We start from the raw sequence: 288,358 nt of genomic DNA, 5'->3' as shown, positions 1-288,358 counted from the left end.
GAGTGGGGAGGCTGTGGGATGAGTTTATCCGACTTAGGCTTAAGGCACGGAGGCCCCCGCTGAAAGCTGTAATAATTATTAATTCATGTAATAAACATTAAGCTTTGTACTACTAGGCTTCCACCAGGACATAAAAATGGATATAAAAATGGAAGGGATGTGAATTTGTGTCGATTGTGACCAGATGAATCAACAAGTCAAGCCAGGCTCCGAGAGGACCTGCTGTAAGGAAAAGTGTTAGTTTACAAAAGGCTGGGAAACTGGGGTCCTTTTTAAAAAAACTTTTTAAAAGATTTTATTTGTTTATTCATGAGAGACACACAGAGAGAGAGAGAGAGAGAGAGAGAGAGAAGCAGAGACAGGCAGAGGGAGAAGCAGGCTCCATGCAGAGACCTGGAGTGGGACTCGATCCCAGGACCCCAGGATCACACCCTGAGCCAAAGGCAGATGCTCAACCACTGAGGCACCCAGGCGCCCTGAAACTGGGGTCCTTTAGTAACTTCAGACACAGGCAACTCCAGGCAGCTGTTTCTTTTATTCACTGAAAAGCCAGTGAATGCAGGGGACCAGATAGAGTGGAACCAGCCAGTGGTCTCAGCCCTGGCTATGGAGCTGAATCACCCGGTGCACTTAGAACAGTCTTCGCATCTGGGCCCCAACCCAAGCCACCCACACCAGATTCTCTGCGGTTTCTTCCCCAAGCTCCAGAGTGATATTAATATTAACACGCAGCCCTCTGCAGACCCCTGGCCTGGGTAGTTATGAATTCAAGAAATGGCATCAGATGTCAAGTGCCTTTGCTACATGCCTTACATCCTTCCTCTGCCCCCCTTCCCCAGCGGCTTCCAGTGGCAGGCAGTGGCAGGCAGCCGGGTAGTCCTGGTGCTGTCAAGCATCCCTAACGTCCTGTCTGCATTTCATCAATTCTGGACCAGGAGGTGGGGGCCTGAGCAGCAGGTGAGGCAGACCACGGTGCGGGGGAGGTGAGTGAGTCATGTGTGGGTCACCTACTTAGTCATGTGGGGAACTGCGAGCAGGGGCACGAGCCCCTCCCTCAGGATATTGTGGGGGCAGGTTCAAGGATGTGTCAACCAATGAAGAATTTTGTCAGAGCTTCTTAGAAAAGTATGTGGATCTTTGCTCCTTTCATTTCCTCTTCCCTCTCTCAGTGCCTGCGAAACTGCCAGAAGGTCCTCAAGTCAGAAAAGGAGACTTTTTTTTAATAAATTTATTTTTTATTGGTGTTCAATTTACCAACATACAGAATAACACCCAGTGCTCATCCCATCAAGTGCCCCCCTCAGTGCCCGTCACCCATTCACCCCCACCCCCGCCCTCCTCCCCTTCCACCACCCCTAGTTCGTTTCCCAGAGTTAGGAGTCTCTATGTTCTGTCTCCCTTTCTGATATTTCCCACACATTTCTTCTCCCTTCCCTTATATTCCCTTTCACTATTATTTATATTCCCCAAATGAGTGAGAACATACACTGTTTGTCCTTCTCCGATTGACTTACTTCACTCAGCACAATACCCTCCAGTTCCATCCACATTGAAGCAAATGGTGGGTATTTGTCGTTTCTAATGGCTGAGGAATATTCCATTGTATCTGTACAAAGATACATAAACCTGGTACATAGGTACATAAACCACATCTTCTTTATCCATTCATCTGTCGATGGACACCAAGGCTCCTTCCACAGTTTGGCTATCGTGGACATTGCTGCTAGAAACATCGGGGTGCAGGTGTCCCGGCGTTTCATTGCATCTGAATCTTTGGGGTAAATCCCCAGCAGTGCAATTGCTGGGTCGTAGGGCAGGTCTATTTTTAACTCTTTGAAGAACCTCCACACAGTTTTCCAGAGTGGCTGCACCAGTTCACATTCCCACCAACAGTGTAAGAGGGTTCCCCAGAAAAGGAGACTTAAGGTTCAGTTTTTGTTGGATAATACACAGCGGTACAGTAAGAATCTGATACAATATGAGAGGCTCCAGAAGGATGCATGTGTGTGTATATATATAAATTCTGCATATGATTTTGGGGGAGGGAAGGCAGGGTCAACCACTCCACTGTCACCCCGGGGAGGTGAGGTTACTACCCCCCCCCCCCCGCTGGGATCCCTGGGTTCTAGACCTCGAGGGAGCCTCATAAACCCAATGCCAGAAGGACAGGGGCAGGACGCGGACACCTCTGTCCAGATTGCCTGCTGCTGTCCTGAAGATGAGACCAGGACAATCTGTCATTTACCTGTATGCGGTGGGGGGTTTTATTTTTACTTACATGTATTTATACAGAGGTTTTCAAACTTGAGGGAGCACCATAATCTCCTGGAGGGCTTGTTGAAACACACATTGCCAGAATTTCTGACTCAGTAGGTCAGAGATGGGGCCAGAGAATCTGCATTCCTTTAAATTCCCAGGGGATGCTGAAGCTGCTGGTCTGGGGACCACACTTTGCAAATCACTTATCACAATTGTTTTACTTCTGTTCATCAGCCCAGGCGTGGGTGCCAGGACTGTCTAGGAGGCGGAGTTTGAGTCAGAGTCCGTGGTTTACGACATCATTGCTAGGATGTACATTCTACTGGAAGTGTCCATCAGTGCTTGGCTCCATGTGAACTCAGTTTTCTTTTTTATGTTTACATTTTTACATTACCATGATAACGAGCTTTTTGGCATGCTGTTGGAGCTTTGCAAAGTCAAAGTCCTCGGGAACAAGAGTGTCTGCAGCTTGCATAGAACATCCTACCTGCCAAGTGCCTGAAGAACCCAGAGCTTTCCCATGTCCTTAGCTCAGATTGTGAGTTCTCTTGTTCTTTACACTAAACATAGCTGTCCACACTCGAAGGCAAATACTAGAGTGTTTGATAAGCAAACTGGGGTCCCCTTCCCTTTGTGTAAAATCTCCCTCATAACTAAGGGTGTCCCACTGACCAGGGTTGGGGGGACACTTGTGAGCACACTGCCTTGCCAGGCAGCTCCTGCTGCTGCTACAGGCAGAGGAGCAAAACTCTCACAGCCAAGCTGAATGCCAAGGAGGCTTCGTCCGGCTGGACGTGGTTGAACAGGGTCTGAGGCTCGTGAGTCCAGGACTAGATGGTGTCCTGATGCTGGGCTGATGTTCTAAGGCAGTGATAGACTTCGCTGGGCTGCACACATGGATCACCTGCAGATCTTGCTACCACGTGGATTCTGAGTAGGTCTGAACAGGACCCAAGAGTTTGCATTTCCAAGCTCCTGGGTGATGCTGACATCCATGGGACACCTGGGAACTGCCTCTTCAGACGGGCATGGAGATGGAGGCGGAGTTTATTTTAAATAGTCCTGGGAACCTGGGCAGTTAAACCTTTAATCTTCACAAGTGATGGAACGACTGGGCCCAACATGTACCTGAAATTCTCATCTAGTCAGTGAACAACCTCCTCAACCACGGAGTACTAAGTTTATGAGAGCCCCTTGTGGCTCCCCCAGGTGGAGGGATTCCTCTTAATGCACAGATCATAATGGTTCATCATCCCCATTGGGCTGTGAATCCATGACGTGGAGACTTTTTCTAATTAAAGTATAGTTGACGTACAATGTTATTAGTTTCAGGTGTACAACATAGTGATTCTACAAGTCTATACATTACCTTGAACAAAATTCTTTTAAGTGCAATTGACACACAATGTTATATTATTTCAGGTATACAAGTTAGTGGTTTGACAAGCTTATACATTATACTATGTTCACCACAAGTGTAGCTACCATTTGTCCCATTACAACACTTATAGTTTCATTGGCTGTATTTTTTATGCTGTGCCTATTATCCCCATGACTTACTCATTCCCTACCTGGTAGCCTGTATCTCCTTCCTCTTGCCCCAATTCCCACCCTAATCTCCTCTGGCAACAAAGGTTTGTTCTCTGTATCTGCAGGTTTGATTCAGCTTTTCATTTATTCACTTTCTGTTGTTGTTGTTTACATTCTATTTGTGAGTGGAATCATATACTGTCCTTTTCTGAGGGGCCTATGGGTCTTCATTCACTTAGCAAAATACCCTCTAGCTCCATCCATGTTGTCTCAAATTGCACAGTATCATCCTTTTTATAGCTGCATAATGTTCTTGTGTGTGTGTGTGTGTGTGTGTGTGTGTGTGTGATTTTTCTTATCCATTCATCTATTGATAGACACTTATGTTGCTTCCCTATCTCGGCTACTGTAAATAATGCTGCAATAAAATAAGGGTGCATACATCTTCTTGAATTAGTGTTTTGTTTTCTTTGGATAAATACCCAATGGCGGAATTACTGGATCATATGGTAGGTTGAAGACCAAGGACTGAGCTATGAGATGCTCCAACAGAGGAAGAGGATCCAGCAAAGGGGGTTAGGGAGTGACCATGAGGAAGGAGAAAAACACACAGGTATAGCATCCTAAAAGCCAACGGAAGAAAGTTGAACAAGGAAGTGATCAACTGCACTAATGAGATCAAATGTGAAAAGACTGAGAACCAGCCACTGAATTTAGCAAGATGGAAGTTATGGCTGACCTTGAGAAGAAGGGTGGTAGTGGCAGTAGAACGATGGGTGAAAGTCTGTTTAGAGTAGTTTAAAGAGAAAGGAATGCGAGCAATTCATGGACTGAGTGTAGATTACCCTTTAAAGATGGCTTCCTACAAAAGGCAACAGAGAAGCTAGTGGTAGCTGGAAAATGCAGTGTATCAAAGGAAAGTTTTGCTCTTGTTTGAAGATGGGAAAGATCCAAGAGAGAGAACAGATGATGTAGGGGAGAGAGAGATGAAGAGCCAGAGGGAGGTCCTGGATGTGTTCTCATACCCATGAGAAGGGACTGGCTTCAGCCAGGAGCATGGATGGTTTGCCTGTAGCAGCCGAGAAGGCAGTGTGTGGGTGCAGATGCTAGGAGGTGGGTGGAGGCAGTGGAAGGAGGCTGTGGAAATTCTGTTCAGCTGGCTTCAACTTTCTCAGTAAGGAAGGAGCATCAGCTCAGAGGGACGGAGGCTTGCCATAGGGAGGGGAAGGCCATGTGAAGATAGAGAAGACAGAGATTTGAAGATGTTGGCCTTGAACACTGGGGGGAAATGGTCACTAGCTATGCGATGCCAGCAGCTCCAGAAGCAGGTAGAAGCAAGGAGTGGGTTCTCCCCCAGAGCCTCCAGAGAGAGCACAGTCCTACCCACACCTTGACTTCAGCCCACTGGTATTGAGTTTGAACTTCTGGCCTCTAGAACTGTGAGAGAATAAACTTCTAAGCCACAAAGTTTGTGGTAATTTGTTACAAGAGCCACAGGAAACTAATTCAGGACTAAAGGAGAGCTGATGACCAGAAGACTGTCTGCTCTGCTCACTACCATAGACCTACCACCCAGCCCAATTCCTGATAAATACGTGCAGAATAAGGAATGCACAGGCAGTCAGGCCCAGTGGCCACACCACTGCTCCTACACTGGTCTGCTCCCAGTCCAGAGGGTTTGAGAAGAATCTGGGTCTACATGCTTTAGCTATCACCCCCCAAAGACATCCCGAGAGAGGGATATGGTCAGTTGGTCTCTAGTCCCTGGATAAAGGACCTAGAGAGACTCAACTTGGCCAATTGCCCACCAGGTTCAATTAATAGAGAAATGAAACCACAATGAACAAAAGACTTTGATCTTGTGGATGGGGGCAGGGGGCAGCTTCCATGGAAAGCAGTGTCAGCCCAGTGTCCTTTACAGAGAGCACCATCTCTGAGATCCATACCATAACTTAGCTTCAACCTCAGTCCAGTTAGGAGGTGCACACTATTATCCCGTTCTCAGGCAGGGCAGCTGGAGACTGAAGCATGGACTTGCTCAAAGGCACATAAAAGTCGGTGGCAGAACTCAAATCTGGGGCTGCCACACATCAAGAGGCTGTGTCTCTAATCACCATACCCACTTGCCTTCATCCTCTGGCTCCTGAGAGGAAGGAGACACTCCTCATGGCCACCAGTGGTCTTCTCCCCACTTCAGGTTTACTCTGATAGGTCTCCCGGGCCAGACACGGACAACTTATAATGTTCTCAGCAAAACTTTAGGAATATCTGAATAAGAGGATATAAGACAAGTGTTCTTCTTTTCTTTATTAATGAGTTGAGATACACAAAGACTTAATAAAAAGTTACATAAAAGGCTCAAGCATCATCAAGACCCTCAGGCATCACTCCCATTTCACAACAATGGCCATCTGTTAATACCGGGTAGCAGAAGCTGTGCACTCATGGGTGCTCAACAATTCAAGTATCTTTCGTTCTATGTAAACCCAACATGGAATTTCTAACCCAGTGGGCTGCTAATGGAGGGAATCTGTGGCTCCAGATTTACTGTCACATGACTGAGGGGCCTTTGGGTCAGAGCTGCCATGTGTTAGTGGGTCACATCTCCCGGCAAAGTGAGATTGGCCACACTAGGCTACCAGGCACTCTGCACAGCAGACAACACAAGGTGGGGTCAAAGTCCTAATATAAACCATCCAAGTGACCTCCGTGCGTCAAAGTATAGGAAAAGTCAGTGGCTAGAGCCCCAGGCTGTAGGGGTGGGGAAGATGGCTAAAATTACCTGTTGGATAGAAAAGTAGCCCTAGTTGGGGGTGTCAAAATTTGAGGAGGAGATTTGAGAGCACACAGTGGCAAAGGCATGGGGTGAGGGGATTTTAGGAAGCGTGCGTTCTGGGAGATGTAAAATTAGCACTATTTGGTGGTCTGGAAAACCAGTGGAAACACCAAAATGTCACCAAAGACACAAGTCCCATTGGACACCTCAAGTCATGGAGTAGCATGGCCAATGGGTATCCCAGCTGACCCTGCCACATGACCATGGAGAAGATATTGTACGGGGGATGCCTGAAGGTACACTCCATTCTGGCCTATCTGGAAGCCCACAATTCTCTAAAACATGAAGAACGGTCTTTGAAAAGTGTCCTCTGTCTCACCTATGGGGAACACAGGGTCATGGAAGCTGAAGCCTGACCCCTGACTCAGCAGAAGAAGGCCTTTCCTTAACCAGTTTCTCCTTCGAGCATTGTGGAGCTGAGCTGTGGGCTGACTGCAGGACAGATGTCCCGGAAGATAGGGTCGGGGTGGGCAGATGCACTGCCCCTGTTGAGGGAGGGACCAGAAGCAGATGGAACCCCTTTATTTGGTTACCTTCATGGCTAAGGGCTTCATTCTAGGTCAGCTGATCCGCCTCCAACAGGATCTCGTGCTGCCAAGAAGTTGCAGGCTCTGCAGACAGCAGGGAGCAGGGGCATGTGGTGGTCATCTGTGCCCAGGAGCAGCTTTCCAGCAGTGGCCGCTCCCCTGTGCGCAGGGCTTCCCGCCACACTCCACCACTCCTTTGCGCAAAGCAACTCCATCCATACTTCTTCCCGCCTGTCTTGCTGCAGTCTCCTCATCCCCTTTGCACCCGCGGCTGTTGTGGACTCGGCTCAGAGGAGCAGAAGGGTAGGAAAGGGCCTTGTCCTGTGAGTGTTTAAAATGCCCATTAATATGATCGGATCTTGGGACACTCTGAAGTGCATGACCTGGAATGTTCTCTGTTCTCTTTCTTTTCAGGGTCAGGGGGAAAAAGGGCCATTTGGACAAACAAAGTTTGATTTTCCAATTAACCCAAGTCCCAATTATTTCATTCGACACAGAGTCGCTGGGCCCCCTGGTGCTGGTGATCTTGCTGAGTTAGGAACGCAGCACACTCTCAAAACCAGACAAGAATCCAGGTGTCTTGATGTCCAGTTGGGTGTTCACTTTCTCAGGGTTTCTTTCACCAAAGAGGAAGCCAGGCCACCTGTTAGGGATGCTCTAGTTTGCCTAGTGATCTGATCTGTAAATGGAAAATGAGGCCACTAGCCATGCTGCCTCATCTTCTGACCTTCTGTCAGGGGTGCACTGTTGTTGCTGCACCTTCACCCTCCCTGGCTGGGAAAATCCAGTCTTTGGATCACACCAGCAGCACCTGAGAGGGACGTGGCATCGTCAGGAAGCTGGGGGGAGATGACCCCTTATAGAAACATGACATGTGGGGGCCATGTCATCACCCCAACCTTTCTTTCTCCTCTGATTATGTTATAGTTAAGATCCAAGAAGCTAAGAAAAGTGTGTGCCAGAAAGGCAAGCTAATCGTAGGGTTGCAAATGCTCAGCAGGGTTTGCTCATTTACTGGGCTTTAAGGAGCGGTGGTCAGTGGACTCAGATGGAAAAGGCTTTGGGTCTTGGTGCTGTTTTTAGCAATAACAGTATTGGATCATTTTTGGTTAAGATTCAGCAAGAACTAGAGCCTTCTGGATGGCATCCACATGAGCCTACCATGACGTGCTGAAACCTCCATGCCCGTGGGTTTGCATCCAAGAGGCACCAGGCAGTGCAGGTGGTGGGAAAGCAGGAAGAGATACATGCAGGAGAGCCCTCGGAGCACAGAGCTTGGTCCACATTGTCTGCAATGCAGACGAACACTTTTGCAAAGCCAATCGGCTTAATTTCTCTATTTCCAGGATCATGAAAACCCCTCTTAAAACTGACATGCTCCTGCCAGCCTCTCCGCTCAGCAAAATACAATTCTGCTTCCTAATACCTGCAATCTCAAGCACAGTAAAACCTTCTGGGTGAATGTGTCTCTCTTCTCTCTGGTTTGGAGGCCATGAGTGGGGTGCTTCTCCCCAGGCCTCCGGCCACGAGTCTCTCGGTGCCCCCTCTTCCATGCTGAGCTGAGTTTTGGCACTGCAGGGGAAAACTCAGTTAAAAACAACAACAACAATATTCCAGACGTGGTCTCAGACAGGCCTGCTGAAGATACGAAGCTCTGCCAGTCAGTGGGCACAGACCCCTTTAATAAAATTATAATCACTAAAATAATTTAAAAATCTACAAAAGACACCCAAGCTCAGACTTTGGGCTGGGGGCAGGGGGGTGTGGGGGAATCGATCATGGCTTGTTTGGTACTCTGTCCATGGATCCTCGCTTCCACATCCCGCTGATACCGTGTACTTCAAAGCCACCACACAGCCACCCAGAGATGAGGGACAGCTGCTTTGAATCAACATGAGGGATGCTTGGATGCTGCTTCTGTTTCGTGTTGCTTCCCTGTCTCTTGTGAGACATGGGAAGGCCTGTGCCGTTCTGGCAAAGCCAGAGCCTACCTCCTCCCTGCCCGCCCTCCCTTTCTCCCTTCTCATGCCAGGTCCTCGGGCCAAGGGTCGTGGTTAGAAATGGTTTTCAGTGTGGTTAGGCAGTGGAGGGTCCCAAGGGCTGGCCGGTCCACGGTCACTGTCACCAGGGCCTCAGGCCTGTCACAATATCACACACTGCAGTTTGTGGGTGCCGGTGGCCCGGTCTCCCCGCCATTTGGTTTTCTTCTTCTTCTTCTGGCTCTTTTCTGGAATCTGTTGCCTTTTGAGGACAGCAGAAAAACAGAATCAGAATGGTCTCTGCTCCTCCTTTGCCCCTGGGTGTGCAGGTGGCAGGCCTGTTCTGGACCCTGGGGGAGGGCCTCGCTTGGAGAGTGTCTCTGGGGCAAAGGAAGTGGGAAGGCAGAGAGGACAGGGCAAAGCCTGTCTTAATACTGGTGAGAATTCCTGACATCATGCTGTGGCTGCAATTATTTAAATCATGAATTGCATTATGAGCTATTCAGTATTGGCCGCTATTTTTGTGTTTTGTATTTTAAATAAAATGGCAAGCCCCTCAAGTGTAAAAGCTTTTTATATGTTTTCTGTTAACTCTTCCTAAGTCTAAAAACCTGCCCTGGAACTACCAGTCCATAACCAAGACACCACCAGCTCCGGGCAGGGTGGCATACCCAAACTGGAGGCAAAAGCTCAAGAGAATGCAGAGCTGCCAGCTAAAGCCTAAAACGAGGGCTGCACTATCGCAGTCCATACGGGGGAATGATGAGAAAAGGGGTGTGTGTGTTTGTGCATGTGTGTGTGTGTGTATCCGGGGGGGCCGAGAAGTAGCAGGGGAGAGCACGAGTTCATAACTAACCGGCAGCCGTAGAACTCGCCAGCACATGGCCTCACACTACGTGCCTATGTGAGGACCACTGGTTAAGCTGATCTGTATGTTGCAGATTTAGGAAATGGGCAGATGGGAACACTTGGACACTGGCAATGTGTGCAGTCTGCAAAGCAGGCACATGTGCAACACCTCAGCATCTTGAGTTTAGGAACCCAAATGGTAGCTATTTAGGTGAAATGTTGCAGGGTGCGCTGACGTCGGTGGGTAGGGGGAAGAGCAGAGCGGCCTACTTCCTCTGGTGCTGACAGGCATGGTGTTGGGAGAACACGGAAGGCAGGCGGTGCAGAGGGCAGCAGGAGCCTGAGCTGCAGCGCCCCGGGGAGGCCAGAGAGGAGGCTGAGTTGGTACCACAGGCAGGAAGGCACCTCCCTCCAGCTTATGCTTAAGGCTTCACCTGGGGTGAGGGTGCATGTGCAAAGGTGGGTGGGAAGGGTGGGAAGGGCAGGGGAAAAAAATGGACAGAGGGATAAGAAATCCAAAACAGGCCCAGAAGCACGCAGCCACGGCCTTGGAACAAGAAGCTGCACCCTCTGGTCCTCCCGGGGCCCACCTTGCCGCAGAGGGCCTGCTTCACTCACCTAATTACCCTAACCAGGTCATGGAAGGCTTTGTCCACGTTGAGAGGTGGGTCCTTGGCACTGGTTTCTATGTACGGAATCTGGAAGGCAAAGCTCAACTTGGTAAAAGTAGCACTGAGGTCCACAAAGCCCTATTCCCTAAAACTGTGAATTCTCAGAGGTCCCAAGAAGCCACCTGCCTTTAGAGATCCCCACAGGACCACAGCTCTAACAACCTCAGGCCCCTTGCTCTTTAAGGGTGGAAAATTCTACTGACAGCCTTTCTAATTCCCTCTTATTCTCTAGTCATAGAGATCTTTAATAGCCCCCTAAAAATAGAAAAAAAAAACCCTGATCTTTTTATATACTTGAAGACTAAAGACTGCTTCATCTATCAAACCAAAATAGGTTCTGATGTTATTCTTTTTTCTTTCTGAGGCCTGTTTCTCAACCATGAGGAGATCTGACTCTTACCAGGCTCTCTACAGGGGGGACCTGGGTGGGAAAGGCTGAAGTGAGGCTGGGCCGTGGGCAGGACGGTGCCCCCTGGTGACCCCGAGCCCCCTGGTGACCCCGAGCCGGTCTGTGCCTCCTCATCCCCCTACACCCCATACCCCTGCAAGCTCGCCGGGCTCAGCTCTTGTTTGGTCTGCATCTACGAGTCCGGGAGCTCAGCCATGTTTATAGAAGGCTCATGTCTGCACGTTTAATACTGAGGAGTCATCACCCGGCTGAAAAGCAACAGACATCAGCAGTGTGGCCGAGGTAGCCCCACAAGACAGGTGTTGAGGGCCGTGTCTACACCATGTGTTGGGCTGGCATGGAAGGAGAACAAAGGTTGCCTGAGGTTAGGATGCAGTCCCAAGCACCCCTCTTCTCCTGTATCAGGGACCCCACAAAGGCAAGAAGGGTTTGTGCCCACTCCCCCATGAGGGGAGAGAGTGTGGGGTTCATACAAAATACGCGGGCTTCTATGACCCAGCAATTGCACTGCTGGGGATTTACCCCAAAGATACAGGTGCAGTGAAATGGCAGGACACCTGCACCCCGATGTTTCTAGCAGCAATGTCCACAATAGCCAAACTGTGGAAGGAGCCTCGGTGTCCACCAAAAGATGAATGGATGAAGAAGATGTGGTGTATGTATACAATGGAATATTCCTCAGCCATTAGAAACGACAAATACCCACCATTTGCTTCAACGTGGATGGAACTGGAGGGTATTGTGCTGAGTGAAGTAAGTCAATCGGAGAAGGACAATCATTATATGGTCTCATTCATTTGGGGAATATAAAAATTAGTGAAAGGGAATAAAGGGAAAGGAGATAAAATGAGTGAAAATATCAGTGAGGGTGACAAAACATGAGAGACACCTAACTCTGAGAAATGAACAAGGGGTAGTGGAAGGGGAGGTGGGCAGGGGGTGGGGGTAACTGGGTGATGGGCACTGAGGAGCACACTTGGTGGGATGAGCACTGGGTGTTACGCTATATGTTGGCAAATTGAACTCCAATAAAAAAAAAATTAAAAACAAAATAAAACCAACAAAAAACCCAAAATACACGGGCTTTCCCAGGCCAGAGGGGTAGGCCGGCTGTGGTCAGACTGAAGAACTTCGGTGTAGTTCAGGGGCACCTGGTGGCTCAGCGGTTGAACATCTGCCTTTGGCTCAGGTTGTGATCCCGGGGTCCTGGGTTGGAGTCCCGCACTGGGCAACCTGGGAGAAGCCTGCTTCTCCCTCTGCCTGTGTCGCCGCCTATCTCTCTGTCTCTCATGAATGAATACATAAAATCTTTTTTTTAAAAAAGAACTTTGGTATATAGTTCAAAACTTTTTCCTGGTTACAAAATTAAGGCATTTCATTATAACACTGTCAAAGAAGAAAAGCCCAGTGAAGAAAACAAAAATGATCAGTTCAAATGCACGGCTGGGATGGGTGACAGGGTGAGCTGTTGTTTTAGAGGAGCATGTTGTAAACGACTGCCCAGAACAGATCCTAAAGTATCTTCACACACTGCCGTGGCTCCAAGCAGAGGTCTCGTAGCTGGCCGGGACACAGGGGAAGAGCGCACAAAACATGGCTCAGACTTTTGAAATGATCATCCAACAACTCTTTGAGCCTCTGCCCTCCACTGTAGGTCGTTTGATTGAGATAACCATGGGCCCTTTTGCCTGCCATGTATCAACATCGCTGAGCCCACTTAATCCCCACCTCAACCCTCCGAGGTAAGCAAGCATCTCCACTGTGCAGCGAGGGAGACTGAGCTCAGGGTGGTGACGTACTTGCCCAAAGCCACATGGCAGCCAGCAGAGAATCAAAGTTTGAACCAGGTGCACGCTCCACTTCCTGCCTGGCTGCCCACGGACAGGTAGGGGTGTCGAGGGCAGCTTCAGGGCCTCTCCCAGGCATGGGGGGGCACCCCTGCTGGGGCCTTAAAGCCAGAATCCTGTGATATCCTGTGGTCAGGACAATGCACTTCCATGTGCACACCCAGAGTGGGGGCAGGAAGGTGCCTGTAGCTGGGGCTGGGACCCACCTGGAGCTCCTTCACATCCTGTGACTCCGGGGGCCTCAGATCACTGCTGCCTGCCATCCCACTGTGCCACTCAGAAGTACAGGAGTTGTAGCATCCCCCCCAAAGCCTCAAGAGCCCTCTGCCTTCTTTCTGGGGGTCCTGCCTCTACCACTGAAGAAAGGCTGAAGTTCTTGGAATTCTAGGGTTTCATTAGCAAGGACACTTAAACCAAGGGGAACCTTGCAATAAATGGTAGCACCATCTGACTCTACCACAGGGCTAGGAAATGCCACCTTCCGGCGCCGGGTGGGGCGCCTGCCTTGTCCACTAAGGAGGAACTTGCCTTATGAGCTCTAAAACAGGATGTTGTCCATAGCACCTCGCAGAGTCGCCTGGTCAAATGATAAGTGAGGCAGCAGGATTTGCTGCAGGAGAAAGGCAGCTGAGAGATGGGAGCCCCAGGTTGCGGTAGCAGGGGCCGTAGGGGCAGGCTGTCACTTCTCTGCACCCCCCACCCCGCCCACCCCGCTGCTTGGGAGGGTCACGCAGAAGGGGTTTGTGAGAGCCCTGAGGAAACCGCAGGCCTGTCTCTGGTCAGAGAGAGCTGCTGCGAAGCCAGCGGTCAGTCTCCAGCCCTCCTCTGGAGAGCGTGGGCAGCCCTGTCCCGGTGGATCACTCCCTCTTCCTTGGGACACGTTCTTCACTTGGCTGCCACCACGCTCCACTGTGGGCCTCAAGTGTCACCCACAGCTCAGGCCCTTTGGTGGCCTCCTCACCTCGCCACATCACTAGGTGAGGTATCCTGGCCTCGGTGCTAGGATCCCTGCCCTATCTACACTGGCTCCCTTGGCGTTCACGGCTCCAAATGCCATCTACACGCTGCCGATTGCCAATACTTACCCCATATGCTGTCTCTGACTGCTGCCTTGGCATTTCCATCTGATTATCTACTCAGCTCCTCAAACCCCGCAGATCTGCAACCAAGTTCCTGTCTCACACACTTACTCCTACTGTCTCTCCTGCCCAATCACCGACACTCTGGTCTTTTTTTTTTTTTTTTTTTTTAGATTTATTTATTTATTTGTTCGAGAGAGAGAGAGAGAGAGAGAGAGAGAGAGAGAGAGAGAGAAGCAGGCCCCATGCAGGGAGCCCGATGTGGGACTCGATCCCAGGACTCCAGGATTACTCCCCAGGCCAAAGGCAGGCTCTAAACTGCTGAGCCACCCAGGTGTCCCATCCGACACTCTGGTCTTCAGAAAATTGCTCACGCCCAAACCACAGGGTCGCCCGCCATAACTTCTTTCTCTCTCACCCCACATCCAATCTGTGGATGTATCCTGTTGGCTTTCTTGGAAACATGTCCAGAATCCAACCACCTCCTTGCCACCTTCACCAGCAGCATCCTGGGCTGTGTTGACCTGTATCTGGGTTATTGTGGGAGCCCCTTACTGGTTTCCCTGCTCTCATGATTGGCCCCTAGCGTCCTTCTCAACATGACCACCAGAGAGAAGCTGTTCAGCCATAAGCCAGACCTCGTCATCACTCCTCACTCAAAGCCTCTGATGGTTTCCCCTCTCCCTCTGAGTAAAAGCCTATAAAGCCTTATAACCCTCTTCTGACCTGGCCTCCTACTACCCACCCCTCCCACTTCTGCTCCTGCTGGCCTCCTTGCTGATGCTCAAATTCCTGCCGTCGTGTCTTTGCACTGATTATTACGTTGGCTGGAACATTCTTTCCCCAGAGATCTGTAGGGCTTACTCCCTCACCTTCTATAAGTCCTTGCTGAAATGCACCCTCCCTAGCAAGGCTTTCCCTAATCGCCCTATTTGGAAAAGCATCCTTCTCCACCTCAGATTCCTGACCCCCTTCCCTGATTTACTTTTTTCCATAGCACATGTCACGCTGTGTAATCTGCTTTGTTTATTATCTGTCTCTTGTCATTAGAAGTAAGCACCATAAAGTAAGTTTTATTTCCCCAGGTCTAGGGCAGTTAAATGAACATATGAATGAATACAGAAGGCAGAGATGAGGAGAAGTAACTTGGAGTGAGTCCCCTTCCTCTACTCACAGAGCTGGGCCCACCAGGCAGAGGGAAGGGGTAACCTTGCAGCAGACCTCCCAGCAGGCCGAGTGGACTTCTACATAACTGACCAATGGGGCCAGGGGCTTGGGCTGTGCCCGTGCCAGGGAGGGTGAGAAGAAACCCAGTGACCCCACCCAGTACATCCAGAGGGCAAAGGGGCATCACAGTGAACTGAAAACACACACACACACACACACACACACACACACACACACACACAAAGATGTCTGCTGGTATTCACTGTGTGGCCTGGGCAAACCTGCTTGACCAACTGTAAGATGGGCAGCCCTACCTCAACATGTGGTGGTGAGGAGTGAATGCTCCCCGGCACAAAGCCTGGCACAGAACAGGGCTTGGGGAACTGCAGCTGGTCCGATGATTCTGAGCATAATCAGGCGGCTGGCTCAGAGAATGGGACAGAAGCCAACCCTCTGCACACCCCAGAGATGAATCTGCCGTGTTGGGGGCCAGGAGGTGGCCTGAACGCCACTGCTCGCAGGCCATGAAGGTACCTGGTCCCCACATCGGAGCTCCCAATGACTGAGAAGAGGGTGCTTTCTCTCCAGTCTGCTGTTTTGTTTCACAACATAGCCCTCAGCACATATGCGCTGCCAGGCGTCTCTGCAGAATCTAACCCGCTACCCAGGAGGCCCAAAGGACCACAGGAGGGATGGGCACGGACCTCTATACATCCCTGACTGCCCAGTGCGCACACGCGCGCGCACACACACACACACATGTGCACACACGCCACCTACATTGTGTTTGGTGGCCATTTCTTTTCCTTGCTCCCTGGTGATTTTCCTCAAATGCATCAGATCGACCTTGTTGGCCACGAGGATCATCGGGAATGACTCTCTGGGAAAGAAAGGAACAGCAGCAGCTCATGAAGTTTCGCTGCCCCCACACTTGGTGAAGGTGACATAGTCACAGTACAGGCATAACACAGCCCCCATTGCCTCCCCAGTGGGCCTGGAGCTACACAACTCCAGGCAGAGGAAGGGGGGCCTGGGGTGTCTTGGTTGGCTATCTTGGTTTGGAGTTTAGGCTTCTTGCAGGGAGAGCAAAGGGGTCCTCCCGGGAAACCCCTGGCTGAGTACCATGAGAGAGGGCCCCGGGGGGGGGGAGCTGCTCGAGGCGGGGGGTCTGGCTTCCCAGACCTGCTCCCTTATCTCCTGGTCACCCTGATGCACAAGCCATGCAGGGCTGCTGCAGCCATCAGCAGTGGCTTGGGAAGCACACCAGGGCCAGCATCTGGTACACAGCTGGCACTCAATAAATGGCAGCTGCAAAATTGGGATGGCTCCCAGGAGAGGAAGGGAGGGATCACAGCCACAGCTGCCTTAAAGATTCCCATCCATCTACATGGCCATACTGCTGTCTAAAGGTGAAAGAAATGCCAGGCTTATAGTATCTTTAACATCATTGGGCATTTTCATTTAAATAATTTATAATTTAACAGGTGAAAAATAATACTTTCTTATTTTCCTTTGCCCTTTGGTTAGCCAAAAGGTTGAATATTTTCCTACTTTAGAGTTATTTATGTTTTCTCCTTTGAAATTCCTATAGTCAGGGGCGTAACTGATATTACCGTCTTGGAGTTGTACATATGTATATGAGTGTGTATAGTGTGTGAGTGTGTAATCTGTTACCTGATAAAACTGTTAACACTTTGCCAGGTATTTGGACAGGTATTAAGTATATTTTTCTGAATTTACTGAGATTTGTTCAAAGCTTGCTGCTTTCCTGTTAATTAAGCCTTTTACTCTCTTTACGATGCCTCTTTAAGAGCCAGTTAACTGAAAAGACCAGTTAGGCTTAAAAGAGACTACAAATTATTTGATTACTCCATATAATGCTAAGGAAAAGAAAAACAAGCCTTTAATTAGGGGCTTGTAAATCTCACAGTCAAATGTGACTTAACCAATTGCAATGGGTACTGGAGAGGAAATTCACTGTTTCTTCGGACGTGATAAGATTTGGTTAAACTAGTTAAACAGTCTGTCATTGGGGACTGTAGGAGATGGGAGGGGGCTGACTTAAGGCCCTGGAAGCAGTTTGGCCCCGTGGAAAGAAGTGGGCGAGGAAGCAAAGGGACTAGTGTCTGAATTCTCCGCCCTTTTGTGCTTCAGGTCTCACCTGAGACTCAGACAGACAGACAGACAGAGCCGCCCTGCTTCAGGAGCTGGGAGGTCCTGGCCCGGCTGCCCTTACCTGTCCTTGACACGCAGGATGAGCTGGTGGAAGCGGTCCACGTGCTCGAAGCTGGCCTTGTCCGTGACCGAGTAGACGATGAGGAAGCCGTCCCCCGTGCGCATATACTGCTCCCGCATGGCGCTGAACTCCTCCTGCCCGGCTGTGTCCAGAACTGGGGTAGGATCAGGCCACTCAGGGGCTGTCACCACCCATGGTGGAGCTCCCATGGCCTGCAGATCCCCATGCTGCTGCTGCTGTCCCCCAGGAGAGGGGGACCAGCCACCCCCAGAAGAGGCTGCGTGACTACCCTGGCTGAGGGGTGAGGGACCCAGCAGGGCCTCAACAGCTCAAAGCATGAGGCCCTAAGAGACTCACTTGTGGACCTGCCAGTTCCAACCTACTTACTTCCTGGACTTAACTGTGTGTCTGCAGAAAAGCCTCATAAAGCCAGCAATCAGCTCTGCTACGAAGTCCCTCTGGGGTCCCCACACCTGGGCTTGGATCCTCCCTGCAGTCCTTACAGGCTCATTCGTGGAAGTTTCCTGACTCTCTGAGCCCCCTTTCTTTGTAAGCTGGGAATGATGCCTCTCCCTTGCAGCCCCTAGGGAGGAGAGCCCCAGGACATGCGTTGGGGAAGCCCTGAGAAAGCCATCCCCGGTCAGGGAGGGTCCTCGGTCCCAGTGTGGCTGGAGGGCAGGCAGGAGACAGGAAAGGAGAGGCCTCTGAGAGCCAGGCTCACTTGGCCCTGGGATGGGGCTGTCACAGGGGTGGTAGGAAGGGGAGCTGAGGCAGGAAGCAAGAACAGTTGGGGAGAAGGACGGGGGACCCTCTCAGCAAAGGCTCTCTTCCTAACCCGTCCTCCCCCTCTCCCTCCCTCCATCCCATGGACTCCTGAAGCCCACTCCCCTTCAGCTTCTTCCTGCTGAGATAAAATGCTCACCCCAGGATGTTTCAGAGTGGCCACAGCCAGCTGGGGCATCTCCCTTGAGATGTGCAGGCCTGAGCCCTCAGCATCCTGCCAGCCCCTGCTGCCAGCCAGCCTTTCCCGTTTCCCAGCTCACTCTATTCTCTGACAGGCCCATTTTCTTTCTCCCTGGATGCAGAGGAGCAGGTGGCTATAGATTTTGAAGCCAGATTCTGGGATGAGTCTGGTTCTTTATTCTTGGAGTACGATATTGGGCAAACTCACTTCTCTGAGCCCTCGCTTCCATGAATGAGGATCCTAAAGGTTGTTTTAAGTGAAAATACTAAGCCCTTTGGAACCATGCCTGACACAAAGAAGCCCTACAGGAATGTCTGGTGTGAGCTTGTCCTCCTCCCCTTGCTCTGGCCACCTCTGGGCCATCCATCCCCCAACCATCCCTCCTCTCCTGCTCCCTTCGCCTTGGCCAGCAGGCTCTGACTCACTGCATTCTACTCACTGCATTCTGCTGCCTGAGCTCCCAGGGACACTCTCCACCCCTGTACAGACTCTTCATGGCCCACTGTCCTTCCTGCCCATTTAACAGGCCCCCAGTTAGACTATCAGCTCCAGAGACAGGGGCTTGGCCTTCTCGGAACCTGGCACAAACAGAACTCAAGAGTAGTTGGATGAATAAATGAACGTGAACGTGAAGTCTACCGAATTTTGTTCATATATTCACTGAAGAAATATCTGAGAGCCTACTATGTGCCAGGCAGTGTTCTAGGCACTATAGATCTAGAGTGAATGAGGCAACATCCTTGCTCTCCTGGGCCTCATAACCTAGTAGGGAGACTGACAAACAAATGAATGGGTGATATGATTTCTGGTGGAGATAATTATGTACTGTGAGAACAATACAGCCAGTTGAAGGTACTGGTGGAAATTGGTGTCACCTTAGGTAGGGACCAAGGGCAACTAAATAAATCCCACCAGCAAAACAGATGAAAATGTCACAGATTTGGTTGAAAGGATGGGAAGGTGAATGGGACAGCAGAAGACATTCAGGTGATATGTCATTAATGTATTCACAGATTTCAAAGGTATGTATTGTCCAAAACAAAAATTAGAGAGATCTAGGATATGTGAAAATATGATCATTCAGAATTTGAAAAACCCAATTCAGTAGAGAGCTAAAAATCAAAATGGACCCTTTGGAGAGGAAAAACGGTTATTTCACACATTGATTACCTTAAGAATAATATTATCCATGCTTTCTAAAATAATTCTTTTTTTTTTTTTCTAAAAGAATTCTTGTTGGAAAGACTTCAGCAGAGTGAAAAATAGATTCATGAAAGAAAAAGATGAGTCGCGTTATAAACAATGATAAACAGGGGACACAGCAAAACATAATAATTAAGTTTAAGTAAATGCCGTGACACAATCAGAAGAAAATGAATGATAATTCAGAACTAAAATCTGTGATAACCCATATATGAAGGTAGGAACAGGGGAAAAGTAAGTTACTACTAAATTTCTTGCCTCATTTGGGAAAAGGCTGAAGATATTAATTATATCCAGATGTTAATAGAAAAAATATAGGGCAGCCTGGGTGGCTCAGCGGTTTAGTGCCACCTTCAGCCCAGGGAGTGATCCTGGAGACCCAGGATGGAGTCCCATGTCGGACTCCCTGCGTGAAGCCTGCTTCTCCCTCTGCCTGTGTCTGTGCCTCTCTCTCTCTGTGTCTCTCATGAATAAATAAGTAAAATCTTTAAAAAAATAGAAAAATGTAATTATACATATACAAACATATGTATGTATCTAGAATAACCATAAGAAATAAAACTGAAAATTTCCTAATCATCATCAGAAAAAAAAAAAAAAAAAAACCAGAACAAAGTAAATGAGACCAATCCAACAAAAGGCAAAAATAAACTACCCCAAAATAAGAAAACTAAAAGAGGAGACATGGAGGAAGACGGTAGATGTAAATTTAACTATGACCGACAAATGCAAATGGGTTTAAGCCCACCCATTAAAGCAGACACCCAATACAAAATCCATTTGTCTGCTACTACAATTGTCTGCTACTACAAAAGACACATATAAAACAAAATGACACAGAAAGAATAAAAAGTGAAAGCATAGAAAAGGATATGCCAGCCACATATATCCACAAAATAGGATTCAAGGCCAACGCACTGAATAGGACAAACCAGTGTATTTATAATAATGGAAAAAGTACAAGCATCAAGAAATGTCAAAGTCATAAATCATAAGCATATAAAAATGTTGCCTAAAATGTACATGTATAAAAACCTGATTTTTAAACACGGGAGGTTTAGACAAATCCCATTAATCATTGTGAGGGAACTTGAACAGGCCTCTCTCTTAGAGACAGACAAGACAAGTGGCCCCCTGAAAAGTAATGATTTAAGTAATGCAATTTAAAAACTTAGTCTGAGAGGGGCGCCTGGCTGGCCCAGTCAGTAGAGCATGCGACTCTTGATCTCAGGGTCATGAGTGGGAGCCCCATGCTGGGTGTAGAGATTATGTAAATAAACTTAAAAACAAAAAACCTTAATCCGAGAGAACAAACTTTAGGCTCAATCAGTAAATAAGCACTTCCAAACACACATGAAATCGTCACAAAAACTGGCCACATATTAGGTCATAAATAAAAATTTCAGCAAATTCCAGAAAGCAGTTCTATGGCTGTCTTTTGCTTACATGCAATAAGATCAGAAATTAACAGCAACATGGGTATAAAAGAAATGATCCACTTGAAAGTTTGCAAAGCTATACTGCTCTATAATGCTCTAGTTAAAGAGAAAAGCAAAGCAGAAATTACAAACAATTTAGAATTGAATGACAATGAACAATAATAAAACCTCTGGTTTGAGGCCAAAGTGGTACTCAGAGGAAAATTAAAGCTTTCAATGCACTTCCAAAAAACCGAGAGAGACTGAAAGTTAACTCAGCTTTTAAATCAAGAGGTTAGGCAAGGAAAAATAAAACCAAAGAAAGAAGAAATCATCAATGAAAGTAGAAACTAAGAAAATGAGAGGAAGGAAAAAGTAGTAGATATCTAAGAATCAAAAGCTGATTCTTTGAAATAAAAAAAAAAAGCTTTTAGCAATTCTTACTAGTGACAAAAAGAGAATAAAGACTAATAAGCCTTTGGAAAGAGGGAAGGCCTATGACTATGGATCCAGACATATATTTAATTCTGAGAGAAAACTATATGCAGTTTCGCAGCAAAAGAATTTCAATTCTTGATGAAATGGACAATTTAAGAAAATATAAATGAACAACACTGGCTCAAGAAAATATATAATACTTGAATAGGCCAATAATTTCCCATGAAATTGAAGAGACAAATCTCCCCCATGAAAGGCACAAAGCTCTTTTTATTATCACAAACTGCTCCAGAGCCCAGAAAATGAAGGAACTTTCCAGCTCATTGTAACAGCCCCAGCATACTCCTAATAACAAACCACCCAAGGGTGGCATGTGGTTGTGTGGCAACCGCCAGGCCTGCCCCACCTTTCGGGAAGGAGCAGCCTGGATGTGGGACCCCAAGAGGTGCATCAGTCATCCATTTGCCAGTCTTCTTCTGAGCACCTGCTCAGTGCCCACCACTCTGCTTGGTACTGGGGGTGGTTAAAGAATAAGCCGCGTCTCCCTATCAAAGTACGAAGAGGCTCCTTGGGCTGGTACTTAAAGGAAAAGAATAATGTGGGACAGAAAGTGACACATAATATCAGAGATCTAGGGAAGGGTTGGGGAGGTCCCTTCAGCTTGGAGGGATAATGCAAGGTGTTAGCCAAGAGGACATATTTATTTTGCCCTCGAAAGAATAGCATTTGACATAAAAAAAAGACAGGGTCTAGGGAAGGCCTTCCGGGCAGAGAAACAGCATGAGCAAGGGCCTAGGAAGCAAACACTTGGGGTTGGTTACGGGGCCGGTGTGTTGGCATAAAAGGTCTATGGTGGGGAACAGGCAGGAGAGGCCAAAGGCTGGGGCCCTTGGATCCTGAACTAAAATGTTTAGGGGCGCCTGGGTAGTGCAGTTGGTTAAACATCTGCCTTCAGCTCAGGTCATGATCCTGGGCTCTTGGGATCAAGCTCCAAACAGGGCTCCCTGCTCAACTGGGGAGTCTGCTTCTCCCCCTCCCGCTGCTCCCCCTGACTTGTGCTCACTCACATTCTCCCTCTCAAATGAATAAATAAAATCTTCTTTAAAAATGAGCTAGGGGATCCCTGGGTGGCTTAGCAGTTTAGCACATGCCTTCCGGTCCAGGTCGTGATCCTGGAGTCCCGGGATCGGGTCCCACGTCGGGCTCCCTGCATGGAGCCTGCTTCTCCCTCTGCCTCTCTCTCTCTCTTTCATGAATAAATAAATAAATCTTTAAAAAAAATAAAAAATAAAAATAAAAATAAAAATGAGTTAAAAACTTTTAACTCAGTGGGTACTGGGGAGCTACCAAAGGTTTCAGAGGGAAGAGATGCAGTCAGAGGAAGGTGAGTTTAGCAGCCAAAGAGGGAAGGGCCTGGAGGGGGAGGCTGTGAAGAGGTGGAGGAGGGGCCAGGGCAGAGGCAACCAGGGCATCAGCCAAGGCAGGTGTGCCTGAGTGAGGAGAAAACAGTGAATGGGGAGACACGGAAGATGCAGGACATGGAATGGGGGCCGAGGGGAGAGAGGAGAGTGCAGGGAGCCGTGGGAATTCTAATTGGAGCCCCAGCAGGGCAGGTGCCACCAAGGAGGAGCAGTCAGGGGCTGACCTGGGCCTAGTCCCTCCCCTCCACATACATACCCCAGAAGTGCCTGGGCAAGGCCCCCTGTCAGCCACTCCCTGCCTCCCAGGGGAGTAGGGGGCAGCTACACTTTTAAGAAATGATGTTTCCACCTGCATTTCCCACGCCTGATGGTAGGAGGACTCTGGAGACAGAAAGTATTAGTCACTGGAGAGAAGAGGTGTTGTTCCAGTGTGTGTGTGTGTGACAGAGAGACAGAGACAGAGAGACAAAAAGGCAGAGGCAGCCAGAAGCAACTCACTGTGGGAGGAGGGAAGAAGACAGAGCGATTTTGGAGACAGAGAGGGTGCATGCTGTGCAGCTGTGGGCCCTGGCCCAGCCTTCCCACTCAGAGGCTGCTGGGGGCCCTGCAGCGAGGCTGAGGAGGGTCTACATGGAAACCCCAAGGCTGCTCTTAGATCTTACGGATTTCAGAAGCTCAGCCCCACCAGCTGGTGTGGCATTGGGAGCACCCCCAGTAGGTGAACAGCAGGCATGCAGGGGCACCAGCCTGGGTCCTGGCTGGGCCTCCCTCCTTCCCCCGCCCTCTCTTCCTCTTTTTCCACCTCCTCCTCTTCTTCCTCCTCAGGGCTTCCAGAGGGAGGCACGCCCTGGCATGGGCTCGGGGCTCGGACACTGGCGGCGGCCCAGGGTACAGTCTGAGCTCTTTGGTTGAAAATAGGCCTGCCCACCACGTTCCTACTGGCAGCAGGCACTGTGCTGGGGTTTTGTACACACACGCCCTCTGAATCCTCTTCATGGCCTAGTACAAATGCGGAAACTGAGGCCCAGGGAGTTACAGGGATCTGCTCAAGGCCACACACTGGGAAGGAGGCCACTCCAACTTCCCCGAGGCCCAGCTGTCCCTGCCCATCCAGTCTTTTATCTTCAACCGAAGTGTGTGGGGATGGCCACCCAGAACCAGCCAGGCTGTGTCTCACTTCTAAGCCTTTGCACAAGCCATAACCTCCAATGAGGATGCCCTCTCCACCAGCCACCCCAGCCTCCCCTGAGCATGGCTATACTCTACGTCCTTTCCTAAGGGTCCTGCCTCTGACCTCTGTCTTTGAACCCTTCCTATTGTGTGTGTCCTGGGTTCTAGGAGTTCTTTGGGGTCTCCAAGTTGGTGCCTCTGGGCCTGGCTCAGCTTCCCACCGGGGGGGTGGCGTTCCACAGGACGGGGTGGGAGGGGAGCCTGGCTTTCATTTCCTTGGGTCTCTCGAAAGCTTCAGCACCCAATGCAGGTTCAAAAAATACTTGCAGAATGACTAGATGAATCACGTGCATGCTATAGGAAATGCAGTTGCCTTGTTCAAACAGTCCTTGCCAGCTTTAAGGGAAATCACAAAAAAGTGACTTTTTGACTTGTGTAATGCACCCTTCATGGTGAGGAAAGCGTTCTGGAATATGAAACAATACAGAAAACAATTCCCAGAGATATATGTCTCCAAGGACCATGCCTGGTGTTTTCTTTCTCTAATCCACAGACCCACAGTGGGAGGCAGGAGTGATCGTGTCCATTTTACAGGGGAGTCAGGTGGGGAAGCCTATGCTCTTCCTTGGAGAAGACTCCAAGAAAAACATGCCACCTAGTCGAGCATCGGTAGTGATGTGGGCACTTGACTATTTTTCTTGTGCTCCCCTTTCCGGGTAAGAGTGCATATGGAGTGGGCTGGGCGCCAGGCAGAAGGACTAGACCCATTGACCATGTACTGTTTCCAGAAAAAGGGCTGCTTTCTTCTCCAAAACACTGGCAGGGTGTGGAAAGTCAGGCCACCTGGGACTTTCTAAGGGGGAAGGGAGGCTAAATACTGCGGCTGACGCGGCTGGCTCCCTGGCGATGGGGAAGCTTCCCTCTGGCAGTGGCCCCAGCGTCAACTCACTGACCTCAGGATGGCATCAGGGGAGAAGTGCTGGCCACCAGCCCCAGGGGATGCTTGCTTCCAAGGCCACACTCCTGCTAGCTAGTGGAATGGGGCAAGGAAGCTTCCATGAGGTCCCCGGATTCCCTGGCTCGGTGAACACATCACCTGTGTGGGTACACATTCTTTCAGGGAGATGGTCCACAGCTTTGTGGAATTCTCTGAGGAGTCAGGAATGCCCCCACCCCCCAAACAAATGTCACTCTTGGGAGGGAAGAGAAGGAAGGGGGGGGGGCGTCTCAGTTGTGTAACCAGTTACATCTCAGAGAGGGACAGTAGCCTGGGAGGGGCCTGGCAATGGAGGGGAACAGGAAGGCAAAGCGCTGGCTTGCAACCCCATTTCCTCCTCTTAACCACTCAGGGTGAGGTGGGGAGGCAACATTTTACAGGTGACCTGCTCGGGTTCACACTGCTAGTGAGCAGGAAAGGCAGATCTAAACACCAGGCTATCTGGGGCCAAGCCTTGCTCTGTTCCTGGCACCAGCCTATCTTTGAGTGAAGAGCCAGCAGAGTCCTTGAGGCCTGTGAAGGGCAGGTCTAGACAGAGGGGGTGAGGACAGAACACTGAGGTGTGCAGAGATAGAAGACAAAGGCCTGGAGGCGATGCTTCTGACACTCACCCCACCTGTTTACCCCAAACCCTCCACCTACTTCACACCTGCCAGACCACAGCCACGGCCATGCAGTGGCTGGGAGGAGAGAACTCATGGCTATGCACCTGCTTCCCTTTAAAGTCCCAGCATTGACTTTTGGGGCCCTTAGATCACCCAGCAAATCTAAACACATTCCCATCCAGTGCTCTCCCACTCCGGGGCCACGGGGCCACCGTATCCCACTGCCTCCTCTCCTCTAGCTTCTACTCGCTGCTGAGGGTGTGAAACAGAGATCACCAGCTAAATTCCACATCATCCCACCTCACAGACTGGCACACTGCGGGGGTGGGGGGGCAGGGGAAGCAGGTGCGACCACGGCAGAAAACAATTCTGAGTTTTCCTCAAAAAGCAAAACGTAGAGTTACCATATGACCCAGCCATCCCACGCGCAGGGACATACTCAAGAGAAGTGAAAACAGACCACACAAAGACTTGCACAAGAATGTCCACAGCAACATTATTCACTGAAGCCCCAAAGTGGAAGCAACCCAAACATCCACCAGTGGAGGAGCAGATAAAGAAAGCGTGATGCATCTGCACACCGGGATATTATTCATGTGTTAAAAGGAATGAAATTCTGACCAGTGTTACATGATGCACCCTGAAAGCAGCCTGCAGAGTGTGCAAGAGGCCAGCCTCAAAGGCCGCTTACTCTATGGTGCTGTTTATATGAAGGGTCCAGATCAGGCCAATTGGTAAAGACAGAAAGTAGATTGGAGGTTTTAGGGCCTGGGGGAAGGTGGGGGGAATAGGGAGTTGACTGTTTTAATGGGGTAAGTTTTCTAGGGGGAGGTGATGAAAATGCTGAGGAATCAGTGGTGATCAAGAGCATGCCGATTTGTGAATAATCAGCAGTTGTGGATGAACAACTGTGTACAGATACTAAAAAAACACTCGATTGTACACTTTAAAGGGGGTATTTTACTGGTGAGTTACATCTCAATTAAAAACGCTTGCATGAGGACCCTCCTCCCTCTTTTCTCTGCAACACACACTCTACCTGTCTTCTTGCTGTGGGGGATGACCTGGCCCTGCTCCTGTCCGAGACCGTCCCCTCCACCCGGCCACTGGGCCCTGGCCTCTGTCACCCAGACAAGGACACTGCTGCTACTGCAGCCCCTTCCCTCTCCAGCATCATCCATTTCTCTTTTGGTTTGTTTCATCAATATGTAAACATACTATAGTTTTTCTCACCTTAAAAAAAAAAAAAAAAAAAACCAGAATAAAATAAAGCCAAAAAGTAAAAAGTAGAAACCCTGCCCCTTGACCTCACATCTCCTTCCAGCTACTGTCCATGTCTCTGTTCCTCTTTCCAACCACACCCCTTGACTTGTCTATTCTGCTGCCCGCTCTTCCTCCCCTCCACTCTCTCAAACATACTATATAATCAGACTCCCATCGCTGATCACTCTATCAAAATTGGTCTTGTCAAGTCACCAACAACCTCCATGTCACTAAATCCAGTGGGCATGTCTCAGTCCTCATCCCACTGTGCCATCTGCTGACACTGGAAGTGGTGGATGGTTCCCTCCTTGTCAGAGAGCCTTCTTCACTTGGCCTTGGGACATCACTCTCTCTCGGTTCTTCTCCTATTGCCATGACTGGTCCTGCTCTGTTCCCTTGTCTCCCTGTCCTCTAAACATTGGTGGGTCCCCATGCTCCGTCTCAGGACCCCTTCTCTAAACCACGTTAACCTCATTGGCCATCTCTCCTCACATGGCATTACACGTCCGTTCCCAAATTTCCATCTCCAGCCTCTACATTTCCCTTTACTCCAGACTCCAACATCCAGCTGCCTGTTTGACTTCTATTTGTATGTGAGAAAGGCACCTCAGATTTAAGATGTCCAAAATTAAACTCTTGATTCCCCTCCCAAACTTGCTTTTCATCAGTCTTCCTAATGTTGATAGACACAGCTATCCTACCAATTGTGCAAGCCAAAGATTCCTCTCTCTTTACCCCACCCCATGCCATATATTCCATCCACAAATCCTGCTGTTTCCTCCTTCAAAACACATCGAGAAGCGGACTCCTTCTCCCTACCTCCTTCAGCGGTGCCCCAGTCTGCCTACCTTCTCAATGGGTCCCTCTGATTCTGCCCTGGTTTCCCTGTGGTCTATTCTCCACTCTTCCTAAAACAGTCAAACTATGTCCCTCCTCTACTCAAAACTCCACTGGCTTCTTATTTTTCTACAGGGGTCTATGAGATCAGTGCCTCCCAGCTCTCTCTCTCTGACCTATTAGCACCTCTTCACTTGCTCTGCACCTTGGCTTCCTACCTATTCCCCCAAAAGGCCAAGCTGACTGCTGCCTCGGGTCCTTTCCACCTGATGCTCTCTCTGTCTGAGCAGATTCTCTTCCTTCAGGGACAGGTACAGCTTTATCTTTCTGTCTCTGCTTCTACATCACCGTATCAGAAAGGCCTTCCCTGACTAGCCTACGTAAGACAGCAAGCCCTTCCTCACTGTTTCCTTTACTTTGCCTTATTCTCCTTCATAGCATTTATCATCCCCTGACACATTACATGTCTGTTTATGCTCTGTCCCTCCCATTCTAACATAAGCTTCATGAGAACAGACACTTTACTTTGTCAAAAGCTGAGTCCTCAAAGCCCTAACGAGAGCCAGGCACATAGCAGGTACCCAGGAGTGTTTGTTGAACTCATCTGTGTACACGAAACTCAGGGGCCAGTCCACACATCACTGGAGAGGAGAGGTTGGTCGCTCCAAGTCAGGGGCTCGTGTCTCACTCCTGGAGCTCCCCAGAAGCAGGCAGATGTGTTGGTGGCCTCTCATCCGCACATGTGATAGGGCCTATCTTGAAAGCACCAAGCCACCATCATAAAGACTAATATAAATCAGAGCAATCACAGCAACAATAGGCATCTCCTGAGGTTTACTATGTGCCAATTCCCTCACAAAGTACCTTATTCCCTCCCTCACCCTAAGTAAGTGCCAGCTCCAAGCTGGCATCAGATACCATGGTGGGCAAAGGACAGCCTCCCACAAGGAACTTATATTTTGTATCATTTCATTTATTCTTTGCAACAACTCTGAGGCTATATCCCATTTAGGGCACAAGCCTCACCAACTGAGAGCACTCAGTCTTGGTCCAGAGACTGTTGGTGCCCAAGGGAAAGAAGAATTCACACCTAGGGCATGGTGACAACAGGCTGACAGTGGCTATGCTGGGGCCCTGGGCCTGGTGGGATTATGTAACACATAAGAAGACAGGTAAGATCTCAAACTTACTAACCTGGCTGCTGCACTCAGCCCAAATAGGTCACATGACTAAGAGCAATCAGCATGAAGTTCTGAAGTCAGGGCAAAACCCAAAATTAACTGCAGGAGTATAGGATCTGTCAGCAATATGAGAGGAACCCCACCTAGGGTTTAGAGTGCAAAATCCCCAGGACTGAGGTGTGGCTGTGTTGTGCCTTTGAAGGGGGAGGGGTGCACGGTGCACACACCTCATCACGCAGCCTTGCTGAGCTGACTCCAGGACATTGGCTGATGCGGGGGCCCCTCAGCATCCAGGCTGGGAGGCCTAAGCTGGCACAGAGCAAGACTATCCTTCACTTCGGGGTTGGAGGAATGGGGCTTTCATCAGCCATGTGACCTCGGAAGTGCTATTTCCCCTCGATGAATCTTGGTCCTCCCCCATAGGGGCCTGACCCATTTGAGGGCTGCTAGGTAGGCGCTGGAGCAGAGGGCGGGGCCCCCGGGGGAAGGGCCCTCAGGGACACAGGACAGCAGCAGTAGTGATTTTCCAGTGGCACCCAATGGCATGGACGTAGCTCACCATTTTATCAACCAACAGGGCAGTGCGGGCGCACACTGGCTGAGGTGTGGCTGTGCTCAGCGGGAAGGTGGAGATGCCAGTCTCCATGTGGCAGAGCTATTACAAGGAGAAAATAGAACAATCCCTAAAAGCCCTCAGCACAGGCTTTGGCCTTCCAGAAAAGTCTGGTCGGGAGACACTGCTCCCACTGCTAGGAACCAAAAGGAGCCACAGTGAGAGAGGGTTCGGGAGGCAGATCTGGCTTCAGGGTACCAAGAAGCACTGCCCTAGGCACTGGGAGATCAGTGAGTTGCACGTTACTGGAAGTGAGCAAGCAGTGATGGCTGATGGAACCAGGATAAAGGGTTAGGCAGGGGCCTGCAGGGCTGGATTTCATAATCTGGGGCCAGTGGCCATGTTCCCTAATAAAGGGAAAAAGGGAAATTCCTCCCATGTCACTGCCAGTCAAGAAAGTGGAGGATGGCTGGAAGGTGGATGGATAGGCCAGCTCTGTCTCTACCCCATTCTCAGTTGGGGGCCCATGGGGAAGTGCTTACTCTGAAGCTGGCCCCCCAGTAAAGCCTCTAAACCAGAAGCTTGATAAACTCAATACATGTTCGTTTTCCTCTTGCTGCCCTTCCAATATCTTCCTTCCCTCCCCCTGCCCGGAAAGAATGTGGATTCAAGTGTTCAGGGAAAAGCCAGGTCCGGGCTGCTCCGAGAAGACAACAGCACTTGTGTCTGAGGTTTGGGCAGAAGCCAGGGTGGAAACGTCCCAGCTTCTGAGGGTGCAGGAGAAGAGCTAGAGCTTTACTCTTTGCAAAGCCCAAGCTGTTGCTGGGGACACAGGGGGACAGAGTGGCTGCAGAGCTGGGCCCAAGAGCTGCAAGTGGGAAGAGGCGTTAGGAAGTTCAGCGCCACTGCTCTTCTCTGCTGGTGGAAGGAAGATGCAAGGTTGGGCAGAGGGCAGGACTGGGAACCATATGGGAGAGGAAGCTCCGCAACACCTGCCCCTATTATAAGTGGGCAGAGATCTGGTCAACATCCTACCCTGCAGGACCAAGGTTTGGGCCAAATGGGAGGCAGCCTGACAGGATGGGGTGGGGGGAATGTGCTGGGCAGAGCCATGAAGCCCTGGGCCTGGCTCCACCTCTAGCTGGATCTGACCCCAGGCAAGTCACTTCACCTGCACCAGTCTCCTCAGGTATAATGGGGGTGGGGGTGGGGGGTAGGGGGTGTAATACCAAAGAGCTCAGGAACCTTGAGCCCTGGCCTAACAGAAAAAAAAAAAAAAAAGGCACATGAGGACTCCAAGACAGAACAACTGAAGGCATAGATTAGAAAAGGTATGTGTGCACAGGATCAGTATTGACAAGAGCCAAAAAGTGGAAGTCACCCCCATGTCCTTTGCTAGATGAATGGGTAAACAAACCGTGATATCCACACAGTGGAAAACTGTTCAGTCTTAAAGAAGAGATGCTGACACACGTTATAACATGCATGAACCTTGAAGACGCCGTGCTAAGTGAAATAAGCCAGTCACAAAAGAATGAGTACCACAGGTGTCTGCACAGAGGAGGTGCCTGGAGTGGTCAACCTCAAAGAATGTGAAGCGGTGCTTGCCAGGGGCTGGGCAGAGGGGAGCAGGAGTTCCTGCTGAGTGGGTACAGAGTGGCAGGGGGACATGAGGAAGTCTGTGGATGGACGGTGGCGGTGGCTGCAGAACAGCAGGGATGTACTTAACGCTGCAGAGCTGCACACTTATAAATGGTCACAATGGTACGCTTTATGTATATTTTACCACAATAAAAAAAAACCCCACAAGAATAAATACAAAACTTCAAGATGCTGCCTAAGGTTTGGTTCTTCCTGATGCATGAAACTTGAGAACTGGGGTATGGTGAATCCCATAACTGAAAGCCAGTGTGAGGTAGGGGTCCAAATTCAGAGGCCAGAAGAGAGAGCTGGAGCACTGGGAGGTCAGGGGGCTGGATGCAAGCCCGCAGCAGAGAGGTGGGCACCAGACAGTGAGGAGATCCTTCCAGAAATGGGCCTGCAACAATGACAGGTGAGACAGGGGGGGGGGGGGGGGGGGGGGGGTCCCAAAGTCCCGGGGAAAAGAACTCAAAGCAGGCTTGCTCCAAAGCTGGGGGTCCCAAACACTGGGGAGCCTGCCTGCCCGCCCCTGCCATCTCTTAGATTCTTGGAGAACCAGGGAAATGAGGTCTCTTGAAAGAAAGCAAGAAACAAGTTTGTAAGTAACCAGGAAGCTGTGAGAATCCTCAGTGTGGCAACCACAGAGAAGGCTTTTTGAACAAATTGAGGAAGAGCACACAGCCCTCTGAGGGGGCCTTGGGAAGTTGTAAGAAGGGCAGGTAAGGGTGTCTGTTGACCCTGATAATCCAGGCCACAGTCCCCTCTCCCCCGCCAGGATTTCAGCCCCCATTCCCAGAGGCACAGGGATCAGAGTGCAAGGTGGGAGAGGATTTTCCCACCCAACCAGAATAACAGAGAGAATCCAGGAGACAAAGGGGGGTAGTTTAAGCTATCACTAGCTATGCAAATCTCCCTGCGCTTTATTTTTATGAAGATAACAACAGTAGCAAGCACAACAGTGTTTTAAGGATTAAAAGAGAGCATATACAAAGTGCTTAACATAGGGCTTCCACAGTGTAAGTGCTCAATAAATACCATTGCTGCTCTCATAATCCTCCTCCTCCTCCTCCTCATGATCAAGCTGTCATGTTTTTGCTCTTTCTGAATATGGAAGAAGAGCAACTGCAGAGTTCAGAGCACTTGGAAGGCATTCCAGGCTTAGCACCTCACTCAGGATGGTAGGGCTCCAGGGAAGCAGGATGTCAGGGCTCTGGATGCCCTGGGGAAAGTCCTGTCTATTCCAGGGCTGCCAACCACCCCAGAAGAGTCTAGCCCCAGAAGGTGTCAGAGTTACACTTAGGCCTAAATACAACCAGCTTTTGATTAAAGTTCCCAAAATATGGGACATCCTTTTAAATTCCAGACTAATTAATATTTAGCTGTAATGTTTTAAGCCTTCCTTTTCTTAATATGAGACCTAATTGGGTGGAGAAATGTACTAATCTGGGCATCTCGTATCTGAGCCTGAGGCAGGCCCTGGTGGGCAAGGCCCTAAATTAGGTTTGATTCAGGTGGCAGGTTTAGAGGCATAGCACCCAAGGGGAGCCCAGATGCTGCGGAACAAAAGCTTTGCAAGTTCATGCTTATAAAATAATTTGACCATGCATCCCTTTTCCTTACTGCTGCAGCTGCTATAAATGTTATCACAGGGGCACCTGGGTGACTCAGTGGGTTAAGCAGCTGCCTTCGGCTCAGGTCATGGTCCCAGGATCCTGGGATCAAGCCCCACATTGGGCTCCCTGCTTAGCATGGAGCCTACTTCTCTCTATCCTCACTGCTCATGCTCTCTCTCACTATCTCTTTCTCTCTCAAACAAATAAATAAAATCTTAAAAACAAAACAAAACAAAAAAAAGGGAAAAGAGTCGATCAGGGGGACAGAATGATAAGAGCAGGGTGGGTACTAGTATAGATGGTTTCGGCAAGGAAGGCCTCTTTGATAAAGTTAACATTTGAGTGGAGACCTATGCAAAGTGAAATATATATTTCTGAAGGAAGAATATTCTTGGCACAGAGAATACCAATGCAAAGCCCCTGAGGTGGTGCTTGGTTCCTGATGAACTATTCAAAGTTTCAGGGCTGCAGATGAACCCCTGAAGGATGGTGCTTTTTAAAATTAAGATACAATTCAAATACTATAATATTCACCTCCTTTTAAAAAAAAAGATTGTATTTATTTATTTATTCATGAGAGACAGAGAGAGAGGCAGAGACACAGGCTGAAGGAGAAGCAGGCTCCATGTGGGGAGCCTGATGCGGGATTTGATTCTAGGACCCCGGGATCACGACCTGAGCCGAAGGCAGACGCTCAACCCCTGAGCCACCCGGGTACCCCCAACATACACCTTTTTAAAGTACACAATTCAGTACAGATACAAAGTTGTTGCATTTTTAAGAAAGTAACGATTTGAAAAAAAAAGTAACGATTTGATACTGGTTCTGACCACGATGGAGTAACAAGGATCAGATTTATCTTCTTGCCTGAAACAATAAAATATCAGACAAAATAACAGACATTCATAGAACACTCCACCCAACGATGGCAGATTACCCATTCTTTTCATGTACACATGGAACATTTACCCAGAGACACCAAATCCTGGGTCATACAAGAAGCTTCAGTAAGTTTACTGTATGTTCTCTGACACAATGAAAATAAAACAGAAGCCTATGACAGAAGGGTCCCTGGAAAATACTTGAAAACTAAATATTCCTAAATAACCTATGGGTCAAAGATGACCTCAAAAGGGAAATTAGAAAGTATTTTGAACTAAATGAAAATGAAGACACAGTCTATTAGAATAGGCGGGATGCTGCTAAATAAGTAGGTGGGAGAATTTGTAGCATCAAATGAATACCTTAGAAAAGAAGAAACGTTCCAATCGATGACCTCAGCTTCCACTTTAAAAAGAGAAGAACAAATTAAATCCAAAGTAGGCAGACAAAAGGAAGTAATGCAGGGAAGAGTGCAATCAATGGAACCAAATGGAAAAAGTCAAAGGACTCAAGAGCTGGTTCTCTTGTGAAAATCAATGGTATGGCTCCATCTGTAGCCTGCCTGATGAGGGAAAAAGGAGAAGACACAAATTAACAAGATCAGGAATGAGAGAGGCAACATCACTACAGGCCCTACCAATATTAAGAAAATAATAAGAGACTATCATGAACAACTTGATATCAATAAATTTGGTAACTCTGATGAACTGAACTTTTTTTTTTTTTTTTTTAAAAAGATTGTATTTATTTATTCATGAGAAACACACACGCACAGAGGCAGAGACATAGGCATATGGAGAAGCAGGCTCCCTTCGGGGAGCCCAATGTGGGACTCAGTCCCAGGACCCTAGGATCACGACCTGAGCCAAAGACAGACGCTCAACGGCTGAGCCACCCAGGTCCCAAATTGAACTTTTTGAAAGACACAAACTACCAAAACTCATGAAAAAGAAACAGATAACCTGAATAGCCCTACATTTATTAAAGGAATTGAATTTGTAGCTAAAAATCTTCCAACAAAGAAAACTCCAGCCTCAAATGTCCTTGTAAGTGAATTCTACTAAACATTTAAGGAAGAAATAATATCAATTTTATTCAAACTCTTCCAGAAAACTGAAGAAGAGAGCATATTTCTCAATTAATTCTATAAAGCCTGCAGTATTCAGACATGACAAGAAAACTACAGACCAATATAGCTATCAAGAACATAGACACAAAAATTCTAAACAAAATTTTAGCAAATCAAAGCCAACAATATGTAAAAGGATAATACATCATGACCATGTGAGATTTATCCCAGGGATACACTACTGGTTTAACAGTGGAAAAATTGTGATTTGCCATACTGACATACTAAAAAAGAAATACCATCTCAATATCTCAGTAGACACAGAAGAAGCATTTGACAAAAGCCAACATCCACATCTCATAAAAATTCTCAGCAAACTAGAAATAGAAAGGAACTTCCCCAACCAGGGATGCCTGGGTGGCTCAGTGGTTGAGCGTCTGCCTTTGGCTCAGGGCGTGATCCTGGAGTCCTGGGATCAAGTCCCACATCAGGCTTCTTGCATGGAGCCTGCTTCTCCCTCTGCCTATGTCTCTGCCTCTCTCTCTCTCTGCGTCTCTCCTGAATAAATAAATAAAATCTTAAAAAAAAAAAAAAAGGAACTTCCCCAACCTGATAAAGGGAATTATAAAAAGCCTATAGCTAACATCATACTTAGTGCTGAAAGACTAAAAGAAAGCTTTCACCTTAAATCAAGAACAAGTATGTCTGTAGTCAGTGAAATAAGGCAAGAAAAAGAAACAACCCATCCAGACTGGAAAGGAAGAAGAAAACTATCTTTACTCACAGACCTGACTATCTCCACAGAAAATCCAAAGGATCTACAAAAGAGCTACTAGTGCTAATAAGTGAGTTTAGCAAGGTTGCAGGTTACAGTTAATATACAAAATGCTACTGTATTTCTACATACTAGCAACAAACAATTGAAAACTGAAATGAAAAACCAGTATCATTTGTAATACAGAGTATAGATAGAAATCTGACAAAATACATAAAAGACCTATGCAAGCAAATCCGCAAAACAATTGATAAGAGAATTAAAGGAGACCTTAAAAATTGGAGAAATGCTGCATTCAAGGGTTGGAAGGTTCAACGTTGTGAGGATGTCAATCCTTTTCCTATCTAAAGATTTAACACAATCTCAATCAAAATCTACAATTTTTGAACTTAATTGACTCTAAAATTCATATGGAATACAAAAGACCTAGATGGGCCAAAGCAACTTAAAAAGAAAACAAAATTGGGAATTTAACAGTATGTGATCTTAGGACTGATTATAAGGCAATAGTTATTAAGACAGCATGGTATTGGTGCTAAGAGAGACAGATCAAACAAAAAGCATATATGGGCAACTAATTTTCATCAAAGGTACAAACGCAATTCAGTGGAGAAAGGACAATGTTTTTAACAAATAGTGCTGGAACAACTGCATCTCCATACACAAACAAACCAAAAAAAAAAAAAAAAAAAACTTTGTTCCATACCTCACACCATATACAAAAAATTAGCTCAGGGTAGATCATAAACCTAAATATAGAGCCTAAAGCCATTAAAACTGCTAGAAGAAAACACAGAAAAAAACCTTTGTGACCTTGGGTTAGGCAAATACTTTGGACATGATACCAAAAGCACAATCCATAAAAGAACAAACTGAAAACTGGACTTCATCAAAATTAAAAATTCTGATCTTTGAAAGACACCGTTAAGAGAATAAAAAGCATGCCACAGACTGGAAGAAAATACTTGCAAATCACATATCTGACAGAGGACTGTAGCCCAATGGTTTTCAAACCTCCCCTCCTACAATGACAGTCTATCCTTAAGGGCTCTTTGTTTAAGAGAGAGACTCGGTATAAAGTCCTAACCGGTAAGAATCTGGAGCAGTGGCTCTCTACTTCAACATCACCTGGAGGGCGTGTTAAAACACAGATTGCTGGGCTCCACCCTCAGAATTTCTGATTCAGTAGAGCCTGGGGGTTTTCATTTCTTGTAAGCTCCCTGGTAATGCTTAGGCTGCTGGCCTGGATATCACTATCTGAGAACTGCTAATCTAGACCAATTTAGACCCAACTAGAAACAAAGTCAAATGGAAGATTTTCCCTCCAAGCAAAACTAAATTATGCTCACTAAAAAAATAATTTATCCCCTTGCCTTATTTTTTTATTAGCCAGAGACATCTGTAGATGCTAATCAGCATTTCTGATCAGCAAGAAATAACAAACATGACATCACTGAATTGGCATGATTCTAGCCTTGCCTCTGTTGAATACACATCTTGGTTTCCACAAAGCTGTTCAGAATTCACCCTTGGAAAACATACACGGCCTTATACCAACCATGCCGTAATGGCGACACAAAAGAAGCCATCCCACCTCAGTGAAGTTCATCAACTTCTCCTGACCCTCCACCTAACATGGTTCCCCTTCTCCCACTCCCACCTGGCCCCAGCCCCATGCAGGGCTGCCACCGGGTCTCACCGTCCAGGATGGCCCACTGATTGTCAATCTCTGTGTGTTTCAGGTAGGAGTCTTCGATGGTGGGGTCATAGTCAGGCACAAAGATCTTCTGGAAAAACTGGATGGTAAGGGCACTCTTGCCCACACCCCCATCTCCCACCACCACCAGCTTGTAGGTGGGGAGGTTGTCACTGGGGACGGCACTGGTTGCCATGTTTCTGGTAGGTCAGACCTGCGGAGACAAGACATGTATAATGAGGGGATTTTCTCCTTTCTGACCTTGGAGGAAAATACTGAGTTTCCTCCCACCTCACACAGTGACAAATACTCTCAATTATATATTTGCTCAATCATTTGTTGAATACCAACCATGTGCCACACCTGGTCTTGGGGACACAGTACTATTAGACACCATGAGGTCTTTAACAGTCAAAGCCACATCAAAAAAGCTTTTCCACCACCAAAGTCTGCCCTATTCCTGTCCAGATAAACATGCGGATGCTAGTCCGAGCAGGGATGGCACAAATGTTTGACTCTGGTCACAGGATTGCTATGCCCGGGAGGATCTGATGCTGTCCAAGCTAAGGGAAGGCCGGCATCACAGCCTCGTGCACCAGAGTTCAGGATCTCCGTGCCCACCCCCCTCAGAATTTAGTGATCATGGCTCCTCTCCCAGTGTCTCCTTACCCCTTGTTATATAAAAGTTGTGCTAAAATCTCTTGACATCTGGTCAACCTCCCTATTAGCTAGGGAGGAGGCAGGGAGGAGCAGGACTCAGTTTTGTGTTAAAGATGTTGAGTGCAGCTAAGGCAGGGGTTCTCAACCAGGGGCAATTCGCCTCCTGGGGACATTTGCAACATCTGGAGATAATTTTGGTGGTTAAAGCCAAGAGGGTGTTCCTGGCATCCAGTCAGTGGAGGCCAAGGCCATGGCTACACATCCTACAATGCACAGGGAAGCCCCTCACAACAAAGATTTATCCATCCCAAGGTGTCACTAGTGCTAATGAGCTAAGGTGACCAGGTAGGAGCCAGAAACATGCGGCCTGGATTCTAAAGAAAAACTGAACCTTAACAGATAAGGCCTGATTGTGAAGAGGTCGTGACAGTAGAAAAGGGAAGAGTGATCTCTGAAAGCAGTGTCATAAAGTGACAAGCAGCAGAGGGAGGCAGGCAGCAGAGAAGGAGCACTCAGAAAAGGGTGGTTGTAGGGACCTCGGCTGCTCACTGTGGACCCCGCCAGGGTGCCAGGGAGAACAATGCCACCCCCTGCTGTGGAACTCCTGGGTAGCACGAAGACTGGCCTGGTGCCGAGGGGGTGCCAGCTTGATCCTGCCACACAGTACTAGGAAAGAAAGAATCTCTGCTGAAGCTGGGAGGCAGAAAGGCATGGCATAGGTGTGACGGGGACACTTAAGGGTGTGAGGACAACGGACTGGGTGTCCTGCATGCCTCGCTGCTGCTTGGGAAGGCCACGTCGAGCCATACTTTCCTTACCTATCAGATGAAAGGGCTGGATTTTTTTTACAGTTATTTGCGGCTTTTAAATAGTCCTCAATTCTAGATATCAACAGAACGGGTGATAGACACCACTGTGGGTTATGTGGCCACACTGATTTGCATGGGGCTACGGGCGAGAGTCTTTGCATAATGCTTTGCAATTACTGAAGCTTGATGTTGACATTTAGGATTTCCCTGCATCATGAGGAAGTATAGAAGCTTTTATACACAGCAGCTGAGTGTGTAAATCTGTCCCGCCTGGACTGAGAATATACTTGCATAAATATATCAAAATTTAAAATGACATTCCCTCTCTCAAAGCTATATGGCCTATGAGAATTTATTCTAAGGAAATAATCAGACAAGTGTACAAAAAAATATGAAGAACTGGGAAAATGGAAATCACTTAAATATTGGGAAAGTTAAAGAAAAAGCTTATCTACACAATGCAATACTATGCAGCCATTAAAAAGGATGATAGTCACTAACCTAGAAAAAGTTTATTCATGTAGGGAAAAAAACCCAAACAGGCTGCAAAACAACAAGTACACATGACTGCACTTCCATGAAGTCACTCATCTATGAATCTGTATGTCTAGATGTGGTTCTAGGCAATATAGGTTCTCAATTTTTCTCAATACTTGCTACAACAAGCTAGTATTATATATACATATTGGGAAAGCTTGATAATATTAAAATATTCCCATCAATGGGAATAAAGGGTACGGCATAGAGAACGTAGTCAATAGTATTACAACAGCATTGCACGGTGACAGATGGCAGCTACATTTGTGGTGAGCATAGCATGGAGTTGGTGAATCACTATCTTGTACACCTGAAACTAATATAACATTGTGTGTCAACTATCCTCAAATTTTTTTTTAAAGATTTCATTTATTTATTCATGATAGACATAGAGAGAAATAGAGAGAGAGAGAGGCAGAGACACAGGCAGAGGGAGAAGCAGGCCCCATGCTGGGAGCCCAATGTGGGACTCCATTCTGGGACTCCAGGATCACGCTCTGGGCCAAAGGCGGCGCTGAACCGCTGAGCCACCCAGGGATCCCCAACTATCCTCAAATTAAAAAAAAAAAATTAATGTTTCTGCCAAATAAAATGTTCAGGCTACCCAAAAATGTATGACTCCATGTCCTTCGGGGAGGGATTTAAGCTGCAGCCCCAGTATCTGGTGCCCTGTCTCCCCAAGTGGGGTAAAGGTGGGAACAAGCTGAGGCTTTGGTGAACTGAGCTTTCCCACATGACAAGAGATAGTGCTCCAACGGGGCCACAGAGCAGTTGGCAGGAAACAGGAATGGGGAGAGGAGGGCAAAAGTCATCTCTCCCTCTCCCTGGCCTCTCAGGTAGGGGGAGCCAGGTGTAGCATGGTCTCTTCACGGCCCCTCCTTACCCCCACTGTCTTGGCCAAGGGTGGAAAGTGAGTGACACAGGGCCAGGGTGAGCATATTTGCTTGTGAAAGAGGCTGGTTTTAAAGCTCCCCTATGGGGCACCTGGGTGGTTCAGGGGTTGGGCGTCTGCCTTTGGCTCAGGGCATGATCCTGGGGTCCTGGGATCGAGTCCTGCATCAGGCTCCCTGCAGGGAGCCTGCTTCTCCCTCTATGTTTTTGCCTCTCTGTCTGTGTCTCTCATGAATAAATAAAGTCTTCAAAAAAAAAAAAAAAAAAGAAAAAGAGAAAGCTCCCTTCCATTCTCTGCTGGCAGCAACATGAATAAAAAATACTCAGTGGGTGGGAAGATATCAAGAAGGAAAATTATTTCTTTTGTTTTTCTTCTCAAAATAAAACAAGATAAGAAATCCACTAGTAAGTATGACAGAGGACATGAACTGTATCTTTGAGTTGGTACTTAGACCACCCACAGCAGAATCACCTGGGGACCTGCCTGCAGAGCAAGGCAGCTGGCAGGAAACGGGTCAGATGAAAGGCTCCTTCCTTTCAGAGTCCTGCCCTCAGGGTTTGGACTTCTGAGAGACCCCAGGCAGCCAACTCAGGGTTCCTCCCCAACTAAGACTCAATGTACGCAGGTTAGAATGCACAGTTAGGGGCAGCTTGGGTGGCTCAGCCGTTTAGCGCCGCTTTGGGCCTGGGGTGTGATCCTGGAGACCCGGGATCGAGTCCCACGTAAGGCTCCCTGCACGGAGCCTGCTTCTCCCTCTGCCTGTGTCTCTGCCTCTTTCTCTGTGTGTCTCTCATGAATAAATAATAATAATAATAAAAGAATGCACAGTTAGCACAAAAATTGGTCCGGATCCCTCGTGGTTTAAAGCCCTTTGAAGGTTTTAAAGCGCCTGGGTGGCTCAGTGGGTAAGTGTCTGCCTTCGGCTCAGGTCATGATCCTGGGTTCCTCAGATGGAGCCCTGCATTGGGCTCCCTACTCAGTGAGGAGTCTGCTACTCCCTCTCCCTCTGCTTCTCCCTCTGCCTTTGCTTCTCCCCCTGCTTGTGCTCTCTCTGTCAAATAAATCAATAATATCTTAAAAAAAAAAAAAAAAAAAAGCAAGTATGGCAACATGTTAAATTTTTTTAAAAAAAGAGAAAAGAAAAAAAGAAATACCCTTTGGTGCTGCCCACATGTGATGGGCCCAGTCCTGGCTCCTTCACTGGACTTTCAAAGCTGTCACTGCTGTCACCGGTCAGCAGCGCTGACATCTCCAGTAGTAGCTGTGCCATAGCCTCTCACATTCTACTCTCTCTACCAACCAGTTCCGTGTTCGCCCAGTGTGCCCTGCGGTTACACGGAGTCCTCTGCAGACCCCAGGTCCCCCTGGGAGAGCACACCCCTCCTTACAGGCTGGGCCTGAGCGCAGGATTCATCTCCTGTGGGAGGCACCTGCTTCTACTCTGCGCCCTGCGCTTCCTTGTACGGAGGCCACCCGTACACTTGAAATGGTCTACACTTAACGTGCACAAAAGGGCGGGGACCCCCTCTCCGTACCACCAAAGTCCCCAGCAGAGCATCAGCAAGCAGCAAAGGCTAGCTGAAGGAATTGGAGGATCAACACTGGCATTTCTGAACAACAGTCAGATCACTAGCCACAGCACTGGCCCTGACCATGGAGAGGGCTAAGGGGCAACCCTCCCAGCCAGGAGTTAGGATTGCTTCCCTCCTTCTATCAAGTCAGACCAATCACACAGGAAAGCCCTGCTGGAGGCAAGGGGGGCCCAGGAAGGAAAGAAGGTTGCAGGCCCAAGAGAATGAGTCCAGAACATGCCCCCACCCAACCCCGCATCTGATTCTTAATGGCTCTTCTCCTGATGGACAGGTTTTTCCAATTTTCAGCCTCCCCCCAAATAATCCCAGACTAAATGATGTGTTTGTTAACTGGGGAGGGCAGTCAAAATGCCAAGGGGCATACACATCCAAACTCCTACAAAATAGGCTGGACTCCAGTGGTAAAAAGAAAGATTTTTCTTTTTTTTTAGTCACCACAGGCTATGACGAAAGACACCACAGGATAAAAAGCTGGCTGGTGGTTAAGGAGCAAACTGCTTACATTCACAAGAGCTTGCCCCCAGCCTATTCAACTAGAAGATCAGAGACCTTTCCGGATCTTTTTCTGAGATCATTATAGAGTGCCCGTTCTTCTCTCTTTTGGAGGTCATGGATGGCCCCTTTGAGGTGGGAGGGTAGTGGGCCTAAGTCTCTTTTTAAAGCCCCCCCCACCAGTTTTCCATGCTGGATACCCTCCTACTGACCAGGTGAGTGACCTTGGGCAAATCACCGTTCACAGCCTCAGTCTCTTATTTGTAAGATGGGATTGGTTAGAAAATTATACTTTGCAGGATTGCCCTAAGCATGAGATGAAAATGTATGAAATGTGCCCAGCTTAGAGGAGGCGCTCGGATGTTTGTTCTTGCGCCTTGTTTACTTTGTTCCCTGGAGAGGTTCCCTCCCTCCCCTCTCCCCCCTTCCTCCACTCAGAGGCTACCCAGGCAGAAGCCCCGCTGCCATCTCAGCTCCTCCACGGGCTGTGTGGGAACGTCACCCACCATTTAGAACACTGTTTCCATGGGAAATGGCTCCAAGGTTCAGGGCAGCCCCCTCTGCTCAGAAACCAACTTTTGGAACAGCAGCCGCTGGGCGGGCGTTGGCGGGGGCGCGGGTTCCCAGGGCAACCAGGGCCCCCAGAGCCCCTCCCAGGCCACCGGCAGCCCAAGGCCTCGCTCCTGCTGGAAACTTTTTCCTAAAAGGCAGCATCACTGCTTGGGCAATTTTATTTTTATTTTATTTATTTATTTTTTAAATTTATGATAGTCACACAGAGAGAGAGAGAGAGAGGCAGAGACATAGGCAGAGGGAGAAGCAGGCTCCATGCACCAGGAGCCCGACGTGGGATTCGATCCCGGGTCTCCAGGATCGCGCCCTGGGCCAAAGGCAGGCACCAAACTGCTGCGCCACCCAGGGATCCCTGCTTGGGCAACTTTAATGACACATATACAAAGACTCTGGGCATCTCCCAGATGCATTTTTGGCTGTCTTTGGCGGCCTTCCTCCCTCAGGGTAAGCACCATACTGCAAGGTGTGGAGTTGTTTCCTGAATGGCAGATTCCTCTCCCCAAGCAGCTCAGAAGTTCCACCAGGACAAGAGCCCCATCTCCTCATTCCCTTGCCTTTTCTAGGGCCAGGTAGGACCCAACAAATGGGAGGCTCGGGGTCTCTTCATTGACCAACTGTGGGATACTGCTCCAGGGCAGCCTTCTATCCACCCAGCACTCCTTGGGCCAAGAAGCAGGGGGTGATGCTCCTAGGAGGTCGGAGGCTAGGTGGACAGATGACCCCAGTATAACTTCTTCCCCCAGCAATTTTCAGAGTGTGCTGGGAGGGTTCCAAGACCTCCTGGGGACAGTCTCCATCAAAGCCCCACCCTGGCTCTCAAGGGGGTAGTCTGGGTGGGGGGAGTGTCATTTATAGCCTGTGACTGCAGTCAGGTGGCTTGAGTTCTGTTTGTGTCTCTGATATGGATACCCTGTGTGACCTGGAACAAGTTTCTTAACTTCCAGGAGCCTGCTTCCCCACTTTAAAACAAGAGAACAGGATACTCAAGAATGTGTGAGGCCCCAGTGAACAAAATGGAAAGGCCCCCAGCAAGGGCATATTTGCACTGATAAGCAAAGTAGTTGGCCCCTGGTCTCCCTCCAACCAGGTTGACCCCAGTTATCTGGACCACTTGCCTGCCCCATCAACAGCCCTAAGAGTACCTGTACCACATAGAGCTGCTGGAGGACCCAATACAGTAGCACATATACATGCCTGGGACAACAGAGAGTTCCAGCAGTCCCGCAAACACCAGTCTAGTGGCAAATCTGTTGCATTCTCCGAGGTCCCCAGTTTCTAGGGCTTCTACAGAGCTTGTTTCCCCAAAGAATAGCTCAAAACACCCCCCATTTTTCTAAGTGGACACATAAAAAAAGAAAGAGCTTTGTCTGCAGACATTGTCAAGGGATCCATAGGCTCCCTGGCCTCTCCATGCACCCCATCTCCCCAACCGGCACGCTTCCAAAGCAGTGTCATACAGTCCTGGCCAGAACAACTCGTGCCCAGGAGAGGCTCCATAGCAATAACACTCCCCACCATTTAGTGGGCATCTGTAGTGGACTGGCTGGACACCAAAGGCCACCCTGGGAACCATCTCCCCACACTGCCTTAAACTCTTTGGGTGACTGGTTTTATAGCATCACAGAGCTTTTTTCTTTGACTGTCATTGTGATTTTGCTAACCCACAGGGCACTCTTCGTCCTTGTTGTTTGCTTCCCTGGCCCTGACTATAGGACCAGATTCTTGGAGCTGGGGCAGTGGCCAACCCAGAGCCTCACCCAAAGGCGTTGCTAACTTTACTGAAAGTTTAGTTTTAACTGCTTTTTGCTTCCCTAATCTTCTATACTAATTATTTTAAAGATTTCCCCAATCCCATCAGTTGAACTACAAAGTTGTCTGATAAACAAGGCTGGAAGAAAGGAACACATTCACTATTAATGGAGCTCTTGGGCGAGTGAATGGATTTTCAATCACATTGAGCTGAATCAGCTCTGGGAAACTAATCTCATCTCCATGATGTCTGGGTGTGCCCAGCTCAGGGGGATGAGGACACATTGGGGGCAGGGGGTGTGTGTGACCCAACCCATGTGGAGGAAATGGCTCTGCATTCCAGGAGCTGCCCTTCCCTTCTGCACAATTCCCAGAAATGGGCAGCTTCCCAGGGCTGCTGCCTTGCAGGCTGTACATAGATGGTGTGCGGTCCCGCCAGGGGTCTAGGCCACTTGCTATCCCTTGAGGCTTCACTCTCCACTCTTGCCCTCCTCAAAACTTTGCCCCAGCCCGTTGTCTCACATCTTTGCTAATCCAAGTCCAGCTCTGTCACTATACTACTCGACCCTTCCAGGAAGCCACCAGTCCATTCAGCTCATTCCATTATTAAGACTTACCCCCCCCCACACACACACACTCTACCACATGTATTATTTTATGTGATAAAGAACCTTAAGCACCACTGGGTTTTAGAGGGTGAGGAGGTAGCAGGGATGCTGCTCCTCCCATTCCCATGGCAGACATCCTAATCGACCACTGTCCTCTTCCCCACTCAGTCTTAGAACCCTTTGTAATGCCCTTGGCGGCCAGAACCAGGTGACTGGGGGAACTTGTATGCCCAGATCTAACCCACTACTCTCCTGGTTCCCTCTAAAACATGTCACTTATTGGCCATCGTGTTCTGTGGGAGGGTGTCAGGACCCTTAGGGGATGCCTGCTGGTTATCTCTGGAGAACTCTGTGACCCAGGTCTTGTGTGACTACAGCAACCCCCACTTTTCTACGCCATCAAATCCAAACTCCTCTGCCAGGACCATGTCTGGACTGCTGGCATCAGGACAGAAATGGTCAGACAGGGATGCAGAGATCCAGGCAAAGGCCGACTTCTAGCGTTGGCCAGGCATAGGATGCTGTGCCCTTGGCCTTACTCATGACGCCCCAGCACCAGGGGGTTCCTCGTATCATGACTATTCACACTTGTGTCTTCCTGCTAGCTTGAGAGTGCCTCCTGACAGGGCCTGGGGCCTGGGTACTTATGAACCCAGAGTCAGTTTGTGGAAATACTGCTGTAAAGATTACAGGAGCAACCAAAGTTCAAAACGATGAACAATTAAGTAATTAACATAAGTGACGTGTCTGATGCTGTTGCAAGATTTTACCACATTAACTCCCTTAATTCTCCCAACGACCCTGGGAGGTATGATTGTCCCCATTTGACGGTTGAAGAAACTGAGACACAACAACATCAAATAACTTTTCTGAGGTCACCCAGCTAGAAAGCAGCAGCGTCAGGATCTGCAACCATGCAGTGCGGCTCCAGAGCCCGTGGCCGGCCCATCAAGCTAGGCGTTTTCTCATGGCTGGAGAGATGGTGAGTGGGTGCAAAGGCAGGTCAGGCCAGAGGCCGCTGGCCTGGGAGTGCAGGAAAGAGGTCAGCAGTGAGCCAGGCAGGTGACGTCAGAGTCCGAGAGCCCTCCGAGGCCACATCCCTGCTCCTGTCAGGGAAGTAGCTGAGCAGGTCAGGGCCCAAGAGGCACCCAGGGCAGATCCTAGTCACTGGGAACAGACATACCGCCCACCCCCCAGCCCAACTGGGACAAAGTCGGCCAAACAGTACGGGTCTCGCCCTGCAGCATGCTCCTGCCCGAGGACCAAGGAGGAAGCTGGGGGATCACGCAGCTGCCCAGCGCTGTGTGGAAGCACCAGGCAGCATTGCGACCAGTTTTCTAGCACCTCTGTGTGGTGCCTGACTGCTCGTGGCCCTGCACACCGGGCACTCCCTGCCCAGCAGCAGTTGCCCCTCACCCAGGATACCTCATCAAGGAGCGTGAGCCAGACTCAGTCTGCAACCTTAAGCGAGCTGCTTATCTTCTGTGCCTCAGTTTATCTCTTCTATGACAGTGGCAACATTTGCCTCCTGGTGGTCATGCTAGGCTACCCTGATTTGCCAGGCTGTGTCTAGCCCATGGGGAATGCTACGTAAACATCAAGTTGTTACCATCACCAGCAAGCTTCAACATCCATGCCAAGGCTTCCCCCTCCAGGAAGCCCTCCTGCCTCCCCAGAGTCCCACCTGAGCTCACACCCTGTGACCTGGTTGGTTCCACAGGTAAACAGCTCAACAGAATTTAGCCCTCACCAATCCCTCCTCCGTGTGCTCTCATGCTGTGTGTGGGCCTCAGCTTCCTCATTCTGCCCTGGCGGGCCGCATTTACACCTTGGCCTAACCCAATCCAACGGGCCCCCAACTCTCTCTGCTGTCCACAGTCAGGTTAACCAGTGAGAAGAGCCAGGAGAGAATGGACAGCTTGCATGGGACGAACTCCGAATCCCGCAGCAGCTCCAAGGAGAGGGAAGCAGATTGGGGAGGGAGAGAGGGCCAGGCAGCAGCAGGAAGGCGATGCTGGCCCGCAGGCACAGGCATGGGGACCCAGGCACGACCATGCAGGGTGGCATTTAGCCTCCTCATTTTACAAGTGAGGAGACAGAGTCAGAAATGCTATGGCATTTGCCCCAGGGAACAGGGTGGCACAGGGGGAACCTTGGACTTGGTGAGTAAAAACAAAAACTGCCCCACTCATCACCCAGCTAGTCCTGGGTGCTGGTAGGTCTGAGGCTCTTGGCATTGAGGGGTTAACGAGGGCCCCAGGGTCTCAGGGCCCATAGAGCCCCTCAGAACCATGGGCCCCACTGGCATCCCCAGCTCATGGGGTGCTGCCCCCTGGCCCTCTCAGCCTCACAGGTCCTACCCCGGCATCCCCCATGCCTCCCCCATGCCTCCCCCATGTCCTACGGCCACAGGGAGGGTGGGAGTGAATTCAGTCCAGGGCTGTGGGGCAGGGCTGTCCCCTGGGTCACAGCATTCTTTAGTGGCAGCTAGAGGCAGAGAGGAGGAAATAGCCTTATGTTTAAATTCTTACTCTCAGCCCTGGGGGCCTATTAATATTTTCCTAATTCTGGGGCAATCACACCTGCAGCCAAGGAGAACTTCTCAGTCTTAGACAGGAGTCTGCATGTCCACCGGGAAAGTCATCGGGGCAGTCATCCCGCCAGCGACAGGCGGCTTCTGGACACTCTGGGGGCCCCCGAAGTGACGTCCCTCGGACTCCCTAGAGCCCGGCAGGCCCCTGTCCTAGTGTCTCCCTGTTCTGATGCAGCTGCCTCCTCACAGCTCCTCTGGGGGCTGCTCAGGCTCCTCAGTGCTTCACTGAGCCTCGTCCCACTCTCCGCCCTGGCACTCCCTCCACCTTCCCTCCCTAAAACACGTCCAGCGGCATTAGTTCCCAGGCTCCAGCACTATGGCCCCTCAACCAAGGGCTGTGGATCCCCGAGCTCTCCCTGTGACCGCGCAGCCCAGGCCTCCTGACGCGGCCTCCCCTCCCCTCCCGCTGGACCCCAGCGTGGCTCCCCAGGACAGAGGCGGCGCCCACTCTGTGGGGGCTCCAGGCCCGGCAGGGTAGCCTGTAGCCTGCGTCTGCCGGTGAATGTTCTCTGCCCTTCGGTCTTTCACCACCCGGGCAAACGGGCAGGCAAACGTTCCCTGTCAGGAACAGCCTCCTGTCTTCCCCAGCCCCCTGAAGCGATCCCTTCCTCCCCGGCCCCTTTACCTTCCGGATCCCCTTCCAGGATCCCCTTCCACGCGGGTCTAGGGGTCTAGGGAGTGCTGGCCGGGGGCAGGTGGCCGCCGGGTGCTTTGCTGCCATTATGCCGTATGCTGCTCCTCACAGCCGCCACACCAAGAAGGCACCGGTTAGCACCTGTCAGTGATGACCCCTGAGGTCACAGAGGTTCTGTGGCTCGTCCGAAGGCGAGTCTGACCCCAAAGCTCCTAGCTCAGCTACCGGCCACTCTGTCATTTCTGGGGAGCGCGCTCCTCTACTCCTCCCTTCCAATCCAGGAGTGGGGAGTGATTTTCCTGTCACAGTCCCCACGAGGGTGGGGCAGGCGGGGGTCTGAGGGCCGGGCCTCAGCTTCTCTACCTCTCTAGGGCCCTGGCACAGCTTGCCGCACAGACACTCCAGGCATCTGCTGTCTGCATTTCCACAACGCAGGGGTGACGCTGGGTGCCAGCTGGAATGCCGGCTTGGGGAGAGGGAAGGGCGGAGGTAGTGCGGGCACTATACCCAGTGGGCCAGACAGGTCCCAGGGCCGTGACTGGTGGTCCTCATAAGGGACGGATCACGCGAGGAGTTCCACCAGACATACCTGGGCACTGGCCCAGAAGGAGAAGCGGGTGACGATGAGGGGGTACTTCCCTGCCACCCACACTCGCAAACATCGAGCCCCCTGTACCTCCCAGGTCCCAGCTCCCTGACCACTCTGCCTGTTGATCTGGGGATGCCACACCTTGTCCTTAGAACCTCCTGGTGACAATAAGGCAAATCTTCTGGTACTATCTTTCCCCTAGGTTGGGGGGGGGGGGCGGGTACAGCAGAGCAGAGCACAGCTTCACGGGTTGTGCCTCAGGGCTGTCCCAGCCCCGGGCTGCCCATCTCACAGAACCATGGCCTCGCACTAGCACACTAGGAAGGAAGCAGCCCAGGAGAAGGGCAGGGGTGGTGACAGACAGCAAAGGAAAGGCGTGGACGCCAGGGGCAGGCATCGCTCTGTGCCAGCAGCCCCCAGCTAGGACATGAACACTGCTGGCCAGGTCCGACTATGGCTAACTTCCAGCCCTCCCAAGTTCTGGCTGCCTCCCTACCTCAACTGCTTTACCCTGCAGCAGCAGAAAGAGGCACTCAGGAAACAAATCCCAATCTCAAGTGTTCAGTGGTCAGGCCAATAAATGAGAGAAAGGGAGCAGGTACAGGCAGTAGGGAGCAGAGGGGCCTGTGGCAAATAGGAGCCCACTATTACTTTCCAGCAACTGACTGCAGAACCTGCGCATATCTGCAACAAGCTTGCCAGATACTCTACATTTTTAAAGAGTAGCCAGGAATCTGAATTTTTTTTAAGATTCTATTTATTCATGAGAGACACAGAGACACAGACACACACACACACACACATACACAGAGGCAGAGGGAGAAGCAGGCTTCATGCAGGGAGCCTGATGTGGGACTCGATCCCCGGTCTCCAGGATCACGCCCTGGGCTGAAGGCAGGTGCTAAACCGCTGAGCCACCACGGCTGCCGCCAGAAATCTGAATTTTTATGTAAAGTTGAGTTTTTAATGTTAGCTCCCCATTAAAAAGTTTTACACATCGCACAAGCCAAACGAATCACCCCTGGGGAGCTCCAGCCCGCAAGGGCACCTGCTGCCACTGCCATCCCGGGCCATCTCAAGCATGTACCAGCATGCACACACCCAGTGGTGCGTCTGCTCCAAGGCAGACAACTCTTTGCACTGCCGTGGCCTGGCCTGGCTTTGGCCCCAGAGAGGTGTGAGATTAGAGAAGGTGAAAATGACATTAAGGAGCAGCAGCAGCAACAACAGGAGCAGCAGGGGTTACTCAGCCTGGAAACCCTCCAGGCTCATAGTCCTTAGAGGGAGGGCACAGAGCCCACCCAAGGAGTGCCCAGAAGCCAGGGAGGTGAAAGGCAGAAAGGTGCACTCAAAAACGACCACTGCTTTGATTTGTTTCTATCATCTCTATTCAAGATGTCAAACCCCCATTAATGAAAAATGTAAAAACGCATATATTTGACCAAAAAAATGAGAAAGAAATGCAGTCCAGGCTCTTGCCTGAAGTGGGGAGAGGCAATCCCATCTCCCATTTTAAAATAGTAACCAGACTGTAGAGAGCTGGGCTGGAGCAAAATAAAAGGGAAACTTCCTGAAAACGAGGTGGGCATGACAATGAGCAGCTGAGGAGGTGTGGGATTTTCCTTGCAAAGGCTCTGTGAGGCAGGATGGAGGAAGGAGGAGCGTCTGGCAGCTTGGCTCCAGACGGGATGAACTAGGGCTGGGGGGGGGAGGGTGACTTTTTTGGGATGCACCCCAACTCCAGATTTTAAGCTGGGAAGGCAGGAAGCAACTTTCACATTCCTCCCTCCTCAACTGCAAAACAGTCGCCGTAGGTCTCCTACCATCCTTAGCAGCCTGGCCAGGCCAGGTGGCTATGCCCTGGACTCAGGGGTGGAGGTGAGGGGAGGGTGTGGGGTAGGGGGGCAAGCTGGCAGACCTGCTCCAACCCCATGAGCCACTACTGGCCTCCTACATCTCTTTTTCCTACCTATAGCACTTTTATAAAAAGTCCTGCACCAAAGCATTTGCCCCTCTACTAGGTGTGTGACCTTAGGCACATCCCTCCATCTGTTTGTGCCTGTTTCCTCACTTGTGAATGACAGTATCCACCTCACAGGGTTGTTTTGAGGACAGAATGAACTAAAACAGTCAAGTGCTTAGAGCAGTGCCTGGCACATAAAGGTTGCTCTTCTTCATGTTCTCGTTACCATTATCATCATCAGTATGTTGTGGGAACTCTTGCCAATGTCCCCTTTCCACCAAACTGTACAGAGGGGTGCCTGAGACCCCACTCGGCTGTATTTTCCAAGTTGCCCCAAAGCGCTCAGGGCTAGGGGTGGGGGAGGCAGGTGCTCCCTTTGATTCACCTCCTTCAGTCTGAGAGGCTCTCAGTACAGTCCACGGCACAGAGAGACCCCAGCAGCCCCTGCTCCTGTCTCTTGGCCATCCCAGGACTTAAGAAGGAAGCACGTTTTATTTCTGATGATGGAGAAATGATCAGAATCCACTATCTGTGCTGCCTTGTTTCAGGCATCTGGAGAAAGGGGGAAGCTTTGGGGCTATGCCCCACCCCATAACCTATCTCACAGGGGGTATCCCAGGGACAGAAAGCTGGAGGCAGAGCAGATATCAGGAGCCTGGTAATGGGTCCAACACATCCAGTTTTGAATCGTGGGTGTGTCACTTCCTAGGTGTGTAATCTTGGAAAAATTATAAACCCGTCTGTGCAAAATTACTATTGGTAGAAGGAGTAACCTGCTGGAGGTGTGTAATCGGGCTGAGTCCTGTGGCCAGGATGGATCATTATAGTGCCCCTTTATTAAGTCCTGACCACATCCTCAGCACTTCACTTTCACGTACACCGCCCTGAGCACCCCCCAGCATGGCCCAGACTAGGTGAGATTACTGTTACACCATCCCAAACACTCGGCTGTCCTTCCTGATGGCACTGCGCATGCTGCCACTCAATCCCTTACTTGCTCATAATGGCATGTGTCAGCTCCAGGAGCACAGAGGGCCTGTCCTCTAGGGACCTCTCCACTGTACCTCGGGTGCCCAGCACATGTGTGACACAAAGAAGGTGCTTAATAAATGTTTACTGATTTACGTCAGCTCTCATCCTCATGGCTATGCAGCACAATGTTCTAACAGGAAGGAAAAAAATTGACTCATGGGTTCACTGTAATCATTGGGAGTTTGATGTGTCCAGTACTGACAGTGCTGAGTTAACACCTAGCTAGCGGTGGAAGGCTAGGGCATGTACTTCTTGCTTAGACGAGCTCTTTTAGTGGCTTTTTTTCTGAGCAAAAGCACAGGCCCGCAGCCTAGTCCAGGAAAGATTTCATTACTGCTGTGCAACCAAAAGTAATGGAAATTTGGAGTTCTCAGAAGTTCTGGAGAGAAGTGTCCAGGAAAACTAGTCCCTGGAAAATAGTAGCAAACAAGGCTTCATGAGACAGACAGGCAGGGTGAAGCCCTCTAAGGGGTGAGCAGGCAAGAGGAGGATGTCTGCTGCTTAATTTTAACTTCTGCCCTGTTCTGAGCAATGGGTAACCCCCTTTCTTATAAGCCCTTGGTGAAAGCCTGTTAGCTGTGGCTTAATAGGATTTAAGGAATGAGGAAGCCAAGCCGATTGCACACACGCATGGGGCAAAACAGGGCAGTGGACCCAGGAGGCCTGATGGCCAGGGGATATGGACCCCACTCTGACATCCTCAGAAGTGCTGCAGGTGGGGAGCGCTTTCATCAGCGCTTGGGTAGTGTTTAAAGAAAAAGAAATAATGGGGCACCTGGGTGGCTCAGTTGGTTAAGCGTCTGACTCTTAGAGCCTCGCACTGGGCTCTGTGCTGGGCGTGGAGCCTACTTAAAAAAATAAAACAATTTTGGGGCACTTGGGGGGTGCAGGTGGTTCAGTGTCTGACTATTGGTTTCAGCTCAGGCTGTGATCTCAGGGTCATGAGACTGAGCCCCCGTCCTGTCAGGTTCTGCACTGAGCTCCAAGTCTGCTTGTGACTTTCTCCCTCTTCCCCTGCCCCTCCCCCATGCACTCTCTCTCAAATGAATAAATAAGTTTTAAAAAAAAAAAGAAAAAATACATAAAACAGTCAGAGAACTTCTACAGGGAGAAAATCCTTTGGGAAGAATGACGAAACTCTGGGGAAAGCACCTCCCCATTTCCACATATGTGGGATGAGGGTCAGCCCAGTGTAACTGGGGCAGGAACAACTGGGATGGGGTGCCTGGAATATCTGTGTTACAGCTGCATTGTTCCCTGTTATGAACCAGGCAAGGGAGGCTCACAGTGGCGGGGGACCGCCCAAGGTCACATGACAACAGGTGGCGGGGCAGAAAGTGGAGCAGGAGTCCTCTGGTCCTGCAGTCCATGTTTTTTCTCGCTCTCCTGTGGGTCTCCTCAGGAAGGAAAGGAGGCCTGACACCCACTCTGGCCCCCCTGGCTGCCAATTCTGAAGCCCTGTTGGTGGCCCTAGATCCTTGCCAGAGACCCTGCCAGAGGCCCTCTCCTTCCACACAAAGAGGCTCTCCCAGCCCTCCGCCCTGTCTTTCCTATTCCCTCACACCAACCTTAAATAGAAAAAAGTCCCTGTTAAATGCTTCATTAGAATGGTTATTTTGTTGGAGTGCCAAGTGACCTACTCCAGCTCTCCCTTTCCATCCCTCCAGCCGTCCCCAGTTTGAGTCCAGAAGTAAAACAAAGGCTTTGTTTCTTTATTTTTATTTCCTCTGTAAAATCTCAAACATGCAGGAAACACCCACCCAGTCCCAGATAAGTAGACTCAGGCCGCTGTCCACCGCAGGCGGGTGGGGTCAGGGGTCAGTGAGTAGGGGTGGGTGGGAAGGTTCTGAGGCCAGCAGCCCTTAGCTCCCTGGGAGGCCAGCAGGGCACCTGGGGCCTGGCTTCCTGGAGCACCAGGCCTTCCCAGCTCCTCTGCCCAAGGAATCTCAACCTGAGGAATGTGGGTGTGGAGGGATGGCTGAGAAGACAGATCTCATACAGTTAGTTTTTAATATATGCCCCCAAGGCTTTGGGACAGTGGCTCCACCCTTTTCCATCATCCCTGGTTACAATAAAGCCGTCATTGACAGAAGAGCATGATAGAGGCTATTCTGGGCTGCTGAGCTGACTTGAGAGAATGGTCCTGGCCAAGAGAGATGGGCTTGCTTCACTCTCTTCCTCAGGGCCCTACATTTCCAGGGGAATTCAAATACAAAGGGGTGGGTGAATGTGTGGGTTATCTAAAAGGGGGAATTTTCAAGAAGGTATGTTGAAACTCTAAAGGATAAAAAAGAAAAAACCTAAATGAAATTAGAATTAATTTTGCTTTTGAAATGAATATATGCTGCTTTGGAGAAGCAAGAACCTGTCCCCAAAAACTTCCCCCCGCCAAATGATTAGTTTCTATGGGGTGGATGGGCCCATTTTAACCACCCCTCCGGCCACTACCACACAGCTCCATATGACACCCACAAACATTTTCACTATTTGGGTACTCGGGTATAGTCTGGTATCTGGCATAGTAGGGCAGCCTAACACATAGTATATACAGCAGATTCTTATGAAACCAGAACTTTTCTTTTGAAACTGGGTCTCATTTAAAATAAAGAGGGGTTTTGGGGGGGAGGAGGGACTTCAGGGGAGGTGCTCTATTCTGTTTCATTGACCTATCTATTCCTGTGCCAGGGCTACACTACTTTATTCTAGCTTTACAGTATTTTATTATCTGGTAGGACTAGCCCCTTCTCCTTACTCATTAAGGGTCTACAGGCACGGGAGTAAAATGCTCAGATTTGGTTCTGATATTTCTTTTTGTCCAACTTTAAGATGGATTTACAGGGGGGAAAACTAGAGACAGAGAAACAATGCAGACATCTAAGTAAGTGATGTTAAAGCTGGGGCCAGAAAAAAAGAGGGTTAGAAATAAAGGGAGGAATTAATTACAAATAATCCAAATCACTGGATTAAAAAAAGAGAGAAGTGGGGTTGTAGACACAACATGTATGTGTCTTTCTGTATAATCAAACAGGATTTGTTTTTATAGTATGTTTAACTGCCTGCACTGGTGCAGTCTCCGATTCCATTTATTGGAAGAGAAAGCCCAATAAGCAGGTGCTTCTGAGGTCCTGGGGCTCCCAGGCTGGCTCCTGCAGCATCTGCGTCAGACTCCGGGGACGGGACGCAGGCAGTGTTGTTCCCTGTGGGGCACTCAGGGATAGTGAATATTGCAATTCTTACCGCTTAATAAAGAGGACTTGGGGACCACCTCAGGTTCCCATGTTCTCTCATGAAATTAGTTCATTCCCTCGCCACTGTGACTCCCCACAAATGGAATCTGTATGGGGGTGGAAGGCTTTCTTGGAAGTTTCTGAATCTCTTCGGCCTGGCTTTCAAAAACACTCCTCTGCTAAATGTTCTCACCCGGGCGTAAGCTTGGAGAGGGGAGGCAGGCTCAGGCTTCAGCTCCAGAGTCAGGGGGTGGGTGGAAGGGAGAAGGGTGCAAACAGCTGCCCCTCCCTCTTTCCTTGGCCCTGCAGAGCAGGGTCCAAACCTGGGTACCAGCGCTCTCCTCCTGTGGCAGCGGCCGCAGTGGGGAAGCCAGGGATTGGAAAGGTACCACATTGTGCTTTAAAGGAGTTCTACACTTTGGAATAGAAAAAGGATTTTGCTAAGTTTTGTGTTTAAAATGAGCTGCTTAGTGAATCACTGCCATCTAATTATAAAAAGAAAATCATGGTTTTTTTTCTCTCTCTTTTCTGAATATACATGTCTGCCATTTAAATGGTGCTCGCTTGGGGCAGGTGTGCTCTGCAGCCTGGCTGACCCTGCAGTGATCCAGCAGGTGCTTCCGAGAGCAGATCCACTTTTTTGATAAGGGTGAAGCCCAAAAGCCCCCTCCCAGGTGGGTTCTCCCTAGCTATGGGCAACCAACCAGGTGGCACCTGCTGAATTCGTAGGGGACAGGAGGCTGAAAGAGCCCATAAGAGAAAACCCAGGACCCAGGCTCAGAAGCTCGCCTCAGGGGGGAGGACAGGCCCAAACCAGCCAGGCCTAAGGACCAGGGACACAGCTGAAGTCCTGACCTACCGTGCGATGGATTGAGTGTAGGCTAAATAGCCACATCTGTTCCTTTTGGGTACGGGCACGGGGTGCTTGTTGTATGATCCTTTATATTTTAATTTTTTCATTTTTCAAAATTAAAAAATAAACCAATTGCACAAATTATTTAGGGGTTCACAGCTGACTGTAAGATTAATGGGAGTCAGGGAAAACCACTGCCACCCAGGCTCTCTGCCTCTCTGCACCGACCAGCTCCTTCTGTGCCTTGGTGGCTTCAGCTGCCTCATCACATCCTCTAGCAGAGGCTGCATGGTCTCCTTTCCTCATGAGGGCTTTGCTCCGCTGCAGCACTGATCTTGTGTGAACAGACACCTGAGGGGCACAGCCCCATGAGCACTAGGAAACAGGAGATGTGTCATTTTTGGTCACCCAGTTCTGGGAGCAGCTCAGTGTAACAGAAGGAGCATGTACTTGGGGACCAGATGGACCTTGGTCAGACTCCTGGGCTCTGCTTTTCTCGGGCTTTGACTGGAAGTGGCCTATTCAATCTTCCTGAGCCTCAGTTTCCACACATGTAAAAGGCTAATGGCAACTGTTGTGAGGCCTAGATATGGCTAATATAGTGTCTAGCCTGGGGCCAGCCCACAAGTCTTTGTTGAAGGGAGGGAGGGAAGGAGGAACGCAGAGGGGAGAGTGGGAGAGGAGGGAATGGGGAGGAAAGGAGAGAGGGGAAGAGGAGGGGAGTGAGGGGAGAAGGAAGGAGGGAGGGGGAATGGAGTGGGGAGGTAAGAAAGAACTCAACAAGGACAAGAATCCCCAAATGGAAAAGTGGATGGATTTGGGGGCAAGCTCCCTATCCCTAGAGGGGTGCAGCAGAAGCCAAGGGAGTAGGGGAGGGACTGTAAGGGAACCACTCCCCTATTCAGTCTCCCAGCCTTTATTCAACGGGTCACCTTCCCATTTGGACTGTATTTGTTTACAACTGAACTATTACTGGCTTAACCTTTACCTTAAAATCACCATACTTTTGGGATGCCTGGGTGGCTCAGCGGCTGAGCATTTGCCTTGAGCTCAGGGCATGATCCTGGAGTCCCAGGATCGAGTCTTGCATCGGGTGGGCTCCCTACATGGAGGTTGCTTTTCCCTTTGCCTGTGGTCTCTGCCTCTCTCTCTCTCTCTCTGTCTCTCATGAATAAATAAAACAGACACCCGGGACACCCGGGTGGCTCAGGGGTTGAGCATCTGCCTTCACCCCAGGGTGTGATCCTGGAGTCCCCAGATCAAGTCCCATATCGGGCTCCCTGCGCAGGAGCCTTCTTCTCCCTCTGCCTGTGTCTCTGTGTCTCTCATGAATAAACAAATAAAATATTTTTTTAAAAAGTAAAAAAATAAAACCTTAAAAAAAAAATCACCATACTATTTACTTTTTTTTTTTTCAGTAATCTTTATACCCAACATGGGGCTTCAACTCACGACCCTGAGATCAAGAGCCATGTGCTCTCCACCATACTTTTTAACTTAAAATCTTTAACTTAAAATCTTTCTCTAAGCTTAATTTGAACAAAATATCCATTTTAAAAATTTGAGTTTGATTGGATGCCTGTATTTTTATAACATACATAAACAAGTATATTAAGATGAAATGATGTCATATGTGCCCCACCTAAAATCCTCTCCCTGACCACTCTGAGAAATGTGCTCTACGGGATCTGAATCTACTACTATGCTCCAGGGGCCCCTTCTGGATCTATGATTCTGTTGTCTGAGGTTGCTTGAATATTGATGATGCTCTTAATACTTATGGCCCTTTCTGGTCTCCCAAGCATGTTCTCATCTGTGTATTTCATCTAATCCCATGACAACCCTGAGGGCAAGGAGAGAAGTCACAGATGGTGCCTGGGCCCTTGTAGCATGGGATGTGCCCAAGGCCCTCTAGTTAGTCACAGAGGACCAGAACGAGGGCGCAGAGCGCCCAACTCTCCATCCTCTCCTACCACCACACTGCTGCAGAGCCAAATCCATCCTCATCCACCCTCGGTGCTGTCCCAAATCTCATTAGCATTACAACCCAGACGTAAATCACGGTGTTTTATCCATCTAGGTGGCCAGATGCCAAGTTCTGGAGATGAAAACCCCTCTGATGTCACTTCAGCAACCAGCAATGACCTATATTGCCATTTGGCCTCTGGCCATCAGCACACCCCACTTTGAAAAGCTTCCATAAATACTAAAGGTCAGTGAGAGGGACATTAAAAAGTTAAATACACACTGCTACTTCATGAACCCTACAAGAGGGATAAATGCAGAAAACTGCCTTGGATTATGCTAACCTGGTGCTCAGTGGGGGGAGGGGGGGAGGGCCGGGGCAGGGGTGGAGTCTCTGGGAGCAGGTGAGACCAACCTCATCACATGCAGCAGAAACATCACCCAGGAGACTGGAGATGAGCACCAAAGAGTGTAGGCACCGAGGGGTACAACACGGCTGTCACCTCAGCCTCGACAAGGTCAGCTCTGTTGTCTGAAACATGCACCAGCAACTGGCCCTCTCATTTTCACTCCTGACCCCTGACTCTGCTATCCCAAGAGCCATAGTCTGGCGGGGAGGGCAGAGCCACAGAGTAAGTCCTTGGTAAAGAGCAGGGACACAACATGGCTTAGACCAGGGGACCTAACCTGGAATCCAGGGCTTGTTTTCAGAGATCCATGAATCCCCTGAATTGTATGCCCCACTCTGTACACCCAAGCAACTTTTCCTGGGCTTCTCACTGGCATACTAAAGAGGCTGTGACCCAATAAGGTAAAAACCATTGATCTGGTCACCAGACCCTCAGCTTTCTTGCTGCCTTTCCCACGCAAGGGCTTGCTGGAAGTGCCACTAGTATCTCATCTCTGTGTAGAGCAACTTCACATCTTCGGCATCTTTGGAAGACCTAAACTCTGCTTAATGTGCTATTCCTTGGGTTTCGTTCTTTGCAGCCAAAGGCAACCCCTCTGGTCCAGCACTGCAAGGCCCAATGGTGACACCCAAGACTAGGAAGGTTGGCAGGGCCTCAGTACACCAACAAAATTTCTCTAGGAGCCTGAATTCTCTGCTCAGCCTCTAGATAACAGATACTTGCTAGATGCCCCAGGGCCCAGGGAGTCATTCAGCTCCTCCCTTTTTCCCATTCCCACACAAAGGTAACTGTACATCTGTACATCTTAGATGGCTGGATGCCTGCCTTGAGGTCCAGAACCTCTGTAACTCTTGATACTTGAGAATATTCCAGCTTGGCGCAAGAACATATTCCCAGTTAGTTCACGTTATGTATGGTTTTACAAACTACACAACGCTCATGAGTAGGTATGTTTTCAATCACTTGCAGGGAAGAACACTCCGTGTGGGGGCATTTCATTGGTAGAACTCATTACTCACATGTGAAATATAAAGCAGAGGTCACGCTTCCCTGAGAACTCACTTGATCCAGCAGGCTGGTCCCCACACAAATCTGACTGAGGTGAGGACCAGTCACCCCAGGAGCTGGCTCAGTTCATCAGATTTGGTAGTCCTCCTTGGCTCCGGGTGATCACTCAAACTCAAGAACCACCCCCAGAGATCTGTCACTTTAGAAGCAGCTCAGATCAACTCAAAATGTGAAATACCTATGGTTAGAGCTAATAATAAAATAAAAGTTCTACCTGCCGCAAGAATGTCTTCTGTAGGTGAAAGCATGAGTGGGGGAAAATGCAAACTGCCTTTTTTGAGAGCAAAGCAGGCTGCCCTAGAAGACTGTCTCCTGCCTCACTGGGGTTCAGCAGGGGGCTTTGACCCTTTTTTCTACATGAAGAAATGTTGAGGCCAGGGGTGGGGGGTGGGCAGTTCTACTAGAGCACCCGGCTTACTCAACACCACTGGCATCTAAGAGAAACTGGCAGCCCCTGCAGCCTTGAAAACCCCAGAGCATCAAAGCCCAATACCTCCTGACCCGGCAGAGAAAGTACAAACTTCACCATAAACCGCAGACCGAGGAACTAACTGGCTGCCGCGAGTGAGGACAGACCCAAGGTTGAAAACCATGGCCCGAAACATTTTCAGGCCTAGTCAGCAGGGACTTGCAATTTACAGGAAATTAGGAGATTTATAAAATGTTAGCTAGCTCAAGCGTCTTCCCTGGGAAGAGAAGGAGAAACTCTAAGAACCGCTTCGGAGAAGTGCTTTGTTCACTGCAAAGTCCCTGACACGTGTCGGTTGTTAATACCAACAGCTCACCCCCCCCGCCCCCCAGCTCCAACCCACCCGTGCTTGTCAACAGTGCAACAGCTTGCCCCGCAGGCTGTACCTGGAGCCCTCCAGCCGGGGACAGCCAGGCCCTCAGAAGAGAGGCCTGGGCAGCCACCCGGGCTCTAGGTAGATCTTGGGCAAGTGGCAGCATCTCATCTGCAGGTGGGGATTACAATAAAGCATCTGGGAGAGTCTTGTCAAGCGACGAGCAAGCTCGCTCCGGTCAAGTGCCTGGTCTGGGCGAGCCCTGCGAGCCGCTACTGCTTCGGTGGGGCTACAGGGTTTTCGAGTCAGATCCCCCTTACTCCTCCGAGGGCTGCGCTCTGAGCCTTGCCAGTCGTCCTCTCTGGTCCGGTCCAGGGCGGAGCGCGTGTGCCTCGGACATGCAAGAACCATTTAGCCAAGGAGGCTCCGGGGGCGTGGGGGGAGGCAGGGGAATCCCAGGGCTCCGGGGTCAGGGCCCGAGGAGGTGGCCCTTGTCTCTCCCTCCGGACGCGGCTTCCCCGCGGCCAGCGCGGACCTCAGTTCCAGCCCCCGCGCTCCCGCCGCGCTCCCGCCGGGCATCGCCCCCCCCCGGGGCCTTCCGTGCGCTCCCGCACCCGCTGCCCCGCGCGCAGCTCGCCCCGCCGCGACCCCGGTCCCGCCACGCCGCGCCGTGCGCCCTCCCGGGCTCGCCTCGCCCTCGCAGGCCCGGCCCTGCCCGCGGCCGCTGAGTGAGCCGGGGCCGCAGGCCGCCTCTCCCCCGAGCCCCGGCGGGCCCCTGCCACGGTAGCGCCATCTTAGAGGACCGGGGAGACGGCGCCCCCCCGCCCCCGCCCCCGCCCCGCCCCGCCCGCCGGTCCTCGCCCCGCGGCCGAGAAGCCCAGGGCGGCTCCGCGAGCGGGCTCCGGGCGGACGGGCCTCCGCTGGGCGCTCCGCGGCGGCTCCCTCGACCCCCACGCTCCGCCCGGGCCCGCGGCGCCCGCAGAGGCCACTCCCCGAGGGGCCCGGGGCGCACTGGGCGCGGGGCGGGCGCGCAGGCCGGGGCGGCCACACCTCCCGCGCGGGACAAAGCGCGGCCCCCGCCCCCCGCCCCCCGCGGCCGCGACCACTCACCGCGCGCCGCACCCGGGGCTCCGGGCAGGCCGCCTGCTGCAGGTCCGCGCGGCCGGGGACGCGGCGCCGCGCCCGCCGGCCCCGCTGCGGCCGCACTGGCGGCTCCCGGCCCGCGGGCCCTCGGCCGCTCCGGCCCGTCCCCGCCCCGGCGCCTCCTTAAAGCGACCGCGCAGCCCGCGCGCGCCCCGAGCGCCTGGCGCGCCGCGCATTCCTCGTATTGCAACAGCGACGGCTAAAAATAGCGCTCGCGGCGGGCGGGGCGGGGGCGGGCGGACGGGTGGGCGCGGGCGGGGGCGGGGGGGGCGCTCCGGGGGGGGGCGGGCCCTCCGGGGGGGCGGGGGCGGGGGCGGGCGGGCGCTCGGGGGACGGCGGGGGCGGGCGCTCGGGGGAGGGGGGGCGGCGCCGCGACCCCGCCGCCCCCGGGCCCGCTCGGCCCCCGCCCCCCGCGCAGACTCCCGGCCCCCGACCCACCCCCGCCGGCTCCGAGCCCCCCCCCCCCCCCCCCCGCGCACGCCCGGGCCCGCTCGGTCCCCGCCACCCGCGCCGGCTCCCGGCCCCCGGCGCCCCCCCCCCGCCGGCTCCGAGGGGGCCCCGCGACCCCGCCGCCCCCCGCGCGCCCCCGGGCCCACTGGGTCCCCGCCACCCGCGCCGGCTCCCGGCCCCCGACCCCCCCCCCGCCGGCTCCGAGGGGCCCCCCCCCCCGCCCCGCGCCCCCCGGTCCGCTCGGTCCCCACCATCCGGCCGGCTCCCGGCCCCCGACCCCCCCCCCCGGCCGGCTCCGAGGCCCCCCCCGCCCCCCGCGCACACCCGGGTCCGCTCGGTCCCGCCACCCGCGCCGACACCGCCCCCGCCGGCTCCGAGGGGCCCCGCGACCCCGCCCCCCCGCGCCCCTGCGCACTTACCGGCTCAGACCCCAGGTCCGGGGCGCTGGAGGGCAGAGCGCGGGGGCCCCTCCGAGAGCCTTGGAGTCTCCGCTCGGCTCGGCAAGTTCTGAGCCCGCCGCCGCCTCCGCAGTCCGCAGCGCCCCGGGCCGCCACCTCGACCGCGTCCGCCGCGACTCCGGGGCGCGCTGCTGCTTCCCAGACCCTGGCCCCGCGTCTCTGGCCCGGGCCCCCCTGGCGCGCCGCTCCCCGGCCCAAGTCCGGTCAGACGGATGCGACGGACTCGGGCGAGCCCCGCGCTCCATCTCATTGTTTTCAGTTCTGCGAACTCCTTTCGATCGGTTGACATTTTTTCCTTATTAAAAAAAAGTGGAAATATAATTCATATGCCATAAAACCAGCCTTTAAAGGTGTACAGTTACCTGGGTTTTAGTATATTCGCAAAGTTGTGGGGACCATCACGATTTTTAATTCCAGAACATTTCCACCCCCCCCCCTACCAAAATACCTTACCCATTTGCATTCATTCCCCATTCCCCATCCCCCCCAGTCGCTGGAAACCACTCATCTGCTTCCTGGCTCTATGGATTTGCCTATTCAGGACATTTCATACAAATGGAATCATACCACATGTGGTGCTTTGTGACCAGCTTCTTTCACTTAGCATCTTTTCGAGGTTCATCCGTGTTGCAGTGCGAAGCAGCACCTCTTTCCTTTTCGTGACCAAATAATATTCCAATGGATGTATACACCACATGTTGTTTCTCCATTTCAGAAGGTGGACAGTTGGGCTGTTTGTACGTTTGGGCTGGTATGAATAATGCTCCTGTGAGCATTCGTGTACAACTCTGTATGAACATGTTTTCACTTCTCTTGGTGACATATCCAGGAGCAGAACTGAAGTACCAGTAGAAAAAAAAAAAAAAAAAATGAAGTACCAGTAGAGTTGTGGGCCATATAGGTTTAGCTGTGTTTGACATTTTGCGGAAGCCCCCAACTGTTTTCCAGAGCAACCACACCACATTCCCACCAACGATGTGGGAGAGAACACCAAGGTCTCCACATACTCACTATCTTTTTGATTATAGCCACCCTAATGAGACTGAAGTGGTATCTCACTGTAATTTTGATAACTGGTGACAGTTTTGAGGACTTTTTTTGGTGGCCGGACCTTGGTGATGACTTGGAACCATTTTACACATCCAGAGAACTCATCCCCTTGTCATTTTGAGAGCTTCACCTTCTACCCCAACCCTAGGGGGAGTCTTTTGTGCTGTGCTGGAGCTGCCAATCCCATGCAAGTTTTGATGGTCATCCCAGGCACCCGTACAGCCATTTGGTGTCCCTCCACTTCCACTTGCTGCTCTGAAGTAGACCACAAGAGTCCTCGTGTCAAGGGGGAGTGCATTCAGAGCTATCAAGGATCTAACCTGGGTAGGGGGTAAAAGAACTGGCTGAGGAAGAGGCTTGGGGCAGACAGATGCTCATTGTGATTGGCTGGGTCTTGCCACTTTCTTCCATTTACCACAGGCCTTGGGAGGTCTGTGTATCCTGGTTGTCTCTTAGCCCCTCCTGGGCTCCCTGTGTCAAGAAACATCCTCTCCCGGCCCTGAATGGCACGGGGGTTAGCAGGGTTGCCCTCAGCTTGAGCTGAGACAGCGCCTGCACAAGATCAAAGATTCATCTTTATACCACTTTCATACACAAGTCTTTAAAAATCCATCTCTGCAGAAATGGCACTTAAACAGCTAGGAACCACATGCAGGTACCTGGGATTCTCTAATGTAGGTCGTGGCTTACAACAGGGCACCTGTCCCATTTGGGCTGCCTCCTCTATCCCTGAAATAAAGCATGGCTCAGTTGCTGGCAAACAGAGGCACCGGACAGGAAAGTGGGGCCAGAGTTAGATAATTCTTTCATTGAGTAAACACCTCCAGAGCACCTACTGTGTGCCAGCTGTGGTGGCAGGGACCCACCTCCAAGCAAACGCAGAGTGCCCGCAGAGGGCAAATGGTATGGAAGAGAGAGGCATGTGTGTGCCCAGAGGAAGGGCACCTAACCCAATGTGGGGAGGGCATGCATGCCCAGGGCGGGCTTTCTGTGAGAGGTGATGGTTGAGCCAGGGCTTGAGGAACAAGTAACAGGCTGAGAAGAGAGAGACAAATCTTTATATGCTGAGGTATGACGGAGATGAAGTCTTTCCAAAAACTTCTGCAGATCCACGTGGCTGACCAGGTGTGTTCACAGCACGACAGAAGGCCAGACTCCTGGCCCAAACGACTCCTGGCTAAAAACCCAGACTGGGCTCAGGCCCAAGTTTCAGGCCCTGAAGTCCAAGGCCAGCCACAAGGCCAGGAGCCAACTCTTGCAACAGGGCAAAGACAAGAGTTGCTGGGCCGACCCAGAGAACCTTCTGGCTCAGAGACACAGCAAATGTTCCACATCCACTGCCCTGTCCTGTGCTGGCCTCTCTGCCCCAAGGCTTGCTGAGTGCCATACCTCAGAATAGACCCAAACTGGTGCCTGGGGGTTCAGTGGCCAGAAACCAGCCCAGTCATTGTGGCACAGCGTTCCTCCAGAACTACCTGTCCCAGTGTGGTCCCTGGAGGTAAAAGCAGCTCTGAGCTCCTGAACACTCACGGTGTGCCAGACGTGGGCATGATGATGAGTCTGCACATCTCCCAATGACCTGTGCAGATCTTACCTGCCCTGTTTTAGACATGAAGAGACACGAACCCAATCCCTCCAGCCAATAGACTCAAAGTCAAGGGCTTCAGACCCCAGAGCCCATACTCTTTCCCCTGTCTGTTGGCCTCGATGGGCTGGTCAGTTGTGTTTGTGTTTGGTGTTGAGAAAGCAGGGAGAAGGTGAAAAGGATACTAGCCTCCTCAGGCTGTGGCTAGACTTAGATCGTTCGCTAACTCTGAAGCATCCACCATAGGTTAGCAGAAGAGCCTCAGTTGACCTTTCTTCTGGGCCAAGTGCAGTCTTTTATTGGCTGGGCTAACTATGATATGGCACCAAGAATGGCACAGTCTTGTCTCAGGGTTTTCATGGCTTGTACCAGTCCAAATTCAGTCATCTCTCATCTTTGGCTCTCCCTGCTACACCCTCTGCAGATCCCCAGCTGCCCCAGCCCCATGAGGAGCCAAGCCTCACAGGATTTTCTTCTCTGATGCTTGTGGTTTCTCCCTCACATGGATTCCCTCTTGTTTGTTGGGGACTGAAGAGCAGCTTTCAATCAGCCCATTTCCCCGTCATGGCCAAATGTCTCCAAAAAGTTGTCCATATTCAATGGATACTTTTGTTTCTGATCATTTGTTTTCCTCTCCCTTTGCTCTTCCTCTGTTTAAACTAACAGTGGCTTTTAAACATTTTTGGCTGCAACCCATAGAAATGAATAGGTTTTACCTTGAAAACCAAACATATGCACACACAAGTGAAACAAAAGTTTCACAAAACAATACTTATCTTCACTGTATGTGATACACTCTGATCTATTCTATTCTGTTTTATCTAAAAATGTTATCAAGAGCTATTAAACTGATTTCATGCCCCATTAATGGGTTATGACCTACAGTTTGAAGAACATTGAACGCAGATATTTTGACATTCAGAGCCTCAAGTTAGTAACATTACAGCAGAAATTTGTCAAGAAAGAAAAGTCAAATCTAAGATTTTGAAACACAAGCTACAGACAGAAGTTTGAAAAGAAGAGTTTTGAGTTTCAAAAACCTAGATTTCCTCTTCTAGTAGGTTGTGGCAGGTCAATGCTCCCACCGCAGCAAGATGAGGTGAGTCTCTCCAGCTATCCCCCCACTCCTCTCCCTGAACATTTGCCAGTTGGGGGTATTGCCTAACAATCAAGCTTTGCCAAAAGAAAGATCTCTAATGGAGGAAAGAGAGATCAGTAAAGCTATTAGTGGCTACATGGTACTAGAATGAAAAATGGGAATATGAGGCTTTAAAAACACAACCCATTTTCTCCACAGGACATTTGTTGAGTTCTGGGTTTGAGTGTACATCTAAAAAGCAGAGTGAAATCTTCCCCAGTCTTACTGCACTTAGAAAACAAAGTCTCTCCAAGAGTAAAGGGCCTGCCTCAAATACAAGGCCAGCTCCTACCTCAAGACATTTGCCAGATTTTGAATCTACAGGGGGACAGAATCTAGACAGTTGGATTAGGAACCTCTGAAGAGCAGAACTAAATCTCTACAGTCCTTCATGCCTAACGGTACAGAGATCTGCAAGGTTCTCCAATAAAATCCACATGTGAGGAAAGGGGGTAAACAGAGATAGACTGTTTTGCAAAAACTGAAATCCAGCCTTGATTCAGCTTAACCCTTCGCCAGACTGAGGCAATTATCCCTTATGGCCATCTGCTTACTGGAGGAAAGAAGGAACATTCTGTGTAGCAAATTATATCATCATATCTATGGCTCTAACATACAATGTCTGCATATAGTAAAAAATAATCAGGTAAAGAGGTGGGAAATGATAACTGACAAGCAAGAGAAAAAATAGGCAATAGAAGCAGATACATGGATCATTCAGGTGTTGGAGTTAGTAGATAGGACTCTAAAATAATGCATTGTAGAAGCACGGGAACTCTCATACATTGGTGGTGGAGATGTCAAATGGCATATCCATGTATCAGCCAGGGTTCACTAGGATACAGAAAACACACAGTAATTTGGATAAGGAAATCTTAATGTAAAGAATTATTAAGTATAAAAGGGGACTGCGTACTAAGAGGAAAAAGAGAATTCTAAGGAATATAGTTTTAGCAGATATAAGGAGTAGCCTCTGGGGCTGAAGCAGAATACCCAAGGAAGGAGCAAACCTGTATGAGGTCCCTCCTTACCTTCTACTGCCAGGCTGAGGTCCATACTTTGTTGGAGACAGTGTAGCCATGACTCACTGGATGATAAAGTTTGATGAAGTTCCATGCAGATGCAATGCACTGGAAAGCATTTCTCTTGGGTACTGAGGGATGCCATCCATGGAAAGGTGTTGCACTTTGGAATTTGCTGGAAAACTTCCCACAAGAATGATGCATTCAAGAGCTGAGCTCTGTGGTATTGGAGGAGGCTATCAATGGAGATCTACTTTGTGTTTCTGGCTGCCACATGTGTAGGAACCATGTTCTGCAGGAACCAGGAAGAGAAGCCACTTTCTCCTATGGTGGCTGCTAGTACTCTCTATGAGTACTAGCTTAACTATGAGCCAGATGGCAGAAGAGAAATGTTTACAGGGTTCAGCTTCATTATCACAGGACAGGTAATAAGGATGGAGCAGCAATAGGTTGATAATTGGCACAATCATTTTTGAAAAGATGTTTAGTAGAACTTACTAAAGCTAAACATACATCTACCTTCTAATTCAACATTTCTACTTCCAAGTACATACTTAAGAGAAAAGAGCAGCTATGTTCACCAAAAAACATATATAAGAATATTTATAAGCAGCTTTAGTCATAATGGTCTGAAAGTGGAGACAACACAAATGTTTATCAACTAGAGAATGAATATATATATTGTGGTCTATTCATACAACGAAATAACATATTATAATAAATAAGAATCATGTACTGATACAAAAGCAATGTGAATGAATCTCACAGACATTATATTAAGTGAAAGGAGCCAGATAGAAGAGACAACGTTTATGAAGTCCAGTAAATAGTAAAACCAATTTATGGTGAAAGAAAAATAGTGTTTATCTCTTGGGGGAGGGGAGTGATGCCCTTTCTTCTACAATGGAAAGAAATTCCAGAAATATTGTGTATCTTGATGTGGGTGATGGTTAGTTACATGGATAGACACAAATGTGAAAATTCACCAAACTGTGCATTCACAATTAGCACACTTTATGTATCATTGCATGTGTGTTATGCTTCGAAAATTTAAAATATTCTCACTTAGATTAATATGTTGAATAAACTAGAAGACGAGGTAGGTAAAATAGATAAAAGGAAAGGAAATGTCACCGGATATGTGGAATCTACAAAAAATAAAAGTAGAGATAAAATGCACACTCTAGAACTTATAAACTCTATTACCAGAAGTCAAGAACTCATTGGATGAGTTTAATAGCAGGTTGAACACAGCTGAACACAGGATTACTGGACTTGAAGACAAATTTGAAAATACATTAAACAAAAGCACAGGAAAAAAGACCGAGAGAAAAAGAGATAATAGCATAGAAGATAGACATTTCATATACAAATGTCTAAACTTCATATCACTGGAGTCCCAGAGGGAGAAGAGAAAGAGAATGGGACAGAAGCAATAGTCAGAGAGGTAACAGCAAAACATTTTCAAGCTGGTGAAAGACATGAAATTCATAGATTCAAGGAGCTTGGTGAATTCCAAAGAGGGTAAGCACAGAGAAAATTATATTCAGGCACATCAAAGTGAACTGCTGAAAACCACATAAAACAGAATTTTAAAAGATTTATTTATTATTTATTTATTTAAGAGAGAGAGACAGATTGTGAAGAAAAAAAAAGAGAGAGAGACCGACAGATAGAGAGTGCACATGTGGGTGGGAGGAGGGGCAGAGGGAGAGAGGGAATCTCAAGCAGACTCCCTGTTGACCCCAGAGCCTGGATCGAGCCTTGATCTGTGGACCCTGAGATCATGACCTGAGCTGAAACCGAGTAGGATGCTCAGCAGACTGAGCCACCCAGGTACCTCTCAAACATAATCTTTAAGCATCTTCCTTCATGAGGAAACCCTTTGATGAACAGATTCTGGAGCTGAGAAGAAGCAGAGCTGGGATGAGAGACATTCCCTGCCATATGAACAACCCGGCATGGCCTAGCCTCTCTACAGGAGATGATGATATTCTGCATTTAGGAGGCTGAGACCAGCATCCTGAGCATCTCTCCTCCTTAATCACCCAACCCCAGCTGGTCAAACAGTGGAGAAATGATCGTCCTTTGGAGTCACATGTGTTCGTTAGTCTTAGTATTTGAAATACTGTAATACCCAGTTAGAGAAACAAAAATTGCCTGGATTTTGAACCTGAAATGCAAATGCAGGATTTGCTCATTTTTATTTAGCCCCATTCTCTGAAATTCAATTAACATTACCCCTGCTGATAAACAGGACAGAAAAGTTTTAATTCTTTGATGGTTAGAATTTTAAAACATTATTTTTACACTAAAACAAATATGGATATTGTATGTAGCATTTCAAAATATGCACACATCTTAGCAAAGTTTAGAGAACCCAGGAGGCCATTGAGCATTAAGCCTTCAGATGCCTGGGGCAGTCATTCAGGAAGCTTCCGGGGAGCAGAGTCTTTAGTAATGAGATCCGTGTGGCTGACTGAGATCCAGATCTGCCTCAAAAGCTTCTTTTGTCTGCCCAGAAAAGATGGGCAAGGAGTTCTGTTCTAATGAGAAGTTAGATGGGAAAGAAGTCCTGCTCTCTAGTCACCCAGGAGAGCCCAAACAATCAAGGGCCAAAGCTCACTACCTCTTGGGAGGTATCAGGAACTATGAAGGTCTGAGATTTTTATCCTACTTGCAAACTAACAAGTGATCTTTTTCAAAGTTGTTTGGAAACTGGCAGAAAACATGAAACTCCTGGGTCAGAGGTGAAGGATAGGTTATTACACACAGCAATAGCAGTCATCAGGGTATTTGCATTTTTGCACAGGATTCCGGAACCTTGATTCCCAGAGGACAACACAGACGTCTTTGCTCGTGCAGGAGGTTGTGTTAAGAAGAACTCCGAGCTTCGGGAAACCAAGTTTCACATTGGAGAGTGAGTCTGCTTGCTGTAGAGGGAGACACGGACCTCCATCTTCCAAGTCTGTAAGTGCACCTGCCTTTTGTTTTAGAATATGCTAGGGCAGCCTGGGTGGCCCAGTGGTTTAGCACCGCCTTCAGCCCAGGGTGTGATCCTGGAGACCTGGGATCGAGTCCCACATCAGGCTCCCTGCATGGGGCCTGCTTCTCCTTCTGCCTGTGTCTCTGCCTCTCTCCCTCTCTCTCTCTCTCTGTCTCTCATGAATAAATAAATAAAATCTTAATAAAATAAATTTTATTTATTTTAAAATTTACCTCTACCCCTTAATAAATAAATGTATTTATCTTAATAAATAAAATAAAATAAATCTAAATAAAATAAATAAAAAAAAAAAGGAGATGCTATCTCTATCTTTCAAGGTTGTTCACTGTGTAAACATTCCTGAAAAGAAAGTTGAATAAGGGCAGTCGGTGCTTCTGCTTGCAAAATGGGTAGCCTTGGAGGAATGCTGCCCACAGGAACCTGGGATCCGACTACTGTGCGCATGTCTCCTTGCTACCTCCTTTGTCCTCTGGATAAGCCAGAGTGGTGGGCAGCACAGGGCTCGTTAGTCCTGCTCATGAGGGGAAACTGGTCTCTGTGTAAGAGTCACTAGGAAGTAGTTGAGACCCACCCTGGTCTATAGGGGACTCACAATACAATTCAGCAGTTTGATGGGACCCCCAGTGACGGCTACAACGTGAAAAAAAATGCAAGACTCCAACACAGGTTGGTGGACTCAGAGGTAGGCTGCTTTCATTTTGTGGCTCACTAGCTTGTTTTCAACAAAATCAACAAATCAACAATCAACAAAAAACTACTAGAACTAATAGGTAAAGTTAGCGAGGTCTCAGAATACAGTCAACACACAAGACCCAGTGTATCTTTCTTTCTTCCTTCCTTCCTTCCTTCCTTCCTTCCTTCCTTCCTTCCTTCCCTCCCTCCCTCCCTCCCTCCCTCCCTCTTTCTTTCTTTCTTTCTTTCTTTCTTTCTTTCTTTCTTTCTTTCTTTCTTTCTTTCTTTCTTCTTTCCCTCTTTCTTTCTTTTTTTAAGATTATATTTTTAAGTAATCTCTACATCCAACGTGGGGCTGAAACTTACAACCCTGAGATCAAGGGTTGGTCACATGCTCTGCTGACTGAGCCAGCCAGGCGCCCCACAAAATCCAGTGTGTTTCTATGAACCAGCAGCACATAATTGGAAATGAAGTAAAAACATAAAAGTAATTTCTAATAATAGCATTAATAAACATGAAGTGCAAATAACTTCCAACAACTATAAACACTGCTAAAATGAAAGAGTAAATAAATGGAGGGGTGCCTGGGTGGCTGGGCTGGTTGAGTGTCTGACCTTTGGTTTCCAATCGAGTCATGATCTCAAGGTCCTGAGATCGAACCCTGCATGGGACTCCACGCAGCGCAGAATCCACTTGGCATTCTTCCTTTCCCTCCTCCTCTACCCCTTCCCCACTGAGCTCGCACAAGCTCTCTCTCAAATAAAGCCTTTTTTTTAAAGAGTAAATAATGGAAAGATACCATATTCACGACTGGAAGACTCAATATCATTAAGATGTCTATTCTCCTCAAGTTAATCTTTAGATTTAATGCAATCCTAATCAAATTTGCAACAGGATTGTTTAAAAGATACTAACAGACATTTTAAGATTTGTATAAAAATGGCCAAAGCATTTTCAAACAGAAAAACAAAGTCAGAGGAGGACTCAAGATGACCTAATTTTAAAAAAAATTTTTAGTTTTTATTTATTTATTTTCTATTTTTTATTTTTGTCAGCACAAGTCACTGTTTTTATTTATTTTTTAAATTTTTTTAAAATTTCTTTTTTATTGGAGTTCAATTTGCCAACATATAGCATAACACCCAGTGCTCATCCCGCCAAGTGCCCCCCTCAGTGCCCATCACCTAGTCACCCCAACCCCCTGCCCACCTCCCTTTCCACTGCCCCTTGTTTCCCAGAGTTAGGTGTCTCTCATGTTTTGTCACCCTCACCGATATTTTCACTCATTTTCTCTCCTTTCCCTTTATTCCCTTTCATTAATTTTTATATTCCTCAAATGAATGAGACCATATGTTTGTCCTCCAATTGACTTATTTCACTTAGCATAATACCCTCCAGTTCCATCCACGAGACGACCCAATTTTAAGACTTACTATGTCTTAGCCTGGGCTGCTATAACAAAATACTACAAACTGGGTGGCTTATCAACAACAGAAATTTATTTCTCATAGTTCTGGAGGCTGGAAGTCAGAGGTCGTGATGCCAGCATGGACAGGTTCAGGCGACGGTGTTCCTGGTTGCAGACTGCTGATGTTTCCATGTGTCCTCACATGGCAGAAAGAGAGCTAGCTATCTCTCTGGCCTCTTTTTCTTCTTTTTCTTTTCAACTTTGACCCTCTTCACCTCTTTCTCCAATCTCCCATTTCTGGTCTCTGGTAACCATCAATCTGTTCTTTGTATCTACAAGCTTGTTTTTTGTTTGTTTGGTTTTGTTTTGTTTTCAATTCCACATATAAGAGGGCTCGTACAGTATTTGTCTTTGACTTTTTCATTTAGCATAATGCCCTTGAGGTCCATCCATGTTGTCACAAATGGCAAGATTTCATGCTTTTTAATGGTTGAATAACATCCCATTGTTTATATACAGCACAGTATTTATCCATTCATCCATCAATGGACATTTCGGTTGGTTTCCATAATCCTGGCTATTGTAAATAATGCTACAAAGAACATGGGAGTACAGATAACTTTTTTCAAGTTTGTGTTTTTGTTTTTTTAGATAAATACCCAGAAGTGGAATTGCTGGTTCATATGGTAATTTTATTTTTTCATTTGTTTTTAAGTTCAATTTGCCAACATATAAAACACCCAGTGCTCAGTCCATCAAGACCCCTCCTCAGTGCTCATCACCCAGTTACCCCATCCCCCCCCACCTCCCCTTCTGCAACCCTTTGTTTATTTCCTAGTTAGGAGTCTCTCATGGTTTGTCTCCCTCTCTGATTTTTCCCACTCAGTTCCCCTCCTTTTCCTTATAGTCCCTTTCACTATTTCTTATATTCTATGTATGAGTGAAACCATATGATAATTGTCCTCCTCCGATTGACTTATTTCACTGAGCATAATACCCTCTAGTTCTATCCACTAGAACTAGAGCAAATGGTGGGTATTTATCCTTTCTGGTGGCTGAGTAATATTCCATTGTATATATAGACCACATCTTCTTTATCCATTCATCTGTCAAAGGGCATCATGGCTCCTTCCACAGTTTGGCTATTGTGGACATTGCTGCTAGAAACATTGGGGTGCAGGTGTCCCGGCATTTCACTACACCTGTATCTTTGGGGTAAATACTCTGTAGTGCAATTGCTGGGTCGTAGGGTAGCTCTATCTTTAACTCTTTGAGGAACCTCCACACAGTTTTCCAGAGCGGCTGTACCAGTTCACATTCCCACCAACAGTGCAAGAGGGTTCCCCCTTCGCCACATCCTCTCCAACATTTGTTGTTTCCTGCCTTGTTAATGTTCCCCATTCTCATTGGTGTGAGGTGGTATCTCATTGTGGTTTTGATTTGTATTTTCCTGATGGCAAGTGATGTGGAGCATTTTCTCATGTTCTTGTTGGCCATGTGTATGTTTTCTTTGGAGAAATTTCTGTTCATGTCTTCTATCCATTTCATAATTGGATTTTTTGTTTCTTGGGTGTTGAGTTTGATAAGTTCTTTATAGATCTTGGATACTAGCCCTTTATCTGATATGTCTTTTGCAAATATCTTCTCCCATTCTGTAGGCTGTCTTTTAGTTTTGTTCATTGTTTCTTTTGTTGTGCAGAAGCTTTTTATCTTGATGAAGTCCCAAGAGTTCATTTTTGCTTTTGTTTCCCTTGCCTTCCTTCATAGATGTATCTTGCAAGAAGTTACTGTGGCCAAAAAGGTTGTTGCCTGTGTTCTCCTCTAGAAATTTGATGGATTCTTATCTTACATTTCAACCATTTTGAGTTTATCTTTGTGTATGGTGTAAGAGAATGGTTTAGTTTCATTCTTCTGCATGTGGCTGTCCAATTTTCCCAACAACATTTATTGAAGAAACTGTCCTTTTTCCAGTGGATATTCTTTCCTGCTTTGTCAAATATTAATTGACCATAGAGTTGAGGGCCCATTTCTGGGTTCTCTATTCTGTTCCATTGATCTATGTGTCTGGTTTTGTGCCAGTACCACACTGTCTTGATGATCACAGTGTCTCAACTTGAAATCCAGCATTGTGGTGCCCCCGGCTCTGGTTTTCTTTTTCAATATTTCTCTGGCTATTTGGGGTCTTTTCTGATTCCATACAAACCATAGGATTATTTATTCCAACTCTGTGAAGAAAGTCCATGGTATTTTTTTTTTAATTTTTATTTATTTATGATAGCCACAGAGAGAGAGAGAGAGAGAGAGAGAGAGGCAGAGACATAGGCAGAGGGAGAAGCAGGCTCCATGTACCGGGAGCCCAACGTGGGATTCGATCCTGGGTCTCCAGGATCGCGCCCTAGGCCAAAGGCAGGCGCTAAACCGCTGCGCCACCCAGGGATCCCAAGTCCATGGTATTTTGATAGAGATTGCATTGAATGTGTAAATTGCCCTCGGCAGCATTGACATTTTCACAATATTTATCCTGCCAATCCATGAGCATGGAATATTTTTCCATCTCTTTGTGTCTTCCTCAATTTCTTTCAGAAGTGTTCTGTAATCTTTAGGGTATAGATCCTTTACCGCTTTGGTTAGGTTTATTCCTAGGTATCTTGTGCTTTTGGGTGCAATTGTAAATGGGATTGACTCCTTAACTTCTCTTTCTTCAGTCTCATTGTTAGTGTATAGAAATGCCACTGATTTCTGAGCATTGATTTTGTATCCTGGCACATTGCCGAATTGCTGCATGAGTTCTAGCAATCTTGGGGTGGAGTCTTTTGGGTTTTCTATACACAGTATCATGTCATCTGTGAAGAGGGAGAGTTTGACTTATTCTTTGCCAATTTGAATGCCTTTTATTTCTTTTTGTTGCCTGATTGCTGAGGCTAGGACTTCCAGTACTATGTTGAATAGCAGTGGTGAGAGTGGACATCCCTGTTGTGTTCCTGATCTTAGGGGAAAGGCTCTTAGTTTTCCCCCATTGAGAATGATATTCACTGTGGGCTTTTCATAAATGGCTTTTAAGATATTGAGGAATTGTTCCCTCTATCTGTACACTTTGAAGAGTTTTAATTGGGAATGGATGCTGTATTTTGTCAAATGCTTTCTCTGCATCTATTGAGAGGATCATGTGAGGTTCTTGTTTTTTCTCTTGTTTGATGTGATCTATCACGTTGATTGTTTTATGAGTGTTGAACCAGCCTTGAATCCCGGGGATAAATCTCACTTGGTCATGGTGAATAATCCTCTTAATGTATTGTGGGATCCTATTGGCTAGTATCTTGGTGAGAATTTTTGCATCTGTGTTCATCAGGGATATTGGTCTATAATTCTCCTTTTTGGTGGGGTCTTTGTCTGGTTTTGGAATCAAGGTAATGCTGGCCTCACAAAACAAGTTTAGAAGTTTTATTTGTAATTTTTTGAGATACCTCCATACTGTTTTCCATGGCAGCTCCACCAATTTCATTCCCACCAAGAGCGCACAAGGGTCCCCTCTTCTCCACATCCTCACCAACACTTATTATTTCTTGTCTTTTTGATGATAGCCATTTCTAACAGGTATGAGGTGATATCTCATTGTGATGTTGATTTGTATACCTCTGATGATTAATGATGTTGAGCATCTTTTTATGTACCTGTTAGCTATCTGTATGTCTTCTTTGAAAAAGAAAAAATACCTATTTAGATCCCCTGTCAATTTTTTAAATTGGATTGGTTTTTGCTTTTGAGCTGTATGAGTCCTTTATATATTTTGGATACCCCTCATCAGATACAGGATTTGCAAATATTTTCAGTAGGTTGCTTTTTCATTACTCCAATTCAGATGGTTTCCTTTGCTGTGCAGAAGCTTTTCATCACAATGTCATCCCATTTATTTATTTTTGCTTTTGTTGCTTTTGCTTTTGGTGTCAAATTAAAAAAAATTGCTTATTGTTTATGTTTTCTTCTAGGAGGTTTATGATTTCAGGTCTTACATTCTTTAACCCATTTTGAGTTAATTTTTGTGCATGGTGTAAGAGAGTGGTCAAGTTTCATTCTTTCGCATGTGGCTGTTCAGTTTTCCCAACACAATTTATTGAAGAGACTACCCTTTTTACCAGTGTATATTCTTGGCTCTTTTGTCATCAATTAATTGACTGTATATGCATGAGTTTACTTCTGAGCTCTCTATTTTGTTCTTTTGATCTGTGTGTCTGTGTTTATGCCAATACCACACTGTTTTAGTTACTATCACTTTGTAATATAATGTGAAATCAGGAAGCATGACGTCCTTAGCTCTGTTCTTTTTCAAATTTGCTTTGGCTATATCTGGGTCTTTTGTGGTTCCATACAAATTTTAGGATGGCACATGGCAGAAAGAGAGAAAGGTAGCTAGCTCTCTGGCCTATTCTTATAAGGGCACTAATTCCATTCACAAGGGCTTTACCCTCGTGACCTAATTATCTCCCAAAGACCTCACCTCCAAATATCATCTCATTAGGATTAGGGTTACAACATATGAATTTTGAAGGGATACAAACATTCAGTCCATAACTTGATTACATCAGTAATCAAGACAGAGAAGTACCAGCATAAGGATAGATAAATAAATCAGTGGGATAGACTAGGGAGTCCAGAAAGAAACTCAACTGATAATCAGTTGATATATGCCAAACATGCCAAAACAACACAGTGGAGTAAAGCAAAGTTTTTTCAACAAACGGTACTTGCATAACCAGAAATCCATATGGAAAAAAAAAAAAGAAATTTGACAGCCACCTCCCATCCCATAAAAAAGTTAATTAGAAGCAGACTATAGTACACCTATGCATGAAATATACAGCAATAACAAGGAACAAAATATTGGTATATACAGCAACTTAGATGATTCTCCAGGGAATTATGCCGGGTTAAGAAAAGCCAATCCCAAAAGTTACATGCTATATGATATGATCTATATATCATTTTTTAAGTGACAAAATTTTAGAAATGGGGGACAGGCTAGAGGTTGTCTGAAGTTAAGAGAGATACCGGAGAGAGGTGGGTATAGCTATAAAGGGCAATACAGAGGATCCTTGTGTTTAGGATCCTAACTATGGTCATGGATACGTGAATCCACACAGGTGATATATATAGATACACACACACAGGTGTACAACTAAAACTCAGGAAATCTGATTAAGACAGGTAGATTGTATCAATGTTGATATCCTGGTTGTGATCATTATACTATAGTTTTGCAAAATGTTACCATAGGGGGAAACTGGGCAAAATGTACAAAGGATTCCATGTTATTCTTACAACTGCATGAACCTACAATTAGCTTAACAAAAATTTCAGTTAAAAAATGAATTTGAAATGGATCAAGGTCTAAGTGTAAATTTTTAATAAGTCCTTTCATTATAACTTTTTAAACAATTCCTGGGAGAAAATAAACCTTCATGACCTGGGGGTAGGAAATCCTTAGAAAAAGATTTCTTTAAAAAAGCAGTAAACAGAGAATAACAACTGAGCATTTGTGGCTCAGTAGGTTAAGTGTCTGCCTTTGGCTCGGATCATGATCTTGGGGTCCTAGGATGAAGCCCCATATTGGGTTCCCTGCTCAGTGGGGAGTCTGCTTCTCCCTCTCCTTTGCCCCTACCCCCGGCTTGTGCACTCTCTTGCTATCTCTCTCTCTCTCAAATAAATACTCTTTAAAAAAAAAAAAAAGGAATAAAAACTGACAACTTTCATCAAATTAAAAACATCTCTGGTGGGATCCCTGGGTGGCGCAGCAGTTTGGCGCCTGCCTTTGGCCCAGGGCGCGATCCTGGAGACCTGGGATCGAATCCCACGTCAGGCTCCCGGTGGAGCCTGCTTCTCCCTCTGCCTGTGTCTCTGCCTCTCTCTCTGTGTGTGTGTGTGTGTGTGACTATCATAAATAAAGAAATAAATAAGAAAATTTAAAAAAATTAAAAAAAAAATCTCTGGTCATCAAAGCCATCCTGGTAACTCTGAGTTCACAGATGGGAGCAGAGTGTGTGTGTGGGGGGGGAGGTTCAGAGGCAATGCTTATCAATGCCACCCTGATTGAGGAAAACTAATCAAATGGCTCCATCTGGCTGCCAGTGCTGGGGGTGGCCACTGTGAACCGTGCCAGGAAGCTGCCTCCCAGCCTAAGCTGTGAAGAGAGGATGACACCTCAACATGGCAGCAAAAATGGCCTGATTATCAAGAAAATTTGGAAGACATTGTCTCTGTCCACAACATTCCTGAAATGTAGTTGCTATACTCCCCATTTTAAAGACTGGGAAACTGAGTCTGAGGAAGATAAAGTAGTGTACCTGAGCTCACACAGCTGGTGGCTGGTAGGTCCAAGGACCCAAACCACGTCTGTGAGATTCTAATGCTCCTGGTTCGACTACTCCTAGGTGCCTTCCTCAGAGCCAGTCACAGTAGGGACATGCTAGTAATTATGGAAAAAGAAACCGTAAGATCTGGAAGCAGAGAGGTGTCAATATGTATACATTCTTATCAGCTAACATAAAAAACTGGTTTTGTGATTTGCTCTTAAAGTACGTAAGTTCATTCTTGTTTCACACAGTCACGACACAATTCTAAGTGTTTAAATAAAGAAAATGCTCCTGGCATCCAATTTGGATCACAGAAGGGTTTCCCTTGAGTAAACCATCATCTTGTGGCAATAAACATAACTTGCAAGGGAAAGAATTATTTTTGTTTGTTTTTTCAGTCTTTCAGACACCATAACACAGCAGCAACCCCTGAAGTTAGAAGTTTTTGTATTAAACAAAGCAAAACAAACAAAGCACCTTCCCTAGGGGAGGACTTTTGGGCAACACAATCCAGTCACTGATGGATATCAGAAAATATGTGAAAGATTGAACTTTCATTAAATCAAGATGTCAAAAGCAGGGGTGATCCATTTGGGAAAAATTGAGGAGGCTCCATATTGCCCAAACTGTACACTTTTGAGAGCAAAAAGGGCTGCTATAAATAATTGCACAGGACAACAGGTATAAAGTCAGGGTGTAAAGACATGTGGTTGCCTCAAGTTTGTTCTGGGGTTTAACTTGGCAAAGATGTGACTACATTCTATAGTAGAGACAACCAGAAATCGAACTCTTCCAAAAAGAACACAAAGCATCTTTCAGTGTCCTGGCAGAATTTAATACTTGATTTGAATGTTATTTTGGAAATGAAGTTCTAAGGGAAATTTCAAACCATTCAAGAGCTTGAGTAACCACCACCCCGTGGCAACAAACATCAGTTGCATTTAGTAGACCCAATCTGCAATGCAGTGTCTTACAGACACCGCTGTATGGATGTGGCTCAGTTTGCTTATTCATTCACCTATTTAGAACATCTTCATTATTTCCAATTTGTGAATAAAGCTGCTATAAACATTACATAGAGGGTTTTATGTACACCTAAGTTTTCCAATCAATCGAATAAACATATAGGAGCATCATTGCTGGATCATATAGTAAGACTATATTTAGCTTGTAAAAAACTGCCAAACTGTCTTCCAAAGTGGCTGTATATCATTTTGCATTCCCACTAGCAATAAATGAGGGTGTCTATTGCTCTGGTGCTCTTCACCAACTTTTGTGAATCAATATTGTCAATTTTGGGAGTTTGAGCCATTGTAATGGGTGTGTAGAAGGATCTCATTACTGCTTTAATTTGTAATCCCTAAAGACAAATGAAGTTGAGGTTTTTTTCATTTATTTACTTTTCATCTGTATATCTTCTTTGGTGAGGTATCAGTTCAGATCTTTTGCCTATTTTTTAATTGGGTTGTTTGTTTTCTTATTGTTGAATTTTGTGTGTTTTGGATAACAGTCTTCTTTCAGATATGTTTTGCAAATACCTTCTCCCAGCTTATGGCGTTTCTATTTAATTATCTTAACAGTCTTTTGCAGAGCACACATTTAAATTTTTGCTTACCTATTTAAAAAAAATTCAGGCGGCCTCGGTGGCGCAGCGGTTTAGCGCCGCCTGCAACCCACAGTGTGATCCTGGAGACCGTGGATCGAGTCCCACGTCGTGCTCCCTGCGTGGAGCCTGCTTCTCCCTCTGCCTGTGTCTCTGCCTCTCTCTCTCGCTCTGTATCTCTCATGAGTAAATAAAATTAAAGTTCTTTAAAAAAAAATAAAAAAATAAAAATAAATAAAAATTAAAAAAATTCATATTTGGGGATCCCTGGGTGGCTTAGCGGTTTGGCGTCTGCCTTTGGCCCGGGGCGCGATCCTGGAGTCCCGGGATCAAGTCCCGCATGGGTCTCCCGGCATGGGCCTGCTTCTCCCTCCTCCTGTGTCTCTGCCTCTCTCTCTCTCTCTATGTCTATCATAAATAAGTAAATCTTTTTTAAAAATTTCAAATTTGAGTATAGTTGATGAAGTTGTTAATTTTAATGAAGTCCAAGTTATATTTTTTCTTTCATGGATCATGCTTTTGGTGTCATGTCTAAAATGCCAAATTCGAGATCACCTAGCTTTTTTACTGTATTTCCTTCTAGAAGTTTTACGGTTTTGCATTTTACACTTATGTTTATGATCCATTTTGAGTTAATTTTTGTAAAAGGTATAAGGTCTGTGTCCAGAGCCAGTAGTACAGTCCCAGCACTATTTTTTGAAAAGACTATTCTTTCTTCATTGACTTTCCTTTGGGCCTTTTTCAAAGATGAGTTGACCACATTTGTATGGGTCTGTTTCTGGGCTCTATTCTGTTTCACTGATCTATGAATCTATTCCTTCACTAATATCATGCTGTGTTGCTTATAATAAGTCTTGAAGTTCAGCTGTGTCAGTTCTCCAACTTTGTTATTCTTCTCCAGTATTACGTTGGCTATTCTGGGTCTCTTTATCTTTTTATATAAACTCTGGAATAAATTTATTGTTATCCACAAAATAGCTTACTAGTATTTTGACCAAAATTGTGCTTAATGTATACATCACATTGGGAATGGTTGACATCTTAAGAAGATTGATTTTTCCTATTCACAAACATGGAATAGCTCTTCACTTATTTAAATCTTTTTGATTTTTTTTAAATGATATAGTACATTCTTATTTTTTTAAGATTTTATTTATTTATTTATTCATGAGAGACACACACACACAGAGAGAGAGAGAGAGAGAGAGAGGCAGAGAGAGAAGCAGGCTTCATGCAGGGAGCCTGACATGGGTCTCCAGGATCATGCCCTGGGCCGAAGGTGGCACTAAACCGCTGAGCCACCCAGGCTGCCCTCTTTTGGATTTCTTATATCAGCTGGTACTTATTTCTAGTTTAATTCTATTGTGGTCTAAGAACAGACTCTGTATAATTTCTGTTCTCTTCAATTTGTTAAGGTATGTTGTATGACTTGAAGTGTGGTCTGTCATCGTGAATATTCCATGTGAACTTGAGAATAATCTGTATTTTGCTGTTGTTGGATAAAGTATTGTCTAAATGTCAGATCAGGTTGACTGATGTTCTTGCTCAGTTCAACTATATCCTTGCTGGATTTGCCTGCTGGATTTAGTCATTATTTAAAAATGGTGTTGAAGTTATCAGTTATACTTGTAGGTTCATCTGGGTTATACTTGTGGGCTCATCTGTTTTTTTCTTACAGTTCCATACATTTTTTGTTTCATGCATTTTGATGATCTCTTGTTAGGTGCATACACATTAAGTATTGTTATGTCTTCCTGGGAAACCGACTCCCTTACATTATGTATTGTTCTCTCTTTATTCCTGATAAATTTCCTTGTTCTGATGTCTGCTTTGCTTGAAGTTAATATAGCTACTCCAGCTTTCTTTTGATTAGTGTTAGCACAGGCACAGCTTTCTCCACTCCTTTACTTTTAACTTCTCTGTGTCTTTATATTTATTTTTTTAATTTTATTTATTATTCATGAGAAACAGAGAGACAGACAGACAGACAGACATAGGCAGAGGGAGAAGCAGGCTCCCTGCAAGGAGCTGGATGCGGGACTCAATCCTGGACCGCTGGATCACACTCTGAGTCATTTATTTATTCATGAGAGACAGAGAGAGAGACACAGAGACACAGACAGAGGGAGAAGCAGGCTCCATGCAGCGAGCCTGACGTGGGACTCGATTCCGGATCTCCAGGATCAACCCCGGGCTGAAGGCGGTGCTAAACCGCTGAGCCACCTGGGCTGCCCTGTCTTTAAATTTAAAGTGAATTTCTTTGGGCACCTGGCTGGCTCAGTCTGAAAAGCATGCAATTCTTAACCTTGGGGCTGTGAGTTTGAGCCCCACATTGAGGGTAAAGATTACTTAAATAAATAAAACTTAAAAAATAAAGTGAATTTCTTATAGACAATACATGGTTGGGCCTTTTTCCTTTCTTTTTTTTTTTTTTAATCCTTTGACTCTTATAATTGGTATAGACTATTCACGCCGCGTTTGTAACCGTTTTCTATTTGCTCCACTTGACTTTCAAGCATAATTTTGACTTTGTAATGTTGCATTCTTTGTTGAAGGGAATCCCTTCAGATCCCTCCGAACCTGGAGCCGCCCCTGCGTGGCAATAAGTAACAATAGAGAGGCTGCTCCGGCTGGGCAGCAGGTACGCAGGCCTCCGGGGACGCGACTGTGCAGCCCCTGAGCGCACAGGGTCTCTGCTGGGTGAGGCCAAACCCCAGGACGCTGACACCGCATCAGCCAATGAGAGCGTCCCTCGGGCCAGTTCGGATCCCGGGGGGGCGGCCTCCCTCCGCCCTTCTGGGCCCCGGTGGGCGTGGCTTGTTACCCGGGCGACTCGGGCCGCGCGGAGCTGCCCCCGCGACTGTGGCCGGGTCGCTGCAGACCAGCTGGGAACTCGCTGCACCTCGAGGACCGCGTACCTGTCGAGAGGTCCTTCGCGGTGGCTCAGTTTCCCAGGACTATATTGCAACAGTAGGGATAACAGGGTTCGGGGGCCTCTTCCTCCCGAATTCCTCGGCAAGCGCTCCGATGCCTGAAGGGCTGCCTCGCCGGGCTCCCCCCACCCCCACCCCCATCCTGGGAAGGGGCTTTGCAGAAAACTAGCTGGCGAGCCACGACCCTGAGGGCTGCAGGCTCCGCTCCCCGCCCCCCCCCCCCACGCCCCGGGGGGTGTTCTTTTCGCACCAGGGCATTGCTTTGCTGTCACTTACAGTTACCTTAAAGGGACGGAGGCTTTGTCTGCAGGAGGCTCTGGGTTTGCTGGTCTTCGCAGCGGTTTGTCCCCAGGCTGCTGCTAGCCAGAGCCCGAAGTAACAGAGCTTCTGTCTTCTTTTGCAGAGCCATGGGCAGCAAGAAGAAGGAAATAGCCCTGCAGGTAAGCCTTCCGGGGCGCTTGCTTCCAGCCCTTGGTTGGGGGTAGGGGTTGAGGAGTGGAAAGAAATCTATAAAAGTGATATTAGTTGCCAGCAGTACAGTGACCTTGTTCTCAAACTTGAATATTGTACCCTTCCATCTTAGAGGGGGAAAAAAAACTCCAACAAAGTTATCTCGACTCCCTAGTGACAACTTTTTTTGTGCCCTTAAATATAAGCAAACATAAAACTGGGTGTAAGCTCCTTTAGGCTTATAGTGTTTATGTTTTGATGTTTTATGTGCCACCCATTCATCGTATAGAGTACCTCATCTGTACCTGGAACGAATGACTCTGTCCTCTGGGGCATGGGCACTTTCCATGTGAATTTCCAAAGCCTAATGATTTAAAAAGGAAGAAAGCAACGTCATTGTAAGGATAGCATGTACTAGGAGAGGGTGGGAAGAGCTTTGCATTGAAAGTCTGAAGATCTGACATAGTTCTGACTCTTCTAGTCACTCTGAGAGTTGAAATAAATCACATAGCCTCCCTGGCTATATAGCTTGCCCATCTGTAGAATGAGTGAGCCGTTCCTCGGGGCCTTCCAGTACTGATGCTCTAGTGATCCAGAGTTATGAAACTTTTCATATGTCTACATGCTGTCTGTAAATAAGTTCTGAGCACCTGGGCCTACCATTTACTGCTTTGTGAATGATTTCCTCAGCCTCTCTAAGACTCCATATCCTTTCTGTAAACAGGAAGGATGATACATAGCCTGCAGAGTTGTTGTGACAAGACCCCTTTAGGCATTTCAGGGCTGGACTGATTGCTCTCTGTGGTGGCTCTAAGATTTCTGTCCCATACAATTATCTTTTCATCTGTCTATGCCCTGTATCCCCTTTGGGGATAATATTTTTTGATGATTTCAAAAAAAAATGTTATTCCCCAGAGCTCTGAATTCAATGGGATACTCCAAGTAAGTATTCCCACTTCTTGAGGAGGAGAGTGAGTGGGTGCGCTTGGAGACATCTGTGTAAGCATTGCCTTACACAAGTGTACTGGGTCAGCTCCTTGAAAGAAGTCCTCTAGGGTTTTCCAGCCCAGGAACCCTGTCCTGTCTTTGAGTAAGACTATTTAGGGCTCCTTCTATGACCGAGACAGAAATCACAGGATGTCAAGAGACAGTCTGGCCAGAAGGTGCCACACGTTCCCCACTCATTCCCTACCAAATGTAGGGCTTAGTGACATCAAGACACTTCCCATACTCTTCTGCTCCTGCCCCGTTCTTCAAATGTTCAGATTCCTGGTCCTGTGGCTGGTGTGGCTTCTTCCATGACAGCGGGGTACCACAGAGTTGCTGCAGCTGAGCCACTGGTAGCGACTCATGAGAGAGGGTGGGGGCGGGGACTCTTCTGAAGCCTCCGTCACCTTCTTCAGGACTATGGTTGTGAGCCCAAACTGACTTTAGTCCAAATTTCTTAGAGCACTCAAAGCACCCAGAAGACTTTTCTTTTTTTTTCCATAGGGAAAAAAAAATGTATGAAGATATGATTTCTTTAGAAAGATGAATCTTTAGTAGAAGATTTGCAGATGTTATATGTTTCCAGCCCCTTTAAAGGAATAAAGAGGGCAGCCCGGGTGCTCAGCGGTTTAGCGCTGCCTTTAGCCCAGGGCCTGATTCTGTAGACTTGGGATCGAATCCCATGTCAGGCTCCCTGAGTGGAGTCTGCTTCTCCCTCTGCCTGTGTCTCTGCCTCTGTGTGTGTGTGTGTGTGTGTGTGTGTGTGTCTCATGAATAAATAAATAAAATCTTAAAAAAATAAAGGAATAAAGACCTTAGGATATCCATATTAAGAGTGAGTGATATTTGCCATGGTCTTTTGATTTTTATAGATTTTTTTTAAAAAAAAGATTTTATTTATTTATTCATGAGAGACACAGAAAGAGAAAGGCAGAGACACAGGCAGAGGGAGAAGCAGGCTCCATACAGGGAGCTCAATGTGGGACCCGATTCTAGGACCCCAGGATCACACCCTGAGCCAAAGGCAGATGCTCAACCACTGAGCCACCCAGGAGCCCCTGATATTTTATAGTTTTAAACTAGCTTCACCAAAACTTACTAATTACAAACGGAAAGAGAATAATTTCATGATGCAGACCACCTTAATCAAGTGATCAAAGTGAACATCAACAATAAAGAGCAGATCAAAATTGCATGTCACCTGATAGGCTGCAATGAGAGAACACTCTTCTGCTTCTCTGATATTCCAGCCAACCCAGTTCCAACCAACTCAATGATACACAGCCGGAATCTAATCAGGAAACATCAAACATACCCAGACTGAGGGACATTCCACAAAATAACCCTCCCATAGTCTTCAAAAGTGACCCCGAGGTCATGAAAATCAAGGAAAGACTGAAGAACTATTCTAGACTGAAAGAGACTAATCCAGTACTGATTCTGGCAAGATCCTTTGTTATCCAGGACATTATTGGGATGATGGTAAAAGCTGAACAGGATCTGAAGGTAGTCTAGTAATAATACATTAGTGTTTTTCCTGACTTTGATGGTTGCATTATGGTTATGTAGGATAATATATTCAGAGATAATGGAATATCAGGTTGGTAATTTAAATTCAAACAATTTCAAAATAATTCAGGTTATTTAATAATTTAAATGATTTCAAATAATTCAAGAAGTTCTTTACACTGTACTTGCAAATATTCTATAAGTTTGAAATTGTTTCAAAATAAAAACACTATGCAAAAATGTACACTATTAGTAATGTACTATGTATAACATGTATTTCTCCTTAAATTTCATTTATGATGGAAACCAGAATACTTCAGAGGTAAGAGAAAAATGTGAAGAAATAGCAATAAATTCACCTATTATTTCTGGTGTAGATGTTTGGATATAATAAATAACAAAAGATGTGGAAAACTTATACACCAAAAAGCATAAAACATGCTTTAAAAATCAAATAAAATTGAATAAGTGATGAGAAACATGGTGTTCTTGGACTGGAAGACTCAATGTTGTGAAGATTCCATTTTTTTCCAAATTGATCCATAGATTCAATGCAATCCCATTAAAATCTCTGCAGGAGTTTTTGTAGAAATTGGCAAGCTGGTTTTAAACTACATATGGAGATTTAAAGGATCACGAATAGCCAAACAATTCTGAAAAAGAAGAACAAATATGGAAGCCCATCCTGCCTGACTCCAAGACTTAATATAAAATTACAGTAACCAAAAGAATGTGGTGTCAGCGAACGAATAGTAGATAGGTCAATGAAACAGAATAGGGTCCAAAATAAACCCATGCTTATTTACTCAACTGGTTTTCAACAAAGGTGCCCAAACAATTTAATGAAGAAAAAAATCTTTTCAAGAAATTTTGCAGAAACATCTGTACCTCTAACATGGAAATAATACTAACCTCAGTCCCTCCTTCACAATATAGACAAAAATTAATTTCAGATGGCTCACAGACTTAAAAGTGAAAGCTTAAGTTATAAACAAAGACTCTGGAAGAAAATAGGAGAGCATCTTTGTGATATATATAAACTCTACAATCTAATAATAAAAAGGCCAACAACCCAATAAAGAAAATGGACAGATCAACGGGCACTTCTCAAAGAAGTTATATATGCTGCACTATTCCATTTATAGACAGTTTAAGAATAGACACATTTATTGTGTGACAATAGGTGGGTCAGTGTTCACCTGGGGTGAGGAGCAGGTGTGACTAGGAGAAGACAGAGGAACTTTCAGGGATGATGGGAAAGTTCCGTGTTGTGATAGAGCTGTGATGACCTGGGTATATGCATTTGCCAGAACTTGGCGAACTGTAATGCTTTAGTTTTGTGTTTTTCACTATACATAAATTATATCTCCAGAATATGTAAAAAGACCAAAAGAAAAAAAATGAATGAATGCCTCTCTGTATATGAATCAAGATAAATGTCAAAACTCGATTTGAGTGAGAACAAAAATTGCAAAAAGATCTCTATAGTATGATATCATTTATGTACATTTTATGGATACAAAACAACTTTATATATTGTTTTTTTGGACAAGCAACAAGATAAAATTATTTTTAAAAAATGACTGAGATTTTCTTAGGTTAGTGGTTATTCCTGGGGATGGAGGCAGAAGAGACAGGAAGAGAAAGGCAGACTGGGGAGAGAAGACAGCTTGAGCTGTATTTGTACCTATTTCAGAGAGGGAGGAAAGGAGGGAGAGAGGTAGGAGGGGGAAGAGAGGGAGAGAGGGAGCAAGGGAGAGAGGGAGGGAGGGGGGAGGGAAGGAGGGAACAGGGGTAGCAAGAGGTAGGTAGGTATCTGGAGCAAATGCATTACATCATTTCCCCATCCTTGCCCTTTGTTCTTTGATGTTAGGTTAACATCAGCACCCAGGAGCTTTGGGAGGAAATGCTCAGTTCCAAAGGACTAACTGGTAATTTAAGATAATTTTTTAGATCCATCCTTTTCAAAATTGCTAAATGGCATCTTGAACCATGAAGAGAAAAGCTGCAATGAGCACCATTTTCCTATTATCTTGAATTTCATTAAATGAAGAACCAGGTAATTTCTTTGTGTGTGTGTATATATATCTGACGTGCACATCTGTAGTAAGTTCAGTTCAGGAAAGCAGTCAGTACCGGTAGGTAACAGGGTTCCCTTGTTACGGAGCCGACTGTCGGACCCAAGGGTTGTTTTAGTGGGAAGGAGTGAAAACCTCTGACTACCTGAGGCATAAAGGGGAATATGTTGGAAGGGATATGGGGATCTTGTGGAACTCCGAGGCTGGAAGGAGAGCCAGGCGTCCCAAGGGGCTGGAACCGGAGACTGCGTGGTCATTCGGATACAGCAGAGCCCCTGTCCCTTGTGGGCCTCCTCGTCCCTCTTCTCTTGTATGTCATCTGTTACCTATTGCAACAATTTACCCCAAATCGTAGTAGTTTAAAAAAAACCAAACATTTATCATCCCACTGTTTCTGTGGGTCTGGAATCCAGGTGTTGCTTAGCCTCTGGTTTGGGGTGTCTCTGGTTTGGGGTCTCTCACCAGGCTGCAGTTAAGGAGTAAGACAGGGAACGTCAAAGCTCAACTGAAGTCCAGTTTGCTTCTAAGCTTGGTCATGTGGCTCTGACAGATCTTAGAAGGTCATTTCCAGCTTCATTCATGTGGCCGTTGGCAGGACCCAGGGCCCTGCTGGCTACTGGCCAGAGACATCAAGTCCTTGCTCTCAGCATCTCCGTAAGGCTGCTTACAACAGTAACTTTCTTCCCCCAGAGGAAGCGGCAGAGGGGGAGGGACAGACATGCAAGTCAAAGTCTTGATGTAACTGAGTCTCAAAAGTGACATCCGATAGCTTTTGGCCTACTCCATTTGTTAGAAGCCAGTCACTAGGTCCAGGCTGCATTCAAGGGCCAGGGGTCACACAAAGGCACACAGCCCGGGAGGCAGGAGTCCCTGGCATCTTAGAGGCTTCCTACCACACCTGCCCCCACTGTTCTCTTTCTCCTTCACTCACTGTGCATTGTCTCTGGGCTCCCCTTCTCCCTCTGCATCCCCTCAGTTCTCCCTATAAACACACCTGCCGAGCCAGCTTGTATCTGCTCCTCTCTCCCCAGCACCACCCGCACCCAGTGACTGCAGCTTTCAAGGCCCCTACCCCTTTCCTCTCTCATGACTCAGTTTGTCTTTCTAGCCCTGTCACCCACTGTTCCCTGAGATATGTCCTGAGCTCCAGTCTGTTTCCTGAACATGCCACAGGTTTCCACATTTGCTCACTTTTATCGATGTTGTCCCTGTTCCCTGAAATATCATGACTCCATCATAAGCTGGAGATATCTCCTTCATTCCCAGGTCCAGCTCCAGAGCAGCAGTCTCCTTGCTTGACATCTTCCCAGAATCTCTGCATGGTCACTTCCCCTGGGAGTCACCTGGCCATTTGGCGGGGGGGGGGGGGGGGGGGGTCTTTATTCCCTCACACCTTTCCCCTAACCCACACCAGCTTGGTGTGGCCCTGGTCTGGAGGAGCGCTCATGGTTTTCCCTCTAAACACAGGGGTATTGTCTTTTTCGTCTCTATCTCTAGCAGACTTGCCCAGGCCTGGGGCAGAGTGGGTGCTAAATAAATGCTGGTTTATAAATGGTTGTATTGATCCAGCAGTGTGGGTGTGAGTCTTGCCACATTCTACTACTTGAAGGATTACACAGCTTTTTTGATGGTGCCAGGTCTCAACTATTTTGTCTGCATGTCTTGTCCATGCAACTAGAACATGTCTCTAGGGCGAAACAACTATTACTTCTATTTCTTTAACAGTAGTAAGAAAACTACCACCTCATCAATTTTTTTGAGAATTTGCCATGTCCCAGGCACCCTATGAGATCACAGCTGACATCTGCTGGCTATGGACACTGTCAGCCCTGCTCTAAGCAGTGCCAGGGAATTGTGTTGGCTGGAGGCAGCAGGGGCTCATCCTCCCTTTATTGAACCGTCTCCGGGAAGACAGGCTCTTCATTCTTTCTAGAACCAGTGGAAATTTGCTTCCAAAGTCAACCACCATCTTGGAAGTCTTGCCTTCTGCTGGCTCATTTTCATCTGCCTTCAAACGTGCAAGTGTATCCAGATTCACACATGCACTTGTGTGTATTTACTCTATTACACTTATACATGCAAAGGCATGTGGACACACCCCTTTTCATTTTCTCTGCCATTTCTTTCCTTCCAGATGTCTTCTCTGTCTTGCTTCACATCTTTCAAATGCTTGATACACTTCCTCTCCAGCCCTGTTCTCTCCCCCATAACCTTGTGAAGTATGCCTTTGCCGCCGCCCCCCCCCCCCCCCCCCCACTGCTCAGAGAGCCAGGGGCAACAAGGGGAGATGGGAAGCTGAACTATGGGTGCAAATCCTGCGGAGAGACTGGTAGCTAATTAGGCCCTGTTTTTTTCCCCAGTGGGACGTGAACCCGCTTTCCTTGGTGGGCCCAAACATAGGACCTCTAAGTCTTCAAAGACTTTTTCCTGGCTTGACCCAAATGCCATCCTCCCCCATTACTATGATGTACTGAAATCCCCAGCCTCCTCTAGTGTTGTTGTCCTCAGAGAAACTCAGAGCTTTATCCTCCATGTGGCTGCACAGGAGGCTCAAATCTGTCTCCTGTCCCTGCTGGTGTCTGGTTGCCTCTGAGACCACTGGCCTTAGATTCTCTTGTTCGAACTGGAAACCCAGCATGTCTAGAATCTAGTTGACTCTTCTTCCCTCAGATGATCTCTCCTTGTCACCACCAGTTCTTTTCCTCTGCCAGGCTCCAAGGTGGAGTCCTTTCCGCACCCACGTGACTTTCACTGCCTGTCTTTCCCTTCCTTTTCAAAATCTTGTGGTTTCCTCCCTTCCTTCCTTCCCACCCCCACTGCCCCCCTGTGCCTTGCTTCCTCATCCCTCCCATACCCAACTTGGTTCCTACTTTCTCTCCAAAAACTATGCTGCTTGGCTGAGACTAACCAGCGCTCCTGAATTCATGCATCTTGCTTCTTTCCTGGAATAGTTGAAAGAGCATGCACTCAGACAAACCTGGATTCAAAACTTGAGAATTTAATTTTTTTCTTTTTCTTTTTTTTTTTGTATCTTGGGTTAGTTACTTCACCTCTTTGAACTTCACACAATCTCATGCTAGCTGTGTTGGGCTGGGCACATCCTGTATGTATCTGGTACATGAGTGTTGGCTTAGCTTGCTTAGCTTCCTCCCAGGCCCTGTGGCCTCGTGCAATCAGACGAGAGGGTTCCCTTAGACTCAGTCCTGGCACACTCCATAGATGAGGACCCACAAAGAAAAAAGCAGCCAAGTTTCCACCAAGGTCTGTATCAGGTACACTTGTCAGAACAATGTTGATTTTATAGAGTAAATAAAAGTCTCCTTTACCCAAGGCAAGTGGCTTTTAATCCATCAGGGGAAAATGTCAAAACTGTGTTTATTATCAAAGCAGCTGAGAGTTGATTTTAGGCTGACAGGCCACCTACGGTGACCTCTTTCTTTTAGAACAGATAGTTCTAGTACAATTCAGATATGTATTGAGGGCCATCTGTACCAGCCTGGCCATGAATGTAGCCTAAAAATTTACTTCAGGTAAAGCATCTGTGTTAAGAAAATTCTTTTGCTGGGATGCCTGGGTGGCTCAACAGTTGAGCGTCTGCCTTGGGCTCAGGGTGTAATCCCAGGGTCCTGGGATTGAGTCCTGCATCGAGCTCCCTGCAGGGAGCCTGCTTCTCCCTCTGCCTATGTCTCTGCCTATCTCTGTGTGTCTCTCATGAATAAATAAATACAATCTTAAAAAAAAAAGAAAACTTTTCTATCACACTTACTTCATTATGTTCAGAATTCTGACCACTGAGTTTGTAAGAATGAGGGCAGCTGTGTCTCCCTGCTGGCTCCTACTCCAACAGGATGATAAATCCCTTGACCCATAAATAACGCTGCAAGCAGCTGTCCACCGGAGAGGTGTTCGAGTTGGCAGGTGTGAATTTTGCCTGATGTGGTGAGTGTCCGTGCCTGCTGAGCGTCCTGCTTCTTGCTTTCACATAGTGGTCGACGTCTATCAAGGCTGGTGCGGCCCCTGCAAACCCATGGTGAGCCTCTTCCAGAAGATGAGGATCGAGGTTGGCCTGGACCTTCTGCATTTTGCATTGGTAAGACCCTCTTTCTCCGCAGAGTGTCACACAACGTTGCAAAAAGAATTGAACACTTAAAAAAAAGCAGGAACAGGAAGCATGGGCCGCGTTTTCCAGGTCATTGAAGAGGCATTGGTTGTGAAATTTTGGGCCATCAGACATGATGCTTTATAGTCTCTCTGGAGATAAAGATTCCTACCCCCACACCCAGCCCGACAGTCCCTCTGAGCTCAGGCATCTTTTGTCCCCGTGCACAGGGAAGGGGTGCATGTCACTCAACACGTGTGTTCCTTGTGGCTCATGAACGCCGAGGCTTTGAAGTCTTACTCTCAGAGCACAGCGCTTCAAGATTTTTATTCTCTGCTCTGTCATGGGGAACTTGTAGCAAATATTTACTTGGATGGGTGCATGGAAATGAGAACAAATCCCAGAGAAGCCTGCGAGGGACACTCAGTGGGCTGCTCGGATTAGAGGGTCACAGGCGGAACACAGGAGGAAATACACCTGCAGTGACCTCTCAAGGACTTGGCACTTTCTTCACCGGGAATCAGCTCTGACACTTCTGGAGAGAGTGTGTGGTGCAAATGTCTGCCCCCTCTAGGGTTTACCAGATACGGAAGGCGAAGTCCGAGGAACTGCCACTTCTTTGGTTGTGGCAGCAGGAGGGTGTCAGACAGTAGAGGCCCCTGGCTCCGGAGCAGTGGCTGGCTGGGGAGAAGCCCTCGTGTCCTTCTTGTCTGATCCTTCAAAAAAGCACACTGTCAACAGTTTTCACCAATATGTTGACAGGAGGGGTATTCTGCTGAAAAGACATTAGACGAAAAAGCATGAGAGTCAGCCAGGGCATCATCTGGGAAGGACAGTCACAGTGTGGATGTGAGTGCTGGGAGGGGTGTGTGTCAGTGAGTGTGCATGGGGCGGTGTGTGTAGTGCGTATATAAGAGGGATATGTGGGGATCCCTGGGTGGCACAGCGGTTTGGCGCTTGCCTTTGGCCCAGGGCGCGATCCTGGAGACCCGGGATCGAATCCCACGTCGGGCTCCCGGTGCATGGAGCCTGCTTGTGTCTCTGCCTCTCTCTCTCTCTCTCTCTCTCTCTCTCTGTGACTATCATAAATAAATAAAAAAAATTAAAAAAAAGAGGGATATGTGTGTGGGGGGGGTATGTGTGAGTATATACACATGGGGTGTGTGGAGAGAGGGTATGTGGGGGGTATGTATGCGTGTGCCATGTGTATATGTGGGGGGACGTGTGTGTGTAGAGGGTGTGTGTCTCTGTGTGTGTTGTCCCATGTGGTTCTCCCAGCGCCATGCCCCTGCGTCCCCAGCACCCCAGGGCTCTCCTAACAGCTTGTTTTCTTTAGGCAGAAGCAGATCATCTTGATGTCCTTGAAAAATACCGAGGGAAGTGTGAGCCGACCTTTCTGTTTTATGCAGTAAGTACATTTTCAGGACCAGAACGATTGCAGATCATCAGGGTTCCGACAGAGGCATCTCCCTGAGAGTCACCCAGGGGCGACTGGCTGTTGACTGCTCCAAACACGTGATTGTTTCCTCCTCGACCGCATTTGTTGTTTCGGATGAGGCTAGGCATACTTAAGTCCTGGTCGTGCGGGTCCCTGCCTAGGATGGTGGCACTGCTCGCTGGTGGGGAGGGCGGGGGTGACACGGCTCCTGATGGCCACTCTGGGCTCGGCGGCCTTCCTGACTGGCTGTACATGGGAAAGAACGGGAGTCACTCAAATGCATATGCTCCTTCTGGCTCATGGACACTCCTGACTGACGTTTCACAATCTGAGCACAAGGTTTTGGGATTTCTATCCCCTGCTCCGTAGAGGGAAGCTCTCAGCACACATACTCTAATGGGGTAGACGAGCTCTGTGTTCACTTTCATTTAATCATAAGATGTGAAGACAGGTTTACAGAATTCAGAAATGAAAGGGACTATTGAGGAAGCCAAGTAGCTCAGTGTTTTGAAAGATCACTTAGATGTCTTTGGGTGTGACATCCATGCTCTGGCCCCATGCCCCTCCGGGCCCACCGCCTCACACCTGGCTTCCTAGCTTAGGTCACCTGCTAGGCTCTGAAGACAACTGATGGATATGCTACCCCTGACTGCAGCCCCCTCCTCACACGGTCAGGGGCAAACAAGGCCTACCCGCCCACGTCTCCTGACAGCCAGGTCCGGGTTGTGCAGTTTGGAAACCTTCGGGCTCCTGCCCTTGGCACTGCAAGTCTTACAAATTGGAAGCTGATGGTACACATTATTTGAGTGCTGATTCTTGACGGACGACCGAAGTTAGATGCTGAAGTGTGGGTGAGGACGGAGGGAGAAGTAGGAAGGAGTCAAAGTGACAGTGGAGCAGAAGTGCAGAAATGCCATCGCTGTCACATGGGTTCACCCGCTTGAGCCTTTAGTGATTGAGGCGTGAATCACTGGGGCCGAGGCAGCAGGCTCCCTCACCACCTCTCACCCTCTGCTGGGTGGGTGGAAATGCGAGATGGCCCACTCTCCATGAACTTCTTCTTCTTCTTCTTCTTCTTCTTCTTCTTCTTCTTCTTCTTCTTCTTCTTCTTCTTCTTCTTTTTTAAAGATTTTATTTATTTATTTGAGAGTGAGGGAGTGAGTGAGTGAGAGAGCATGAGCTGAGTAAGGGGCAGAGGGAGAGGCAGGCTCCCTGCTGACCTGAGCTGAAGGCAGACGCTTAACCAACTGAGCCACCCAGGCGCCCCTCCATGAGCTTCTGTGAGTCATAGGCAGAGACTGTGGAAAAGGTTAAAGCAGGAGACTCAGTCACCCCCCCACACACCACCTCCACTGTGAAGTCTCCTCTGACCACCCCGCTGGAGCTGGGAAGCCATTCTTGCCTCGAATGCCAAGCATCCTTGTAAAGTGATGATCTTATTCTATTGTAATTGTGTCTTTGATACAGCCACAGAAGTCTCTCCCCACTTGACTTCCCATTCACGGAAGCAGACAACCATGGCTTTTCACATTGACTGTTGATACTCTTTGCTGAGGTCTTGGTGCTCGGCAGAGTAAGCGTCCCATAGATATTTGTTGCATGGATGAGCCACATATAGGCCACGCTTGGTCACTCAACCTCACGTGCCCGGCTCATCCCTTAACTAACTCCCTGTTTCCCTGAAGGAAGTTCTGGAAGGCCAGGCATGGGGTAGAAGGCAGAGAAGTGGATGAGCCCTCGCCCTTGGGCACACTCCTAAGCAGAGCTCTCGGACACTCACTGTCTCCTGAAAGATGGAGATCTGTGGAGATGAGTTCAAGTGGCTTGAGTAGGGCATGTGTTCCGTGCTCTAGGGTGGAGAGCTGGTGGCAGTGGTTAGAGGAGCCAATGCCCCGCTGCTGCAGAAAACCATCCGAGAGCAGCTAGAGGCTGAAAAGAAGGTGCTGGCTGAAGGCTGCGAACGGAAAGTGGTAAGAAGCACTTCCACAAGAGGCGAACTCAGTGTCTCCCTACCCCACTAATTTTTCCTGGAGTGCTCAGTGATAAGTGTCATTAAATGCCCACTTGGGGGTCCCTGAGGGCTCAGGGGGAGGCAGTGCCTACCAGGACATACGTTCATTTTAAAGCCTTCTTTGAAGAAGTCACCCCCTTCCTCCAGAGCACTTGAACTTCTTTTACCCAGGGATGCCTGAGAGTGGCTCGGTGGTTGAGTGGCTGCCTTCGGCTCAGGGTGTGATTCCGGGGTCCTGGGATCAAGTCCCACATCAGACTCCCTGCAGGGAGTCTGCTTCTCCCTCTGTCTGTGTCTCTGCCTCTCTCTCTGTGTCTCTCATGAATAAGTAAATAAATATATATAAAAAAAACTTCTTTTATCCATTTCCCATTCATCCCCCACTTCTTTTTTCTTAAGATTTTATTTATTTATTAGAGAAAGAGTGACAGAGCACAAGCAGGGGGAAGGGCGAGAGAGAGGGAGGGGAGAAGCAGGCTCCCTGCTGAACAGGGAACCTGATGTGGGGCTCAATCCCCAGACCCTGGGATCATGACCTGAGCTGAAGGCAGATGCTTAAGGCACTGAGCCGCCCAGGCACCCTGCCCCCACTTCAATTCTTAACAGGGGTTTCTGGAATCCTGATAATATGAGTTCAAAAATGAAAATAAAGTTATGGAGTCAAGTAGTTGATAGGAGAAGTCAGCCTCTGGGTGAGCTCTCTCCTGGTGACCTGCCCTCACCTCCCATTCCTGAAAGTTTTGTGATCCCTGAGGGTTCATTTAATTTAGAAATTAAGCTCTGTACGAGAAATAAGATCAACATAGCTTGTGATTTTGATAAATTACTTCCATGACAACACAGACTACAAGTTTTTCACAAAAACTTGGCTACCATTGAAACGGACACCACCTCAGATAAAGAGAGAGGCATTTCCTGGTGCTTTGAGCTTCCGTCCAGTGAGCCTTAACGTTGTTCAGTGTTCGTTGTTTAAGTTTTCATATTCAATTCCAAGTACAAAGCCCTGTGTTTATAGAATGGATTAGAATCAATCCTATTTTTTTCCCCAAAGATCACATATGCTTGTGCCCCCTGCAGGGGGAGATGCTGTCTGTCTTCACCACTTCCCTGTATGGGAGGTGGGGGGGGGGGGAGCCAGGTGCTAGTATCTCCTTGTATGTCAGTTCTTCCCTTGTCTTCTGGCCAACTCCCTATTTCACCTTGTCTACTTGATGCTTGTGGAAATCGACAGCACCTAAACCTTAAAGTCAGCATGGATTTCCTGGTCTTCAAACACCCTCACCCCCACCATCATCCAGCTACTAAAAAGGGTCTTGTAAAGTTTCCAAGGCTGATGATCTTGACTGCCTTCTTTTTGGCTCTGCATGTTGGGTCTTTGCTTTTTTTTTTTTTTCTTTCTTGGCTTCTGTCAGTTTTGGAAGGTCTTTGTGGTAATTTAATTAGTTAACTACTTTTTGTTCATGACTAATTTGTACTAGATTAGAGACGAGGCTCTGTCTGATGAAGATGGATGCCTCTCCCATGATGAAGACAATGGTGAAGATGAAGACATGGGTGAGTAGAGAACCACTAAGCAAGACGAAAAGGCAAAGCATATGAGTAAGCAGTGTTTTGGGCAATCTGAACTGTGGGAAGATGAACCATGAAACATTTCGATTCCCATCACTTGACTTCACACATTTTGTGTCAAGTCTCCCTTCTGCCCTTTCTTGGCATCCTAGATACCTTTCACAGCTTTCTGATCATGCTCAAATATGACAAATATGACTTTCAAGGCAAGTACCCCACATCGGGAAAAGCCCCACTTAATAAAAAGGAAGGTGGAATTTCAAGTAATGATGCTGGTGCCTCCTTAGTCTTCATTTGAGCTAAAGAGCTCATTTCCTTTTTGCGCCTTGTTTCTGAAGGGTCCAAAAGTCAGCTGTGCTGCTGAACGCCTTCCTACCCCACGGCCCCGCACCAAGTATCAAGTCACCGATTTTATACTTCTGGGCATCTCAGTTCTTCCTGAACCTTTACTAAAATGGAAGAACACCTTGACCTGACAGTAGGGAAAGCCAGAAGTTCAAAGGGCCATTGCTGGGAAGGTGGCTCATGACAGTAATGGAGACTCCAGGGGAAACCAGCATTCAGTTCAGGATGCCAGTTGGAAAGAGGAGGACGATGTTTATTATTGTGTGAAGCAAAAAAGCTATTTATTCGTGTGTGGATAACGAGGACTGTTTGAGTTGGATTCTAACAAGGCAAGAGGTACAGTTCAGGAGAGCAAAAAAAAATTTTTTTTCAAGTGTGAAAAAATATCAGTGTTTTGGCTTCTGCAGGAAACATTTGTTAGCTCCTTTTTTGGATGATCTCCTCTTCCCTCCTTCATTATCTCCTCTCAAATCAAGTCTCTTCACCTAGAAAATAAAACAAAAGCCTGTCCTTGCCCTTAGCCTTCCTCTCCTCCATGCCTGAGCTTCCTGAGCGTCCATAGTCCTTGGGCCAACCCCTCATCTTTGGCTCCCGCCTGACCTGCTTCAGTCTGGCCTCTGTGTCTGCCCCTCCCTGGTGCTCATGGGGGCACCACTGACCATCATGGTGCCAAGCCAACAAACGGTGTCTGGTCATATCCTATAGCCTCTGAGGAGTTGGATGATGTCGATGGTGTCTTCTTTCTCCAAAGCCTCATCTCTTTTCGTTTCTGAGATATCATGACCTTTCTCATTTTCCTTCTACCCCTCTGGCCTCTCTGCAGCCTCCCCTTCATTGGCCTTTACTTGTTTGCTCCCTTTTCAAGCTGGAATTCTCTGGGCCCCGATCTGGCCTCTTCTCTCCTACGCTGTACCTCTAGGGGATCTCATTAATGGGTCAATGTATAAGGAGTCCCTTATACATTGTAAGAGTCCCTTAAAGACTATGTGTTCATGGGACGTTAGAAATAATACAGAAAAATGAATAGATTTATTGCTTAAAATGATTCACATTTTTGCAGTACATGTTTTTGAGATTTCCAGAGTAGGAAGCTGTCCTCAAATGCAGATTTTATCATGTTTCTTTACCACACAACTGATACAAAGGTTGAGAACAGAAAAGAGGCTATGCGGGATACAGAGTCTGTGGAGAATATAGGTAGCTCACCAAGGCCAAGTTCATACAAGCAGGAGTACAGTAGGGAGGGGCTTATGGACTGAACACCAGGCCCCCACAGCTTCTGCAGGCCTGAACAGGGACTATAATCATGTGCCACTTCTCTCATGGCCACAGCTGACTGGACTTATGAACACTGATCAGGACACTGGTCAGGGAGCTATGACTGCTATGTTGGTTCCAAACAATGAGCTGGCCAGTCTGGTCTTCTTTCAGGAGAATTTGTGGAGATAGAGAAGATGGTAGCTCCAGTTTGTTAGAATGTGCTGGTGCTGAAAAGTCAGATAGACTCAGGGCCTGGGGCCATCATAATTCCCCATAGGCCAGAAAAGTCCAAAAGAAGCCTTAGCGAAGGAGCCAGCAGAGTGAGAGAAGACAGTGGACAGCAGTGAGAGGCTCAGAATCATGAGAGGTGACCGGAAGGCACAGGAGAGGCCAGGCCCGTGTTGCCTCTGCTCCAGCTCTCCCCCACTCCAAGCCAACTCTTTTATTTGTTGCTGGGGTTCTGCTCCTCAGTAGTCTCTGATCTCCTCCCTGCCCACGCCCACCCCCACCCCTTTTCTCCCAGGTTCAAGTCCCTGGCATGTCTCTGTCCCTTGTAGCCAGGTTGAGGTTGAGGTCTGCAGCCTGACCTGTGCCTCCACTAGAGTCCAAGTGCGCAGCGGGGGGAGCCCCAGGAGCTGTGTGCAGAGGCTACATGGCCCCTGTGGTTGTCCCCCTGAGAGCCTCAGAGATGGGTGCCGTGAGTCCAGCGTCTGACAGCACCACCCTCTGCTTATTGCAGCTTCATCAGGGAAGATCTGCACCTTGGCCATCATTAAGCCAGATGCAGTGGCCCATGGAAAGACGGATGAGATTATTATGAAGGTAAGAGGGATGACGCTTCCCTGACAGACTGCCCCCGTCTCCTCCGGTGGAAAAGCAGGGGCGGGGCATCAAACAACAGTGTGCTAGTGGGAAAAGGAGGCTTCTGAGGAGCTTCAACCAAAATTCCACTGAAGTAAATTAAACATTTTCAATCCATTTGGGACAGATATAATGAGGATGAGGGTCTTGGCTGCTTTTAATGTTACCCTTCCCATTATCTTTTACTGTTCAGCACATTTAAATGTGAATTTGGGCTTGATTTACCCTTTCACAATATATGTATATTTTACAGATCCACGAAGCCGGTTTTGACATTTTAACAAATGAAGAGAGAACCATGACAGAGGCAGAAATGCGACTTTTCTATCAGCACAGAGCTGGAGAGGTCAGCTCATCTGCTTCCACACATCCAACACACTCTCATTTCTTTCTCTTTCTCCAACATTATGTTTATAGGTTGATGTTAATTTGGGAGAAAATAGATTACTAGGAAAAACGAGAATATGAACAGCAATAAGGCCATGAATTTGCTCTCAGAATGGTGATTATAGTCTGTATCAGGTAAAAGTTCTTTGGCTGCAAGGAAGAGATTTTGATTCTAAGTTAAGCAATGACATAAAGGATTTATTGGAAGGCTACCCCATAATTCCTAGAACTGAAGAAGAGAGTTGAAGCAGTTGAGCAAGAAGGTATTGGGGAGAAGAACCAGGGCAGTTGTAGGAATCTTAGGAGCAGAGTCCCATGGACAGTTGTTGTAGGTACTGCTGTTGGACAACTCAGATTCAACTACTTTCCACTTGCTTCTGATTCTCCTCCTTGGGATGGAGGCCTAGTTGACCTAGCTTGGTCGTAGCCCCACCTCTCAGGTGAGGTGTGTGTGTTTGGTGGAGGTGGAGGGGGTGGAGAGGCATCTGGTTGTCAGCCAGACTAGGCCAAATGAAATGGGAAGGGTTTCTCCCCAAAGGAAAACCAGAGTATTGCTACTTGAAGCAGCAGGAAAGGTTGTGAGGCATTGCAAAAAATAAGTCTTAGCTAATCCCACCCCATGGTTATCCAGCATCCATATGATTTGCATACATGTCCCTATTTAACTTGTTATAATCTCTCATTCAACCCAAAGTTTCATTTTCCTGCCTTAGCCTTTATCTGGGTTCTCTGGGTGTGGCTGGTCATCACCACCACCCATCCCTGGGCCCTTCATGGGCATGCTGGCTGGTGGCAAGGCTGCTCACTGACCCTCTCCCTTCCTGTGGGTGGGATAGGCCCACTATAGGCCCCAGGACCCCTACCCTGGGTCAGTTACCTCTCCCTGTACTAGGAGGCATTTGAGAAGCTGGTACATCACATGTGCAGCGGACCGAGCCACCTCCTGATCCTCACCAGGTCTGAGGGCACTGAGGACGTGATCACTGCCTGGAGAATGCTCATGGGGCCCTGTGACCCTGATGTGGCAAGGAGGGAGCAGCCTGACAGGTGATGTCACCAGCTGTGGTCTTTTCATTTGTCACAAAACTTGCATCCAAGGAAGCCGAGAGCCCTGCTCTATATTCAGCCCTGAACCCCCCCTTTATGTATATTGGGACAGACCCTGGCCTCTTTGTTATCTATTTGAGGAGACCCTGATATCTTCACCCTCTGATCCAGTCCTACAGCTAGAGGGTTCTGCAGTGTGGTCCCAGAAACTCATGCAATATTCATCCAGGAAATACAGATTGCCGGGCCCCACTAAAGCCTGCCAAGTCAGAGACTCTGGGCAGGGCCTAGAGATCTGCATTGTAGACTCAACCCTTTCCACCCACTTCCCACTCAGGGTGTCCTGACACCACCTAGAGCCTGAGCACCCAGTTCTACACTCTGCACTAGGCTGCCTTGGTCCTGTATTTAGCCTGGCATCGCCAATGCCAAATCCATTGTGTCTTGCCTTTGAAGCTGAGAGCACCCCAGCCAATAGAAAAGAAATGAGCTGGGGACTAAGTAACTGCAGTTGTACCTTGCAGTTTAGGGGGCCAGAACATTCATATGCGAGGACTACTAAGACAGCCCAGGGTTCAGATCCTAGGCTACCACATACTGAGGCAAGTCCTTTCTCTGAGCCTCAATTCTCTCATCTGTAAAATGGGGTTATGACATCTATCATGGGAGGCCACAGAATGTTAAGAGCACTTCCTTGGCCCATGCATGAATCCCTCTGTGCTTCAATTTCTTCATCTGAAGAATAGGTACTACAATGCCTCAGGCATTGACGTGATGATTAAATGAGCATATGTATGTATGTGTGTGTACATATGTGTGAGTATACATGTATGTGAAGCACTTGGAACAGTGCTCGACACAAAGGAAGCCCTATCAGTATTAATATTATCTTATGGGGTTATTGAAGAATTAAGTATGCACACCTATATCGAGCTCTGGGCAGGGTGCTAGTCCCTGGGAGTGACATCAACAAAATGGCAATACCAAGCTTACACCATGACTCAAGCATGTTTAAATGGAGAATCATGTATGTGAAGTACCCGGCAACCTGCCCAGAATACCATCATGATGGAATAGATGTCAGCTACTATCCTTGTTGTTGTTCTTGGCATTTCCGATGGAGAGAGAAAGCCGTTTCACAGAAACGCCCGTGCTAGCTGGTTGCTGGTGACCATGTTGCCAGAGGTTGCCAGAGAGCAAAACGTTTCTTTTCAAATGAAACAATTGTTTGTTGTGCATTTTGCCAATGTTCCCAGTCTCCGCGCTCAGTTCGGCACAGAAATGCCCTTTAACGCAGTCCACGGAAGCCAGGACAGAGATGACGCCAGCAGAGAACTGGCATTGCTCTTTCCCACTTTTAAGTTTTCAGACGAAGTTCCAGAAGCTTCTCTGGGTAAGTCATCAAGGCAGTTTTGGCCTTTATTAAATCTGCAGTTTTTTTTGGGGGGGGGCTGATAATAACTATGTGGTAACTAAGTCTTCAATCTAGTAAGGAAGGTCCTATTTGAAAAAGAGGGGCCATTATATAACTTTGGTAGCAATCCCATCTATTCTGTGCTTTCCCAGAGTAATTATCTTGCTTTTTAATACTTTTTTTTTAATTTCCTGCATTCTTACTTTGGCGTCATATTTCCATTGCAAAGTTACTTTGCATTTTCTTGTGGAAACCACTGGGAAAATGTAACTAGCTTTCTAGAATCTTGCTTCAAAGTCAGCTAGACGCTAGACGCTAGATGTCACTACCTCACTTCCTCTGTGCTTCCACACACCCCACACCAGGCCCTTAGTAGGGTTGCTGGCCCTGGAGTTTTATACAAAAGGCCCCGGAGCCTGCTGTGACTCTTCTATCCCTCAGCCCCCACATTTTGGGAAAAGTTTGCCAGGTCATCTCTATCTCCAAATCTGGGTGAGAAAGAAATCCAAGGGGTTCAGAGTGCACGTGACTTACCCTACTCCACACGTAGAACTAGGACTGGCCCATGATGTTCCTGCAACTGAATTGGCTATCTGCAGTTTGAGCCTGAGGTGAGGAGGAAGGGGCCAGGGGGTGAGGATCCTGGAAAAAGCAAAGCATGTGAGGGTGGAGTTCCTGGGAGAAAGCTCCACACAGATCTGAAATGGTAATAACATACTTGTGCACAAATGTTTGGGTTTTAACCAACATATTTATGTAAATGTTTCATATGTTCACACTCTCAAGATCTGAATCCAGCCAAGTAAGAGTAGGTGGTCTGAGGGCAACAGAAGATGGGACGGGAGCTGGACCCTGCTGGCCCTCATTGAATCTTTGTGGCTGCCTCCTGCCAGCTGAGAGACAAGCCGGGTGGGGTGGGGTATAGAGAGATCATGGGAAGTGTAGCTTTATATGGATCACAGAGACCCAGGTTGACACATGCAAATGCAAATGTGGTTCTCTAAAGCCATTCACCTGCTGGGAGGAAATCTCACTCTGGTGACAGTGGCACCATTAGGGCCAGCTTTCCTCTAGGGACCTGCCCTCAGAGACAGCCCATCATGCATTTCATTGTGTCCAGGGTCATGGCACATCTTCATCCTTTTAGGGGAGGATTGGAAAAGTAGTATAACTGAGGGCCAAGTCTGGGAAGGGAGGATAGTGGCCTGGCTGGGAAATACTCATTGGAGCTATTGCAGAGAGTGTTGGGAGATCACTAGCCTGGCTTTTGGGCCCCAGGTGATAATGAGCAAAGGGGACAATTCCTGGGGGGCGGGGGGTCTGAGCCGAGACACATCCCAGGAATAAATGCCAGCGTCTTGAGAGCATGATTCTGCAGCAGCCTTGCTGGGGCGCTATGTTCCCCTCATTTGTTTGATGTGTCATGCCTCCTCAGTTTTGTCAGGAGCACAGTGTGCTTCCAACTTACCATCACTTTCTCTGCTAAGGGTCACTGGTCAAGGGCACTGCATACAAGACCATTCTGGGTTTGAATCCTGGCTTCGCTATTCACCAGCTAAATAGCCTCGTAAAGTTACTTACCTTTCTGGGCCCCGTATCTGTGAAATGGAGATAATGACAGACCCATTATTAGCTCCATAATAATATCTCCACAATAGTGATCTTCCTCACAAGGGCTGCCGTGAAGATGGAAGCTGACAAAGGATATTAAAGTTCTTAGCCTGGGGCCTGGCACATATTGAGTCCTCAACAAATTACTCTCCTGATTTTTTAAAAAAGGTTTTATTTTTCAGTAATCTCCACACCCAACACAGGGCTCGAACTCACAACCCCAAGATCAAGTCGCATGCTCCATCAATCAAGCCAGCCAGGTGCCCCTCATTCTCCTAATTTTTAATTCCTGGTCCTGAACACACATATAGTAGGACCTTTCTCTGCTGTCCTTTCCACCCTGGCCCCTCACTCCATCGTCTGTGATGTAGTGAGATCCCCTTTTCCTGGATGGTGGATCAGGAAGTAGTGGATGGTGAGTGGGACAGAGGACAGGCACAGGGCTATGTTTCAGAATTCCTGCAAAACATCTCTTGTCCCACAGGCCCTGGGGCAAGGAGCGGTGGGCCCCACTGAGGCATGTCACTTCCCTGAGGACATGGATTGAGAGGCTGGGCTGCAATTCTGGAACATGTGACCAGGGACAAGGCCATGAGATGAAATGTCAGTACGCTCGAATCCGCTACACGTAGGAAAGCTCCAGAATTGGAACTTAACTCTTTTCAGCATCAATACTTTTTTGGTTTGGCTAATTCTCAAGAACGATAAAAACAAAAAATAGTATATTCTTTCCTGCCTTATTAAACAGTATAAAACATATAGCTTGTTTTTGTTTTTTGCTACCTCTTGGATTTTAAAAAATAAGTGGACATCTGTTATTGTACCCTCATGTGATATGGTGTCATCTCAGAGGATACTGAGCTGCATAGGGCAGTGTTATCTATATAATAAATTGACATTATGGATTAAACAAGTTTAGAGTTCAAGTTGATAATTATGAACTTGAAAATAGTGCAAATAGATTAGATAGAACAATTCCAGCCATATGGACGTGGAGGCAGATAGAAACTGGCTTTAATCTTCCTGCTGCCTACCCAAGTCACAGGGGCAGTCCTGCAACGCTGCCCAACTGGCCATCTGAGGTTCTCCATGAATCAGGCCATCTTTATAAAATAATGTTTGGGAGTTACATTTGGAACAAGGAATCATCTGATTTTGACGTTTCTTTCCCCCGTCTCTTTGGTTTCTGATTCTGGCTACTGCCTAATTTTAAAATCTGAGCTCCCAGTGGAGCCAAGTTGCCTGCAGCTTCTGCTAAATCACCCGGGTTAGCCACCCTTCCATGGTTGTGCCCTTGAGGGTCACAGGAGGTTTTCAGTAAAAAGTTAACTATTACTACCCCTGTGAATATGGCTTTTTTTTTTTTTTAATTTTATTTGACACAGAGAAATGAACAGGGGGAGGACCAGAGGGAAAGGGAGGAGCAGGGGAAGAGGGAGAAGCAGCTCCTTGCTCAGCAGGGAGCCCAACACGGGACTTCGTCTCTGGACCCCAGGATCATAACTCCAGTGGAAGGCAGAGGCTTAACCGACTGAGTCACCCAGATGCCCTACCCCTGTGAATATTAACAAGGGTAGCCAGTCCCTCCTGCTAGTTTGTTCTTTGGTCTATTTGAATCCACCAAGCCCTGGCATCTGCTTTTTCCTCTCTGAGGAAAAGGTTGTGTTCTTTCACTCCCCAAGGCATTGTTAGCGATTTCCTTTCATTGGTTGGTTTTCTCCAGAAGACTCTGCTTAAGACTTGAAGTTCTTTAAATGCACAGTTAGCTCCCACAAGACTGCGCTTCTTTCTGTCAACACTATGCTGGCACTGGGGATGGAAGCATGAGTCAGGCTGCGTGAAGTGGGGAGAAAGGCCTGTAACACTGGGTGGGTGGCTGCATTCCCCATGACTTTTGTCACCTCTAGATGCAAACATGCATGCCTGTTGTATTCATCAGCATCTGTACTTCCATGAGAAACAATGTACTCGGAGGGACCCTGATAGGATGTCAGGAAAATTGAATCCACTATTCCAGATCCCCAAATACTTAGGTCACCATGGTGCTGTGCTATTCCCTTTGTGAGTGCCTTCAATGCAGAGCATTAGACCCCTGTGCCTGGTCTTCTACCCCCACAGGTATTGCATGGCTCTGAATGAGCTACTTGGAGGTGCACTCAGCTGACTGCTATCTGATCTCCCCAGAAGCTGAGAAGCCAAGATCTCCCATCACTGGAGAGATGAGAAATGGTATGACCAAAGCCTCTGAAAGCAGGGCAGGGGAGAGGAAGAATAGGTGGGGGAACTGAGGCTGTAGGGGTAGGTCTGGGAGAGGGGAAGGCAGAGGGCACTAGAGTGGGAGAAGTGGTGACATACCCTTTCCATCTATAACTTGGTAGAGCATTTCTTCTCTCAGAGTCTGAAAGGTTCAAAGTAGAAGGAATAGGGGCGGGGGGTGGGAATTGGAGGAGAGAAGGCTCCTGAGGATCTAAAATGTCAGCCCACTCTAAGGATGGGACTCCGTGGTAGAGACCCTGGGCCTGGCTTCCTACAATGGAAGCAAACCAGGGGCTGCAGGATGGATGTTGTTTTAGGCATTAAGGTGTCTCAGCTTCTGGGTGCGAATGCCTGACAGAGTAGGGGGCAGGCGCCACTCCATGAAATAAAGAGGGTGGTTCCTTTCTAAGGGCTGGCTCTGGCTCTCCACTCAGCAAGAGGGTCAGCTGTCAAGCAAAGCCAAAGCCAGGAGTCAGGGGCTGCAGAGTGAGGAAAGGTGGCTAACATAGGCCATAATGTGGCCCTTGGGGCAGGGGTTTTGTTTCCCCAGAAGCCAGGTCATAGACCAAAACTGGAGTCATGCTGGAAACATATGCATGCCTCTCTGCCCAGCAATCAGGATAAATCCACAAAGGAGCAGGACTATGGCGACAACAGGCCCGATCCCAGGTGGGAAAGTGTTGGACCTCTTCCTGTTGGCTCTTCATCAGAATCTGGGGTCAGTTCCTCATTTCTCAGGTCTCATTTCATGTTTGTCCTGTGGCAAGAGAATTCCCTCGCTTGCCAACCACCTCACCACTCACCACGTTTCCCCCGCCTCCGCCCTTCCCCATGCTCTGGGGTAGCTGTGATGTCCTTGGCTTTCGGTTTCTAGGGAGGCTGAGAGATAGGAGGTGCTGCTCTACATTTTAGAGATGGGGAAAAGAAGGCAGTGTGCAGTATGTGAAGAGCACGTGCACATCCTTGCAGAGGGGGAGCAGCTGCTTATACACAGGGCAGCTGGTCACCTGCCAAATTCTGGGCCTGAGTCTAGGCAGTGGTGGTAGTGGAAGTGGGACACACAAAAGGGGCTGAGGAGAGGATGGAGGGAGTAGACACAACCCTGGGGAGGTCCTGGTGCCTGGGTGTGGCCACCTGTAAAATGTCTCCTAGCCTTCAGGCCAAGAAGAGAGGTTCCCAGACGGTTGTATATGCCCCTGTAGGGGAGCTGTAACTACCACAGGGCACCAGCCCCCACTCTGAAATGCAAAGTCACTTCCCGGCCTCCTGTTCACCAAGAATCATAGGTTCCAAAAGCCAGTACACATTATCTTCTAATGTTTCCTAATGTTCTAGACATTCGGAACACAGACTCCTTTTAAGAAGTTGCCATGATTTGTTTTCTTGGCTTTTATTAGCATGTGTTAAAATCATATTATCCAAACACTACCAGAAGAACATGTATTGTTCTGCATAAAGTGCTTAAGGAAAAAAAATGCAACTTATTAAATTGGACATTCTTTTCTAGTTCATAAATTTTGGGTTACAATCAGGGCACAAAAGGAGAAACAGAATGCAGTATTAGAGAGAGCGAGAAGCTTAGTGAAGGACTCGCGTGGAGACACAGGCCACGCCCCATTCCTCCCACCTCCTTGCTGACTGAACACTGCACCTGCCTAAAGCAGCAAACAGCTCTGTTTTAATAAATACATTTTTCCTTCATTCAAATCAGAAAAGTTAATTATAGTAAAGCACTTTTTCTTTGACTATCTGTTTTATAGCCACAGGCAAGATTTATCCACAGAGTTTAAGTGTGAAAGTGTTATTTCATTGGGCTTTCAGCTTTCTAATGCTATCTGGGTTCAAGATTGTCTTAGCAATTCATTATTGGTTTCTTTTAATATTTACCTGGTACCTTTAAATACCAACTCTATAGTGTTTTGTGTTACAAATGCCAACCAACAATATTTTTCTCAGTACTAGAAGTATCAATGAGTGGGCCTAAATAACGCTTTATTCCCAATAAACTCCATTTTCTTTAAACTGGTGTTCTCACACTAGCACTCTGATGGCTGCACAAAACCCAAGTCTCTCTCATGACAGATTTTTAAATTGGTGATGTTCGGGGGGGAAAAAAAAACAACTTGGAAATCTCTGTGTTTGAATCTTGGGTGGTCATGTTGAGAACAGGAAAAATTGCATTAAATACACTTAAAAACATTCATTTGCAATCAAACATATTTAAATCCTCCAAGGAAGGTGCAGGTTGGTGATGGGGTGGCTGCGCTGTGAGCAATCCCATCAGGAGTGGCTGGTAGGCTTGGGGCTCTGCCAGTAGCACACACTCATGGCAAGCTTCCGGGCCACAATGCCTCTGAACTTCTTTTAGCAAAGGAAAGGAAGGCTGGTTGTTCCTCCAACAGTCAAGAGCAACCTCTGTTGAGTTCACCTTGAAGCTGACCCAGAAGCTGGAGCCAGGTGCCAAGCTAAGGGCTGCAGAAGGGTGAAGTAGCACTCACTGGAAAAGAAGCCATCATCTTCCATCCTTGGGGGAGAGTCCCTTTCCCTCGCTCAAACTTCAGTGCTTTGGGCTTCATGCAGGAAAAGATCTCAGCCACATGTCTCACTCAAATTTTGATCTCACTTTACAAAAGCACACTGAATAGCAGTCCTGAGTGACTAGTAGAATTAGCTGAGTATAGCTAAGAGAAAAACAGCTTTCTAAACTATCCTGTTCTTTGCTTCTTTCTACAGATGAGTCTGTAGAGTATTCTTTAGTTTCACAGTGATATATGCTGTTTCAGGAAGCACAAGGTGATCGGACTTTGTTTCCAGAAGTGATGACCTATTTTAGTTTGAGCATAAGGTTCCATGACTGGCTCTAAATCCTGCCAGATATTGCTACACCAATGACAGGATTTAGGGCAGTTGGGAGGCTCTTGGTGCCCGGTTCCGGTCATGTGTAGCCTGCCAGAGTCAGGGCTGGGCTTTCACTATCAGTAGTTCTATTTCCCCTTGATAGTTCAAAAATCCTATGGTGAATTTGTTGCCTCACTCCACTCCACCCTGTCCATCTGACTTGGAAGCCTGAGAGCTTATTGAATTAGGCTGAAAAGAGGCTCTGTACCTGCTGATATTGACGGCAGTAAGATGCTAGCTTACTATTTTGCACAGCACCATATATCATGCCTGTTATTCAGGCCAACTACAGCCAACCTTTTTTCTTTTTCTTTCTTTCTTTTTTTTTTTTTTTTTGTGGTTTTTTTTTTTTTTTTATAAAGAAAATCTATGTAAGTTGAGGTTCAGAAATGCATATATTTTTTTACTTACAAATATTCATCTGACCAAAATTCAACATAACCTTTATGGAACACTTAACAATTGTTTTGTTTTTAAAATAACATTTCATTCAAACTGTATATAATTCAGTAAAGTTTTTTATACAGCAAGCAATGCTTAAACCCTGGAAAATCTGTAGAAAAGAGATTTTCACACAAAATAAGAAAAGAAAAATTTGAGGTATCCCTCACACACACACCCATTCATTTTGACCCACGTGCACACGCGCACACACACATACACACACACACACACACACACACACACCTCTGTGTGCAGAGACACATTCATTCTTACTCACAAAGTGGCTGCAGCATAGGCAAAAAATTGTAGGTCCAAAGGAAAATGATTGATTGTTCTAATAAAGAGTCCAGGTAGCTCAGAAAAAAACAAAACAAACACAATAGTCCTTTGAGGAAATTACTACCTCAAAAAAATGTTCTCAAGATGAATTTGAGATCTAAGCCTACCAAATTGCTTTTGCAAAACAGCTCCCTGCAGTCCAAGGTGACTTGTGCAAATAGAAGGAATCAAATGAGGCTAGTTCCTGTACTTCCTTTAACAAGGATGTGGGATGCTTGCAGGTGCCCAGGGCGCTCCCATCACGCCAGGTACTGCTGCAGTGCCATCTTTGCCCTGAAATCACAAAGTTCCCGTTAGCCATCATCTCAGAAGTGTAATTCAGGCAAAACCCCTGTGTCTCAAAGATGGTAATTTGGAATCTAAAAAGATCCCCCAATGGGGTGAGCCCAGCTGGATGACTACCATAAGGGGCAGAGATCTGTGGTCAGCAGATAACTTCAAACCTATGCTGGCTACTTTCCTCTTCCTGAGGTTGCTCTTGTCCTTATACCTGCTGCAGTGACATTCTGTAGTTTCCCTTTGTCCTTGACCTATTGCCACAATAGATCTGGAATTCTTCTATTGCCTGCAGATTTTTAGCTGGTGCTGCAGGACGTGGGGGAGGACACTCAGGGTACTGGGAAGCTAAGAGGAAAACTGACCCATGGAGAGGCATTCAGGTGCTGATTAGAAGGTGCAAAGGGGGCCTACAGCTCAGGACCCATGGCTGTCTCATGATTCAAACGTCTTCAAATTGAGGAAGGAGGCTATAGTTTCATTTCTTTCTTCTCATCATGCCCGCTCACACAGACCGGCACAGGATGTGGGTTGTTAGGGTGGTTGGGGAGGAAGGTAGCTAGTTGGAGAATAACACTTGTGATGTGAGCAGTGGTCTCACTCATTCTGATCCTTGTAAAAGTGTCTTCCTCGGACTGAGGAGGCCTCCTTTACTACTCCAATCATGAACTTGGCAGTTTCTCAAGAGGCTACAATTGTGGGAATCAGGAAGTCAGGTGTTAGCAATGGTCTCCCCTGTTAAGTTATGGAAAGAAATGGCTAAAATGTTCAGTTACTACTAGCAGATGAAAGTAAGCCAAGGTAGACTGGGCATGCAATAAGCTGAACCCAAGTGCAGTCTCTGTAGTGAAGTAATGGGTATGACCTACACTCTTTAAAGTGCATATTAAGGGATGTTCTTGCAATTATCTAAGATTCTATAACTATAGTAACTGCAAATAGTCTAATCCATCAAAATGGAAAGCCCCATACAGATGATCTCTGAGTTATGAGTGAGTGGGTTTTACAAAGTCATTTTCCTACAGAAATAAGCTGATGAATGATACCACAGGGTATCCTTTAATGACCATCTACCTCACCTCACAATCCCAAAGCCCTCTGAGGCTGAGGTGGAAAGGCTTGTTGGCAATAGCTCCTTATCTGTAAGTGTTTGAAAGTCAAAGGATCACAAAGCCTTAAAGACAGAAGGAACCTGAGAGAGGTCTTCTTTAGGTAATGGACTCCACTGTGCCATGGTGGGAAGGTCCACATGAGGGTTTTGAATAAAATGAGAACTACCAATTCAGACTCCTTCTGAATCTTTCTCAGGGACTATCTCTATTTGTTATATTGGACCTCAGAGACCATGACTTTATTATGTCCCTGCTATCTCTGAATATCTAAGCAGTCTTTCAGATGGATGGTTCTAGAGGGAAGATTATCTTTCCTTAGATAGACTAGGTAGGGTAGCTCAGCCCTTGATTCTTTTAATGCAGTTTAAGAATTGCTGAAAACTTATTTGCCATACAAATATGGGGCAATAGCATTAGACTGATCTAAGCCATGTAAGCCAGGGCTCAAAACTACTGTACATCCTGCTAGTGAGGCCTCTTCTAGTGTTCTAGGTCATCCCAAAAATGATTTTGTGTAGAACTACTTTCATTTCTGGACAAATGTGAGAAAAGAAACCCAGGGAATGATCTGGCCCTCAACCAGGAGAGACGGGCTGACAGAGGCTACCATTTAAGTCAAAAACAGCTACTACTGCTGTGGAGGTGAAGGCACAGGTGCCAGTCCTCAAAGTACAGCTCAAATCCAGCCTTCTGCAGGTCCCTGGCTTTCACTTGCTTTTGATGGGACACTCACCTGAGCAGCAGCCCTGGGCTGCAATTATTTGGGGGATTTGTCTTTTTTAACCCACTGGATGGCCAGCTTCATTGTAGCCAGCCCACTCTATATGCTCCAGAATCTGGCACAGCCATTTACTTGAGGTGCAACTACCTAGTGCCTTTTCCCTTCAGTGGGGCAGACAAGTGAGCTGACAGCCATGACACAGTGTGGTATGTCCTATGGGTGCCACAGAAGTCCCTGGCAGAAGGGGTCTCCTGACAAAGCCTAGGGTGGAGAATGAATGAATCAGGCAAGACCTTTTGGAGAAGGTGACAACCTGATCTGATTTTTTTTTTTAAGATTTTATTTATTTATTCATGAGAGACAGAGAGAGAGAGAGAGAGAGAGAGAGAGAGAGAGAAGCAGAGACACAGGCAGAGGGAGAAGCAGGCTCCATGCAGGGAGTTTGATGTGGGACTCGATCCTGGGACTTCAGGATCACGCCCTGGGCTGAAGGCAGGCGCCAAACTGCTGAGCCACCCAGGGATCCCCCTGATCTGAGTTTTGAAGGATAAATAGCTAATGTTCAGGCATTCTCTTCCCTTGCTTTCAGGACATCTCCTATGCCTCGGTCTCTCCCTGCCTTACCGGTTGTTTCTTCATTTCCTTTGCTAGATCTTTTTCATTTTCCCCTAAATGTTGGAGGGCACCAGAGCATAGTCCTTAGCCCTCCTGTCTTCTTTCCTCTCTCTTACTTTCCTTAGGTGACTTCATCCAGTTCCATAGCTTTATATACCATCCTAGTTTATACCCTCAGCCCCACTATCCTGAGAAGTCCCTTGAATATTTAATAGTATCTGAAATTTGGCATGTCCAAAGAAGAACCCTTGATTCTCCCTACCCCAACCCACTTTTCCTGTATTCCTCATTATCTTGGTAAATGGCAACACCCAATCCAGTTGCTCAGGCTAAAACTCTAGGCATTTTCCTTTCTTCTCTTTAACATCCTACACATTAAATCCCCGAGCAAATCCTATTGTCTCTATCTTTAGATTAAATCATGAATCTGACCTCAATACCTCTATCACTACGACCCTCATCTCTTACCTGTATGACTGTAATAGCCTTGACCTGCTCTTCCTGCTTCCGTTCTTGCGCAGGTGATTCTCTACACAGCCACCAGAGTGATTTGGCACAAATCCAAGTCAGACAGGGTCTCTGCTCAAAACTCTCCAATGACTTACTAAACTCTGAATAAAATCCGAAGTCCTTACTATGGCCTACAAGACATTTCACTTGCTCTCCACTGCCCCCTGGAGTCGACTTATTACCACCCTACCCCTCATTTACTTTTTTGCAGCTCTACTGGTCTTCCTGTTGTTTCCCTGAACATGCCAAGCTCATTCCTGTCTCAGAGCCTTGCACTCACTGTCTTATCTGCCTGGAATACTCTTCTTCTGAACATCTGCCTGGCGAACTATTTCATTTCATCCAGGTCTTTGATCAAATGTCACTTCTGCAGAGGCCTTTACTGGTCAAGGCCTTTACTTGTCAGTTGTATGAGAAGAAACTTTCTTATTCTTCATTTCTTCATCTTTTTCTTTTTCTTCATAGTACCTCTCATTATCTGCTATCATATTACATATTCATTTGTTTATCACTGTCTCCTATACTAGACCTTAACTTTCACAAAGGCAAGGACTTCATCAATTTTATTCATCATTTTATCTCCAATGCCTAGAACAGTGCCTGATAAAGGTTATTATTAAAAAAATATATATCCTGCTGAGTGAATGAAGGAATTCAGAGAGGGGACTGGGATGGCAAATCAGAAGGAATAGAATGTATAAATGCATGAAGATGTGATACTGCAAGAGGCAGGTGTGCCTGGAGCAGGAAGCAGGGTAGAGGGGGAGGGGACCTTGAGACTGAGCTATAGAGTGAAGGCTATGGTAGGAGGGCATGTACACAGCTAGGAAGAACAGTTTTAGCCATTCAGAGGGTAGAGGAATCTCTGATTATGATTCTTGCCTCTCCCAGTAAATGGTAAGGACAAGAACCTCTCAGTGGTCACTGCCGTATTCTCAGCAGCCAGGCCAGGTGGCACAAGGCAAGTGCTCAGTGAAATTTTGAGATAACGGATGTTTTTATTGTTGGCCTTCCTTTTTACTTAAATGTCAAGAAAATGATCCCTGGATCCTCTTCACATATACACTAAGATGGCTTAGGTTCATGTTAACTCACAGCAAGATGAGAATCTTTAATAATTTGCTAATTAGCTTATCTCTAACTCAAGTCACACAGCTGGCTCATAGAAGTTAAGAAGGGAATTCAACAATCTAAAAGATCTTAAGTTTGGCAATGTAAATAACTAAGCAAGCAAAACCCTTTCATAAAAGAATCCAACATACCCCAAAGCAAGGCCCTTTTACTTTGATACTCACTTGTCACAAAGGTTTGAATCTGGTGACTGACTCAGTTTGTGTAGAATATCTACGATGCCCATGTCCCGTAATTTATCCTGGCGTTCTTGTGAACCTAGGAGATTAAAGCTATCAGGTTACTGGGAACATGACCCAGGCAGTTGCTCTGCTTGATATACAATCAACAATCTAGAGCTTTACCAGAGTCCTTTACTCTGCCACCCTTCTATTCCCCTGTCCCCAATGAAGTTGGATCCTCTCATGCTCAGAACCTCCAACAATGTTCTAACTGGTCTCTCTGCTCCTTGACTCTCCTTCCTGCAGTCCATCCTGGGTTCTGCTAATAGATTAATTTCTCCATGGACTACAGGGTCAAGGTCAGATTCCTCAGTAGGGCACAAGGCCCTCTGCCATTGGCCCCATCTTGATCTCTTCTGTCTGGACATAACAAGCCAGGCTCTTCCTACTCCAGACAGATCTTATTTCCCCCCTTCTATTCTCTTCCAACCTTCTTTATCCTCCCAGTACTCCTGCTGCCTCTTAGTATGTGGCAGTTCCAACTTCATACCACTCTTCCTATCTTCCAACTAGACTAGGACCTCCTTGAGGGTGGCTTTGTTTCCCTGGCACCTGGATGGTACTTGGTTTCTAGGCCTCTATGTTGAATACAATTTCTCCTCCTTCTACTTTGTTCTAGACACAGCTGCTGGGTAGAATAATAATAATAATAAATAATAAAGACTCTTGGAGTCTTTCCTCCCCGAGAAGAACCTGCAGTGATTCACCCATGCATTGATCTCCCCAAGACCCAATGAACCAAAATCTCTAGGTGTGAAAACCAGAAATCTGCATTTTAAAAAGTTCCCCAGATGATTCTTAAGCAGTCAACCCAGTACTGAGAACCACTGCTCTTTTACATGTTTGCTACCTTGGCTATACATTGGAATCACCTGGGGAGTTAAAAAAAAAAAATGCCTACAACCTCTCACCCCCAAAATTCTGATTAAATTGGTCTGGTGCAAAAATCCTCAGGTGACTCTAATATGCAGTCAAGGTGGACAATCTCTGATCCATAGAGGTCACCTTATAGACTGGCTGCTTCGGTAGTCACAGTGTATTTCTCATTTCTCACCAATGCACCCTCTTCTCCATTAAGCTTATGTGCCTGTAGTCCATCCATGTGGTTCCTCTGCACACAATCAAAGACCAACCTGGCCATCCATACTCACCTGTTATCTTCTTCAAGTACATCCACCCCCCCCCCCCCCCCCCCCCGCTCCGAAACTCCTCCTTAGCTCTCCCAAGAGCATGGACTGCCATTTATTTCTCTAGGGTCTCTTTTACCCCCATCCTCTATAATCTGCTGCACTGTTAACTGCAAGGTGGAGCTCATTGTTAACTGTCCAGCCAACTCAGGCTAGTCCCATGGACTCTTATACCAAGGTGACTTGGTTGGATGCTCAGGACCTGCTAAGTAATGCCTACATCTTGGATCTCAGGGGCATCTGCTGCTTTCCCTCCCATAATTTTCCTCAGAACAAATCTCACCAATCTCTTACCTTCCTCTTCATTCCATATGAGGTTTGATATACAAAACATAGCGGCAAGCTGCAGTTTCACATGTGAATGACCCTGTTTGATGCAGAAAAAGAAAAAAATATGGAGGTAATCTGATTTGAAGAATTATTTTATAACATACCATAGGCAATTCCAATAGGCTAAAAGTGTGAAGCAGGGTCCTCAAACTCACTTGTCCTCAGGGGCCACAAAGTTAGCAATAATGGGTGAACAGGTTGTGCTAAAGACAAGAGGATGGTGGGAAATCTGGTAAACTGGGGTTTAGGTTAGAAACCCTCTGATAGGCCTAACAAAGTACCTAAAGGCTATAAGTGTAGTTTGCAAATTATCACTCTATCCATGCACACAGAAATACTGGCATAGCATAGGTCTGTGCTTTAGACTTAGGCTGTGCTTGATCCATACCAGGAAACTTTCAGATCACCAGTGGCCAACAAATTGGATGAATGTGCCTTTGGTATTCAGCTATTGATTATCTGATTCAAATTACTCTTCCAAGAGTATTATTCTTAAAAGTAAAAGATTCTTATGGGGGGGGGATATGTCCCCCCAAACCTGAGTCTTTATTTGATTCATCCAATGTTGCTACTATTATTAAGGAGCCTCCTATTCTCCTGAAACACAATTCTTATTTTTCTTTACGAACTGAAAATATAACCACTTTTGTTTAAGCCATACAGAGTACTTTCTCCTACATAACAGATGACTCAATAGTAAAACAATATCTACAGATGATTTTCCTATTGGTCAATTTAAAAGAACTCCCCAGTACTTTTAAATACAATGCATATCTGGGAAAATATCAGTGGCATAATGTGCTCAACAGTTTCTTAAAGGATGAGATAGACTTCTTTTGCCATATAGGACTATCTCAACTATGCAGAGACAAGAAGTAGATGTGGCTTCCTTCACTAGAAGTCTATGGCTGGTGATTCTTTTTTCTTTTCACCTGTCAAGACTTTGAAAGAGATGCCCAGTTTGGCCTCTACAAAGACAAAACAGAACAAAACTTATCAATATCTCAGACTCAGGTCATGAATAGGTATTTGTTGAATAAATGAACTTATTATATAGTACAAAAATAAGTCTTTGCAATGTATAAGTTCATTCAATACATCTTTTTTGGAAACAAATTGCTGGGGAGAAAACTGGAGAGTTGGAGGGGTAGGAACATAATTTAGGTAGAAAGCACAGAAAAGTTTTCTGGAGGAGGCAACATTTAAGCAGAGACTTAAAGGATAAGAAGGTGTGTAAAGAGCAAGGGTTCTGGTGAGAGGAAGGGAAGGTTCCTGAAAAGGTCTGAGGTAAGAAGTATCTGTAGAGTTCACACATATTGAGAAGGCAAAGTGGAGCAATATTAGTTCAGGGAAAATTGTGGGCCCTTGTAGGCCAGAAATAGGACTTAAGATTTTGCTCTGAATTGACAGGAAGCTCCTGAAGGATTTAAGCAGTGGAAGGTGAAGGTGAAGGAAGGTGAAGATCTGATTTACATTCTGTGTGACACTGCAGAGGGGTCTAGAAGGATATTAGGGTCAATCAAGCATGATATGCTATGCCTTGGTCCAGGGTGAGGGCAGTGGTAATATAAAGAAACAAACAGAATCCAGACTAGGTTTGGAGGAAGGGCTGACAGGACCTGCTGCTAAATCAGACTAATGAGGTGAAAGAGCTAGAGAAATCAAGATGGACTCCCAGATTTGAGCAACAGGATAGATGGCAGAGCCACTGTACTGAGATGGGAAAGAACAGGAGAGAAGAAATTTAGGTTTAGAGGAGGTATTTTTGAACATCAACTTTAGGAAGCATCAGACAGGAGATGTAAAGTAAGCAGGAGGACAGGAGACCAGGGTTCAGAAGACAGGACTGGAAGGTATACTGGAAGGTATACCCTTCATGTGACTCTCTTACCTTGCTTCTCTACCCTTTACCTCCATTAAGAAAAGAACCAGCATTTGTAGAGCTGAAAGTACCATCATGAAAGCTTATTGTCATGGCTTTTGAAGGTCAGTAATCATTACTGTGGTTGTGTTTTGTAGGTTTCATACTATGGAAAGCGTAAAAACTGTAATGCCTATTTTATTTACCAAAACTGACTACTAGACCAGAACCCAGAAACCAAAAAAGCAGAGATGCTAGTAAAAGCCATAGGAGTTGATGAGATGCTCCTAAACCAGTGGTTCCCAACTTGAGCTGTACATAAAAACTGCCTGGGGAACTTTAAAAAACCCTGAGGCCCAGGCTATAACCCAGACCTATTAAATCAGAATCTTGAAAGGGACAAGACAACCATCTTTGAAGCCATCTCTTTCCCTAGAAAATGCCATTGTGCAACAAAAATCACAGAGCTCAGGAGAGCATATAGGAGAGAAAAGAATGTTTCCAGGAGGAAGAAATGGTCAGCTGTGTTGAAGGCTGCTCTAAGTGAGGTGAGATTAGGAGAGAAAACTGTCCTTTGGATTTGGCATCATGGAGGTCAGTGGTTCCCTCAAGCAGAGAAGTTTCAGTTGAGTGATCAGAATGGAGGCCAGATGAAAGGGGTTAAAATGAATTTAGAGGTAAGGAAGGAGACAGCATGTGCAGAAGATGCTTTTAAGAAGTCTGGCTATGAAAAGCAGCACAAAATAGGTGTATCTCCGTGGATATGAGAAATTAAGAGCAACTTTGAAAAGATTAGAGATGCTATGTGGATCTGATATTGGAAAGAAGGGAGTTCCTGGTTGAAACAGTAAGGTTTTCATTCAACAATTATTTATTGAGCACATACTAAAGGCCATGCATTGTCCAAGATGACAGATACAAAAATGTGCACAAAACCCATAGAGCTTTGCCATCATGGAACTTACACTCAGGCACACAAATATACATATATGTATCACTATAACGGAGCTACTGCTCTGAAGGGAACAGAATGCAGTAACAAAGAATAATCTATATATATTAAAAGCCCACAAAGAAGTGTCAGTTGAGCTGAGATCTGAGAGGGGAGAAGGCAAGCCATGAAAGAGCATGGAGAAAAGTGTTCCACACAGATGAGCCTGCATGTGCAAAGGTCCTAAGTCAGGAAAGAACATGCATGGCATTTTCAAGGAACAGGAGGTCAGTGTAATGAACAAAGGTAAGAGGGGAATGAGAGGAGTTGGAGATATGGTAACCCATATCATACAGGACTTCACAGGCCATCACAGAGGGATATGGATATTATTCAAGGTGCAACAGGGAGCCACTGAAGGATTATGGCTTCTATTCTCTTAATAAAACAAAAGGTGACGTCACCACTAAGAGAGATGAGGGATAAAAAAGGTGAGGTTTAAAGAAGGAGAAGAACCCATTCTCATGGAGAATGGAGGTGTCAGCATAATGGAGAATCACAAAACCCACAGGGGTTTTGTAAACAAGAAATTAATACAAAATCCATCAACCTGGTTCTGTGCCTTTCTATGCAGTTATTGATAGGCAAAAAGAAGACAAGTTCACCCACAACTAAGATTTTGCTTGGAGACACTGACAGAATGAAATGATTGCCAGATTTGCCAAAGGGCAATTTCTGGTGATAACAATATTCATTGGATGGCCATGGCAGTAGGTTGGCTGAGGTGTCTGCAAATAGGTAGCAGATTGTGTTTGCAAGCAAACAGGTCAAATCAAAGAACAAGTGCCAGAGGTGCCAAAGGAGCTCATTTACATTGGATAGAAGCCTTGAGAAGAAGGCAGGGATTTGGAGGCACTGAAAGAAAACCAAGAGGCCAAGTCTTCACTTGCCAACCAAGGAGGAGGCAATCAGGAGACAACGAAGGTTGGGTATGGGGTGATGAATGGGTGGTAATACTGCCAAAATGGCACAAACTTCAAGGCCTTCTTGTCTGTTTTTCTTGAGGATGAAAGAGAGTTCCTTGGATCTGTTACAGAGTAGTCTATTCCTTTTTTAATCTCTGCACAATTTGTTTTGAGCCTTCTAATTGCAGCTAATAGAGAGCAGTGAAAGGGACAAAGGCCTACCATGTAATACTTGATTTTCTGCAGGATGTCGTCATTGGTCATAATAAGTTCTTTTGCTGTTGTCCCATCTGCTATGTTGGCTAGGATGCACAGTGTCTGGAAAAGAAGAAAGGGCCGGTGATCAGGAACGCTCTGAAGTCCCCAGACGCAAGCTCTCTCAAGAACTTGGGCAATTTCTGTCTGAAGTATGTGGATTCTCATAGGTTCCACTCTGAATGCTCTGATTTCTTATCTCCTGACATCACTGGCAACAAAAGTAACCACATCTCGCAAAAGTCTACCTTAGGCAAAAGAGAACCCAAACACCAGTAGTTTTTTGGGGGGATAAGGGCATAATCCATCATTGGGTAAAGGCAGCCATGTCTTATAGCTCATGCTATCACATCAATCAAAGGGAAAATGAGAATTGTTATTTTCTTGAAATTTTCATTTCTAAGAGAAGCTCTTGTTCCTAACCCAACAAGATTTCTTCAAAAACACAGTCTCTGGTAGAAGCATCATAGGTGCTGCAACTTCCCTCTCTCCCTCTCCAAGGCCTGGACCTTGGTTCACTAGCCACATGCATTTAGGACTTCTTGACTTTTTAAAACCTGATCAGAGGAACAGAAAGGTAAGGTAAATGTGTGAAGGAGCTTAGTCCAGCTTGACCTAATGAGACTGGAGGGAGCCTGTCCAACTGAATATGAAGATAATATGAAGATAATCACCACACTGGTACTGGAGGAAGGGACTCTTTTGTCAGTTGTTGGGAGTTTCACAGCCAGACCAACAGGAGGGCAATGTTTAAAGTAAGGTAAAATGACAGTGGAAAGGATACCGAGCCAGTGTCAGTCTTTGCAATTCAACAAACATTTACTGAGCACCTACAATGTGCATGCACTCTGCAGGGCATCAGGGTGAGACAGGAATAAGACACACTACCTAGCTTTGAAGCGGTCGCACAATTACATTTCACTGTTGTGGGACAGAGGAAAAACAGAACCGAGAAAGCATGAAGTGCACTTGCTTAATGCTGCGAAGGTCAGGGAAGGCTTCTTGGAGGAAGCGACACTGAGACCTGGAGCACAGTAAGGAACCACTCAAAGAAAGTGATGAGGAGTGGGAATGAGGTCTAAATTCAAGTAATTTTCTCCAAATTTAACCTTTCTTTTAATAGACTTAAGCTAATTAAGCTTGCAGATTATAGCTAATTGATAGGAGTATTTTCTTACTATGGCCTAAAGCCTCAAATGTAAAGAGTGTGTGGTCTTATTCTTCCTAGATTAATACATTGATTAGGAGGTGAGTCCTGAGGTTTGAACAACAGCAACAACAACAACAACAACAACAACAACAACAACAACAACAACAAAGGCTGCCTCTGGGATATAGGAGACATAGAAAACGCAATGTACGATTCAAGGCTTGAGTAGGGACTGGGAGACCATTCTAGGGCACTAAAGTCATGACAGGGGACCTTGATATGCCCCAGATGTAGGAGAGAGACACCCTGAGGAAGATGCCAGATTTCAAAGTGAGCTGGTACATGTGAGCCTGTTAGAAATCTTGGCAGGTTTAACACCCTGAATTTCTTAGGACTGAGGGGACAGCCAGGGGGATAAAGAGGTTTGGACTCTAGCTTCATGACATAGGCATTTCTGGGAAGAGGAAGGAGTGACAAACCTCTTTAGCCTTGTCTAGGGAAGAGTGATCTGTACTCTCTTACCCACTAAGACAGAATATGAGGGGGACTTCATGAAATACTTCTCAGTAAAACTTGTTCATCAAGATAGGCAAGTGATTCCCCTTCTTGGAGTTTTAGAATACTCGTGCATCCTCAGGCCTGAACAGCATGGCAGAGTGAGCTACAGTTCTGTTTTGAAGCCCCACAAACCTTGGCCCAAGCCAATTTAACATATAAGCAGGGAACATAGAGAAAAGCTACACACACACATATCCACCCTCACACAAACACTCATGTGAACTGGAAACTAATGATGGAGTAGGGATTGGCAAATTACGGCCTATGGACCAAACCCAACCCACTCCCTGTTTGGTAAGTAGAATGTTACTGGAAGATAGCCATGTCTATTTGTTTATTATCTATAGCTACTTTCAGGCTAGCACAGCACAGCTGAGTAGTTGCCACAGAGACTGAAAGGCCTACACAACTTAAAATATTTATCTTGTCCTTTGTGGAAACAGTTTGCCAATCCCTGAAATCAAGAAATAGAAAAGCAAAACAGGGTGGGGGAAAAAAATCAATGAAACTAAAAGCTGCTTCTCTGAAAAGATAAAAAACAACAACAACAACAACAACAAAAACAAAGCTGATAAACCTGTAGCCAGACTGATGAAGAAAAAAGAAATTACCAATATAAAGAACAAAAGAGAGGATACTGCAAAGAACACTATAGACTTTAAAAAGATGAGAGTATTATGAACAATTTCATGTTAATAAATTTGAAAAGATGAAATGGACAAATTCCTGAAGGACACAAAATACCAAAGTTTACTCAAAAAGAAATCGATAACCTGAGTACTCCTATTTCCATAAAATAAATGGTTTTTAGCTTAAACACCTTTTCACAAAAGAAACATAAGGTTCCAGATTGCTTCACTGGTACATTCTACCAAAATTTAAGAAAGAATGAATACCAATGCTTCACAAATAGGTACAGAAAACTGAAGAGGGAATACCTTTACCTTATTTCCTGAGGCGAGCATTATCCCAATAATCAAATATCAGTACCAAAACCACACAAGGACATCACAAGAAAACTATACATTAGGATCTCTCATGAATACAGATGTGATACTTCCTTTAATACATTTCAGTAAATCAAATCTAACAACATATGTAAAGGATAATGTATGACATTTTAATATGGTATTTCATTTTTTTGAGCTACTATAAATGGTAGTGTTTTTAAAATTTCAAATTCTTGTTCATGCTGGTATATTAAAAATACAATTGATTTTTCTATATTGTGGCCTTGGCTAATTCATTGAGGAGTTCTAGCTTTTTCTGATGAGTCCATGGCATTTTCTACATAGGCATTCATGTTGTCTGGGAATAGTTTTATTTCTTCCTGTCCAATCTATATGCCTTTTATTTCTTTTTCCAGCTAACAACTAGACACTTTAAGCCTCCCCATCACCACCTACTTCCAGACCATCCCAAAATCTGTATGAAAGAGTATAATTTGAGTCCTGCCAGAACACATTACTGTTGTTGGTCCTTTTCGCCCTCATCCAAATCTTGCCTCACCTTTTCGGCTTGCTTTACTTCTCAAGTTAGTGGAATTCTATCTAGGTGCGCTGTCTTTATAGACAAAATGCCTTTCTATGCTCTTTAGGTAAAATAGTTTAAGTAAAATAGCTGGACATGGAACCTGCCGTGGGGCTTGAAAACACCACCCTGACATTGAAACCTGAGCCAAGACCAAACCTGGGCCACCCAGGAACCCCCAGGCAGAATAATTTGAGTTATTCACCTTCCTCTTTGTTGTGTTTCAGTAATGGATCAAGTTCAACCTAGTTTTAGTAATGCCTATGAATTATCATTTTTCTGTGTTAAATTTTTGTTCATCAGAAAACATGATTATTATTGAATTTTAGGAGAAATCACCTAAAATGTTCATCTTGAAACCACCTTGTCAAATCTCTTGCCTTTTTTGCTCACAAATTCAATCACAGCTCCTATATCCTACCACTCTTATTTCCTGGGTTGTTCTTCTGAAACCTGTAGAATAACTCAGGAACACAGAGAATGCAGAGCATGGGCCCTAAAGTCAGACTCTAGATTCAACTCTCCACTGATGACCTTGGGCAAGCTTCCTCCACACACAGAAGTATATAGCTCAATGAATTTTGAAAGTGAACACATCATGTAGCCAACATCCATGTCAGAAAGTTGAACATTACCATTGCCTCAGATCTTGTATTAGAAACTTAAGTTTGTAGGTGACTTTTCTTTTTACAACAAAACATATACTATGTTAAAAATCCTTTTTTTTTTTTTTAAGATTTTATTGATTTATTCATGAGAGAGAGAGAGACTGAGAGAGAGAGAGAGGCAGAGACACAGGCAGAGGGAGAAGCAGGCTCCATGCAGGGAGCCTGACGTGGGACTCAATCCCTGGTCTCCAGGATCAGGCCCTGGGTTGAAGGCAGCACTAAATCGCTGAGCTACCCGGGATGCCCCTATGTTAAAAATCCTGTAATAAATCCCAGAAAATATAAAAAAGTGATTCTCAAACTGTTACCTGATGAATGCATAGCCTCTGTATTTTTATGCCTACCCTAAACCTGCCCTACTAAAAGAAAAAAGGGACTAGAAGTATGAGATAGGAATAAAGAACAGGTATACATTAGAGTTAAAAAATGAAAAGCGATTCCATCATAAGACGATTATTTTATCAGGGTGTTGCAGGAATTTTAGTTCAGAATATGGTGGATATAGAGACCTGGAGATGATGAATCCTAGAGAGTAGATTCAGTCTAGGAATGATCAAAGGCAGTATCCCTATGGACAAGGACAGTATATAGTGCATGACACAAGAGGGTGAAATTATAGACTCTGGTAATATTTTCTTCTATTATGGGAGGATGAATTCTTGAAGACAGTTTCAGGGGTGGTAGAGGATCTTTCTTCTCAAATATTTCTTGTCTCTATAGTACCTTCCATCTCAACACTCTTTCACAGATTTGAATATTTCAGGACACTCCTAATGAAAATCCTTCTTGTTATTGACATTCAGAAGATACTCCTCAGCAAAAAAAAAAGGGACGTAGTGGTGGGGGGCACATACCTGTTCTTTGACCTCAATGTTATGTTCCCCTTCCAGAATAAGGGTGACAGCTTGCATAATTTGCTTTCCATGAGTACTCATTATTTTATCTATATGCTGCAAAAACAATGGGAAATCCACAATTATCTAGGGAACAGAGAAAAAGACCATAGAAAGGAACAAAAAGCTTCTAAAAGTTAAACAATAACTGCTTGAAAGAGAACATCATGGCATATAGGAGTAGATGCCACAGAATAGTGTTTATTATAGCAGAAAACTGCATTTTGCCTTCTATGTGTATGTGTGTATATGTGTGTGTGTATGTGTATGTATATTATATATATATATATATATATATATATATATATATATATATATATATATATGTTAAGAAGGACATAGACTTGACCTGATTAAGAATACAGTCAGTCACTGGGGATCCTCAAGCCCAAAGACATTAAAGAAAAACTTTAAAAATGGATGGGGAAAGGGAAGAAGCCAAAGATATGGAAAATATGACACAGATTTACTAATACCCTGGGGCACAAATGTACAAAGAAGGCTCAGAAAACAAGTGAGGCACAAAGGGACTACCCATGTTTCTTCATCTACCTGAAGGCCACTGATACTGTTGCTTAGGGAACAACAAGAGGGACCCTAGAAAAAGGCTCAGTCCCTCCTGCTTTGACATATAGCCACTGTTCTCCACACTGCCATCTTCAGAGGTCAACCCAGTAAATGTTGGCAGGGTGGGAACTGGTCTATGGAGTAACACTGAGAAGCATTCTCTAAAGGAAAAGAAGCAGAGACCCCAGGGGTAAGTAATTGAGGCAGACAAGAAAACCCATTCTGGCCAGCAAACTAAGTAAAAATAAAGTAACAAATCAAGGGAAGCTTATATTCAGCATGGAGTAAGGAGAGAGAGACAGAATAACCAGTGTGGGAGTGGAGGGTCAGGTAGCTATATGGTGAAGCAGCTCTCAGTTCACTTATGGTGGTGACAGGTCTAGATATCGACTTCTCACTTCTCTGGGAGGGGGCAACATTTGAATCACACTTCCTGGCAGATGTTGATGGGAGAAGTGAGGGAAGGCAAGGTTTTATATTGCATATGCAGGGGCAGCTAATATGGAAACCTGGATGATTGTACTTACAGGCCGAGTAGAGAGGAGATTTCTAAGAAGTCCCAATGTCTTCATCAGCACATTCAAATCTGAATCTGATAATAACCGGAATAGCTGTTCAGTACTCAAGCTTCGTAAAATATCTGCTTTTATTTTTTGTTCAGCTTGAAATGCCATATTCTGAAAGGATTAAAGAAGCTTCAAAAATCATGTTTAATTTTCTTTATTAAATTATATTTTGATAGTAACTCTGACAATTTTCAAAGTACAATCAGAAGCTGCAGATAATCTTTAAATTTAAGTCACATTATTTTTCTGATGTCTGTTAATTACCTATAATTCTGTCTGTGAAGAGAAAGATAACTACATTCCTATATATACTCCTGTATAAGGAATACGACCACTTTTTGACATGGGTACTTGAGAGTCTTAAGATTTGACAAAAAATTAGAAAACATGCAAATCAATTCTTTAAAAAAATTATTCAATTGGGATCCCTGGGTGGCGCAGCGGTTTGGCGCCTGCCTTTGGCCCAGGGCGCGATCCTGGAGACCCGGGATCGAATCCCACATCAGGCTCCCAGTGCATGGAGCCTGCTTCTCCCTCTGCCTGTGTCTCTGCCTCTCTCTCTCTCTCTGTGACTATCATAAATAAATAAAAATTAAAAAAAAAATTTAAAAAAAATTATTCAATTTATTTAAACTGAAAACAAAAACAAAACCCAAAGCCCAAACAATAAAACGGTTCACCGATTTCTCCCACCCGCCCATCTCCTGCTTCTTCTGGCAACCACTGATCTGCTATCTATATCTATGAGCTTGGTTACTTTTCATAAATGTTTCTGGTTATCAAGTTACCTCCCTGCACCCTTTTTTTTTTTTAAAAAGTAGGCTCTACACCCAGCATAGAACCCGATGTGAGGCTTGCACTCACAACCCTGAGATCAAGACTTTGAGCTGAGATAGAGAACAGATGCTTAACCCACTAAGCCACCCAAGCACCCCTTCTTCTGTGTATTTTAATAACAAGTTATTACTAATAACTATACTGTGCCACCCATTTTGAGAATGACTAAAAATACTCCCTAATGGGTGAAAATAAGTAGTGGGTTTTGTCAACTTTACTGGCACCAAAACACCTAACCTACTATACTAGGTGTTGATATGGCAAGTTTATATACAGGAAGCTCTCCAAAGGGTAGGAAGTGTATCTAAGCTACTAGCAACTTCAGATGGCTGGTATCTATTTTGCTCCTTTTTCTCCTTTCTAGATACATTATAGATTACCCCCAGCTTAATCTAATAATAACACATCTGAAGAAAAGAAAAACATGGCAAATTCCAAATAAGTCATAAACCAACTTTTGGTACAAAAATCTCTTGTAAACTAGAAATGTATCAATATTGCCTTATAAGAACTTTTTTTTTTTTTTTTAAGATCTTATTTATTTATTTGAGAGGGAGAGCATCTCAAGTGGATTCCTCGTTGAACGCGGAGCCTTAAGATGGGGCTTGATCTCACAACCCTGAGATCATGACCTAAGCCAAAATCAAGAGCTGGACGCTTAACAGATGGGTCACCCAGGGGCCCTCAGGCTTATTTTTAATTTAGGAGCTAAAACATGCAAAAGGTCAAGTTACCTAATGATGTGAGGCAGTTTGGCAGAGAGAAAAAGAGCACTGGGCTGGTGTCAAGAGATCTAAACCACAAATGATGCCAGGATTTTACACTTGGTAGACAGAGAAGAAAGCAGCTGGTTATACAGTGACTGATGAGAATAAAATAGTCAATATGGGTTTGAGGAGTAGGATAATAAATTCAATTTTTAACAATAAAATTGTACATGTCAGGGAGGCTTCAAATGAAGTCTCATAGGCCATTTAAGTGATAGACCTGGGGAACAGGGGACAATTATGTGTGGGTATGTATATTTCTCAAAGTAACTTCTATTAAGGGGAGCTGAAACCATGTGAGTAGATGAAGTCCCTGAAACTGAAGTGTAAAGGGAATTGGAAACTCGGAACTGAAACTGGGTTTCCTGAGAAGGAGGTTGCAAAGGGGGGTTAGGTAGAAAGTAAGGTTAAAAAAAAAAAAAAAGTCCCGGGAAAGAGCTTCAAGAAAGAGAAGTACTAAAAGCTGATTCAAAGTTTAGAAGAAAGGGATCCCTGGGTGGCGCAGTGGTTTGGCGCTTGCCTTTGGCCCAGGGCGCGATCCTGGAGACCCGGGATCGAATCCCACATCAGGCTCCCGGTGCATGGAGCCTGCTTCTCCCTCTGCCTATGTCTCTGCCTCTCTCTCTCTCTCTCTGTGTGACTATCATAAATAAATAAAAATTAAAAAAAAAAAAAAAAGTTTAGAAGAAAGATAACAAACTACTGTATTCAGTGCTTTCTTAGAAGAAGAGTATTTCTATCTCAAAGTTTGTGTGAAAAGACAGCAGATACACACAGAACAGAGAAAAGAATTTATGTTTAAAACAGGTTCAGAACCCATTGTCACCACTCATTAGGTGTGACACCTTGGATGATTCATTTACCCTCCAAGACCCAGGTTCCTAATTGTGAGGTGGATATAAACCAATATAACTTAAAATAAGAATTAGTGATAACAACTAGAGATAAAAACATCGCTCAGTGTCTGGTACACAGTAATTAAATTATAACTACTATAATTATGTTTGAAGAAATCCATGTAAATTTTAATTTCAATATATTTTAATAAATCTTAAGTTATGTAGTTTTGACTTCATAGTTACATCATTTTATAATTTAGATTATTATAAATTATTTATTTGAAATTATCAAGAAGTTATTAAGCAATTATGCATCATTCTGTTGCCTTGGGCAAGTTATTTAATCACTCTGTGCTCAGTATACTCATCTGTAAAATATGAATACCCCCCCTAGCTTATTTCAGAATTAGAAAGAGCACAGGAGACATGAAAAGGCTCTGTCAAGCAAGTAGTTCTAGGCAGTTCTTGATGAGGAAAAAGTATTTTTTCCAAGTTAGATGTCCAACTTTAATATCTGTCCACTTTTCCTAATAATAAACAGCAGAACTGTGGCTGTGCAACTTGATTATATTCAAATCCAGAAGCTGAATACTAAGTCTTCAAGTCTGAGATCATTAGAAAACTGGGCCAAAATAAAGATTTTTCAAAAAGCAAATTTCAGACATTTCAAATAACACATTCTTTAGTTTCACCTTTGAGAACACCTCCATTTTCTTTACAAATGACGATTTATATAAAAGAGTGAAACATACCATTAACGCCCAAATTCCATTTACTCGCAAAGCGGGATTTTCACTTTGGGTTAATCCACAAAGTAGTTCTACAGCTCCAGACTCTAAAATTGGCTGTGATTGGAAAGGAAAAAAAGCAGTTTTAAAGTCAGGTTTGTGACTAATGTGCATATACCCTGACAATCTATTATTTCCTTCCTACTTTTACCCAACTCCAAGTAACTTTCACAAAGCAGTGAGTGAGGCAGACACAAAAACTACCATGAGAAGGGCAAGAACAATTAGTCTCTCACAAATTCAAAAACCAAAATAGTTCCAGTCATTTCTCTTTTCTTTGTAGCTCTGAAAGACTCAGGAGCTGTCCTAATCTCTGCACATTCTGCACATGCCCTTATGATTAAAGTATCTAATTCCACACTCTCATTCTCACCGTCCTTTGAGACATTCACTCCCTGGGTAGTGCACGTGTGTATTCCATGTGTTTTCTTTATAAGCTGGGACTATGACAACATGGTTGGTTTACATGGAACTTACATTAACCAAACTAGCTTCTTTCCAAATCGTCAATGTTATTCCAAACATGCTGCAGAACACATCTTTTAGAACTACTTTCAGGACTACCTATCGTATAAGCAAAACAGTTGTATACTTTTATTATTATTTTTTATTTTTTATTTTTAACAGTTGTATACTTTTAGAGTCACATCACACGCTACACCTAAAATAGCATGCGTTAGCCTGACCACTCACTTTATTTATGATCCTCGGCTGAAAACAGACTTTGATAATTTCTAAAAATCCACACCTTTGAGGATTGATCTACTGTCACCAATGAGTGCTTAAAAGATCTCCTTTCAAGTGGATTCTACAACTGTCTTAAGCAATTCAGATTTACATAGGAAGAAAAAGGATAGTGACTTTCAAGATGACACTCTGAAGAAAGATACACGTTCCTCTATGTGTACAAATTGGTTTTATTTCTTTTTAAAAATTTTTTTAGTGGGATCCCTGGGTGGCGCAGCGGTTTGGCGCCTGCCTTTGGCCCAGGGCGTGATCCTGGAGACCCGGGATCGAATCCCACATCGGGCTCCCGGTGCATGGAGCCTGCTTCTCCCTCCGCCTGTGTCTCTGCCTCTCTCTCTCTCTCTCTGTGACTATCATAAAAAATTAAAAAAAAATAAAAAATAAAAAAAAATAAAAAGTTTAAAAAAAAAATTTTTTTTAGTAAGTTGACACACAAGGTTACATTATTTTCAGATGTATGACATGATTTGACAAGTTTACACATTACGTTATGCTTACCAGAAGTATAGTATCATATCACCATACAATGCTATTACAATCCCTGCTATTCCCAAGACTTACTCATTCTATAACTGGAAGTCTGTATCTCCTTCTTCCTTTTTGTCGGTTTCACCCACCTCCCTATCTCCTGTTTTGTTCTTTTTTTAATTTGCATTTATTTTTTTAAAAAGATTTTATTTTATTTATCTATTTACAGAGAGAGAGAGAGCATGTGTGTGAAAGCACACAAGAAGGGGGAACTACAGAGTGAGAGGGAGAAGCAGGCTCTCCACTGAGCAGGGAGCTTGATGCAGTCTTGATTTCAGGACCCTGGGATCATGACCTGAGCTGAAGGCAGAAGCTTAACCGACTGAGGCACTCAGGCGCCCTGTTTTTTTTTGTTTTGAAGTTAAGTTCAAACTTACGAAGTAGCAAGAATAATATAAGGTACTTCCACATATTCTCCCAGATTCAACAATTTTAAACATTTTTGCCATATTTGCTTTATCATTATCTCTCTCCTGTATGCCCATATCCACATTATTCTTTTTCTGAATCATTTAAAAGTAGAGCATATACATCATGTCCCTTTACCCTTCATACTTCATACTTCAATGTATTTCCTAAGAACAAGGACATTCTCTTAGAATCACAGAACAGTTACCAACTTCAGAGAGGTTAACATTAAAACAATACTTTTAGGGGATCCCTGGGTGGCTCAGCAGTTTGGTGCCTGCCTTTCGCCTGGGGTGTGATCCTGGAGTCCTGGGATCGAGTCCCACATCAGGTTCCCTGTGTCTCTGCTTCTCCCTCTCTCCCTGTCTCTCTTGAGTAAATAAATAAAATCTTCAAAAAAACAAAACAAAAAAACAATACTTTTATCATATCTATAGCACATATGCCAATTTTGTCAACTGGCCTAATAAATGCTTTTATAGCATTTCTTTCCATTCCAGTTCAGGATCCAATTTATTTTCAATATAAAAAAAAATCAATTGGGGATCCCTGGGTGGCTCAGCGGTTTTGTGCCTGCCTTTGGCCCAGGGCACGATCCTGGAGTCCCAGGACGAGTTCCGCGTCGGGCTCCTGGCATGGGCCTGCTTCTCCCTCTGCCTGTGTCTCTGCCTCTCTCTCTCTCTCTATGTCCATTATAAATAAAGAAAAATAAATCTTTAAAAAAAAAATCAATCGTATTAATGATCCTATGCCTTAGCTCATTTACCTTACTTCTAACCAAACTCTATCTATGTATGCTAAAGATAGATCTGAGACAACATAAGAGCTGTTCAGGATGCTTAATGGTATTGTACTAACTGCAACCAGATCATCATCATGCCAAGACTCCCACCATAAAAGCAGAGGAAAACAGATGGAAACTCTGGCATCCTGTTTAACTTTTTCTTCCTTCAGAGTAACTACCAGTCTCTCCCCTTTTGTTCCAGGATTTCTGCTTATTGAGTAACTATCTCTGAACCTCCACCTTGTTACTAAATGCTAGTTAGAAGCCTATAGGTGTTACAACGCTGGAAGGAAATTCAACAAAAATGGAACTACTAAATAAAGGATAGTGTCTAAACCTCAGCTCACAATTGGGCAGACCAGAGATATTTTAACATGATGAAACTAACATGATGAAACTAATCTTAACTAAATAAGATTTTATTTAAGCTTTATTAAAGCTTGTTGTAGTTTTCCCTAGTATAAAAACAATACATGTTCAAATAATTTATAAAATGTATAAAAGGGAAAAAGTATTCCCATATGCAATCCCTCCCCAAACAACTACCATTAACATTAAACATTAAAAAGATTTTCCTGGGGTGCCTGGGTGGCTCAGTCAGTTAAGCATCCGACTCTCAATTTCACCTCAGGTCATGATCTCGGGGTTGTTATGACTGAGCCCCATGTTGGTGTCTGCGATCAGCATGGAGCTTACTTAAAATTCTCAATCTCTCTCTCTCTCTCTCTCTCAAAAAAAGTAAAACAATTATTTTCCAATGCCAGCATTATAACCCTCAAATGATTTACGATTCTGGTTTACAAAATTGAGCCTTAATTTATTCTTTAGTATATATAGTTTGAAAATAGTCTATTACTTTTGTAATTACATTTGTAGTTGCAGGCAGTTTAGATGAACTATAAGCTACCGTATCTTCCAAATAAGCTGCACATGCCAGGCAGAAAAGGGAGACTAAGAAATTAAACTGCATTTTAAAATGATCTTATTTACACATACGTCCCCAATTTAGAGGTAGGTTTTTTAAAAAGATTCATTCATTCATTCATTCATTCATTAAGAGAATGAACAGGGGCAGGGGGTGAAGGAGAATCTCAAGCAGACCCCTGATGAGTGTGGAGCCCGACACCAGGCTGGATCCCATGACCAGGCTGGATCATGACATGAGCCGAAATCAAGAGTCAGACACTTAACTGACTGAGCCACTGAGGTGTTCCCAGTAGTTTTTTTTAATTTTTTAATTTTTTAATTTTTTAAAGATTTTTTTTTAATTTATTCATGAGAGACGGGGGGTGGGGGGAGAGAGAGAGAGAGAGAGAGAGTCAGAGACCCAGGCAGAGGGAGAAGCAGGCTCCATGCACCGGGAGCCTGACGTGGGATCTGATCCCGGGTCTCCAGGACTGCGCCCTGGGCCAAAGTCAGGCACCAAACTGCTGCGCCACCCAGGGATCCCCCCAGTAGTTTTTAAACCTCAATCCTGAAATTTCAAAGTCAACTACTGTACAAATTATTTAACTAAGCTCTAGGTAGACTGAGCAAAGTCTAGGAAGAGAAAATAATACGAACCTCTTTGCTTGGAGAAAATTCAAGAAGAAGGTTACATAGCATGGAAGATGCTACTACTAGGATTTCATCTGGTGCATTTTGTAAAACCTACGGAATTTAAAAAAGGGATGCTATTAATGGTTTGGAATGAGGGAGTTGAGATCATGAGAACAAATGAGAACCAAAAACAATTTATCTTTCACCTTGACTTTTCATATTGATTAGGTTAGGAAAGATCCATTTGATACTGTGTCAAACTTTACCTGGTGCTCTAATTATGACTAAGGCCCTCACACCTATCTTGCTGGAGAAGCTCCAGCCCCACTGCCAGGATGGGAAGTGCTGCACAGAAAGAGATAAACACATAAGTCAGGGAGGGGGCGCACTATATGAAAAGTGTGAACATCATGGGACTGCTTTGGAACGAGTTAGTTCAATTTACTCCATTATATCACCCCATTTCTGAAATCACAAAATTGCCCCAGAGCCTGAAATGTTCTGATGTGTTTGTCTCTAGAAGGACTTTTTTTTTTTTTTTTTTTTTTTTTTTTACCAAAAGCATGGATGAATCAAGCTACTACACAGGTAGGGCAACGTGGGGACTGGTTTTCAAGACTGAGCCCTGGTTCCAAACCCCCTTCTCTCCACTTATTAGATATGGAACTTGACCATATTTCTTAACCTCTCTGAGTCTTTGAATTGAGAAACACAGTACTTCCTGGATAGGCCTTTTTAAGATTAAATGTGATACGGTCAATGTTAAGGGAAGCAACACAAAATGGGAGCAAAGAACACAGGCTGCCTGAATGCAAATTTCAGCTCAAACACTAAATAAGTTTATGAATTCCCTGGCTATAAAATTGTTGTGAGAATTAATATATGAAAAGATTTTAGAACAGTAACTGGCACACAGTAATAGCTATACAAGTTTTTAAAAAGCTAATTGATTGTCATAATTGTCGTTATCATCAAGCACATAGTAGGTACATAGCAAACTAATTGCCATGGACTCATGCAACATAGCATAATGACAAATGTTAGTCACCATTAGCTATTATTAGAACCTGGTGTTTCTAGATTCTAAGAGTGAAGACTTGATAAAAACCACCTCGCTTATATGCAATATCCACTTCAACTGAATCCTTTTGCATTTGGGATCAGATCAGATTGATGATCCCTAAAGGAATCTTAGAAGCTCTTGTTATGCAAACTGGAAGTGGATCATCACAAAAACCTTCAGAGTTAAATATATTATTTATAATGCTTTCTTCATCTAAATCAAGTCTGAAATTCCCTAGAATAAGCAAGAATTACAAAATAAAAATAGTTGTCTTAAGATAATGCATTTTAACTCTCCTGTAAACTGTTAGCTAGTTGATGAAGATCAAATCTATATGCTTTGCATCCTGATCTCCGTGTCTGCCACAACTCCCTGTGAGATCAATAATCCTTCCCTTCCCTTGCCACACCATTCCTTTACCCCTCAGGTACATACCCTACTCATTTTTTTAAAGCCATCCTCATTCCAGAAGCCTCCTTGAAGCCCTTCCAGGCAGAAGTCACTCTATCCTCCTTTGAATATCCACAGCCTTTGTTTGTGACCTCTCCTAGGAGCCTTATTGCTGTCCACTATTCAAGTTCTTTGTGCAGTTATACCAATCTCCTTTTCTAGTAACAAATTTAAGCTTCTTAAAGGACTACTCTATCTATGGTCTAATTTACCCTGGCCCTTATCAACTGAAAGGCTCTGCACAAAAAGGGTGATATCATTAGCAGCAACCTACAGCCTCATCTAAGTTTTGATTCAGATTTATTTGACCCACACCACTTTTTTTTTTTTTTTTTGGTCCTGAAGGAAAGACATAAGACCAAAGAAGTTATTTCGGTGTAGAGACATACGAGATGACACTGTGGTTTAAAAAAAAAAAAAAAAAAAAAAATCTAGGGATTGCCAAAAGGTTAAGAAGAGGTTATACCTCTCAATGACTGATTCTTTTCCTTTTTTATAACTAAAAACTACAAAGACTGTGGATGAAGTCTAAAGTGTAATACCAAACACACAGGGGGATCAGATAAGTAACTCAAGTTTTACTGAATAAAAGAAAATTGGGCAACTGCTTCCCCATCACACTTGAGATGCTTGACCTTGGAAACACGTTCTGTAGATGTAGATCTAAAGATGCTTTAGAACATCAGATCTGAGGAGACAAATATTCAAAATTCTTCACACAAAACCCAGCCATACTGCTGGACCTGGGAGTTCTGTTAGCTACCTTGGCTCACTATAAAGGCTTTGCGGCAATGGGTGCTACTTGCTGCTTTTCTTCTTACCTTCATTAAAGGTTTCCACACAGCATGATCCTGGAAACTGGTTCGAAGCTGCTGCACAGATCTAGATAAACTGTGCAAACATCTACAAAGAATAATCAAAATTAGCTTCAAAAGAAGCCAAAACTTTTACTTTTCAAAGACACTGCTTGGCATTTCAATAAATACTAATAAGCACTTCAAGTATATCTATAGACATTGTTAATTCAACTACTTCAGGGCTTCATGGGCTTTTCAGGCTAGCTTCCCTGGTAAGTGATGTAAGAATTCACCTGAGAATACTTTCGAGTAACATTTGGATTCTGCGCTTACTTGCTGAAGGTCCGGAAAGGAAACAGGTTAAACACACGGCAAAGGGTTTTTATTCAGACCATTTAAAGCTCATACCTGACGGCAGCTAACCGCACCTTGACACTAGACTCAGACAAGCCAGTCACAATTCGGTCCATCATATTTTCAGTCTCAATGATCTGGAGAAAAAGGTTAATGCTGCATAAATAACAACACGAAGAGGACAAATTTCACTGCTTGTAAATGCAAGTATGTTAATATCCATTAGAAGTTAATGTTTTTAACAAGAGTTTTTACCTCTGGAACCATCATTTTGTGGTGGGGGCAGGCAGCTCATCAGAAAGGAAGGCCTACCCACTAAGGACCTGCCAGACTGAATGACGGGCATGAAGGGCAGATTATGTTTCTTTATTTTTAAAAATACTTGAAACAATAACTATATGGCACAAATATTGCAGAGGTATTACATAAACAGTATTGAGACAAAGCAAAAGATACAACTGAATCATCACTGGGCAGGTTCCTGCCAGAGTGAGATTCTAGGAAAATCATAGTCCACACTCAGCTCCTTATGAAATCTGTGGGTTTCTGACAGAGCCACCCTGTGGCTACTTTCTTACTAAGCAAATGGAAACTAAGCTAAATATTTAGAAAAGTAACCCTTGCCATCTTTTTACTGTAACACTAAGTCCTGTTACATATAATCACTACAATCAAAAAGTTTAATTTAAAAACAAGATAGCCTACAATTTTCCTTCATTAAGCAATGTACAGATACAAAATAAAAACTGTGTGGAAGAAATTAAACTTAACTTGTGCGGTCCTATGGAAAAACCACATATTAGAAAAAAATGCTGATACAATCGCAACCAAAATATTAACAAAAACAACTAACATTGGTTAAGTACATCTACGTGCTGGGCATTGTGCTAATACGCATATTACATTATCCGATTTAACCCTTTTGCAGGCATTATTATTACTCTCATCAGTGAAGGTTCTAGATGATACAGAGCTTGCCTGGGATCACAAAGCAGAGAGGAACCCAGGTAATATCTGACTCCAGGGTCCTGACACTTAGTCATGCCTGTAATATGGCTCTGGTTAGAGAAGTAAGCCTGTGTTCACAAGGTAGGTGCCAACATGAGTGACATGTTAATGGGAGTCATTACTCACACCTGGAAAGCACGAGGCTGGGAGAACACATGGGAAGATCACCTGGGGAGCTTAAAAAAAAAAAAACCTCAGGTCAATTAAATCAGACTGTGGAATGGGGCTCCAGCACCCGTATTTTTTTTTTTTTTTTTTTTTAAAGCTCCTCAGGTAGAATCCAGTGTGCAGTCATGGCTGAGGATCCCTGGACCTAGACTAAAATGACAGGAGTTAGAATGCTGACTTCAGAACAGAAGAGGGTGGGAAATCTTCAGATGTTCAAGCCAAATGGGAAGAGAAAACACAGTGTTGATGGGGAGAAAAATATGAACTATTAAGAACGTGGAGCCATGCTTTAGCTATAGGGTAGGAATGGTCATTTTTATTTAGTGATTTGCAGGTTCCAAATTGACATAAGAAAACTTCCATATTGACTCCTCTCCCCAGACCAAACCTAAATCTCACCCTTAACTTTGTTTTTCACCCTGTCTTCATGGTCTTCTAGTTTCTCAGCTCCTGGTTACCTACTCTACTGTATGCTTTTGCACAGACACTCTACTTAGTAGACAGATTCCCCATTTCACTGTCCTTCCACCACACATCATTGCTTCAGATCTCAAACCACTGATACTACCATGGAAGTCACCAAACTTGGCCGCCTGGTCTCAGCTTATGCTATCCCACTTGGTGGGACCATCACTGCTGCTCCACCAACTCTGCACTCATCCTCAGGAGAGTCCCGTTATCTCCTAGGATGGTTACTTTGTTCTTCAAATTCTTCCCACCTCCTCATGCCTGAAGTCCCTCTGTGCCGCCTCATTTTTGCAGGGGCCTTGCTTTCTTCCTGGGACACAAGTTGTCTCAACTTTCTTCTTCTCCTTACTAATATGTCTCCATATTTCTCTTCTTTACTCCTTGCTGAAGTTCGTACTTCAAGCTCAAAGCCCTTCTGCTTTTATAAAGAAACTATTTTCCATACCTCTTTCTTGCATCTTTATTCTGCCCAACCCCCTGGGTCCTTCTCTGCCTGCCCCAATGCCCACTTCCACCTCAACTTAAAAGAATGCCCAAATTTAACCTTTTTAAGCTATAGTCCCCTCACCCCTCCCTTCCTTAAATGGATGCATATCCCAAGGCTCTGCTCATCTCTCACTCTACACAAATGACAATGCTGGGAGTTCAAAATCAGCTTGATACTCCCTAATCTAAAATTCTTTATTCCAAGAATAAAGTGGTGGTGGGGGCGGTGGGGGATGGAGTTGAGAAATGCTATTAGACTGACTCTAGGAAACATGGGCATGGGCAAGAATTTAAAGAGGCTTCTGGATAAGGTTTACCTGCCACATCCAACTGAAGATGTAAGTCTGCCAAGGGATAGGACAAGTGTAGCACTTAGCAGGCATACAGATTTGCTCTATAATCCTGACCAATCACTTGATCTCCCTCGGCCTTCAGTACAATGAGGGGATGAAGCAATGATTATTTTACCTCCAGTCATTTGCAATCAGCATGTAAATAAACACGTTAGTTTATCAGGTTGTTCAGAAGTGACATGAGAAGGTAGGGTAGAAGAGACAAGATAGTACAGGTCTAGTTAGACAAGGGGTCAAAAACCAGGGAGCAGGCAGACGAGTATAAGGGCAAATAGGGCACAGCTCCTATTTACGTGCCCACATTTACTTAGTCAGCAACTATCTGAGTGCCCACTGAATGCTCGACATGGTTTTAAAACTTGAAGATACAATGGCAAGGGAGAGAAAGCCCTTGTTCCTACCAAACTTACAATGAAGGATTGGCAAGTGCAACAAACTACTGAATGAGTGCTATGGCACTTGAATCTACATCAGCAAAAGTACTTTAGGAATGACAAGGGCTACAGGCAGACAGAGTGAATTAAGTGTCTACAAAGGGTAAGTGGGAAAAACCTCCAATCTCAGAATGGCTGGGAAATGGCCATTAATGACCATACCAGAGAATACTGAGGCTTAGGCCAACAGACAAGGGGGAACTATGTTAGCAGCTAATCATCATAACATCAGAGCAGAGCTTCATGCTTTAAGAATCCTAGGGTGTGGAGGCTGGTATTTTGGAGCTGGGAGAATAGCTATAAAATGACTGGTAAGCCTTTCCCCTGAGTTAGGATATAAAACAGGAGGACTATTTGGAGGTATTTTCTCTTTCAGGCACAAGGTGATCTTCTTAGGTTACAGTCTATCAAAATGTCTGCAAGTAGGAAGCCTGATTTGTAACCAAACTTGTTGTGGAGGGACATTAGTAACTCTGCTAGGGTTCTGGTAGGCCCACTACTTGAATGCCTGGCCCACCTTCTCCAAGATACCAGTCTGGGAGCAAGAGGGTGAAAATAATGCAAAAATCAGAATGAGAACCTAGGATTCCAATCCAAAAAGGTATCACGAGAGGCTATGTGAATGAGCAACACTATCTAACTGTGGCTTTATAATCTTGAGGGTATTCACACCATCTGTGCAGGGATAAAAGGAGCGGTATAGTGAATATACTGACAAAATAAAGATAAAAATGTGATTACAAGGCAGAGAAAGGTTTGTGATCACATTCAGAGAAAAACTGTTCAGGTCAGCTGGGAAGGAGTTGGCGGTGGCTGCTGCCATAAAGTCTAACAGAAACTTTTCAGACCTGGGTTGGAAGGCCAAGCACAGTAACACATGTTCTTCATAGTGCCTTTCAACAACCCCAGTACTGTGCTACAAGCCTTGATAATGATAGAGAGCCAAGTCCAAGACCCTGCAAAGGATCTTAGGTCTTTCTAGAATATAAGAGCAATGCCAAGTGAAGCTTGAGGTTGTTCTGCCTAATGGTTCTAGTTGGAGATTCCTCAGCCACAGTTCAGCAAATATGCCCTGTAGCAGAGCTTGTTGAATTTGCTTTAAAGGAGGAGGAGGGAAGGAGGGAAGGAGGGAGGGAGGAAGGGCCCTTTGTTACACAGACACTGTGCCTGGCCAGGAATGTAAGTGGTAGACTGAATCTTCAGAGTGTAGATGCCATTTCTTTTTCTCTGCTCTTCTAGGGGGCCTAGGCTGTAAATTTACTACAGAATTAAATCACATAAAAATGCTACATCATAAACTGACCAAGTTTTAGGTCAATGGACCAGATTCCATGCTACCTCTCTGCTGGTGTTTTAGTCCTCATGACTACTAGCTTTTTTCTCTGGTATTATAGTTCCTACAGATAAGGATCTGAGGCCCCTGCAATTCAGATGAACTCTATAGCCTGTGAGAGAAAAGGGCAATCGGCCTAGAGGGTTATGGGGAAAATGCAGAACCCAGATAATCCTAAAGTTCATGGCACAAATGGGAATGTTAATAAGATGAAAATGGTCTTGGCTTACAAGGGAATTCCCTAGCCCTCCATGAGTTCCAGTGGACTCATACTTTAGTTGTGGCCAAGTCATATACCATCTGTTCCTCAGAGCATATGAAGAACTGGAAGAGTCAGAGTTAAAAACAAAACCCAACTACTCCTTCCAGCATGACCCAGGATGAAGCATTTTCCAGGTACTAGCAACTTTAGATTGGACCTTGAACTGTGATCAAAACAGGTCAAGCAGAGGATGTAAAAACCAGGCAGATTCTTAGCGGTGTCAAGAAACTTCTCAGATGATTCAAATTGAGTGGGCTTGGAGTCAAGGGAGTTGGGAGGGTAAAGTGGGCACAATGGCCAAGCAAATATAATTTAATTCCAGGTAGGTTTTGTGAAAAGTTCCCAGAAAGTCTTAACAGAGGATGACAAGAGAGAACTGGCTAGAAAGAGTGAAAACTTGGAATCGAACTTCCTAAGTCAGAAGAGGCAGATTTAAGATCTAAGTGGATAAGGTAGCAAATCCAGAAAGTCTAGTTAATATAGCAGGGGCTAAGCAGCCAAGCAGGATGCAGAACAAGGAGGTCAGGAACAAAGAATAGGTCTGGCAGGGAAAAAGATCTATAATGGACACTGAACCTGTTGGTATGGATGGCGACCCTTTCGACTTGTACGTGTCAATGTAGACGAGTCCCACGATACACACGAGACTTTCTGACCAGGGGCCACCTATTTAAGGTCCAGCCCCTCATAAAACTTATCTTTTTTTTTCTAAGCAGATGAGCCCTATGAACACAAGGTCTGATGTCAGTAGAGTGGAGAGACTGGTTTTAGAAACAGGGTAGGGGCTGGGGAGGAAGGAAAGGGGTTATGAGGTAACAAGGTAGATACCAGAGTAAGATAAGCATGCACAACCAGCTTATTTGGTAGCCTGAGTAGAATCATTAGGGGTGTGGGAGGGATCCACTCCTAAAAATGGAAAACCAAACTTTCCTTAGGTTTTAGGAAGTGACCGTTCTGATTTTGCTACAAAATACTTAACTAAAAGACATGATGCCATGCATATCATGGAAACGCACTTAGTATTTATAATTCCTAAGTACATCCTTATACCAATCTTTTACTAAAACAGAAAAGCAGAACACACACACCCCAATAGCACATGGCCTTCCACGAATCAAGCAAGGGGCAGCTGCAATGCTTGCTCCTATTCATTTGGGAACCCGATTCTCCTACTGCATTCTTCTCAGTGCCACTGATGGCAGCAGACAACTATCTGGAGGAATTAAATACATGTATGGTTAAGTTTTTAATTGAATAATGTTAAATTTTGAAGGAGTTTTAGAAATAAACTTATTCAACTTCTTTAGTTCATCAATGAGGTCTCTGAAATTCCAAAAGATTAAGTCACTGGTCAAGGTTGTCTATGCAAATTAGGACAGTGCTAGGGCTCCACTGGGTTTTCTTTTTTAAAGATTTTATTTATTTATTCATGAGAGAAACAGAGAGAGAGAGATGGAGAGGCAGAGATACAGGCAGAAGGAGAAGCAGGCTCCACACGGGGAGCCTGATGTGGGACTCGATCCCAATACTCCAGGATCACACCCTGGGCTGAAGGCAGGCACAAAATCGCTGAGCCACCCACTAGGTTTTCTTACTTCTAGTGTAAGGTCCATTTCACTTGCTGTGAAAAGGATGAGATTTTTGCTTAGCCTAGTAACTAAACTGAGATCTAACTTGGAAAACTGGGGAAAAAGCAATTTAAAAGTTATCAGAACCAAAAAAAAAAAAAAAAGTTATTAGTGCTGTGGAAACTACAGCCTATATATATATATACTGACATCCTAGGCCAATAAAAATTAGCATACTATAGGGCCCCCAAGAGAGAAAATAACAGATCAATGATTCAGCTTAGGGTGGGGGTAAAAATGCCAAAGGTTGGAAAAGATGGAAGCCAATGAAGAAAAAGTAACCTAAGGAAATATTGTGAAGAAAACCCACAAGAGTTCCACTGACGTTTCATTCAATTCCCTAATGATTTGATCTCCATTCTAGAATCAGCATCCAGCTTCCGCAGATACTAACTAAATGGAACTAATATTCTACTGTTTTCAGTCATTAGCCCATCTGTTCTGAATGAGAACTGCAGGCTTTCCTACCCACAGTCTATTCCATATAATACCTTTGCCACTGCTCCAATGTAAGATTTTCTGACATTTTCCTCAAGCAAATAGCTTTAAAATAAAGGGTAGTTTTTACCAAAGGCTTTTTTTTTTCTAAATGATACACAACTTCTCTTAGGACAAATCATGGATCAACACATTATATTCCTGAGTCTCAAGTAAACATCTCACAAAGTATGTCTTCCCTTCTCTCAATCTTCTATTGCTATCCACTCCCACATTCATACCAAATTTCTCAAATTCCATGATCATGGGACACACAGGTGGGGAGGAAATAGTTATCTTATCTCAGCCAGAGAAGTGAACAAAACATTCTAGTAAGACATGACCTACAGGACCTCCTTTTAGTCCTTTCTCTTGAAGGCACTGAACTAAATCAACATCTAATCCTTCTTGCAGGCCTAATAGGAATGGTATCACATTTAGGAGTGGAGGACAAAGAAGAGAGAATTCTTATGGTGGACCTATTCTTAGGCTTCTAGATTTCATTAAGTCTCTTTAAGTGTTTAGAAGAAATAATACTCAAAGTTCTAAACTTTTCTACACTTCGGAAAGAAGTGGGAGCGTTCTCTTGGCCCAACATCTCTTTCCGCTAAAACCAAACACATCATGTCAGAAATACTTGTAAAGTGTAAACATAGATCAACACTTTATCAAAAAATATTTCTCTACATATATATATATAAATATATATGTGTTTATATATATATGTATGTTCAATTTTTAAAGCTCAAACATCAGCTTAATGGCAGAACGGAACATAAATAGCTAATTCTCTTCTTTCATTTTAGCACATAAGTAAAACCATTAAAAATTACTTCAAATAACAGAACTAGAAACCTCCTCTTCACCTTGTACTGTTTTCCAGGGATCTGAATGATGCACTGCTCCAAGAGCTGTGCAATACAATGGCCCTGCTCAGCCTCTACTCATCTATATACACATCCATGCTTCCAATATTCTTAATGATCCTACAGGTTGGCAGGCTGAATTTTCATGTCCAGACGTACACAGTTTACTCAGTTAATACAAGCATAGCAGCTACTATTTGCCAGATAATGCTTCTATGGAGTTTACATTCTACTTACAAACAACATAGTCTGACAAGAGAGAACTATTAAAAGAACATACAAGGATTTAAAAATCTTGCCTTAATTTAAAATCTATTCCATAAGGGAGCTATCTACAAAATAAAATGCTGACACAGCACCTCTATTTCGTCATTGATTCTGGATGCTTCTAGTACATTAGTTTATAATGTGACCACATCTATACAGTGCCCTTAGAAAAACATTTCCAATTGACGTAGGAGAATAGAGATACAAAGATCCTTCATTTTGTGGGTCAAAACTCGTGGAACAACTGATTTTAATATTTTGGAAGGAAAAGGTGAGAATGCTTTCAAGTAAACTCTTACTTGAGATGAGACTATTGTATAAGAGATGGATTCTTCTAGATTCACTCATAATAGGCTATTTTAATTATAGCTGTACCTTAATCAGATTATGGAAAAACTAGCTCTCAATGTAGACATCACCTTTTATTGCACACAAGGCCCTGGAATTACTACATAGCATTTTAGTGTTTCATCCCCTTACCTACTTTAAATTGTGAGCTCCTACAAGGTACACAACCAGTCTTCATTCTTGGGCATATAGGAGGAGGTATGTATCATAACTGCCAGATGTATAAATGGGAATATTAAAGCACCTCACTACTTACTTTGTATCAAAAACTATGTGAGAAAATAGACACATCTTCTGAATCTGATGCTTTGCAACCAGCTAATAACAGTTATTAGGTTCTCAAAAATTCATAGCATTTTATTTTTCAACTACTCTATCACACATTGTCCTTTGAATTTTCTTGTCATTTCATATCGTAATTTGGCTCTGGTTATGGTATTTAACTTTATATGAGTAAAGCAACAGTTAACAGCACAGACTTTGGAGTCAGACACTGGGATATGATGTAGTTGCTGTCTCTTATTATCTGGGTGGTCTTGGTCAAACTGCTTATTTCTTGATCTGCAATAGCTATCACACAGGGTTATATGAGGTTAGGGGAGATAATGTGCTAATGCCTAGCACAGAGTCTGGCACATACGAAGTGCTCAATAAATGTCAGCAGTTACATTAAAATTAGGTTTCCTAAACAAATTATCTCTTGATATAAGTATCTGAGTTATATAATTTTTCTATGACGCCTTACCACGTAACCCAATGCTTCATGTATCACAAAGGCTGAATAGATGTTTGCTTAATACACAAACTGGATCTTTATTTTTCTCTTTGGCATGGTGAAAAATCTTATTCAGGCAACTTTGCTAACCAATACTCAGAACCTAATGTTTCCTACCATAACCCAATGTATAGCTATTATCCAATTTGTCTGGGGCCCATTATATGACAAAATCAGTCAAACAAGGGAATCAGCATGTAGAAAAGTATCCAGTGACAATTTCAGATCATCAACACTTGATAATGCCTCTCTTTCAAGAAGTTAGACAATTGCTCTCCCCCCTAACCTCAGCTTTGGCATGTCCCCATTTCTTTCTATAGTTCATTATAAAAAGGCAAACAGGAAGCATAGTTTTCATCAAAACTGGTATCATAGTCACTTATATTTAGCTATACATTACTAGCACAGGCGGGGGCAGACCTGTATTTTAGACTTTGTGGCATATGATTGTGTCGCCAACTATTCAATCTCCCATTATAGTGCAAAACAGCCATAGGCAACACATAGACAAATCAACACGGCTATATTCCAATAAAACTTTATCAATTATACTTTAATAAAGTTGACAAAAAGTAGAGAAAAAAACCTTTATGGACACAAATTTGAGTTTAATTTACTTTTCAAATGTCAGGAAATATTCCTTTGATTTTTTTTCCCCCACCACCGATATAAAAACGCAAAAACCATTCTAAGCTAGCAGGTTATAGAATTACTACATAGGTATTTAGTACCTACAGGGTATAGTTTGTCAAGCCCTGTGCTAGCATTTATAACCATGGGGAAAATTGCAGCAGCAATGGTCCTGGTTCCTCACCACAAACTCAATTTTCTCAAAATCTACTACTCCACAAATATTATATCATCCAAAACATTTCATTCATTTCCAGACAGAACATTCTAAAAACCCAACTCAGTCACTAATTTTAGTTCTACAGATCTAATAAAGATCATATTTTTAACCCATCTCTTGGTTTATATCTTAGATTATAGACAAAATAATCAACATTTACTTCACATTTTAAGAATAAGAATTATAATTCAATGGTTTATGCAACCACAACAACACAAATAATATTCAATGTTGTCTCCATTTGATGCAACTCTGAAATAAAAATTCATTACTTGATTTTATAAATACCTCTATTATGTATATAGCATTAGCACGCCCAGGTTTGCTTCTTGCAGTATGTTGAAGGCCAACGGTTTCAATACTGTGGGCAAGTGGCAAAACCTGGTATGGTCATGGTTAACTCTTTAAAAATACTTACCATTGTGAAAGAATGTTGCAGAGTTCACTTAAAATTCTTTGGTAGATTAGCCTTAAGAAGATAACTAACAATTTAACCATAGATTAAGTCAGGGAATTCAGAATTCTGCATGAATTTGTTATTATTCAGTAGCAAAGCCAAGTCTTGAAGGATGCTACTTCTGTGGTACTGTCGAAAACCTTCAAAATGTTCAAGGCGTTTGTTTCAAAATGCAGACTAAGGCTCAGAAATAATTCCTTCCGTCTGCCTGATTTCATGGCAGAGACAAATACAGAATTTTGACACTGTGCCTTTTAAATGACCATTAAAATTACTGAGCTTTGCAAAAATATAAATTCGTGGTATAATTATATTGTTACACAGAAAACCAACTAGTAATAAAATCAAGCTACAACCAATGATAAAAATGTTCAAAAGTGAAATGCTTCAATGAGTTTTTCATAGCAGAAAGATATTAGAAAAAACTAACCTATATTTATAAATATATTTTAAAATCTCCAACTTTAAAAATATCAAAGAATTTATATTTGTTCAAAATTTGAAGATATATATATTTGAGATATGATTTTATACCAATGATGACCCTTTGGAAAAATGACATCTAAGGCAACTATGGACAGTAGTACTTAGATAACCAAAGTCAGGTAAAACTTGGCCTCTTCACTTTTCTGAAGACATCTATTACCTAGGATTTTAACCAATTATTGATTTATATTGTAATATTCTACTTAACTCCAAGAAAAACAAAATTGTATTTGGTGCTTTGGAGAACAAGCTATAGCTATAGCATCAAGGAGTTTTGAAAACCAGTATTTTAAATATATTTTATAATATAAGAATAAAAAGACATCTTATCTTTAATGACAGAGAAACTAAAGAACGGTCCTATGGTTCTGAACCATAAATATTTTTACTAGAATGAACACAGTTTTGGAAATTTACAGCATAAACATCATTATCTTTGTTGCAAACTTTTAAAAAAAATTTATGCCCCAATGCCATTCAGCTCTTCTAATACACTTAAAAATATGTATTTATTTTTAATCTTCCAATGAAGTGATTTAAGATATTCTAACAAATGCTTCCATTTATGAAGCACCTACAAGGCATCACGCTAAATATTTAAAATACATTAGATCTTGTCCTCACAATGACCCTGAAGACATAACTTCCTTTGCTAGGAAAAAGAGGGTAGAAGACAAATTCTCCTTCTCTGTTTTCCTTTTCTTATTTTTCTCTTTTAAAAAAACAACCCACTGTTCAGTTGGGAAAAGCAAAAAACATCTTGCTACTATCTTCACATTTATCATAAAACATCTGTGGCTGGATGAGGATTGTTTTTTTTTTTTTTTTTTGCCCCTAAAAGGAACAAAAACTTAAGATTTTACGTTTTCAATTCTTGAAAATATAAAAAGCATTTAGGAAACCTTAAAAATAACAAAAATATTAAATTATTAGTTTCTAAATTGATTCAAGGATAGCTATACATTGAAATCACCTCATCCACTTTCACTGGTTCACAGTAATTCCTTGAGCCCCTAAGCGAATTCTTCTGGCCATTTCTTAGTTTTCTCTGACTTATTGAGGTTTTAGTATAAATGCTGAATCTTAAGGCTGTGTTTTACTGCTCTTTATCTAATCTCTGTTTTCCCCTTTCCTCCACCCATTGGACAATGTTTATACAATGTAGGAAATTCAATCTATGTAGAAACAAATTACTGATCTTAAAAATCTGACATTAATATGGGATATTTTATACAGATGTATATTACTTTAAGAATAGGTTGATTCCTAAGAGTCAAGCTAATTCCTATAAACCAAATCATACCTACAGGAAAAAAAAAAAAATTGGTCCAGATTCACACTTGTGAATGCTATATATTTTTAAAATTCATATACATTTAGATAGGAAAAAAAAACCCTAAGAAATAATGGTAAAAATTACTTCAAAATTAAACTACCATACCATAAAACATGTTCTCTTTGATCTATATCAAAGTGAGAAGACACACTCTTGGGATTGTCTGCCTTTTGGAAAATGGGAGTTTCTTGTATTTTCTCTATGTTAAATGCTAAATATAGTGAAACCCCTTGCCTATATGATCAGATATAGATTTCCTGTATTTTAAAGCTCATCTCTTCACATACCTGTGTAACTGCTAGTAAAGTTATGAACGTTCTTAATGCAGAAAGGCCCATATATAATTAGATTACAGGTGCTTAATAATGCAATTTTGCAATATGGTTCACTCATCCATTTGTCCATTCATTTTCTTCACCCATTCATTCTTCAAATATGTATTACATGCCAACTATGCACCCAATAGTGTTATAAATGCTGGGAATACAGTGATGAACAAACAAAAAAATCCCTGCCCTCATGGAGCTTACATTCTAGTTCCTCAAAAGGGATCTGTGGCTAAAATATTAAGTATTCAAAATCCAAGAGGAAAACTTTTTGAAAGGGTCTATTAGATACTTCAAAGAAGCAAAGGCTACAATAGTACTACAAATAGTACTACATTTAACATTTGTAATGTGTCTTATTTTTATCAAAAAAAATCACATCATGTTAGGTTTATTAATTTCCTTGAATTTTAATTTATATTTATTGCTTCTAATTTTCTCACACTTTGTTACTGATAAATTCTACTGTTCCTTGAAGAGAATAAACGTGAAACAATCCTTTTAATTTTCCAACCTGATGATCAATAGGTATTAATCAAGTGATGGTCTTCAGAAGAGCAATTTTTTGTTATAAAGGAACTGACTTCACAATTACAGGACTGTTTGCCACTGCTGCCTCTGAAAGACTTAACCACTGACTGGAGTTTTGACTGGGTATGCCAGTATTTGAAATAATTTGTTAGGTATCTTAATTTCTTTCTTTTTTACTGTCCCATTAACTGAAAATATGGTTCTTAGCATTAATATGTGGTAAAGGCCATCATTAGAAACTAGACTTTGCCCATGGCAGAGATTACAGCTAATCTTTACCTGGCATTGCTGTCAGTGTACTTACTGCTAATGTGCTCTGGACCTTTCTTCCACTGAGCTCTCAATTGCTGCCTCTGTCATTGCTTTCTCTGACCAAAATCCTTGAATTATTCTGAATTCAATATGGCCAGGCAACATCTATTGTCAAGCTCAGGGGTCCTTCATCTTTTCTTGGGCTTCTCCCTCTTAATGTCATAGCCAAGAGTAATGTTTTCCATTCTCACCTGCAGAACTTTTCCACCCTCCTTCACTTTCTAACAGGAAACTGTGAGAAACTGTGAAATTTGTAAGTATGCCACAAAGTGATAAAGGATGCAAAGCCAGGAATCAGGATACCAACTTTGCTCTGCACAGAATACAGAAAGATCCAAATGTATTACGGAAATGCCACTCTGTGTATGGTTTCTATATTTCCATTTTTATATTTATTCAACAAATGTTATGAGTGCTTATTAGGTCCTAAGGACTGTTATACCATTGGTTTCTTTTAGTGGGAATCCACCAACACTGCTCCAATGTAAGAGTGGTAAATTTCTGATCTATAGGTCATGTTCAGTCATTAGTTCAATTTCTTCTACCCCAGAGAGAAGGATCAAGAAATGGAATCACAGCAGGCCTTTAAAAATCTTTAGAAGCAATAAGATAGACTATGTCAATGAAGAGAGAAGGCCTGTATCTTTCTTCTTTATTGGTGTGTATACCTGTCTCTACCTCTTTGCTCTAGTTTTTCTCTTCATTCTGTCTCATTTCTTTAACTGGCCATTATAGGGCAATGGGATATACAGGTTATCTCCTGTATTTACTGAATTACATTCCCATTTTCAATTTAAAAGGGAGACCAAATTAACACTTCATATTTTTATCCTAAAACAAAGTCTTTTTGCTGCTTTTGTTTGGAGGGGTGGGAAAAACAACTCTACAGTCCTTGAAATTCCTTTCACCGTCTCTACTCATTAGCTCAGTGAACTGAAATTTAATCTCAGCAAGCATAAATACTGTATTAAAAAATAAAACAATAATAAACATTGTACTTCAAGATCTACACAAAAAAGGAATACAATCAAAGTTTATAAGGCATTAAGTGTAAAAGGTAAATAAATGTTTCATGGAGAAAGTAAATAAAAAACTATCCAGATATAATTTCAACAAAAAAATAGAATAGAAATAAATGCATTCAAAGGAAGAGTAATCATTTTATCATTTTTATACACCAAAAATAAGGATTCTCCACTCCTAAGAACCATTTTCATGCAGATTTTATCACAATATTATTTTATATTTTCCATTTTACAATTTCTCTCTTTAGTAATTGCTATAAACTGTAAATTACTCAAACACTTAATTTCCCAGGATCAAATATCTTCCTAAAAACTCTATATAATCCCCATTACATAAGAACATCACAGTATCTTTTCTTTACCACACAAAAAAACTATAATAATTATAACTTATTTTTTATTTGTCATCTTTCTACAGAAATTATCAGGATTTAGCCTTACCAGGAAATTATACACATTATGAATACAATTTTTAATAGACTACTGATCAGACTATTATGTTGCAAATATTTCTAGAACATGATATCACAAATTAAGTCATTAATTCAAAAACAATAGTTTATTAACAAAAAAAGTACAAAGAAGTACAAATGGACATCCTATTTCCCCCCATTATGGTCCATCTATCTATCTCCCTTTCAGTCCATGGCACAGCCTTCTGGAGCTAAAAGAATAGGTAAAATACTTCTCTTTCCAATGGGCCTGATAACCATCCAAAACCAAATCATTATGTATTTAAGTTATACAGTCCATGTCAAATTTTTAAAAAATGTTTTATCTATATGAGTCGCCATAAAAGCCTCTTCCCTTGCAATAGACCATGTACCTAAACTGAATGAAACATATCAGCATCAACATCCAGAAATCATGCTTATACACAGGGAATGTCAGATCATTAGTATGTTTGCCTTGAAGTAACAGATTACAAATGAAAGCTCAGAAGTGTCAAAAAGGATTTTCATAGATATTTACTAAACACTTCAAGTCAAAAACATCTTGTTAACTGAATTAAATTGAGGTACATGGAAAACATTCAGTTTAGCTGAGTTTTTTGCACTGATTTTTAAATCAAAGCTACTCAAACATCTAATCTATTATCTCAGTTTTCTTCAATAATGGCTCCTTTTCAATTTATTTCAATAAACCTACAGTTTTTTCATACTTCTCTCTCTATAAGCCCGAAGTACTTCTCTGAATCATGGTAAATTCCCAATACTTCTGGATTTTCCTCACAGGGCTATAGATGAAAGATATAAATTGCCATGTTTCAGTAAATAATGCCCAATTTGCTCTTTCTTCTACAATTCATCAAGACAGAACATGTGGATTAATTTACTGAGGTTCCTAAAAGCCATGTGTAAAATTTATTAGATGATATATTTTTTTGAGTGGTAAACACCAGCCATTTGGGGTTTGTGGAGGCAGCCACGTCAGAGCTTACCACTCTATTTTAGTCCCTGCTTAGAACTATTCAATAAAGAACATGAGTTCAGTGTTAGACTAGGCTGTAGTAACATAAGGTGCTAGACCAGTGATACATTTTTTGGGAACTGGAAAATTCAGATGACCACTCACTAAACATAAAATCATTATTCCACAAAGATTTTATTCACATCAAACTTGCACAGAGCAAAAAAAAAATCAAAACATAACTAAGCCACATATCAAAGAACAATATACAATAAAGGTTTGAATTTCTCAATGGCATTGGAAAGTATTTTCATAAATAACATTTACAATTCTAGTGTTAGATCTTTCAAGGTGTCTGAAGCTTCACAGTGCTAGAATTGATTTTTATCAGAACACATGCAAAAATGTGCAACATAATAATTCATATTAATGACAGAAAAAAGCACGCCAGTTATTTTTCATTCCAGCACGGCCATGCCACTCTATATTCTAAAAACAAACAACCCCCCAAATCCGGGTCCCATTCATTCTTCAATTATGCCTTTAGTCACTCTGTTTTATTATATTCAAACAGTCACTGTTAGTGCTCTTCACCACGACTTTCAGGTTGACGTCACTCCCTGCCTGCTGGCTGTCAGGACTGGGGGACGCCCCTCTCCCAGACTCACCTTCTTCCGGATGTCTTCATCATTTGCTCCTAGAGAGGCATAGAGCTTGAATGCAGCCTGGCGGAGTTCATGAGCATGTTTTAAGTCATGATCAAGCTATGGGAGGGAAAAAAAGGTATACTGCAACTCAGTCCACACATCTAATTTCCAATAAAATTGAGTTAAAATTTTTTTAAAAAAATTAACTATTAAGATATTAGTGCTCTCACTGAATCGCTGCTTATTTTTGGGTTCTGCTCACATATGACTAAGACCTTGCTGTGTTTGCATCAGCATGATCTGGAATGCATGCGGTCTGCTTCTGTCTAAAAGTGGACGCCACAACATTTGACACTGGTGCATGAAAAATCTTTGTGAATAACTGACCCTTAAAAATTCAATGTTCTTAGATGGTAGCTTTAGCGGCACTGCTTGCTTGCACCAGCTCTTTGAAATGCTGTCCTCAAAAAGTAGGCACTCAGGTCTGTCTAGCCACAGGCTACAGCTGATAACATGAATACCGCTGTAACAGGGTCCCTAGGAGGTTTTCTTAACACCAAGAGCAATGTTAGGCCAATTTCAGCATTTAACAAGATTTTAGAAAGAGGAAAACCTTTGTGAAAATTCTTAATAAACAACAGACCATGGTAATCATTACCATGTTATCTATTACAATTATCTGAGGCTTATGTTCGGAGGTTTCTTTGATAAGTTTAAGGTTACTTACTGGTATGAAACAATTAATGCTATCTTTCCATATGCATAATTAACTAGGTTATCAGTTCTTCTGTGTATCTAATTATCACTAAACTACCTCAAAAATGAAATAGAAGCATATTCTCATGACATTTTCAATGACTAAATACAAATCAGTAAATGTATAAGGCATATATTAATAATGTAAATAATTCTGTAAGTAATTCACTGGAATGACTACCACTCCAAATGAGGTGCCTTGGAAAGGTTCCCTTTTATGCAGTGATGTTAAATGTTGTTTACAACATTCTGAGACTCTTTTGAAACTTCCTAAAGAGCTAAATGGCATATTAGCTAGAAGGCCCTAAATTCATCAACTAAGAGTTTTATTAATTGTCACTGTAGTGTGTGAAAATGGGGAAATAAATTCAGCTAGGTAACATCATTTATGGTAACAAATAATAACAACAGGGGTGCCTGGGTGGCTCAGTCAGTTAAGTATCTGCCTTTGGCTCAGGTCATGATCTGGGGCTCTGGGATTGAGGCCCACATCTGGCTCCCTGTTCACTGGGGAGTCTGCTTCTCCCTTCTCCTTCTGCCTCTCCCCTCTCATGCTCCCTTTCCTTCTCTCTCTCTCAAAGTATTCAAACAAACAAACAAAAAAACTCAAAAAACAACAGTAGTTTCAAAAATATTTTGATCACAGCAGGCACTGCCGGATTATGGGAGGAACTCCAATACCCAACATTCATTTTGATGTATAAGTTCTAAAATATCTATATCCTTAAAGTCTTACGTACTTTCTAGTCATAATCATAACATACATTAGAATACAGATTTGGATTAAATATATAATGAAAATCACACATTTATGACTGTGTAAGAATTTCTTACAATGGGTCTAGTATCAGTATTTTTATGGTCAGAAACCATTATATAATCAAACATCAAAAATAAAGATGACAAAACAAATATTCAGGTATGGTATAAAAGATCATTTAAAAGATTATTATTATTCTAGTTTTACTGTGATGAAAATAAAATTGGGAAAAACCCCAACATAGGGATAATTTTCTATACACTAGTTAAATGATTTACACAGGGCAGCCCAGGTGGCTCAGCGGTTTAGTGCCGCCTTCAGCCCAGGGTGTGATCCTGGAGACCTGGGATCGAGTCCCATGTCAGGCTCCCTGCATGGAGCCTGCTTCTTACTCTGCCTGTGTCTGTTCCTCTCTCTCTCTCTCTCATGAATAAATAAATAAAATCTTTAAAAATGAATGAATGAATGAATGAATGATTTATACAGGTATAAGCTACAAGTTCTTATGTTTTCTCACTCTCCTGTCCATCAAAGTGTCCTATTTGCCTTGCTAGAATGGTCAACTGAGGGTGTATATGAGGCCAGTTAGGACTTACTCATGTATCTTTACACCAGTGACATACTGTGTCAATGTGTGCAAGTGGCCAGAGGGAAAACAGACTAGGTAGATGGTTCAAAGTAATCTATTACCTATACTGGAAGAACAATACTACTGAAGGAAGAGCAGGCATTAATTTTAATATATGGTGTACATTACTAACAGCAGTAACAGTGAAGGTTACTTTGGGCCCTTTCTAAGAAAAAAGATAAACCATTAAGAGTTCCTTTTATTTTCAGTGTTAAAAGCCAAATGAACAGTTGCCTGCCAAATGAAGTTTTTGGGAACTCAAGGACATGGGAGAGGTCAAAAGGAAAGTTAAAAAAAAAAAAATTACCATTGGGACCACTGGCATTAAAAATATAGTCACGTTCATGAAACAGTACCACTTACTAATTAGAAGGCAATGCTCTCTCTACCATGACCTCCTTAAATAAACTTTCTCTAATTGAATATTGTTCTCTTACTCTTAGAGAACTGGATATGACTAACAGGCTGAGAAGAATAAAATCAAAAGAAATATCTAACTAGTCTAAGGAACTTACAGTTTGAGAAAAAGTTTGAGAAAAGCAGTTTGGTTCTTGATGCTCTCAAACTAGAGCTTATATAGTACTTTAGTGGACACTAGCAGGCCCAAAGTACAGTATAAAACTGAAGCAAGGAAAGAGAAGAAGACAAAAGTTAGAAAATATAGCGAAAGAGAAAGACAGTGGTGGAAAGTCAAATAAGGCCACTCACAAGATGACCCTTAACCTAAAGAATGAGAATATAGCAAGAGAGGATTCTGGGAACTTCAACAGGATTAGATGATATTGCTATAATGACAATACCCAGCTTAGAGACCCCACTATTTTTGGATCTTAGTTGGGAATTAGGGATGTAATTTTCTTCCTTCCTGGTTACCTGCTTAGTGAAAAATTTCTGATAATTACGTGAAACAAACTGGATTCAAAAACCTATAAAACATCATCTATGTTATCACAAACAGAAAAGATTCCTTCATTTAAAAGGGCTCTGAACTCTATCTATTGGTTCAAAGTTGTGAGCAGTAAGAAAAAAATCTTAAAAAATTCCTTTCTTGAGCTGCTGAAAAGGAAAACAGAACATACCCTTTTAATATCAGTGATGGCACTCACTGAGCTGGGATACTTGAAATAATCAGCAAGCATGGCAATGAGGTGATCAGTTATGCTAGCGATTCTCTGTAGCTCAACATCTGGTTCAATCAGATAGGCGAGTGTCTCAGCTCCTTCAACTCTCTCCTCTAGTAATCTCTCCTTACTGCACATTCGAACCAAACAAGGCAGTGTCTGGAAGGTAGTGAAATTTATTATTTGCTTTGTGGTAAAGGCAAAAGGTTGATGGAGAGCATATAGTGACTCAATCAACTCAATGGTTTTTACTGGCAGGCATGTTAGAGATCAAATGTTTGAATAAAGACTTTCAGAGAATGAAAGGTTTTTTGGAATGTAAAAACAAAGTTCAGTGTATATTAATCATTTGTGCTGGCACACTAAACACTAAATTACACAATCAAAAGCACATTAATACAAATCATTAGTCAGGCTTTTATCACGGATAAAATTGAAACTTTACTGTATAACCTTATAAGAGACATTTAAGAATTCCCTAATAAATCATGTCTGACGTTTCTGCCTCATCTATGTATTTATTTACTTAAAAGACATCCAGCAATTTATTTATTTATTTTTTCTTTTTTTCTTTCTGCTTTGAGAAAGCCCCAGCTGATAAGACATCCAGCAGTTTAATCAGGAACAACTGTGCCATAGAAAAAGTACGCTATCTTTTCCTTAGTGAATAATAGGACTGAGATGAATTTTATTTTTGGTGGGTGATCAATACCTACAGTTGCAAAACCAAAATACCACTAAAAATTTAGTGATCTTATCATTACTCAGATTCCATGAGTTTCCCTATAATGCAAGTGAAATGCATCAATTGTAATTCCTAGGTTTTCCAAATTACTCCCTGTAAGGACTATATCTACTAGCCCAATTTTACTTCTGAGGTCCTTCAAAAAACCTGGTGCTGGTCTTGGTAATTTATCTACATTAGGTACTCAATTAAAAAAAAATCCCATGTATTTACTACATGGGATGTAGTAAATGAATGAACCCACATTAAAAGGATAACACAAAGATGGAAACTGAAATGTTATAATTATAGGAAGCCTTTCTCAACACCGTAGTCAACTGTACTTTGCTCTTTTCTAAGTTCCTATTATATCTTTATCATAAAGTTTAGCACTTTATTGTTCACTACTGATTTTCTATCAGGCTAGTGCAGGCTTTATAATACAATCCTAGGCTTCCAAGAGGAAAAACCTATTATTCTTATTTTTTTTGAACAGTTACTAACATTTACTAATACCACAAATCCATGGATTGTTGAGTGTAATGCTCACAGCTAGTACGTGAAGAAGATGCTATTAACCTAGTTTACCAATTAGGGAGAAGAGGAGGGGTAGAGCAGTTGAGCAAATAAACCAAGGTTACTTGCATGGAATCCTTAGAACTCTACACAATGTTGCTTACTAAGGGGGGAAGGGTCCTCAGATCTCATTAAATTAATTGACTTGCTTCACCAAAGACTATCAGCAAGTATTCGTCTTAAATGTTCTTTTATCCTTGGGTTCATTTTGTACACTGATAATGAGAGATCTCAGGTTCATAAAATGATATATAGTCAATGTATTTACATTTATTTTGTTTTAGAAGAGTAAGGGATGTGCCCAAAGTTACCAAGCCAGTCAGTGGTGAAATTCAGGTCTTATAATTTTTAGGCCAGTCTCTTACCTGAGTTTCTCTGTGTTCTAGTTGCTTCTGACATGTCACAATAAATACTGATGGCTTTCATGTGTTATTATCTTTTTCTTTCTCATTATGTCTTTTGATTATCTGCCATGAGGGTGATATAAAGTCTTTGTCTACAGAGCTAGTGAACTGCTTTCCTATAAAACTATGTTGCAAACTTAATGAAACTCAAGGATTAAAATATATTTTATATTTCACTTGAATTTTACATATTTTTACAACATCTATATCTTCCTAATTTCCATAAAAATGAAAAAGGTGTGACAAGGAAAAAACTATTTCACTTTCACTCTTAAAACACATCTAAAACCAATTTTTTAAAAACTACATGGCATTTCATATAGAATAGAAAGAAAAGCATGATGTTTTAATATCATTTTATGCTATGCACACATACCATAGTTGTAAATGTATAAAAAGAAATAGAAAAAAAAGAAATGGGAATACCAAGATTTATATTCAACACTTACGACTTAGTGACTTTTATGTGTGTTCAGAGAGAATTAGCTCACCTTTAATACAATACAGTTGTCATCTGTCCGAATTGCTCCAGCTCTACACATGTAAGTTAAACTGGAATAAGATGGCAAAAAGTAAGTTTTTGCTTGTGTTTTAAAGCTTTAAAAGAAAAATTCCTTGCCTTTAGGATTTTATGGGGCAAAAAAAGACAGCTACTCTTCATCTTGTGGGAGGTTTTTCACATTACCTTATGTGAGGTTCTGCCAATTTACTACTCAAAAGCAACTAATGGATATATACAGACAATAAAGTCAGATATTTTTAAGAAATGCATATAAAATTGTTTTTTAAAAATAAAGGCTTAATGAGTGGATAAACCGAAGCCAGGTGCCAGGCACACTGGAGGTCCTTACACTTTTTTCTACACGTTTCTGTGTTAGAAAGTTTCCATAATAAAAAGGGAGAAAAAGTTAAAAATATAAAGTTAAAATATAAAATATAAAAATATAAAGTTCACAAAGTATCTAAGATTATATCAAGCTAAACTGGGATATTCTAACTACAATAAGAGTAATATAAGTATCACAGAAGAAGCATCTAACATTTAACACTTAGAGATAGCCATAAGAAATTAATGATTCTTCAGAGTTTGCCAGCAGTGGCTTTGACAACTGGTCAATGATTTGGTTGTACTGAACTGAATAACAATTTGCCTTCACAATTATATCTGGCTTTGAACTAAGTAGCTACTGAACACTGAGCACTTTAGAAACTTAATGAATTTCCTTTTTGGATTAGATTTCTTTAGTAAGCTGGGCGGGCAGGGGGAGGGGAGCAGGGTGGTAGTACATCTAAAACACTCCATATTCTGGCTTCTACAGAAAGCTATTTTAAAAAAATCAATACATTTTTTACTTAGATTATAGAGGACTGAATTGTTTATAGCTGTTATCACCTTAAGACTTGTTACCACATTTTAAAAAAAAAACAATTCCACAAGAGCATTTATCTTACTTAACAAAGTTTTTTTTTTTTTGACAAAGGTTTTGAAGACAAAAAGCAAACTAGTATACAATATACTCATATAAAAAAATTTCATTGTACATGAGTAATTCACTGAAAATTCCTCATTCTTGCCAAGATACTAGAGAGGCACAAATTCTTAAATATTGGAACCATCAATTTAGCAAAGAACCTTACACAACAGGTGCTCAACCCATCTATTAATGTATTCATATGAGCAGAATGTTCATATGAGCTAGGACTTGTATTAATAAGAATTTAACTATCTTATAAACGGTCATATCTCTATGAGAATTTTATGTTTTGTTTTTCTAAACACGAGGAAGCCACATTCTCTGAAATTATGCGTTGGTTATCAGCTTCAACTAATTCTCACTCCATATTTTTGTATCTTTATATTTTCTCAATTCTTTGCATAAATTTGTTAGTTAAATCTAATTCTATATTATTTCAACTGAAACATAAAGAGTACATTGAGAATGTAATAAAGTAATTTTCTGTGGATAGCCTTAGCTGTTATATGAGTGCTGATGCTCTGAATGCTACTAATGCCCATTTAAGATATCTCATGCCCATTTAAGATAATGTGAGACAACCCATGACTTGCAAATTCCAAAATCCCAAAGATGAGGATTGGCAGTGAGCTGATTAGGCTGTCCAAAAATACTCTAACATATTGATAAAGCACAGTTGTTCTTCCCACATTGTCTTGACTTTTACCATTTTGCTGATGTCAGCTGCATCTCAATAGGCTTATCCCTCTGTAACATCTTCACAAAAATTTGTGGTAACAATTCTCCATCAACCAAAACTAAAAATAAAAGAAACAAGAATTAAAGAATTCTTTAAATCTACAAAGTTCATAAATTAAATCATGTAGGTGCCACTGAAAGTTCCAGCCTACCATTTACCAGGGTCATCGATACCTGGGGATTTTCAAAAGCTAAAACTGAGAAGCATTTCAGTGCTTGCATTCGAACCTGTAACAATAAATAAACAAAAAATGCATTTATCTTGATTTTGCAAATATGAATTTTAATGTCTCAGAAGCTAAACTCTTCTGAAGAAACAATTGTTTAAATCTGCTTAAAGTATAAAAAGAAAGGCCTCAAGGGAACACCTGAATATCTGGAGTACAGTAAGTTAAACTTAATTATAAAAAGTTAAAATTAATTTTGAAGTAAAAGAAAAGAAAAAACAGGAAGAAGCAGCAACTAAAATTTAATTATATAAATTCCTAATCAAATTTAAAAGAACAATGTACAAATACAATGTTGGTAAGTCAAAGTGAGCTTAATAACACTTAATTACCAAGTACCTTTCAAGTGGGACATTTCTTCTCCCCAAACTACAAACAAGAGAACTGAAGACAAAAAAAGGAAAACAAGAAAAAAAAGAAGGTGTACTCTTAAAGTTGTGTGAGATGGGGTTGTGGCAAAGGGAACAGAAGGAAACAAAGTTAAAATCTGAAAAGGATTAAGCTAATTTATTTTTATTATTAAACCAATTTTATTTTATTTTTTAAAGATTTATTTATTTGGGACACCAGGGTGGCTCAGCGGTTGAGGTCTGCCTTTGGCTCAGGGTGTGATCCTGGGATCAAGGATTGAGTCCTGCATCAGGCTCCCTGTGGCGAGCCTGCTTCTCCCTCTGCCTTATGTCTCTGCCTCTCTCTCTCTCTCTCTCTCTTTCTCATAAGCAAATAAATAAATCTTAAAACAAAACAAAAAAATATTTGAGAAACTAAATATCTCTCAGAGAGAGAGAGAGGAGGGAGGGGCAGAGGGAGAGGAGTCCCAAGCAGACTCCGTGCTGACCATAGAGCCTGATACAGGGCTTGATCCCAGGACCCCAAAACCACAACCCGAGCTAAAACCAAGAGTCAGATGCTTTAACGACTGGGCCACCCAGGCGCCCCCTAATTTAACTTTTAAAACACTTATGAATTGTGTTACTATTCCTCAAAACTAGATTACTGGTCTAGGACCACACCACAGGGCCAAACTCTTAACCACATACAATATATTTCACAATTTGCAGGAGCTCCTATAAGAACTGTTATTTTTCATTCTTTCTCTTCAGTTCTCACCGGACAATCTAATCCTCTGAGTCTACATATGATGCTCTTATGTGGAACTCAAGCCTGGCAGGATAGGTAACTGAAGTGTGAAGAAGCCCTGTCCTGCATTTCAGCAAAGATCTGCAGCACCAGCATGTGCACACCTAAAATATGGAACCTAAAATATGCCAATGACACTCTGACAATGAAGCAAACCTTGACAAAAGAATAATGTTACCAAAACCTTTTTCCTTCCACAACCTATTATCAGTTACAGTAGATAAGGGAGCTTGGTGCAGAAGATAAGTGGAGGGGGGAGAGAGGAGAAGATAAAGGAGGGAGCAGACAGAGAATTTATGAAGCTAGAGGACGGAGAAGAGGAGGGACAGTAAATAGCCACCCCAGCAATTGTTTCTTGATGTGCCAGTGCTGACTGGTTTCAGCCTCCATGTGGTACAGGGTGGAGGAAGCAGCTCTCACTATATATTTCTTTCCTCTCCCTCTGACTAATTTCAAGCTGGCTCCATTCCCCATTCCCATCCTTGTGAGTGCTTCACTAAGATCAAACTTTGGATATCTGAAGTAGGAAAACATAGGTATTAGCAGGCTGCAACACAGAGCAGATTAGAATCAGTGCATGAGGACAGAAGACAAAAATGACTACGGCTCTCTCTGCTCTGTGTCAAAGTCCTGGCATACCAGCCATAATCTGACACAATAAGGACAATGCCCCATTATCTGTTATAACTTGCTAGCTGGACAACAATAAAATGACTAAATTTTTAACATAATGCTTGATCATATATCGCGACGCTGTTTATCTATATATAAAAGACAGTGAAGGAAATTAGCAAGTCTGAAAACCTTTGACTTTTTAATTCAAAATACAAAACAGAACACATTTTAAATGTGTATGTGAGTATATGCCCTGAGTCACTATGGCTGTTCAGGTTTCAAATATGAAATCAAAATATTTCCTGATATTTCAAAGCATCACCCTATGTACAGCTTTGGCACTGATATCAGAGCAGAAGAGACTCAAAACCAATAGCAAATCAAGCCACAACCATATTTTGAAAAAAAAGTGGAAAGGCAAGGGTAGCTTTTAAAATTTTTTTTAAAGAGGATTCTATAGATAAAACAATACCCCACAACATTTTGTGGATAAAATGTTATTCTTGATCACAATATCTATCAAACCAACATAACATGTGGGCCTCCTTCTAGATCAGGACTCTAGAAACCAAAAATAAAATATAAAAATCTGGCCATAATTTTTAATATCTTACTTTGTAAGATACTGAGGTTAGTAGGTGAGCAATATTCTGAACTGCACCATGGTTAAATAAAATAGTTTGATGATCTGGACCCTGTAAGAAAAGAGAATAAAACATTAAAAAGAGTAATGAATGATTCATTCCAACAAAATAGTTACTTAAATGGAGAAAAGTTCATTCACTACAATGTAGAATTCTCACCTACCCTTCTCTTGCATAAATCCATCCCAATAAAGCAGGGTAGACAAAGGGCTGCCATGTCTTATGGCATCCCAGTTCTGTAGAACTGCTGCATCCTTACCTTACCCCCAAATAATGAAGAGGGTACAGAAGCTATCCTGGCACAGGCCCTTTGAAGTTCTTAAAAAAACGACACCGTCACAAGAAGAGAACCACTGTGAATTCTGCATTTCATGTGCACAAGCTTAAACTATGCCCACTGGAGACAGTGGTAGTCATTCTTACAACTTCAGACTGATGAACTGGTCAGAGAAACACTAAAATTACTCAAGTGCAAGAAGTAGATCAGAGCTTAAACTACTTCAATACATCAGGGAAGTTTGAGTTAACGATGGTGAAAAACACAACACTCCATACAGAGAAGTGAATGTGTTTTGGTTTCTGTTTCTATGTCATTTCTCTTTTTTCAATTATCATTTCTTAGAGTAGAAAGGTAAAGAAATGGGAAAATTCAGGATGTTACTTCTCATCAACTGTTTTCTACTAAGCAATTTGCTGAAGATCTTCAAAGTGACAGAAGGTAAAGGTTAAAAGCAAGGCTTCAAAACTGCCACAGTTCTTATGCATTGATTTAGTTTTTAATTTTTTTAAAAAAATTTTTACATAATCACTATAACCCAATGTGGGGCTCAAACTTACTATTCTGAGATCAAGAGTCACATGCTCTACCAACTGAGCCAGCCAAGTGCCCCTCTTATGCACTGATTTTATGTACCATATAACCATTCAAATAATGAAATCAAAGCAAGGTTAAGGATGCTACTTCATGCTTATCGTTATTCAGAAGAGAAAAATACAGCACTGAAAGCTGGCTACCTATCTGGGCTCAACAGAGAAAACCAGTTGCTAGTCTAGGAAAAAATCTCTCAAATCAATTTTTCCAACCCACTATTTAGCCAAGTAATAAAGATCTTGCAGATAGTCATTCTTTCCTGGACACAAATATTCATCATTTCAAGTGGGGAGATTAGTATACTTAGTCCTGAATCACAAAACAGCCATATTCTATTTAATAGGTAGTAATTCCCTAAACACTTTATATTCTATAAAAAGGCTCTTTTTAAAAAACAAAACACTTCAGCAACTTCTATTACTAACTTCTAATTTCTGATTTTTAATTGATACATAATATGCCACACTTTACTCAGGCAAACTCCCATTACATATATTAGGTAGTTTCTAATGTCTTACTATTAAAAACAATGTTTTGCTGAACAGTATGAAGATAAATTCCCTGTGTGTATTGCTTGATGTATTTATCCATATGTATCTGTCCAGAATAATGCAGGGTTGCTTTTAGAACAACTAAAGATACTGACATTCTCAGGGTACAGGCTGCAAGTATGCTCTTTATCTTCCTACCTCATCTTCATCCATGCATCTGCAATTATAATTATAGGTACTACTTATTGGGTACTTGCTATGTGCTTGGGCACTGTTCTAAATGCTTTACTTCAACAATCTCATTTAAAACATGAGTCTCCATCTTATTCAATATAAAGACAGTGGTGTAGCCTATAATGGGGAATCTAGGAAAAGGCTCTCCTAAGAATCTGACCCATTTTTTTCTTACCTAGTAACAAGTAGGTAACTAGAATAAATTGTGAAGATAAACCTAAATTACCCTAGGCTGACAATATTATTAGCATACTAAGGTTTTTTGCCTTCCATATGAATTTTAACATCCTAATTTAAATACTGGCAGTGTTTAGCAGAATAGCTAAGTAGACAGGGTGTTGCCTTCACCCTTGCACCTCACAGCTCATTCCATTCTCTGTATTTAGCCAACCTGTTCCTCTGCTTTGAGGTGACCTAATACTAACAGATTGTTTTTACATTTTTCAAGCCATTACATACAAATACGTAAGTATATCCTTTCCCCTATTTTAACACTAAAGGTAGAATACTACCTATGTATGTGCTATATGTACTATACATGTACTATACATATTGTTCTAAAGCTTTTACTTCCTTTATACTACTTCCCAGAAATCATTCATATTAGTACATAAAGAGCTTTCTTATTTCTTTTTTGGCCTTATTCCACTGTGCAGGTAAACCATACTTTAGTACCCGACTGTTAGACAATTAGATTGTTTACAGTCTTTTACTCTTAAAAACATCAATTAATATCCAGGTGCATGCATATTTTTAAGAGGTAGGTCACTTATGGAATATCTGTGTTAATCAAGTTATATTATAAAAAAAGATCAAGGACAATGCAACTCATTTAACGTAACTGTTCCCTCTGCTTACAAGATACTGTAGTTTTTAATCTCTCAATTTCTGTGCTCCAGAGACTGTAGGAAATAATTACTAAAAAGGACGCCCTTCTTCCTCTCTGTGGTTGTACACAGGATGGTGTAAAAACAGTAATAAAGAATTGAATTGTTGATGGCTTAACCAACTAGAGAAGGAGCTATCATTTGATTCTTGTCAAGTCTCTCTTAGGTCTCTCCAAATTAACACACATGGACCTGGGCTAATGAGACAACATCCATAGGGTGGGAAGTGGGAAGCAAATAAGCCCTCAAGATTTTAAACTCCAAAAGACACGTCTCAGAAGTTTGAGTAACCTGTTTAAGTAGTGACAACAATTTAGTCCCAGTTAGTATTACTAGCTCTTTTTTTTTGCTCCTTAATCAATCAAGGAGAGAATTTCAAAGATATAATTAGAATGATATTAGCAGTTAAATTTTAGGAGAGTCAAAAGGTATATGCCTATTTTTGACTGAGCAGGGTTTGGCCACCCCCGACCCTCATATTGTCCAAGGGTCAACTGCATTTGCAAAGTTACGAATGAGTCTGAAAATGGACTATGAATCTTAAGCCTATATGTAAATTTAACAACCTGAAAGTAAAAGGTTTTTATGGTTAATAACTCTACAGAGATCATCGGATCAGTTGTTTTCAAAGATTTATGCTAGTAAATAAACAGAAAAATTAATATTTATATTAGACTATGGTCAATGGGTTTATAAAGGCTATAATATTTCCTAAGGTTTAGTTATATCTCAAAACACTTGAATTTGGTCATTTAATTACAGTGGCAAATACTAATTACCAGGCTAAAAGAAAGCTGACTTAAGGTGATTTTCTCTGGTAATATTTCAGTTCTGTTAGTGGCAGGAGGGTGCCTATAAATTCTTACTCAGCATAAGATTCTCTCCAGTAAAAGAACTAGTGATTTAATGGTATTCTTTTATCTATGATTTTCAGCTAAAAAGTACTGAGAAGTTTCAGGTGAACAAGCCTAAAAGGATTTAACAGTTTCTAATGAGCAATTCTAAAAACTATTTGGGTAACTTCTGGAAGGGATTATTCAAACTTCTCATAATATAACATTTAGTAATTACATCTCCAGGTCCAATTTTCAGTGCCCCTTTAGATTACTGTGGTTATAACTAGTATATGCCAAGATCTTAAGCACTCAGGAATAGATGTAGAAAGATTTTTAACAGGCACAGGAGTTCTGGAGTATCTTTCTTTACCTACCTGGCTACAAGATTTCATTGCACTACTGGAAAATTCTACAACCTGTTAAGTTTAGATCATTTTTAGCAAGTGAATTGCAACAAAATTGTCATTTTCTCAAAATCTTTCTTTGCTTGTCTCAAAAGATTAAAGAAGTGTTTGACATCCTTGGACCTATGAGTTGGCTTACACACCATCAAAGCAATCTGGGAACGGAAACTTCAAGGATTTTTGGCAAAATTCTTAAATTTTAAATGTCTTAAACAGAACTAAATAGGCTGTGAAAGCCACCTAGGATTTGGGCGAGAAGGGTTAAACAAATCAATGATACTTTTTCTGGAACCAAGTGATTTAATTTTCATTTATTTGGGCAACTGTTCTAAAATAGCATAGATGTGTGATCTTCCTGCTTGCCTATGTAGGTGTTCATTTCTCTTTCCTTTATTCCCTATAGTTGCCCAAATTCCTCACTTCGTCTTTGTATTATAAATATAAGAGGATGAGTAATGCTATCCTGAAAAATTTATAGAATCATCAGAAGATAAATATTTGGTTAGAGATTACCAAATGTATAGAAATTATGAAAGATCTCAAATAAATAATCACCCATGGCTATCAAAAGACTACACTCAGTATGTAAACTATGAAGCAAAATAAGTAGCACTTTATAGCACTCTTCAGTTTAGGCCGAGACCCTTTTAGGAACAGAAATTTCAATGAAGAGCAGAGAAGAATTTCTCATTTCTCCTTATATGAGGTCACTTAAGACAATTTCCAACAACAAGGGTGTGGAGAAAAAGTTATGATCACACACTGCGAGTAGGAGTATAAAATGGTACAACCTCTATACAAGATGATATATGCTAAGACTATAAATGTACACATTCTTTAACTTAGCAACTCTCTTTCTTATAAAATGTCTTACACAAGATATTTCTGCAACATTGTTTTATAATAATGTAAGACTAGGAACAAGGCAAATGTCTAACAACAGAGAACTGGTTAAACAAATTATTAGATATCTATATAGTAAAATACTATATGGCTATTAAAAAAAATAAGGGAGCTCCTTATGTACTGATATGGAATAGCTTTCAAGATATATTAAGTGGAAAATGCAGGGTACAGAATAGAATGTATGGAATGCTACAATTTGTGTCCAAAAAGGGGAAGAGAATATATACAAAGGTCTGTTTATATATAAAAACAGGGGAGGGGATAGAATATACATAGGTCTGCATAGTTATATATTTACAGGTTATCTCTGGAGGATACACAAAGAAGGCACATCTCCTGGGGGCATAGAAGATTTTACATTACAGACAAACATTTATTCTGGTTCTTACTTTACAGCAGTGTGAGAAGATCTGACAGATGTACTCCTGGGTATAGCGGGACCTGCTAAGCAGCGCCATGAGGTGCGGTATCACCGTGGCATCCTGAAGTCAAAGGAAAAGAGAGCAACAATGAACTTAGGCACTGTGAATACATCTAACAAACTATTTCCATGAGCAGGTACATATGCAAGCTTCTTAATCACAGTAAATCAAGTCTTTTTAAGGAACACAGCAAAACAAAAACAAGAGTCACCAAAACTGTTTAGGCAAAGGACGAGGGGCTTCAATATTCATCCTCAATAACAAAATATAAGAGTGGGAAATTCTCAACTTCTCTCCCATAAACAGCCTACATCCTCATAATAAGACAAAATCATTTCAAAAGACTTGACAGAAATCTGGTCTGAAACCAAAATGTGAGCTAATAAGATATATAATAACAAACAGCCTATAAGGAAGAATTACTGCATAAAAATAAGACTTAACAGCTTTGATCTCTGAGATCTTGCAGTATCAGTGACTAGTAAAAATCCTAATGACTATAGTTAGCTAATTTCAATCTTCACAAGACAATTTGTAAAATATCAACTTCTCACTTAGAGCACGATTCTGCCTATTGCTGACACTTAGCAATAAACAAGTCAGTGCAGTAGAAGAGAGGAGAATCCCCTAATCTGCTGCACAGCTCTCCAAGAATCTCCTTCTTAGGGTGCAAAGGGAATTCAAAGTTGAAAGGGTACTTGGTCTGAACCACAGATGGAAAAGGAGACTTAGCTCAAGTCTCCTAGTCAATGCTGTCACGAGTCCTCAAGCTATACTTCTTCAATATGAATGTGCATGCAATTCCCAGGGATAGTCATTATGTACAGATTCTGATTCTATAGGTTTGGAGTAGGATCTAAGCTTCCAGATGAGGCCAACGCTGCTGGTCCACAGATCACATTTTGACAAAAGACAACAGAGGGCAAGGAAGGAAACTTAAGAGTATCACTGTGTAGATGAACAAGACTTAGGGTTTCCCTTAGAAAGAAAAGAATGCTCAAAATATATAACTGCTAAGTAAGAAAACAGAAGGCTGTTAATTCCCTTTAAGTGAAATCTTACTCTTTGCTTGTTAGTATAACCTTCTGTGTTATCACAAGTAGTTTATTTTATTTTTTAAAAAAACGTTGGTTAGATGCCATGAAGTAGGTGGCAATGCCTTAACTGTATGTGTGTTGTCAGGCCCAAGGGCCTCCTCCATCCTTGTCAAGGGGAGTGCTATTCTCTCCTTTCATACAACACTATCACAAGTAGTTTAAAAGCAAAATGAAGAATTTAGAAAACCCAAAGAAAGTCAGGTAGTAAATGTATAGAAAGAAGAGAGATGAGAATGTCAAGTACATGTCTATTTTATAAAGGGGGGAGAGAAGAAACAGTAGGTCCACTGGCAGAAGACAAGGAAGCAGGTAGCAGCTAAGAAAGAACAGGCAATTGAAGGATGATATGAAAGCTTCTATTAAACTCCTTAATTACTTCCACCTCCTTTCTTTCCTCCATTGCTCTTTCATCCCTCAGTTTTCCTGTTATAACAGCCTCATCCCATTTCTTCACACCTGCCCTGTTTCTGCCAATTGTTTTACAGATCTACAATTTATAGTTGATTAAACAAAGCAAAGAACAGTTACATAATTTGCCCAGTCACCCAACTGACAAACAGGATTTCAAACTAGACATCCCACCTTCTTTTAAGTGGCCAACCCTGTCTTCAGTTTAGTGCTTGAGTTGCTGTGCCAGCTATACAGTCCAACTCACAGATGGGAGTTAATTACACTAAAACACTGTCTGTCATCATCCCATCCAAAACTCTTTACAGATCCACCATTGTCTCTGAGGCATAAAACAGACACTGTCACTGTGAAAGCCACTTAATGTCCCCTGGGTCATAATTTTTCTTATGTAAAAAAGTGAAGTTGGTGTAGACCAGTTTTCCAAAGTATGCACCATGAATCATTAGTGGTTCATAAAATAATTTTGGAGAGCAAGGAGGAAGGAGTTAAAACTGCTGGCCAGAACCAATTTCTCACTTACTGGGCTAGGAGTTAGAGAGTAAAGTCTAGGGTAAAGATGACAGGTGATTGGTTTAATCTCTTTGTACGCACCACAATAGGACCTTCACAGAAACACACTGACACTTACTAGGAGGAGAGTCTTCCTCGGTATAAAGCTTTGAGGAGGATGTCCCCAATTTAGGACTGCTTACAGTAAACCAGCAGTCCTCAAAGAGTGGTCCAGCAACCTCTGAGCTACCTGGGAACTTGTTAGAAAAGCAAATTCTTAGACCCTACCCCAAACTCACTGACTCAAAGTCTGGCAGAAGGCTCCAACAATATGCACTTAATAAGGTCTCCAGCTAATCATGGTCCTTGCTCAATTTTGAGAACAATACCAACTTATAAGGAATGGCTCCCTGAAGAATACTGCACAAATCCCTGAGGTTTAAAATTGAGATGTCTTGGGATCCCTGGGTGGCGCAGCGGTTTGGCGCCTGCCTTTGGCCCGGGGCGCGATCCTGGAGACCCGGGATCGAATCCCACGTCGGGCTCCCTGCAAGGAGCCTGCTTCTCCCTCTGCCTGTGTCTCTGCCTCTCTGTCTCTCTCTGTGTGGCTATCATGAATAAATAAATAAAATCTTTCAAAAATAAAATAAATAAAATAAAATAAAATAAAATAAAATAATAAAATTGAGATGTCTCATAATTTAGAGCATCCCTGCTGTGTAAAGTGATCCATGAACCTCACTTACAGACTTTATGTACCATTATCAGACAGAGGAGCATATATCTTATGTGGGGAGGATGGACAATGGAGCTTCATGACATGCCCCCTCTCCCTGCTTCCTTTGCCTATGCCTGATTATTTATACTCTTGAAATACTTGAAAATGTGATTCTAGATAAGATCTCTGACTTATATCTGTCCTATCCGACATTGTGATTCTTTGTGTTGGCTCAGAGAATCACAACCAGCATTATTCTAAAAATGAGAAAAGGACAGACTAGAAACCAGAAGGCATCACATTTATTGAACTGTTCTGTGAAGACTGTCTCAGGAATATTCTTTCTCACAAACACACACACACTCACACACACACAGTGTGGCAATGGAAATTTTTTTTTAAAGATTTTATTTATTTACTTATTCATGAGAGACACACAGAAAGAGAGACATAGGCAGAGGGAGAAGCAGACTCCATGCAAGGGAGCCTGATATGGAACTTGATCCCGGGGTTCCAGGGTCATACCCTGAGCCGAAGGCAGACGCTCAACCACTGAGCCACCCAGGCATTCTGGAAAATGTATTTCTTATTGTGGATTGTAAATCACAGAGTTTGAAAAACACTGGCCTGGATAATGTTCAATTGAGAAAGTCCTTTGTAGTCAATAGATAAAAAAGCCCCCTAATAATTTCTGAAGTTTTAAAAAACAATGAATGACTCTGAAGATCTCTGGATTCTCTTACACATATTCTCTGATTCTAGCCTGGCAAGTAAGCCTCCTGCAAGAAAGTTCTGGTTCATCTCTTCCATTGAAATGAACACTGACGCCCTTCCCACATTAGACTAATTCTGCCTAATGTCCTGCATATTCTCTTGCACACAGATCTCACCTAGAATGTCCTCTTTCCTTTCCACCTCTCTAAATCTTAGCCATTATTCAAGATCCAAGTCAAATTCTCTGTAAAGCCTACTCTGTTGGATTTAACCTAGAGGGAATACATTAAATATACTGCCTTAATTTGATATTAAGAGATCAAAATGGGTCTCTCTTTTTAAAAGATTATTTATTTATTTATTTATTTATTTATTTATTTATTAATTATAGACAGAGAGAGGCAGAGACATGGGAGGAGGGAGAAGCAGACTCCATGCCAGGAGCCCAACACAGAACTCGATCCCGGGACTCCAGGACCGTGCCCCGGGGCCAAAGGCAGGCGCCAAACCGCTGAGCCACCCAGGGATCCCCTGGTCTCTCTCTTTTTTAAACAGCTTATAAACTCCTCAAGCTCTAACAGTATCTTTCACTTCTTTATAATACCTAGAACATTTGATATTTGAAAATTAGCAAGAACTAAAATACTTCCTGAGACTTTTCTATAATATAACATAGTTATGATGAGTTCTGAGGTACTGAGTAAGGTAGAGGTATGCTGTTAGTGAAATGTAACTGATGATTTGAAAACTTCCAAAACTCACTGTATACAGTAGCTCCTCTGGTGTGACAGGACTGGTGAAGATGGTGCGCAGGCAGCGAAGACAAGCTTCAATGAACTTTAGGTCTGGAGACAGTAGTCCTATTAATAGAAAATAGATGTGAGACTCATCCTTTCGATTCATATTTTAAACACTGCAAACTGATTCTAATTTTTTCTTACACAAAAACGACTTCCTTACATACCTTGCAGTAAGGCAGGGATAATATGGCAATCTAGAAGAGACTTGACATTGTTTTCAGTACCCATAGCAAGACTTCCTAATACCACTGCACATTCAGTTTTCAGCTCTGTACTTGAAGTTTCTTGCTGAAGTAAGTACAACAATCTAAAAAGAAGGAATTTCATAAACAGAGGAGACTGAAAAAATTAAATCAGCTAAATGTAATGTGACAGAAAAATGCTACTAATATATCCCACATACTAAAAACATGGTCGGTGAGCTCACAGAAGGCTAGGAAATGATCATTTGTTTATATCTGCTACTAACTTAATAAAGGAATATTTGGGTAAAAACTCAAGAAGAGATGTTCTTCATTCTGAGCAAAAGGACTATTATGTATAATCTTAGACTTTATCAGAACTATTAATCTGAAAGTTGTCCATAAGTAGAGAGAGCAGTACCACAGTCCATGTTATCTGCCACTCCAGGATATGAAGACTCAGAATATTCAATGCCAAGTGCTGTCAGATCTTAAATTTAGACTAGAAAGGGACCTGGACTATCCAGAGGTATGGTTCAGAAATCACAGAGGTTTCGCTTAGGAGGAATATTCAGAGTCCTTGTGGAGCTCTTCAAGCAAGGGAAACTCTTCTTTCTTCAATTTTCCCATTTGGGGAATCAGGAGATCCTCCCATTTCCACTCCAGCCCTGCCTGCCAAGCAATTACTCCTCAAACTCTAATCATCCATTACTTAATGACCATCTCCTTTATGTTCTAAGGTAGAACATCCATGTTCCTTAAAGTACATTTATTTACACTGAACACTAATGCCCTAAGAAAGGCTGCTGAGAGCTTTATGGTTATCAAAGTATATATTTGAGGTCAGTTATGATAAAAACAATAAAACCATCAACCCTTTATCAAAAGACAGAAATGAAAAGAAAAACTAGAACATTAAAAATTCTGAATAAAAAACTTAAAGCAACTGCACATAAAATTTAGTTGAGTAGCAAAGGCAAAGAGAAAGTTATACAACTATCATTGTCTATCATAAAGAAGAGTATTTAGTTCATCAGAAAAAGATCAAACTTTCTAAGTTAGAAAACAGCAAATTCTAATAATTAGAAATTTAAAAAAGAAAAGCAGAATTTAAAAAGTTGGCTTTTTTTTTTTAATTCAAAAGAGGTTTCGAGACTCCTAAGAAATTATTATCCAATCATATAAAATTGCCAAGGTTCTGAGGAGATAAAGAATCAGGCTGGTGTATATCATCTACCTACCCAACACATTCTTTTATTGCAGGGCCAATAATCTTCCTGAATTTCCAAAAAGTATTAACACATTTGCTTCATATTCCATTCTCTAGTACTTAAACATTTCTAAAGAGATGCTTCATATATTTCAAAGCATTTATTTTAAAAATTAAAAGGCTTTCAAAAATAGGATAGACAAAACAGAAAAAAGATGGGTATTATGGATGAGAATGAGAAATATATTAGAAACTTCATATGAACATCAGAAAAGGGATTAATAGCAAACATACCTTGGAACAGCTCCTAAAACAATGAGATTGGCTTTCTGCTTGTTGTTCCCAATTACAGCATTTTTCATGTCTCTGAATTCAGGGGAAGAGAAAGGGGTAAGGTTGAGCCAACACTGAAAAATCAGTAATCAATTCATTCCACTTTATCTTTATTATTCAATATCTTGGATTGGCAAATATAGAAGTTAGTGACAAAGTCAAATTCACTTGGAGTACCCAAGAGAAGGAACAGATAGGTGCTGAATGAGCCTGGGGGCTATAAAAAAAGGACAGTATGGGAGGGCAAGGTGGGAGATAACCTGAGTATGCCTAAAAGACTTCCAATACAAAGCATGTTGAGTTCTTTCAGGGATCATGACTTTGTTCCTTTCTTTCTTCCTTTTCTGACTTCTTTGAACTGAATACTTCTTATGATTTTATTTTATTTCCTTTATTGCCTTATTAGATGTGCTTCTTTGGGTTTTGATTTGGGTTTTTTTAGTGGTTGTTTTAGGATTTATAATATATATCTTTTAACTTCTCACAGTCAGTCTTCAAGGGATAGTATCTCATTTCATTTGTATTTTAAGAGTCTTGCAACCATATACTTCTTCCATTTCTCCAAAAATTCTTTGTGCTATTACTGTCATATGTATTTTATGTTTCAACTGATTAGAAATAGCAATATACTGTTACTATTTTTTACTTAAGCAGCCAATTACCTTTTAAAGAGATTAAAAAAATAAGAAAAGAAATCTTTCATATTTTTCACATTCTCACCAGTACTTTTTATTCTAGCTATACTCAGATCTTTACTTCATCAGGAGTAAAACTATTCTACAAGAAGAGTATCTCTATGAATGACCACCTGGTTCACAAACACTGATTAGTCCCAAAGGACAGGTAGAGAAAAAAAATAAATGGCTCAAAATAAATCTAGTACTAATAAAATGATTAATAAAGAAGACTTATCCTAATTGGTCAGTAGTGCTATCTTAATAAAAACACTATAACATTATGTGATTCTACACAGCAGTGATTCTCAAAGTGGGGAAGAGAGTAGTAATAAAGCCTCACAGAGGCATTTCAGAAGTTTATGAGGGTGCCTGGAAATTTCTGGCCACAGTTTTATAATTAAACAGAAAGTGTTTTTGTACTGTTTTAAAGAAAACTATATTTTTCAGTATTACATCTGGCCCTGTAAATAAAAAGATTATACTTTTTATTAGAAGTTATTTCATTTTGAAAAATCAGATAACTAGCACAGTGGCCACATATCAATATCATATGTCAGTCCACATTTTCAGCTCTTGCGCCCATACTATTTCATTAAGTTTTTTAAATGTATTCATGCCAAAACATATACATATGGAAACATTACAAATTATCTTTTAAAAAAGTTCTCCCTAGGGCAGCCCGGATGGCTCAGCGGTTTAGCACCGCCTTCAGCCCAGGGCCTGATCCTGGAGATCTGGGATCGAGTCCCACATCAGGCTCCCTGCATGGAGCCTGCTTCTCCCTCTGCCTGTGCCTCTGCCTCTCTCTCTCTCTCCTCTCTGTGTATTCTCATGAATAAATAAATAAAATCTTTAAAAAAATAATAATAAAATAAAATAAAAAAGTTCTCCCTTATAAGCAGGGAAGGCATTATATTATATTTGGAGTTATGTATGTGAGAAGTTGTATTGTTATGGATTTAATTTCAGGGTGGTACAGTGGTCATTAAGAAATATTTATAGGATGGAGTCAGGTCTGACTATGTTAAGATCATTGCTACAGAACTTCAAAGTTTTTAGCTCTTGTATTTCTTTCATATCCCAAAATAAGTTCCCCTACATTCTCACCCAGCATCTCTTTGACTCTTTTAGGTGACAGCACTCTAACGTATATATGAAATTTTTTGCCAACTTTGAAACTTAGAATCCTAAAAAATTCTAGAATTGGCAAACCATGATTTTGTAGAAAAACAGAGTAGAAAACAGAAGGAGAAAAAGTTACTTTAAAAAAAATCAACAACTAAATGTTATAATTAGCATGTGTTTCGAATACCAACCAAATTCACTGGCATTAAAAACTCTGGTAATAATTATAATACCCTTTCTCTTCAATTACCTTCCTCAATTATGACAGAAAAATAATGCTATGATGCAGTGATCTGCTGAAAGCTGATTCTCACCGCAAGTTTTTGAATGGCATTTTCACACATTTTGAGCCAAACACTATTGGCCTAGTCTTCCAGTAGCTCAATGGAACGGAGTATAGGTCTATTTTTTTCAGGGCCTAATCTATTTCTCTCTGTAAACTATCACTCAGATCTTCCATATGGTTCACAAGGGATAAGTAGGAATATTTTTTCATTTATGGGGACTAAGCTGAATGAAGTTTAATAGGGTTTTAACCAAGTTCTGATAGACAATTATAAAATTATGTGATATCAAAGACTCACTTAGCAAAGTATAGTGGGTAAGACTATACATCTAGGCTTCCGTCTCCTTATAGAGACTTAGTTCCCAATCATCAGCTTATAGACCCTAACTTAACAGTCTGCCATTTGTTTTCATCTTCTTTCCTTCTCTGAATGTGTTCTATACTAATGTAGCATATCTATTTGTCCAGCAGCTATCTATTGAGAGTCTATCTTGTTCCAGGTGCCATTCCGGATGGTTTCTCTATTCTGGAATTCCCAACAGGACATTTCCCCAGATTTCTGTTCTTCCTAAACTAAGCAGAAATGAAGTGTCCCCAAATTACCTTATAAACATGTTCCAAATATCTGAAGCTATGCAAAAGTAAATGTTTTTATAGACAAGAACCAATAAAAACCCCTCCAAAACCAATTTTCCAGTTCTCTTAATACAAGAGAACTGGAAAATTGGTTGCAAATACAACAAAAACAAAAACAAAAACCAACCAAACAAAAAACCTATGAAGAAAGCAATTGGTAGTTATAGAGTTAAAGCAGACTAAAGAGAAACAATTAATAAAATGGGCCAATGGCTAAAGAAAATAATTCGTCTGTGGCTCTAATAAAATACATCTATGCTACATAAGGAAGAAGAGACTTTTATGTCTAGCAAATACATTCTATTCAATTTTTACTATAAAGAAATACTAGAAAATCATGTCTATGAAATACAACCGAAGAGATAATCATCACATATATCCATCTTTAGCAGGCCTAAATATGGTACAGGATTCAATTTCAGAGACAGCTAGAGTGTAGCTATTCTCTTTCATCTTCTTATCCCTCTCATACTTCCCCCTGGCTAACTTTACTCATCTTTCAAGTCTGACCTTAGATAATAATTTCACTTTCTCCAGGAAGCTTATCCTGACAATTCCCAGGTCTGGGTTAGATGTCCCTGTTAGCTGCCCTCTATTCATATCACTACTTTGATAGGACAGAAGTCTGTTTCCTCTTCAGAGGCAAGAAAGCCAATCTGACCTGAAAATATCAGAGAAGTTACTATCAATGGATCACAAAATGCACCATATAGAAATCCGTATTTTTATAAAATACAAACTCAAATTATCCAAGATGGGGGCACAACAAAATTATGAAAACCTTATATATTGCTTTGAAGTTTACAAAGCATTCCATATCCATTATATTATGTACTATTCATCAAAACCTTGACTAGTATTAACCCCATTTTACTGATGAGGAAGCTAAGACTCAGGTTCAGGGCTTTTCTCAGAGCTCTACATTAAATGACAGAGCCAGTTTCAACTTGTGTCTTTTATGCCAAGTGTTGTTTCCATTACCTCTAGCATACCATCAGGCATTCAGAACAAACTGATCGAAAAGTGAGCTAACGTATTTCCTTTTCTTCCTGTGTTTCAATTTTACATTTTTATACAAAATGAAAAAGCATTTCTAGCTTTCAATTAAAGACATCCTCTTCCCAGTAGATCAAAGAAATATATACCATGTATTTACCAACTTTTAACGTTAGAGGAAAAAAATGCCCTCCTTATATACTACTGAAATTCAACAATTAAGCTTTGAACTCAGCAATGTTAGGCTCTATGAAGGATACAAGAGCTTCACATAATGTGATGCTTGAAGAGTTTACAATCTCCTTTAAGAGATTAAAATAACACCAGCAATGTAAGGTGGTGCTATATTATAAATCGAGTGCTTACAGGGCTAAGTAGATGATCAGACAAGCTTAACAGGTTTTGTTTTGGTTTTTTGTTTTTTTTTAAAAAAATATTTTATTTATTTATTCATCAGAGAGAGAGAGAGAGAGGCAGAGACGCAGGCAGAGGGAGAAACAGGCTCCATGCAGGAAGCCCGATGTGGGACTCGATCCCAGGTCTCCAGGATCACACCCTGGGCTGAAGGCGGTGCTAAACCGCTGAGCCACCCAGGCTGCCCACTTAACAGGTTTTGAAGCAACAGGAGGAACTAAATGAATCTTAGAAAATGGCCAGGATTTGGATAGTGAATGGGAAGGGCAAATGGAAAAGCCATTCATAGAACACCATATTAGAAATGAATATATCATGTTTCTAGGGCAGAACCAGGAGCCTGGACTGAAAAGAAGTGTCCCTTTAAAGTGGGAACATTAAGCAGGGCATAAAGAAAAGTGATAAAGAGAACAGACAAAATAAGGTGGAACGGATTAAAGAACAATCATGTTTCCATCAGAAAAAAGGTTATGAAGGATGATAAGATGAATATGGGATGGATAGGAATGCAGAGAATACTAGAGTCAAGAGAGGCAACTACATGGCTGATACTCTTCCTGTGTGATCCCAAGACTGCCCTTGGCTTATGATTAAACTGTTCACTAACCAAACTATGGTAGACTATCTGTTTAGCTATCTGACTCCTTCATTAGACTTATGGATCTTCCAGATCCATTCAGTCTTACATACTCTCATCCTATCACATGCCTAGCACATGGTAGGCAATCAAATGTTTGTTGAAGGAATTATGCAATCCATCCAGGTGTCTGGTTTTATGAGACTGACTAGGTTGACAGCCACAGGAATCACTAATACAGAGAACATTTTGAGAAAGGAGTTAACAAGGCGATTTGATGGGTTTAGGAAATGTGGTATGTGACATCTCTTTGACTACTTTAAGTCTGAGTTCCTGGATGCAGAGAACACTAGAAAGCTTAGAAAATAAATCCCTTAACAAGACAAAGATCTATCTTGATTTTGGACACAGTGAATTACATTTGAGGTGAGATAAAAATACCCAGGTTGAAAAGTTAAAAAGTAAGCCTTGAGGCTATCCCACTCTTGGAGGATGGGAGAAGAAGCCAGTATTAAGATGTTATAAAAATGAATTTGCCAGAGAACATTCTCAGCTAAAATCTAGCTAGAAACTTTTATTTTTCCGTTAATAAAAGGACTCAAAAGGCATCTACTTTTCTACTTCCTTTCTTTACTCTGAAAGATTAATTTTCAGTGTGGTAGAGAAAAAGGTTCAAATATTAAACCAACATGCACAGTGTCCACCAGAACTTTTATCTAAATTATAAAATTAGGATAGTGATCAAAACCAAGAGAAAATTGGGGAGCTTGGGTGGCTCAGTCGGTTACATGTCCAACTCCTGATTTTAACTCAGGTCATGATCTCAGGGTTGTGAGATCGAGCACTCTGTCAAGCTCTGCACTGAGAATGAAGCCTCCTTAAGATTTTCCCCCTCTCCCTCTCCTTTTCCACCTGCCTCCCTCCCTCCCTCTCCAAAAGGGAAAAAAAAAAATTTTAAACCAAGAGAGAAAGTAAACCCTGCACTTTACAATTAAGACACAGGAAATTTTGTTTTTAAAGAACTGGGATCTAGACCTGCTGGAGAAACAGTTTCAGTCAGTCAAAACAGCATAAATTTTAAATGAAAACCTAGTAACTAAAAACAGAAAATTATCTTTAAGATCACAGAAGGCTGGAGCCACAAGCTAAAGATCAATTATATTATTTTCACTTTGAGCCAGTATTACTTTTCACTTACCTGAAGAAGCTCCTGTTTGGAATACTGTATATTCAATCCTTGGTCTAATTGGTGTGAAGTAGCACAAAAATACACCGGATACTGAAAACTACAATCTGAGTATAAAGTTTGACCGAATTCTGAAAACTCACTGGTCATAAGACATCCGTAGGTAGCCAGAATAAGGCAACATGGTAAACAATTTATAAAATTATCTGGACTTGGGAAATTACAAACATACTCACTGCTCTGTCCCTGTAATATAATTAATTATGATGTCCTTTTTGGAGAATGTAACATCCAAACATCCAAGTACCATAAGCTTTCTACTATCCAGCATGGTTAGGAAATGAGATATGCTCATATTCTAATTAAAGTTATTATTGACACAGGTGCACTGCCAATTGTAAAGAATTAGATACTGGTGATCTATTAACCAAACCGAAGCTATTTTTAACATAAGGCGTTGATCCAGGAGGTACTTGAGGAATTTATAGTGAACTTCCCATTTCAAATCAACTGAGGCATGTATTAGGCACCTACTATACATATAAATTGAACGGAACTGAGAATTCCTGGAATTCAATTTTTATATACAAGCTACCCTATTGTGTAGATTCTTGGAATGTATGTGGTGTTAGATACAGTTCCAGTTTGAATAAATATTAGTTTAGAAATCAGAAATGTATTTAACTCTGTTTTATCAATGTGTGATTACAAATCACCTTACATTCTCCAAAAAGGAAGCGTATAATGTAGGAACTGCATTAAAATAAATGTGACAATATTTTAGGGCATATTTATAAATATTTTTAATACATATAATCATTCCAAAGAACATAAAAAATGTTACATTATAATACGACAGCATATATTTAAATGTTCTACAAATACAACAAAACAATATATACACATATACACACACACGCATACAAATAAACAGCTATTCTTGATTTTCAAAGTTAACACCATGTATACAAACATGGTATTACACACAAATATCCATCTGTGCATAAAACTATGTCAATCTGATCTAGCAATTTTTGGAAAAACTTGCCACCCTTTTAAACAGACTGAATTGTCTCAGATTAGTTTAAACAAGTAAGACTCAGTCACTCCATTTCATTTGGTATATGGTTATCTTTGTTTATCTGTAACACTTTTAAAAGCAACTGATAGGATTACTTCTTTTGAATTATCCTAAAACTTATCCCTTAATTAAAAATTTCTCAAAATTCAAAGTCTTCATTTTATAAAAGCTCCTATCTTTAGTTAATGCAAGAAAAATAGAACTTGTCTATGTTCTACTAAAACCAGAGGTACATAATTTCCTGGAACTAGAAAAATCAAGTAATCATTACCAAAATAAACTTACAGCATCAGTATATTAAAATACTCCAGAAAATAATTTTTAGAAGTGGATACTTGGTGAAAATCACCCACCAATTCTACAGTACCTTCAACTGCCTGCCTGAGTTTACCAAGAGATCCAGTCTAGTTTCCTAGTTCTATTCAACTTGGAAACTACAAAGCCAGCCACATTTGCTTATTTGATCTTTTGTCCTTCAACACAGGGCGACATAGGGATATCTGCTGATCTTTTCCTGGAGATTCACTCATGTAAAAACCAGATCAGGTGCCGTAATTTATTATAAATGTTAAAAAAAAAAAAAAAAAACCCACAGTGCTAAGCAGCTTTGACTTAATCTACATAAACAGTTAAGTTATTCTTCAACTATGAGATTTAATGTGGTTGAGCTAACACATTAGAATAAACTTCAAAAAATATCCTGTAACTGTTTTTTAAGGTCATACACGATCTCTGGACTAGAGAAGGCTCAGAATTTGCAATGCAGGATAGTTTATCTGATATAGCTACTGTGTTGTAGTTGCAAAGGCTATAATTCATGACCTATACAACTGACCTCCCTGTTTTCTGTTCGTATCTTATTCCTATCTAATGATCTTCTATTCAGTTATGCATTTGAAACTTTGCTCTTTTATGATCTGATTCTGTATTCAAACTTTTGATTCAATAGGATCATTTAAATTTATAGCAAATATCGTACCACTAACAAAATAGTTATTTCTAGAGAACTCACTCTTCAACAATTAAGCACTATTAAGCAACAATTAAGCACTATTAAGCAACTATTAAGCACTTCTGTTACTTAATAGTATTTTTCAACAAGGCCACATTCACCAACTCTGTAAAATGGTCCTTTATGACATGGGTTAGCTACAAAGAAGTTCCCTAGATGTACCGGTAGGACTATGGCTCTAGATTATAGACCATGATGAAAAGTCCTTATTTGCCTTTAATTTCTTCAATTGTGCTTTTCCTGATGATATGTTTTATATGCTCACAATCCTTATCAAGAAAATCAAACTTATAGCTAGAAAAATGATAAAACTCTGGTTGTCCTGAAACTAAAGCTAGTTGTCAATTTTTAAATGTCTTTCCATTGGATATTTTGGACTCAAAGTTGATTACTTCAGCCTCTATCTTCTCCTTTCTTAAAGTTGGTAGGGTACTTTTGGTTGTTTACACTCTGTGGCTACTTCTGTTCTACCTATTTTGGTCTAGTAATGGTCTCTGTATGACTCAATGGTGGCTGTGTAATGTGTATAAAAGAAAAAAATTGGTCAACTCTTTTTTCTAAACCTCATTTTGGTTCCCTCTTTCTTCCACCAATACTGTATTACTCCAGTATTAGACAAAACAGTATTAGACATTTATTTAAGAATAAAATGTTAAAAATATAGTTTACTTTTCATTCTTTTGACTACATACAATTAACTTTCAGACAGTGACAAAGTTTAGGAAAATATTAAGTCAGAAAGAATAAATTTTTCTCTCTGGAGAAAAGGACACTATCAAATCACACAACACATCCATATAAGGGTAGCTCTATTCTGTCATAAAGTAAAAAGATTTGGGGTGATCTGTGCCTTTCCAACTTTACACAGATTTTATTATTGTAAATAGCAATCATGTTTATATGTTATCACTTGCATATCTTGTCTGAATCAAGACTTCTAGCCCCTCTCCCTTATCTCCACCAGTTTGAATTGTTTTTAATGTTTGATATTTTTTTCTCTTTGAAAACAATTTTCTTATTTTTGAGGTTGTTTTAAATTAGGGTAATGATTATCACTTGTGTCAATCTGTGGATTATCTACAACATACTAGGCATTGGATTTTATGTTTTTGACTTAATTCTTATAACTTGGAAAGATGGGCATATTACTCTCCCTTTATGGATGATGAAGTTAGGGCTCAAGGATATTAAGTAACTTGCCCCAGCACACAGCTAGGAAAGGCCTTCAGCAGGAAATGTCAGAACCAGGAATTCAACCTCTTGTTGTCCAATTCCAAAGCCTATACTCCTTGTACTCCACCATCTCTCCACAAAAATCTTGCTAATCTGTTTTAGCTAGTTTAAGTGTCCTAGACTTGACAACTTTTTAAAGAGGCACTAAGGCCATTAAACTTCACCTTAGCTGGTTTGTTGTAATATACTCTTTCCATTGTTTTTTATGCCTTATTTATCAATTCTCAAGAAGCTACAGGGTTCTTTGGGAAATGACAAATTTCAAATGACAAGTAACATCTGAATTAGCTACTCATTTATGATACAAGATAAGTTTTTCATGCAGAAATCCTGACTGACAAAATTAGCTTTTCTCCTAAACAACCACTGTAGCAATCAATAAAAATAATGATACAACATCATCATCTATCATTCATGGAACACTAAATGGGTCTGACATTTTCAACTAAACTACTTAGTGAACAATCCTAAATGGTATCTAGAATTACTAATACAGAAAATTCTTGCTGTGTGTGGGGAATGTCTTTCTTAGGAGGAGTGTTAATTAAAACTATCCCCACAACTAATTTCCGTGTATGGGTACAACCCAAACTGATTTATTTAACAGATGGATTTAATATCACTTTTTCTGGTAATAATCAAACTAGCCCACAAAAGGGCTGATTAAATCATGATAAAGCCTCCTAGTGAAGGGGACAAAGGCAAAGTCAACATAATAAAACAAAAATTGTAATCTCCTGTTCCTATAAACTGAGAAAATGTGAAGTAAGGTGTCAAGTATGCCAAGTGGGTCTACATCCAGGTCCTCACCTTCTTTTCCACCTCAATTTGAATAGTCAAGCAGCCTGACTCGTTTTAATCTTGCCTCCACTCTACAAATCCACATCCCTAAGATGTGCCTTCTACACTGCCCTTTTTTGTTGGGGTGGGGGAAGTGGTTTGATTAAGAATTACAATCTGGGGATCCCTGGGTGGCGCAGCGGTTTGGCGCCTGCCTTTGGCCCAGGGCGCGATCCTTGAGACCCGGGATCGGGTCCCACATCGGGCTACCGGTGCACGGAGCCTGCTTCTCCCTCTGCCTATGTCTCTGCCTCTCTCTCTCTGTATGACTATCATAAGTAAATAAAATTTAAAAAAAATATATCCTTTAAAAAAAAAAAAAAGAATTACAATCTGTAGATACTTCTATAAATAAAGCCTTGCCATGACTGAGCATAAGTTAAACTGAAAGTACTATTTGGCTGATAACACTAACAGGATAAGAGAAGAATAAAGGGACTTCTGTGTGCCTTTACTGCTATACCAAACATCCTGACCCTTTTTGGTTTCTTCCTTCCCCTGGACACAGTTTAGGCCTGTCGGTACTCCATGTGTGTCAACCCTAAGAAAAGTCTCAGGCTAGAACTTCTTCCCTAGAAGTCACATGTTGACAGCAATGATAATCTACTCTCAGAATAGAGAATTCATTTTTCAATTACTTGCAATCTTATCACACTTATCTGAATTTTTAAAAGTATTATCACCTCAGGTATGTTGCTTAAAAATGTTTCCTCTCACTAAATAGTAGGGGATTTTGGAGAGAAAAAAAATGGGCATTCAGGTTATCAAGAGTTTAAATTTTCTAACAACTGCTTTCTAAATTCTAAGACTTAAAGTATCAGTAGGAGATTCAACCCTTACAGTCACTGAGTTAATCAAAAACAAAATAAAGCAAACAAAAAACCCCTACTGACATATTCTCCCACACCATTCCAATTATAAAAAAGTATCAATTTTATTCCCTTGCCTTTGTTGGATATTAAAGTCACAAAAACATTCATTAAAAATGTTTTAAAAATGTTTTAAAATGGTAAAACAAGTATTATACAAAAAAAGTAAGTTAATCATGGCAGTGAACAACTATCAGACAACTCTTTACAGTACAATATTAAAGTCATGAATGTCAAGGGATCTTTCTAAAACAGAAGAAAAAAGTTTTAACTCTGCATTTTCAGAATTATAATATTTGGCAAATTCAAACACAAAAACAAACAAGACTAATAAAAAACAAAAGACTTTTTGATAGACTCTTAAATATATACTACTTACATGACACCTTGTAGAACTTTCTGGGGATCAGGGTCAAATAGCCTGTCAACATAGTGGCGACTGCTAGCTGTTACTTCCTAGAAAGTGGGGGGAAAAATTATGACATCTGAAGCCATGCAAATCACAAATTCACAGCATCACCCACAACATCAAATAGCTATTTAATCTAATAAAATACTTACTACATTAAATCATTCTGAGAAAAGCTGTGACAAGATAAATAGTAAGATGAGGAAGAAAGAAAATACCTAGTTCTCACTAAAACCACAACTAGACAGTGGGAACTTTGTGGTAAGCCCTGCAAGCTTTGCAAACAGAAGAACTAGGCATAAGTGTTAAGAAGCAAGGTTAAGTTTCTTAATCAACTGATGGATGTCACCTTTGAACAACAGAAAAGTTGCTTCTATTTAGTACCCACTAATGGGACAGAAAATCTGGCTCTCAGCAAGAGAGCCAGAAAGGGGAACCACTTCATAAAAAGTTCAAGAGTGGTAGTCCACATTCAAGAGGAAGGCTTTCAGACTGATGCAGAGAAGCTACACTGATAGGAAGCAGACATATAAAAAAAAAAAAAAAAAAAAAAAACTAAAGTAAAAAAGTTGTCGCAGTTTCTGTGAGGGAAAAGCAATTAAGAATTAAGAGAGGGATACCTGAGTGGCTCAGCAGTTAAGGGTCTGCCTCCGGCTCAAGGTGTGATCCTGGAGTCCCAGGATCGAGTCCACATCGGGCTCCCTGCATGGAGCCTGCTTCTCCCTCTGCCTATGTCTCTGCCTCTCTGCACCCACCCCCCAGGTCTCTCATGAATTAAAAAAAAAAAAAAAGATTAAAAAGAATTAAGAGAGATTTAGGGGCGCCCAGATAGCTCAGTCAGTTAAGCGTCCAACTCTTGATTTTGCCTCAGGTCATGATTTCAGAATCTTGGGATGGAGCACTGCATCTCCCCTCAAATAAAGAAATAAATCTTTTAAAAGAATAGAGAGAGAGAGATTAAGTCCAACGGAGTTATTGAGTCTGAAATGGCTGAAGCTACATAGAATGGGGAGAGTTAGAACAAAAAGCAAAGGGAGACACTTCCCTTTATTTGTATTGTGGAGTTTGCTCTATTATGTTATTTCTTGTAATACTTATTTGGGTAATATTTTTTATATTTTTTATTACTTTTTTTTAAAGATTTTATTTATTTATTCATGACACAGAGAGAGAGAGAGAGAGACAGAGTCAGAGACACAGGCAGAGGGAGAAGTAGGCTCCATGCAGGGAGCCCGACGTGGGACTCGATCCCAGGTCTCCAGGATCACACCCCAAGTGGAAGGCGGTGAGCCGCTGAGCCACCGAGGCTGCCCAAAAAAGATTTTATTAAGTAATCTCTACACCCAATGTGGGGCTCAAAATCAGAGCTCTGAGATCAAGAGTCACAGGCTCTACTAACTGAATCAGCTAGGTGCCCCACTTTTTAAAACAAAGAACAAAAATCTTTGGGATGCAGCAAAAGCAGTCCTGAGGGGGAAATACATCGCAATACAAGCATCCATTCAAAAACTGGAAAGAACTCAAATACAAAAGCTCACCTTACACATAAAGGAGCTAGAGAAAAAGCAGCTAATGGACCCCATGCCCAGCAGAAGAAGAGAGTTAATTAAAATTCGAGCAGAACTAAATGAAATCGAGACCAAAAGAACTGTGGAACAGATCAACAGAACCAGGAGTTGGTTCTTTGAAAGAATTAATAAGATAGATAAACCATTAGCCAACCTTATTAAAAAGAAGAGAGAGAAGACTCAAATTAATAAAATCATGAATGAGAAAGGAGAGATCACTACCAACACCAAGGAAATACAAACGATTTTAAAAACATATTATGAACAGCTATACGCCAATAAATTAAGCAATCTAGAAGAAATGGATGCATTCCTGGAAAGCCACAAACTACCAAAACTGGAACAGGAAGAAATAGAAAACCTGAACAGGCCAATAACCAGGGAGGAAATTGAAGCAGTCATCAAAAACCTCCCAAGACACAAGAGTCCAGGGCCAGATGGCTTCCCAGGGGAATTCTATCAAACGTTTAAAGAAGAAATCATACCTATTCTACTAAAGCTGTTTGGAAAGATAGAAAGAGATGGAGTACTTCCAAATTCGTTCTATGAGGCCAGCATCACCTTAATTCCGAAACCAGACAAAGACCCCACCAAAAAGGAGAATTACAGACCAATATCCCTGATCAACATGGATGCAAAAATTCTCAACAAGATACTAGCCAATAGGATCCAACAACACATTAAGAAAATTATTCACCATGACCAAGTAGGATTTATCCCCGGGACACAAGGCTGGTTCAACACTCATAAAACAAGCAATGTGATTCATCATATCAGCAAGAGAAAAACCAAGAACCATATGATCCTCTCATTAGATGCAGAGAAAGCATTTGACAAAATACAGCATCCATTCCTGATCAAAACACTTCAGAGTGTTGGGATAGAGGGAACTTTCCTCGACATCTTAAAAGCCATCTACGAAAAGCCAACAGCAAATATCATTCTCAATGGGGAAGCACTGGGAGCCTTTCCCCTAAGATCAGGAACAAGACAGGGATGTCCACTCTCACCACTGCTGTTCAATATAGTACTGGAAGTCCTCGCCTCAGCAATCAGACAACAAAAAGACATTAAAGGCATTCAAATTGGCAAAGAAGAAGTCAAACTCTCCCTCTTCGCCGATGACATGACACTCTACAGAGAAAACCCAAAAGCCTCCACCCCAAGATTGCTAGAACTCATACAGCAATTTGGTAGCATGGCAGGATACAAAATCAATGCCCAGAAATCAATGGCATTTCTATACACTAACAATGAGACTGAAGAAAGAGAAATTAAAGAGTCAATCCCATTTACAATTGCACCCTAAAGCATAAGATACCTAGGAATAAACCTAACCAAAGAGGTAAAGGATCTATACCCTAAAAACTATAGAACACTTCTGAAAGAAATTGAGGAAGACACAAAGAGATGGAAAAATATTCCATGCTCATGTATTGGCAGAATTAATATTGTGAAAATGTCAATGTTACCCAGGGCAATTTACACGTTTAATGCAATCCCTATCAAAATACCATGGACTTTCTTCAGAGAGTTAGAACAAATTATTTTAAGATGTGTGTGGAATCAGAAAAGACCCCGAATAGCCAGGGGAATTTTAAAAAAGAAAACCATAGCTGGGGGCATCACAATGCCAGATTTCAGGTTGTACTACAAAGCTGTGGCCATCAAGACAGTGTGGTCCTGGCACAAAAACAGACACATAGATCAATGGAACAGAACAGAGAACCCAGAAGTGGACCCTGAACTTTATGGTCAACTAATATTCGATAAAGGAGGAAAGACTATCCATTGGAAGAAAGACAGTCTCTTCAATAAATGGTGCTGGGAAAATTGGACATCCACATGCAGAAGAATGAAACTAGACCACTCTCCTGCACCATACACAAAGATAAACTCAAAATGGACGAAAGATCTAAATGTGAGACAAGATTCCATCAAAATCCTAGAGGAGATCACAGGCAACAACCTTTTTGAACTCGGCCACAGCAACTTCTTGCGAGATACATCCACGAAGGCAAAAGAAACAAAAGCAAAAATGAACTATTGGGACTTTATCAAGATAAGAAGCTTCTGCACAGCAAAGGATACAGTCAACAAAACTCAAAGACAACCTACAGAATGGGAGAAGATATTTGCAAATGACATATCAGATAAAGGGCTAGTTTCCAAGATCTATAAAGTACTTATTAAACTCAACACCAAAGAAACAAACAATCCAATCATGAAATGGGCAAAAGACATGAAGAGAAATCTCACAGAGGAAGACATGGACATGGCCAACATGCACATGAGAAAATGCTCTGCATCACTTGCCATCAGGGAAATACAAATCAAAACCACAATGAGATACCACCTCACACCAGTGAGAATGGGGAACATTAACAAGGCAGGAAACCACAAATGTTGGAGAGGATGCGGAGAAAAGGGAACCCTCTTTCACTGTTGGTGGGAATGTGAACTGGTGCAGCCACTCTGGAAAACTGTGTGGAGGTTCCTCAAAGAGTTAAAAATAGACCTGCCCTACGACCCAGCAGTTGCACTGTTGGGGATTTACCCCAAAGATTCAGATGCAGTGAAACGCCGGGACACCTGCACCCCGATGTTTCTAGCAGCAATGTCCACAAACGCCAAACTGTGGAAGGAGCCTCGGTGTCCATCGAAAGATGAATGGATAAAGAAGATGTGGTTTATGTATACAATGGAATATTACTCAGCCATTAGAAACGACAAATACCCACCATTTGCTTCAACGTGGATGGAACTGGAGGGTATTATGCTGAGTGCAGTAAGTCAATCGGAGAAGGACAAACATTATATGTTCTCATTCATTTGGGGAATATAAATAATAGTGAAAGGGAATATAAAGGAAGGAAGAAGAAATGTGTGGGAAATATCAGGAAGGGAGACAGAACATAAAGACTCCTAACTCTGGGAAACGAACTAGGGGTGGTGGAAGGGGAGGAGGGAGGGGGGAATGGGTGACAGGCACTGAGGGGGACACTTGACGGGATGAGCACTGGGTGTTATTCTGTATGTTGGTAAACTGAACACCAATAAAAATTAATTTATTAAAAAAAAAAACAAAGAACATATGTTTTGGATCCAGAAAAAAAGAATTTTCATCCCTTCTGTTTCTTTTTCAAAGATTTTATTTATCGGGATCCCTGGGTGGTGCAGCGGTTTGGCGCCTGCCTTTGGCCCAGGGCGCGATCCTGGAGACCCGGGATCGAATCCCACGTCAGGCTCCCAGTGCATGGAGCCTACTTCTCCCTCTGCCTGTGTCTCTGCCTCTCTCTCTCTCTCTCTCTCTCTCTCTCTTTCTGTGACTATCATAAATAAAAAAAATTTAAAAAAAAGATTTTATTTATTATTCATGAGAGATACACAGAGAGAGGCAGACATAGGCAGAGGGAAAAATAGGCTCCCTGTAGGGAGCCCGATGCGGGACTCCAGGATCAGGCCCTGAGCTGAAAGCAGAAGCTCAACCACTGAGCCACCCAGGCTTCCCCCTCTGCTTCTTTCTTGATGCCTGCTGAAATATGTTCATGTACTACACCCATGTGCAAATAATTAGCATCAAGCAGAAAAAATACTGTTCCAGTTTACCCAGAACCCATGATCAGAAACAGTTAATTGACAAGACACAGTGCCAGCTTATACTTCTGAGTCCCCAAAAATATCTCTGGGGAAAAACTGCATAAATTCTGATTTTCTGATAATAGAATTAATTCAAAATCAAAACATTTTTCCTCTTATGAGCCTCCTACTAAAATATCCTCATAGGCAATCTGAATACCTACTTTTAGTATGTACTCTATTTATAAAGAACAGGGTCGGCAAACAAGCAAAACTGGTAGAAAGACTTGTGACCAACAGGATACCATTAAAGTACCTGATAACAGGATTTGGTTTACTCAAAATAACAGAACCACAGAGTTAGAAGGATTCTTAAGTATTTGTCCCAATCCCTAGGGCGCCTGGGTGGCTCAGTCAGTTAAGCATCTGCCTTTGGCTCAGGTCATGATCCCAGGGTCTAGAACCCCATGTCAGGCTCCCTGCTGAGCAGTCTGTTTCTCCCTCTCCCTCTGCCCCTCCCGCCTGCTTGTACACACACTTGCTCTCTCTAATAAATTTTTTTAAGGTTTATAATTTTAAAAAAAGTATTTGTCCCAATTCCTTAGTTAACAAATGAGGGATGGATCTTTTACCCTGATGTCAGACTATCAAAGTTTAAGTAGGGACACAAACAACTGTACAACTACATCAAGAAATAATATATCAAGAGCAAAAGCCAGAGTAAAACTGAAAATAGTATTCCTGTAATACAAATGGATGAATTTTGTCACTCCATTTGAACACATGTGTTCCCCTGGATTTCTAACACATCCAGTTCCTTTAAGTACCTCAGATCTTTAGCCTCCCTTCTATACAGGAGCTGATCTTGGATTTTACTGTTCCTTTTCACATATTCTCTCACAGCTCTGCATCTCTTGCTTCTCAATGTGGTTTAGAAAAAGTACTTGGGTTTAAGATCTGTATCTTAAACAACATAAGTTTTGCCCAATAACAGCAACTCTCTTTTACTGCCCTGTACCTGGATCTGGTTCATTCAATTTTACAAGCACTGAGTATTTACTATATGCAAGGCACTGAATTCCTGCTGTCAAGAATTCATTTTCTATTGTAATTATGTTTACATGTTTATATTCCCTACTAGAATAAAAAAAGTATACACACATACAGGCAGCACTGAGGAGGGAGTTAATAAACTAGGAGGGAGAATCAGTGATGAAGACTCCTTAGAGGAGTTAGTTTTGGAAAACAAAGAGTGCACAAGACTGGACAAGGAAAGAATCAGCATCCCAACCATATGCATAGACCATGTGAAGCCAACACACACATACCAATATTAGCAAACATATACCAGTTGCTGGCGTGAGAAAGAAGGGAGGGAAGATGCCACCAAGAATATAAAACACAAAAGGCTAACCAATAGGTGGCCCATAATTGGAGTACAGATTGTCTTTTGGTCAAAGTTCTATGCAAGGTGCCAAAGAAGGCACAAAAGGATATTATAGCAGAACTTTGCATTTAAGGAGCTTACAGTTAGTAAGGGGGTCAAGCCATGTATACACACACAAAAAAAACAATCCTCTGAGATGCCTAGGTAGCAGCAATGGGCTGAGGATATATAGTCATGTATTCATGTATTTACTCTGCACTTTTGCCTAACATATTCACTGATTTGTCTGCATGGGATAGTTCTTTTATTTCACTGATTCCCTTTGTAGATCAGGTCACCCCTCCTTTCTCAGCCCTCTTCTCTCTTCTTTCAAAAGGCAACCTGGAAATGTAAGAATTTGAGACAGAAGGCAAATAGTATAGATATTAAACAAACTGCTCAGGGAAAGCTGCTCTAAGAAGGTGACATTTGAGCAAAGACCTGAAGAAGATGAAGGAGGAAGTCATGCAGCCACCTGGGGGCAAAGCTTTTTAGGCAAAGAGAAAACCAAATGCAAAAGCTCTGAAATGGGAAGTGTCTGCTATGATCCAACAGGAGGACATTACAGTTGGTGCAGAATGAGTAAAGGAGACACAGGAGATAAGGTCAGAGAAGAGGGGCCAGATGATAAAGAGCTACACCGTCCAATATGATAGCCACTGGCTTCATGTAGCTAGTGAACATTTGAAATGTGGCTAAAAACTGAATTTAAAATTTTTGAATTTTAGTATTTTAAATTTAAAAGCCAATGCTGGATTCAGTTATTAGAAAACCTTTAAGAGGGGTACTTGGTTGGCTCAGTCAGTTAAGAGTCTGCCTTTGGCTCAGGTCATGATCCCAGGGTCCTGGGATCCAGCCCCGCATTAGGCTCCCTGCTCAGTGGAGAACCTGCTTCTCCCTCTCCCTTTGCCTGCTGCTCCCGCCTTCTTGTGCTCTCTCTTTCTCTCTCTCTAATAAATAAATAAAATACTTGGGATCCCTGGGTGGTGCAGCGGTTTGGCGCCAGCCTTTGGCCTGGGGCGCGATCCTGGAGACCCGGGATCGAATCCCGTGTCGGGCTCCTGGTGCATGGAGCCTGCTTCTCCCTCTGCCTGTGTCTCTGCCTCTCTCTCTCTCTGTGACTATCATAAAAAAAATAATAAAATAAAATAAAATAAAATAAAATAAAATAAAATAAAATAAAATAAAATATAAAATAAATAAAATAAAATAAAATAAAATAAAATAAAATAAAATAAAATACTTAAAAAGAAAGAAAGAAAAAAAATATTTAGAACTACTTGGGTATGTAAATCTACTTGTTCAACTGTAAATTTTATGAAACCTACATGCCAATCAAGTATTCCCAATCAAAATTTGGCATCCAAATTGTATAAAATACATACCAGATTTTGAAGCCTTAATGTAAAAAAGTAAAATAATTCAATTAACAATTCCTTTCATTGATTATTGTTGAAGTAACATTTCAATATATTGGTTTAAGTTAAATATATTAAGATTTTACATTTTCTTTTTACTTTTACAACATGGCTTCTAGAAAAGTTAAAATTACACGTCTCACTTGCATTATTTTTCCACTGAAGAGGGCTAGTATAGAGCCCTATTGATCATTGCAAGGATTTTTACTTTTATGGTTTGAGTTGGGAAGCCATTAGAGTTCTAGGAAAAAGGAGACATGAACTGACTTGTTTTAAAAATATCATTCTGGATACAATCTTAGAATAGACAAATGTGTGGAGGGGCTAGAGGAAAAATGTAGGGAGACTAGGTAGGAGGCTATTTCAATATCACAAATGCTGTCATTTCAGAGAGATGATGGTAACCTGGACTAGAACAAGTTTTCAAGGTAATAAAATGCACTCAGATTCCAGATAAATGTTGAAGTTGAATGACTGTCAAATTGGATATACTGTCCCAATACAACAGATGTGGGGTGTGAAACAAGAGAGGAGCCAAGGATAATACTTAAAGTTTTTGCCTGAGCATCTAATTTGTTGTCAGTTAATTAGATGACGAAGACTGAGAAGATCAAAAATTCATTTGCTTTTTTTTAAGATTTTATCTATTTATTTAAGAGAAAGAGAGAATGAGCAGGGGAGGGGCAGAGGGAAACAGAGAAAGAGACTCCCCACTAGCAGAGAGCCCGACATGGGACTCAATCCCAGGACCTCAAGATCATAACCTGAGCCAAAGGCAGATGTTTAACCTACTGAGCCATCCAGATGCCCCAAAAATTCTGTTTTGAACACGTTAGGTTTAAGAATTTTATTAGCCATTTAAATGAGAATGTCAAATTGGCAACCAGATATATGAATCTAGAGTTTAGGAGACAGCTGTAGGCACGAGATACAATCAGGAAATTGTCAGCATGTGAATGGGATGAGTCCACTAAGGGAGTTCACTTTACATGGATAAAGCAAGGCCAGAAGACTAAACACTGGAGCACTTGGATCAAGCAGAATTCCAAGAAGCCAAATGAGAGGATGTTTCAAGGAGAAAGTAACAAATATGCAAATTTTATTAATAAAGTACAGCATAAGATGATGATTAGGGCATGATACAGAAATATGGTGGTCATCAGCAACCTTGACAACAAAAGTATGGGCAGAGTGGTGAAGCCAATGCCTGCTTTAAGAGGACTTGAGAATGAAGAGGAAAAGAAGAATCAGAGAAAGTATACACAGACAACTCTTTCAAGGAGTTTCATTTTGTAAAGGAGAATGAAGAAACAGTAGTAGCTACAGGGAGAAGTGGAGTCAGGAAAGCATTTTTTAAAAAAGATGTAAATAAATGAGAGCATACTTCTTCACTGATGAAAAGTTTCTTTACCAGAGAGAAGAACATGCTGCACTGGGGCAAGGGGAAAACTTTGAAACAATGTTCAAGAATATTGAGAGAAAAAGGAATTTATTGGTCAAGTAGAACTACGGGAGGTACAATGACCAGAGAGAATTAAGTAGATAGATATGGTAGTGTGCACTTATGGACACTCCGTGAGTACTCCTATTTTTAGAGAGTAAACAATGGTGAGGGTGGGTGTGGATGTGGATGTGGATGGTTTGAGGAAAGGAGGAAGATGACAACACTGAATGGGCAAGAACATGTACCAGGACTGCCAGGCAGCACTAGCCCTCTTGAGGTTCATGGTTATAAATTTAAAGTATGACCAGTCAGCATGGCTATGTTTTTCCTCAGTGACATTAAAATGTACCGAAGGACGCATGAAAAAGAGTTGGATTTAACCAGAGCCAGAATTATACCACACAAGGATGACAAAGCTAGGGAAAGGGGTCAGCTGAGTTGAGAGTATATGAAAAGTTATGATTATGATGATGGACCTATTAAAGGCCAGTGAAAAAGTGGTAATGGACTGAAGAAGGATTGCTGACATGGGGGCAATAGAAGGAGTGGGTTGGAAGGACAGAGGTGGTGGCCAGGATATTTGAAATTGAGATTATGGAGGAACTTTAGTTATTGTAAGATCAAGGTCTAGGAAATGACTATGGGAACAAGTACCTCAAGGCAGGATGAAGGATATGATCATCAGGGAAGCCTACAGTTTTAAGAAAAATGAAATTTCCATAAGTTATTATTTAAGTAGTGCTAGAGAAAGTGACTGAGCTAGGAGCTAAAATCTCAAAGAAATGAAGAAGAATGAGCCAGAGGTTCTATAGATGCACAAGGTAGAGTCTGATAAGGTATATCTTATCAGGAGTGTTTAGAGAAAAGGGAAAGAAAAGGGTCTGAAAAGAGCAATGAGGAGAAAGTCTCAATCTCCATCTCCAGGGATAGGAGGGATATGAGAGACAGAGAAGGAAAAAGAGCCACTAGCTAAGAAGTTTACAAAAGCAAGCTGGAAAAAAGTATCATCGGAGGAAAATTCCAGTTTTGGTCTAAACAAAAAAGATGGAAGGAAATGTTCAGAGAAAGGTAAGGGATCTGGATAGAAAAGTAAAAAGACAGGGTTATATGCACGTGAGGAATGACCCTAGAGCCCTGAGCTTCTTGTGGTAGTTCATGTAAATGGGTATAAAGAGCTTAATACTGGTGACCTCAAGGGAATGAGTAGGACCATGTCTACGATACTGGGGGAGGTAGCAGTGGAAAGAACCTTGGGGCTCTTCATTCTCGCCAACAACAAAGTAAGGAGTATTGGGTACTTCTTATTTACTCCAGAAATATGAGAAGCACTGGCATTCTTCCTTCCCTCCTTACTCATAGAGACAAGAAAGTTAGGAGGGTTTCTGATGTTCTGTCCTTTCCAGATGTGCCTTTACTTCAAAACACCTATGCCCTTTTATGGGGCATCTGGGTGGCTCAGTCAGTTGACTCTTGATCTGAGCCCAGGTCTTCATCTCAGAATTGTGAGTACAAGTTCTGCGTTGGGCTCCACACTGGGCATGGGGCCTACTAAAAACAGTAACAACAACAACAACAACAACAACAACAAAACACCCTTGCCCTTTTAAATTGCTTTCTGTATCTTCCAGTAGCTGTAGACATGGTGATCCTTCTGTCCTTCCAACTGACTGAATGTGCCAAGCAGCCCGCTAAAGCTCAAAGTACAGTCTGTGCCCATAAAGGAGAGCAGAGCTAGCTAAGGTCAGACTGTGACCTCTGCCTTTTGGCACAAGGCTTCAAACAAATGACCTAGCAAGACCTTAAAAACTGGATCTGAACTCATTTTACATATTCAAAGCTGCAATAAAACCACCACAAATGCATAAATTAAAAATCTGTTACATTTTATGCTTTATTAGCATCCCGAGATTATATTATATGAAAATGTACATGGGCCCATCTAGCATAAAGTTTGTAGATACCAAATTTGTGAATTAAGAAGAGTTGAATCTACTGTATGTACAAACAGGTACTGATCACCATAAAGAAAAAGAGAAGCCTGAAGTAAATGTCTTCTTGCAGGAAAACAAAAACAGGTAATGAGTTGCATTCCATTATAGAGAAGTATTAATGGAAGCAATTTCCCTTTTATTAGAATGACCAACTATGTTAGGCAGTCTGTAAGATGGCCCCCAATGATACCTACCTCCTGGTACTTGATTCTAGCAAAAAAAATGCAGTGGAAGTGATAAGATGTCACTTCAGAGTTCTGTGTGTGTGTATCAAAAGCCAGCTGCCATGCTGTGCTACAAAGAGGCTCACATAGAATGGAACTGCAGGCTCACACCCAAGCCAGCAAGGAATTGAAGCCCTTAGTCCAACTGCCCACATGGAACCAAATCCTGCCAATAACTACATGGGTGAGCTTGGAAATAGTCTCCCCCAATTGAGCTTGCAGGTAAAACATGGCTCCTGTTAGGGGCATAGCTGTGGCTCAGTTGGTTAAGCGGCCAACTCTGGATTTTGGCTTAGGTCTTGATCTCGGTGTCCTGGGATTAAATCAACTTGAGGGCTCTCTCTCTTCCTCTCCATCTACTCTTCCCCCCACTCATCCTCTCTCTCTCTCAAATAAAATCTTAAAAAACAACAACAAGAAACCAGAAACAAAAACCAAAAACAAAACATGGCTCCTGCTAACACCATGGCTGCAACCTCTAAAGAAACTCTGGGGCAAAGGCACCAGCTAAGCTACACCTGAATTCCTGACCTACAGAAACTGAAATAAACATAGTTTTAAGGAGTTAAGTTTCAGAGTAACTTGTTACATAACAACATAATAGTAATACACCCTCAAATTTATCATCCAAACTAGGATAATTTTAAAGAGTGAAAGAGGGCATTATTAATCATTATCACAAAGTAATACACATAAATGAAGAGTGCTAGAAACAAACTAAGCTGTATAATCAAACTACCTTTAATTCTTTTTTTGGTAGTCCAAAAGAGGAAAAAGTGGAAAGATCTCAGAAAACTGGTCAGACATCCTGAAAAGGCAAACTAAAACAATCTCTACCCTGCTGAATCAGCTGGCCATGACTGGGGTGAATGAAAACCCTGCCTTTTGGGAGAAAGGTCCAACTTTAGCTAGGAAGAAGAACTGTAACCATTTGCACTCACCTGCACCAGCCAGGGAGTGGTGGGACACTCCAACTACCCATGCTCTCTGGCATCAGCAAATGTCAAAATCCTGAACTTATCTCTTCCCATGGACACACCAATTTCTACAAATAAATATGGATCATTTCCCTCCTAAAACGATCTGAAAACTAGATGAAATGCTCTTTACAACAAAGGATAAAAAGATTGCATCTAGATAGATAAGACAAGAAGATACAGTCTTGCAAAAAACTACCTCTGGCATGGCACACAAGAGGGAAAGATCTTACCAGGTAGGCGCATCTCCCAGAGGAAGCAGGGGTTGGTACCCACATCTGGCGCCCTGGCTTCTGAGATCTGTACCAGAAAGACAAGCCCCTAGAATGTCTGAACTTAGAATACCAATGGTGCTAATAATATCCAGGGGTCCCAAAGTGCTATAGGAAAGTGAGGTTCCCCTCTTGGAGGGCTCATTATATGGTTTCACTTTCCCAAAACCCACCAAAAAAACAGTAGCTTGAGAAGTGTGTAGGTTATATATAAAGGAGAATAATTTGCAGATATGGAGGCATCAATTAGAGGGGTGAGAGGCAGCTGAGATGCTGCCCAGAGACAGAGGGGCTGGCAGACACCACTGCTGCACTCTCCATAGACTGCTATGCTAGCACAGGTGAGTAAGGTCAGACATAGCACTGTCCCACTGCCTTGCTGGGATGTAGGGGTGAGTGGTCCTGGCACTTGCTGAGGCCAGAGAGCATGGGTAGTTGGGAGTACTCCCCTGCTCTCTGGCGAGGGCAGGCAAGTGCAAATGGTCTCTGAGTTCTCCTGCTCCCTACTTAAAGTCCACAAGTGCAAGTGGTTGTGATATTCCCCTGCCCCTAGCTGGGGCTGGTAAACACCAGTGGTATTCTCTCATTTCCAGCCTAAAGCTGGAGCACACACATAGACAAGGCACTTACTCAAAGCACTGTTGAAGCCCACAAGTAATCACATTTTTCTGCTCCCTCTCTGAAGTCTGTGAGTCTGCCCCACCCACCACACTCTCCAGCTGCCTTGCTAAAGCCAGCAGTCACACACGATCCACACGGGTAACATCTTTTAATCTCCTGGCGGTGGCTAACAGGGTTGGCTTTCCAGAGCTGCACGGGACTGTAACAACTGGATAGACAGCTCTTGTGGCAAGCCACCACCCTCACGGCACTACAGAGACAGAAAACTGACACACTACCCCAGTCTTCCTATGAAAAAACCTATTTGCTTAGCCTAGTGCTTTAGCCTGAAGGATAGGCATCAAGTTTCCCACACATCTAGAGAATAAAAAGGCACTCTCAGGGAGACACCACACTTGTTCACCACCTTGGGCTTGCTACGGCTCGGCCAGACTTCCCAGGAAAGAGTTATACACTTGTCTGGAGCTCAGACTTTTCCAACTGTTGCCCTGGAGACACCTCCAGATCTTCTGGTCTGGAGGCCCACAGGAATTACAATTGAAGCCCCACAGGACTGCATATATTTCCACACTTCAAATGCTGCTGCCTGAAGGTCTGGCTTCCGCTTAGTCTGAAATGAGATGCTAAAAGAGATTCCTTCTCTTAGATTGCTAACAAGTCTTGGCACATCCACAACAACGGGGGCATATCAAGAATAAATTAGGCAGTTAAGACAATCACAAGGGTGGAAAAGACAACCAAGAGCTAGGGCAATGTTGAAGGAGAAGGATCAGAAACTACATAAAACCATTACTTCAAGAGGCACCTGAGTGGTTCAGTCAGTTGGGCAACTGATTCTTGGTTTCAGCTCAGGTTGTGATCTCGGAGTTGTGGGATCGGGCCCCACGTTGGTCTCCACACTCAGCACAGAGTCTGCTTAAGATTTTCTCTCTCCCTCTGCCCCTCTCCTGCTTGCACACAAGTTCTCTTGCTCTCCAAATAAATATGATCTTAAAAAAAAAAACACTCTTTCAAGACTGAGAAAGATAGCTAGCTGTTTTGCTTAATAGAAACAAATGCAGATAGTCAAACAAAATGAGGAAACAGAAAATGAGACAAAACCTCAAAAAAAAAAAAAAAAGACCATAATGATATGGAGACAAGTAATCTACCTGATAAGGAATTCAAAATAATGGTCATAAAAACATTCATCAAACCTGAAAGAATGGATGAACACAGTGAGAACTTCAACAAACATAAAATACCAAAGAGAAATCACAGAGCTGAAGAATACAATCACTGAACTGAAAAATATACTGGAAGGATTCAATACACTGGAAGACAGAAGTACAGATGAGTGAGCTGGATGATAAATCAATGGAACTCACTCATAGCAGCAAAAAGAAAAAATAATTTAAAAAAATGAAAATAAGGGACCTGAGGAACAACATCAAATGGAATAACACTTGCATTATAGGGAATCCCAGAAGAAGAAAATAAAGGAGCAAAACACTTATTTGAAGAAATAATGGCTGAAAATTCCCCTAAAGAAGGAAACACGTCCAGGTCCAGGAAGCCTAGAGAGTTCCAAAGAAAATGGACCCAATGAAAGTCACACTAAGACAGATTTTAATTAAAAGGTCAAAAATGAAAAATAAAGAGAATCTTAAAAGCAGCACAGAATAGCAAATTGTTTTCAAGGGAAACCCCAGAGGTTATCAACAGATTTCACAGCAGAAACTTTGCAAACCAGAAGACTGTGGCATGACATATTCAAAATTATGAAAGGATAAAAATCTCCAATCAAGAAAACCCAGCAAGATTATCACTCAGACTTGAAAGAAAGTTCTCCAGACAAACAAAAGCTTTAAAAGTTCATCACTAAGCCAGCCTTACAAGAAATATTAAAGGGACTTCTTTAAGCTGAAAAAAAAATGACATTAATAAAAAGAAAACATACAAAAGCAAAAATTATCACTGAAAAGGTGATATAAAATAAAGGTAGTGTATTAATGACTTACAAACCTACTAAGAATGTTAAAAAAAACAAATATAATAAAATTAACTAAAACCACAATACTTAGTTAAGAGATACATAAATTAAGAAGATGTAAAAAGTGACATCAAAAGCATAAATTGTAGGGTGGGAGAAAGTAAAAATATAAAGTTTGGAATGTGTTCAAATTTAAGTTGCTATGAACTTAAAATAGACTATTACATACACAAGATGATAGATGTGAATCTCATAAAAACCACAAAGCAAACATTTATGGTAAATACACAGAATAAAAAAGGAATCTAAACATAACAGTAGAGAAAGTCATCACACCACAATGGAAAAGAGAAAATGAAAAAAGGAATGGAGAAGAACTACAAAGCCAGAAACAAAATAGCAGTAAGTACATACCTATCAATACTAACTTTAAATTTAAATGGTTTAAATTCTCCAACCAAAAGACACAGAGTGGCTATGTAGACTTTTTTTTTTTAAGATTTTATTTGTTTATTCATGAGAGACAGAGAAAGAGAAGTAGAGACACAGGCAGAGGGAGAAGCAGGCTCTCTGTGGGAAGTCTGATGTGGGTCTCGATCCCAGGATCCTGGGATCATGACCTGAGCCAAAGGTGATGCTCAACCACTGAGCCACCAAGGTGCCCCTTTCATTTTTTTTTTTTTAAAGAGACCAACAAGAGACTCAATTCAGAAGGACAAACACAGAGCCTGAGAGTGAAGGAGTGAAAAAGATATTCCATGCAAATGGAAACAAAAAGAAAACCAGTGTAGCTTCTTGCATCAGATGAAATACTTTAAAGCAAAGACTGGGTGTGCCTGGGTAGCTCAGTCAGTTAAGCATCTACTTTTGGCAGATAATGATCCCAGAATCTTGGGATCTAGCCCCACGTCAGGTTCCCTGCTCAGCAGGGAGTCTGCTTCTCCCTCTGCCCCTCACCCTGCTTGTGCTCTCTCTTGCCCTGTTCTCTCTTTCTCAAATAAATGAATAAAAAAAGAAAAAAAATCTTTTTTTTTTTTTAAATCCCATCCATCCATTCATGAGAGACACACAGAGAGAGGCAGAGACACACAGGCAGAGGGATAAGCAGGCTCCCAATGAAGCCCAATGTGGGACTCGATCCTGGATCCCAGCATCACGCCCTGAGCCAAAGGCAGATGCTCAACCACTGAGCCACCCAGGCGTCCCATTAAAAAAAAAAAAAAAAAAAAAGGCAAACAAAACAAAGACTGTAATAAGGTACATAAAAAGGCACTACATAATAATAAAACAGTCAATCCAACAAGAAGACAAACCATTTATAAATATATTTGCACCCAACAGAGAAGCTCCAAAATACATACATCAAATATAGACACAAAAGGAGAAACTGACAGGAATATAATACCAGTAGAAGAATTTAACACCCCACATACATCAATAGATTGATCATCCAGACAGAAGACATTGGTCTTAAATGACATAGTAGACCAGATGGACTTAACAGACACATACAGAATATTCCATCCAAAAGCAGAATATACATTCCTCTCAAATGCACATGGAATATTCTTCAAGAGAAATCACATATTAGGCTATAATACAAGTCTCAATATCAGGAAGACTGAAATTACATTAAGCATCTTTCTGACCACAATGGTATGAAACTAGAAATCAGTTACCAGGGAAAATTAGAAGAACTACAAATTCGTTGGGGATTAAACATGTCATTGAACAACTACATAGAAGAAATAAAAAAATACCTAGAGACAAATGTAAACACAAATGCTACATATCAAAATCTATGAGATACAGCAAAAGTGATACTAAGAGGGAAGTTCATAACAATACAAGCCTACCTCAAGAAACAAGAGATATCTCAAACAATTTGACTTTACACTAAAGGAACTAGAAAAAGAAGAAACTCCAAAGTTAGCAGAAGGAAGGAAATAATAAAGATCAGAATTGAAATAAATAAAGACTAAAACACAATAGAAAAGGTCAATGAAATGAAGAGCCAGTTGTTTGAAAAGAAAAGCAAAATGGACAATTCTTGTTAGATACACCAAGAAAAAAAAATAGAGAAGATGCAAATAAAATTAGAAATGAAAGGAAGGAAGTTACAACTGATACTACAGAAATATGAAATCATGAGACTACCATGTACAAGTATGTGCCTACAAATTATGCAACACAGAAGAAATGGATAAATTTCTAGAAATTTGAAATTTTCCAAGACTGAATCATAAAGAAATAGAAAATCAGAATAGGCAGATTACTAGTAATAACATTCCATCAGTAATCAAAAATCTTCCAACAAACAAAAGTCCATGACCAGACAGCTTATTATTAGTGAATTCTAAAAGATTTAATTCAAAATTTTAAGTTGATCCTTCTCAAACTCCTTCAAAACTTCAAGAGGAGGAAAAGCTTCCAAGCTCATTTTATGAGGCAGGCATTACCCTGATACCAAAACCAGACAAGGACACCACAAAAAAAAGAATATTATAGCCCAACATCCCTGATGAACATAGATGCAATAATCCTCAACAAAATATTACCAAACTCTACAACATATTCAGAGGATTATACATCATAGTCAAGTGGGATTTACCCAGAATGCAAGGATGTTTCAACATCAAGTGGAATAACACCTGCATTATAGGAGATCCCGGAAGAAGAAAATAATCAACCAATCAATCTTATACACATTATCAAAATTAAAGATAAAAATCACATGGGCATCTCAATAGATGCAGAAAAAGCATTTGACAAAATTCAACATCCATTTATTTTTAAAAACTCACAAAGTGGGTATACAGGAAACATACTTCAAAATAACACAGGCCATGCACAGCCCGGGTGGCTCAGCGGTTTAGCGCCGCCTTCAGCCCAGGGCGTGATCCTAGAGACCCGGGATCAAGTCCCACATCAGGCTTCCTGCATGAAGCCTGTCTCTCCCTCTGCCTGTGTCTCTGCCTCTCTCTGTGTGTGTTTCTCATGAATAAATAAAATCTTTAAAAAAATAAATAACATAGGCCATACACGACAAACTCACAGCTAATATACTCAATAGTGAAAAGGTGAAAGCTAAAAAAAAAAAAAAAAAAAAAAAAAGGAAAGAAAAGAAAAGGTGAAAGCTTTTCCACTGAGCTCAGGAACAAGACAAGGAAGCCCACTCTTCACTTTTATTCAACATAGTCCTGGAAGTCCTAGGTACAGCAATTAGGCAAGAAAAAGAAAAGGCATAATACTGGAAAGGACAAATTCAAATGCTCACTACTTGTAGGTGATATGGTATTATATATATAAAATCCATAAACTCCACCAAAAAAACTACTAAAAGTATAAAAGAATTCATTAAATTTGTAGGATACAAAAATCAATACACAAAAACTAATAATGAACTATCAGAAAGAGAAGTCAAGAAAACAATCCCATTTATAATTACAACAAAAAGAATACCTAGGAATAAACTTAACCAAGGAGTGCAAAGACTCATACACTGGAAATTGTAAGACACTGGCAAAAGAAACTGAAGACACCAATAAATAGAAAAATATTCTGTTCATAAAATGGAAAAATCAGATTATTAAAATATCCATACTACCCAAAGTAATCTAAGGATTCAATTCAATCTCTCAAAATTCCAATGACATTTTTCATAGAATGGTAACAATTCTAAAATTTCTACGGAACCAGAAAAGACCTCAAATAGCCAAAATAACCTTAAGAGGGAAAAACGAAAACAAAAATAAAAAGCCAGAGGTATCATGCTCCCTGGTTTCAAATTATACTACAAAGCTACAGTAATCAAAACAGCATGGTAATGGCACAAAAATAGACATATAGATAAAGAGAACAGAACAGAGAGCCCAGAAATAAACCCAATTACATATGGTCAATTAACTTATAAAAAAGGAACCAAGAATATACAGTGGAAAAGGACAGTTTCTAAATTATGTTGGGAAAACTGAATAGCTACAATGCAAAATAATAAAACTGGACTATTTTACACTGTATATAAAAGCAAATTTAAATAGATTAAAAACGTAAACATACAATTTAAAACCATAGAACTCCTAGAAGAAAACACAGGCAGTAAGCTCCCTGCCAATGGTCTTAGCAATGTTTTTCAGAGGACTCCAAAGGCAACAGAAACAAAAGCAAAAGTAAACAAATGTGAGTATATCATACTAAAAAGCTTCTGCACAGCAAAAGAAACCATCAACAATGGGCGGCCTGGGTGGCTCAGCGGTTTAGTGCCGCCTTCAGCCCAGGGCGTGATCCTGGAGACCCAGGATTGAGTCCCGCGTAAGACTCCCTGCCTGCTTCTCCCTCTCCCTCTGCCTCTCACTTTGTGTCTCTCATGAATACATAAATAAAATCCATCAACAAAACAAAAAGGCAGACTACTAAATGAGAGAAGATACATGCAAATCATATATCCCATCAGGGGTTAATATATAATATATACAAAGAACTCATACAACTCAGCAACAAACAATCCAATTAAAAAATGGGTAGAGGATCTGAATAGACATTTTTCTAAGAATATATATAGATGGCCAACAGGCATATGAAAAGATCCTCAAAATCATTAATTATCAGGAAAAATGCAAATCAAAACTACAATGAGATATCACCTTACAGCTGTCAGAATGGCTAGAAAAAAAAACCCGCAAGAAATAACAAATACTGGCAAGGATGTGGAGAAAAGGGAATTCTCGTTCACTGCTGGGAATGTAAACTGGTGCAGGCACTATGGAAAATGGTATAAAAGTTCCTCAAAAAACTAAAATAGAACTACCACATAATCCAGCAAGTCCACGATTGAGTATCTAGCTGAAAAAAACAAAACACTAATTCAGAAAGATATATGCAACCCTATATTCATTACAGCATTATTTATAATAGCCAAGGTATGAAAAAAAAACCCTAACTGTCCATTAATGTACTAACGGATAAAGAAGATGTAGCATGTATAAGTGATCCTTAAACAAGGGTTTGAATTTCAGACGTCCACTTATGTGTAGATATTTTTTTACTTATGTGTATTTTTATGATTTAAATATTTTGTCTCTATTTTATTGTAAGAATATAGTATATAATATACACAGTATATGTGATATTTGGCTGTTTATGTTATTAGTTAAGTCTTCTGTTCAAAAATAGGCTAGTAGTGGGCAGCCCTGGTGACTTGGTGGTTTAGCGTTGCCTTCAGCCCAAGGTGTGATCCTGGAGATCCGGAATTGAGTCCCACATCAGGCTCCCTGCATGAAGCCTGCTTCTCCCTCTGCCTGTGTCTCTGCCTCTCTCTCTCTAATAAATAAACAAAATCTTAAAAAAAAAAAAAAAAAAAAGGCTAGTAGTAGTTAAGTTTGTGAGGCATAAAAAGTTGTACGTGGATTTTTAACTGCCTAGGGGGATATCAGTGTCCTAATCTTCATATTGTTCAAGGGTCAACAGTACATGCTATGTATGTAATATGTACATATTACTCAGACATAAAAGAGAATGAAATCATGGCATTTGTAACTACATGGATGGACCCTGAAGGTATTACACTAAATGAGGTAAGTCAAATAATTCATGTTTTCATTAATATGTGGAATCTTAAAACAGACAAAATAAAATCTATACTCACAGAAAGGAGAGATTAATTGGGGGGTGGGAGGTGGGAGTGGCAGCAGGCCAACTGGGTGAAGGGAATCAATAAACACACAGTTCCAGTAATAAAATACTGGATACTCTTTTTCTCTCTTGTGAATAAATAAATAAAATCTTTAAAAAAAAATTATGTTCTTTATTTCTAACATACTCAAGCATTGTGTGGTAGACAGAACACATGATCTGGCATTTGAAGACTTGGGTTTGAGTTCTCATTCTACTACTTACTAGCTTTGTGACTTAGGGGAAAAATAAAAATTTGAGACAGTTTCTTCAATTATAAAATGGTGATGTTACCACATAGAGTGTAAAACAAATGAGGGAACATACAGGAAAACTCCATGTAAGAGTACCATCCGAATACTGATTTCAAGGAAATTCTATGTTTGTACAAAAAAGATAACTGATTTAACAAGTGTACTAATGACTCTCTTGGTTATTTATATTCGTGATTAAAGCCTAATTATTCAGATAGATACTTTTCTTTTTGTTTTTCCAAAGGTATCTTTTCTTATTGGATACGTTTTTTTTTCCCAGAGCAAGCTTAGTACTTAGCAAGAAATAAATATGCACCTGAGTGCTAAACTTTAAAATCTAAACTTTCATTATTTGAGATTTTTAAAAACCACTAACAATGTACAAAAGTAATAATGTGTGAATTTTTTATAATTATGTAACTATAGATGTTATCAAGGGCTCAGAATTATAAAATCACAGTTTAAGAATATCAATGTATAGTACAAGAAATAACCGATATATAGTGTCCTCTCTCCCATATAATCAACCCAGAAGCAGAGGGAGGTAGTTTTATAATACCAAATGTTTAGTTTGTTACAGTTTATAAAACATTTTCAAATCTATTTTCTCACTATATGATGTTTAGAAATTAAAAAGAACAGTTGTCAATGGGAAATTCTGACCCCTAAGAAATAAATGTTTATTTATTTTGTTTTTTTTTTAAGATTTTATTTATTTATCATGAGAGACACACAGAGAGAGGCAGAGACACAGGCAGAGGGAGAAGCAGGCTCCATGCAGGGAGCCCAACGTGGGACTCGATCCTGGGTCTCCAGGATCACACCCTGGGCTGCAGGTGGCACTAAACCACTGCGCCACCAGGGCTGCCCAGAAATGAATGTTTAAATTAGTAACTGCCAATCAAAATTTAATATCTCAATTATTCCTCAAATTATTAGGAACTTCAAGATAAAACTGTTCATAATGCTCATCATTCAGCATTATAAGGATAAATCCTGGTTTTGGGGAGAGATGAAAGAAAACACAACTAAAAATTAAGAATGTTTGAATTCTATGAAGATTGCATTTAAAACCTATTTCAGGCTGAAATTCAGCATGTGAATATCGCTCATTTATCAGGCAGAAAGCTAGATGTTGGTAAGAGATAAGAAATTATCCCTTAAAAAAAAAAAAAAAGAAATTATCCCTTACCTTAAGGCATTCAAAGCACAGAAACGAAATAAAGATATATGTAACTTATAAGTGTAACTTATAATACAGGATAAATGTAGTAAGTGAATACAATATAAAAAGAAAATTGAAAATCTAATTAAGTACTAAAATTAGAAGTGGAATGGGAGGTGGTGTCTAAGCAGTGAGCATAATCAATCTGAAATACTAGTATCATTTTGGTAGGTGAAAAATGGAGGAAAAAAGACAAGGACTGTAGGTATGGAGCAGAATACGTGCACAAGAGAGTTCTGAAGCAATGTGGTTGTTTGAGAAATGCAATTTAGTATTGTAATGATATAGTATGCACTTGGGAATCCAAAACAAAGCTGAAGTTGTACCCTTTAATTCAGTCAACAAATATTTAAACAACTATGCAGACATTTTTGTTCTAGGTAATGAACAAAGACACTCCTCTGCCCCTGCCAGGCCACCTTTGCAGACCTTACATTTCAGCAAGGAGAGAAGGACAAAAAACAGTAAATGTAATAGACAAATAAGATATTAGAGGACTGTACCTGCTACAGGGGAAAATGTTTAATAGCACATTTATTTCCAAGTCCTTATACTATACACTCTTATAAGTTAGGGGAGGGAAAAGGGCAGGAGAGAAAGAGGGAGGTACACTTAAGATACACTACTCAGATAGTCCCATGTGTTTAGCGGTTATAAACAGGAACAGCACTATTCTCTAAGATACATGTTATAAATTCACGTAAATGATGACAGCAGGTACTACTGATATCTAGGTGGACAAGGACTAAGAAAGATGGCTGGATGTTCTGCAATGCATGGGACAACGGACCCACATGTAAAAGACTTTACACTATGCAGTTGTATAGGCAAAAATAAAATTTTAAAAATATTCTGAGCCTAGAATCTATTTCACATATAAACACGAAATACATTTTGTATTTTACAGTACAGTGATTTTCCCAAGAATGCAACTCCCATATGAATAAGGAAAAAGTTATACTTTGTCTTGTTAGAACCAAAAATTGTTCATTTCAAAAGTTACATAAAACACCATCACTTAGTGTATTTAAGTAACTGTTACATTCTAGCTATATCAGCCTGGAGTGTAGCAATCACATTCACAGCCAAATTTCTACACCTACAAATATATCACTACTGGTAATCACTTCTTTCTTATAGTAGTACCTGAGTACTACTCAAATTATATTATTTCCTTCTCTTTCTCCCTTAATACGACCTGGGACATAATGCCAACTCTTTATTTTCTAAAAAAGATTTTATTTGAGAGCAAGAGAGAGCACAAGCAGGAGAGGGGCAGGGAAAAGCAGATTCCCTGCTGAGTCAGGAGCCCAACCCAGGAGTTCCATCCCAGAACCCCAGAATCATGACCATGGAACCAAAGGCAGATGTTTGAGCCACCCAGGTGCCCACAATGGCAACTCTTTAAAAGGAACATATGAGGGGCACCTGGGTGGCTCAGTTAAGCAATTGACTATTGATTCTGGCTCAGGTCATAAACTCAGGATCCTGAGATTGAGCCCTGTTGTCAGGCTACGCATTGGGCCTGGAGCCAGCTTGGGATTATCTCACCCTCTATCTCTCTCTCCCCTCCCCCATTCCCTCACTCGAGCTATGAATGAACGAATTAATGGAGAATACATAAATAAAATCTTTAAAAATAACTAAAAGTAACATGGGAGAACAGTTAACTTATCTATGAATTTCACTTCAGGATAGCCAAGGAGGCACTACAAATTAGTGTTGGGGGCCATCAACTGAACCAGCTCTTAACGTTCCAGTCAACCGGAAGCACCAGAATCTTATCCATTCCCCAAATAATGTGAAACCAAAATTTGATTTTCTGACCCCTCCAAAACTCTCAGTCCAAAAATGCTTTCTTTTCTCATTCTGACAATTTCTGGAAATGCCAAATAAGTGTACTGCTTAGATCAGTCACAAATTCTCAATTATTCATTTTAAAGCTCATGACATTTGATATGTTTGTAGTTGTCCCTAAAGAGTAGGGCTGCCACGTCCAGAATACCAGAAATCAATACTTTGAGGATTAATTTGAGAGAGATAGAGAGAGAGACTGTGCACATGAGCATGCACAGTGGGGAGGGGTAGAGGGAAAGGAAGAAAGTGTCCAAAGCAGATGCAGTGCTGAGTGCAGAGTTGTTACAGGGCTCAATCTCATGACCCTGAGATCATGACCTAAGCTGAAACCAAGAGTTGGACGCTTAACTGACTGCACCACCCAGGTGCCCCCGAAATCAATACTTTTTAAAAGTATTTTACTAAACTGTACCCTAATTTCAAATCATATGCCTCTCCCTTTATTCTGGTTGTGTTCTGGAGAGATAAATTCACAAAATCCTAAATATTGCCTCACAATTGCTTTAAGAGTTTTGGTGATACACAGTATTCCTCTGCCAGACAGTTTATTTCACTATTAAAATTAACTTCTAGAGAATTCTTTCCTAATTTTGAGGGCAAAATAAATCTGCCCATCTGGGACAATACAAAAAAATAAAATCATCAGGGCCGCCTGGGTGGCTCCGTGGTTAAGCGTCTGCTTTCGGCTCAGGGCATGATCCTGGAATCCTGGGATCTAGTCCCACATCAGGCTCCCTGCATGGAGCCTGCTTCTCCCTCTGCCTATGTCTCTGTCTCTTTCTGTCTCTCTCATAAATAAATAAATAAAATCTTTAAAAAATAAGTTAATTAAATAAAATCATCAACAAAGTCTGACCTTTTCCTTGCAGGTAGTTACCATGAGCTTCCTATGTATTCCAATATTCCCACCAGCCTCCAAAATAAAGAAAAATGAGACGAAAATGCCCAAGTACTATTTAAAACCCAAGATTTGGTGTTTTGTTGTTTTTCTTTTACTTTTTGAATTCTGGTAAACTTCTGCCCCATTAGAACTCAATCATATTCTCATTCAAATTCTTTCAGACATGTCACATTGGTTTTTTGCAACTATTTTTATCCTTTACTTGTTTTATCATGGGATTCATACCTTGGTGTTTCTAGAGGTTCATAGCATCCTCTATCTCCATATTAAGCAAAGCCCTAATTTCGGCAGCCTCTAGCTACTTTAGAAGGTTTCTAAAATGGCACTTCAGCTTGACTGGACCCTATATGCATAGAGTATAATAATATAATGACAACTGAGACTCTTAGGATACAATCAGCTTTTCTTATTTTTAATTTTTTTTTAAAGATTTTATTTATTCAGGAGAGACATACTGAGAGAGAGAGGCAGAGATACAGGCAGAAGGAGAAGCAGGCTCCCTGCAGGGAGCCCGATGCAGGACTTGATCCCAGGACTCTGGGATCATGCCCTGAGCTGAAGACAGATGCTCAATCACTGAGCCACCCAGGCATCCCTACAATCAGCTTTAAATTTCACAAACACACACAAAAAAAAAAAAAAAAAAAAAAAAAAATTTCACAAACACAATCATGAAAATACTTAAATACATAATTTTTAAATTTAATCTACCTGGATAAGAGGCAACCCTGAACTCTCAATAAATAACACTGAAAATCAGACTTTACATGTTAAGGAAACACTTGAAAACAGTAAATCAGGGCTCAGAGTTCCAAAATTCTAAAATGTAAGGCTGTGCACACAGTTTTGTTTTGTTTTTAATTAGGTGTTTGAATATATGGCTCTGACACTTTATATAATAGGATATGACAGTGGGTAAGTCTGCCTCTCTAGTTCTCAGTTTTCCCCAATTAAAAAAAAAAAATGGCAAGAATGAACTAAAGTTCATCTGCAGATTTCTTCCAAAAACTCCGTAATTCACACTCATATAAAGAGGGTTTTTTATTTTCATAATTTAAAAGCCAGAGCAAGCTAGGGATATGAAGAGTAGCCTTTACTTTTTCTGTAGTGAATTTTTAATATAATAAAATATTAGGGCACCCTGGGTGGCTCAGTGGTTTAGCACTGCCTTCAGTCCAGGGCATGATCCCGGAGATTTGGGATTGAGTCCCACACCGGGCTCCCTGCATGGGGCCTGCTTCTCCCTCTGCCTGTGTCTCTGCCTCTCTCTCTCTCTCTCTCTCTCTCTCTCTGTGTGTGTGTGTGTCTCTATGAATAAATAAAATAAATAAATAAATAAATAAATAAATAAATAAATAAATAATAAATAAAATATTATTATAGCTTCTGTGTAATATCAACAATTGCTATAAACATACTTTGGTGGTTGCAAGAACTGGAAGCAATTTAGCATTCATGCCTCTTTCTAATCAGGTACTGAAATCTTTATCCTTTTAAAATATGGTCAAATCACAAGGAGTTGTTTGGTTTTGGATGATCTTTAAGGTCCCTTCCTACTATTAAATTCTATTCACTTACTCTTCAATATAGCAGGGAATGTCTAAAGATTGAGGGCCAAGAAGAGATCCTTCCAGACGGAGTAAAGAACTAAGTAAGGTACAAAGCAGAATATGGAAGTCCAAGGAGACAAAGGTCTAGGGCATAGGAATGACAAGGATTGTGATCAGTTTTACAAATACTGAGATGCTCTCTGGGTTCGCTGAGGTTCTTTTAAATGCCTCCCAAGATGGTAAGATAGCTCAGGAAACCCACTAGAATGTATACAAATGCTTGCTTCTCAATCTTGACAGAACAAGAGTGAGGCTATTCAGACATGGGTGGACCACAAGAATAGTTTAAATTATTACTCAAGATTGAAATCATATAATGACTCAGAGATCCTGGGTACCATCTTTCATGGTACACGTTGTAACTGGTAGTGTCCTGAGTAGCTGTCTCCTGATTTTTTAAAAAGGACTTATTTGCTTCTGATTCTTAGAGACAGTGAATATCATTGCATCGGAGCTATCCATGGTGCTTGACTCAGACTCAGCCCACCGCTTCAACAATTGGTACATTAGCTTTCCTACTATAGTACCACTAAGGATCTGTCTGACCTGTCACCCACACTGTGCCTGTGACAATCATGCCACTATCACCAGCCACTTGTAATCTCTGTCTATTCTGTTTTGTCTGTGCTCAGACCCCCCAAGTGTCTTACTTTGTGGATTTCCAGCTGACCTACCCTTTTCCTCCAGGCCTGCTACACCATCTACTATACAAAACCATTTCTGTAAAGGTAGTGCATCTTATAGATCACTACATATTCTGGGCAAAAGATCATGGTTCTTCAGAGCCAAGTCTCCACATGATACGTGACATGAATTTCAAAACCTTATTATTGTTACAATTTTTACATTCAAAAATGAATGCAAACGACCTCTAAATTTTGCTATATATATTTTTGAGACTGACTTTGGAATTAATAAAAAAAAAAGGAATTATTAACTCAAGATTGATGTGTAGGTTTCACGGAATCATAAACCACTTGAAATTATGTGATTCTTTAAACAGATGCACGTTTTTCTGGGGACAAGGGTGTTGAGACTCTTAGCCTTAGTAAGTCAGAACCACTGATCAGTATGGGGATGACTCCCAAATGATCACCCCAGGTTTATGCACTAGATCTTTATGTGTGTGGTACAACAAATACATGTGGTCTTTGTCCCAGTTCCTGGCACAAAGCTATTAAAACTCTTGGGACTTCCTAAGTGATAGGAGTGTCTCTGGTTATTCATAAAGATTCCCCTTTGAGCACACTGAGTTTATGCTAATGAACAATTAGGCTAGGGCCTCAAGAGAGCCTCAGGATAAGACTGATAACCAGAAAGACCATGTGATTAGAGGGCTGGAACTTCCATTCCAACCCAGCAATCTCTGGGAAGGGGAAAAATGGTGTGTGAGGGGAGGAAAGGGAGTGCTGGTGATTAAAGCTCAATAAAATCTGATGAGTTTCTGGGCTGGTCAATGTATCCATGTCCTGGGAGAGTGGCATACCCCAATTCCATGGGGACAGAAGTTCTTGCATTTGGGACATGTCTGGATCTTCATGTATCTCATCATCTGGCTGCTCATCTGTATCATTTGTAATAAACTGGGAAACATAAGTGAAGGTTTTCCTGAGCTTTGTGAACCATTCTAACAAATTACCGAAACCAAGGAGGGCATTGTGAGAACCTCTGATTTACAGCTGATCAGCCAGAGGCACAGAACAACAACCTGGACTTACAACTAGGACCTGATCCAGAACAAACTGGACTTAGAACTGGTGTCTTGTAGGACTGAACCCTTTACCTGTGGGATCTGACTCTATCAGGTCAGGCAGACAGTGTCAGAATTGAGTTAAATTGTAAGACACCTGGCTGGGGTCCATGGAGAACTAGAGAATTACTTGGTGGTATGGAAAACACTCCAGAATATCCAACTGCCTATTGGACAGCTCTAAAACAGGAATGTCCAGAAAACACTGCAAACTCAGCATGTCTAAAATGAAATTTATTTTTCCTCCTTACTTCCTAACATGCTCCTCTCCCAATCCTCAGTACACAATACTACATAGTTGTAAAGGTAAAAATCCTGTCAATCATGTTTGATTATGATCATAACTCTTTTCTTCATTCCCCTTATCCAATTAGTGACCACATATAACTTTTTGAAAGCCTAATAAATTCTTAAAACTCCTGTAGTGAAAGAATCTCATGTACTATAATAACTTTGCAGATGGTAAAGACCACCAAATATTAATAGATCGTATGAGCCGGAAACTTTTCCCAATGGACCACAACTTTTCATGTTCATGAGGCAGCATGATACTCCCTTGTCATTCCCCCCTCCTCCAATTAACTATATTATGAATATACTGGAGAATATAGCTAACTCATTATTCTTCTGATTTTATAGAAAGAGGATCAGTTTTCCTTTATAAAAGTGACAAGTTGGGGATGTTTCTGCAAAACAGCTCTTATTTGGAATAGCTTTCAATCCTATCTAAATAGTCCCATGGATCATAGCACCACTGCTCAGCAAAGGCAGCTGTTCTCCAGTTTCCAGAAAGTAAGAGGAATATTTCTTTGTCAGTAACTCCATATCTTTACCCAGAAGCCAATATGACAGATGGCACTGCAAAGCAATTGCCAAATCAGGAATAAAAAAGATACAAGTCAAAACCATTGAAATTCCTGGCTCCCAGGAGTATTTTGAAATTCTTAATGATAATGGGAGGACACAGGAGCTAAATCTCCAATGAAATAGAAAGACCCTACATGAAAGTGTTTCTAACTCTTTGTAAAGCTTAAAAGACTCCTTGAGCACTCAATGTCTCAATTCAGGTGGCAATCTTCCCTTAAAGAGACAACCTTATGCCTCGAAACAAACAATGATCATCTCCCATTCCTCACACATTGCCAGTAAAGACTTGGAAGTTCATACTGCTAAATTCCTTTTAGGAATACCTCCTAACATATCCTGAGCTTCCTCATGCTTTGTGGAGTGAATTAATGACAAAATTTAAAATGCATTGACCATATTTTGCTTTGCATTTATTACTAAAAACCAAGAGGCCAAATTCATGCTTATCGTATAGCTGGCCTTAACTTCACATAAAAATTCTTCCTATTGTCAGCTGTCCACGTTAAGAGAGCAAATCAATATGCAGCTTAAGTCCAACAAATGCTTATAATTACCAAGGACAGAACAAAATCAAGGAATACCCTGAATCAGACTTGGAATACCCTGTATAGTTCTACTAGCTGCTTGTCAAAAAGGCATAATAGCACTAAGAATACATTGTTAAAGAAGACAACTAAAATTAATAGATGCCTTAGCTGTCTACAGCAGCCTACAATGCTATGCAATAAAATTTTATTACTTTGCCTCTCTCAAATCATTACAAAGTGACCACAGTAAAATGTGATCATCCTCTTAACAGAGTCTTTCACAAAGATAAATTTTCATTTTGGTTAAGTCCACTTACTAATTTTTAATTTAAAAATTTTTTTCTTAAATAGGTCATGTTTTTGTTATTATGTCTAAGACTTCTTCACTAAGCCCAAGGTTCTGCAGATTTTCTCTTGTTTATTCTACAAGTTTCACTTAATGTCTTACAATTGAATCTATGATCCATTTTGAATTAATTTTTGTATGCTGTGTGAAGTTGAGATCAAAATTTATGTTTTAACCTATAGTTATAGAGGATGAAAAGATATTCTACAGACTTGGGAGAAAATAAAAAAAGTTTATTTTTTAATCTATAGTTATAGAGGACTGAAAAGATAATCCACAGACTTGGGAGAAAATATTTGCTAAGCACCTGACAAAGGACTCATACCTAGAATCTATAAAGAGCTTTCAAAACTCAGCAGTTAAAAAACAAACAGTAAAAAAAAAAACAAAAAAAACAAACAAAAAAAAAACAGTACAATTAGAAAAGGGGCAAAAGGATATGAAGAAATACTTCACTAAAGTATTTCTCATATTCAACGATATGAATGGCATATAAGTAATGGAAATATTTTTGACACTACTTGTCATTAGAGAAATGCAAATTAAGACCATGGTAAGTTATCACTACATATCTACTTAGAATAGATAAAACAAAAAATGACTTCCAAATGCTAGTTGAGGGTACAGAGAAACTGGATCTCTCACACATTACTGATGGGAATGTAAAATAGTATATACACTCTAGAAAAGTGCTAGTTTCTTTAAGAACTAAACATACATTTACCATATAACCTAGTAATTATACTCCTGGGCACTAATCTCAGAAATATGAAAAGTTATGATCACACAAAAACCTGTATATGATTGTTCACTGCAGGTTATAACAGGCAAAAACTGGGAATAACCAAAATGTGTAACAGGTTTATAGCTAAATATGACATCCATACCATGGAATACTACTTAGCAGTAAAAGGAACAAACTATTGATACACACAACTTGGATGGATCTCAAGAGCATTATGTTGAGTGACAAACGTCAATCTCAAAAGGTCACATACTGTATTTATGTAACATTACAGAACATGACAAAATTACAGAGGTGGAAATTAGGTGTTAACAGGGGTTAGAGATAGTGGGCAGAGGGTGTAGGTAGGTTTGAGGTAGCATAAGGGAGATTTTTGTGATGATAGACTAATTCTTTATCTTGATTGTGGTGATGGCTACACTGTAGACATAATAAAATGATAAAGAACTATATAAGTACTTCTACCAATATCAACTTCCTGGTTTTGATATTGTACTATAGTTATAAATAAATGTAACTAACAAGGGAAACTGGGCAAAGCATGCACAGGATCTCTCTGTACTATCTTTGCAACTTCCCATGAATCTATAATTACTTCAAAATAAAAAGTTTTAAACAATCAATGTGAAATCATCCAAGAGTTGGGAAATATGGGAGAATTTATAAATTTGTTGAAAAGGGTAAGGCAAACCAAAGTGCAAACCAAAGATGGCTAGGGATGATCACTGTGTGGCCTAGAAAAGATAGCGGGAGGGCAACCCGGGGGTTTCAGCGGTTTAGCGCGGCCTTCAGCCCAGGGCGTGACCCTGGAGACCTCGGATCATGGAGCCTGCTTCTCCCTCTGCCTGTGTCTCTGCTTCTCTCTCTCTGTGTCTCTCTCTCTGTCTCTCATTAATAAATAAATAAAATCTTAAAAAAAAAAAAAAAAAAGATAGCCAGAGAGTTTGTTCAAATCCCCAAAATAGATAGTTCAACCATTTACTGAATACCTAGTACATGCAAGACATGGTGCTATAAATACCAGTGGGGTTAAGAAAAAGGTCAAGCACTTACCTCTGAATTAATTTACTAAGACAGAACAATTATTAAAGGCCTCAGGGCTTCTGCAAAAGCAGTTTCCTTTGCCCAGAACATTCTTCTGTTTTTCTAGTTAATTCTTAACCATCCCTAAACTCTCGGTTCATTATCACTTCTTCAGGGAAATCCTCACTAGCTCTCCTCCCGGCCCTCGATATCAGGTTCCTCTACTACATGGTCATACACCACCCTATATTTTTCATTCATAACACTAATCGTCATTCACAATTAAAGAACTGTGTAATGATTTGACATCTATACTCATTAGGCTAAAATTTCCAAAGGGCAGAGATAGGTCTGTGCAGCTCACCACTGTATTCCCAAACCCAGCGCCATGCCTGGCAAATGACAGAAGTTCAAAATATATTACATGAATGAATCCGTACAAAGCTATAATTCATATGTACAAATGAGTAGGCAGACAAGAAGTTACTGGGTTTGGAAGAATCCAAGATCACTTCAATCTGGGAAAGACAGTTTATATGGGATAGACAGTTCATGCAGAAAATAAAGACTCTTATGTCCAAAGTGAACAGGATTATCAGCCTTTCATCAATAGGAACCTACCAAAGAACTGAAACAGGAAAACAGTATGTCCAATGTCTTCTATAGGAAAATTATGGTAGAGAATGGACTTGAACTGAAAGGTTAAGACATAAGGAGCGTTAAAAGTAATTCTGAGGACTCTGTGGTAGTGCAGGCACAAAAATGATATGAGAGGGTGGCCATGGGAGATGTCTGAAACATAAGAGCCAAAAGAACTTAAGGACTGATTAGATACAGGACCATGAAAGGGGGGGAAGAGCCAAAGATAATTCAAGAGGTTTAACAGTGACTGATCAATGAAAGACAGTACCATTAATAGAAATGGAAAGTCTCAATTAAGTCTCTTGGGAGAAGGGAATGTGCTTTGTTAGAAGTCTCAGGTAAGACATGAACAGACATTTCTCCAAAGAAGACATAGCCAACAGACACATGATCACTCGCCATCAGGCAAATACAAATCGAAGCCACAATGAGATACCACCTCACACCGGTCAGAATGGCTAAAATAAATAAAGTCAGGAAATGACAGATGTTGGCGAGGATGCAGAAAAAGGGGAACCCTCTTACACTGTTGGTAGTAATGCAAACTGGTACAGCCACTCTGGAAAACAGTAGGAAGGCTCCTCAAAAATTTGAAAATAGAGCTACCCTATGACCCAGCAATTGCACTGCTGGGTATTTATTTACCCCAAAGATACAAATGTAGTGATGTGAAGGGGCACCTGCACCCCAATATTTATAGCAGCAATGTCTACAATAGCGAAACTGTGGAAAGAGCCCAGATGTCCATCTACAGATGAATGGATAAAGAATGGCATATATACACACAATGGACTACTACTCAGTCATGAAAGAAAGAAAGAAAGAAAGAAAGAAAGAAAGAAAGAAAGAAAGAAAGAAAGAAAGAAAGAAACCTTGCCATTTTCAACAATGTGGGTGGAACTAAAGGATATTATGCTAAGTGCAGTAAGTCAATCAGAGAAAGACAATTATATGATCTCACTCATACCTAGAATTTAAGAAACAAAACAGGATCATAAGGAGGAAAGAGGAAAAAATAAAACAAGATGAAATCAGAGACACAGACAAACCATAAAGAGACTCTTAATAAGAAACGAACTGTGAGTTGCTGGAGGGGAGAGGGACGGGATGATGGGGTAACTGGGAGATGAGTATTAATGAGGGCATGTAATGAGCACTGGGTATTATATAAGACTGATGAATCTCTAACCTCTACCTCTGAAACCAATAATACAATTCAATAATTTATTTAAATTCAATGATAATTCATTGAATAATATAGATACTAATGGGGAAAAAATAGATACTAGAGGGAAAAAAAAGTCTTAGGTAACATCCACGCAATTGAAGATGTGAGACTAGGTGGAAAAAAGTCAAGGTTGGCAAGGTAATCTATGAGTTGATCACAGTTAAGGTTGTAAGAGTGAAAGAGATCTCTCATGGGGAGAAGGTACAAAGGGCCTTGAATGAAACCTTTAAAGGCATTTGATTTGCCCCTTGCTTGAACTATGTTTATCGGACTGTGGGCTCCTTCAGACTGTAAGATCCCTGAGGGCATATCTGATCTCATCCTTGGCATTCCCTAAAATGTATTCCATTACAGTTTTGTACATAACTGGTGCACAGTAAGCAGCCTATATTAAAGGAATCAATTATTTCAAGGTAATTTCTGATTAATATTTCCTGTTCCACCTGCACTCTATTTCAAACGGTTGTGCCACAGTGGTGTCTGATTTTTCAAGGCTCTGTAACTGGTGAACTGACAGACAAGGCGTTGGGACTGTGAAAAATAAATTAGCCTTCGGTGACATTAGAACTAAAGCAAATCCCCAGAAGTAGGGAATAGAAGTTTCTGCATAGAATTAAACAGGAAATATTTTTACTGAGGGAGTGAAACAAATGAAAATTTTCAACTGTAGGCACGACACAAGTTAACAGTGTACAAAAAGTAAAGCTTCAGGTGAAATAAAGGATAAACATGGGCAGCCTGGGTGGCTCAGCGGTTTAGTGCCACCTTCAGCCCAGGGCGTGATCCTGGGGACCTAGGATCGAGTCCCACATCGGGCTCCCTGCAGGAGCCGCTTCTCCCTCTGCCTGTGTCTCTGCCTCTCTCTCTGTCTCTCATGAATAAATAAATAAAACGTTAAAAAAAAAAAGATAAACAAGATAATTAAAGGGAATTGAGGACAGGTGAGAGGCATACTTAAAAAAAAAAGGAAACATGAGGGAAAAGTCATTCACCTGATCTCCCACAAAATATTACAGAGGTAGAATAAAAGACAAACCTTAAAAAAAAAAAAAAAAGGCAAACCTGATTCAATACCTAGATGAACAGTGTTGCCCCCATTGCTGTATAAAATAAGGAAAAGGACTGCTAAAACCCATCAGGAGGCAAATCTGGTGACAGCCCCCATCCCCCCAAATTAAATGATCTTGGTTCTGGTATGCCACAGCGTTCTAACCCTGAATCACAGCTAATGCCCTAAGGGCTTCCAGATAGGTGAATCAATGGGGGAAGTCAGGGGAGAGAAAAGAAATCCGCTGGAGTCACAGATTCTAGGAACCTGACAAATCGAAGCATCTGTAATCCAACCAGACAGCTTTCCCCAAGTCTAAAAGATGGCCAACGAGTCTTTGCCTATTTCCAACAACAGCAGATGGACCATTGGTAGGTAAAGTGACTCTTCTCTGAGTTGGACAGCTCTAAATCGTTGTAAAAATCCTCTGGAGTTATTCCTCAGTAACTTTCACTCCGGGTCCTGGTTCTCAAGAGCCATAGAGTGAAAAGTGAAAGTTGTATTTCCGGATTTAATTTGAAGAAAAAACAAAACAAAACAAAACAAAACAAACAACTAGGTATTACTTCCTGGCCAGTCAATACATTCCCTTCTTTCAATAGTAGTAGGAAAATTTTAATTTTTTTCTTTTTCTCAGCGTTTGACTCCCCTTAAAAGCAAAAAAAAAAAAAAAAGTAATGCCAGGCACAGGTTCCTTTAGACTCGGAGCTGCGACCTCCAGAGCAGGGCAGAGCAGAGGAGCTCAAATAACTACACACGCTGCAGCTGACGTGAAATCCCCGTTGCCAAGAAGCAAGCGGTTCTAGCCCGTGCCTGGCCGCTCGCAGGCTGTGGGGGCCGAAGCGCCTGCACCCCTCGTTGCCAACGCCGCGGGGGGTCTGGACGGGCGCTCCCTCCCAGGCCAGGAGCAAGCCCCGCGCCCCACAGGGTACAGCGCTCGGCCCGGAGAAGCGGCAACGCTAACAGGAAGGTTCAGCGAAGCACCTGGCAAGACCCAAGCCGAGCCGCCGGACCAGCCGCCCGTATGCCCAACCACCCCGTCCGCCAGAGGCCACCTGAGCAACGGCACCGGTGGGCGCTCCCGGAGTTAGACGTTTCTGGCTCGGTCGGGGTCCCGTCTATTCCTCCCGCCCACCCTCTCTCTCCCCACGGCCCACAGCTGAGCCGGAAGCCACCCCAAGGGGTGGTGTTCCAGGAGGCACTCCATGTTTGGGGTGAGTGTTGCGGGCCGGCCCGAGCTCTCGAGCTGGCGGGCGGCTGCGGCGGTCACTCACCGAGAGGACGCTCATGCGGATTGGGGTCTCCAACAGGCACGCCATCTTGAGCCTTCCCACCCGGCTACGGCCGGTGCCGGCGCGGGGGCCGGCACTTTCGACAGGGAACTACTGGGCCAACGACAGGCACCTTCTGCGGAGAGACAGGCAGACAGACGAGAACACACCACACTCTAGGCACAGCTGAAGTACGACCAGGGCCCGCAGAGGGGAGAGAAAAGGAAAACCGCGCCAAGCGTCTCCTGACGAATCGTCGTCTCAGAAACGGCAGCTACTCTCAGCCTGGGTTAGAGGTGGGAGCGGGCAGCAGTTTCCGCATGCGCAAAGAAGATCTGCCGGCCCCACCTGCCGCTCGCGGTGGGCGGAGCCACAGGGGCGGGGTCTCGCTCTTGGAGCTGCAAACTTCACGGGCTGAGTCGTTACAATGCAGCTCACCTCTTCACATGATAAAGACTAGTGAGTGTGTGGAGTCGCATATGTAATTTGAAGTTCACGTTCCTATACATATCTCGCTCCTTTGCAGCAGGTTCCTAGCGTGGTTATCGCCATTTTACAGATGAAGGGACTGTGGTCTCCGAACCAGGTCTTCGGCGTAATCTGCTCGACCCATTAATTCTGGTGTAGTGTTAAGAAGAGATACTCTGGAGCCAGAACGCCTGGGTTAGTCTTTGCTACTTCACTTATCAGTTGCATTACGTCCAGCCAAGTTACTTAACCTCCCTATGCTTCAGCTTTCTCTTCTATAAAATAGGGGTTATGAGAACGGGAAACTAAAGGTCTTTAGAACAGGACTGGAATGTAGAAAGCATTATATATATATATATATATATATATATATATATATATATATATATATATATATATATGTTACTATTTCCTCAGTCTCTGAGTCAAATAGAAAAAAAAGGGGGACAAATATCCGAGAATTAACACTAAAGCGCTCTGATAACTGAAGCCAAATAAAAACATGCTTCTAATGATATTTTCTCATTAATTCAGCTTTCCCACTCCATGTGTGTGTCTATGGGTGTGGTGTGTATGTGTGTGTATAAAACAGCCCTGGACTTGGCTGGACAGGTTTCACCTTCCTGCTGTCTATAACCAGTCAGTTTTCATAGAGTGGTTGCAGTAAGCCTGTTTCATTACTTGTTTTTTTTTTCTATTTTTATAGCCACTCCTTAATCAGGCTGTTACTACCTCTCCCCTGCCCTAGAGCAATAGCCTTCCAACTGATCTTGTAGCCTCTAACCTTTTCACTTTGCTTCTCACTGCTTTCTATTCTAGAAAGTTCCCCTTAAGCCACTTTGCTTTTAGCAAAGCCCTACGTTAGATCTGTTTTTGCTAACCAAAGAAACCCAAAGAGAATTTTTGCTTTTATGAAAAAAAGGTAGTAAATGAAAATAGCAGTGTGTGTTTTGCAGTGAGCCTTTGTAAGGCACCTGTCAACCACAGGCAGCAGGGGAGAGTGGCATCCCCAAGCTCTTCCTCTGGTTACTACATTCAGCATCTCAGCATCAAGCCACCCATAGCTTTGAACTGTATCTGTGAGCATCTGTGCTTTATCTCCATTTATTTTGTTCATCTGTTAGTAAGATATGGCCTAAGGTATCAGAAATGCCTAAAAGAGGTTATTTTTCAGCTCTGGGAATGCTCAAAAATGTTTCCATGTGAAGTTATGGTGTTCCTTCTTCACTTTATGCCATTTTAGTTTAGAAAGTTTTAATAAGAACACTCTAGCATTAAATAGCATAAAGAAAAAACAAATATATATGTATCTGTTAATATAGCTGTTTTGGGTCTTTTTTTTTTTTTTATGATAGTCACACAGAGAGAGAGAGAGGGGCAGAGACACAGGCAGAGGGAGAAGCAGGCTCCATGCACCGGGAGCCCGACGTGGGATTCAATCCCGGGTCTCCAGGATCACGCCCTGAGCCAAAGGCAGGTGCCAAACCGCTGCGCCACCCAGGGATCCCTGTTTTGTGTCTTTAAATAAATTCTTAGATGTTAAAAAGAAAAGAACACTCTAATTTTGCATTGTGGGGGAAACCTGTACTTGGTTTTCAAATTTATTGTATCCCTAATCATCCTTCCTCATGGCTCTGTCTTCCCAAACTGTTGAGTTTCTAGAAAGCAGGAATTTCACTTCAGATTTTTCCTTCTGCAGTATTCTCCAAACTTCAGTAATCTGCATACCACCCATGCAAACTTTGTCATCTGAACCTGGGTGTTGTTATTCACTCAGTATTTTTCTTTAAAGTCAATTTCAATTCATTAAATAGTTTAGCTTCATCCTAAACCATAAGAGTCTGTAAAATCAAGTTTTTGTGCTTATTTTTATTCTAGTACATATTAACATGATAACTACAAAAAAGTTTAAATGTCCACCTATCACCTAAAATCATGTCATATTCTGCATACTATAACATAGCAGAGCATAACCCTTGAACAGAGGATATAAAAGTATCGAATGAAATTTCAGCTGACATTTATATGACATTTATATTTATAGAGTTGTGATAGCTGTATTTATCCATGCTTCACCCATTACCTCAAACAATACAACCTCCAGGAAGCCCTTTTCCCAAGTATAAGTTAGGTGACCCCTTCCCCATGTTTTTATACATCATGTTCTTTTTTTTTTTTTTTTAAGATTTTATTTATTTAGTCATGAGAGACACAGAGAGAGGCAGAGACATAGGCAGAGGAGTAGGCTCCTCGCAGGGAGCCCTACATGGGGTTCAATCCTGGAACTCCAGGATCACGCCCTGAGTCCAAGGGAGACGCTCAACTGCTGAGCCACCCAGGTGTCCCTGCATCATGTTCTTGCTAGTAACACAGTATCTCCAACAATATATTTTAATTTTTTGGTAATTGTTTACTTGTCTCCTCATTATACACTTCAGGGTAAGTACTAGTATTTTTATCTGCTAAGTCTTTTATCTCACTGCCTAGCGTAAAATAGTCACTTAGTAAATGCTTATTGAATGAACTTTTTACTTAGTTTGGGCACCACCAAAGGCAGATCATGGGATAGTGATTTCAGTGCAGGTAGTTTATTTGGGAAGTGTTTCCAGAGAACAGAATTGATGGGTCAGGGAGTGTAAGAAAAGAAAGAAGGAAAAGTCAATATAAGGATCCATTATTGAAATCATTGCTTACTCCTTGAGGGCCTCTGAAAAATGTACAGAATGCTCCCCCAGATGTCCCTCTTGAAGTTGGAGCATTTATCCACTCTCCCATCCTGCACTGGTTGAGGATTTCCCCAGGGCTGGTAACTGTCCTGGATTGTACTTGTGCTCAGAATAGAGAGGGCTTCCTTAATCTGGTATAGAAAAGCAGAATCTGTTGGCTTGCTTTTGGGGTGCAATACTGACAATATGAATCTGAGCTTGCAGCAGAACCATCATTACAACTGTGGCTGAAATCAGAGTGGACAGGAGATACGGAATGTGACTCAAAGAATCCAACACCTCTGCTATTCAGGCATTTCTGTTTTATTTCCAGAAGACTGACATAGCCATTTTACAGGAAGGAAGAATTGATTAGTAAACTTTTAAGCTTGAGGATCAGGATCTCATTTGTAGTTCAAATTTTGCTGCTAAATAACTGTAGGTTTACTCATCAAAGCCAATTAATGAGTGGAAATTGAGGGGTAATAAGAAATTTTGATAAAACTTCCATGTAACAGCAACAAGAAAACAGGTAACTGGCACTGTGGTGAGTGGGAAGAGGGAAATATCTACACTGACTTCCCTACAAACAGGAATGAAATTTCTTCCCATCCTTCCATGGCTCTTACCTCAGAGCAGTATTAATTTCTGAAAAAAATGACAACAAAGTGTGAATTTAATAAGGAAAAATAGTAATACAAAATGAAAAGTAGCCAGAAAGAAATCTGAAAAGTACTTATAAATATCTAAATGCAACTGCCAGGTTAGAGAAAGTCAAATTCTTGAAAGTAGAAACATACCTATGCAAAAGGAGGAAAACATAAAGTGTAGAAGAATAGTTGTAAACCAAAAACTGAATGGCCTCAAAAGGAATTTAGAAGCAGCTTTAAAAGGATTTGACAATAGAGGAGAATCTTTAGCTAGATCAAAAAGAGAAAATGTATTAATGGTGGTGCACACGAGATATAGTTCAGTTTAACAGTCACTAACTGTGGGGTTACTTGTACACATATTTACTAGGGATTCAAAGTGGTATAAAGACATGGTTCCCAACTTCAAGCAGGCAGAAATAAAAGTGAGACTCTGAGAGAGGTTCAATAATTTGTTTAAGTTTGCTCAGGGGTTGAATAAGAGGCTCAATCAATTTGAGCACAGTTTTCTCTTTCAAAATTCCTACCAGAGCCCTCACAGTCTCCTAGGACTCCACAGGCCTATCCTACATGGGACAACTAAGCACTCACCTAAGCAACAAGATAATTAAGCAAAATCTACAATGCCTTTGCAATGGGAAATAATGCATTAGTAATTCATCAAATGTTTGGAAGGTACAAAATATGCATATGTATAAAGCAGGAGTAGTAAGGTATTAAAAAAGTCTTTTATTAGAAATTACAGTAAAAAAAGAAAATGTTCTTTTTACAAGCAAATTTGGTAGAATTCCAACTTACAGATAAAGATGATGGAATTTGAAAGCCACCACATGACAACCATGTGAGTTATAATTGAAGCAAAAATCACCAAGGGATGCTTAAATTGATGAAAATATAGTGAAGAACAGGATATTTATCAAGTCTCAAAGTATCTTCCCACAAATTACTAATGATAGTAGAGAAATTTGGTAGATACCAGTTTTTTCAAGCAATTTTGATTAAAATCACCACTAATGAGTTAAATAGACACCACGATAGGATGTACTGATAAGGTTATAGCATCACTTCCACAGTATTCCTGCCAAAAATGCATGAGTGTAATGATGAGGAAACATCAGATAAATCCTAATTGAGGGCTATTCTACAAAATAACACACTCATATCCTTTAAAATTGTCATGAAAAGCAAAGAAAAGCTGAAGAATTGTTCTAGGTTAAAGGAAACTAAAGTGACATGACAACCAAATGCAATTTGTGATCTAGGATTGAATCCTGGACAATGAAAAAAAAAAACATTTTTCCCCTCTTGCCACAAAGGACATCAACAGGAAGGTTGGTGAAATTTGAACAAAATCTTTAGATGATTGCTAATCATTGCTAATATCTTGACTTTGATAATTGTTGTTATAAAGAGAAAGCCCTGTTCTCAGGAAATACCCAGTGAAGAATTTAAGTGTAAAAAATTAAGTAGTTGTGAATTAAGCAATTGTTTTTTCTTTAATAATGAAAAAAGAAATCATTTAGAGAGTTATTTTTTAAAAGAGGACCAAGGATCCTAGAAATGTATTCATGCAACAAAATATATATATTAGGTACCCACTATGTGCCAGGCACAGTGCCCAGGAGTGGTAATATAATTATGAACAAGATAGATAACATTCCTTGTTCTCAAAAGCTTTCAGGCAAAAGATAAAGAGAGACAAGAAAATAAGTCATTAGAATGTAGAATAATAAGTAAAAGGGTATGCGGCTAAGGCAGCATCTAGGAAGGAAACTTCATGAGACCTGAAGTCCTTTTGGTGGAGGTGGCACCCCAAGCTCTAACCTGAAGTGTCAAGAGGAACAGACCAGGCAAATCCCTGAGTGTTACTCCACACAGAGCTTGGCTTGTCCATAAACCTTCATCCACTTGAAAAATTAAGACACCACTTCTCTGGATTTAGGTGTAGAAACACTGGTAGATCCTCTAAAACCAATGCAAAGACAAGAGCTCTACTGTCTAAAATCAGCAGGTCTTCAGTTGGCTATACCATCTTCTGGATTGCCTGGGTAATAAAAAGACCCCTCCACCCTGAACAATGACGACCACTTTAGGCAGATGTGTTTGAAAATAAAGACTTGAAGATGACAGTTTAGGTAAGTAAATCCAATTTTTTTTTTTTTTTTTTTTTTTTTTTTTTTTTACCATTTACAATACAGGAATGGAATCTGGAAGTTACCAAACTTGTAAACGAGAGATAGTGAAGGTGTTTTTTAAAATGAAATCAGAAAGTCCGGTGATATGTCTGACAAGTTTAAGATTCAGAGGCGAGAACCACAGAACTTTTATTCTTTTGTGATGTTTGCCCCTCTTAAGTTTTTGTTTTACCACCACACACTTGCTCTCTTCTTAGTTTTCCTGTAGGGTGTGCTGCCATCAGGTGGTGGTAGGTGCCAAAATCACCTCATTCAATTCTGAGATACAGATAGCAAGGATAGATGTTTTTCTTGATGTCTGTCACATTTTATTTATAAACAGACTTGAAAATTCATTGCTCAGCGATGCCTGCCTGGGTGGCTTAGTGGTTGAGCGTCTGCCTTTGGCTCAGGTCGTGATCCCTGGGGTCCTGGAATTGAGTCCCACTTCAGGCTGCCTGCAGGGAGCCTGCTTCTCCCTCTGCCTATGTCTCTGCCTCTCTGTGTCTCTCATAAATAAATAATTAAAATCTTAAAAAAAGAAAGAGAGAAAGAAAGAAAAAATTCATTGCTTAGATATCTCCATAGCTCACTCCTTTACTTCATGAAGGTTTCTGCTTAATGCCACCCATCAACATGGTCTTCTAGAATCACCCTATATGCATGAAATACCCTACTCCCCATCTCCGCATTTCCTATCCCGTCATACTGCTCTATTTTTAATCATCCATCTTTTAAATATGGTTCTTTCTTCCTGTGTTCTTCATTTTTATTCAACTCTTATTTGGCTGGATTTCACTGTCAAGTCATTTTTTTCATCAAAAAGGGCCCCTGGGGTACTGTTTCCTTGGAATTCTTTTATGGCTAAACACATCTGCTCGTTGCCTTATACTTGAATGACAACTTGGCTGGTATAACATGTAGGAAAATAGAACCCATTCTAGGTATTTTAAGCAAAAAGATCACAACATTTTTGGAAGGGCTAAAGATGCAAACTAGGTGGGGGGGACATATTTTACTTGAGATCAGGAACAGTAGCAAGTTCACCATTACTGAAGGAGCTTGAGATGTTGAGCTACCACTATTATAGCTGGAGCCAGAAGAGAACAGAAACAGCTTTTACCTATCTTCTCTCTTCTTGTTTCACTCAAGTGTTTCTCATTTGCAAAACAGAATCTGGACCTCAACTGGCAAGGAAGTTTAAGAAATGATGGTCTCTTAGTTCTAGTACCTGCAATGCATAGATGAGCAAAAACTAAAAATACACACACACACACACACACACACAGAGGGAGGGAGTATTTTATCTATCTATCTATCTATCTATCTATCTATCTATCTATCTATCTATGTATCTATCTATCTATCTATATCTATCTATCTATGATACATTATATATATATAAATTACATATCATATGTAATAGGTATTATATGAAAGTTGCAGAAATGATACTCCTTTATCCCCAAATGTATAATACATATATATACAATATGTAAATTTCCTAAAAACAAGTAATATAACCACAGTACAATTAACAAAATCAGGAAATTAACCCTGATGCAATACTATTGAATTTACAGAACTTATTCTGTATTGGCCAATTGCCCTACTAATGTCTTTTATAGTACCGTATTTGTGAATCTTCTCTCTCCTTTAATTTTTAATCTTTCTCAGTTTGTCCCTTTTTGCATGGGCATTTTTTAAGGAAAGACAAACCAGTTATTTTTTAACTGTCTCAATTCCAATTTGTCTCCTATTTTTTAAGATTAGATTCAAGTTATGCATTTTTGGCAAGAATACCACAGAAATAATGCATGACATATCAAGAGGCACATGATGTAGATTAGTTCATTCCTAATAAGATTAACTTTGAAAAAAAAGGATGAACTTTGATCATTCTTCTGTTAAAGTGGTGTGTGCCAGGTTCCTCTAGTGTAAAATCCTTATTTTTCTTTGTATTATAATGACCATCTTCTGGAAAGATATTTTGAGACTATAAATAATCTCAAATAATAGATACATTGAAACTATATAAGTATTCTCTTACTCTCTAAAGTTTTACTCAGTGGTATTAGTATTAGTTGATTCCTCCTTGAAACGATGGTAATGATGATGATGATAAAATAGTGATCTCTAATCCAACTTTCCTTCCATATTTACCAATCAGCATTCTTATGTAAATAAGATCCCTTTCTTTCCTCTATTACTTATTTATATCAATATAGAATACAATTAACCCTTGAACAACATGGGTCCACTTATACATGGATTTTTTTTCACAGTACAGTATTGTAAATGTATTTTCTCTTATGATTTTCTTAATAACATTTTTTTGATCCAGCTTACTTTATTGTAAGAATACACTACATAATACATATAAAACACAAAATATGTGTTAATTAACTGTTTATCATTCAGTCTTCCAGTCAACAGTAGGCTATGGATTTTTGACTGTGTGGGAATCTGTGCCCCTAATGCACCTAACCCCTGCATTGTTCAAGGCTCCACTGTAGTAGATTCCTTCTTTATTCATTGGCCAATAGCTTGTTACTACGATTATGCATTTTGATGCTGAAATTGTCCAATTTGATGCTGATTTGGCCAATGTCTTTTGATGTTTGAGATTCTTTGAACACTTCCTTGCTTTCTTGCACAAGATGATCCAGGCACATTTTGTACTTTCTCTGACCTAGAACCACTTCAAAAAGTGGACTTCATTTCTTTTAGAGGGGAATGGTATTTAGAAACTAAGGTCTGGGCAGCCCTGGTGGCTCAGTGGTTTAGCACTGCCTTCAGCCCAGGGCGTGATCCTGGAGGCCCGGGGTCGAGTCCCATGTCGGGCTCCCTGCGTGGAGCCTGTTTCTCCCTCTGCCTGTGTCTCTGCCTCTCTCTCTCGCTCTGTATCTCTCATGAATAAATAAATAAAATCTTAAAAAAAAAAAAATCTAAGGTCTGGTTGTCCCTAAGAAGTTTTAATGGACACCTGCTCAGTCTAACTCCAGATTATACTCCTTTTAGCACATTTCCATTGTTGACATGTGGTTTCACTTTTCATCTTGCTCATTACTGGGGGTGCTCCTATCTAATACTGCCTTTGCTCTGATAGAATCAAGGAATTTTCCTGCAGATCTGAGACTTGTAGTCCCATGGGACCACACACACACACACACACACACACACACACACACACACAGAGTGTACCTGTCTGTTCAGTGAATGTGGCTTTTCACACTTAAAAAAGAATTATCTTCATTGTTCATTCAGTCCACTTTTTTCCAACAATTTTTCTGTTTCTCCTCACTCAGCAGGGGAAGGGAGTGAGGCTTTCTATTAAATTTGATTCTCTCTGGATTTAAGAAAGTCAGTGAGAATTCCCAAGTTTGTTCACTCACTGATATGGCCTCTAGAAATGGGATGTGGGTTGGAAGCAGGAGCTGAGCCACCATGCACTTTGATTCTCATTCATAATCTTTTATTTCCTTCTTTGACCACTATTTTTTTAATGTTATGATATTAAGTTATTGTTTTCTTTTGGTCACAAAAGAAGAAAATTCAATTTGGCTGATATTTTAAATTTTTCTTGTAAACTACTTGGAAATCATAAGGAGATACCATTGCACAAAATGTAAGGAAATGGCTAACGTATAACAAAAAGATAATACCAAGGCTATTGGGCAGCCCCAGTGGCGCAGCAGTTTGGTGCCTCCTGCAGCCTGGGGTGTGATCCTGGAGACCCGGAATCAAGTCCCACGTCGGGCTTCCCATGGAGCCTGCTTCTCCCTCTGCCTGGTCTCTGCCTTTCTCTCTCTCTCTGAATGAATAAATAAATAAATCTTTAAAAAATTATAAAAAAATACCAAGGCTATTGAGCACATGGAATGATTGGAATGGTTTTATATTCCTTAAGAAAGTGTAATTGGTACACTATGGAAACTGATCTACCTATCAAAGCTAAACATATAATTTGTTCTATACCCAGAAATTATATTTCTGGAAATAATCCAAGGGAAATAAATTCTATGTCCACTAAAAGATTTTTACAAGAATGTGTATGGTGGTTTTATTCACAATAGCCCCAAATTAGAAACAATCCATTTGTCCTTCTGCAGGACAATAGACAAGCACAATGTGGTATGTTCACACAATGGAATAGTACACAGTAATATGAAACAGCATTCTATGGTTATATCTATTTATATTACAGATTTACAGATGAATCTCATTGACATTAAATTAAGTGAATAATACATATTGACATTTACATGAAGTTTGAAAACAAGCAAAGGTGACATAGATGAAAGGGATTTAGAGTCTGCTTGCAATGAGCATTGAGTAATGTATAGAATTGTTGAATCACTATATTGCACACCTGAAAGTAATACAACACTATATGTCAACTATACTGGAATTAGAAAAAACAACAACAACAACAAGCCAAGCTGGCCTGTGTTGATAGAGGTTAAAGCAATGCTTTTCTTTACGGTGTAGGGGCTTGTGAGGAAGCACAAGGGAGCCTTTCTGAATGCTGGAAATATTTTATATATTCTTTTGGGTGGTGGTTATATGGGTGATTATACATATAAAAATGCGTCAAAATGTGCTTGTAAGTTTTAATTTGTTCATGTTACTTTAAGTTAGAACCAATGAAAATATTTTATGTGGAAGAGAAAAGGATTCAGAAAAGACAATTCCTGTAGATTAGAAATCAAACGGACCTATGGTCAACTAATCTTCAACAAAGCAGGAAAGAATATCCAACAGAAAAAAAGTCTCTTCAACAAATGCTGTTGGAAAAACTGGACAACCACACATAGAAGAAAGAAATTGGACCGCTTTCTTACACCGTACACAAAAATAAATTCAAAATGGATGAAAGACCTAAATGTAAGATAGGAATCTATCGAAATCCTAGAGAACACAGGCAGCAACCTCTTCAGCCTCAGCTGCAGCAACTTCTTGCTGGACACATCTCCAAAGACAAGGGAAACTTCTCAAGGTAAAAAGCTTTTACACAGTGAAGGAAACAGTCAACAAAATCAAAAGACAACCTACAGAATGGGAGAAGAAATTTGCAAATGCCTCATCAGATAAGGAGCTAATATCCAAGATCTGTAAACAACTTATCAAACGCAATACCCAAAAAAGCAAGTAATCCAGTCAAGAAATGAGCAGAGGACATGAACAGACATTTCTCCAAAAGAGACATACAAATGGTCAACAGACACACGAAAAAATGCTCCGCATTTCCTTCGGCATCAGGCAAATACAAATCGAAACCACAATGAGATATCACCTCACACCAGTTGGAATGGCTAAAATTAGGAAGTCAGGAAACAACAGATATTGGTGAAGATGCAGAGAAAGGGGAGCTCTTTTGCATTGCTGGTGGGAATGCAAACTGGTGCAGCCACTCTGGAAAATAGTATGGAGGTTCCTCAAAAAGTTAAAAATAGAGCTACCCTATGATCCAGCAATTGCACTACTAGGCATTCACCCAAAGAATACAAACATAGTGATCCGAAGGGGCACTTACACCCCAATGTTTATAGCAGCAATGTCCACAATAGCCAAACTATGGAAAGAGCTCAGATGTCCATCAGCAGATGAATGTATAAAAAAGATGTGGTGTATATAGAGACAATGGAACATTACTTGGTCATCAAAAAAATAAAATCTTACACGGAACTAGAGGGTACTATGCTAAGCAAAATAAAACTAAGCAGTTACATGGTTTCACTCCTATGTGGAATTTAAGAAACAAAACAGAGGATCATAGGGGAAGGAAGGGAAAAGTAAAATAAGATGAAATCAGAGAGGGAGACAAATCATAAGAGACACTTAATCATAGGAAACAAACTGAAGGTTGCTGGAGGGGAGGGGAGGAGGGATGGGGTACCTGGGTGATGGGTATTAATGAGGGTACCTGATGTAATGAGCACTGAGTATTATATGCAACTGATGAATCACTGAATTCTACTTCAAAAATAATAATACAATATATGTTAATTGAATTTAAATAAAATTTAAAAAATCAAACTTAGCAATGCTGTAAAAAGCATTTCTTGTATCAGAAAGGGAGACAGAACATGAGAGATGCCTAACTCTGGGAAATGAACTAAGGGTGGTGGAAGGGGAGGTGGGCGGGGGTGGGGGTGACTGGGTAACCGGCACTGAGGGGGGCACTTGATGGGATGAGCACTGAGTGTTATTCTATATGTTGGCAAATTGAACATCAATAAAAAATAAATTTATAAAATAAAAAAAGCATTTCTTGTATAATAAAAAAATCCAACACAGAAGGAAAACAAAATATTTTAAAAAGATTGGAAATATTAGGTCTCCATCCTTCCTTTTATTCTCTCTTGATTAATTTACACATCATTAAAGTTATATCTTGTAAATCTGAAAGAAATTGCCTGTAAATCACTCTGGGTACAATGTTTTTCAATGGATTTGACTTTTCCAGTATTTTCTTATTGTCATGGTTCTGCTCACATCTTCTGCTTACTTTTTAAAAAATATATTTTTATTTTTTTTCTTCTGCTTCCTTTTGAATTAACTCTGGTGTCATTGTTCCTACAATGTTATTTTACACAGATTTTTTAAAAAGAAAGATGGATTTGTTTTTACTTCCTGTATAATCCTGATTAGATTACTTTCTTGATTAAATTTGGCAGAGGTGTTTTACTGTTCTGCTTGTTTCTATCTTGGCCACTCCTTTTTTTTTTTTTTTTTTTAATTTATTCTTGAGATGCAGAGAGGGAGGCAGAGACCTAGGCAGAGGGAGAAGCAGGCTCCCTGCAGGGATCCCGACGTGGGACTCGATTCCTGGACCTCCGGGGATCACGACCTGAGCCAAAGGCAATGCTCAACCACTGAGCCACCCAGGTGCCTCTGGGCCACTCATTTTTTTAAATTGCCATTTTGGTTCTTTTCCTTCCTGGACGTTTTCTAGACATTCTTCCGCTTTCATTGAGTTTGCAGTCTAGTTATGCAAACACCTATTTGGTAGGAAAAATAAGAGTCCTCGGCTCCTTTAAAAAAACAAACAAACGGTAATTTTAATTTTTTTTTAAGATTTATTCATTTGTTTATGATAGACATAGAGAGAGAGAGGCAGAGGGAGAAGCAGGCTCCATGGCGGGAGCCCGACGTGGGACTCGATTCCGCGTCTCCAGGATCACGCCCTGGGCCGAAGGCGGCGCCAAACCCCTGAGCCACCCGGTAATTTTAGAAACTCTTCCGTGGGATAATTCAGAGACCCTCAGCGAGCTTTTAAAGTTTTATTTAAGAAATGATTTTCAGTTTGATGTGTCTTCTTAAAAAAACATCTTTTACTCTCTAATTCGCTTTCAGGAAATTTATCTTTGCTGTGAGAGGGTTCGTCCTAGGAAATGAGCCAGTCGCACGGGCTCACTTGCTTAATCTGGCTTAATTTTATCAAACTAAACTGCTGTTTCTGGGTAAAAAAAAACAAAACAAAAAAACCCAAAACACAACTCGGCTATTCTCGCCTTGATCTTTACCATCCGTCAGGCAGCTAACACCCAAGGACCCACGGAGCCAGGAAAAGCCCGAATCCTTTGGAAAGCTCTCTGGCATCCCGCGGTTCTCGCCCTTCCAGGTCACTCTCTCGCGAGACTTGGAAACCGGAAGTGAATTGTATTCCAGGCGTCTGCGCGAGGCGTGGGCTCGGTGTTGGCGGGAGCCGAGCGGGGCGCGTCCTCTTCGCGGTCCGGCCTGGGCTGGCTCTGGGGCAGGGGCTTGCGGGCAGCGCTCCCCGCCTCGGGCCGGCGGGATGCGGGTGGCTGTGGCCGGCTGCTGCCACGGCGAACTGGACAAGATCTATGAGACGCTGGCGCTGGCGGAGAGGCGCGGCCCCGGGCGGATAGATCTTCTGCTGTGCTGCGGCGACTTCCAGGCGGTGCGCAACGAGGCCGACCTGCGTTGCATGGCCGTCCCGCCCAAGTACCGCCACATGCAGACCTTCTACAGGTGAGCGGCTCGGCCCGGCCTGGGACCCGGCGGCGCGAGCCGTGACTCGGAGCAGTGGGTGGGGGAGGACCCGGACTGGATTCGAATCCCTCCTCCTTCCCCCCGCGACCCCTGCTGCCCCCCCTCCCCCCCGGCCCCGCCACGGACCAGCTGTCTCGCTTAGTTACCTTCTTTTGTTAACGCTGTGTCTAGGAACGGGTGCTGAGTGTCACTTTTCTCATTTCCTTCCACCTGTCTGTCTTGTCTGATCGAAGCCTGAGGGGATCAACCTGGAGGAAGAAGCTGACAGGTTAATCTCCCTTGTACTGGATAGGTCTCTGGGCGGCTTCATTTATTGACCCGGGGGTTTTTGGTGGACACCTGCTTTGTCCTCGTCCGCATCCTAGAAGCTAGGGTTAAGCAACGACACAAAGTTCTTGACCTCATTGAACGCACGCTGGTTTTGAACCCAAGGTGGCAGGCAGCCCCATCATTCTTAGGGACAAGCATAGGCAAATTTGTTTAGGGAGAGCTTTTTAGTTTTTTTTTTTTTTTTTTATCGTGAGCTCAGATTTTCCTTTGGACCTTATTTTGGTTTTCTGCTACGTCCACTTTCATAGGGATGCGTAATGGCTTTTCTCTATGCCTGATTTCTGCTATGCCAACTGACAACTTTACCCTTCTGTTCCAGGTATTACTCTGGAGAGAAAAAGGCCCCAGTTCTCACAATCTTCATTGGGGGAAACCATGAAGCCTCAAATCATTTGCAAGAGTTACCCTATGGTGGCTGGGTGGCACCAAACATTTATTATTTAGGTATGTGTTTGTGGGTAACTTTTTGGTTTGTTTGGAATGGAAGAGCCTGTCAGGATTTGTGTATTAGCTGGGCAGCATCTTGAGATGTATAGTGTTTTGGGAAAGCCTCTTAATTTAAGAGGCTTTCTAATTCTGAAAGTTTAATTTAAACAGGTAATCATGAAAATGTGTCCATGCTTCATGTAGTGTTTTAAGCAATATAGATAATATGACATAATAATAATGAATATAACTGCAGAGACCTTTTACACTATTTGCAGTCCTTTTATTTTTTCTTACTCTTTCTATTAAATTAAGAAAACTTAAAAAAAAAAAAAAAAAAAAAAGAAAACTTAAACTTGGGATCCCTGGGTGGCGCAGCGGTTTAGCTCCTGCCTTTGGCCCAGGGCGCGATCCTGGAGACCCGGGATCGAATCCCAGGTCAGGTTCCCGGTGCATGGAGCCTGCTTCTCCCTCTGCCTATGTCTCTGCCTCTCTCTGCCTCTCTCTCTCTCTCTCTCTCTCTGTGACTATCACAAATAAATAAAAATTAAAAAAAAAGAATACTTAAACTTATTATAATGACAATCGTTAAACACGCAAAAATAGAGAATAGTAAAATGAATTTTGTACCTACTAACCAGCTTCAACAACTATTATCATTTTGTCATCCTTATTTTAATCCCACTCCCCTCTAAACTTTTTTTTTTCCTCCCCTCTAAACTTTTTTTGTGGGAAGAAGTGACTAAGAGTATTTTAAAACCAATCCCAGCCATCAGGTGATTTCACCTATGAATATTTTGGTACATATTTTTAAGAGATAAAGGATTTTTTAAAAAATATCACAGCTACAGTACTATAATTATATACATTATTATATAGTACCATTATTATACTATAGCGTTATTATATTAACTAAAGTAGCAATAATTCCTCATTATCTGTTGCCTAGTTAATCTTCAGATCTCTGTGATTAATACCAAGAGGTTGGCTTTAAAATGGACTTGTTCAAGTAGAATCCAAGCAAGGTCCACACATTTCATTTGATTGTCATGATTCTAATGCCTTTTAGGCTGTAATGGTCCCTTTCCTCCCTTACCCCATGTCCTTTATTTGTTGAGGAAAATGGAAATTTGTCTTACAGAATTTCCTGCTTTCTGGATTTAACTGATTGGAATTTCTTATATGTTGTTTAACATTTTCCTTTCATCCTCTGCATTACTTATAATCTATATAATACTATATTTAGATTTACAGCCTGATTAGATTCAGGTTCAATTTTAGCCCTGTTAGATTATGCAGTCCTTTCTTTTTATTGAAATGTTTATAGTGGGGCGCCCAGGTAACTCAGTCAGTTGAGCATCCAACTCTTGATTTTGGCTCAGGTCATGATCTCAGGGTTGTGAGATTGAGCCCTGAGTTGAGTTTTTTGTTTACGGTGAAGTCTGCTTGAGATATTTTCTCTCTCCCTCCCCTTCTGCTCTTCTCCCAGCTCATACTTTCTCTCTTTCAAATAAATAAATAAAATCTTTAAAAAAAATAAATGTTTATAGCTGTAATGATGACCTCATAACTTCAGGAATGTATATCTCTACTTCATTGCTGGTTGATTATTTGACAATTGCAATATTGTGAAAAAATTTTTGAAGATGGTTAGTCAGAAATGAAATATCGAAACTGCAGGTTCTTGAGGTACCTGGGTGGCTCAGTCGGTTATGCATTGCCTTCAGCTCAGGTCACTCTCCCAGGGTCCTGGGATCCAGTCCCTGCATCAGGCTCCCTACTCAGCGGGGAGCCTGCTTCTCCCAATCCCTCTGGCTTTCCCCCTGCTTGTGTTCTCTCTCTCTTTCTCCCTCTCTTTCAAATAAATAAAATCTTAAAAAAAAACAAAACAAAACTGCAGGTTCTTATTACTTTATACCTGTTGACTTTCAGATGTATAACATACAAATTTATCATAGGACATTTTTCCTTTTTTCCTCTCCAACCCACTATAGTATTTGATTAAGTACCAAATTATGTCTATTTTTCCCTTAACGCACCTAATTTCATTTATTCCTTCCTTTCTGCTTAGTCTCTTGCCTGTCTGCTTCTATGCCTCTCCTTCCAAGTCTCCTTTATGTATTGTTGGCATATCACTATGTAAGAGTTCATCATGAAAAAAAAAAAAAAAAGAGTTCATCATGACATTTAATTTTCAAATAATTTTAGGGCCACATGGAGTTTTAGGCCTTTAAACTCTTCATTTAGTTAGTAAAGAGATTGCTTCTGCCTATTTTTATTTTATTTAACTGTGTACTTTTTCAGGTTTGGCTGGTGTAGTAAAATACCGAGGCGTAAGGATTGGTGGCATCTCTGGTATCTTTAAATCTCATGACTATCGAAAAGGTATATATTCTTCTGAGAATTGTGTTTAAACTTTAGAACTTGCATGTCTCAGGGTAACTTACACATAATTTATAGTTTGACGTTTTCATTGGATTTTTTCTCTGAACTATTATTATTTTTTTAATGAAATATTTTATACATGTAAAAATGTTGAGAACTTTGGAACATATTATTTATGTATCCATTGTCTAGCTTTATCAAGTCTTTGTATCTTGTGATTTTTAGTTAGGATTTCAAAGAAATAAAACAGTACAGATACAGTCAGAGCTCATGTTTAATCTGTCCTCAGTCCCATTCTCCTTTTATTCTTCCCTTTCCTCACCAGGCAGTCATTCTTCTGAATTTGGTGTTTGTCATTCACTTGATTATGTCATTATCAGATATGTAACAGCTTTAAACAGCATTTAGTTTGGCATGTTTTAAACTTCATGGGAATGTATCATTTTGCACATATCTTCTTGCAACTTGCTTCATTGTTTAATATGTTTTTGAAATCCATGTTGATACATATCACTCTATTCATTTTAACTTATAAGTAATATTCCATTGTAGAAATATACCACACTGTACTTACTCATTCTACTATATCTGAAAAAATTATACCTTGCTTTTAAAGTTAAAGAAATAGCTTGGGTTCACATTAATTTTGAAATATTATGATTGGCAGCTAAAACTTATATCCTCAGTGCAACTGTTAAATCATAAGTCTGTTCCCTGCTGCCCATGGTCTTAAACTATTGACATGGGAATACAGAAATAGGCTTTCTCCTTTATGGCAAGTGTGGGTGCAAACTATCCTCCATTCTTTGGAAAATAGCTGGTAATCTATGAAAATTATAAAAGCACTCTGACCCGGGAGTTCTATTTCCAGGAATGTAATGTACAGATATATTCCACAAGTGCAAAATGATGTGTATACATTTTAAAATTTCAGCCTTGTTTGTAATGGCAAAATGTAGGAGCTAATTAACTATATCATGATAAAACTATACAATATAGTGCCATGAAGCTGTTTTTTTTGAAAAAAGAAAATAAGCAGCTCTATCTGTAACATATACAAAGAATTCCAAAATAAGTGAAAAAAAAAACATGGCACAAAATATGTAGAAACTACTGCCATTTGTGTAAAAAAAAAAAAATGAAGGGTAAAGAAGTTTGTGTATTATTATATGCATAATTGATATCCCTGGAATAAAATACTAAAACCTGATTAACACTGGTTGCCTCTAGGTAGTGTTACTGGTGGCTGGGGGACAGGAATAGGAGGATCCCTGCCTCCCATTGTTTTAGCAGCTTTGTAGAGGTAAAACTTACATATTTTTGGAAGTATACAATTCAGTAATTTTCAGTAAATTTATAGGATTATGCAACCATCCAGATTTAGAACATTTCTATCATTCCCAGAAGTTTTGTAGTTAATTCCTGCTCCCACCCCAGCCCTACACATCACTGGTCTACTCTCTGGAGGAAAACTCCTTATTCTGTTCTGATGGTATCTTTTAAATTTTAAACTATGTGAATGACCAACATATTCCATATTAAATATAATTTAAAAAATCATAAACCCCTCAATTATTTAGAGATTTATAATTAGTGATCACTTATTAGTAGAAAATACCAGCATTTTAAGGACAGTGTCTTCATTAAATTTTTAAGAACCAAAAACATTAATGATAGACATCAGTTTTGGAGAAGTGTGTGTATGTATATATATATTTGTACTTGTGGTATTTAAGGGAGTTGAATATAGCTTATTTCTCTTCTTTAATTTAAGGTCATTTTGAGTGCCCCCCTTATAATCCAGCTACGATAAGGAGTATATATCACGTGAGAAATATTGAAGTCTATAAATTAAAACAGGTATGTAAAAAGTACATTATAGCAGACTTGAAAAAATGTTAAAGTAATTCTACCAAAGTGTATTTTGATCATTTTGGTGTATGACTCCCAAGAAGAGCCTAATTCAGTATTTCTAAAATTTGGATCTTGAATTACTTTTAGGAGGTTCACAGATTAACATTTTTTAATTCTAATGTTATGAATTTATTTTAGGGAGTAGTAATAAAATAGAACATTTAATCCATGATTTTAGATATTACTACTTAGGTTAAGGCTAGAAAATATATGCTGGCATAAAGTGATACTTTAAAGAAAATACTAAAATATTGTAAACAATGGTACTAAATAGGTAATAAATAGTGGGAAAAATTAGAATATGGTAGTATTGTGAGGGTGGCATTGGAACACTGGCTTAACTGGAGAGTAAGTGAAGCTAGGTTTTTGTTTGAGGATGCATTAAATGGTTGACAGTGGGCTTAAGCGGTTTTCACAGAAGATATTTCATATAATTGCCACACAGTTTAATGAAGTAAGTGTTACTCTAACTTGTCACATTAAGGATGCGAGGCCAAGGCTCAGATAGGTAAGTAGCCTGCCCGGGATTTCTCAAATAGTTAAGTGATGGAGCCTGCCTAATGCTCTCAGGCCCTTCCCACCATACCCTACAGTCTCTGTAGGAGCATAAGGATGCTTGTGGGCATTTCTTTAATATCCTACTCATAACAGTTCCCTACCTTGAGTGCTTTTCCCTTTTGCCCATTTCAGTCCTCTACCAGTCTTTGAAGAACTAGCTTAGATGCTAGTGTTAGAGTTTTTTGTTTGGTTTCGTTTTTAAGGTAGGTTCCATGCCCAGCGTGGAGCCCAATGTGAGGCTTGAACTCAGGACCCTGAGATCAATACCTGAGCTGAGATTAAGAGTCAGATGCTTAACTGACTGAGCTGCCCAGGTGCCCCACCAGTGTTCTAGTTTAAAGCCATCTCCCTTCTCTGAATTTTCATTGCACTTACTGCTTGCATCAGTTATTTGGTGATTCATCATACCTGTCTTATATTGTCTTGAAAACTTATTTTAATTTAGTTTTCCAAGTATTTATTGCAGATTACTTGAAGGTGCTAGGGATCAGTAAAGTTTGAGGTGTATTTTGTGACCTCCCCATGAACACACCAGCCACCTCAAATACTGCTAACATAACGTACATAGTAGTAAACAGGATATTTTAGGTGTATGCCATGTGAGTCCATTAGAAAAAAAAAAAAAGAATGTACCTTTGGATTTTACTGTATTATTTACATCAGAGATCTCATGAAGTCTGATGTCTCTGTGTCTTAAAATAGTTTCTTCACTAAAAGGGAAAAGAATAATGGTTAATATATATTTTAGAGACCCTATATAGCTGGTTGGCAGTCTGATCAAAGTGTGTCTGTATTGCTTTGCCTTGCCATGGAAGATACGGGTGATTTGTGAGGAGAGAGAAAGCGATTTCTTTTTGCTTAGATGAGTGAGTTCTTAGTGACTTCTGTGACCATCTTAATAAAGTTTCCTTAGAATGAATTACAGAGAAATCTAAGGATCTAAGTGGCAAATGGTTGTGCGGTGGTGGAGAGAAAGTAGGGGATTGCTTTTGGTTAATCTGTTTTTAAAAGTTTTCTTTTTCTGTTAAAGCTAAAGCAGCCTATGGACATATTCTTATCTCACGATTGGCCAAGAGGGATATATCATTATGGAAATAAGAAGCAACTTCTTAAGACTAAATCTTTTTTCCGACAAGAAGTGGAAAATAACACATTGGGAAGTCCTGCTGCCTTGGAGCTTTTAGAGCACTTAAAACCTACTTACTGGTTTTCTGCACACCTTCACGTGAAGTTTGCAGCCTTGATGCAGCATCAGGTAGAATACAAAAGTATTTATTCTTTGATTTAACAAACACTCATCAAATATCTGCAGGCTAAGGCACTATTGGCCCAGTTGTAAATTTAGAGAAAGAGATCAGAGATAACTTTCCTTTTGCAAATAACTCCATTATCCTCGGGGAGAAGAGACCAGCAGTGATTATAAAATAGTGTAATAAATTTATGACTAAAAGTGCCAGGATACTGTGGGAGCCACCTGTGGTGAGAGAAGGGGAGGTAGATGGAGAGATGAAGAGATTGAGAATGTTTCCCAGAGGAATTGGTTATGCCGGGAAGCAGTAGAATATAGGTGACACCGTCTAGGTAGAGAGACCTGTTTGTGCAAAGGCTAGGGGCCTAATGCCCGGCATGCTGATGGGACTGCAGCAGTGCCTGTGGCTGAGGCAGAGGGAGAGATGAGGCCAGAACAAGATCAGAACTGCCTTCCGGGCCATACCCTGGAGTTTGGGATTTTAACCAGAAGGTAATTGGGGAGTGATGAAACCGGACTTCATTTCAGAAAGATCAGTTTGGTAGCAGTTTTGTGTATGGATTATAGTAAGTAAAATGGGAGGCAGAGGAGGCTGTATAAGCAAAAGATGAGATTCTAACCTACGGCAAAGAGGGAAAAACAGAACTCAGGTTCCAGAGTTTCCTTGGGAAATGGGGGATGATGGTGCTGATGGTGCTCAATGGAAGATAGAGAATAAATACATGCTTACAATTAGGCCTTCAGAGAGATGTGTGGTTCTCCTTTTCCCCTCCCATTCTCACCAAACTCTGACTTTCCCCATAAAGTATTTCACAGGGGAAAAACATTTAGAAATGTCCTGAGTTAACAAGATTAGAGAGTTTGTCTCAAGGCTCTTATAGAATTTCTTTTCTTTTTTTTTTTTTTTTTTTAAGATTTTATTTATTTATTAATGAGACACACACACACACACACACACACAGGCACAGAGGCAGAGGGAGAAGCAGGCTCTATGCAGGGAGCCTGATGTGGGACTCAATCCCGGGTCTCCAAAACCACATCCTGGGCTGAAGGTGGTGCTAAACTGCTGAGCCACCTGGGCTGTAATTTCTGAAAATCTTTAATGTGTTATGGGCACTGCCCCTTTCTCCAAGAGTGAAATGTGGCGTGCAGTGCTTCCTGAACTTGACCCCACACGTTCTTGTGGGGGTACACTTTAATGATGTTCTTCAAGTATAGTGTGGAAAGTTCTGTTTGAAAACATTCCTGTAGGCCCTAGCTGTTGTGGGTTGATCCTCACTCTCCAGTTTTACTGGGAAGAGGAGGCAAGGTTACTCCTTTTATTTCCCTTTGGGCCACTGCCAAAGTAATTATCCTCTTGTAAGGTCCAAGTCATCTGTTCATATCAATCACTTTTTCTACATCTGTGTTACTGTCTTTTGTCTTGTAGGGCTCATGACACTCCTGGATTTTTATTGAAGCATCAGATTTGGTACTCTCCTCTCCATCCATCTTCTGTTGTTAACTGCAGGGACTTAAGTCTCTGAATTAACGTGTTTGATCCCTTTTTCTTAGCTCCTCAACCTCCTCTGACTTTGCCAGTGTTCTCTTTCAGCCCCTTTTCCAACACCAAAGACCCATTTTCTTCAGGGCAGCCCTGCTGCCACAATCTGCCTATAATCTGTGTGCCTTCCACCCCATTCAGCTCCCCCCTCCACCAATAAACTAAAACTGGCCCACAGCAGGACGTCCCATAGCCTGCTCCTTGTCTGTTTTCTTCCATGTGCCTTACTGTTTTCTGGGAGTAACTTTGTACTGCATCCAATATGGCCTTCATGTTTGTGACCTACTGACATCTGCCCATGTTTCTTTCTACCAATTCATTCTTTAAAAAATAGTTTCATTGGAGTATAATTTACATAACATAAAATCCACCTATTTAAATGTACAATTCAGTGAGTTTTAGTATATTTCCAGACTCCTGGGTGTTTCCAGAGCAAACGTCACATAGCCCAGTTTTAGGACATTTCCAGCACCCCAAAAGATCTTTTTTTTTTTTTTTAAGATTTTATTTATTCATGAGAGACAGAGAGAGGCAGAGACACAGGCAGAGGGAAAAGCAAGCCCCCCTTACAAGGAGGCCGATGCAGGACTCAATCTCAGACCCCGGGATCATGCCCTGAGCCAAAGGCAGGTGCTCAACCGCTGAGCCACCCAGGCGTTCCCCCCAAAAGATCTTTTGTATCTTTTTGCTGTGAGTCCATGTTCCCACCCTTAGCCCCAGGCACCCACTAATTTGCTTTGTGTTTCTATGGATTTGCCTTTTCTGAACATTTATATAAGTGGGATCAAAATCCATAGTCTTTGTCTTGTGGTTTCTTTCCTTTGCTTGTTTTTGAGGTTTATTCATGCAGCAAGTTTAGTATTTATTTCATTTTTATTGTTGAGCAGTATTTCATTCTGTGAATGTATCACATATACTTTTGGGGTTATATCTAAGAGATCTTTGCCTAACCCAAGGTTATAAAGATTTTTTCCTTATAATTTCTTCCAAAAGTTGCTTAGTTTTAGCTCTGCCAGATTACTTTTAAGCTATTCTGTTATTAACCTTTGTGTTATGTGCTTTAACAGTATCATTATCATCAGCATTGGGTGTCTGCTTTGACTTTTGTAAGGACGTTGCAGCCAGAGAGTTTAAGTGCCTTGCCCATTTCACTAGTGGTTATAGAACTAACTTATTTTGGAATAGTGACAGTTATTTCTTTGACATACAATCTTAATAAAGATTGTTTCCATCCTATTCTGTGTATGGATTACCTGTGATGTCTTAACTAACATTTTTTTCTTAAATCATGTTTCATATTTCTAGGCCGGGGATAAAGGACAGACAGCTAAAGCAACCAAATTTTTAGCCTTGGACAAATGCTTACCACATAGAGATTTTCTTCAGGTAAAAAGAAAATGAAATAACTGCATAGTTTTGCTCTTCCAATGATTAGAAAAATATTAATTTTCCCTTTAGAATTTATTTATGCTATCTATAATTTAGGTATTTTTAGAATTCCTTGGGAATATTTAAGTTACATTAGTGTTTTTAAGCCATCATTCCTTTTAAATTTTGGTTTTTTTTTTTTTTTTTTTTTTTAAGATTTTATTTATTTACTTGAGAGAGAGGGAGAAGCAGACTCCTGCTGAGCAGGAAGCCCGATGCGGTGCTCTATCCCAGGACCTTGGGATCATAACCTGAGCTGAAGGCAGATGCTTGATCGCCTGAGCCACCCTAAAATTTAGGCACCCCTAAATTGTATTATTATATTGAAATTCTTAGAATATTAAAAATAAAAGTATCAATTTCTTCCTATAGGTAATAGAAATAGACCATGACCCCAATGCTCCTGAGTACTTAGCATATGATATCGAATGGCTTACTGTTCTTAGGGCTACCAATGATCTTATTAATGTGACTGAGAAGCTATGGAATATGCCTGAAAATAATGGCCTGCATACAAGGTGAGTCTGACCTTATTTAGGGTTTGCTTTCTGTTGCATGCCCAATTTTTGTTCCCTCCACTCTTTTCTTTTCTTTTCTTTTCTTTCCTTTTCTTTTCTTTTTTTTTGAAATGAAGGGAATTATTATTAAGTGAGTGTCAAAATAGTGAAGATTGACTGGTATAAATTTCCCATCTAAGGGATAGAAAAATGGATAATTGAGTACCAACCCAAATAAGTTTATGAATGAACAAGCATGCATAAAATGATAATATGATGGAGATTTGGTTCACATGTTAAAATAATTTATGATTGTTTTAGAGCGTGAGTTAAGAACAGTTTTTTCTAAGAATTATTTTTATTCCAAAATAGTCCTTTGGCAAATTAACTATAATTTTATTAAATGGAATTTTTATATATGGTTTATATTTTATCCTTGCACACAAAATCCATTGTTAGATTTCATCTTTTATTGTCTGAGGCTAATAAAATGTAAAAAGCTATTGTTTTGGACTTTTGTAGATGGGATTATAGTGCAACAGAAGAAGCTATGAACAAAGTATTGGAAATACTGAATCATGACCTCAAAGTTCCATGTAACTTTAGCATAACAGCTGCTTGTTATGACCCTAGCAGACCACAGACACAAATGCAGTTGGTTCATAGGATCAATCCTCAAACTACTGAATTTTGTGCCCAACTTGGCATCACTGACATGAATGTCAGGCTTCAGAAGGCCAAGGAAGAACATCATTTGTGTGGTGAATATGAAGAGCAGGATGATGTGGAGAGTAATGACTCTGGAGAAGACCGTAGTGAATATAACACAGATACATCTGCCCTGTCCTCTATTAATCCAGATGAAATAATGTTAGATGAAGAAGAGGAAGATGAAGATAGTATTATAAGTACACGTAGTGACATGAATACACCATCTGCAGAACCTTCTTCTGATCAAGCTTCTGACTTCTCTGCAAGCTTCTCTGATGTCAGGATCTTGCCGGGTTCCATGATTGTATCTTCTGATGATACATTGGGTTCTCCAGATGGCAGAGAGAGGAACCCTGGTGAGGCTCTGGAGTCAGGGGATGGAAAGGACTTAACCGAGTTGCCATCAAAGAGGCTGAGTGATGAACATGAACCTGAACAAAGAAAGAAAATTAAGAGGAGGAATCAAGCCATCTATGCTGCAGTGGATGATGATGATGCAGCATAAGACAGTTTACTTGTCTTAGTATTATATGTAGATATGTGATTTTTGAGACCATATTTTTAGAGTTGGATTTTTGACTCAAGATTAATTTTATAATAATGAAGATACATAAAGTTTTAGTTAGGTATTGACTTTGTCTTTAGTCCTTTGTATATTTCAGAAAAAAATATTAAAATTTCATATATTTACTTGATCGAGTACCTTTTTTTGAAGATGTTTATTACTCATTTTCATTTTTTTCAGCAAGCACTTACTGAATACATATTTTGTACTAGGCATTCTTCTGTAAGATGGCACTATAAAGATGAGTTAGACAGGGATTTTACCTTCAAGGAGTTACTGCCACTGTGAATATTTTGGTGTATAAAATATGGCATATTTATATTTTGTTTTGCAAAGTCATTACTGCATGTACAGTTTTGTATGCTTTCTTATTTGTTATAAATATTTTCCCTCGTGTGCTCCTAACGTCTGTCAAATATGATTGAAATTGAAGATGATAGATACAGTTTCAGGAAATAAATTCCTTTGAATACTAAACCTGGGTAAACATAAAATTTTACACGTAACTGCTGAGATTCATATAACCTTGTAGACTTTGGCATATTTTAGCTTTAGTTTTAATTTTGAGGTAACTGTAGTAACTGTGTGCAGGTCATTTTGGGCATGGTTCAGCCTAGTATTAATTACTAGCAGGGATTGAGTTGTACAAATGCTACCCCTTGTGCTGTTACGGATAGCTAGTAGTAGAATATTTTTAAAAATCCGCATGGAAGAACTATACCTCCGTCCTGTCTCTGGTTAAAATGTCTGGGTTGATTGAGGAGATGGTTGCCATGTACTTTGGATCAGCAGTCTTGAATTCAGACTGTTGTAGAATATCGTCATCCCACAGTAATCCAAACTCAATCCAAATCCAATCCAAACTTTCTCCAGTCTAGGAGAAAGATTTAGCAGTTGGCTTCCATCTTGTCAGCATCTGACTTGAAAGTCAAGCACTTTACTGCCATCTATTTTTACTTTCTTTTATGAGTTGACTATTTAATTCACATTTTAATTTTCATTATTTGCATAAGGTATTTAAAAGGTATGGATTTCCCCCATCACTGATTTAATGGAATCCAGTACTAACATTTAGGTCCCTCCTCCCCAAAATTCTTTAATAAAGATAAATAAAAGCAGAAAGTAATTACATATAAAATAAATAACAGAGTTCATAAAACAAAAACAATCCTTTAGCTTGCCCAATCAAGAAAGAAAGCACAAATGCCAAAAGACATATAAATAAAAGGGAGAAATAGCCAGTATAACAGGATATTCAAACAAACAGGATTACTCTCATAACTTAGTACAAATAAATATGATAATGATTACTTTCCTAGGAAAATAGAATTAGCTGAAATTCATCCTACTGGAGATGGGAAGTACCAAATCTTTTAAAGGCCCGATAATCCCTAATATAAGGTAAACTTACAAAATGTGGAAAAATGAAGGAAAGTTTAGTTTTTATGAAGCAAGTATAATGTTGATACCTAAGTCTGATAAAGATTGCACAAAAAAACCACAGACCAATCTCACATAAGAATATTGCTGCTGGGATCCCTGGGTGGCGCAGCGGTTTGGCGCCTGCCTTTGGCCCAGGGCGCGATCCTGGAGACCCGGGATCGAATCCCACGTCAGGCTCCCGGTGCATGGAGCCTGCTTCTCCCTCTGCCTGTGTCTCTGCCTCTCTCTCTCTCTCTCTCTGTATGACTATCATAAAAAAAAAAAATAAAAAAAAAAAAAATAAAAATAAAAAAAAAAAAGAATATTGCTGCAAAAATCCTAAATATTAGCAAACAATCTATAGCATATTTTAAGGTAATTTAGCATGACTGTTAGGTGGTTCAGTATTAGGAAGTGTATCCATATAACTCACATAGTAGGTCTAAAAGCAAATGTGGTTATTTCCATGGATGATAAAAAAGCTTTTGGCAAAAATCAACACCCATTCTGATATTTTAAAAAGTAAAATCTAGGGGCGCTTGGGTGGGCTCAGTTGGTTAGGTGTCCAACTCTTGGTCCACTCAGGTCATGGTCTCCTGGGTCTTGAGATTGAGCCCCCTCTTTTTTTTCCCCTAAGATTTTATGTATTCATGAGACACACATACAGAGGCAGAGACACAGGCAGAAGGAGAAGCAGGCTCCATGCAGGGAGTCCAATGTGGGACTCAGTCCCCAGTGTCCAGGATCAGGCCCTGGGCTGAAGGCAGCACTAAGCCACTGAGCCACCCAGGCTGCCTGATAGAGCCCTTTCTTATTGAGCTCCATGCTCAGCAGGGAGTCTGCTTGAAGATTCTCTCCCTCTGCCCAACCATTCTCTCCTCTTTAACAACAACAAAAATCTTTGGAAAAAAAAATAAAATCTAGAATCTTGTTTAAAGGGGAAACACTATTGGCATTCTCATCAAAGGGAAGTAATCAGAAAGTCAAGGAGCAAGACAGGATATCCGCTACCTCCATTACATTTTAATATTGTATTGATGTGAAGAGCAAAACAATTTTTCAAAAGAAAACAATGAGAGAAATCAAGGGGCAGCCCCGGTGGCGCAGCGGTTTAGTGCCGCCTGCAGCCCGGGGTGTGATCCTCGGAGACCCAGGATGGAGTCCCACATGGGGCTCCCTGCAAGGAGCCTGCTTCTGCCTCTCTCTCTCTGTGTCTCTATGAATAAATAAAATCTTCAAAACAAAACAAACAATGAGAGAAATCAAGATTGCAAAGAAAGGCAAGTGCACACAAATGACCCAAAAGTTTAGATGGAAAACACAAGAAAATCAAAATTAAAACTAATACAGCATAGTAATGAGTAATACAGCAAGGTAGTAAGATAAAAATGAACATACAAAGCAATAGTTTTTATGTGCGCAATTACCAGTGACTGGTGTGATACAAACAATATAAAAAAGAAATACTTAACAAGAAATGTACAAAACCTATAATGAGGAAAACCTTAAAATACACCTCAAAATGCAAAAGTAGATTTGAACTAATGGAAACATCTCTTATTCTTGGACAGATAAACATTTTAAAGATGCCCATTCTTCCCAAGTTAGTATATAAATTTAACATGACCCCAATCAAAATATCAGTACATGTTTTTGTTTTTTGTTTTCCTGGAGCTAGACAATTTACTTTTAAAGTTCATATGGGGGGATGTCTGGGTGGCTCAGTCAGTTAAGCTTTGCCATTGGCTCAGGTCATGATCCCAGGTCCTGGGATGGAGCCCCAGGTCAGGCTCCCTGCTCAGCAGGAAGTCCGCTTCTTCTCCCTCTGTCCTACTCATGCTTTCTCTGTCACATACATACATACATACAACATACATACATACATACTTTAAAAAATCCACATTTATTCATGTGGATAAATAATTTAGAACAGATAGGAATATCCCACCCCCACCCCCAAAGCGCAGTAGATTTTGCTGGCCATATCAGCTATTAAAACATACTATAAAACCTCTATAATTAAAACAATGTAATATTGGTTCATGGATGGACAGACCAGTGGGACAGACCAGGAATAGATCCAAATATATAGAAAATTTTAGCAAATGATTTAAGTGGCATATCTAATCACTGAGGAAAAAAATGATATTTTAAATAAATAGGGTTGGATCTCTGGATAGCCATTCACAAGTAAAAAAAGCTTATATATATATATGTTTTGAAATGTTTATATATATAATAATATATATTTTATCTGTTAACTCCAAATAGATCAAACTTACAAATGTGAAGAATGAAACCATATAAATAGCATATGAAAGTCTGGGTAGGGGTGTCTGGGTGGCTCAGTTGGTTAAGCTTCTGACTCTTGGTTTGGGTTCAGGTTGTGATCTCATGGTTTGTGAGATTGAGCCCCATGTTGGGCTCTGCACTCAGTAAGGAATCTGCTTAAAGAATCTCTCCCTGAAAAAAAAAAAAAGAATCTCTCCCTGCCCCTCCCTCTTCTCATGCATGTGTGTGTGCTTGCTCTGTCTCTCTCAAATAAATAAATATTAAAAAAGAAAACCTGGGTAAATTTCCTTATAACCTGGAACGGAGGAAAGCCTTTGTAACTGTATCTCAAAATCCAGAGCAGTAAAGGGAAAGATTGATACATTTTGAATACACACAAAAATAGGTAATTTTTGCATGCAAACAAAACAAAACACCAAAAACAGTGTTAAAAGATAAATGTCAAACTGGAAGAATGTATTTGCAACTCATTAAACAAAGAGCTTACGTTTGCAAAATATGAAAAGCTCTTTACATAGACCCAATAAATCCACTTCTACAAATAAAAGAAAGCATAAACACAAGAGTATTTGTTGTGCTATTATGTGGAATCACAAAGGATTTGGAACAATCTAAATCTCACTGGAGAGATTTTGTTGAAGGTTTATGGCAGCATTATTTCTAATACCTAAAAAGTAGACATAGCCCAAATGTCCATCAACTAATGAATACATAGATCAACTAATGAATCATAGATTCCATTCAATGGAATATTATTTAGCAATAAAAAGGAAGGAAGTACTGATACATGCTACCACATGGATGAATGTTAAAAATATTATGGTGAAAGAAACCAGACATACAAAAGCCACATATTGTAAGATTTCCATTTAGATGAAATGTCCACAATAGACACATCCATTGATACAGAAAGTAGATCAGTGGTTGCCTATAGCTGAGGGAAGGGAGTGAGAGATAATGAGGAGTGACTGCTAATAAATATAGGGTTTCTTTTTGGGTTGATGAAGTTGCTCTATCTTTAGAGTGATGGTTACACAACTCTGTGAATATATTGTGGATATAAAAAAACCATTGAGCAATACATTAAAAAAAAGAGAGAGAGAGAGAGAGAGGCACCTGGGTGGCTCAGTGGTTGAATGTCTACCTTTGGCTCAGGTTGTGATCCCATGGATCCTGAGATAGAGTCCTGCACCGGGCTCCCTGTGGAGAGCCTGCTTCTTCCCCTACCTATGTCTCTGCCTGTCTTTCTGTGTCTTTCATGAATAAATAAGTAAAATCTTTAAAAAAAAAAAAAAAAAGGGAGAGGCCCATGAACTGATACAGACTGAGTTTCAGGTTATATTAAGTTAAAAACAAGGCAGGGGGGCCAGTCATTAAGAAATAAAAGTTTGCTTCCTAGTCTTCCTTTTTTCCTTTTAATTTTGATTTTGTAAAACATTTACATGTTTCAAAAGTCAAAACTGTGTAAAAAGTTATACTCAGATATTTTGCTCCCATTCTGAACCCCTTCACCCAGTTCCTCCATTCTCGACTCTTCATCAGTTTCTAGTTTATTCCAGTGTCTGAGATGGTGATGTTGCAGGGGAACCTTTAAAGTGGTAGGAGCTCAAAACTTGTAGAGGACATTGACTTTTGACCTGCACGCATCAACTCCTCTTTCTGGTAGTAAAAATATTATTTCTTTGGGAATCACCTCTCCCGCAATGGTGGCCTGCCCTCACCTGTCTGAGGGCAGCCATGGGGCTCTCCTTATGCCAATCAGATGCTGTTTCCTTAGCATATGGATCTTGATCAGAGATAAAATGATGAGAGTCATTGGTGCTTCTTAGTTGGAGCAGCAGCACACTGACAAACCTGTTGAGTAGTTTCTCTTACATTCTCAGAATTTCTCTTCTCTAAGCATAGGGTTTCAGCCTTCCTTTCATCTTCTAATCCCCATCTCCTTATCTCCGTCCAGTAAATTCCCCTATTGTTTAATTTAGCCAGCCAGAGTTTTGGTGCTTGCAGCCAAAATACCCTGACTGATACATATGCTCCTGAGTGTTAATGAGCTTGTAATTGGAACCGGGGAGGAAAAGGCAAGATAAGAAAATTATGGTCCTCATCTATTATGATTTTCTTTAATTCTTATTTATCAGCTTAGGCCATTCATTTATTTATTCAAGAAATATTTATTGAGATACATACATCCCAGGCACTATGCCAGGGATACAATGGTGAGAAAAATCAGGTATAATTCCAGCCTTCATGGAGCTTATAGTACAATGAGGGAAATTAATATTAATAAAATAATCACCTCAATAATTATGAAATTCCAACTGTAGCAGTGTGACAAATGAGAGGAATATGGTGCTACAGGAGCAAATCAAGGGGACATTTGATTCACAGGTATTGCTTAATATAATACCAGAAGTCTTGGTTAGAGCTATAAAAATAAGAAAGTAAGAGATACAGAGGTTGGATATTTGCAGGCCGCGTGTATGTAGATCACTCATATAGAAAGGAAAAAAAAGCAAAATGAAAAGATGCATAGAAATAAACAAGGCCAACAAAAGTTTTCCAGGTACAAAGAGAACCTCAAAGATCAGTAGCATTTTTCTCAAATAGCAATAACCAGTAAGACAAAAGTGATAGAGACAACACAACAACCACAAAAACAAAAACATTTCTGGAAATTATCAAAAAACTCACAAGACTTCAATGAAGAAAAATAAAACTGTATCAAGGAAATAATTTAATATTTAAATAAATGAAAAAATAGTCCAGGATTCTGGATGTGATAGCTTAATATTGTAAAGTTGTCAATTGCTGCCAAATCAACAAATACCAATGATCACAAACCACCTAGGACTCTGGTACCGGTAATTTAACAAATCTGGAAAGTTAAATTTTTTTGAAAAACTTTATTTATTGATTGATGAGAGACACAGAGAGAGAGAGGCAGAGACATAGGCAGAGGGAGAAGCAGATTTCCTGCAGGCAGCCTGATGTGGGACTCAACCCCAGGACTCTGAGATCATGACCTGAGCCTAAGGCAGATGCTCAACCATTGAGCCACCCAGGGCCCCTGGAAGGTTACATTTTAATATAAATTATAGTAGTGATATTATGAAGATTCAAAATCAGTTTCTAAAAGTATATAAAAGCCTGGTAATAAGAAAGAGAATTGTGAAATATTGATGTGACCCATAATTTTATTTTTAATATCTTAATATCTCAAAGAACTCCAAAACATTTCAGTTGATCTCCTTTGTTCATTTTTGGACTTCTCTGTGGATTGACTTATTGAAGCCAAAGCAGGAAGTTCCTAGTGATTTCATGAATTTTTCATTAATAATTATATTAAACTTCGAACCGCCTTCATAAATCCGCGTTCATCAGTCATTGGTGGGATATACAATTGTTCTTCCTTAATTTAATTTTTTTGAAATTGCTTACATATTCACGTGGTACAGAAACCCAATAGTACAAGGTACATCCCATGACAGATCTGTCTCATTTCTGCCAGTCGCTCAGTTCTTTTCCCTGGGATCAACCAACATTATCAGTTGAATTTCCTTTTCTCTTCTGAGAAAGATAGTGGTAATCCACACATTCTTTTTTTTTTTTACTGTGTTTTTTTTTCACACTTAAAAAAATATATAGTAAGTAAATGTATGTCTATATAAAAAAGTCTTCCTTTTTTATGGATGCATATTATTCCATTTACAGATGTATCTTCATTTATTAAACTAGTCCCTTCTGATGGACGTTAGGTTGTTTCTAATCCTTTGAAAATCAAAACAATGAACATGAAAAGATACATTCTTTTGCTGGTGTGCAAATAGATTTCTAGGATAAATTCCTGTTAATGAAGTTGATGGACACAGAGTACATTGGTTTATATTTCAATGAGTATAGCTTAACTGTCCTCTGCCGTGGTTGTACAAATTTATGCTCCCAGCAGCATGTTAGAGTGATGGTTTGTCCACACTTTCCCCAATGCCTTGTGTTATTAAACTTATGGGCATTTGCTCATCTGAGGTAAATATATCCCAGGGCAGCTTTCATCATCTTATATGTAGGGTCGAGTGTCTTCATATATTTAAACCCATTTGTATTTCTTTTTGCTGTGAACTGCCTGGTCGTAGCTTTTGCCTGATTTTCTACAGGAATAAAGTTTAATTTCTTACTGATTTTTAGGAGTTGTTATGTAATAGGCAATATAATTTTGCTATTCAATTGTCTCTGACTACTAAGGAGTCCATAAATCCTGCATCTTTATGTGTTTTTATAAAATAAAATTGTAAAACAGTTAAAACATGGCATCAGAACACCCTTGAGACAAATGTATAGTTATTGAATCATTTTAAGGTGAACACCACTGTAAACTACCATCCAGGTCACCCAGGTAGCTAGAAAGTTGCCATTTACCCCAGAAATCCATCCAAATGTCCCTCTGACATTCTGTTCTGATCTCAACACCCTCCCTTCCTCCAAAACTATCCATTTTCCTGTCTTTTATAGTAATCACTTTCTTTGTTTCTTTATAGCTTTTCACTTGTAGGCAATCCTAGACTCTATAGCTTAGTCCTGATCATTCAAAAAAATGGCAGTGTCTTTAAAGATTCTTCCAATCTTTAGGACTCCCCTCCATCTTTCCTTTTCTTTACTCCGTTTCAGATGATGATCTCAGGACTTCTGTGTAGTTTTCTATAGTCTAGATTTTGTTCTTGGTGCAGTTCAGCACATTTCTCTGTTCTCTGTATTTCCTGCAAACTGAAAGAATAAGTAAACTTTAAAAGATAAAGTTTGATAAAGCCAGATTCTTTATCAAACGTAGATAAAATCCCTTTGAAAAGACCATAGGTGGTGCTGTGGTCCTTCATCAGGAGGCACACAATGTCTGGTTTTCTTTCTTTTTGTGATATTAACAGCTTTTGATGGCCAATGTCTAGAACAATTACTTTATTGGGAGTTGCAAAATAATGATATTCTAATTCATTAACTTATTTTTCATTTATTCATTGAAATACTTTATATACATTTGTAAGGTGGAGTTATTTTTATAAGAATTCTATTTTTATAATCAATAACCAATAGTGCAATTTTATGTGGGGAAATATAGGATGAATACTTGATTCTTTCTCTTCCAAGTTTTTAGATAGTGAATTGAATCTCTATCATAATCCAAAACTGGCCAATCAATTTGGTTTTTTTTTAATCATTATGAACCATTTAATCATTATGAATCATTATGGATTTAAACATACTTGAAGAGTTTCAATCAGTTGCACTTAGGCCTTTTAAAGCTAAGAGTGTTCTATTTTTTATTTTTAAAAAAATTTTAAAGATTTATTTATTTATTTATTTATTTGTTTGTTTATTTATTTTAGAGTGTTCTATTTTTGTTCAGTAGAAATGCCTTGAGTTGGTTTCTGAATCATTTTCACATGAGCCTAGTAGCTTCCTTTATCTGATGTGAAGACATAATCTTGACTTATCTCATATTTGTTTTCTGCCCAAAGCATGAAATGGATCACTTCCCCATAAAACCCTTGTTTCTCTTAGTGAAAAATGATATTTCAAAATCGCAATCTGGGTACAAGGATTGCTAATTGCTACCAAGGATTGATCGCTGTTTCTAGGCTTCTTCAATGGACAAAGGTAGGAAAAGTTTATACACACACACACACACACACACACACACATCCCAAAACTCTTCATGAGTTCATACTGATATTTCCAACTAAAATTCAGTACTACAGGATGTTTTACTTAACCTCTTCTATAATACATCCATACCTCCTATCTTTTACCCTGGAAATCTTGATTTCAAGAACCTAGAGTACTAAATAAAATTAGAATCTCCTATAATCACTCATTTACTTTAACCTCTAATACACACACACACACACACACACACAAATTCTCAGTAATACAATTACTGAGAATAGTCATTTTTTGCATATGTGCGATTTTCTCCCCATTTTGGATTTTTGACTATTGATGTGGTTAATTTTAAGTCTCTCACCTTATACTATTTTTCTCTATTTCTCCCATTTGTATTTTGTCCCTCCTTTCCTCCTTTTCTGGCTTCTATTAGATGAATTGAATATTTTTTTAGGATTTGATTTTATCTCCCCTTTTGGCTTATTAGCCATAAACTTTGTTGTGTTACTTAAGTGGATGCTGCAGGGCTTTTAGTGTACATTTTTGTTGGAGGAGGTCATCAAAAAGACCTGATTGCCAGTCGACCTGTGAGGTGGACCCAGGCAATCAGAAGATCTTTACCTCCTCCCCTGTCCTTGGAATCTGGGTTCTGCTTGCCTTTCCCACTCTCAGTGGCTGGTCCAAGAACATAGCCTTCAGACAATGATGTGGTGTTGAGAACACCTGCACAGCATATGTGACTGTACCCAGTTAAGAGTTCTCTCCACATACATTTTTAAGATGTGGTACGCAGATCCTGGGATCCGCTCATCTCGCTGCAGCCCAAGATGAGCCTTGTATGTAAGTTCCCTTTGCCTATCAATACTGCTACCTATCAACCTGGAGCGGCCTGCTTCTTCCTTTGGTCTCTCCCTGTCCTCTGCACTTGCAGGCCAATTTCAGATTATGCCTGGAATGCTCCCCAAAGGGTTGTGAACCAACAATCTTTTAAATTATGACAGCTTACCTTATCCCTTCACATACAGTGTAGGAACTTACTTCCCCCATTACTTCCTATTACTTCCCATTCTGTCTCTATGCTATTTCACCGTACAGTTTATTTTTATATATGCTACAAACTCCGAACAATATTATTTTGATTTTTATTTAAACAGTTACTTATATTTTAAAGGGATGGAAATAACAAAATACTTGTATATTTATCTGCATTGTTACCATTTTTAAAAGATTTTATTTATTTATTCATGAGAGACACAGAAAAAGAGGCACAGACACAAGCAGAGGAAAAGCAGACTCCCTGTGGGGAGCCTGATGTGGGACTTGATTCCAGGACCCCAGGATCATGCCCTGAGCCGAAGGCAGATGCTCAACCACTGAGCCACCCAGATGTCCCATTGTTACCATTAAAAAAAAAAAGATTTTATTTATTTATTTGACAGAAAGAGATGGAGAGAGCACAACAGGGGTAGTGGCAGAGGGAGAGGGAGAAGCAGGCTCCCCACTGAGCAGAGAGCTCCATGCAGGGCATTACCATTTTTTTAAATAAACAAATTTATCTTTTAAAGTTTACTTATTCTTTCAGTAATCTCTATGCCCATCATGGGGCTTGAACTCATGACCCTTAGATTATGGGTCCCATACTCTTCTAACTGAGCCAGCCAAGTGGGCCCCATGTTGTTACCATTTTTGATGTTCTTCATTCCCTTGTAGAGATTCGTATTTCCTGGCATCGCTTTTCTTCTGCCTCAAGGACCTCGCTTCACATTTCTTGAAGTGCAGATCCTCTGGTGATTAATTATTTCAACTTTTGTATAGCTCAAAAACAAGACAAAACAAAACAATGACTTTATTTTGCTTTCATTTTTGAAAGATATTTTCACTGGGGTTAGAATTCTAGGCTCAAAGGTGCTTGTTTTTGTTTTGTGGTTGAGTACTTTAAAATGTTATTTTCTTTTTTAGATGGTTACTGAGAAGAAATCTGGAATCATTCTATGTTCTTCTATTTAATGTGAATTTTTCTTTCTTTGACCGCCTTTAGTATTTTCTCCTTATCCTAGATCCGAGGAATTTGGTTATAACGTGCCTTGCTGTAGTTTTCTTCATGTCTCCGTGCTTGGAGTTAGCTGAGCTTTTGAATCTGTGGCTGTATAATTTCCCTCAAATTTGGGAACATTATGGCTATTACAATTTTTTGACTATTTTTTCTGTCTCCATTGTCTGCTTTCTTTTTGGAGGGACTCCATTTATACATATATCAGACACTTAAAGTTATTGTATAGTTCACTGATCCTCTGTTCATTTTTAAGGATTCTTTTTTTCTCTGTGTGTTTTCATTTCAGATAGTTTCTGTTATTATGTCTTCCACATTTCTATTGCTATGTCAAAAACGTTCTTTTCTTGTGCAATGCCAAATCTGCCATTATTCCTATCAATCTTTTTTTCATCTCTGACATTGTAGTTTCATCTCTAGAAGTTTCATTTGTGTCTCTTTTATCCTTCCACATCTCTTCTTAGCTTTCTTGAACATATATAGTATTTTTTTTTTTTTATGATAGTCACAGAGAGAGAGAGAGAGAGGCAGAGACACAGGCGGAGGGAGAAGCAGGCTCCATGCACCGGGAGCCTGATGTGGGATTCGATCCCGGGTCTCCAGGATCGCGCCCTGGGCCAAAGGCAGGCGCCAAACCGCTGCGCCACCCAAGGATCCCCCCATATATAGTATTTTTATAATTATTATTTTAATATCTTTGTTGGCTAACCCTAACACATGTCAGTTCTGATTTGGTTTCAATTGATTGAGTTTTCTTTTCCTTTTCATTATTGGTTGTCTTTTCCTGCTCCTTTGCATGCTGGGTAATTTTTTAAAAAAATATTTTATTTATTCATTCATAGAGACACACACAGAGAGAGAGGCAGAGACACAGGCAGAGGGAGAAGCAGGCTCCATGCAGGGAGCCCTATATGGGACTCGATCCCGGATTTCCAGGATCACGCCCTGGGCTGAAGGCGGCGCTAAACCACTGAGCCACCGGGGCTGCCCTTTTTTTTTTTTTTTTAAGATTTTATTTATGCATGCTGGGTAATTTTTGATCAGATGTGAGACATCGTGGATTTTACTTTTTTGGGTACTGGATATTTTAGTTTTCCTAGATATGTTCTTGAGCTTTGTTCTGGGACTCAGCTAAGTTACTTGATGCTTTTAGGTCTTGCTTTTAAGGTTGGTTAGGCAGTATCAGAGATGTGTTAGTGTAAGGCTAATTTTGTCTTTATCTCAAGACAAAGAGCCTTCTGAGTTTCCTACTCAATATCCTAGGAATTATGAAGTTTTTCAACCTGACTGGTAGGAACAGGCACTATTTCTGACCCTGTGTGACCCCACGTACCCTTCCTCTAGTACTTACTGATGGCTCTTTCTCTAACCTCAGGTTGTTCTCACACCCTCATCAGTCCCCCTCACACTCCTCACATGCCTTGCTCTCGTTATTTCCCTGATTAATTCTCATGACTCTATAGGTCTCCAGAGTTTTTGCTCTGTGAAGCTCTCTCCTCTCCAGCACTCTGCTTACCTCAATCTTCCTAGAATCTCAGCTTGTCTTTTTTTTTTTTTTTTTTTTTTTTTTTTATGATAGTCACACACACAGAGAGAGAGAGAGAGAGAGAGGCAGAGACACAGGCAGAGGGAGAAGCAGGCTCCATGCACATTCGATCCCGGGTCTCCAGGATCGCGCCCTGGGCCAAAGGCAGGCGCCAAACCGCTGCGCCACCCAGGGATCCCTCAGCTTGTCTTTTCAATGCAAGAAATCTGTGGCTTCTGAGTGGGCTCTCTATTCCCTATACTGAGGCCCAAAATCCCCCCGTGGCAGGAAGGTGGGGCAATCAGAGAGCTCAACTTGTTTGTATCCCATCGTTCAGGAGCTACTGTCCTTCTGGGGCGTCTGAGTGGCTTAGTCAGTTAAGTGTCTGCCTTTGGCTCAGGTCACGATCCCCGGGTCCTGGGATGGAGCCACGCATTGGACTTCCTACTTAGAGAGGAGTCTGCTTCTCCCTCTCCCTCTGCCCCCTTCCCTGCTCATGCTCAGTCTCTCTCTGTCAAATACAATCTTTTTTAAAAAAGGATTTACTGTCCTTCATTGCCTGATGCATGGTGCCTTGAGAACCATTGTTTCATATATGTTGTCTATCTTTGTTGACGTATTTTGTGCATTTTGCATATTTTTGACTATTATTTTTTGTTTGTGTATTTTGTGTGGTTTTGTTTCAGGTAAGCAACAAATATTCTTGTAGTCTGCCTTCCTGGAAATGGAACTCTTTATCCTGTATAATTTTGTTTCTGTGCTTCTTGGTATCTCCTCAGTGTGAGGCTCTGTGTTGGAGAGGAGGCCTTGTTGTTCAGTTTCCAGAGCTCATGGAGGCTCAGGCTATTCCAGCCCCTTCAGAATTTACTATGGGCCCCTTGCCCTCAGCCACTACTACACTGGACAAAGCTCTCTCATCTCAGTGCTGCCATACTTTCCAGCAATATTTGTTGTATATTTTGAGTTTCTCCTGCTCTTGAGTCTGGTTACTTCTGTCTGCTTTCTCCAGCACAGAAGCTGATACCATAGAGTTCTTGGTGCTTTTGGTGGATCATTGGCATCCACTTGTATTTTGAGAATTAGGGGAATACCCTGCCACCTAGTGTGGCAAATGTTAACCATGGGATTTTGTTTTATAATTTAGTTGTTCTTCTTGTTCATTCATGGGGACTTGGGGAGATTCAAATATTATGCTGCTCTTGTCATTTTTCCAGAATCCTGCTGAAATTTCTTGGGAGACATTTATGGTCCTACCACATTATGCATTTCTTTTGGACTATCATTTTCTCTAATAGTTTGAGTTTTTCCTCCTAAATAATTTAAATTCTTCTATTTTTTCCCCTGGAAAGCTGTGGCTATGTCTTTCTTTTTACTCTGTCTCCTCTTCCTTCTCTTCCTTTTCCTTTTAAATTTTTTCCAAAAAAAAAAAAATATTTTTTTCCAAGAGTATGTTCAATCCAGCCACAACTTTTGACCTGTTTTTTTTTAAAGATTTATTTTTTTGAGAGAGAGAGAGAAGGGAGAGAGAGAGAGAGATGTGAGAATGAGTGGGGGGAAGGGAAAAGGGAGAGATTCTCAAGCAGACTCCCTGCTGAGCACAGAGCCCTATGAGGAGCTTGATCTCCATCACTAGTGAGATCATGACCTGAGCTGAAACCAAGAGTTGGATGCTCAACTGACTGAGCCACTCAGGTGCCCCATGACCTGTTATTTTTTTTTAATCTCTCCATTTCTATCAGTTTATTCTGGTGATAATAATTTCATCATTGTTTCTCTGGTCATTTTGTCTTGCCAAGTGCAGCTTCTCCATAGGCATGTGGGGGAAATTAGAAAAGGGATCAGTTCTTCAATATCCATCACAGATTAAGGCCAATTTAAAAAGCCAAAGGAATTTAAGAAGTACAGATATAGGAACAGAACAACTGGCCAGTGGAATAAAAGAGAAAACTCAGAGACAGATATATGGGGCCATACATATGGGGACTTGCTATATGACAGTGTTGACATCATAACCCAATGGAGGAAGCATGAACTGTTTTATAGATGATGGTGGGGAAACTGGCTTACTCACTATAGGGGGAAAAAGAAAAATCAATCTTCACATCTCACCATGAATAAGCAAATGGATGAATAAACTCAATGTGAGCTATGAAATTATAAAGAAAAAAATGTCAGAGAATGTCTTTATAACTTAGGAATAGGAAGTCTTCTTCAATAGAATCTCCCAAATACAAATCATTCAACAGAATAACTATTGTCTTTATCTCATTAAAATAAGAACATTTGTTAGATAGAGGACATAAAAGACAAAATAATCCAAACGATATGTTGGGAAAAGACAGTTGCAGTATTTAAAACCAAACCGAGACTAATATCTAGATTTTCTTAGGAATGTGTAGATTTATAAGAAAAAGGCAGAGAACCCAACAGAGAAATGAGCAAAGCACATGAAGAAACAATTTACAGAAGTGTAAAACAAATAGTAAACATATTTAAAGAGATGCTTACTCATTAGTTATCAGAGAAGTGCAAGTTAAAGCAACAGTGAGATACCCCACAGGAAATTTGATGAACAGCTGACAGTCTAGTAATTGGTCACCAGCCCAGAACTGGCACGATGGGCACATGTAGGGGATGGCTATGGTGTCAAAGGTAGAGACCACGCATTGGTCCAACAGCATCAACCCTCACTTCTCAAGATTGATGTAGCTCGTGCTGCCTCTGAATGTCCAACTTGCCAGCAAAAGAGATCAACACTGAGTCCTTGATATCACACTTTTGAGGAGACCAACTGATGGTTTGGTGCCCAGTTATTTAGTTACATCAGGCGCCTCCCATTGGAAGGGCCAATGCTTCATCTCCACAGGAATGACTATTCCAGATATGAGTTCACCTTTCTTTCCTGCAAATCTGGGCCACAGCACTATCTGGGGTTATGGAATGCTTGATCCACAACTATGGAATCTCATCCAGCACAGGTTTTGACCAGGGGACTCAACAGTGAGGGAGGTGCTGGAGTAGGTCCATGACCATGGAATCTACTAATTGTATCAAATATTGCACTACCCAGAGAGAGCTTTCTGGAATAGTCTTCTAAAGGTGCAGCTGAAGTGCTAGCTTGGGAAAATACTGAAAGAATGGGGTGACACCTTCCAAAACACTGTAATTACATCAGTTCAGAGACCAGTATATGCTGCTCTGCTCTCAAGAGGAAGAGTCCATGGATCCAGGAATCAAGAGATAACTACAGGAATGTCCCCACTGACTACCACTCCTCATGACCTATCAGAGGATTTTGTGCCATCAGGGCAACTCTGAGCTCTTCAGTTTTGGAGGTTCTGATCCCAAATAGGACAGATTCTTGCCGGGTGATACCACAAGGGTGTTGTTGGATTACGAACTGCTGCAATGCACGGGACTTCCCATGGCCAGGGGCCAGCCAAGTAAAAGGAGCAGTTAGATACTGATCATCAGGAGGAGGTCCGGGTGCTTTTACACCCTAGCAGCAGGAAGGAATCTGGTATGTATGGAACCTAGGAGATCCATTGTGGGGCCTCCTGGTCCTCTTTTGCCCCCTTTTAACTGTGAACAGACACAAGCTGCACAAGCTGCAACCCTAAGCTGAGAAAGGATTTGACTGTCAAGGATTGAGACACTGTAAGGTCATGAGTTGCATAACTAGCTAAGCTACCAACATGTGATAAGGCAACCTTTGGGAGTGAAGGAATTCAGAATGGATGTTGGAGGAGGGAGCAGATGTGTTGCAGCCCTGAGGTCAACTACAGTGACAGGGGCTGTGGTTCATCCTCTAACCTCTTTCTTATCAGTTTCCCCTTGGGAAGAAAGGCCCATGGGAACTGTGGAAGCACTGCTCCCCGAAACTACGTGAAGTAGATCTGTGCAGCTCAAGGGGTGGACTCTGGCAGCTGTGAGCATGTGCCTCAAGGATCTCCAATCAGAGGAAGTATAACTGACCAAAGACCCAGCTCCCGCTCTGTGAAATGCATCACCGAGTTGTGCCTAGGCGACTCTTCCTATGGGCTTCTAGTGACCAATGGAGCAAGAATCCTGAAGGAGACCTGTTCCTGGGAGACATAGCCCTCCTCTTATGGCTGACCAGTTTGAGGACTCTTTGATGACACCACTGAACCTGCCATAGACAAGGACAGCCATCAGCAAGGCAGCCCAGGATACTTCCACCCAAGCTTCTCAGACTCCCAATGGGATTTTTCAGCTTTCCAGCCTCATACAGCTCTCTATTTTCTCTCATACTGGCACTTCTGTCAATTAAAATCCTTGTACAATTAATCTCATCCTGATGTCTGCTTCTTGGAGGACCTGAACTGACGTGGCCTGTACAGGAGGGGTAAGGAAGGGAAGAATTAAGAATGACCCTTGATTTCCTGATTTGGGTCCTGGGTGCATGGTGATAGTGTTAGGCACCGAGATAAGGCAGACCAGAGGTCTCCATTTAAAGAGAGAAGGCAGGGACGCCTGGGTGGCTCAGCGATTGAGCGTCTGCCTTTGGCCCAGGGCATGACCCCAGGATCTGGGATTGAGTCCCACATCGGGCTCCCTGCATGGAGCCTGCTGCTCTCTCTGCCTGTGTCTCTGCCTCTCTCTCTGTGTCTTTCATGAATAAATAAATAAAATCATTTTAAAAAAAATGAAGAGAGAAGGCATAACAAGAGGACAAATGAGAGGTGTGTGGAAGGACAGAAGGAAGGGAAGACCGAGAGGTCTCAGGTAAGGACAATTTCACCCATTATGGGTTTCTATTGCAAATGAAGTTGTCCTTTCCCCCACTGGAGGCCTGGTTTCAATTTCTCAAATCCTTTTTAAAAATTTTTATTTATTTATTCATGAGAGACACAGAGAGAGGCAGAGACATAGGCAGAGGGAGAAGCAGGCCCCCCATGGGGAGCCTGATGCGGGACTCGATCCCAGGACCCCGGGATCACAACCTGAGCCCAAGGCAGATGCTCAACCACTGAGCCACACAGGCGTCACTCAATTCTTCAAATCTTAAGACAAGTTCCAACCTCATCAATGACTTAAAAATAGATTCTTATAAAAACATATGGAAGGAAATCAGAGGAAAGCTTGTTATGGGGTTTCTTGCTCAGTCAGTTGGGCTCTATAACAAAATACTGTAGACTGGTGGGCTTAATCAGCAGACATTTGCTATTCACAGTTCTAGAGGCTGGAACATCCAGGATCAAAGTGGAGGCTGAGTTCCTGGCAAGGATCCTTTTCCGGGTTTATACATAACCTGCCTTCTGGCTACATCTTCAACGTGGCTTGTCCTTCGCGCATGCTCATGGAGAGAGAGAGAGAGATCTCTCATCTTCCTCTTCTTAAAGGATGCCAACCTCATAACCTCATTTAAACCTAATTCCCTCTGAAAGGCCCCACCTCCAAATACCATCACAGGGGGCTGAGGACTTTAACATAGGAATTTTGGTGCTGCTGGTGGTGGGTCGGTGGGTGGGCAACAAACATTCAGTCCATAGCAGTTTCTTTCAGCCACATTGAGAAATGCTGATTCTCACGGCCACTTGATTGTTATAAAGTGCCTGTGCCATGTGGACACTTGGCATAAGTGGCTCCAAAGATGTTCCCAAGTCCTTACAGAAAGAAGAAATGAAATACCGACTTCAAGAGTGTAATAGCAAAAAAAAAAAAAAAAAGAGTGTAATAGCAGAGTGCCTTCAGTCTCCAGCCTTGAACTGGTCCACCATTTGCTCTTGGCTTCTTGCAGATTCTGTTCTTTAGCTTGAGATTCTGGTGTCTGGGGGACAACCATTTCACCAAGAACAATTATTTTCCCCTTGCATCTCCCGCCGTTATCCCCATCCCTTCTTTTACTTGCAAGTACACCTAAAAAGGAGGAAGTTACATGTGCAGATACAGTAATTTCCAGAACAAACCTGGACACACATTCTTGATGGCTATGTAAGGTTTGGGAAACAGGATCATATTTAACTGGCATGGCTGAGTGGAGAACAAAAAGCGCTGTCTCCAGAAACACAGAGCTAGAACAATTTTCTTTTCTTTCTTTCTTTTTTTTTTTAAAATGATTTTATTTACTTATTCATGAGAGACACACAGAGAGAAGTACAAACATAGAGGGAGAAGCAGGCTCCTCGCAGGGAGCCCGATGAGGGACTTGATCCCAGGACCCCGGGATCGTGGCCGGAGCTGAAGGCAGACGCTCAACCACTGAGCCACCCTGGTGTCCCTAGAACAATTCTCTTAAACATGCAGAATAGTTTAAGATATTGCCCCAGGACCAGGGGATCTTTCTCTGGCCCAGACTGCCTGATTTTTAGTAAAAACTTTTTTTTCAAGATTTAATGTTGATAACGTCACTCCTTAACATGCTTCAATTATTCTCCCAGAGGTTCGTTCCCAAGTGTTAGGCTGTGAACCCTGCAGTGCGCTGCCTCTGCCCAGCCATCCCCTCACTATTCATATAAGCGCAACACCCCAGGCTTTGTTTTGGTGTCAGAACAATGGGGAAAGGAATTAGCAGTGTTGATAAGATATCACCATAAGGGTTTTGTCCTATTGATAACTGACCGCTTTTTGGCAAAATTTATCAGTCCCACTTGCTCAACAAATAAGTTAAAAACTGGAACTATGGTCCCAATGTTTTTTTTTTTTTTCAAGATTTAATGTTGATGAAGTCACTCCTTAACATGCTTCAATTATTCTCCCGTGGGTTCCCTAGTGTTAGGCAGTGCACTACAGAGTGCACTGCCTCTGTCCAGCCATCCCCTCACTATTTGTATAAATGCAACACCCCAGGCTTTGTTCCAGCTTCAGAACAATGGGGAAAGGAATTAGCAGTGTTGATAAGATATCACCATATGGGTTTTGTCCTATTGATAACTGAATGCTTTTTAGCAAAATTTATCAGTCCCACTTGCTCAGCAAATAAGTTAAAAACCGGAACTGTGGTCCCAAAGTTCCAAAATAAACAGGACACGTATTGTTGGCTTAAATATTTCCTTCTTACAGTACATCAGGGTTCAAAGAAACTACAGAATTGAGAAGTGTGCTTTTCACGTGTAATTCAATTCAACAAACATTTATTGTTAAAAATGCCTTTACCTTTTCCTTCTCAATACAGTGGGTCCTTTATGGCAGAGGGAATTGAGGCCCAAACACGGAACTATTTACAGTTGAACTTATCTGAAGTTATCCATAGGGCTAGAACTTTGGGGAAATTTCTGCTGTAGTTCTGTGGTTTTCTTCCTTGTACTGTTTCTTCTCCTTCTTTTTTGGGGGGGCACTAGTTCCAAACACCCAAAGAACAGCATTATAAAATACAAGGGCCTGCTATTGTGTGGTGAAGACATTTTGATGAATTTTAAACAGAGTGAATGTCACAGAGGGTCAGAGAGCAGGGACATTCCTTTGGTGGTATGTAGGAGAAGCTATGGATAGGTGGCATCCAGGGTAAAGGCACTGATGCAGGCTATGGCCCCAGGGTTCAGGGTTTCCTGGAGTCCATCCTTAGAGCCTCTAGGGATCTGTGGAGTCTGGTTGGGAGCTGCTTCTGGAGCACCTGACCACAAACACAGAAGGTTAGTATCTGGAATGGACCAGATAGAGCAGAAGGGTGAGCAGAAGGAAGGAGAGGCAGTCCTGCTCATAAGGGATGAGGGAAGACTAAAGGGATGGATCTGGGGGTTCTGGGAAATTTCTGATAGAGTGGCTCATGTGACAGGAGGCCTCCTCAGAGAGACTTAGAAAGGACCTTACGCTGTGGCCCTGAAAGCCCCCCCCGCCCCTCCCCCCCCCCGATGCCACTGACCGACTGCTGGCTTCTGCACATGTCTCATCACCTCTCCCACAGGGCTGAGGATTTCCTTCTTCAGCGTTTACTGGGAAATAGATTCCATTGATCTGAAAACAATAACTTAATGTTTGTCATCAGAGTGTCCAAATGCATCTAGTGACATCGTATTCTTTCTGCCCCTTCTTCACTGTGGTGGACAGTGAGTGTTGCTTCTTTGCCTTACAGAGCGCTCGTGCATGCCCACGTGAGCCTGAGGTCAGTTATCTTCCACAGCTTCTACCAGGGAGCTGAGGCTCTGGGCAGACTGGAGTCTTGTCCTAGTGCCCTCAGTGTGGGGTGGGTAGAGGCATGACTCTAAGCTCAGTGCTCTTTCCATTATACCTTCTACTTAGCTCTTGGGTAGACTGGTTCTACTTTATGTGCTTAGGATTTCACTGCATCACCAATGCTTACTTCCATCTTGTGACAAAAGCCACCAACTACTTCACTGTTCTCTGACTGGGCCACTTGTTCAGTGATTTTGGCCACTGTGTAAGCAGTTGGAAGGCACTAGTTTATGTGAGTACCCAAGATACAGGCACTAGGAATATATCATATAACTCCCCCCAAATGGAACCCTCTAGTTACCCCAGAGTTGAGAGCAGGAGCTCTGTTCTCTCCTCTCTGTAAGGAAAGAAAACCAATCTATCCAATGCTAGGGAGCTCTGGAAAGATGCCAAATAACACTGAGCCTAGAATTGATGAGGTTCAGAGAATAAATTCAGTTGCAAAGAAAGAGGTGTCTGTGTAGACCCAAAGAGCTGGCCTGGGGAGCCTTGGGTGCCTAGGAACAAGAAGCCATAGATCAGTGGGACAGCTTTACCTTGATGTAGGACCTGCTGTGTCAGGATCCAGAGTCTGCTCAAGAGGGGTCCTCCCTGATCATACCCGAGCATCCAGGGGGAACTGTGGATGGCTGATCATGGCTGGGAGAAGGCTCTGGACTGAAGATAGGTGACTCCCTGAGCAGAGGATGACTCCAAGGAGCATTACTGAGTGTTCATGTCAGGGGTGTTGGAGAGCAGACTGCAGAGAGTAACGCTGTCTTGGGAGATGTGGGGACTGCCATCAATGGAGGTGACGAAGCTGACCTCCTGAGACTGACAGGAAGTTCACATACCATAAGGGGGACCTCAGGGCAAAAGCACCCTTCCTGCACCTATGGAACTGAAATCAGGGAATCAATTCTCATTCCACATCACCAGGCCCTTGGATGACTGGAGTTTGTCCATTGCTTATTTGTGGTGATGGTTTTTCTTTTCTCTTAATCAACCTTGTGTTTGCAAAGTTAGAATCAATCTATAGGATTGTCTAGTGAGGAAACTTGCCCATCTCTCTGCCCATGATTTTGATAGAAGCAAACTGCCCAGGTGCATGATCTGCTGGCTCCTGGGTTCTGCTGGGATATGTCTAACCCTCCTGATAGTCCACAGACACGCAGGATTAGTGTACAGGTCACCTGATAGATTGTGCAAGCTCATTAGAGTCCCCAAGTCTCTGTGTCTGGGGGCACTTAGTAAAGGGAGAAGCTTCCTGGCAACTTCTTGTGTTTGGTGTTGAGCTTCTGCCAATGATTTAATGCCCTCCCCCACCCTGCCCTGTTGCTGAATTGGATGATTAAGTGGCGATTTATCAGAAGGTATAGCAGGAAAAACTTGTCGTCATTGCTAAGATCTCAGAAACTAGGTAACCGCAAGTTCCTGGCTTAATGGTGATAAAATAAAGGGCATTTTCAATTTTTTTTTTTCAGTTTCAATTTTTAATGTCCGTACGTCCTGCTCCTGGGCTCCCAGGGAAGCTATACTTTAATATCTATCAAGGTCAACGTGACTTGGCAAAATCTCAGAGTATGGGACTTATTTCTGCCATGAACATACATCATATATCTGATTCGTTTAAAAAATAACAAAAAAAGGAGCATTCCAAACACAAAGATAAGAAAAAGAAAAAAAATCTCCCTGGTTCCCATAATTTTTAAAGCCATACAGCCTTGCGTATACTAGAAGCTTAAGATAAGGCCTGCATCTTTCTGAAATGTCCTTTGTCTAATGATTTGTAACTTTTTAATGTATGCCAAATGTTCCCTCACCAGAGCACTCTCTTCTTTGTGAAGATTGTGTATCTTGGGCAGCTGTCCTAGCCTGGGTTCAAATAAAACTCTTTCTTTTAAAAATTCTAAAAGATTTGTTCAATTTGCATCAACATTTCTTGGTATTGTCAGAGGATGTCAGAGGATTGTCAGCAGGATGTCAGAGCCATGTTCATGAGATCTCCGGGGGTTCTTCTGGAACTCAGGCTTGGTACCAGCACGAGCCCCTTGTGCCCTTCCAACTTCCCAGCAGCTCACAGGTGTATCAGGTGCGTTCTCCTGCTATCTGAACCTCCTCAACTGGAGTTGATGGTCCTGACTTTTATTTGAGCTGTTGAGGGCTACCAGTAATATCCTCTAGGCGGAGATATCCCAGAGGGGTTGGAGCTGATAGGCTGGTTGTTTTAATTTGGCATTTTGCTAATGGACATTATTAATATAAGGCTTGACTAAATTTTCTGGCGAGAAATATGACAGATTGAATCACTTGGCTCCAAATACAAGGGACACTTACTTGCTCCTTCAGGGAAGATGGTGCTTTCAGGTGACTGGAAGCCTTGGGGAAGTGTCTCTGGAAACTTCCGCAGGCTTGACAGCTAGCACACGGGGATCCTCTCCTTGCAGGTGCTTACTTAAGTGGGAAATTTTCAGTAAGGATAACCTGAGTCTCAGATGGCCTAGATGGGACTCTTTTGACATGTTTGAATTAGTTTTCTTATGCACAAACTTAGAGAAAGCCAATTATAAGACTAAACAACCAGAAGCGAGGAAGCCATTTGGTTCAATCAGTGAAGCCCCCAACTTTGGGGTGGAACCAATGACCAATAGCGGTACTCTTTTGGTATTTTTTGGACAAACTGGTCATGTTCTTTTTTTTTTTTTTTTTTTTAAACTGGTCATGTTCTAATTGAAAAATGGAAAATGACTCATTCAAGGATCCATAAATTATAATGTTACCTTGTGATTAGATTTGTTTGACAAAAGAGAGATATTGGGAAATTGGGGTCTGTAATGTCCTCTCCACAAACATGAGTGAAATGAAGGCTAGACTTCAGTTGCATCTTGTTTGTGTATATGTGTCCACATGTGTTATAAATGTGAGATATTTTCTGTACCTCCGGATGGTATTGCTAATAATTCATTTGTAAAAGAGTTCTATTTAATTGGCTTAACGGCAAACACTTGTAAAAATTGGGCATTCTAAAACTCAGAAGAATAAGAACTAATCTACATGTTTTTCAAGTTCATGTGATCCGGGACAATCTTTGATAAATTAAAATTCAAGGGTTTTGGTAAAATACACAAGTCTTTAGAGTTGTCAACATTAAATTTAAAACTTTTATTTTACCAAGGTTCACTGAAGGTCAAATAAACTCGTTATCTCTGTTGCAATTTGTCAGCGAAGATTACTTAAAATGATGGTTGATTTTGTCTGTCTCATGAAGTATTCATGGGTAATTGTTAAGAGCAAATGGGTTGAATAAATAAAAAGTGTTTTAATAAAGTATAATACTGAAATGTTAATTACTAAACATAGGTTTCTTTGCTTTTGGCTTCTTATCACAGAGAAACTAAAGATAAATTTGGGTCTGCCAATAAACATGTTGTATGTTTTATTGACAATTGTGCTTTGAAAAAATGCATTTTTAGAAATTATGAAATGTCCATAAATTGGCCAATTTAAAGAATTCTGATGTAACAGACAGCTCACAATTGGTTACTACTTCGTTTTCACTGGAAACTGAAGTTTTTAAGAGTTAAAATTCTGATAAATGTGATTGAGACTGTTGGAAATAATACTGAAAGCAACTCTGCATGTAGGAATTTGGAAGATACAGAAGAAAGGTATAAGGAATGAGGATATATTTTTGTTGAGGAAAAAATTGTCTTTAAATGAGAATTTGTTGTTTAGAGAGGGAAAACTTAGGACAAACTCTAAGTGGAAAAAGAAAGTTATAAGAGGTTCGAGAAGGAGAATCTTTGGAAAATAATTTTATACACTGTCAGGACTAATATTGCAATGAGTGAATTTTAAAAGTACACTACTATAAGGTTGGAATTTGGTTTTTCTCTCTTAATCTTTTTAAGACTAAGTTTTCTTGGCTTGTTGGTCTGGTCTTGATAAGAAATTCTAATCAAAGTTTTTTATTTCTGCCCAGAAAAAGCAAAGTTCTATGTTTTGTCTTCATCAGTTTTTTGATTACTTAAGAAAACTAAAACTTCTCAATATTTAAAGAGCTGAATATTGTTAACAACTATGTATTCTGTATTTGCTTTTAGACTCTCTTATGGCCACCTTTGTTAAAAAGATTAAGGTTTTCTTTTTTTGGACTAATTAAGTTTTAAGTTCTGTAATGATCTGTAATCCTATTTTTAGGCATGTACTCTAGAAACTTCTGAGGTTTTTAATAAACTACCCTCCAATTCAAATTCTAAATGAAATATTTTTGATTAATTAGGCTTGTTTGGTATATTAAGTTACATAGGAAGCATTGTCAAACAAATAATGATAAACCTTCTTAGGCTATATTGTGTGGGTAAATGCTATAACTGTTGCAGAAATTGTTTAAAATTCCTAAAGTTTTAATATGTCCTGGTATAATATCATCACTTGAAATTCTACTTATTGAAATGTTGTGTTGAATGTTGAAATTTGGAAATAACCAAATTTCCTTGTCAACTCTATTACAATGCACTCCCATCAGACTTTAACCATGGACATTTTTGAGTCTTTTGTCATTTGCAGTTATTGTCCTGATGCTCTTGCAAATCTGTTTCAGCTTCAAGGAGATTCACAAAAAGGACTGTTGATGAACTCAGGTTTCTGATATCTTTAAGATCATAAAACTAAACTGGGAAGGAATTTCCAGAACTAATGGAAAAATTACATTCAAACAGAATGGGAATTAATAACATGAGGCTGAGTGAATTGAAAAAGATGATTATAGTTTTTATGAGTTTTGTTTAAACATTGCTCTTTCTCTGGTGTTTGCTCTTCCAGATTCAAGGAAACCTTTTCTCCTAATCCGAGTTAATAGAAATTTGATAAAATATTCCTTTGTAAGCAAATAGAAACATTTATCTTTTCTCCCTATCGAAACCCTCCTGAATTCAGAAACTCTGAGTATTCTTTCTCTCAAGACAATTATAGTCATTTACATAAATCCAATGAGAATCTGTTCACCTTGTAACAGGACACCATTGAAAACATTGGCTGTATTACCAAGGCTTTAACTGGAATATCGTATTTGAGAGACACATGAGTCGACTCAGATATGACTGGAGAGCTTTAAGGAACTAAGGTTGACTTTATGGAGTCAATAAAGCCCCTTGAAAATGTTGGCCTGATACCTTGCTCATAGAATTCCCAGAAGCCTTACCAGGTGAGTAAAGGTTCCTGGCAGATGCAGGAACCTCAGGATATTTTGGGGACCTCAGGAAGAGAGGAATTCACCCAAAGCTGCAGGTATTGCAGGTGAATCTGATGGTAAGTATTTGGTATAGCTTTTGGCCTCGAGAGGCTATTAAAAATTCAATGTGAAATTCCTTATAAAAAGTTCCAGCAAAGCAGATTTTTAAAAACCCATTTGGTCAATATCACTATTCTTGCTGTAAATAATTCAGCTAAATTTGTTAAAAATGGACTTTTTTCTTTTTTTACAAAAATGAATTTGTTTTAATTTGGCTATCTTTACAGAAATGAGGTGCCTTTAGGGAGAAAAATTAAGTTTCAACAACACATCTTTGTAGATGTTCGGTTCTAGTTCTGATTAATTGTCTTTGAATGTTTACTGTGTGCCTGTAAAACTGGGCTGGATTCTGAATTCTTCTGGTTTCCTCAAATACCTGGCTATGACCCTCTGAATAAAAGTTTCCAATTTTCTCCCATTCTCTTGACTTGGAAGCACTGACTTGGAAGACCTAAAACCGTCTTTTTCCCTAAAGACCTGCAGCCTGAGGCGAGACAACCTGAAGTAAACTTCGGAAAAATTTCTACAACAGCTCAACATATAGATGCAATGATTATTTTCCTGTTTTGAATCATTCTCAAATTCCTCAGATCAACCGTAGTGAAATGCATTTTTCTTTTGAACATCACCGTGCTTGATCTGATGATATTTTACTTAGGATTTACAAACTCTAATCTTAAAAGTGGTATTCATGTCTCGTTTTCTCATGTGTTGTCTTTATCGGGTTTTGTGAATGCATTTTTGTAATGAGTTGTGTTGCTTTAAAGGAGCAGGCCTGGAAAGAGAAGCAGATATGCTGAAGGAGCTCCATCTCTTCCTGTTGGTCGTCCTGCTGCTCGTCTGTGCCTTCTTCTACCAGCTAAGCCTGAAGTCCAGCTGCTTCTTCTGCCTTCCTCCCCAACAGTTAGAGCAGGACCCAGGAGCCCTCCTGGGCAATGGGCACGGCATTGTGTTCATAGAGACCTCGGAGAGAATGGAACCAACTCCACTGGTCTCTTGTGCTGTGGAGTCTGCTGCCAAGATTTACCCCAGGCAGCCTGTGGCATTCTTCATGAAGGGTCTCTGCAATACCACACAGCTGCCCTCCAACTCCACTTACCCAGGCTTTTCCCTCCTCTCAGCAATAGACAATGTTTTCCTCTTCCCTTTGGATATGAAAAGGCTGTTTGAAGACACACCATTGCTTTCATGGTACACTCGCGTAAGTGTTCAGAGAATCTTAGAATGTCCGCGTTGGGAGCGACTGCAGACAATGAGTCCAGTCCCCCTTATTTTATGGATTGGTAAACTGAGCGCAAGGGCTCAGTGTCAGAAGTGGGACTAGAACCCAGATCCTGGCCTTGATTCTACAGCACTGAGTCCTGATTCAAATAAACAGGAGAGACTTAAGTTAGGTTTCTCTCTAGCTTTGTGTCTTATGCCTCCAGACTTATTTCTTAGGAATGAGGTTTCTTTTGAGACTATCCTTAACTGAATGAGTTTCTGTGTCTTTTCTGGGGGTATAACCACTTATTTTTCATTTACTTAAACCCATCTATGTAAAACTTTTTTTTTTTTTTGCATCTGAATGGGAAACTAGGCAATATTTAATTTGAAAATGATGTGAATAGAAAATTCGTGAAGAATCAGGTGGAGTGCTGCTATATGAGATTGAGTTATATTAAGATATGACCAAGAAACTCTTGGAGCTCTTGAGAATTTTGTAATCTTCCCCTCAGTAACATAGCATAATATGGAAATAATATTTCAAATTAAATATTTCTCTCATAGAGGACCCACGGTTGGATAATGCTTAAGGAAATTACAGTAGAACCACTCAATAACTCCACTATGCAGGCTTTAGCTGGGAATCTTATGAAGACTATAATACAATCTGGAATAAATACACTTACATTATAATGTGATTGTAATTATTTTAGCTATGTACCACCTCACTCCCCAACCCCCCGGCCCTGTCCACGTGGAAGAAAAAGACCTAAGGAAAATAACACAATATCAGGTTGTGTGATTGGATTAAGAGTACATTTAGTGATGAGAACATGTTAATTTTAAAAATAAAATTACTTAATAAAACTAAAAAGTAATTTAAAAATCGATATCAAAATAATGCCATTTGCTTGTCATATAAAGTCCTTTTTGAGTTCTAATCGTAGGCTAGACCAAATGGCAGCAAACATTTTCACAGTGAAGTGCCAGATTGTAAATACTTTAGGCTTTGCAGGCCCAGAGGCAATAGTGAGGCCATTATGCAGGTACTCAGTGTTACTTTCCTGTGGCTGCTGTAACAGATGACCATAAACGGAGTGACCTAAAACAGCAGACATTTGTTCTCTTACCATTATGGAGGCCAGAAGTCCCAAGTCCACATCACTGGGTGGATGTCAAGGTGCTGGCCAGTCCCAGTTCCCAGTGAGGCTCTAGGGAAAAATCTTTCTTGTGGAGATCTGCGCATTTCCCTTTTCTCTCTCTGTTTCTCTCTCTGAACTTTCCCTCTACGTCTTTCTTTAAAGGATACTTCCTTTTTTTTTTTTTTTTTTTTTAAGATTTTATTTATTTATTCATGAGAGACACAGAGAGAAGCAGATACATAGGCAGAGGGACAAGCAGGCTCCCTGCAGGGAGCTCGATGAGGGACTCGATCCCCAGACCCTGAGATCACGCCCTGAGCTAAAAGCAGACGCTCCACCAGTGAGCCACCCAGGTGTCCCTAAAGGATACTTCCAATAGCATTCAGGTACATCAGGGGAACCCAGGATAATCTCTCCATCTCAAGATCCTTAATGTAATCACATCTGCAAAGACCCTTTTTTCATATGAGGTGACATTCACAGGTTCCAGAATCTAGGACTTAAGGTCTTTGAGTGGCCATTATTCAGCCTACCATCCTAGGGGGAAGATGCCCTTGCATCTACTTACTGTCAACTAGAGGCATTTTCTGGAGTAAGCTCCAGGCCTGTGGGGCGAGTGACCAGTTTTACTCTGGGCCCCATGTGACTTCTAGATCCCAGTGTGCCCATCTCTTCTCTGGAGGAGCCTGGGAGTCTTAAATCGAGGCTCATCAGGAGGCCATGGAACAGCTCGAAAGACTGAGATTTCATCTGCAGCTGCCAGCAAGGGGTCCCCAACAAAAGGCGGTGATCAGCATGGGCCCCTGGGAGCTGGGGGGCAGGGCGCAGGCCAGGGAGGCAGGCCCTGTGGCTTTCAGGGCTAGCCTGCTAGAGAATGTTCCAGGAGGACTACCCCAGCACAGGCAGTGCTTTGCCCACACCTGGGCTAGGTGAACATTACCTAAACTGTGCTTTGTTCCTGGGACAAATAAATCTCTGCTCAAATTGTTTTGGAAGATGCTGCATATTACCTGCTGCCTTTTTTTCCCCCGCCTTACAGACCACTCATAGACATGAAGAAATTAAAGCCTCTGTAGTTCTAAATTAAAGAAACATTCATTTGATTCAACCTAACATTTTCCAAACTTATTTGAGCCTGGATACCTTTCTCAGTTGGACATTAATGTTTTCTTGGAGCTAATGTTCCATAGAGCACAGTTTAGGTCCTCTGAGTTGCACTTCAATTTTACAAGTGTTGAGTTTTGGGAACAAAGTAGGCCCTGGGACACAGAGCCCTAAGGCCCTGCCCCATCTGAGCCTGCAGGGTACTACACCAGACCGTGTGTCTGCAGAAACCACACCATGATACCTTAGGGGTGCTGGCCCATGGCATGTTCTGCCCCAGTTAGGCCACCTCAGGATAGTTGGGGGCCAGCTCTTGGGGATGGCCCAATGTGCCATCACTTGCTGGTGCCCACTGGGTTTGCTGCACTGATTTGGCAACTGTAGCTCTGGGAGATGCCAGGGGTTGAGTACTGTGGCGTGGGGAGGGGCTGAGTAGCATGACCCCTAATCCTCTAGTGCTCACCCCCAACGGAGCTCTTGTGTTTTAGATTGATGTTAGTCCCATGCTCACAAAAAGGCAGATTTCTTCCTCCTCTTATTCTGTGTGGCTTTTGATATCCTATGTCTCTGGGGCTGTTCACTAACAATCGCCAATTTACAAAATAATCAACTTTACTTATTTCTACTAAACCTTGTTTCTTTTGAACAAATGGATCTCTGGAGCTAGACTGCTTGGGTTCAAATCCAGTCCCTGCCTCTCTCACCTTGGACAAATTACTGAACATCTTATTTCTTTCAGCTTTTCACTTGAAAAATGGGAATAACCATAATGCCAGTGTTGAGTATTTGTGTAGATTATGAAGAGCTTGGAATAGTTTTTGATGCATTTTTGCTATTATTATTTATGAGGTTTTCAGCCATTGTATATAATTCTGGTGATGTTAATGACTTGTGTAAAGATTTCTGCAAAGTATTAGTTGACCTGCCTGTATTTGACTTTATAGCAGGTTTTTTTTTTTTAATAGTAGAGTTTTAAAGAATGTTTATTTTGTCAAGGGCAAATGTTTAAATACAATCCTTTTTTAAAAAAAGATTTATTTATTTATTTTGGAGAGAGAGAGAGAGAGAGAGGCAAAAGGAAAGAGTTTTAGTAGACTCTTTGTTAAGCACAGAGCTTGACATGGGTCTCAATCCCATGACCCTGAGATCATGACCTGAGCTGAAACCAAGAGTCAGACACTTAACTGACTGTGCCACCCAGGGTCCTTGTTTATGTTTCATCTTTTAATCAACATATTTCAATTCAGAAAAATCTATTTTGGGTGCATCTGGATGGCTCATTTAGTTAAGTGTCTAACTCTTGATCTCAGCTCAGGTCTTGATCTCAGGGTCATGAGTTCAAGTCCCAGGCTGGGCTTCCACACTGGGCATGGAGCCTACTTAAAAAAAAAAAAAATCCATTTTGTTTTCTCAATTCAAAATTTTAGCATTCCATTTGGAATGTTGCCATTTATAATGATTAATTTTTATTGCTTTTAGAGTCATTTTCTGTTTTGCTCATGTTTCAGCATTTGCAGTCATCCTTGACTTCTATCTCCAACTCCAGTCCAATCCATCTGACCAGCTTCATCTTTACTGTGTGCTCAGAAGCTGACCACTTCCACAGCCTTCCTAACTTGCCTTTGTTCTTCAGCCCTTGCCACCTCCCAAGCCCCACCCCTGTTGTCCACATAGCAGCCAGTATGAACCTTTTAAGACTAAGTCAGGTCACTCCCTTCTTCCAAACCTTCCAAGTAATTTCCGTCTTTACCGCAGCCTGTGTGACCCGCCCTTCCTCCCCACCCATCCCTCTCTGCTCTCATCTCCTATCCCTCTCCTTCACTACTCTGCTTTGGCCACACTGCCTCTTTTCCGTTCCTGTACACAATGAGTGTGCTCCTACCCTGGGGCCCTTGCACTTGCTGTCTTCTACCTAGAACCCTCTTCTCTGAGATATTGGTATGGTTCACTCACTAACTTTATTCAGGTTTCTACTGGAAGCCAAGATAAGATAGGGCTCCACCCTGCCTCCTTATCCAGGTTTTTATCCTTCACAGTCCTTGTGAACACCCAACATATTATGTATTGATTTGTTTATTGTCTATCTCCACCCAGTAGGGATTTTTGTCTGTCTGTTTACTTCTATCTCCTTAGCAACTGTAACAAAGCTTGGCACATAGAAAGTTGTCCCTCAATGAATATTATTAAAAGAATGAATTAATGAAGGAATACATGCATGCCCTTTTAAGATTCTTCTTCTTCTTTCTTTTTTAAAAAGATTTTATTTATTTACTTATGAGAGACACAGAGAGAGACAGAGACACAGGCACACAGGCAGAGGGTGAAGCAGGCTCCATGCAGAGAGCCTGATGTGGGACTCGATCCCAGGACCCGGGGATCACAACCTGAGCCAAAGGCAGATGCTCAATCGCTGAGCCAACTAGGCGACCCTCTTCTACCAATTTCTTAAAGAGCATACATATTGGTTTGTTAGATAGTTTCCTAGTTTATTTTTTTCTTTATTAGTTTTCAGCATTTTTAGGGTTTAAAACATTCTTCCTTCACAGTTTCATATTTGTGGTTAATGTACCCCCTGCTGAAAATGCCTCAAAGGGTTTATTGTGAAATCCTTGCTGGATTTCTTCTTTATCATTCTAATGCTTCAGTTTTTTAAAAAAACAAATGCACAAAATTTAAGAGCTGCTAAAATCTTCCCGTTGTTACTGACTGCTGTAAACTTTCCACTTAAAGGCAAATTTGGAAGTGGAGATAAGTTTGGTAAATTTGCAAAATTCGTCTTTTGTCCAGTTATCTTTGAGAAGCTGGCTTGCTTCCTTCTCCTCAGCTACCCTGGGCTGGCTTCTCATTGCGACACCCTCCCTTTCCCCTGCTACTGTGGCTGATTTGTTCATGTTCCCGCAGATCAACGCCAGTGCGGAGAGCAACTGGCTTCACGTCAGCTCGGATGCGTCCCGCCTGGCCATCATCTGGAAGTACGGAGGCATCTACATGGACACGGATGTCATCTCCATCAGGCCCATCCCTGAGGAGAACTTTCTGGCTGCACAGTCTTCTCGGTACTCTAGTAATGGGGTGTTCGGGTTCCTCCCCCACCACCCCTTCCTGTGGGAGTGCATGGAAAACTTTGTTGAACACTACAATTCAGAAATCTGGGGCAACCAGGGTCCCAATTTGATGACCCGGATGTTGAGACTGTGGTGCAAACTCAGAGACTTCCAGGAGGTGAGTGACCTCAGGTGTTTGAACTTGTCCTTCCTACACCCCCAAAGATTTTACCCCATCTCCTACCCAGAGTGGAGGCGCTACTATGAAGTCTGGGACATGGATCTTAGCTTCAACGACTCCTATGCTCTGCATCTGTGGAACTACATGAACAAGGAAGGAAGGACTGTGGTCAGAGGAAGCAACACACTGGTGGACAATTTGTGCCGCAAGCACTGTCCCAGGACTTACAGGGACCTGATTCGAGGCCCAGAAGGGGGGGCGCCTGGGAAGCTGGGTCTAGGTAACACTTAGGGCTGACGCTGGGTCATTGCTGCTATGTTGTAGATCTGGACACTTCCTAGAGCGGCAGCTTTGTGTTCATGCCCATGTTGCCCAGGGTTACAATCAGCTTTCTCTGTCTGTAGTAGAAAAAATCCCAAAGACCACTAGTGTGTAAAATACAGAAGCTTATTTCTTTTTCATGTAAAAGAAGTCTGAAGGCAAGGTGATTGGTGGGGGAGGTACGGTGGAGGAGTATGGCCATCAGGGACCTGGGTTTCTTGCATCATTTTCTTTGACATTTGTCATCCTTAGTGTCCATAGCCCATGGTCCATACTGCTGCTTGATCTCCAGCCCATTATATCTGCATTTCAAGCAGCAGCAAGAAGGAAGGAGAAGGTGCACCTCCCTTATTTTATGAAGATTTCCCACAAGGACCTTCTAACACTTCCCCTTCCATCTCACTGGTCAGAGTGTAGCTGCAAGGGAGGCTGAAAATTTTAAGGAGGAAGAGAAAATGAGTGTTAGGAGAGGCAGCTAATGGTTTTGCTAACATGTTAAATTTACTTCTGTAAGATTAGTTTTAGGATCTGTTAGAGAATTGACGGGAAAAAGGGACTTAATTTCTGGTCTTAATTTTGATATTCATGAATGTATTCAGTCAGTGAGCATTAATTGAGTCTCTTCTGTGTGCTAAGCACTGATTTAGTTGCTGAAGATACGGTTGGGTCAAACAGACAGGATTCTGGGCTGCAGTAGCAAAGTATCATAGACGGGGTGGCATATAAAAAACAGAAATGTACTTCTCACGGTTCTGGAGGCTGGTCGTTTAAGATTAGGGTGCCAGCATGGTTGGCTTCTAGTGAAGATCCTTGTCCCGTGGCGGGGGGCACTTTTCCTGTTGAATCTTCATGTAGTGGAAAGGGTCAAGGGAGCTCTCGGGCTCCTCCCTCCTTTTAAAAAGATTTTATTTATTTATTTGAGAGAGTGACAGAGCAAGCATGAACAAGGTGGTGGGGGGATGGGCAGAGGGAGAGGGAGAAGCAGACTCCCCTCTGAGCAGGGAGCTGATGCGGGGCTTGATCCCAGATCATGACCTGAGCCGAAGGCAGATGCTTAACCGCCTGAGCCACCCAGGCGCCCCTCTGGGCTGTTTTATAGAGGAACTGATCCCACTCATGAGGGCTTCACTTTCATGACCTAATTACCTCCCAAAGGCCCCACCTTCTAATAGCATCACATTGAGGCATGGGATTTCAGCATATGAATTTGGCAGGGACATGAACATTCAGTCCATTGTAGGTCCCTTGTACTTACATCCTTATGACTGGCCACATCGCCCTCTGATAGCCTCTTGCCTTCCCAGGGTGTCTGCTATTCCCTACCCTATCTCAATTGGCTCATGAAAGCAAATTACAAATTCCAGTTTTTATAAGCCACTTCTCTTTAATAATCACATAAAAATTTATCTCCTCTTTTTAGGATGCATGAGAATCAATATTTCTTCTACAAATATTCATCAACCAAGATTTTCTAGCATTTTCCTTTTGGTAATTGGCTTTATGATCACAAAAATATGATGTTTTTTTTTTAAAGCTACATCCCCCCATCCCCTTTCATTCTGATATTTCCCTCTTTGAGAATCACTGCTAATGACAGTCTTATTAAAAAAATATTCATAAATCATGTCACCTGCCCAGCTGTATTTATTCTTGGCTACTTGCTTTGGATTCTTAGACATCTGACACCATGGTCAGATTTTGGGGCCTGCTGTTCCTCCTCACAGCTACTTTCTGAGTGTGTCGTCAGAACCCCTGCTGGTTTTCAGCTCTCCTGATTGCCTCCACAGGTGAGGATTTTCAGGGCCAGCATTTTCAGGAAGGACAGTCACACGCATTGGATATCCTTTCTACATCTGGAGAATATATGCAAATGTCTTTCCAACTAACATTCCCAAAGGTTTCCAAAGGTTTTAAATGGTTTGATTAGGAATAGTTTTAATATTTCTTTCTTTTTCTTTTTCTTTTTTTTTTAGGGAGAGAGTGAGAGCTCATGTACCTTGAGAGCAGGGTGAGGGAATTGTGGGGGGAGTAAAGGGAGAGAGACAGAGAGAATCTTAAGCAGGCTCCATGCCCAGTGCAAGCCTGAGGTGGGGCTGGAACTCATGACCCTAAGATCATGATATGTTCTGAAATCAAGAGTCTAAGGCTTAACCTACTGAGTCACCCGGGTACCCCAGGAATAGTTTTATTTATGTATTTTTATTTTATTTTATTTTTTTCAGGAATAGTTTTAATATTTCAAAAATTTATGAATTGTTTCATGATGGGACCAAATAGGCCAATCTCAATGTCAAATTTCTTTATGTGGGGCTGTGATTATATGAATTCACTGTGTTAATGTTGATAATTTAATGTTTATAGGGAGATTTACCTGACAGTAAAATGCTTTTGATTAATAAAATGTAGGAAATAAATTTATACTGTATGGCTTAGTAAGTACAGTTTGTCTAGTAGAAAAGGATATTTCAAGACATGGTAGTGAGGTGGGGATTGGGCAAAGTGCTAAAAGTAGAGAGTGGTAAGAATTGTGGGATTTCTGGGACTCCAGATGGCCCTGGATTTCTTTTGGCCTTTTCTTTGGAGTCTGTGCCACATGTTTATGTCATGATAGACTTTGAAAATAGGCTATGCTGGTGGCTTCTCTATACTAATTTTTTTTTTTCTCCAAGTTCCACACTCATTCTTAGAATTTCAAACAACAAGATTGTATGGAGCAAAGGGTGAAAGTGCCTCTTGCACCACTGTCAAATTTGGTATGTATCTCTCACCTTTTCTCTGCATATATAGTATGCTGTTGATAAGAAACTTTGGCCACAAGCCTTCCAAGAATTTCCAACTAGCACCTTGTCTGCCCTAGTTCTTCCCCCCCCTGCCCCCGGAACCCCTACAGTAGCAAGTAAAGGGTTAAGACTGACTCTGGAAGGTTATCTAGTTTCCTGCCTTAGCCTAGTGCTTGTGCAAGTCTAGTAGGTAAATATTTGATTCATGAGAGACACAGAGAGAGGCAGAGACATAGGCAGAGGGAGAAGCAGGCTCCCTGCGGGGACCCTGGGATCATGACCTGAGCCAAAGGCAGACACTCAACCCCTGAGCCACCCAGGTGCCCCTGATACGATAGCTTTTTAAAAACATATTATTATGTCAGTTGTTTTTCACTTTAACATTATGTATCTTGGATACCCTTTTTCATTAGCATAATTTATTCTTTATGATGGTTGTAGAGTGTTTTATTGTAGGGTATACATTATAATCTATTTAATGAATACCCAACTGGTGGACATTTTAGTTGGTTCTAATTTTAATAGTGTAGGTAATGCTGTAGCAAAAGCTCTGATTCTTGGATTGTCGACTTTACATTTTGATATGTGGTGCCAATTTGTTTTCAAAAAAGCTGTTTGAAATTACCCATTTTCCCAACCTTCACTGATGCCAAAAGTCTATTTAATTTTAACCAGTATGATAGTTTAAAAAATTTATTTAATTGTCACATTAATTTTGGTGAGGCTTAGTGTTTCACATGCTTAATAATACATATTCTCTTTTTCTGTGAATTGCCTAATATTTTTAAATCACTTTTCTATTGGGTTGTTTTTCTATTTCTTGATGTGGAACCACCCTTTGTATGTCAAGGTTATAAACATTTTTATTGTTTTAGTTGCAGTTTTTTTCAGTTAGTTCCAGTTTGCCATGCCTTGGGTTTGTTTCTAGACTCAGAGAGTGGGTCCTGGGTAGGCTGACCCTGCATTTTTCATTTTGCAGAAAAGAAAATCTTTTTCCCGATAAAGGGGATCTCTCCTGTAGTGCATCAATGTCCTTCAAGGTGATTTTTTTCAGGAAATGGGTTAGAGTGTAGGTTGTGTAGGGGTTTCATTCTTTTATATGGCTGAATAATAATAATAAAAGATATATATATATATATATATATATATATATATACACATATACACACACACACACACACACACACACACTACCTCTTCTTTATCCATTCATCTATTGATGGACAAGATTGGGTTGCTTCCATAACTGGCTATAGTGAATAATGCTGCCATAAACATAGAGAGGTGTATATATCCCTCTGAATTAGTGTTTTTGTATTTTTTTGAGTGAATACCCAGTAGTGTGATTACTGGATTATAGGTAGTTCTATTTTTAACTTTTTGAGAAACATCCATACTGTTTTCCAGAGTGACTGCACCAATTTGCATTACCACCAAAACTGCAAGAAGGTTCCCTTTTCTCCACACTCTAGCCAACACTTGTTTTTCCTTGTGTTGTTGATTTTAACCATTCTGACTGGTGTGAGGTGATATCTCATAGTTTTGATTTACATTTCCCTGATGATGAATGATGTTGAGCATCTTTTCATGTGTCTATTTGTCTTCTTTGGAGAAATGTCTGTTGATGTTTTCTGCCCATTTTTAAGTTGGATTATTTGTTTGTGTGTGGTTGAGTTGTATCAGTTCTTTATATATTTTGGATACTAGCCCTTTATTGGATATGTCATTTGGAAGTATCTTCTCCAACTCAGTAGGTTGACTTTCAGTTTTGCTGATTGTTCCTTTCACTGTGAAGAAGCTTTTTATTCTCATGTAATCCCAATAATTTATTTTTGTTTTTATTTCCCTTGCCACAGGAGGCACATCTACAAAAATGTTGCCACATCTGATGTCAGAGAAATTGTTGTCTGCCCTCTCTTCCAGGACGTTAAGAGATCTTAAACTCTAAAGTTTTGACTCTTTTCTCCCCTCTAGTGGGCAGCAGGAACTCCTGGAGTGAAGAGTACCCTGGCCAGGGAGGGGAGGGGGAGGAACAAGATTCCCCATCAGAGTAGATGGCTTTCGGACATCCCTTCTTGATTTTGGTCCCGGCCATCCAATCCTTTTTTTTTTCCCCATCTAAAAAATTGCGATTAAAAAAATATATATCATAAAATTTATCAGTTTAACAATTTTCAAATGTGCAATTCAGTCGCATTAAGTACATTCACATTGTTGTACAGCCAACACCACTATTCATCTCTAGAACTTTGCCATTGTCCCAGACTAAAACTTTGTACCCATTAAACAATAATTTCCTATTCCCTACACTCCCTCCACCTCACCCCAGCCCCTGGTAACCACTATTCCACCTGGAATATCTCTATGAATTTAACTATTCCAGTTACCTTATATAAGTGGAATCATAACATTTCTCCTTTTTGTATCTGACTTCTCTCACCTGGCATAATATTTCTAAGGTTCATATTGTGGCATGTATCAGTATTTCGCTATGCTTTAAGACTGAGTAATAAATAGTTCATTGTATGTATGTAGCACACTTTTTTATCCATTTATACCTTGATGGCCACTAGGGTCGTTTACACCTTTTGGCAATTGTGAACAATACTGTTAGGAGCATGCGTCTACAAATACGTGTTAGTCCCCGTTTCCATTCTTTTTTTTTTTTTTTTTTATTTATGATAGGCACACAGTGAGAGAGAGAGAGAGAGGCAGAGACATAGTCAGAGGGAGAAGCAGGCTCCATGCACCGGGAGCCTGATGTGGGATTCGATCCCTGGTCTCCAGGATCGCGCCCCCGGCCAAAGGCAGGCGCTAAACTGCTGCGCCACCCAGGGATCCCCCCGTTTCCATTCTTTTGAGTAAATAGCCAGAAATGGAATTGCTGGATCCTACGGCAACTTTATTTCTGTCACAGCAGCTGTACAATTTATATTCCCACCTGGCGTTCCATTTTCTCTCTTTTCTTTTTTTTAAGGTTTTATTTATTTATTTATTTATTTATTCATTCATTCATTCATTCATTCATTCATTCATGAGAGATACAGAGACACAGGCAGAGAGAGGGAGAGAGAGAGAGAGAGAGGCAGAGACACAGGCGGAGGGAGAAGCAGGCTCCATGCACCGGGAGCCTGATGTGGGACTCGATCCCGGGTCTCCAGGATCACGCCCTGGGCCGAAGGCAGGCGCAAACCGCGGAGCCACCCAGGCGTTCCTCCACAGGCCCGCCAACACTTGTTTCCATACACTCTTGCTTTGGCTGCCCCAAGACACAGACTTTGGCAGACTGAGACTGGAGTGGGAGGAAGGCCTTAAAAAAAAAAGAAAAAAAAAGTCCCAGCAGTCTGGGTCTCGGTGAAGCAGAGTAGCTGGGAATCGGGGACCAGCATCCGGGGAGGAGGAGTGCTCCGCTCCCGAGTGGCGAGTGGCGGCGCGGGCGCACGGGGCGGGCTGGAAGCCGGGTCGCGGCGCTGCCCCCCGGGACGAGCTCGGCCAGGGCCCGGCTCAGCCGCGGGCCGCCCTTTGTTGCGTGTGTGGGGACTGCAGCGCCCCCATCCCCCGGCTTCCCGCGACCGCGCCCTCAGCGAGGCCCGCGAGCCACTCTCGAGGATCCCGGATTTTCCTGACGGACTCAACAAGGCATCCCCCCCCCCCCCCCCGCTCCCCGGTAACAGACTTAAAAATAGCTTGTCCCGGGGGCGCTGGGGAGAGGCTCCGCCGCCGTCTGCGGGGCGCGGGGCGTGGGGCGCGGTCCCGGGAGCCCGCGGCGTCGGAGACCCCGGGCCTCGAGCTGCGGGCGCGGAAGGCGCTGCTGCCCTCGGGTCCGCGGGGCCGGCGGCGCCGGGGAGGGCGTCCCGGCTCCCCGCCGCTGGGGTGCACCCCCGGCCCGCGCCGGGGTTCGGGGAGCCGCCTCCGGGAGGTCTCGGCGGGGGAGCTAGCCGGCAGGCGGGGCCGGGGCCAAGCTGGGGAGCCCGCACCTCTGGACCTCTGCCGGCTCCGGAGGCCCCCAGGTGCGCAGGACCGCGTGGGAAAGCTATGGCAGGAATTTGGCCCCGGGAGGGGCGCGGGTGGGGAGCGCCCTCGCGGTGCCACCGTGCGGTGGGTGCAGCGGGCCGAGGGCGGTTAAAAATTAGCGGCTGGGGCGCGGGGTAGGGGTCCAGCCCGGGAGCCGCGGGAGCTGCACTCCTGCGCGGACTGCAGACCGCGGCTAGCGGCGCCCGGCTCCGCTCCTGGCCCCGCCCCGCCCCGCCCCGGCCCCGCCCCTGGCCACGCCCCGACCACGCCCCTGACAATCGCACTGGCCACGCCCCTGCCACGCACTGGCCGCCCATTGTCCCGCCCATTGTCCCGCCCTGGCCCCGCCCCTTAGCCGGCTCCGCCCCCACCTCCACTCGCTCAGCTCACTCCAGACCGAGGTACCCCCGGAGAGAAGTAGGAGTGACTGCACCTCGCCCCCCCCCCCCGCCCCCCCCCCCCCCGGACTGCTTCCCTGGGTGGACAGACTCGGATGCTTACTTTTTGAAAAAAGTGAAATGATTTGGAGGGCTTGATGCTTTGAGTTCTGCAGGTAAAGGGGGATCTTTTGATAATGAGATGATTTAAAAACAAAAAATTGGCATCTCTGGTTTGTTCCTCTTGCATTCTGGGGCTGGGGTTTAGGAGGAGGCAGCGACGGTATTTTCCTTTTGAGGTGGCCGCAGGAAAAAGTCCAGGGAGACTTGCTTTGTACGGGAGGAGAGTCTAGAAGGGGGTCTGGAGGGCTTGGGCCGGGGCTCCCCTTCACCCAGCACTCCTTAGGGCCCAGGACGTCCCCTCCCTCCCCCCCACCTGGGGGGGCCCCCATTGTCTCTGGGAATTTGATTTGTACAAGAACTTCGAAGAGAGGCCTGGTGAGCGTGAGGTGCTCTGACTATGGCCTCTCACTCTTTCATCTGCAGCCAGGGTAGGTGGTCCACCTCCTGTGTCAGGGAGGTCCCTCATCACCTTCTCCTGGCCTCCTGGAGCTGAGGATTGACCAGTGAGAACAATCCCTCTTAGAGAAAGCTGGCCCTCCAGTCAAGTGGTTGATAAGCCATCTTTTTTCTGGCTCTGTCAGCACCAAGAGACATCTTCCTCATGTGGAAATAGTTTTGGATACCATCCGACTTGATAAAATGGTCCCGTGGAGTTATATGCTTCAGGTTGGGAGCAGAAACCTGAATTCCTTTGTGGAATTTAACTGGGTTCTGCCACAAAGCTGGAGTTTGGTCAAAGGCTTGTGGCTCTTGTCCTGACAGGAGCAGGGATGGGGGCAACATGGTGGGCTCTTCTGAACCACCTTGTGCGCCCTTTTCAGAGAGGGCGGGTCCTGGTTAGGTGGGTTAATTACCTGCAGTGCCAGCTGTTGCTAGGCCGCGCACCTCCAGGGAGGATCTTGTGGGGGTCTGATGGCTGAAGCTGGAGAAAATCTACCAAGAAACAATGACTGTTCCAAGGGAAAGAAAGCACCAGTATATTCTAAACTCCGTTCCTTTAGATGTGAAAAGCAGGGCTGATTTTCGACAATTTTGCCCCTGAGAAGACAGGTCATGTCAGTTTGTAGTCTTCCCCTCTAAAATACTCCTGAGCAATGCCAGCCAAAGCCCTAGCCCTGATTTTTCTTTTAAAGAATATTCTCTTGTGGCAAAAAGTTAAGAGAGGTTTTTGACAAAACTGTTGGTGTTGTCTTTTAAAAAGATCTTCTTAGAAGGAGATACAGGTCTTCCGTTACGGAGTGAATGTCACGGGGATAAAAAGCAGAGCGTAAAGAATACGGTTAGTAATATTGTGGTAGTGATGTAGCGGGACAGATGGTGGCTA

The 288,358-nt window shown here is 42.2% G+C and overlaps 5 protein-coding genes, 1 long non-coding RNA gene and 1 other non-coding gene across 22 annotated transcripts; 4 read left to right on the top strand and 3 right to left on the bottom strand.

Annotated features, from left to right (window-relative positions):
• Positions 1-6,081: 6,081 nt before the first annotated feature.
• Positions 6,082-62,324, bottom strand: MRAS (muscle RAS oncogene homolog). 8 transcript variants are annotated; one of them, XM_072726980.1, is made up of 7 exons: positions 62,156-62,285; positions 37,119-37,329; positions 33,938-34,137; positions 17,390-17,543; positions 15,934-16,033; positions 10,599-10,678; positions 6,082-9,393 (listed from the first exon to the last, which is right to left on the bottom strand). In XM_072726980.1, exons 4-7 carry the CDS (start codon positions 17,506-17,508, stop codon positions 9,294-9,296), a joined length of 399 nt encoding a protein of 132 aa, XP_072583081.1. In that variant the 5' UTR covers positions 17,509-17,543; positions 33,938-34,137; positions 37,119-37,329; positions 62,156-62,285; the 3' UTR covers positions 6,082-9,293. The 8 variants fall into 8 exon arrangements, with proteins under 8 accessions (XP_072583081.1, XP_072583082.1, XP_072583079.1 ...); XM_072726981.1 differs by lacking the exon at positions 62,156-62,285 and adding an exon at positions 61,254-61,313; XM_072726978.1 differs by lacking the exons at positions 33,938-34,137; positions 62,156-62,285 and adding exons at positions 48,246-48,395; positions 48,985-49,157.
• Positions 62,325-69,831: 7,507 nt separating this feature from the next.
• NME9 (NME/NM23 family member 9) lies at positions 69,832-104,785 on the top strand. 8 transcript variants are annotated; one of them, XM_072726971.1, is made up of 13 exons: positions 82,866-82,997; positions 83,364-83,400; positions 87,780-87,837; positions 91,971-92,074; positions 93,420-93,491; positions 95,375-95,491; positions 97,011-97,086; positions 99,446-99,528; positions 99,821-99,913; positions 100,847-101,001; positions 102,258-102,394; positions 104,209-104,286; positions 104,511-104,785. In XM_072726971.1, exons 2-13 carry the CDS (start codon positions 83,368-83,370, stop codon positions 104,540-104,542), a joined length of 1,038 nt encoding a protein of 345 aa, XP_072583072.1. In that variant the 5' UTR covers positions 82,866-82,997; positions 83,364-83,367; the 3' UTR covers positions 104,543-104,785. The 8 variants fall into 8 exon arrangements, with proteins under 8 accessions (XP_072583073.1, XP_072583071.1, XP_025874338.1 ...); XM_072726968.1 differs by having other exon boundaries at positions 82,882-82,955; XM_072726972.1 differs by lacking the exons at positions 82,866-82,997; positions 87,780-87,837 and adding an exon at positions 69,832-69,959.
• Positions 104,786-109,556: 4,771 nt separating this feature from the next.
• ARMC8 (armadillo repeat containing 8) lies at positions 109,557-221,098 on the bottom strand. The gene is made up of 22 exons (XM_026018505.2): positions 220,778-221,098; positions 184,289-184,365; positions 172,939-173,010; positions 171,417-171,559; positions 171,215-171,312; positions 166,991-167,083; positions 161,943-162,023; positions 159,499-159,574; positions 159,315-159,405; positions 157,625-157,685; positions 155,388-155,588; positions 152,186-152,281; positions 135,966-136,048; positions 135,582-135,663; positions 133,272-133,358; positions 129,206-129,298; positions 125,972-126,121; positions 124,839-124,934; positions 120,046-120,141; positions 116,031-116,103; positions 114,493-114,586; positions 109,557-110,236 (listed from the first exon to the last, which is right to left on the bottom strand). Exons 1-22 carry the CDS (start codon positions 220,820-220,822, stop codon positions 110,203-110,205), a joined length of 2,022 nt encoding a protein of 673 aa, XP_025874290.2. The 5' UTR covers positions 220,823-221,098; the 3' UTR covers positions 109,557-110,202.
• On the bottom strand, positions 168,143-168,265 carry LOC112935013 (U6atac minor spliceosomal RNA). Its single transcript, XR_003238095.1, has one exon. It is a non-coding gene; the product is annotated as a U6atac minor spliceosomal RNA (small nuclear RNA).
• A 229-nt stretch (positions 221,099-221,327) lies between the features above and the next one.
• LOC140594463 (uncharacterized) lies at positions 221,328-222,793 on the top strand. Its single transcript, XR_011995284.1, has 2 exons — positions 221,328-221,437; positions 222,598-222,793. It is a non-coding gene; the product is annotated as an uncharacterized lncRNA (long non-coding RNA).
• Positions 222,794-233,522: 10,729 nt separating this feature from the next.
• Positions 233,523-246,873, top strand: DBR1 (debranching RNA lariats 1). The gene is made up of 9 exons (XM_026018557.2): positions 233,523-233,829; positions 234,399-234,769; positions 235,440-235,564; positions 237,851-237,931; positions 239,706-239,791; positions 241,434-241,658; positions 244,501-244,581; positions 244,996-245,141; positions 245,643-246,873. Exons 2-9 carry the CDS (start codon positions 234,573-234,575, stop codon positions 246,334-246,336), a joined length of 1,635 nt encoding a protein of 544 aa, XP_025874342.2. The 5' UTR covers positions 233,523-233,829; positions 234,399-234,572; the 3' UTR covers positions 246,337-246,873.
• Positions 246,874-272,544: 25,671 nt separating this feature from the next.
• Positions 272,545-282,028, top strand: A4GNT (alpha-1,4-N-acetylglucosaminyltransferase). 2 transcript variants are annotated; one of them, XM_026018544.2, is made up of 3 exons: positions 272,545-272,655; positions 273,510-273,943; positions 279,096-282,028. In XM_026018544.2, exons 2-3 carry the CDS (start codon positions 273,536-273,538, stop codon positions 279,708-279,710), a joined length of 1,023 nt encoding a protein of 340 aa, XP_025874329.1. In that variant the 5' UTR covers positions 272,545-272,655; positions 273,510-273,535; the 3' UTR covers positions 279,711-282,028. The 2 variants fall into 2 exon arrangements, with proteins under 2 accessions (XP_025874329.1, XP_072583566.1); XM_072727465.1 differs by having other exon boundaries at positions 272,637-272,759.
• The last annotated feature ends 6,330 nt before the right edge of the window (positions 282,029-288,358 follow it).

This window comes from Vulpes vulpes, chromosome 11, assembly GCF_048418805.1.
Source record: "Vulpes vulpes isolate BD-2025 chromosome 11, VulVul3, whole genome shotgun sequence".
Lineage (NCBI taxonomy): Eukaryota > Metazoa > Chordata > Mammalia > Carnivora > Canidae > Vulpes > Vulpes vulpes.
This window is presented reverse-complemented; position numbering and strand designations above follow the sequence as displayed.

Excerpts from the sequence above, each read along its gene's own strand:
- NME9 (XM_072726971.1), top strand. The coding sequence starts at position 83,368 with ATGGGCAGCAAGAAGAAGGAAATAGCCCTGCAG. Across the intron at positions 92,075-93,419 it reads ACCTTCTGCATTTTGCATTG|GCAGAAGCAGATCATCTTGA; the intron begins GTAAGACCCTCT and ends TGTTTTCTTTAG. Across the intron at positions 99,529-99,820 it reads CGGATGAGATTATTATGAAG|ATCCACGAAGCCGGTTTTGA; the intron begins GTAAGAGGGATG and ends TATATTTTACAG.
- ARMC8 (XM_026018505.2), bottom strand. The coding sequence starts at position 220,822 with ATGGCGTGCCTGTTGGAGACCCCAATCCGCATGAGCGTCCTCTCG. Across the intron at positions 136,049-152,185 it reads ATGAAGACATCCGGAAGAAG|ATCATTGAGACTGAAAATAT; the intron begins GTGAGTCTGGGA and ends CTTTTTCTCCAG. Across the intron at positions 133,359-135,581 it reads TGTGGAAACCTTTAATGAAG|GTTTTACAAAATGCACCAGA; the intron begins GTAAGAAGAAAA and ends TAAATTCCGTAG.
- DBR1 (XM_026018557.2), top strand. The coding sequence starts at position 234,573 with ATGCGGGTGGCTGTGGCCGGCTGCTGCCACGGCGAACTGGACAAGATC. Across the intron at positions 234,770-235,439 it reads CACATGCAGACCTTCTACAG|GTATTACTCTGGAGAGAAAA; the intron begins GTGAGCGGCTCG and ends CTTCTGTTCCAG. Across the intron at positions 245,142-245,642 it reads AATAATGGCCTGCATACAAG|ATGGGATTATAGTGCAACAG; the intron begins GTGAGTCTGACC and ends GGACTTTTGTAG.
- MRAS (XM_072726976.1), bottom strand. The coding sequence starts at position 37,311 with ATGGCAACCAGTGCCGTCCCCAGTGACAACCTCCCCACCTACAAGCTG. Across the intron at positions 10,679-15,933 it reads AAATGGCCACCAAACACAAT|ATTCCGTACATAGAAACCAG; the intron begins GTAGGTGGCGTG and ends TTTGCCTTCCAG. Across the intron at positions 9,394-10,598 it reads GACCTGGTTAGGGTAATTAG|GCAACAGATTCCAGAAAAGA; the intron begins GTGAGTGAAGCA and ends TGTCCTCAAAAG.
- A4GNT (XM_026018544.2), top strand. The coding sequence starts at position 273,536 with ATGCTGAAGGAGCTCCATCTCTTCCTGTTGGTCGTCCTGCTGCTCGTC. Across the intron at positions 273,944-279,095 it reads TGCTTTCATGGTACACTCGC|ATCAACGCCAGTGCGGAGAG; the intron begins GTAAGTGTTCAG and ends ATGTTCCCGCAG.